Below are 288,358 nucleotides of genomic sequence, written 5' to 3'. Positions count from 1 at the left end.
ATTCCAAATAAATTATTTAAATTACTTTTGCAAGATTTACTTGTGCGAAATGAAAATCAAAGTGATAACAAATAAGAATATTGTTCGAGTTTCTATTTTCAGTAACGTTGACGAATTTACTTTGCTTCAATAGAGAACAGTATGCATTGTGAGTGCCATTTAGTGTCGCGCGATCAATCGTATCATCGTGAATATGAATTTCGTATCGGGAGTGCCGTATTTTCGCGAGTGAATGTGTGAAGAAACAGTCATCGATGAACCACAGAGAGGAGGAGGAAGTCTGAAAGACATCAGACGATGTTAGGGTCACCATCGGGTAATTGCATACATAGATAATTGTATAAATAGAACTAAAAAATACGTGTAATAATTGGAGAAAAGCTTTCGTTCCGCTACGTACGTTAGTTGAGCACCGTCATAATTATGATGAACGGCCGATGTACATAGATACATATAGTGGAAATATATAATTTAAGTATATACAGGGTGTCCCGGGTTTTAACCGACAAACTGCGGGAGCATATTCTACTAGTGGAAATAAGAAAAAATTCTTATATCGAGTTTGCTTAGAAATGCTTTATTACAAAGTTATAAACCAATATTGAAAAGAAATATCAGATAAGTAACAACGGATTTTTTCACAAAAATAAAAATTATCTACGCAATGATTTGGTGACACATTTCAAAATGTTGTCCTTGCACATCGATACAAGCTAGACATCGACGTAGTACAGAATTTGTTACGGTACGACATTCCTGAAAATTTTCTTGCATCTCAGTAACTGAATTAGTAATTCGTTGCTTTAAATCTATCTGGTACTCTCCTGTTAGGAAATCTACGTTGATACTCTCGTACGGCAGCTCGTGCATTTCCGTCACAGAATCCGTACACGAAATGAGTATCAGTGTATTCCTCATTTGAAAACACTTTTGGCATTCTGATAGTAATTGCTAGTTGACACGACGATTGAAATCTAACAGCTACTGTTGTGAAAGTAACAATCATACTGAATCGTTTCAACATAGTGAACATGAATACACGTGAATACACGTAACATAAACATCTTCGACCTTCCAAATTCTACACTATGTTCCGTTGTTACTTATCTGATATTTCTTTTCAATATTGGTTTATAACTTTGTAATAAAGCATTTCTAAGCAAACTCGATATAAGAATTTTTTCTTATTTCCACTAGTAGAATATGCTCCCGCAGTTTGTCGGTTAAAACCCGGGACACCCTGTATAGTTCGATACTCATTTAAGATTATCGTAAAGTACGTAATTATGTTCCGGGTGCGTATGACGCTCATGAACTGGCCGCGATATATCGCGATAACGGCGGCCCCGTAATTTCCAGTATTAACGTCCGATTTCTCTAATACCATTTCTCAATCATCCACCGTTGTAGGATCGTGATTTTCCGGCAAATTTACGATCGCGATCAGCAAAAAGTCTCACGGTAGAACCCGAACTCCCGGTGCTCGCTCGGATAGTTTCAGGAAATTGGAACGCGAAATTGATTGAACATTATCTCCCAGCATATCATTAAGATCTATCCGTTACACGTTCAGTTCCAGCCGAATATACATTCGATGTCATTCGATGTTTACATATTTATATTTCAACCAGATTTTCAACCATGCAGTTTTGCGCGATTAAACGCGCGTTTCCGCAGAAAGCAGCATCAAAGTCCTGATCTGAATTTTAAAGATTAACTCTCCGATGAGTCCGGAATTAATTTCTGCTTAAGAAAGTTTCTTTCTCGGTGATGAAACCACGATTTAATATTTGGCGAAGCAATCTTGATGTATCTTGAAAGTGCTCCGAAACACGTTGCACTCCGCCTGGCGCGAACCAAACTGTTTTAAATCCACCGTTGCACGTCAGACCTGATCGGCGAGTCGATTTGTCGACGAATGTTCGATTTATCGAGCGATCGTTAGCGGGCCTTCATGAAAGTATGCTCGCGCGCTGTTACACGCCGGGATACGTTACTAATTAGCTGACGCCCGTTAATGGCCCGGGACTCCATTAAACTGTAAAATATTTAAATAACTCGTCGGCCGGGCGTGTCCGGCTGCGAATTACTCGCCGTAAGTCAGTCCCGAGGGATTCCTCGAGCGCGGCCCTTCGAGAGAAAAAGGGCATTTAATGTATGTGCGAGTTAATAGGGTATTTTTCGGAAAGCTGACGAGCCTGTAAATTAATATCGCTATCTGGCGCGTATCTCTTTGCGGCGAGATGGCGGCATTGAAGTTGTACCTGTACAATCTTAAAAAAATGTTTTAATGTTGTAATTGTGTAAAAGTAATTTCCGCTTGTTTTAGATACGATAAAACGCGTAAAACGCATTAACTTTAATCTTGAATATCCGATTTGATATTCTTATTCGAAAGAGAATACTGAAACCTCTGAACTAATTACTAATCCTGAAAAAAGTTAAAAAATTTGATTAATTTTCAATGTCCAGTGATGACAAGATTGTTTAATAAAGAACACCTTCTCTTTATAGTAATCATTTATTTATTGCAAAGAAGGGATAAGGAGGTAATAATAAGATTAAGTACAATGCACGTAGGACGCTGTTTCGATTTGAGAGATAGTGATGGTGGCTCGTGATGACGTCGCTTTTCGATCTCGATTTCGATCGCAATTCACGCCTGTCATCGTGACATACGGAGGGCACGATATGAACTATCGCTCCCCATAGCTTTCACGCAATTTGCACGCTCGTTGTCAGACGTGGTGAACGTTACGGTTGCTGCTCGAATATCGCTACGAGATCGCTAGTGTGCTGTGGACCTCGGATGGATCCTCGATGAAAAAACCGAAAGTGGAAACGTCGTCGGGAAGTACCCGGGCTGTCGGTGTAGGCTATGCGTTACGTGTCGTTGTACATTACGCAAACGGGACAGGTGATTGCAAGGCCTTATTAAAAATGACACGCGCTGGTCGTTACAATTATTTACAGACGGCTTACGCGCTAAGTACGCTTACGCAGTCGTAAAACTTCTAGCGATAATGTAGAATGCTTGATCGTAAATAAAGTATATGGATTTATATATAAATAGTATCTTTCTCTCCGCGTTATCTAAACATATGTAACGTGTCGTGTAAAAGTACATAAAACTACATTTGCGCTTTACGCGATCGTCGATCGACAATCGACGATGTGCGAGGTTGGTCACGCTCGCGGCGGAAAGATCGGAGATCTATAGGGATATTTCCTGCTTCACGAAAATCGCTTTTTTTTTCATTCTAATTAAGTCTTTAAAATTCCGACTTTCCGTCGCGATGCCGGACAACCTTCAAGAATGGACGGACACACTTTTCGATCTTTCGATAAGGATTACTTTGGAATCGCGAGTGGCTATCATTGTCTTCGCTCTTGTCAGGAGAACGATGGACTCTTGATCGATCTTAGCAGATTCAAGTAGAGAGAAAACATTAATAAAACAAAATTCAATTATTTATAGATATCTAATTACCTTCAGAATACAGAAAATCGTGTGTAATTTTTATATACCTGTTTTTATATAAATTTTTTTAGAAATTTTATAAATATAAAATTATCAAATCTTGAGGATAAAATATCTTTTATCCACTTTAAGTGGCAATAATAAATTAAGGACATATATATTGCATAAAAGTTTACATAAAAAATGTATTTATAGATTCCTTAATAGCAATTATGACATGTAAAGTTTAAATAAAGGTAATCAAGTGCGAAACTTGATTCTACTAAGATGAAAATCTGTTTCGTACATACGAACGATTAGCGTTACGATCAGTGTCTCACAACAAATTTTAGCTTAATCTTCCAAAAGTTTGTTGGAAAAAATCTTTTCCGGATCAAGCAATTGGTGCACCTAATTAATTCGTCATATAACACGTACGATACTAGCCTCAATGGAAAAGCCGAGGTAATTATCGATTACATGAGTTAATCAAGACATTCACGTTTTGATGCGTGCGAAACAGATTTAAACAATATACGCGCGCGAGCACCTCGATTTTGCATAGTTCTATTAGCTCCCTCATTTACGGAATACTGTAAATTATACAGCATGCAATGTACGTGAGTAACGGTAATTTCATTCTCTTCTTTCTCCTCTCATTTATGTATGCGTTCCCCGTTACCTCTTGTTGCGATGTTGTGCATAATGAGGAATGATGAACAAAAGCAAATTGACGAAATCGTATTGCAATTTTCTTCTAATTAACAATTTCAATTCCAAGAGGTGAGTGATAGTTTTAAACAAAAAATGATCACAGACGTCTCTTTCAATTTGTCACTTATAGATTAGAAAGTGAAAGATTATAGAATTCTTTTGCAATACAATATAAAATATACCGGAAGTATAATACTCGTACGTTAAATTTATATATCGTGAATTCGATCATAGACAACAATGATAAAACAAATCATATATTTTACTTCTCAATGCTGAAAATCTGCTTCGATCGACAAATGCGTTGAACGTCTGCTACATCAGCAATACAGTTATCTAGCCATCATTCGCCACGAATTCTCCATCGCACTTCAAAGCGTTTCACAATTATCGACAATGGATCGACCAAGACATTGGATCAAAACTTGATCGATGAAGATCAGTATTACATGATTGAAAATTAATAGATAATATACAAGATTGCATAATACATCGATATTTTATTCAGACTGCGCACGTCGCATCGAACAAGTTCTGATCCGAACCCTGAGACCACCATAACATTGAATCCTCTCGATATCTCGCGACATTCCTTATCCGAAATTTATAATCCGGTTACCCATCCGCGACCGTCCGAACCGATCCAAGACGGACTCTCTCGCTCCGATCGGTGGCGTCTCCTCAACTTATGAGATCCCCGTTCTTACGTAACATCTCCAGATGCAGCTCGTACTCGCGGGCTTTGAGTCTCAGCGAGGCGATGCTGTTGGTCCTCCTGTCGATGTCTGGCAAGCCCACACTGCCCGTGGGTGAGCCCTGCGGTGAGGTGGCCGTCGGTGGAGGCGGCGGTGGTGGTGCCACCGGGGGATGCGGCAGGGCGATCGCTGGTGCGGGTGGTGGCGGCGGGGGCGGAGAACCTCGCACCAGCTTCGGTCGCTGCGCTGCCGATATGTTCGCCAATAGGCTTTGGAAGGAAGCAGCGGACGTGTACGACAACGGCATTCCGGGTGGCAGCAGCGGCGGCGGTGCCCGATGATAGGGATGCGCGCCGTAACTACCGGGGAGCACCGGGCCATGACCCAGCGGCGGGTAGCGAAAGGCGTCGAAGGGCTTCCTGTGCGGGAAGTTGACCAGGTGGGCAAAGGGGTTCGGCAAGGTCGGCGCCACGACCGCCGACGGTGGTGCGTACGGGGTGTAGGGATGCCCCTGGGGCCCGACCTTCTCCTGCTTGCGCCACTTGGCTCGCCGGTTCTGGAACCAGACCTGGAACACATGATGAACGAGCGGTCTGATTAGGCGCCGTGTCGTTCGTGGAAGCCGCTCTTGGCGGCGCGGGGACGATAACGGGGGAGAACGGCCCCCGGAAGGATTCCTTCCACCGCGACCTTCGGAATCCTCTAGGTTGCGCAATCAGTGGCACAGTCGGTATTCCGAGTGGCGAGTTTTAGCGGTCGTTAGCGGCCGGCTGCGTGCCGGTTTGCGGACGCGAGTCAATAAAACGAACATTCTACGGCCTTTTATCACATTATCGCTTGATTTTTAAGATAGTACTCCTTTCACTGTATGTTTCCTTTTGCAAAGAGTGCACATTGAATTCTTTTTATAATTTTTGTTAATTAGAGTATAATGATATTTATGTTAATGTTGTGTAGTTTACATAACCATTCTCTATATCGAATCTTATGCTAAATATAATATTAGGGGTGTGATTTAGTTTTGAGGGTTTTTTTGCTCAAAAACGCATGTATTTAAATATGATAATGAATGAATACCTTAATCCAAATATTTTCCTTCGTTTTCTGTAACTTTTTCCCATCTTTCTGGCAAGAGATCGATTCCACCACGATAAAATCACTCTTCTTTTCAGTTGATCCATTCATCGACGAATTTTCGCACTTTTTCGAAATTATGAAAGTGTGTATCCTCTAAAGCGTGTTGCATCCACCGGAACAAATAATAATCGCATGGAGAATACGCGGGGTGCGGTAAGACTTCCCATTCAAGCTCTAATAGTGTTTCTTTCACTGATAACGCAACGTCAGGTCGAGCGTTGTCACGAAGAAGAATCACTTTCCGTCGTTTACTCGCAATTGCTGGTCGTTTTTGGTCCAATGCTTGCTTCAACTTGTACAATTGGTGTCGATAACGATCAGCCGTGACAGTCTCATGCGGATTTAACAGCTCATAGTACACTATCCCACCAAATACGGAGCATTACTTTTGAACCGTGAATATTGCGTCTCGGAGTGGATGTTGATGGTTCGCCTGGATCCACCCATGATTTTCTGCGTTTCGGATTATCAAAATAGATGCACTTTTCATGCCCAGTAACAATCCGAGACAAAAGACTCTTCTTTTTTTGCCTGGCGATCAACGAAATGCAAATGTTCAACCGGTTCGCAATGGCACTTTCCGATAATTCATGTCGAACCCATTTCCCTTCTTTCTGAATTTTTCCCATTTCATGTAAATGTTTCGTAACTGTTGTACGATCAACATTTAATGCTCTGACAAGTTCTGAAGTGGATCGTGTTGGATTTTCGTCCAATAATGCTTGGAAATCTGCATTTTCAAGCTTTCTTGGTTGTCCCGAGCGTTCTTTGTCCTTCACATCAGTATGACCACTTTTAAAGCGTCTAAACCAGTATTCACACGTCTTAATTGATGGGGCAGAATCACCACAAGTTTCCACAAGAATTCTATAACCCTCAGCGGCAGTTTTGTTTTGATTAAAAAACAAAAGCAACGCATGTGGAAAATGCTGTTTCGGAAGTTGCATTTTTACGATGATATAAACACGACTGTTATTGCATCTATTGCTATAATGCTACTAAATGTGATGGATAATGTCAAGACTGTAAGAAACAACAGTTATCGGAAACAGCTATTGGAACAAACTGACACTACGGCCATCTGTTGCAAAACCCTCAAAACTAAATCACACTCCTAATACATATTAATTATAGCTGATTATGGCAATGAACAAATAGATGAAGGAGATTGTCAATGTTGTTTACAAGTTTCGCGAAAGTTGTTCCTTTGATTTCGAATCAAAAGATAGTAAATAGGTACTTTCTTCCTTGGAAGTTGTTGACGATCCGTAAGAGTTCGGATTCCGGTTACAGTGACGCATTCTTCCCTTTTTCAGGAAGGCAGAGAGAAGCGTATCATTACCGTCGATGCTCCAAGGAAACCGAACGCTGCTGCGAGGCAAAGATCTCTGCCTTGTCCGCGTGTTTCCTTTTTTCTCCTCTCTTTCTCTCTGCCTTCTCTCTCGTCTTCGTCTGTCTCTTTACCTGAATTTTACGTTTCCCTTCGAAAATTAACAAAATATCGGCTGTCGTAAAACCGTTAGGTTAGCGATTCCTTGGCCTACTTTTTCGTTTCTGGCAATTCGAGGTACTCGGAATCGGTATCATCAAGTAAAATATAAAGATTAATTTGCAATGCATATTTTTGTAAGTACTTGAAACGCTGAGAAAATGGTACGACCTATATGATATCATATATCAGGTATTGGTGGCCAAAAAGTAATTCCTGCTCGAATCAAATCCAAATCTTATCATTCGACTTCATCTGAAAATATCGCCGCTGTTAAGAAGAAACACCAACTTAAGCTAAGTAAATCTTCCTCAAAAAAAATAATGATACACAAAGTCAACTAGCACAGAGTGACGAAGGAGGCCCCAGCAAGAAAGTGCGAGGAAAGCAGCCATTAGTGGAAATGACCCCTCGCAGTGACGAAGAATTAGCAAAAGTTCGAAATTATTCAAATTACTCCGCTTTATCCTATAAATCATTTTATCGCGACACGAAACTTGAACCTCTATTCTTTGTAGACTAGCACTAGGACAAAGAACATAATGAAACAATGCGTTAAACCTCAGAAAATTGTTCAGAAAATCGCTGTTCACGACGCGGTACACGCGACGATATTTGCTGGCCCATTCCCCGCGCGTTCACAAAATTATGCTGACGAGGCGGAAGTACCGACGTGGAACCCAACGAGATCGAGTTCTGATACTCGTTTAAGTGGAAATTGGATAACGATCGCGAACGAATCACGTCGTTCGTGATGTGCGTCCACCAGGTTCCAGCACATTCCATTCCATTCCGTTCCATCGCGAGGCTTCCCCGAAGAGACCCGAGCTCTAATCAGTTCAGCGGAAGTCCGTTCCTCCTCGCTCCTTCGCTCGTGTCCCCCTTTCCTTTTCCCTTTTTCCATCGTTTCTTCATTCTGCCTCCACCGTCCCATCTCCGGTTGTTGGGTCGATTCTAATGCCGTGCGCGACCCGACCGAACGCAAATAACGTATCACCGATTTCGTTTTAATATCAGGTCGCGTCGGCGGGAGAACGACAAAGAGGACGGAAAGAGAGAAACGTGTCTCGTGACAGATTGCAATGACGAGCGGCTTAGGTCAGCAACAATTCAACTTGTCCAATCTCTCGGCGCGCGAGCACCTGCCGCGTTTCCGGCGGGGACCGGAAATTTTTTATCATCTTTATTTCCGCGGACGAGATCGACAACTCGGAGCGTTGCTCGTTGCGTCGGTCGTTGAAGCAGAACTTTTCGAGAAGCGGCCATCTATCGTGAAAGCCATCCTCAAAACTATCCAGATCTCTTTTATCGTTTCTGGTGAGGAAGATGCCTCATGTTACCGCACGAAGAGCGCGACTCTTGGGATACCGCCAGGAAGAATTCTCCTCGGGTAATCGTGCGAAAGGGCTCTTCAGTAAAGTTCCCTCACTCGCCAACTGCGAGACTCTAGCAGTTTAGAAATTAAACTTCCATTCATCATGCTAGACGCGCGGATTTCATCTTCCTTTTCTCGATGCTTATCTTTTTTATTACTCATCCTCGCGTGATGATATCACTACCCGCGCGAAAAGGTAACAAATGTTACACATCACTGGTGACATTTCCATTTATCCATCCCTCTCATTTTGTAATCGCGTTGGCTGCCGACGTTACGTTATCGTCCCACGGCAGCCAGTCTCGAAGAGCTCCGCAAATTCATGCACCGAGCACAATGACGAAAACAAAAATCGAGTGTTTCAAGAAACCTCGCCGAACATCTTTTCACGCTGATAATATAATAGGTACCATCTCATCATTACTCTTCGCGATGCAGAAAAGAGAATTGAACGATGCGTCACGCGGGAAGAACGTGGATGGCGACACTAGAAAATGATGTCTCTCCACCTCTTCATTCTTCCCGTCGGCCATGCGGTCGCGTAATAGACGGGACCTTATACGGCTCGTTCATTTTTCCCATGTAAGAGCAGAAGTTCGCCTCGTTTTCCCGCTGCGGATGGCGGGAAGACGGCGGCGCGTTCCACATTGCCGGCTTCGCCGGCAGCATTGCACGGGTTTGGGAATCAAAAGTACCGCCGGCTGATGTAGACACTCCCAATACGGTTCGTCACGGTGCGGCCTCGTCATCGCGCGGACGAGGATAGACGTTTGCCCCGATGACTCTGCGGTTCGACGATCGGTCTCGATAATCGGCTCACCGACAGGGCGGCGGCGCGGCCACGTCTCGTGAGATCCGTGAATCCCGTACATCCTGGTAGCTCGCCGTCGAGAGAACGATTTCGATCGGTTTGCCCGATCCGCAATTCCCTCCGATATACAGTCTATCTAGATATGGCATCTGAGATTCGCCCGCGTTTCTCTCGCGTGTCTTGTAGCACTGCTAGAGAACGCGCTTAGAGAGACGAGGAGCGAGTGGGAAGGACCTTACGAAACAACACGTGGTTTTATCAACGACTTCGAGTATGCCTGTAGACGGCTTTCAAGACTCATTTGCATTCGTGAGATTTATCGGGATTCTTATTTATCGGTACTGGTCGGCCATAGCGACTCGTGAAATGTACTACCCGTTCAAGTTACTCGTCGTAAAACGGTCTTTCTACAATTTTCCTTCCTCCAGTGTCGGGATTTCTTTTTATCGATCTATTTTATTTCTTTTTAATTTTCAAACTAATTATTGTACTTAATTACATCATATATAATTGATAAATTCGATGTTTCGAGTCGCGTACGTCGCGCCACTGACAACATCATTGAAATTAATCGTTCCTCGAAGCGGCGGGATAAAACGTGAGATTTACGGTGGCGCAATAATCGATTGCACCCCTGATCACTTGTATTTCGATTTTCGTCATTCGTGGAGAAGGCATCCAAGCCGAACGCGCGGGTTCCACGTGTGCCGTCCGCCCGCCTCGGAATCTCGCATAGACGTACGGAAGATTAGAAGCCCCTGGCATCGTTAGGATAGGGTAAGGAAGGGGGCCCTGGGTGCCAGGACCCCCCACAGCGAGCAGGATTGCCCCCAGCAGGGCGCTAAACATCTCCGACTCTCGGCTTTTAAAACAAAACGCAACCACGTCGCCGCCGGAACCTAGTCGTTTCGTGCTTAATCGTGCCGCATTAATTACACGAACGCCGAGTATGTTCGTTTCTTCTGCTTCTCTGCTTCAATCTTGTACTCTTTCTCTCTCTCCCTTTCTCTCTCTTTTTCTCTCTTGCTGTAGCCAACGTAGGATATTCTCGCGTTCTCGTACGGCACACTGTGTGTATACTCCCTCGGACACTGAACGAATCGTTCCGTGAATCCCTTCAGACTTGACCATCATAATTGAAAACTTGACGTAAAAAAACTTGTGTAAACGCCAAAGATAAAAATCTTAAGATACGCGAGATACTCCTGTGAGTCATAATTTGTTTATTGAAGGAAAATATTCGGAGTGCAATAATATATTAATGAAATATAATTTAGGAAGGGGAAAACATCAAGTTAATTACGAAATGTGAGCCAATATGAATTTTATTTGTAAAGCTGCGAAATGTAAAATTTTTGAATATTATAGAAGAAGTTTGATTAAATTTTTATTCGGAAAAATATCTTTTAACTTAATCATAAAAGTCGGTATGTTCAACAAGATTCTGCAAGAAATATATTTTTTTCTGTATATTTTAATCATTCATCGGACATTGAAGAGACTATAAAATGGAAACATTAAAAAGAGAGAAAATGATTTTGAAGGATTAATCTTTTTAATGTCAGCTATACCAACATACAAGTAGACATTCGCTCTTAAAAAACAGACTTTATCAAATCTCGATCTATAAAACTCTGAGGAGAGAGTTCTGTTCATAAATCAATTTTAGAGCAAACTAGTTTCATTTCAAACCCTCGAGCGTTGCGTCAATAATTATAAACACGCTATATGGAGTGTCAATCAATTGCTTTGATTAGCAGAGAGAGAGAGAGAGAGAGAACGAGAAGATCAAATTCTGTACCGTTTATTTTCAAAGTGTTTCTGGCAATCTCGAGCTGATGAAAAAGATTCGAGTTTGTATGCGCGAATAAAAGTGTACACGTCAAGCGGATTTGTTCTCTCCGCTTGTCGGTCGCCGAACTTGCCGCGAAATCGATTCGGAGAACGCGACGTCTCGCGTGTACGTCTTGAAAGACAGATGTCGAACGAGAGAGTCGATATTTTTATCCGGTTCCAGTTCTCCGTTTGCGCAAGAGTTTTCCCCCTCACTCGGAGCAGAAGTTCGCGGCTTGTCGATTATCTCGTCACACTCTCGGGGAGATCATAAAAATAATTAATCGCCGGCGCTGCAACAGTCGATAATCACTTTGCCTAATAGCAATCTGTTATTCATGCGAGCAACGGGCCTGCTAACGAGCCCGCGAGACGGAACGTTCATTATTCATTGAGTTCTGCAAAAGAAAAAAAAACCTCGTATGCTCGATTAATAGTCGAATCGAGGAGTCGAGAATTTGTTTAGTCGAGAATCGACATTTCTTGGACGGACGCGTCGCAGAAACGTTTTCGCAACGCACGCATACAAACAACTGTTTAATTTTTAGTTTAGAAGAGCGGAGCGACTTTTTCAAGCTCGTAAGGAGTCACTCGATCCGCGATCGAGCACATTTCTCGTTTCAAGCAGCTTCGGCGCCGTCTAAAGTGCTCTAATGCGTATTAACATAAAACACATTACAATAATCGTGCCAAAGCATTGCCGCCTATTTGTCCTCACGACACGACGCAATGCTTCTATTTCTGGCAAATCCGCAAACGTGATTAGGTCGGTGGTGATCCGCAACTATCCGGCCGGACGTTATTCTTAATTTAATTTATCCGCTCGTATATTACGTCGATCATTGCGTACAGCCTGATTCTTACATTTTACTACTTTCCGCGATTTTCGAGTATGTCTATGTTATTACTATTGGCTATTATACAAAATTTTCTTTTGCATCATCGTACATCCACAGCGTTAAACGCACGTTATAAATATAAGTAGCAGTTTTTAACATCCGTGCGCGCGCAAAGAAGGTACCTTATTCTCGGACGATATACCGCGTGCCTCATGAATTATTAATGATCGACGATGATAGGCCGTGTATCCTAATTTTTGCGTGTGATGCGCACGGGCAAAGTTACGGGCGTCGAAAAGAATCGCACCTCATTCTCTGCGACGATGTATTTGTCATGCATATTAATGACGGTTGATGGACAAGCAGCAATCAAATCGTCCGACAACCTAATTTTCGCGCGTTAAGGCAAGCGGACAGAAACTTGTGAAGTTGAAACACTCGAGCACTCTCCTCAATATTATTAATGGTTTTATAATGCCTATCAATAAATTCCTTGGTGAATTAGTGGTTTATTTTTTAATAAATAATCTAAAGAGAAATTTTTTTTAATCGCGAATTGTTTGATATTGAAGATTGAAATAGCAGAAACATTTTATCATGAATTCGGAGTGGAGTTCATTTTTGCGTACGTCGCGAGAAACTTACACTAGTATCATTCTTCTTCCAATATCTTCATTTATTTATTAATTTAAATAAGATAACGAATAAATAATGGCAAGTACTGGATTAATTTTATTTAATAATTTAATTAATTTTAATATTTAATTAATAATTTAATTGATATTAATAATAAATTAATAATTAAAACGCACGTTTGCAATACGAAGAAAGTAATAAACTCGCGCAAGCAAACGTGCGTGCCAGGAGCTAGCAAGGGATGGAGATTGGAAAAACGAAGCGGGAGAAAAAATACGCGCGCAGGTTAACGGGGGTGAAAGAAAAAGAGCGGAGTAAGTACCGGGAATAAATTAAACTAATTGAGTAAATTAGCCAGCTGTTCACGCAATTATGGCACACGAACATGCTTTCCTCGACCGTCGAGGAGCCAACGCCGGTCACGCAGAAGATGCATACTTGCAGTTCAGCCTTGGATGCACGCGCGCGCACATTGACATATGTAACATTTCGTAGAACAAACAGACCACCAATGTTTAAAATGTAATCGTTAGAAACATTAATATTAAGCGAGAATCATTATTCTGTCCGTTCGCTAAATTATTATGCATTCATCGTTACGCATTAATTCTCGAAAGAAGGAACAATTATAATATAATTTCTCTTTAATACGGAAAAACTTGTAGATGTAGTTTGTAAATTGCGCTGACTTTCCATGAGGTGCAAGTTGTATTATTAATAAATGTAAATGTAAAATGTAGCGCGTATTAGAATTAAAACACATCGTCTTTAAATCGAATTAACTCTCGAGTTTCCAGACACACGTGTATGTGTACAAAAAAACAAATTGCAATAAGTGCCTTGATCGACGGGTGATGGCAAATAATGTTATACGATAAAAACGGGTGGGAATTGAGTATTGATGTAGTGATTGATTGATATTCCAATTGATATTCAGATATTCAAATGCATTCGGGTTGCCTGGTTATCATTTAAGCACAAGAGCGAACATTATTGTAACTTTAATAGCGACTCATAGGCGCGTACTTCTGCTTGATTAATAGGAAGCGTTTCTAATGATTGTATTACGTTATTCAAATGCGTTATGATCAACGCGATTACAAGGAAATGATCTCATTGTACTCATTGCCGATTACCTACTAGAATCGTAATATCACCGATTACGAGAATCATAATTTGTTTACCTGCAACATTTGTTATAAAATGCTTTTTCGTCAAGTAAACATTAATATTAATATTAACAGTGAATTGCATTTAATTAGACACCTCAAAGTCGATGATTACTGACGTCAATGCATAGAACTGATACCAATAATAACTAATATGCTCAATCATGCTCATTCGACAAAAAAATGCTTGCAATAAATTAGACGGTTATTCATAATTAATTGTCTATTTAAATTCACACAATTATCTTTTTATCGTCACATAGACGCCTTCCGATAAAGGATAAACAATTCTAACAAATGCTTGCCTTCTTATTATCTTGCGGTAACACTTGCGGCAATAACTCGTCAATACCGATGTGAACAATTTGAATACCTTGATAGACAATATTTATTCAATAATAACGAGCGTATCGAGGAGGAATGATAATAATTAAAAGACTTATAATCGGCGGGCTTCTATGTTGCACGAAGGGTATCGCGTTTCCTCTTTCATATTTCTTCTTGTACGGGTAGGCAAGCAAATTGCAGGCAAGGGATACGTGACTGCACGGAGAACTTAAGTAATTCTTAAGTAATTCTTCGCTTGTGCGCGCGCTCGCAGGCTTCGAAACTATTATCTGAACGAAATGTCAGAGGATACGGGATAATTGTCGTTACGCAAGAGACGCGCGATCGCGTATTATTTTCACCTTCGCGCCAAAGAAGAGAGAGACGCCTAACCGCATCATTATCGCCAATTATTGCCTCATTTTTCCAACCGACAAAGTTTGACGCACGCAGGTACTTATTATTAAAACGATTTCTAAGTTACGCCATAACGCGTGCCAAGATGTGTGGTTACAGCTAACTAATCAATTTTCATTCGACACGCTTGCGTTATTTTTATCTGGACTATGCTGTTCTTATCCATCCATTTGAAGAAGCATGCTTCAGCTGATCCAACCGCGTTCTTCAAGTATCACCAGATTTCTAATTAATCGCGACTTTTGTTTTCTATCGTTTGCTACTTTGAGTTGTTGTCGCCACGAGAACCAGATTTTCATGTTTTGCGTGTGACAAGTTTATTGAGAATGAAATCAAGAATCATGAAATACTCAGAGAGAATCTAACAAATCTCATGGCGCATGTAATAACTGCATCAGAAAACGTGCGCTTGTACGGGTGAATTGATTTATGCCGTTATTTGATCTTGCGCGAAAAATGCTCGAGAGATTCCACTGACCTGTATCCGTGCCTCCGTCAGGCCGATCTTCATGGCGAGCTCCTCCCTAAAAACAAAAAGGAAGGCAATCGTTAACTCAACAAAAAAGAACCAAGGCCGCACGTAGCCGCGGGCCTATTTGCGCGTGCGAGTTATGTCCGATTCTGCGATTGCGATTAACTCGAGTTAACGGAGAAGTGGATATCGTGTGCTTCGATTCAGGATAACTGAAATACCATTATTCATCAAGTTCCGAACAGCTCTAAACGCCAATGACAAAATTAGTAGCTACCATTATTTAACGGTTTTCTGATAGAGCTATTGGGTTGGCCAAAAAGTAATTGCGTTTTTTTCCAATAGATGGACATACATGTCTTGAAATATAACTAACTTCATTCTAAACCGCAAATTCATTATGTAGGTTAACAACTCACAGTTCAAGCTTGTTTTACAAAAAGAAAGTACGCGATTTCGTTAACAATTGTTTGTTTGCCGTCGATTTCAAAATGGAAAATCAAAAAGAACATTTTCGTCATATTTTGTTTTATTACTTCCGAAAAGGGAAAAACGCTGTGCAAGCTCATAAAAAGTTATGTCATGTATATGGCGAAGATGCTTTAAAACTGCGGCAGTGTCAAAATTCGTTTACTAAATTTCGATCTGCAGATTTTTATGTGAAAGATGCACCACGCTCAGGAAGGCCAATCGAAATTGATGATGACAAAATAAAGGCACTGATCGATTCGAATCGGCGTTTAACGACACGAGAGATTGCTGAGGATCTTAACATATCGAAATCGAGTGTTGAAAACCATTTAAAACGACTTGGATACATTAGTAAGCTCGATATTTGGGTACCACATGAGCTCAAGGAAATTCATCTCACTAAGCGTATTGACATCTGTGATTCTCTTTTGAAACGTGAGGAAAATGATCGATTTTTGAAACGTATGATAACAGGCGACGAAAAATGGATCGTCTACAACAACGTCAAACGAAAAAGATCGTGGAGCAAGCGTGATGAACCTACTGAAAGCACTTGAAAAGCAGATATTCACCAAAGAAAGATTATGCTGTCAGTCTGGTGAGACTTTAAAGGTATCGTGTATTTTGAGCTGCTTGCAAGGAATCAAACCATTAATTCAGACGTATACTGTCGTCAACTGGATAAATTAAATGATGCCATCAAACAGAAACGTCGAGAATTGGTGAATCGCAAAGGTGTTGTGTTTCACCATGATAACGCTAGACCACGTACAAGTTTGGTCACTCGTGAAAAATTGTTGCAGCTTGGATGGGATGTGTTACCATGATGTTACCACATCCACCATATTCGCCAGACCTGGCACCATCAGATTACCATTTGTTTCGTTCTTTGCAAAACGCCTTGAATGGTAAAACCTTTACTGCTGATGAGGATATCAAATCGTTGTTGGAATTGTTTTTTGCTGAAAAAGATAAGAACTTTTTTGAGCGCGGAATCATGAAGTTGCCTGAAAAATGGCAAAAGATAATCAAACAAAATGGACAATATATTGTTTAATAAAGTTTTTGTTTCCCATGAAAAATTCGCCTTTTATTTATATTTAAAAAAACGCAATTACTTTTTGGCCAACCCAATATTATATACACGTATATGTATCATTATCAACTTTTTTCGAAATTCATTATCTTTATTATCTTTATTGTTTTACAAAAGCTAAATATACTTCCGCAGCATTAATGAATGGTATTTCCTCTATCCCTCCTCCTCCACCAATTTCCTTGCGTTCCTTTACGTAATCGAATCGCGTATCTAAACGTTTGGACAGTTAATGGAGTAAGTGCATGTAATTGCAACTGTAATCATTATCTCCCCCGGGGCACGCGATTTATTACTTAGATGCGCGACGTAATTCAGCGGAAAAAGAAAAAAATCGTTTTACTTGTCTTTTAATGGCGTCGGGGAACAGCGGTTGTACGGTCTGACCTCGTATCGCATCCGTGAGAAAATCGCAGAAACCGTTCCGCGAAATGGCCGGCCTGTCTCGTAAAAAAAAAAATAAAAGAAGAGGGAGAGAAAAAAAAGAAGCAACAACAACAAGAAGAAGAAAAAAGGTGCGCGTTCATTATCTTAATTAGTTTTGCATCCGAGGCGGGGATTAGCCGACATAACGACGCGCGATGTGGCGATTAATTGCAATTATGTATCTCGCGGCATTATGTGTGATTTTCCGTTGGATTGCTACCTGCACGGGCATCGCGTCGTGACGAGAGCTATTAATATCTATTACGAGACGACGAGAATTCGCGGCGACCGCGCCATCATCGGGGCGAGCCGATGGGGCCCCCCCCGTTTTACACATAGGTGAACCGCGCGCGCCCCACCGATTATCCGTGACTAATCGACCGGTCCCGCGCAGCGGTAATGGCAAATAATTATTAGCCCGTGATATTTTACATAACGTCGGTCTTGTCATACGCGATACCGGTCGTTTCCTTTCCGCTCGATCGAGTTTCGCATCCTTCGCTCGCGGGCGCGACACAACGCGAGAACAGAAGTGTCCGCGACACTTTTTCCGTGAGTGCGCAACTGCGCGCCTCACCCCGCCCACCCTTCAGAAATATTGAACCGTGCATGCCGGTGGATGCTGATTAAAAAAGATGCAGAACATATCTCGAAGTGTAGTGGAATTAATTTGAAACGAGCGCGCGCGGCCTGTAATCCGAGTCCACGATAAGTCGAGACAAGTTCACTTGTCAGGAGTACGCACGAGGTACGCATTAAGAATTAAGAAGTATCGCGCTTTGTGCTCGCACGCGCGGAAATGATGGGGATTTTCCGTTTTCGTGGTAAACAAAATCACGCTGCGTGCCGCAATCGCGATCGCGCGATATTATGACGAACTTCTTAGAAGCGTAAAGCGTATTAATACATCTGCGCTGGTATAGCATTACAGGTATTTTTAACGAAAGGGAGGAAATTAGTGGTCATCGGCTGTAACTTCTCTCGGTTGATTTGCGTCAGGCGACCGCTCGCAGGAAGTCTCCGCCGAGGATAATCACTCGCACTCGAGTCGCCGTTCGCATGATTTCACCGGAAATTATGCGAACGCATTCCCGATCTCTCGCCGAGAACGAGGTAAACCGGAGGCGCGAGGGAACCATTACGAGGCGAAACGCAGGCGTGAATCATGGACGGGTGTCGGTAATTCATTCGTCCAGGATTCATTGATTCCGGAAATCTTGGCGATTTTCGCCGTTGTTGCGATAAAGGGACCGACCGACAGCGCGCGATCATGCGATCGTCCAACATATCCGCCGGCGCGTAGAAAAGAGCCAGAGGAAGGGCGAGAGAATCAGGCAGCGAGACACCCCGCGGGGCTTCTCATCTCGCAGGCAAATTGCCCAGATGTTCCACGAAATCGCGAGGAAATCTCGGTGATTACGCCGTGCACAGAAGCTCCCGTGTCCGATCCATCGGGCCTCGTGTTTAGGTGCATTTCGTATCGTCTTCAGACGGTAGCTTCCAAAATTACAGGGATTTCGGGGTGAGTTCGAAAATCAGCCGCGATCCACGGATACACGTCGCATCGACTTTCGATCGTCGTTCTTGCATCCCTCCTTGCGTCTGAATCCTCTCGCTCTCTGTATCGCGATCTGTTGATCTCGCGTGACGAAAAAGTCGCATTCGTTTTGCATTCGCGTAATGCACAGAGTAGTATCTAAATAGCAAAAAAGTAGTAATTGGAAAAGCAACGTTGTAATATCACATGAATTAAAATGAATGCCATATCTTCTTGGAATTTTGATTCAATGTTTAAGTATTAAATTATCATATTCTCCGAGATTTTTTCTCCGTAACAAACACATAAATTAAAATGAACGCCACATCTTCTTGGAATTTTCATTCAATGTTTAATTGCTAAATAATCATGTTCTCCGAGATTTGTTTCCGTAATAACAATTGATGACGGACTCGGCGAACGATGCGTATCAAAGATCTATCAAGTCGGTATGATTATGAACGGAATAATCGGCCGTTGTTTAGCCGCTGATTAATCGGGCGAAAGGACTTTCATCGTGTATCGCATATCGGTAATTGCGAAGCGTATATTCACGTCGTCAAACCATTTTGACGGGCCACACTCCGACTTATTGGAGGAAACGTAACTAGAAGACGCGCGTTTGTACATGTACCCGCGGTACTTTCTGATTACCCGTTGTCGTGCGCTAATGACTACTCTGGCGAACATAGTTGCGGACGGTAATTCGTACCTGCTACCAGGCAGGCTCAGCTTCGTTTTCAATGAAACGCCGAGTATGAAAGCGCGCACCTATCAGCTGCTTCTCACGAAAAACAGGCTTTGCGCGGCGAACGATGAAATTACGTGTACGTGATTTCTCTGCCCGTTGTGTCTACACGACACTCGCGAATACGGAACGAACCGTTAAACGCAAATAACGCAGAGCTCGACAATATCCTCGGTGTGCACCGAACTTGCCACGCAGCTGTCTGAAACGACTGCACTATTTTAACATATTTTTCTCGCGGCACCACGTGGCAAGCCGCGATAAAACAGTTGGAGATTTTATATCGGATACCCTCGTAAGCTCTCCGTTGTATCTCCAAGAGCGAGGAAAGCGGCTTGCCGTCCAACGGCTCGAATATTTTACCTATCTCGTAATCTCTGCGTCACTTCTAGTTATTCAGGCATGATATAGTCTTCATAGACACGTGCATTACGCGCACGCGAGCGAGCGAGTGAGCGAAACGCACACACCATCACCAGGGGAAACGGACGAGAAGGCTCAGCCACCTTGGTGCCCGCGAGTAATAATAATTTAGCCTTTCCCTTTTTCTCTCTCGGGGCGCGCTCGCCGGCGTCCTTCTGGATTTAATAAGATCACGAAATTTCGCGGTTAGACGGGCGTCCCTAATTACACCCGCCGTTCACCAGAGTTCTCTCGGTTATCCTCGATTCGCATATCGTTATTATTACGCGTCCCTCTCCTAGCTGACGGGCCCGCGACGCGTGTCCTTGCCGTGGAAAATGCGCGTGCTTCGGAAAAATCGCGAGTCGCTTCTGGCAGGCACGTACGCGGAGATTAGTCGTGCGTTCGTCCTGCATTCGCTCAATGGGGAAATACGGGGCCGCGACGGAAACTTTACAGCGACCTCGCTGTGGAGGTCCGCGTTGCGCGTAACATGCCTTGTCCTACATTCAATTTGAAATGCCACCGTGATTAATCCGCGAATTCTGTCAACGCGTCTGAAATTAGACGAAGAAAATAAGGTTCCACGTGTTGCATACTTTGATCGCTCGAAGTCGCAAGCTCGTTAGTGTGTCGACATTCCTAATGAGGGCGAGTCAACTTTGCGTTTGTCAAGAAACCGAAGTAACATGCAATCAGTTTTTTTTTAATCAGTTTTTGCTATGATATGAGAAAGATGGATAGATAAAGAGAGAGAGATTTAACAACTTGGATTTCTAAAAGACCTCGTCGCTTGACAAATAAATACGAAACAGACACACGTATGCATCTTAAAAGACATCACGAGGAAAGAAATTGATATTTCACTTTACCGCGTTGCACCGTAATTCGTTCCACCTTTCATAAAAAGAGAGACATGCGTTTCTCGTTACGGAACACGTCTGATCGGCGGTTAACGCGAGCGTGAGGTTTGCAGGCGTTGCAAAACGCAACATACATCTAATCGCCAATTAATTGCACGACACGCGCGATGATTATCTGTGGACTTGGATCCCGATCCCGATCCCGCGGCGCGCTTTGCGCGAGTTTCTCGAACCTGGCGGGTGATCGCCTTCGCGGATTTGGCGAACGAGTTACTCCGCGCGAGTGACCGGCAATGGAGCGTTCTTAGAATCGATTGCCATCGCTGGGAGGAAGTCCTTCCTGCGCTCTCTGTCCTCCTGAACATTGCGAAGTCATAGCGCTCGGCGCTGCGAGGCGCGAACGGATTTGCCGTTCCGCAACCGCACGGTAGTATAGCGCGAACCCACGGCCGGCATCAAAAGAGGCCGCTAAGTGGATTAAAGGCGAGTTTCTTCGTCATCTTCTTCGCCTAGTCGTTTCTCTCTCTCTCTCCTTCTCTGTCTTTCTTCTTCTTCTCTCTGTCTGTTCTCTCATTGCTGTTCTCTCGCCACGACGTCCTGCCGTTCTTATTTGCTCCTGCCGGCGCGAGGAGTCCTTCGCCGTAACCGCGCTTCGTCAGGAGTCACGGACGAAGGAAGATAATTTACTTAACCTGAGCTTAATCGCGTTTGCGCGCTTATTTATTCGCAGTCGTTTGCGTCAACAACATTCGGGCCTAATGCGCCTGGAATTTCATTCGATGACGAAACCATAGTGATTGATCGCACGGGGTTTCGATTTGCAATTACGGTTCGACGCGTATGGAGATGAATTATTCCTCTTTTTCTTTCTCACGGAGAATGTGCACAGAATCTGCACAAGGAAATTTTGCATTTCCGTGTTGCAAATAAATTACTTTTCACGGTACTCAAAGAAGAAATATTTTCGTCTCAGAACGTCAGAACAGTCATAAATTAATTTGTAGATGTTTATGCTCATTATCCTTTGCGTATCTATAAAATTCAATTTTGCTGTTTCTACAACTACTATTAATCATTGCGCTATTACATCATTTACATTTTGTCATAAATCCAATAAGAAAATGCAACTTCGCATTCTTCTATGCGCGATCTTATTTCAATAAATTTATTTATTACCGCGCGATATTGCGTTTCGCAATCAATGAGACAGGGAATTGGTTTTTCCTCGTTTCGAGCCGCGTTACTGCAACGATCACGCCGTGCGTACGACACGCGCACCGCGAAGATGATTGCATTATTATCATTAGATGTGAATTGAATCTATGCTAAAGAAAAAGACGGTAAGCCAGGTGGAGAGCGAGCGAGCGAGCGAAACGCAAAGAGAATGCGCGCGTGTGCGACATCACCGGTGTGAGCAAGAGGTTTGGCGCGCGGGTAATTCGTGTAATTACCGCACAATTACATTATCTAATTAACCCCGGAGGTCGGAGCAGCCGCCAGTCGCCGCGGCGGCCGTGATTGTCCCGCTCGTGATGCAATCGCAATTATTATTGTTTAACGCGCGCGGCACGAAGCGCATTCAGTGCCGCGGAAATTCGCAGATACTCGCGCGGAATCGTGGCAAGAGAAGCCGGCAGTCTGTTTCGTCCAACTGGGAGTTTGCAAAAGTACTCCAATGCCAGGAAGCAGATAATGACATGTACACAATGGGCTAGAAAACATTGTAACATTAATTATTTTATTAATGGCGTCGGTTACAATTAATCATCATTAATTATTACGGCGCCCGCATCGTTCGCACAATAAGTCGGTTCGCAGAAATTCAGGGTCAAAGGTGAAGCAGCGACGGCGCGCGTGCGATTTGTTTCTTTCACTTTTTTATTTTTTTATTAATCCTCGTTATCTGCCAGTTGTGCCGGTATCGTCAATCGGTTTCCCGTAATTGACGACCGGCCCGCGGGCCATGTTTTTTTCCCTGCCGGTCGGGGCGCGTCCGGGATTTTACTTCTCTCTCGGGAGTAACGGCGAATCGCAGGTATTATTCTTCTGTCATTAAGTTATTAATACGACGCAGTTGTGTTACCGCGGTACATCCGGAACGGCCCGAGTCACGGAATTAGCCGCCCGAAGGCGGTAGGTTTCTCCATGGTTTAAGAGTTTTATGTAAAGAAACGTCTTTGCCTGCCTTCTCTTGACCGTCCGCAATAAACGGGGTGTTGAAAGACGCGCAAATGCATCACCGACAGTCATCGGAACTCGATTGACAGGGGGGAACTAGATCATACCAGTTTTATCAATACTCATACCTGCCTTTAATTATCGCTTGTTTAAACTACATTCACGATCTATTATAATTATTCATTTCGATATTGTTAACTAACTGCTACGAGATATTCTCATCGAAGGCAATAAAGACAATTATGGTAATGACGCGTGGCTGATATATTTGTCACGAGTGACTGTAAAGAGGAACTAATAGCTGTGAGTTATAAAAACCGCAGGCGCGCAGCTAACGTGTTGCAGTCTGTGTGCATTGTAACGATCATATTGAATAAACAAGTCTTGGAATTTGCCATTTATCTCGACGTAAATCACACAGCGCGTTTATATCCCTGCAGTTGTTCGCATTTGCGTAAGCCGATAAACACGAGTGAACAAAAGACCTGTTAATTACTTACGATAACAAAGTAGCGATATCAACATGCGATAAAACAAAAATTAGTTGGCTTCTTTGATTGTCTTCAAGACGATTAGTGTCGATTACTATCGAGATTTAATAGCAAACACGCTTATGTAAGTGTAACTTTCCGCGATATAATCGCGGAGAGGTGACTAATGCACTTTATATAAATAAAATGTTACGTTTGCATCAACGCTAAGTGGATAAATGGCTAGGAATATATTACAGATAATAGGTGCAGGTAGAAAAAGACATTCGATATAATTAATTGAGATGCAAATACTGAAACAGCAAAAAAGCAGGATACTTCCTGCGAAACATGAGAAATAATTTTAATGATCAAAACACGATGCAAAACGGCGGCTATGAAAAACCGTCTAAAAAATCATCTCAGAAAGTACGCGGTAGTACATTTTTGCAAGAGATCAGAAGTCATGGACCCGATTTACGCACATGCAATCGTCATCTGCAACGTCATCAGAACGAAAAAAACAGCAAAGATAACACGTGTCGAAATTTGCGTGTCAATAATAAGCAAAACGCTTCTCGCCACTCTTGCGCGTCATAAGGAGCGAAAAAGAGAAAGGGAGAGCGAGAGAGAAAGAGAGACATCTTCGGGGCGCAGTATCGATAGTGTTTAATAACGAATCGCGCCGGCGGACGAGTAATTCGCCCTGACGAGGGGTGACAAGCGGCTTTCGCCGTTCGCATTATATTCCTGCATAGGATCCGCGCTCGCGCGCATACCTGCCGACCGCCACCTTTGTGAGGAGCGAGGCAAAAGAGAGAAGAGCCGGTAGCCGGCTGCGTAATGCGTGCGTAATGCGCGCTTAATACGCGTACGGCGTGGAGAGCCAATTACTGATTGGCCACACTACCGCCAATCGGATGAGGGATGGACCCCGGTATAAACCTGCGCTCCTTCGGTCTCCTTCGCGCTTCGCGAGACCAGAGCCCTTCGTCCTGCTTCGTCGAGCCCATTCTTCGCAGGCGGGACGAGGAGGCACGATCCAAGGTGGTATAATAATTTTTTTCATCGCCTCGCGAGCACGACGGGAAAATGCGGAGAAGCGGGTGGACTCGCGATTCGTCGTTGGCAGCAGTAAAATATGTGGCATGCGCGTAATTGAAACGTTCGTGAAGAGAAATACGTCTACGGAGGAGGTTTTCAGATCACCGTCCCTCGGTTGAGGCTCGACCCAGACAAATTGTCGAGTAACGTGTTTGGAAATCATCACGAGTCTCAATGTACTAGTTTAAGAAACGAAACATAGACGATACCTTTGAATAATAAAACGAATTAGCCGTCAGTCATTCGATGACGTACGCATAAAATTGAGGATTCCGTATGGGTTCGCCACGCTGTCAGACCAAGCTCCGTCATCTCCTCCGGCCGAAGCGATGATCGATCGAAAACAATGAAACGAAGCTGGCGTCTGGACTTGACGTTGCTGTTCGTCGTGACGGACACAGATCCAGATGCCGCTTCCGTGGACGGCCCAACGTAGCAACAGCGTCCGCTAATTAACTCCGGAAGGCACTAATCTTATTTGTTGAGAAACGAGTAACGGGTCGGCGGCATTTCTAATCGGGAGCATGACTCGCCGTCGGCCGATTAATGACAGGAGAAGTTGCGGCGCCCGGCGGGGCGCGAGGGGAGCCTAGGATCGCGCCGGTGGACAGGGGTAGGATGCAGCAGGGAGAGAAAGGACGAACGGAGGAAACAGGGGGGAGGGGGGGGGGAGAAGCGGAGGGAGAAAGGGGACAGAAGAAGAGGCCGCTCCGTGGAACTGGTTCCGTTCCATGGATCACTGGAAACAATCATCCTTATTAAACTCACCACTCGGCCCACCCCGCGGATATAAAGGCATCCTTCGGAATGATTTACCGAGAAGCGCGTCGCCGCGGCCCGTTTGAACAGGTGGATCCCTCGAAACGCGACGCGAACCGACGATAAATTTTATGGATCCACCGTGTAGATAGATTGAGAAACGCGCGCGAGCGCGACGGGGGTGGCCGCGTGGCGATTCTGTCGAGTCAGGCTTTGGAAGCCGAGAAACGGTCGGCCGGCCGGCCGGTCGATTGGTCGAGTAATTACGAACGGTAAAATCGTCAAAGGGTTTTGTCACGATCGTTCCGAGTGCCCCTGCGTGTCGTCTCGACATTGCAACGAATCAGACTCGAAGAATCTAATCGCACCTTGCTCGTTGCAACGACATCGCACTCGACGTGCATGTAAACCGACTGAAACATGCTGGGAGTAGATGACCGCGCTCAAACGCGCCGTACGTGTTAACATTTATGAGTTTATTAATTAACTGCGTCGTTCAGCAGAAAGAAAGTAGTCCCGGAACAACGACGGGGCCTCGTCGGCTTGAAGACGTCGCCCTTGTTTCTCTGTATCTTCTTTTTCTTTCTCTCTGTCCCAATGTCTTTCTCCCGGGATTTACAGCCGGGATAAAAAATTAAAGCCAACGGGGACGCGCCGGGACCGGTCGAGACCGCTCGCGGTCGAACGATCGGGTCGACCTGGCTCGACGCCACCGTCGTCGGTAGCAGCGTGGGCCCAACACTCTAATCTAAATTAGATCTTAAGAGCCCGTAAAGGTAAATGGCCACGCTCTCTCGCGAGCGTACGTGACGAGCCGGCTTTACGCGCCACATAAACGGAGAATCCGCTGGTAATCCGCGCTTTCCCTCGCAAACGCCGCTTTCGGCCCCGCACTCGTGACGCATGCAGGAAAAAGGAGAGAAAAGGCCCGGCGCTTATCTGTTATCGCATTTGGAAACGGCATTCCACGAAATGCCGACCTGTCGTCGACAGCTTGTCCGAGGCTACCTCTTCGTCTCCGCCAGTATCGGACCGATCGCGGGCAAAGTGGGCCCAAAGACAGTTCGTCGAGACACCTCGGGGGATTAAAGCAGTATGAGGACGTAGAGATTGAAAGCAAATGGACAAAATTCCAAAGGAACACGACAATAAAGAAAATAAAGATTGAATTATACAAACTACATGTTCGACAACGTATTTCGCAAGAAAATAACGAAAAAGAATAAAAATGATGAATCAGAGAAAACGGCAAAAGAAATATAACAAAAGTGGGTAATTATTTAGATTAACGGAGCAACCTCGAATGACCTTGACCTTGACATATGTTGTCACGGTCACCCTCCTGAGTGACCTTTAAAAGGTTTTAGCTGTCGCTCATTGTTTATTAAAAAGTTATTAACAAAAGAAGTTTCGAAAATATAGTAGTTATTTTGAATATTGAAAGACATAAACGACGAATATGAACGAAGGAAGGAAAGTGATTTAACCTAACCTAATCTAATCTAACCTGGTTAGGTTAGGTTAGGTTATATTTTCCGAAACTGGAGCCCCGGACACATATACGCTCGTTTTTCAGCCCGCTTCGCGGGAGAGCGGGGGGGAGGGGCGAAGCCCCTCCCCCCCGCCAGAATCCGTACCGTGTACCAGGTGATCAAAATCTGTACGGTGAAATCTATAACACCGGCTCCGGCGGGGGGAGGGGCTAAGCCCCTCCCCCCGCCCTCCCGCGAAGCGGGCCGAAACCGAGCGTATGTGTCCGGGGCTCCAGTTTCGGAAAATATAACCTAACCCAAACCTATTTCTGATTTAAAGATAAAATTCCATCAAATATACTCTTTCGTAAACGTATATGATATCGTAAAATTATGCTCTATTCATTAAACTTTTTTGTTAATAACTTTTTAACAAACAACGAGCGACGGGTGAAACCTAGTGCGGGTTATTCGGGAAGGTAACTTTTGTAATACATGTCAAACTCAAGTCCTTGCTTCGCGTGGACAGTTGAAAATTCGTGCAAAATCATTAAACTTCTTTTGTTAATAACTTTTTAATAAACAATGAGCGACGGCTAAAATCTTTTGAAGGTCACTCAGGAGGGTGACCTCTATAATATATGTCAAGGTCAAGGTCATCCGAGGTTGCTCCGTTAAACTAAATAATTACCCAAAAGTAGTCAAACGTAAAGTTGAGATCGTGGATAACTTGGTATGTCCGCGACACTTGAGTGCCGAGGGGCCTGAAGGAAAGCTGGCCCCGACACTGTTCTCCAGCCGGTGTGTTCCGCTGATTGAAAAATAAACGACGAATACGAGGAGAGAGGAATGTTTATCGACGTCCAATTGGATGTACATGGACCGCCACGCGGGAACATGTGTCTTTTATTGGCGAATGAATTTTCATTCGCGGTGTATACAGGAAGTCGAGGCCGCGCTAGCGTCTTCTCGGGCCATGGGCATGCATCTCGATAGGTCCCACCATCGCACGCGTGCCCTTACGCTGTAAAGACGCCTAATGAATATGCATCGTGTTCCACGACGCCGTTTACTCTTCTTCTCTTTCTTTCTTTCTCGTTTTCTCTCTTTCTCTCTTTCTCCCTCGTCGGACTAGTCAATAAACCTAAGCGACCATAAAATCCAATTAGTGTGAAATTAATACTGCTACGCGGCGAAATAGCGGAAGACGCGAAGATCAATTTATATTGCGAAACGAGAGAAAAACGCCGCGCAATTTTCCACGAGCAGGAAGCACAAATGGACGTGGGATACATTAATATGCGCGATGAATATTACTGGAAGCCAATCAAGCCAATTGCTGACTGTCCTCTTGAGGAAAAAAAGAGCTTTTATGGCTTTTATAGATAAACGAATAAGTGTTGATAACAAAAAGAAATACAAGTCTATTATAAATTTGATATGCTATGAGATAGTGAAAATTAAATGCAATATAAATATAGATAAGTGAAAATTAAATACAAATACTACACCTAGATATATCTGCGAATTAAAAGATGGATATTCAGGAATACACTGTTCAATTACGACGTTTTAGTTTCTCAAAGTGTGCAATCTTTTTTATATCATTTTGCGAAAGCGAGATGACGGTTCGATGATTTTTATAGTTACGATCCATAAATTCCTCGCGCATTTCTCATCTATTGATTCTTTCTAAACTAATCTAGCGTCAACTTTTTCCTTATCTCGAAGTACCAAGAGTTCTAAATTGCAATCGCAGAGATTGGTAAATGCCTCTTTTTCTAATAACGTTTATTACAGATTAAGAAATCTTGATCGGCCGCGTACAAAAATCTGCTTCTCTCTTTCTCTCTCTCCCCGTGAAAGAATTCGTTTGAAATCGTTCGAATTCCGTCGCATGAACGAGGGATAAAATGTGCTTAGCTCGTTAGGAGCATCCTTGTCGCGGGTTCGTATACGCGCGTGATGGCGTGTTTCGCCGCACTCGCGAATACATCTCCGGCCCTGATCGTGCACCACGGACACTCTACCTGCATCGCCTATCTCTCTCTCTTTCTCTTTCTCTCTGCATATTCCCCACCATCTCCGTTAATTACGAGAACCCATACCGTGGCCGCAGGACCGGACCTATTACGAGCGATTACACCGCTATTAGTTACCTACCGGGTGTTCCACGGCGCGGAGGAAGGCACCGAAAAAAGGACAAGTGGAAAGAAAAAGTTGCCCAGATAGATTGCGCCGCGGCCCAATGGCGGCGCGATATATACTGTATGTATGTAACTGTACCCGAGTGTGCGGGGAACTTAATAATGCAAAACCGTCGTCGTTCCGCGTCTACGGATGGGAATTTGCATGAGGATCGTCAGCCTGGCTGCAGGAAGGCCCGATGATCGATGTATCGTTCCGCGAATTTACATTCGCGGATACCTCCGCGGACTTACATGGATGGATAGATAGATGCGCGTGATTCATTTCGAGTCCGCTCTGCAGATTGAGATTAAAAAAAGAAAGGCACGGGCGCAAATCATTAGTCAAGATTATATTCAAAGTCGCTCCGGATGGTTTCCATCTGGACTTGGTTTTCGAAGAAGTACAATCAATGTAACTAGACACGCCTCTATATTGAAAATCTCGGATTATTTATGTATGAATGCGCGGGAAACGAAAGCTGACCTAATCATTTCTGTTTGTCATTAATATATATTTACTAATATATTTTATTATGTTCCAAGACCTTATTCTGTTTAATTAAATTTTACACAAAATTTCGATATGACATTCTTATCGCGCGATTAAAGCAATTAATCTTATCAAGAGAAAATTATGGAGCAATCATTTCTCTGTTTCCTAGACTTATTATTTTCCGATTAAAATTTAATTGAATATACTAGTTAACACATGACGCCTTTCTTGAGCGCGATGTGCTCGTACGCATGTGATCGTCACTATTTCAAGGCTGCCTCAGGTAGTATACTTAGGATAACCAGATCTCTTTTATAACCGTGCTCAAGGACTACCTGTGCACCCATCGTAAATGTGTGCCGCTGCAGGGTCCATTTTTGAAAAAGAATTCTGTAAGTAGCGAGAGACGATATCGGCGATAGCAGGGAAAGTGCACGGGAGCCAGACAACCAAATATTTGGGTGGCAGCCGATAGCTGGCCCGTCGCGTTGCATCTAAATCCTGTTACTCAACCGGCCCCACAGGCCCTAAAGCCCTGATAAATATGGCTAGACGCCTTCGCCTATCGTCCGAGCCTACGGGAGGTATACGAGCTCGCTATCCCGCGACTGAGAGATGCTGTAAGCTCTCAACCATCACGATCATCCTCAAAGAAGAGAAAAATCCTAAAAAGTTCCTTACCAATTTATTCTCATTTGACTGTTATTGTGAAACATTACCGTATTGCGGAATGACTGTGCTCGCAAATCGATGAGTAATAATTAACGCATTCATATTTAATAAATACGTAGCTTTAAGTATGAAGCATCCACGTACTCTCATACGTTATCTTACGAAAAGATTACTCCATTAGCACAATAATTTTCTGAAATTACAACATTTGTAATTTTGGTACATGCGTTTTGAATAATAATAATGAATCTTTGCGTGACCAAAGAAATGTATTCGACTCGAGGCAAAGTTCGAAGCAACTAAATTAACAGCCAAGTTGACTCACCTCGTGAACACGTCCGGGTAGTGTGTCCTGGAGAAGGCTTTCTCGAGTTCCTCCAGCTGGAAGCTGGTAAAGGTCGTCCTGTAGCGGCGTTGCTTTCTCTTGGGCGCGAAGTCGTCGGCCTCCGCCTCGCTCTCGGGGCTGGTTGGCGCCGCTCGCGGATGGGAGCCCTCTTCCTCGGGCCTCACCTCCTCCGTGGAGATGCCCATTTGAGTGGTCTGAGGCGTTGTCGTCGTTGATGCTGGCGCCGATTGCTGGTGAGGTTGCGGGTGAGATTGCTGGCTCACCTGCTGGCTCACCTGAGTCACCTGGCTCGAGCTACTCGTGCTGCTCGCAGGACTCGTCTGCGGGACGGCCTGCTCGCTGCCTCCTCGCGACGACTGATCTGCGCAGGAAAGCAATTATGTCACGCGTGAATCATAACTTTAGTCGGTAGGTATATTCCGCAATTCTTATAAGCCTTAAGCGTGAAAACTCGCAATACTCGGATCGGGTAGTCGGGCTGTATGATGCAACTAATCTGCATTAGTCCAGATTTATTTGATAAGTATATAACGTTTTAGGTTAGTTGTAACACTTTGCAGATTAAACAGCGATAAACATAATAGCTAGATTATGATTCGTCAAGAGGCACGGTAGTGCTGGCGTCAAGTGTACTAGCAGCGCGAAAAGATCCATTTATTACAGCAATCATTGCAATATTCGTCGATGAAAGAAGACCGTTGCGTTGGACGCAGCTATATATGTGAAGCAATTTCACTTTTTTTTGCGGTGATCAAAGTAACGACGTCAAAGTTCACAAGAAGTTTCACTTATTCGAATTAAAATGTGTAAAATTAAATCGCACGTAAGAAACTTTGTCCAAGTCACATGAGTTGAGGCTTCAAATCTTTAGGTAGCAAAGTCACAGAAAAGATTACGTTATATCAATCGTTTATAATCGAGTTAACGTACAGAAGGCCAAGAGAGGTGCGGTATGTGTATCGTTGATGCCTTCGTCGACACTTTAATGGAACGATCGGGCAACGTTAGACTCTCATTAGGCCATCTGATCGGTGACTGAAACGGGTAGAGTGTGAAGCGATCCATCAGCTGTCACGTAGTCCGGTGACCACATCGCGTTATCAGCTACGATCGTATTCCACGAATAGTGGAATGGTCAGAGAAATCATTGCGGTGATGCGGTCTAGTATCCGCTGCGAGCGGATTTAAACATTCGACCGTAAACCACTTTGGGATTTCGGGATTTCCGTGCCTCAGATTTCCTCCTTGAAAAACTCTTATAGAGTGGCTGACGTGTAAGCAAGTCTTAACGATTAGAATAGGTCGTCCGAATATAACAAAATTTCACAATTTCACAAAACTTTTTCCAACGATGCGCGCGACTTTGCTACTGCGTCAGATATCTTCTTGTAAATGGTAAAAACAGTTGAGATATCGATTTAATCTATATTATCGATTGTTATCAAGCTAGCTTGTTATCGCACATGTTGTGTTTTTCTATATTTGTCACGGAAATTTTTGCAGACTTGCAAAGAATTGATGTTGGACGCATATGAGTTATCTTGTTGAAAAAGGAAATAAAAGAAACGATCACGTAATGCGCCACTCATAAATAATAAGAGATGATACGATCGCCCCTTGCGTTCGTTAATGTTTGATCGCGATCCTCCTTAATGGCCTCTCGCTACATCTCGCCACGGTTAATCTTCCACAACACTGGTCGCAAAAAATATTTTGACAGCGGTGAGAGAACGGCATTTCGCGGCAGCGATAAAAATTGATGTTATTCGGTACTGATGTCACTCGTTATATTCGGCATTTAAGCGCATCCGTTCTCAACGTAAAGTTCATTCTCTTCCTCCGAGATATCCCGAGTCGAAATTTTAGTTCTACATTGAACCTCGAATTCTTCATTTGAGGCGTTATTCAGAGTCTATTTAGCTACTACTTTAACACTAAAATATGTCCGAAATTTCCTTTTTTGCCGCTAGAGCGTCAAAGCAGGTTACGATCAAGATTATAGCCGAATGTTGCAGGGTCAAAATAGCATCTTAACATCTGTTTGTAGGAGTTTGAGTTTCAATGTAAGAGTTCTAGGTTCTATTTTCCTAAAAGTAGGTTCGTACGACTGCTAAAAGCATTAAAGTAGGCGCAAAATTTCGACTCGGGATATAATATACTAGCATCCCCCGTCCCGGCTTCGCCCGCGATATTTATGTGTAGAATTAAATAAAAATACATTTTACACATTCTCACCCGTTAGGGGTGGAATTTCGAAAAGCCCTCCCTTAGTGAGCACCTACGTGATAGTAGGAATATACCCTTAAAATTTCAAGTTAATAGGTGCAGTGGTTCGGGCTGCACGTTGATGAGTCAGTGAGTGAGTGAGTGGTATTTGGCTTATATAGATATAGATTATAATATAAATAATGTGAATTTATTATATTGACAAAGGATTTATAAATAAATATGCTAAATTGCATCCTCCAGTTTAGCTAAATTTAATTCAAATTAATTCAAATTAATTATACCTTTTTCGTGAAAAGTGTTTTAACTAAACCAACAATAAAATTACTGTTGTTAATTTCAAATGTAATTCGACCGTACTTGCGAGACCAAGATGCAAATGAACGTGGATTTATTACCGCAATATGATGTAAAGAGGCGAATTAAAATAAACAAATTTTAAATGCAAATGCTGACGCACGCACGCGCGCGCGCGCGTGCGGCAGAGGTATCATTCCTTTCACCGCGACCTTGCCTCGCAGGAATTAATGATTCCTGCGAGTCCGTACCTTGGCACCTCAGAACGCGATGCCGCCATCGTTGCAGTCATGTAGCAGTGTTCGATATGGCTTGTAAAAGTTGTAACGGAATCGTTCACGATAGATATCTGCAAGCCCCGGTGGCTTCGAGAGGCGGAATTAGGAGCCACCGCAGTTGGTATAGACGGAGATGATTGATTTAACGCTGTACTCGAAGGAAATTTGATAGGAAAATTTAGAATATTTAATACTAGAAAGTATTGTTTATTTTTTATTATAAATTTCGCGAACTATTTTGTTTATAAAACATATCGTAATTATAATGAGAATATATTAAAAGATGAACCATATAAATAAGCAACATTAATTCTCTACACGTTTGTACAGAACATGCTTGCTTCGATTTAGCAAAACTTCAATTCCGCGAGGAGCTTAATTCGCGTATTACGACTACGACGCGTATTATCCTCGTCACGTTCCTCGCGTATCGGCAAAACGCAGCCTCTTACGTGGATCGACGTGCATGCCGTATGTGAAGTCTTTAAAGAAAACGACGGACGGCCGAGCAAATTTCTAAAAGCGAGTTCACGCAGGAGATTCGATAGAAAGCGGGAGTTAAGGAGACGGCCGCGGGGCCAGAGGAGAAGAAAGGGGAAGGATCGAAGTGGTTTACGCGGCTTTTAAGCGGCAGTTTTTAATCGAGTCGATTTATCGGAAATGAGCTTATAATGCAGGTAGCCCCGGTGTAATGCCGATAATATACAAGAGGCCTAAACCTCTCGCCGGATTTTCCTTTTTGTTCACGCACACGCACACGATCGTGCGCACACTTATGGGTTTCGTCGACGTGCAAAGAAAGCGAGCGAAAAAGAAAGAGAGAGAAACAAAGTCAGACGGAGAAAAGCAGAGAGGGTAAGACCGAGGGTGTGTAGGTAGCCTTTTACATTATAATAGCATTAATGGGGCCCGAGGCCGCACTTAATGTTCGCTCGCCGGGCAGTTCGTTATTAACTGAAAATTACCGAAACCGAAATCTAATTCGCGTAAACACTGTAATCTCACCGCGTGCTGTGGAATCGCGGGAGTCGGTTCTCTAAGCGCTCATCCTCGCGTTAAGATACATGAAGAAATTCCTCAGCTTTGATCGAGCGCGAGCAACAAATGCACTCGTCAGATCACGGCTGTTCGATTTCCGGTACTTTGCGATGTTCTTATCGGTTTCCATGCCGATTTTCTTCGCGTCGCTCGTAGAGATCAGCATTTTACCATGGAAGAACGCATGAATGGTAAATAATTATTCGCAGTTTTTTTTTTAAACTTGATGCACAATTTCCTAAGCATGTCAATTTCAATTGCATCGTTGAGGAACAAGTTTTTAAAACTTGATGCAATTTCTTAAGACATGTCAATTTCAACTGCGTCGTTGAGGAGCCTTACAAGATGTGTGACGGTTGAAAACTCGTTGACTTGGATCCTATCATATCCGTTATGGAAATCTTTCGCGAATAAATCCAAGATAATTGCAGAAGAAATGACGTTATCGCTCTAAAATGCTCACGTCGATTATACGACCGAGTAATTCTGATTGACACTATACAGCTTTGAGCGGCGCGTTCTCTGCGTATGTGTGCGCGTGTGTGCAAATGCTAACGCGAATCTTTTTAATTATCGTAAATTCATAGATGTCACGCGTTAAATCATTTCCAGTACGGTTATACAAATTGTCAACTGTAGCGCAACTATCCGCCACGCGCTACTTCGTACGTCCGAGTTATTCCTGGCGCGATATATTAATGGTCGATATCTGGTTTATGTGTCGCAAGTGCTCTTCGTAATAAGCATCGGCGAGAGCGTGTTTTAGTGCGATTCCATCGCGAAACGAGCGGTAACCTGCATCGCATCGACGTTACTTAATTTACTGCAAGCCCGATCTCGCGAGCGCCCATTTATTTCTCTCCATTGGTTGCTACGCGCGCCTTGACAATATCATGAATGTTCAATTAGATACGTCACGCTCGATTAGATACGTCACGCTCGATTAGAAACGATAGAGCAGATTATAGACCCGCAGCTGACGATTAATCTCGGATACGCGGGGAGATATTACTTTGTTAATGCGACCAATAAAATTGTCCGTATTAGTTTACGTTACGTTTCTTTATTTCTTATGTCGCGCGCGCGAGTTTATGAATTTCTCTTGCGTCTTTTACGGCTGAAAACCAAGCGAGATATTATTCGAAGTAATCGCAAAAAGACTTAGCATTCTAGAATCCAGCTTCAGAAGGATCCTGAGAACAGATAAGCAAGTAGATGAAAATTATTTCTAATTTTCTGATTTCTTTAATCCTAATTTCTTAATAAAACAGAATTTTAATTAGAAAGTCAATCGCGGAGATCTTGAAATTTTCTGAATATTCGCGTCGGGAGGCGGGAAGAAAGGAAACTCCGAGAGGAAACTCATTTCGCTTCTCAGCTGCATCTAGACGGTGTGAACGTGCGGAGATCCGGAGAGGGTGCAACTGTGCCACTGTCGCTCCCCTCCACGTCCATGACTTGAAAAACTGCATCGTTTCCGGTAGATTTGCGTCGTTAGCGTCCGGGTTGCACGCGCGAACGCGTTGCGTGGCGCGCGATTTACGGCCGTGCAAATTAGCGCGTCGCAATCAACCAATTAGCCAAGTCATTGTGGCCGCTTACGCGAACACGGGAACACGTACGTAATGCACACCGTGGGCGACAACGGCGGCCTGTTAATTACTCGCTAATCCATACCGCGCGCGAGTGCCAATTAAGTTTCCTGCATTTTTTTTCTGAGAGACTTATATCTGGGATTATATAAAATATTACCCCCGTCGCGTCCACCGGCGGAATTGCGTCTAATCGCCATGCCCGGTTTCGCAAACGCAATTGCGCGCGACCGCGCGTTAGTCCAGAAGTAGTGCTTCTCTCACTCTTTCTTTCTCTCTCTCGACATCGAAGGGAACGAAACGCCCGTCATAAAATGATTCAGATTCCTGAGGAAAGGAAATACCGAGGGAAAAAGCTGCCTTCTACTTTTACCCGCGGTGATTCGCGAACGATAGCTGTTTTGTTCACGTGCCTCAGCGCGAGGCGTGAGACAGTTCACGCGAGATTGAACTGTCCCGATTTACAAATTACGCCACGCTTGCGACGCTCGGTACACTAATCGGGGTGGTATCCGCGCGAGCGCCGTTATTCGATACCGTAATACGCGCGCGTATTAAGTATCGTTCACACCAGATTCAACGTCTCGGCGTAATCGCTGATATTCTATGTTCTAGGATAACTGAATGTATAGTCACTGAATACCAAACAGGGATCGATAGATGATAAATTAATTTTGGACAATTGGAGATGCCAGAAAAGTGATTCTATTTTCGAGAAATAAAAATGCGGCAATGAACTACCTTCTTGAGTTTACTGTATTAAATATGAAATGCTAAGTTTACGTGCTAAATGCGGTTGATCAATTAAAGTTTCTAGCATGAAGCGGGAGGTAGGACGGATTTTGAACCAAGAACAACGCAGTTGCACAATATCACGTCGCGCTACAGCAAGTCTCGCGTGAACGCTACTTTAAATGATCTTGGCGGTCATCTTTTTGCGGCGGTTCGTGCATCTCGGCCGACGACGGCGTCGTGTTCAGGAGAGATGTTTCTACATCGAATCATACTTGCAAATTCGCGCTAATAGACGCATCAGTGCATCCTGCGACACGAACCGGCGTCGCTCGGCCGTGTTCGATCCCTCGCGCGCGATAATAACGCGGCAATTACGAATTATCGGCGAATCCTCTGGTTCGTTCGCTCCTGCCGCGATAACGGCGCAGATAACGCCGGATATATGTGCCTTCCGGATGCGGCGCTGGTCCCAGTGGGCATCGCAACTTTTCGCTCGTAACTTCACGCCGGCCCTCGTAATGAGAGCTCCAAGAGCGCGGCGAGATTGCCAGATACAGAACGAGAACGACTCGTCGCGTTCCGGTCGCATGGGAACAACCTTTGACCCGTAACTTGATTCACCCTGCTATCTCAAATGATTCTCTGTTTCATCGAGTGATCTTAACTTTAGCTAATGTAGAAGTAGCAAAGATAATCTTGCGCCCACAATCTTGATCGACAATCGTGAACGTTATTAATATCTCAAGATTTATATATGATTAAAAAAATGAAAAATAAGAATATCGAAACATGATGTAATGGCTCGAGAATGGCCTGATTGTAATGTAAACTTTGTAAATTATCTCGGTGATTGGTATTGATGATTGGTAATAATATCAAATAAAATCTTTTTTAGCAGAACGTATTCATGAGAGACGCGGAGTTGTACGTGTCAGATGTAGGTATACTCACTATTTTAATTTGGCACAACGCACGTTTTATTGAATTACGCAACAGCTTCGGAGATTAATCCACAACGAGAAGAATCTGAGCGTTATAAAATGATTTCTCGGTAGGCCGATCACGACGGTCTATTTGGCTCGTGTAATTTCGCGCGATTCAATCGACAGATCGATTTCGATCTCCCGCGGTCCATTATGAAACAAAAAGATTGACTCGGGCTCGGTGATTTACGTAAGTGTGTAATATCGATTCCATCGATAATAACCACCGCGGCAAAAATGCATAAATAGATTTTCCACCAGTTGCGCGGGAATTATTTATCTCGCAATAAATCGAAAGTATAATTTCAGCTAACGTGACGTTAAAAACTTTACAACTGCCATCGCACGCGTGCCGATACTTCTAATGAATTGACCTAATTCAAATTAGTCCGGTGCGCGTGGCGCAATAAATTTTCACACCACGCGGCGTGCGCGAGCGCGCGATTAATAACGAGATGCGATTGTCGATCAAATTACTCGGTGGCTTGATTGCGCTATGCTCTCGGCCAAGCCGGAATAAATCCGCGCGACTTTTCTCTCATGCGGCCGCCCGCCCGCGCGATATTTACGGCTTCGGTCTCGCGATTTAGCACGAATCTGTTCCGCGAACCGCCCGGCAACGGTCCGTAAAACGATTCTGCCGTTCCTGCCGATCGATTCATTCAATCGCGCCGCGATCGCGATTGCGTATTTATGAACCGTCTCTCCGCGACCCCGTCGCGGCCGCACACTCACGTATCCGCCGATTATTACGTTGTAAAGATTATCGTGTAAACTGGGACGCGTGCTCGTTAGCACGCGTGCGTACGCGCGGACACACGCGCGTGTACGCAACAACCACTAGCGAGCGCCGATGAAGCATTATCTCCTGGCGGAGTCGGAGAAAGGCGAGGATTAAACAACGTCATAGGCGCCGACGAGATTTCTCTCCTCCGGACCGGTCAATTCTCTGCCGTTCGTTTTTAAGTAAATGCTGTATCCGTCGAAGAAATCGGATTCGATTTTTCGTGGCTATCGCCGCAATTATAAAGCGCGTCAACGTCACACTGATACCGCTCATGTTTCACTTAAGTCTCATTAACTCATTTGCATGTTCGATACTGATCGTTTGCTTCGCATAAAAGATGTATCTAATCTTTCCAGCCGTACTGGCATTTAAACGTTCACCGTGTCGTAAAGAGAAATTTCGTAATGGCTTTGGTCCTCAATTGCACATAGTTATAATACATTACATCGATCAGCATCGCAAATGAAGCTTGTTCCATTGCGTAAGCAGCCAGGAAGACGCACCCTTTTACCACCCTCCTTGCGACGCCCATGAAATCGGCGATCGTTCAGGAACGCGATGCCGAATCACGCTCCCGCGCGCGATTCTCGTTTACAATCTGCAAATTGGTCCATTATCGGCCCGGGAGAAAGCATCCACCGACGATTTACGCACACGCGGGTAATTAATGATCGCGCAGATAGTGGCTAGTGTAATTTGCGCGGCGTTCGGAGCACCGGTTCCGATCATCGATCACTCCCCGTGCTCGCTCGGCGATCGACGAGGATCGGCGAGAGATGCGGGCCACGCCGTGCGGTTCATGTTCGCAAATAAAAATTAATTCCGACGTTGCGTGGTAGCCGCTTAAGTCACACGGCGTATATACATCGTTCCGTTCTACGTCCGCGCCTCGATAGCGATCGTTAATGATTTCTGCACACATGATCGCCGGGGAATGCCGAGTTGCCGGCCGTAGCCGCCGGCGATATTTGCGCACACTTTGAATGCCTTTGATACTTCGATGTACGCGTGCACACGGTGTCTGTCAATATAGTAGCCGCAGCGGTGTACATTATTGATTATCGCAAGGAGGGCGAGAGGAAGAGGACGCGAGGGAGGCAGAATGAGGGATCTTCCCAGAGATAGATACGGCTCGGGCTTCGATCACCATCCCGGGATCTTTATAGATCATTAACGACTCGTGAAATGGGGAACTCTGTGAACCGATCGCTCGAACATTATTGTATTCGATGAATATGAATAGATGCATGTTTTCAGTGTGCATGTTGTACTGGATGTATGTATTTATGAAGTGCACGATGAGAGGAATATCGATGGAACGTTACATAGTAGTGATGATTTACTGGCCACCATAAGCTGTCGATCACTTTCGATTAGGGTAATTTCTGCACCTGTGTCAAGCCACGTGAGTTGATTCTTGTAAACAAAAAGGGGACTTGAATTTATGAGATTCTTTATTGCAGTATTTTTTATCAAATGAAAAGACTTAGGGAAATTTTGTAATGGAAGTATCCATAACAGAGCGCTTTAAACGAATTTTAATTTTTAATTTTTATTTGAAAACAGAACAGCGTAATTTCACGGTTTTAATATTTCATACTATAAATACGTGCGAAAAAAAAATATATATCTCGAATCAATTACCAAGTCATCAATTATCAAATATGGCACTTAATTTTGTATTTGTACAAAGCCTTCTGTCGGAATTATACTGGCTTTTATTTCTGAAATTGATGACTTTCGTTTGCACACAATTCTTATTCTTTTTCGTTGGCAAGCATCGGGCTAATCTACCGATCCCTGAGCGCGCACGTTCGTTAATCGATAATGGTCGTCTAGGCAGATGCGCCGCCGTCTGTCGATCGTTGATAGCGATTTGCGAGCGATCATTAGACGCTCAGCGAAAGAGAATGCGCGAGGCAGTCGGCACGTGTGATAAATCACGCGTCTCCGATTGCGGAGTTTAGCGACGTGCAAAATGTAATTGGCCACGCTCTAATCTACATCTAAATTCGTGGTTGCGCATCGAACGTTTTGCTCCTGTAGGAATCGCGATGTTCGTTTTCCTTTGGGTGCGCCTTGATCACGCGTAATTATGGGTCGCGATTTCATTCGAGCTGGGCGAACGCAGTCGCTGCAAGTTACCAAAATATTTCTGAGTAAATAAAAATAAGTATATGAAAAATTATAATTTTATAATAAAAAAATTAAACATATTGGGTCGTCCGGAAAGTTCGTGCCGATTTTTAATAGATGGCGTTGGAACATGTCTGAATATATCAATGTTATTGAAAACATACGATTTATATACATATGCTTAAAGGTGACATTTCAACGCATCTTTAGGAAAAAAGTTGTTTCAGATAAATTGATTCGTGTCAGTTTTGTACTCTTTTCAAGATGGAAGAAAACAAAGAACATTTTAGACACTTGATGCTTTTCTATTACCGGAAAAGCAAAATGCCTCACAAGCAACAAATTCGATATGTTCTGTTTACGGAGAAGGCGCTTTAGCTGAAAGAACCGTACGTAAGTGGTTCGCTAAGGTTAGAGCTGGTGATTTTAACCTTAAAGACCAAGAACGCTCGGGCAGACCCTCTACTACTGATGATGACCAAATCAAGACACTGATCGAGAATAACCCGCGCTACACGACACGTGAATTATCAGAGATACTGAAAATATCGAAAACCACTGTCCACGATCATGTAGTGAAGCTTGGTTACGTAAGTCGCTATGATGTATGGGTTCCGCATAATTTGGCCGAAAAAAATTTAACGGATCGCATTTCCATCTGCGACTCGCTGTACAAGCGCAACGAAAACGTACCATTTTTGAAGCAATTAGTGACGGGTGACGAAAAATGGATCATTTACAACAATGTAGAACGAAAAAGATCCTGGGGTAAGCGAAATGAACCAGCATTAGCCACTCCGAAAGCCGGCCTTCATCCAAAAAAAGTCATGCTCCGTGTCTGGTGGGATTGGAAAGGAATCCTATATTATGAGCTCCTACCACACAACCAAGCGATAAATGCAGATAAGTACTGCTCGCAACTGGACGAATTAAAGACAGCGATTCAGGAAAAACGTCCAGAATTAGCTGATAGGAAGGGCGTCGTGTTCCATCAGGACAATGCCAGACCTCATGTTTCTTTGACTACCCGACAAAAATTGTTGGAGTTTGGCTGGGATGTGCCACCTCACCCACCGTATTCACCAGACATTGCACCTTCAGACTTTCACTTATTTAGGTCTTTGCAAAATTCTCTTAGCGGCAAGAACTTCAACTCTTTGATCGACATAAAAAACCACCTTGAGGAGTTTTTCGCCGAGAAACCTAAGAAGTTCTGGGAGAATGGAATCTTCCAGTTGCGTGAAAGATGGACGAAGGTTGTGAAACAAAACGGTGCATACATAAGTCAATAAATATTGATCGACATAAAAAAATGTTGCCTTTGAATTTTCCTTCAAAATCGGCACGAACTTTCCGGACGACCCAATAAATAATATTAAATGATCATTTCTCTCCGTTCATTCCTTATATTCTTTTATGGATACAAACTCTTGCCGAGAATCTGTAGTTGCGACCGCAGAATAAACGCTATGTCGCTAATCACGGCGCGTGGATTCGCTATCGGGGACCCCCTGGGGGAGTTACGGAGAAATTTCGCGACGTGTCGCGGCCTAACAAATTCGGTTGTAAACGCGTTCCTTGCAAACGACAACGCCGCGGCGCGCGTCGTCGTCGCCTTCATCCCGGCGCATAAATCACCCGCGTTTCTTGGTCCCGGCTGTACGAATACGCGACGCATCGTTGTCGGGTGCATTAGTCTTGCCCTTGCTGCGATTCCGAGAACACACACAGCGAGCAGATGAACGGGGACAACGAGGAGGACGAGAACAACGGCGACGGCGACGACGCTCGTGGCGTTCCCTTCTTTCCTTCTTTTCTTTTTCGTTCTCTGCTGCCTGCGAAAGAGCGTGTACCGGCTGCCAGTCGGCAAGCCTTAAGTACAGTCACAATTATCCACGGCATTTAATTACCAGCGGTGTCACTATCAATTACTAAATCACATCCCCCATATGCCGCCTTTGTGCCGCGCGCGACGCGCTCTTCGTCTGCGTGATAAAAATTGCGCGTCCAGCTGAATAATCAGCGACGACGCCGACGATTAATTTCGCCTCGCAACGTATTGCGAGGCGCGGGTGACGACGCCGATGCCGTGCGTTACTCGCTTAATTATACAACAGCGCGAGACGGCACGCCATAAATCCTCTCCTCGCACGAGGAGATCGCGCGCGCCATTATTATGCATCGAGAGAGTGATCGGAGCGATGTTGGAAAAACGTCGCGGGCAATTTCGTTGAAAATTCTCGCGGAGAAGTGCGTTTGCTGGAATATTTATTAAGACGTCCCGTTTTGCGAGATGCGTCATATTTTAATACGAACCGTCATTTGTAAGAGGCAGCCGTGCAGATGAGGCATTAATCACGCCGATCGTGCAACTCACTCGATCGTGCAGCAAAATTCCGCTCCATTAATTATCTAAGTTACCTATTTATTACTCTTCGTTCAATTTCTTAATTAATCTGTCGTTACTTTATGCCTGCATTGATTGCTCCGAGTAAGCGATCAAGGCGACGGCGTTCTGCCGTCTCCGTTCTTGTGCACCGACGCGATTACGGCGATCTAACGCGCGATTTGAAAAATATTAACGCGACACACAATCCATGATTGCCTTGGACGAGCGGGGTGAGCACGTTTTTTCATCCGCGCGTGATTATTCGCTGCTTTCTTGCTCGCTGCAGCCTGCGCGCCGGGGATTGCGCGGCTGCTCTTTGCTTTTTCGTGCGGCTCCGGCGAATCGGCATTTTTATTTGGCGTGTTATTACGCACACGGCAATTCGCGTGAATACCCGGCGCATACGCGCACGTCGTTCCACATGCCGGCACCACACCGTGTACCCGTTGCATCCGCACCATTCTGGTAGCATGTACGACTGGCGGAGAAACGCGCGCTCGAGTTCTCTTGATTAATGGCGGGTAATTACGCGGTTTTTGCTGTCCTTGTAATCGTTAATAATTGAACGTAATCGTTATGCCTTTTTAATCGCATTAGCCGAGACACACGCACATGTGCGCACACACGTGCAACGTTGCGCAACGCGGAAAGAATTGCGCGGCGCGTCCTAGTTCAGCGGACGATGACGACGATGGTGACGACGACGCGGACAGGACCGACGACGGAAGTACGTTGTTGACCCCTCTCGCACCCACGTCCGGCTACGTGATGACCGCTTGTAAAATAGGTGGCAGTGATTAATATAAGAATCGTACGTGGAAGCGGCTTTTTCTTTTGTCGGGCATCGCTGGTCCCCCTTTTGCGCACCGCAGATTTCACGTGTTGATTACTTCAACAATGAAATCTCTATTTGAATACCCCAGGCGAGATCTATTTATCTTCCACGCCTGTTTCGCGAGATCGGGAGCAATCCAATATCGCCCGAAAGTCGCGAAATCGCATAATGAAGCCATCGAATTTTTTACTGTTACATTATCCAGAAGAAGAAAAGGAGAAAGAGAGAGAGAGAGAGAGAGAGAAAGATACAGAAGATGCGATTACAAACACCGTGTTCTCGTGGATCGTCGCCTCTGCGTCGAATATCGGTTATCGAGGCGGCAGGAAGCGCTACTCGCTCTCCTCCCTCTTCTTTTTCTTTTATTGCTACGAAAGAATAATAACAGCGGCACGATGCGTCGGGCGCGAATAAGGGCAGAGCTATTTTGCATAATTGTCGAAGAGTATACCGCCGGCGCAATCACGAAATGAGTCAGCTTTTTGGAAGCGGCCGGGCAAATTTCACCTTATGTATATGTGCCCGATGCCGCCCCTTCGCAGCTTGTTCTTAGGCATTAACTCGAGCCTCGACTCCCTCCGACGAGGGGTAACTCGCGGGCGCAAGACCGACCCGCGGCAAAAACTTTAATAGGCCTTATTATGTATCGACCTTGCGCGATTAATTAAATATTCGTTCATTTGTCCGGCGAACACTCCGGGACCGGATAATCGTCGGGAACGTCGCCGGTTAATGAGCATTGAAATCACCATTACGGTTCATCTGGCGACTGCCAGGAGATAAATGGCGATTTAAATTCCAAGTAATATCTAATTAATTTTTCTCTCCCGGTTCACCTTGCTCTATTAATCGCGCCATTTAAGAACATAGAAATAATAGTATTATACTTCAAACACTGTGTGCAACAAATCAAGTAGCCGCGGCTAGAACGTTAGTTTAACAAATGAAGAATAATAACACAATCATTCGAAAGCTTGGAGATATGCATTTCTCTAACAATCCCGATCAAACTTATCCCTCCGCTTTTACTTCAAGAGTAATTAACGTATACGATACATAACACAATCCACAGGCCACAAAGTCCATTAAGCTTTCGACAACTCCATCTCCTCCGCCAGTAATGGCGCGCTCGTAAGTATCGCGGATACATTGTAGCGCACAGCAGCTCACGCAACCTCCCCGCATAAATCCGATTGGTAAATTCAAAAAGCAAATAAATTACGCACACGCGTAAATATACCTGGCGTGTCTCGGGGAGAAAAATCGCAAGAGTAATTAACTGTCCGGCCGCTGACCAGGTCGAGGTACGATGCTGCCCGCGACGTGGGGTGTTTCATTAGCCGGTGGAACGCGGCCGCATAGCGAAACACCATGAACGCGCGCACCGGCCAAGGGGAGATCAGGTTTTCTACCGGTTTTCCAAATCCACTTACGCATCTCCAGCGCGTCGTCGGCGCGCCGGGAGCTCCGCGTTTCTTTGCGCGACGCGTTTGATTTATGCGCGACGCTTAAGGCCCGATTACTCTACCTCCGCGCGGCTTTATCTAGTCATCAATCATCGGCCCGCAAGAAGTCACTCTCCGCTCCGGAGTGCTCCGCTACGGCACTCTTAGCGTGTGACGGCCGCTTACGCTAAAACCATAGCGCTCGTGTGACGGAACGCTGCGCGGAATTATGCCGACATTTATAGAACGATCGTCAGGCCCCGCAATGGCTCTCGTTTAACCCGTATTGCGGGGGGTTAATTTCGAGTAATCCCGGTTAGAGCACACCGAGAAGACTGGTCGATCGATGTGATTGCGCTTCACCGTGTTCATCATAGTCGCATTACAGTCGAGCGAGCGGAATTCTATGTCGGACGAATTGTCGGATAGAAAATTGTTTCCTTTATACAGGGTGTCCCGGGTTTTAACCGACAAACTGCGGGAGCATATTCTACTAGTGGAAATAAGAAAAAATTCTTATATCGAGTTTGCTTAAAAATTCTTTATTACAAAGTTATAAACCAATATTGAAAAGAAATATGAGATAAGTAACAACGGATTTTTTCACAAAAATAAAAATTATCTACGCAATGATTTAGTGACGCATTTCAAAATGTTGTCCTTGCGCATCGATACAAGCTAGACATCGACGTAGTACAGAATTTGTTACGGTACGACATTCCTGAAAATTTTCTTGCATCTCAGTAACTGAATTAGTAATTCGTTGCTTTAAATCTATCTGGTACTCTCCTGTTAGGAAATCTACGTTGATACTCTCGTACGGCAGCTCGTGCATTTCCGTCACAGAATCCGTACACGAAATGAATATCGGTGTATTCCTCATTTGAAAACACTTTTGGCATTCTGATAGTAATTGCTAGTTGACACGACGATTGAAATCTAACAGCTACTGTTGTGAAAGTAACAATCATACTGAATCGTTTCAACATAGTGAACATGAATACACGTGAATACACGTAACATAAACATCTTGGACCTTCCAAATTCTACACTATGTTCCGTTGTTACTTATCTGATATTTCTTTTCAATATTGGTTTATAACTTTGTAATAAAGCATTTCTAAGCAAACTCGATATAAGAATTTTTTCTTATTTCCACTAGTAGAATATGCTCCCGCAGTTTGTCGGTTAAAACCCGGGACACCCTGTAGAAGCGATTGTTCAATCGGTGCGTCGCTCTATAGATAACTGATCTCGTCTCTTAAATAATAAAAGACATGAACATACAAAAAAACTACATAATTTATAGGCTAAATAATACAGTAGCTGCAATCATGAAAGTTACACGTGAAAGGCGTGCGAGAACATGTGTGATTCGTTTTAATCTCGCTTCTCTAAACACATACCGTACCGGTAAACGAGAAATTGCGAGCTTGGCCAACGAGAAGTGGAGATATATCTCGGAGCATTTCCACGTCCGGAACGAGCGTCACGCGAGTTTGTGCGGGCGAGTTTTCGCGACGAAACGCCTGTCGGCGAGCGTTGTCGTCGGCTTCGCGCACCCGTGAACACCCGTGACGGTGAGAGGCCACGTCGGGGCTTCTCGCGACCCGGCGCGATGGTACTCCACTCCACGGGGCCCCATTGTTTCGCCTTTCCAACGGAATTCTAATTAAGGAGATCGGTCAGATAGCGGCGCGCGCGGGAGCGTTCTAGCGGCGCGTCAGAGGGTTATTAGACTTTTCCCGGCGATGGAAACGGCGGTGTGATGCGATGGTGGACGCCTGTCGGGGCCTGCAATTATTATTCAATTTCCGTAACTGCGCTTATCTTATAACCCGATGTCACAACCGTGGCAAGAAAGAGAGAAAGAGAGAACACGCGCGCTCGCCTGTGCATTTGTGCAAGCCGGAGCGAGCGGAGAGCAATCGCAATTGCAGGGGTCGCAATTAAAGCCCATTAGCGTGCGAGCCGGAGAGAGAAGCGAGGAGAGGAGTCGCGATCTTCAAAGTTGGCAAGGAGCCGCGCCATCGGAGGACACCCTTGACATTCTTCGCGAACGCGCGCTTGTCGCAGCCGCATCTTTCACCCGACCGATGATGCTCGCGATGACCACGTTCTGCCTCGAGCGGTTACGAGATTATAAGCGATCACCTTTGATCCCACCTCGCTTCTCGATGATCTTGCGATCTTCCGATGAACGACTGGGTGTGTACGTACGCTGCGGGCTCTCGTTCGCTGAGTTCTCTGAACGTGTCCAGTGGCGGAGCGATCTCTTATGTTACTCGCTGGCAGTTGAAATTGCGTGTGTTGCGTAAGCTTCTGACGTTTTACGTAATTCGATCAGCAATGTGGAAGATACGTGTACCTTTGATGCTATTATATCTAGAAGGGAAATCAGATAATTCCCGCGATTGCGAGAGGAGCATTTCCTCTGGGCTTTTCGCACGTAGAACCTGTGGAGGGACTCTCGGAAGCTCCCAATTATAAATCTACGCACACGACAGCGCTACAAAATGATGAAAATCATCGAGCGTGAAGCTTTCCTCTCTTTTTGACACCTATCTACGCGCTAAATTGCTAGTCTTGGCTGCGCGATCCTAGGCTTGAATTCGGGACAGGTCGGGGATCCAGGAAGACTCAGCGGAGATGCCACTCGATAACCGAGTCGAGTCGCCGTGGTCATGGTCGGTTATGGCAACATGCGTCGCCTTCGGTTCTTTAATCGCGTTCCGAAAAGCCGCGGAGCGCATCGAACCGACGCCCCGTGTGACCCCACGTGCTGGGTAAACCACCGCGGAATAATTAGTCGGGGCAGCCGTGAGTCGGCGTTAAATGCATCGCGCAGGATGTCCTTTGTCCCAGCGGGCAAGTCGCTGGAATTCAGCCGATCTTCGCTGCTGGCTACGTAGATTTTCCGTGGACGCGCGTTGTCCATCGGTGATCTCCTACAAGCGCAATCGTACAAATTATATCTCCCTTGGCTGCGTTTCCTGCCTCGTTCTTACGTGCAGCAGCGTCATCAAAATGTCAAAGAGCGATAAATGTGAAGTGCATGCGAGTTGTGCAGCTTTATTTATATGTTTAAATTATTTATTTAGATTTACGCACACAAAGTTCGATTATACAATACTCTCTTTTTGTTTATGGCATCTTTAGCAAGATATGTATCCTAAAAGCAATAAAGAGAACGAGCTTTTCATTTACGTGTCTAATGATCGATTGCAAGTCGAGATAATTAATCCGTCGACGTCGATCGCCGTCAACAAAAATAAGTCGGTATGTCTCGGACGATCCATGAGCATTCCGACGATTTTTGGGAATAGGGCTCGATTTCGATACGGGACGCGATTTCTTCCTCTCGTTTCTGCCTCCTCACGCGCGGGCAACTTCTTCTCTCCTGCTTCCTGGAAGCAGGGAGGATTAACCCGTCACAGATTCGGTGGAGGCCCAGAAAGCAATTTGCTTCGCTCTTTCTCTCTCTCTCTCTCTCGTTCTCTCGTCTTTTCTCCCTTCGTACGTCCGCCCTTCTCCTTCGCAGTCGGGACAAGCAGCTGCAACGTGCGGACTCCCAACGATCCCGAGTGTCGGGTTCTCGGAGTTTCATGGTGGTTCTCGTGGCGCTATCCCACTGCTATCTCTCAGACCGCGGTAATGTGCTTGCCTTGTCTCCGATTAATCCGAGTCCTCGGAGCCGCTGAACCTACGATACGCGCGAGTCCTCCTTTCTTTCGTCGAAAGTTGCTCCCGCAACGAGCTAAAACTTTTCTAGATTTTTCGTATCGGATCTCGATGAAGAAATATTTATCAAAAAACTCATTTTACACGATTATTTATTTTACCATCTGGAAAGGCATGCATATTTTTGATACCGATTTATCCCAAAGTAATTCTAACTTTTTATCCGAACGTAACACTGTAACATACCTACATCTTTTCGCATTTATAGATTAATCGCAGATGAGAAATGAGGTTTGGATAACATTCTCGAAATTCCTTTTTTTCCAAAAAATTATAGTCCACCACTACTTCAAAGAACGAAATCGGTTATAAAAATCTACTTGAAAGTTTCCCCTCGCAACGTCAACGCGTGACCGGATTGTCACACGGGGGTTATTACGTTTCTAGGAACATATTAATCGTAGCTGGCAAGGGCAAGCCAGAGACGGGCGTTTTTGTCTCTTGTCTCGGTTCCTTCGGTGGAGGTCCCGAGGATACTCACGGGTGCCGAGTGTCCTGCGGTGTCGCCGTCGTTTCCTGGCGTCGTATCTCGCATCGGATCACCGGATATTATCTCCGGCCGTAGGAATGCGGCCGCAGGTACGAAATACAAATGAGAACTCGCGGCGTCGACACTTCGAATTAGGATCGAGAGCCCTTTAGATCTTATCTCGGATTAGCGGCCGTCCGCGCGGCCACGTGCCGACGCGAGTGCGGACACTTTGTAATTCTCGGGTGACTCGACCACCCCATCGCGCGACCCGCTCATTAACCCGGCCACATTAGCGCGTGCGACGCGTATAAATCCGCGGGGGTGCTTTGCGTTGCGACATATTAGTCGCGTGGTGATGGGGAGTAGCGATTTACAATCGAAGTCGATTAAATCGTGCAGAGAGGCTCGAATTTAGGATCGTCAAGCGCGTGGATCCTAAATCACGTTACGATTTTAGTCTCACACGATTCGAAACTGATTCTGGATCGGATTGAAAATATCGCCCTCACGTATCGCCTCCTTCGATTTTTAATCTTAACTTTGAAAGATAAGAAAGAAGCTGATCTATGATTTCCGCTTGAGATCGTGAAAAGCTCGAGCGCGAGAGTGAAAAGCCCTTTGCCGACGCGTTCTCGTTATTCGCAAGCGCACCCACAGAAAAGATTTCTGGACTTAATGCTATTACTCTTTAATCTATCATAAAATAAGATCGCTATAGCGACAATCATATTTATTATTGAAAAGAAGTATATTTTAATCTTGAATAGAAAATTCTAAAATCTAGATTCAAATAATCTTGGTGCTATCTCATTAATTTTCTCAGAAGGATTTAGATAAAAATTTGTAGCAAGTTCAAAATATTCTTGATTTAAGAATATTGTGAGATCTAAAAGACATCTTATTCTATTCTTGTAAGAGAATTTGTAGAATCTGCACAAAACGGCCAATATTTATGTGTTGCAATCGAAAATCGGGAAAGTGTTTCTGTTATTTGCAATGAATAAGTGCAATACTCTACAAGAAATATTAAAAGATATGGAAATGTCTTATCTCGAATCTTATTTCTCAAGTAAGTATATTGTATATACTTACTTACATTTCCATATCTTTTAATATTTCTTGCATTGTAAATAACAGAAACACTTTCCCGATTTTCGATTGCAACACATAAATATTGGCCGTTTTATCGGAATAAAGGACGCAGAAGCGCCGAGTCGACGAGCGACTGTGAGAAAATGATGCGTCGACATCGACAAAGCCTACTATAAAGTGGCGCTAATATCAAATTATTCTACATACAAGAATATATAAGCATAAATTTGTATATGTTACTCTTGTCTCAAGACAGTAAGACAATCTTATTTAATTCGAGAGAGAAAAATACAAATTACTGATTTAAATTAAAAATTGTTTTATTTTCATATTTTTTATACTTGTGATACGATTAAATTAGTTAAGAATATTTTCCGTCTTGTTATCAGAAATCCTTTCTGAGGGTGCGTGATCGGCGAGCGCGCAACAATTCCTCAAGAGATTCTAGGACGATCGTTTCACGTCGTACGATGCACGAAGAACGTGGCGGGTCTCCCGGGTCGGAAGAAACGCTCGGCCCGATCCCCCCGCGCCCTGTCATCCACCCCGGGACGGGCAGTTGGGGAATTCGCGGGCCACCCATCGGGCACGCTTCCCGACGTCGCGAGGGATCGGGACGTTCCCGACAGGTTACACGGAATTGACTCGTCGCCCGCAAATTCCCGGCGCGCAAGAAGAGAAGGGAAAGAAGGTCGACGGCGATACGGGGACGCGGACTGTCGGCTTTATGTTAAATGGATTAGACAGCGGTATGCGATCTCTCGATGGATTGCCTTCCCCGTGTAGCCTCCCCTTCGCCGGCCCGACGAGCCGGGTCCCGGGTTCGGTCGTCGTCTTCTCGGAACAGGATCGTCTAAAAGGGACCATGTCCTGCACGTTTCCGAACGAGGCGCATCGCGGTGGCGCTAATTACCTCCTCGACGAGAGAGTCGATGAATTCCGACGACGCGACGCAAGAAAGTAATGAAGATCGCGACACGTTCGCTAACCGGAACTACCGAATCGGAAATACCGAACGCGGTTGCATCTTATAACGTGCGCGTACCTACACGTTTGTCAACGCCGATGAACGCGAGTCCAAAATGTCCACGTCGTGGCCGGGATCATCGAATCATCGGGGAAGGGCTCACAAATTACGTCCAGATAAAAACGGATAGATCATGGCGAAACGGAGGGCTCGTGTATGTGTGCAAGATGTGATTGGCATTGACTCATTTGTAACGATAAATTTTTCCGTGAAGTTTCTTGTTTTTCTGTGAAATGATCGATATATTAAAATTTAGTTTATCTGTAATATAAACTTTAGTATATTTTTGATGCGTTCGTAATTATTCTGACACATTGTTTTAAATTATCGCTAAATCGGATTTGTCAAGTTTTAAATTGAAACTGTTGAGACATAAATAACTTTGCAAACTTATTACCGTTCGAAGAAAATGGAAAACTTTGTGTTTACGTTACATCTAATCGCGTACATATCAATATAAGTGTTTCATAATGAGACCAAGAAATATTAAATAAACAAGTACATGCAAATAAAATTAAATGGGGTTGTTGGCCATGAGACATTAAGTGCAATGCAACTGCTTGCAATGCTAATTTTGCGCTGAAAATAACCGACCGACTAATGCCGCGTCATTTCACATAATTTCCGTTCCATTAACATATCTACTATCATTATCGTTAACATTGTTGCTCCGCATATGTATAATCGTATTTCTGTCCTTACATTACCTCTTCTGATTATTCATTAAATGCTGTTTAGTCATTACGTGCTGCTATCAATAGCGACGCATCCACAGTATGTACGCATATATGAGCGCATGGAACGTAAAATCCCGCGTAAATAGGAATCGCCCAGGACAAAATCGCGAAGAGGGAAGAAAAACGAGGCGCCACAAATCAGAGATAAGTAGCCGGATCGACGACGAAACTGGTGAACGATCCGCTTTTGCTTTTTCGAGCATATCATTTAGCCTTCTTTATCGCACAAATGTATTGCCCCTCGTCTCTTCCACCTGGTCCACAACTGATTGCATTCGCGAATCGTGACCCTCACGGATAAGAACGGAAACGGGCCCCGACGTCCGCACCCTATTGCCGCGATTGGCGCGATTGCCAATGACACGCCGGATCGGCGGATCCCTTTTTACCGGTCCTTCCGCCCGTCCAGTACGCGCCATAAAAATCCGCACAGGTGTTCGACCTAAACGCGACGACCTTCGCGGAACCCGAGCGAGATTCTTCTTCGTCGCGGGTCCTTATAGGATCGGGTTCCCTGCGGTCTCTCGCGTGTTGGAAGAAGGCATTCAGGATCACATCGGGGCTGTCGATTGCTCGGTTCGATCGACGACTTCATGAATTAAAGAGGGAGGCGCGCTCCATCGAGGGCGACACGTCGCACAGTGGGGAATTTTGTCAAAAAGCTGGTCAAAAATCGAAAAATGAAGTTTCGAGTTAGGGTCTATTGTCCTTGAGAATCGATAAAGGACTGTTCCCTGGATAGAATCCCGTTGCCCTTAGTCCCCTACTATTTTAAGTCGAGCAGGTATGTCAGTTGAAAGTAGGCTTTTATGGGCGACACACGTTTCTCACGCATTGCGTGAATATTTTCATTGAACTTTGAGTGTTAATAACTTTGTAAATAAAAGTGATAATCAAGTTTTGCAAAATGGATGCTCTTCCTGAAGGATTGTAGAAGATTTTTCTTATTTACATTTTTGAAATAACGCTTGTCGTGTTTGTTTTACGACACATAACGATAGTCCGACAAAGTTTATATTTTCCTAAATTAATATTTACTTCGTGTAGACTTTAGTTGCAGATCCCGCTAGATCCCGCGTTCTTTTCTTTTTCATCTTGTAGTCTATACTATTAGCAACTAAAATTCATAATAATTAGCTGCTACTCTTGTTATAAGGTTATTACAACCACCTTATTACTTTTCTCGATATATCTCGAAAAGTATTCGAAATATCAAAAAATGTTGTATACAAAAGTTTCATGGTAAAAACGCCCGTATTTAATGAAGTTAATAAAATTTTTGAAAAATAATTGTTTACATAAATTTTTGAAAAAATTGTTTTAAAAAATTCTTTTCAAAAATTTTTATTGATGTCATTAAATAGAGACATTTGTACCATGAAATTTTTGTATAAAACATTTTGTAACATTTTGTATTTTTGTTTTTATTTTTTTTAAACTTATAAAAATAAACTCTACCCTGCACCATTATTAAGTCTAACATTATTTTTCCAGACATTCTCGAATCTGATTCGTAATCGGCAACCCCAAACATTCATTGATATCGATATTGATGAGTATTTCATGGTTCGCTACACTATATTAAGACTGCCATTTTGTTTTTGCAAATTTACATATTGGATTCGTGATCAGCAACCTCGAAAACATAAGTCTACCAAGTTTTGTGCAAATCTGATGATTCCTCGATTTATGGCCACGTTTCAGCGAAAATTCCCCACTGTGCGTCGGACGCGGCTTCTTGTCAGTTTCCATTTTGGCGAGAACTGCAAACAGATGAAGAGAACATTTCGTCTTGCGGGAACTGTTCCCCGATATACCGTATCCCTGTATACATCCCGCGGGTATTATAAAGTGCATCTCTTCGTCATCTTGTTTCTCTTGTCGCCCAATCCGCTTGGTTCGACCGATCGAGTTCATCTTCTCTCATCCGCTTCTGCTTCTCTTCTCTCTGTTTGCTCCTTCGTCCTTCGGTCTCTCCGATTCATTCGCTTTTTCCACGCGAGTGCATCTTCCGATCGATTGGTCGCGAGGCCGCTTGATGAAGACGTTGAGACACCGAGCAGTCGATGAACGGACTACCGGTGATCTCTCGATGTCTGGATGTCTGGGTAAATCTCCCTGCGTTCGTTCTTGCATACGTTCTTGTTCTCTCATGTCGCATACTTACGTCGAGCCTGATTGCTCGAACGATGTTGTCGCGAACAAATGAGCTTCGATGATTGCCGCTTCGTAAAATATGTCGTGAAAAGGAATAGAGCGCCAAGAATGATATAATACGAGCTGCAGATTGACGATTCTTGCACTTGCTTTGATCAACCGAAATAGGAATCTATCACTATTCATCCGCGTATTCTATTATATCCTTTACATTATTCTCATAAATTAATTTATGAAACCATTTATATTAGGGGTGTGATTTAGTTTTGAGGGTTGTTTTGCTCAAAAACGCATGTATTTAAATATGATAATGAATGAATACCTTAATCAAAATATTCTCCTTCGTTTTCTATAACTTTTTCCCATCTTTCTGGCAAGAGATGGATTCCACCACGATAAAATCACTCTTCTTTTCAGTTGATCCATTCGTCGACGAATTTTCGCACTTTTTCCAAATTATGAAAGTGTGTATCCTCTAAAGCGTGTTGCATCGACCGGAACAAATGATAATCGCATGGAGAATACGCGGGGTGCGGTAAGACTTCCCATTCAAGCTCTAATAGTGTTTCTTTCACTGATAACGCAACGTCAGGTCGAGCGTTGTCACGAAGAAGAATCACTTTCCGTCGTTTACTCGCAATTGGTGGTCGTTTTTGGTCCAATGCTTGCTTCAACTTGTACAATTGGTGTCGATAACGATCAGCCGTGACAGTCTCATGCGGATTTAACAGCTCATAGTACACTATTCCACCAAATACAGAGCATTACTTTTGAACCGTGAATATTGCGTCTCGGAGTGGATGTTGATGGTTCGCCTGGATCCACCCATGATTTTCTGCGTTTCGGATTATCAAAATAGATGCACTTTTCATCCCCAGTAACAATCCGAGACAAAAGACTCTTCTTTTTTTGCCTGGCGATCAACGAAATGCAAATGTTCAACCGGTTCGCAATGGCACTTTCCGATAATTCATGTCGAACCCATTTCCCTTCTTTCTGAATTTTTCCCATTTCATGTAAATGTTTGGTAACTGTTGAACGATCAACATTTAATGCTCTGGCAAGTTCTGAAGTGGATTCTGTTGGATTGTCGTCCAATAATGCTTGCAAATCTACATTTTCAAGCTTTCTTGGTTGTCCCGAGCGTTCTTTGTCCTTCACATCAGTATGACCACTTTTAAAGCGTCTAAACCAGTATTCACACGTCTTAATTGATGGGGCAGAATCACCATAAGTTTCCACAAGAATTCTATAACCCTCAGCGGCAGTTTTGTTTTGATTAAAAAACAAAAGCAACGCATGTGGAAAATGCTGTTTCGGAAGTTGCATTTTTACGATGATATAAACACGACTGTTATTGCATCTATTGCTATAATGCTACTAAATGTCATGGATAATGTCAAGACTGTAAGAAGCAACAGTTATCGAAAACAGCTATTGGAACAAACTGACACTACAGCCATCTGTTGCAAAACCCTCAAAACTAAATCACACTCCTAATAGATGAAAGTCTTGGCTATATGTGAGGAACAGTTTAGAGTTGCATTAGAAGCTTCTTCAAGATGAAAAAATGGCAATAATATATATATATATTTTTTTCATGGATATCACTATATAATTCAATATAACGTTAAACATGAATTAAAATCTAGATACCAGATGAAACACTTGCTCTCCGAATAAAACATTCGCGTACTCTACGGACGATTAGCCATACACGCGATCGAGACTTTCGTTTACGAACGACTTCGTAAATTAATATATTTACGAGAATAATATTCAGCAAACCGGCGACGTGCGATTTACCTCGCGTTCTAAGCCGGTTGTCGCATCATGATGTTTCCACAGATAGGATTAAATTACATTTGTTTATGGTGCATGTGTGTGTGCGTGTGTGTGCGCACGTTGAACATTAGAAATTATAATCCTACTTGAGACGCATCGGGGGCAGAAGGGAGGACAGCATATCGGCGCAACGTGCGGTGAGACGGCTGAATTGATATTATCGGATGCACTGTGTTGCAAGGCTAATAGAATTAGCATAAATAGTGCGTTAATCATCGCTCTCACGGCGAAGGCGACTGCGAGCACCGCTCGGTTTCTTTTTCTGCTGTTAGCAGTTGAGAGCGCGTTTAAGTGCACTTAGCCGCAATGAGCGTAATAACAATCTGTAATCGTAGAAAATTATATTGCGAGACATGTGGTAGCTGCATCGAAGAAATTAATGCAATTAATACAGCTAATGTAATATTTAAATCCGCCAAAGTAGATATTAAAAAAAGATGAAGAATAACCGTGAAGTAACATTCACTTAATAATAACCATTTGCCAAATAAGCCGTGTAAAGTATATAAAATACACATTTTTCGAAAGATTGCATTTCTTGCGATCAAGGACGCGATCAGATTAATCTTGATAATAAAAAATTACGCATTACAGTTCGCGTTTCTCTTGTTTCTACACGAGTAGGGGTATATACTTACGTGTACAGAGTCGTGTGCAGTGTAACTTAGTTGTCTCGCGTCTCACTTACGGAAGGCTGTAAAATCCAGGTGGAAGGTGCAATCATTCTAACTACCTATATGACCATAATTAGGGAAGATTCCTCGTAATCTGCCATTTGAGACGCTAAAAGTTCGTCCTGAGAGAAAGCGAGAGACGGGTTTACGTTGAGACACCCTCGCGATAAGTTTGTAGATAATTAGACATACGTAGAGCACAGAGAACATTAAAACGTATCGGGGGCGTGTCCGGGAGAGCTAAAGGATATTACCCACATCCTATTCGTTTTTGTGAACGGGCGTTTCCAGGTCGCATTAAGTCGCGGAAACACCTGTACCGCTCTCGGGAAAGGCACTCGCATGCTTAAACTCAATTAGCCGACGAAATTTCATTTCCCTTCCCCGCCACCGCCGTGGCATACGTGTGCCTGAGCGTAAGCATTAAGAAAACGAAAGAGGAAGACGGAGCAGAAGGAAACGCTCAACAAACACGTCCTAGTATGCGGGCGTTTTGCTAATGGGCCGAAACGCAGGTGCTCGCGAGGATGTGGAGGCTGACCCCGTGAACCCTGACCCGCCTGCTGCGTACCTTCGCCACGCTGGTGATTGAAAAGATTAAACCCATGGTTATAACGATTAATCCACGAATAATAACTGTAAAGTAATAAGAATCGTACAGTTACGTGTGCCGAATTTATTATTTCAAGCAGCAACAAAACAGTTTTTAATCGAATGAAACGTCATCGCGTCGAAAAGCATAGAAGTATTACGACGCGTTAATAATCATCGAAAAACAAATTGGTTGAATGCAATGATGATAAAGGAATTACTGGTACTCGAGTAACCGAAAGAGGAGGCTCGTACGTTACCCCGCACGGTCTCATCCGGTAATAATCAGCCTTGAATTGCACTCGGAAATAAAATGCATGTTAGATCACGGTAAGACGCAATATCTCGCGCAGGTACGTTGGGTTGTAACTCTGTCGGAGGTACTTGCTCAAGTACCCCGTGTTCCGTCCTAGCGTGACGACGTACAACGCGGATTTTAACGAGCAGTACCACACGTTGCGCGTATTTATGCCCGCACGGCGTGTACGCGACATTTAAGTAACTTTCGAGAATCATTATCAATATTGCGGCGGGAGCGAAAAGAGAAAAATCTGATCGGATCTTAATAGCCCAGGGTCGTCGATGCTTCAGAGACCGGCTCGCGAAGTTGGGATTGAGGATTGAGAAGAAGTTGGGGGGAGGGGGAGAACGCAGGCAGGCAAGAGAAATAGAAGAGAGAGAGAGAGGCGAGTTTATCCAAGAGATGCAATGTATGCTTATGCACGCGCGCGTATGTATTGTGTCTGAGTGCGTGTGTGTGCGTGCGCGCGATTCGGCGCCGGAGGGCATACTTTTAATTTCGCGGGGCCCATTACGAAAAGTGATATGCACCATTCGGAAATAAATAGCCAGCAGCAGCGGCGGGCTCACGTGCTTTTTGTAATGAGCCGAAGCGACTCCCCCAAGCGGGTGGCGGCGAGGGGGAGGCGGCCGGGTGGCGAGGGGGAGGAGGAGGAGGAGGAGGTCAGCGAGGAAAATGAGCCCCGCCGTGGTGGCAGGTAGTAGTTATCTCCCGAGTGAGCTCCCAGTTAATGACAACCCCTGGTGCACGGCTCTGCCCTGCCTATCCCATGTATATCAGCTGTCTCTCCGCCGCATCTCTCTCTCCCTCCCCCTCTCTCTCTCTCTCTCTCCCGCATCGTTTTCCTTCTCATCTCCCTCCACTTCGCGCTCCGACCGAGTTTTGTGTTTTCGTCCGAGGCGATTTTGAGGGATTTCGTGCGACCGCCGGGCACGACCACGTGAAACGATCGTGCGGGTTCCGAGCCGCGTTTCCCCGATGCGAACCGATTCGAACTCATTTAGGAACGTTTGATCGCACGCTACGCGGTCTGTTATTATTGCACGGATGCAGGAAGGAATATCGAAATTTAATTAATTCGCGAGAACTCGCGGTCGAGTTCCGTAGATCACTGCGACTTACCGAAAGGGAACAAGAGATAATCGACCCTTCCTCTTCCGTACTTTTCAAACTGAACACGGTCTCTTGCCTAACATGGCCTGATTTTCGAGTATTTTATGATCGTTCGTATTCGCGACGTTACAATCTCAGCCGCTACGTAAATCGCTCCACTTCTTCATGGACAATAATAAACTTTAACGTGCATTCCACCCGCTCCAGGCGTGTCCCCGGGAGCGACGATACAACGGGAACACCCGGACCCGTTCGACCGGGTGAAATTAATTGAAGCAGTAAATTACGGTGCTTTACGAGATGTCAACGTGCAGCGCGAAATGCTGGATGATGTTGACACTGTAAGGCGATTACAATGAAATATATGTTGTTGACAATGAAAAGCGATGCGAGACGCGTCCGACTTTCCTTTCTGTCGCTCTCGTGTTTCAAGAGGGAATCAAGAGCGATCATAATCTCGTATCGAGATTGTCCAGCATCAAGATTAAGTGTCCGCGCGTAATGTCTCGACGATATTCACTCGAATACCAGTTTTTGCGATCGTTCCGATAAATAAGCCTAAGTGGTCTTCTCGCAACGCGTTGCATAAAACGATCGCATCGACATTTTTCCGCGAAAGAATCGCGAGAGTCGCACGTGAGTCGTATCGAATCGTATTATTTTTCTATGACGAACTCTCGTCGTGACGATGCAATTACGATCGATAAACGAGTTTAATGTAATAACCAAACATTGTGGCGAATGATACCGGCACGGCAGCTGCCGCTTATACGGGAAGCGAGTCGGCACGTAAGGCGACGAGTGTAATTACATGTCTTGCCTCGGTTCAAAATCATACTCGTTTGATTAACATCTTCCCCGCGCGCATCCAAGAAACGGTGAACCACCGGTTGATCGACCGATTTATCTTTAATCAATATCCTCTTCAAGAGAATGATACTAAAAGTCGTCTTTCCCAATCTTATATAAACCTTGTTCGATTATTCCTCGTGCGACATTTTTCTCTGCTGAAATGACATCTATTTAAATTTAGGTAACATTTTATGTACTTGTACAAGACCTTTGATGCACAAAGTTTGCATGATTTTTGAGCACTTGTTGTAATTAAACGATTTCATCAGTGATTGTCAATATTTCACTCGTTCAAGATTAATTTCATATCGATCACTTTCCACTTGATATCTGACAATGAGACACAATCATAGACAATGACTGATTTTTTATCGGAAGCGGTAGATTTTCCAATAAAGAGTAATGAGATTATTTATCAGATGTTCGAGCGTTGCGGCGTACTACGTGGCGAATTGGCTGCGGTAATTGCAATAATTCCTTTAATTATCCTTAATTTACGCCACTCGTCACGGTCCAAGCCGCCGGCGGCATGTCGCTAAATTGCGCGGAACGAACATTGCGATGTGGTCAATTAACAATAAGAACGTTGAAAATAAGCGCGTGGTACCGTAAGAGAATCAACTTGGCTTTTGGATTCGTTTGTAAAAATGGCGCAAGTAACAGCGCGTTGCCCGTACTGCAACTGTACCTCGATTCGTACAATATGGATTGTTGCTCGCTTGAGAATGTAAAACGTATAACTTACTGCTCTAAACCGGCTGAATAGTTGTAACAGTAATTTTTATTGAGAAACTAAATAACCGTGTGCGTCACGAATGAACATGATACGAAGCAATGTGGAAATACAACGTGGAATATTCTACGTGGTTAGTCGATACGTGATTTTTGTTAGTATGGGTTTTGCATTTAATGGAAGTTACGCAATCTTTCCGACACTACACTGTCGAAAATTGATAAATGTTCCTTAATAAACGAGTACCTCCCGAATATCAAATTGATGCGAGTAATTTATGTGCAATTTATATATCCGTGGCATTAAACCGATGAAAGCAATTTGTAATACAGAATATCAGCGATCTTAAATGGATGAAAATAAATAATCGCCTAACAGTCGAAAATCATATTTAATATAACGGTCCAAACATCAATCTTTTCATATCTAGTCTCATAAAAATCCTTCGCTAACTATGAACGTTTACAAAAGCCGAAATCTTTTACAAAGAGAAAAAGAGAGAAAGAGAGGGGGGGATAATAAATTATGCACTACTTTCTATCTAAATTAACATTTCGTATAACGAAAGAACTGTTCCATTACACGTCAGCAAAAACGAGTATAAAAGACCTATAATAAAACCATTCGCACGACTGATTTCATAATTCACCCTTTATCTCCCAATTTTCCATTTCGTGATTGATAGGTCCGATGCGATCTCGATTCTTGGTCAAAGAACGGATTACGGAAACGGACATCGCACCACGTTAACGCGAGATTTATGCGTTTACGTCGATCTTCTCGCGTGCGTACGCGCGAGTATAAATTTCTCGCTTGCCCACGTCCGCCTATGTAACCACCTATGTACCACTATGCATGCTGCAGATGCAACGTGGTGATAGCGGCTCTTCGCTAAATAACCCACAATCTGCCGGCGTGTCGTCGTGATCGTTGCGAAGCGAAGGTGCGCCTTCGCAACGATCCACTATTAATTACGCGGGCTAAGGGCATGAGTGCGTTCGGCCTAATTGAGTATTCCGACGTGTACGTATGCATTATCCCCGCGGAAGGCAGATAGGACCCGCATGTCCTCGTCGCTTTTTCGCAGGTGGCGAATGGGCGGTTGTCGAATCCCACGGGCCCTGCCTTATTTCGCCCTATCGAGAACGCGCCGTTAAAAAAAGCCCCGACATTGTGCCTCTAATAATTGTGCGCGATCGCGCGCGTGTAATCGCGCGTAATTGCGTGCCGCGCGAGTGTTTTACGGCTCGCCCTCTCGAGCGGACGCGAACTCGCAACCCCGAATAATCGGTGGGGTGACGTGGGGATCGTCGCGTTCGATCGCGCGGATCAAAGTACAAGCTTGTGTAACATTGTACCGCGCTGTCATTAAAAAAACGCACGTTTCGAATTACAGTTCTTGCAGGTGACGTCAATGAGGGTTTTTATCGCGAGGAGCCATCCAATCGAGCCATCAAGATGCGATTGGAGTTGGCATAACGTTCTCGTATCTTTTCGGCGGGTGTATCGCATTTTTACGTAATGTCTGAGGCTACATTACTGTGAATAAATATTGCTGTCCTAACGTTCGTTTTACAATAACGACGCTTCTTTCTCTATCTCTGTCTCTCTCTCTGTCGATATTTTACTTTATATACTTGGCAGGAAATACGAACGATGATTGCGTAAATGCAAATGTTAATAATATGCATAATCGCATAACGCATTAACATATTAAATTAACCTCTGTATTAGTGCATCAACAAGTGAGATACGGACGATTAGTAGACGCGCGCGTTTCTTTCCAGATTATCTTAGATAATCTAGATAGAATTTAATATTCCTGCAAATGCCGGCTGTTAATTAATTTTAATACACGGCTCGATAAATACGGTGATAACATCGATACGGGCACATTCGGAAATTCTACACGACGGCCGGCGTCGCCGCGCAAAAATCCACGTCCGCCCGTAGCAGAAACTGTTGCCTGCAAATTGCGGCTCACGGTCGAGTCGCCCAAAGCGACGCCAATTTTGCAGGAACTGGCCATTCGAAATTACGCTTTCACGTGGCGTGTAATACGCACTTTTCCCGCCGGTTGACGTAATTATTAGGTTATTAAACGGAAAATAAATTTATGTATTACCAGTTCCACGTGCTATTAGCGGCGAGTGTGAAACGCCCCGAGGACGGAGGTAACGCGTAATTGATACGCGCACAAAGAGAGAGAGACGGACATGGAATACCATGCGTGCGCGCACGGTCGCGTTTTAAGCCACGTGCACATTGCAGATGCAAATTGAAGCGGATGCGCTCGGCAGCAGAAACGAGCACTTTAAATTAGCGAAATTTAAATTGGCGTTCACACGCGCCGATTACATTCAGTTTTCTATCGCCCGCGTCTTTCTCGTGCCGCTCGCGGCATCGAGACTTAAGCACGTTGGTATTACGGATTTCGAGAGTTCATGTCGAATTCCACTGCATCTGGATCTCGTTCATGCCAGCTCATTTGCCGCAATGCTCGCAGCACGCTCATCGATGTGCACACGGCTTTAATTCGCACGGCGCGATCGCGAAATGGAGCGCACCGCTCGCGAATAAATTTGCACGCGATTAGCCGAGCGTATACGCGCTGCTGTGCATAACGTATAAATGACCGACGGCCGATTTGACACGAGTGCCAAGGGCTTTCGTACCAAGGATTGTCGTTGTGAATGAAAATAAGGAATTTCGGTCGACGAGAGGAAACCTGCAAAGAGCGTCGTCGAAAAGTTTGCTTATATCAAACGGCTTGGCATAATTAATCGTTGATGTTTGATTGACTGAGGTTGGTCCGATCGGAGTACACTTGCTGCTCCGCTCGCTTACGTGCGCCATAAATAAAATTACTTGTCGAATAAAAAAATCCCCCGATATAACTGTCACAATGAAAATAATGATCACGCGTGCTTTTCCTCAGAGATTCGTCAGAGTCGCGATAATAATTATTGCCGCGCAGACTTCGCGCGACTCCGCGGTCTGCCAACGCGCAGAAATTTAATAAGTTCACGCTCTAATTACCGGTGTCGCCGTGCGCTCAAAAAACCGCCGATGATTTTATGCGCGTGTTCGCGGAGGGGCATACGTTGCTCCTGCCTGCGGAAAGAGAGAGTACGTAATTCGCGCGAATGTAACGCGGCTCTCCATGCTCGAGCGATCACTGTTTTTCTGTTAATACGAACTCCCGGTGCCGCGATCGAGTTGCGTTACCGCGTTCGTACGCTTGCCGAACAAGAAACCTGCCATCGACGACGACGACGATGACGATGATGATGATGACGACCGCGACGAGCCGCGGCAACCGCGATGATAATGCAACAATCTGTCATACATCATCGGCCGCCACCGCCGATGACACGCGATGACTGCTCTAGCCAAAGCGCGCCGCTCGAGCGGACTCGACCCGCGCTATCGCGATTTGATTTCGTTTTGAGCGTTCCGCTCGAGCGTTTTGCGCAATTAATCATCCTTGTTACAATGCAGAAAATCGCTCGATTGAAATTGGGTAATCGAATCGGCTGAATAACCGCGCGCGAAAGCGCACGTATTATCCGCGCTCCGTCCGCGCGCGTCGACGATAATCGGTAAATGGAGATCTAGCATCGTTCCCGACAAAAAAGGTGCACTCTCGCGGAATGCGTGCGATTGCGCTTTCTATGTATCGTTAATGTGATTTCTTGATCCGCGTGATTCGGTGCGTTGCGGCCAGTTTTGTATCACAGTCTCTTAAATGTGTAGCGACGATAAATAATTTGTAGTTCTTGTCTTATGATCGCAATGGACGCTTTTTTTATTTTAAATTCTAGCTCGTTCAATTATTGAGAAATGATGAGAAAGCTGATTAAAGTGTCCGATTCGTGGTTTTGTTTAGAAAAATGCGGCTTTGATTGCGTCAAAGATATCTCAACACATATTTCCACTCGTATCTCTCATACGTGTTATTAGCAGAATGTTTGAATCCAAGAAGCGAGATATTATTTTGTTGATCACATTTCAGATCGCATAATCTGGTATAATCGCCACATTTAGCTGCAATGTTTTAATCGATTCGAACTAAGAAAAAAAAATTAAGCACGTCGGAAAGATTTCCGTTTCCCTCCGGTGGCAGTGATAATACGATCGAAACACAATGAATCATTAAATTTAATATTACTGGGTCGCCGTTTCCTGCACTAATGTCCGTGTTTTTTGACCTTCTGTCGAACGATTCCGACGTGGAGGGTAGAAAGAGAAATAAAAGTATTTATGCGTGACCTAACACGTGCAAGAGCAAGGCAGAATCGCAGGCGCGATTGTGGTGAGAGGAAAACAACGTAATCTCGAATATCAATCACGTCGGATAAATCTGCGTAATGGAGTGAACGCAAAAAGGACAGATTTACATTGCGGAATGATTTGAATAATCGCGCGGAAATGAGAATAAAAATTCCGCATAGAAACGAATTCAGTCGGCGCGACTGGTATACAATGTATCGCGCACGGATGTGATCAATGTATTCGACCATGACTCGATGGAGACTTGATTGATCCGCTAATGCAATACAGCGACTTATCATAATCGCAATTTTCCAATTCGCTTAATTAAATCGCGCATGTACACGTGTAGAGGCCTGTGTACATATTCTGTAATAAGATGAAACAAGAGGAGGTCGAAAAAATTCATCTGTTAGTCAAGTGGCAATTATGGATCACTTAAAACCGCGATACGAATGCGAATACGAATAGATTGTGTCGCCAATAAACGTCAATAAGCCGGAATGTTTGCAAAAACTATAATTACGCGTTGTAACTTAGCGCACATTGTTACTAACTCGCAACATAGTGCACTTGCAAGGTGCACATTTGAATATCAAGTAACATCGTTATTATGTCACGTTTCAGTAACACGTGATGGAATGTAAAACAGATGATTGACAACTGAAAGTGTTCGATTTTAAAGTGAAATTCTGGATGTACCTATGATGTATCTATCTTATGTTACGTTATTCTCAAGATAAAAAAATTATGTATAATATACATGTGTCAAGAAATTTATTTTCATCATCAAATATCAAAATGTATACTAGAATTATATTAAAATAATATCAATCAAAATTAAAGCAAAATAAAACTTATATTAAATAATTAAATAATTTTATAACATATAACTTATAAAATTATAAAATTATAAAACAAAGACTCAGGATTGGTTCTATGCATTTTTCGATATTTTTTTCGCATGGCGTTAAGAGGTGATTAGGACATCTATTCTCCCCATCTGACGCGCCTATTGTCTAACAAAGGGAGCGCGAGACCTAACCATCGGACCCTAAACTCGTAAACGGTCATTTGCAACCGGAAGTGATGCAAGCGCGTAAAAAAGTGGCAGTTATCGATACGCGATAGCTAAAGCGTGTATCCTGACCACGGTGAAGGAAGAGAAGGGCTCGAGAGGAATGTAGACCCTTCAACGGGAAGTCAAGATATCACCCCCGCAAATGACAAGGCGGCCGTAGCTGTAAAAATTTTACAACCCTCGACAGTTTTTTTAGTTAAAACTCTCTTGCTTCCATGCCACTTTCTTCCCTTTTTCGATCGTGCTAAATTTTTTCTTTCTCTTGCGAAAATTAGACCCAATTTGTGACTTGACTGCGTATTGATTTCGCAAGCGATGACAATATCATCTTCAAACTACGATAAATGGAATCCCAATGAAGATGAGTTTTCATAAGGTGAAATATTCAAAACCGCAGATCGCTAATTTACAAACACCTCCTTATGTATTCTTTTACACGACACGATAAAGAAATTGTCGCGCAAACGTTGATCCGGAGGTTTTTTAAACGCCCGAGAAAGTCATTCCTTTTTATGCCAATCTCACGGGCATTATTAAATCGTGAAAAGTGCGCGGACCTGTGAGTAATTAAAGAGATTTGCAATGGCCGTTTTTGCGGAGCCACAAATAATTGCGTATGGCGTGAGAGAGTCGCGACACGATCGAGTTCGCGGGAGAGAACGAGATTTCGAAACCGCGGAAACAGCAGATTAGGCATGAGCAAAACACTCGGCAGTAACGCGTCCGGGCTGCGCCGTGATTTTACGCGCGCGTTATGCACTTTGTGCATTTTCGATGTTCAGCATCTCGATATAAATCTATTTTTACCATGCTGTATATATTTCTCAATTAACACGTAACATTTTTTTTTCTCCGACACAAAGTAGCGTTTTCCTGCGTCTCGCAATTAAATCCGCAGCTATAAATACCGTAGATCGTTAAATACCTGATTACAAAATGTTTTAAAAACATATTAATGTAAATGCGTTTCTCGTTACGTTTTTTTCTTCTTTTCTCGTAATCCGTGTCCACGGATTATTATTAGAATCGCGAAACGCTTTTTTCTGCTGAGTATGCACAAATGTAATTATTATATCTGAATCGCTAACGAGAGTTGGATCGCGGAAGTCTCGTGTCGTTGAGTTGCGAGTAAAAAAAGCGGGACGATTGCGAACAGTAATATGCAGTCACGCTGTTTGCGATATTAATGTGTCCATTTTAATAACAGATGATCGTGCGAAAACTGGAAATGAAGTTTTCATCAATAGGCAAATGACTTCAGACATATCGTCGATATCCTGACACGTTTCACAAACACGCAGTACAAAGTACTGTGTACGTACCAAATCAAATAAGAATATATGCAAAATAATACACGACACGTACCAACTAACGAACGTTCGGAGCTCCGTTAATAACACTTATCTTGGAAATGGTTCGCTTCGGCCGCCTTGGCACGGAAAAACCTCTTCCCGACTACCGAAGAAAACATTGAACAAAAAGCAACTTGGTAGAAATTGGGTACATCCCGCACATCGACGCAAGTGCAATTCGTAGCACTTACGGGGCCACTTATCTGGGATTCGCGGCCACTTGTTGCGCGCGAAGCGGCGAAGTCCGCTTTGCGAGTTCCATCCCATACGCGCGGGATCACGCGAGGAGGGAACGCGCCGAGAGTCCATCCAGCTTCATCCAACTTTGCTTTTTCTTTTTTTTCTTTTTCTCCCCGGCGCGATAACGATTCCTCCGTGTGCCGGTCTCGGTGCACCTCTGTGTTTTCGCCACGACGGAGGAAGGAAACGGGACGGGGCGGGACTGATTTCCGCTCGCTGTTGCAGCGAGCTGATAATGTGCACCTTACGCCGACGCGTACGCGATACGTACCTGCGGATTTCCTCGCGGTTGGCGAAAAACGGTAATATATCCCAAGAGACGTAGAAATTGCGGCACGGATTGCGCGCGAGGAACTGGTGAGGAGCGCGGCGAACCCGCGTGCAGAAATCAACTGCGATGCGCCTCGTCAATAGCGGGCCGCTTATAATCGCCATTCCCGCTTATTCCCCGCGATTACGAGTTACGATAATACGCGCGGCGCGGCGGCCGCGTGTAATTATACACGGCGACCGCACGGGGAATGCCACGGCGGCGGAATAAATCTAACACGAGCGTCCGCTTAATAACAGGTGGATAAAGCGGCGAACGTGAATATTAAATTCATTAGGAGAACGCGCGCCTCGCGTTTTTCCTCTTTCACCGCGAGGAAAATGCTCGCGGAATTGACCGACACGCCGATGTTCCGCGTAGAAATGCATCGTAATGAAAGATGTAAGTGCAAAGATTTTTATTTATTTAGACAGTGACATTTTGTTTATCACAATTTAATGATTCACTGTTGAAATGTAAGAGCGGATCTCTGATGTTCCTCGTTTTTCAAAACAATGATGCAACTTGAAAAGCACTTTGCGTAAATGTAAGTGGATTTCCTAGTTATTAAGCTAGTTAAAAATAATAGTAAAAAATTGAACATTAAGTTCTTTACAACGTCGAGAAAGAAATTAAATTAAATATTAAATGTTATCATCTTGTTTTTCGATTATCCAAAGAAAATATCATTTATTCTAGTTTACTTTATCCACGTATTGTATGACAATCGTTTCACAATAATAATTTAATAAAAAGAAATCGCGTTTGGTCAAATTTAAAAGCTACTCCGGATATATTTAATTATGATGATATATTAAAAGAAATCTTTCTTGCAATGAAAGAATTAGTTTTTCCGTTGATGCAGTCGACAGGGTTGCAGCGCAACCCCTGCGTTCGCGGTGCTCCAAGTCGAAAATGCACCGTTGTCGGTTTAAAGCGACGCGGTCACCGGGAGGATCGGTAGGATGCTTTTAGCTGGCGCTGGGACAAGTTATTTATTGTTGCTATCTCGGCGTCCCGCGAGAGGGAAAGAGCCCACCACCACCGGTTCGTGGTAGTGCAGGTACGGGCGCGCGAGCTCTCAATCCTTCTCTTATTAAAACCTGCCCTCCCTATCAGAACTTATACCAAGCACTACAGCCACGCGGTACAGTCACTCGTAGAAGTAGGTATTTTCGCGTCGATTTTCTGTTTGGTGGACGAGCGTGCATAGAAAAGCATTGCGTGATTCCTTCATCATGCGTTCATTTTTGAACAGGGAGATAATTTTTAAATTTAATAAAATTTTTTATATATTCATCAATCAATTTATCGCATCGTCGTTATTGTATAATTTTTGTTATTCTTGGAGAATGCGTTAATAAAATAGACAAAGAGAATATTTTTTTCTCACTTTGTGCTAGCTAGTTTATTGAAAACTGTTTTGAGTTTCAAGAGATAATTCGAAAAATAATTATGTACTTATTATCTAACAAAGGCTTTTGTTCGTTTCAATATGATTATATCGCGATGGAATATGAAGATTAACGTTACAAGCTGAAGCACCGTGCGACGGAATCGCGTCACATGTATTACATAATGCAATGCCGGCGCATTATGTCAACAGTACGTATTCGGCGCGTTAATTGTCTCAATTAAAAATCAATCTAGATGAGATTTACTTGAAACACTGCCGCACATCGCTTCGAACAGTGTCCTGAATAGCGGAACTTCTGATCTTATCGTGCTCATGAAAAAATACAAGGATATGCGACAAAAAGATTCAAAGAGAATACAATTAAACAATTTATTTATTATCAATTTCCTCTTACATAAACTCGCTACCGTAGATGTCTCATACAATACATTCTGACACAGTGATGAAACTATCCAAAATAAAAAAGAAGAAAAATATCCAATATAAATAAGAAGAAAAATATGAAGCACCATGACATATAAATGATTTATAAATCCGCATAAAAATGAGCAGTAGCAGATTCAAGAAAGACAATCGGTCTCGCCCAATGACCACATCGCGTCAGGAAAGATCGACGAGAGAATTCGGTGGGTCAACTGCGAAGACTATACCGCGAGAGCCATTACGCTAATGGGACGATCGAGAGCGAAGGGAGAGCTGGTCTCTATCAGCGCAGGAAGGACGGAACGGTAAAGGAGGATGAGGCGAGATGGCTCGCACGAGGAGCAGAGGAGGAAGGAGCGGACTCCTCCAGCGGAGGACGTGCCGGAGAACGCATTACTCATAATCTCACCGGGCGAGGAGCTGATCCCGCGAAAAAAGCCGCAGCCCAATTATTCCCGTGCCGGTCCTATCCCGGCACTCGGCCAGGTCACTCTCCACCGCTTCGGCTTTATCGGACCTCTTATTTGCAATGTTAATCCCCCGCGCTCTCGCGCGAAAGTTCGAGCGGGCTCCACGGAGTTCCGCGCGTCGCCCTCACCGAGAACGTGGCCTCCGCGTTGAATTCTCGGTCGTGAGGCGATTCGAGATCCGCGCGATGGAATTACCTCTGCAACCTGTTTTACATACGCAACCTGGGAGTCCGCGAAAGTTACCTGAATAATCTTGATGAACCGAAGTCTCTGAGAGGATGAGCTATTTCAGAGTCTCCATACAGTTTCCCTCATTGCCATTATTCCATTCTGGTGTACGGTAATCGATTGTGAATTTTAATGTACTGAAAGTTTCCTCTACAATTTCTCCTGAAGTTTTTCCTAAATTCTCCATTAAAACTCTCTCTCATTTGAAATTTGCTTTTTTTCTTTTTTAAGCAAAGACAGTAGAATCGACAAGGTTGCAAGTTTAAGAAGCCTCTACGCGTATTCATTCGTATCTGCCATCGTTCTCGCAACGTCCGGGAGTTTCGCGTGTCGCGAACGTCGCGCGAGTCGACGATTTTTCCTCACGGCGGAAAAGAGAGCGTTCCCGTGTTCGCTTTATCGCCCGGCGTGGACATCCGTCTCCCTTCCATGTAATTGACGCTCATTATCATTAACGCTTATTGAGTTGCAATTAAGATTGCAGTGGCAGCGGGTAGCGCGAGTCTCCACGTCGCCGTCGATCCTATTTTGTCGCATGGGAAACGCGCACGGGAATGACGATGACGACGAGGACAACGATGTGCCCCATGCAATTACCGCACTCACCGTCGTCAACCGATGATTCGCAGTACGACGAGAATCATCAAGGCGAGTGTAGTTAACCACGCGAGACGCGCGATTACTTTGCGATCGCAAGCAATGCGCGGCTTTCTTCTCAACCATCGTCGAAGAAACGATGAAACGAAGGGCGATAACGCTCGCCTACAAGCAAGCCGTGAGGAATGAGACTAATGGCGTGTTGGCGACAATTAGAACCGCTTAGAAAGCAACGTGCAAGTCTCGTGCAGGTTTTCCATAGTCTCTGTATTTCTTTCTTTTTTCTCTTACGCTTTCTAATAATGCTGCATTTGATTTCTTGGTATTTGTGACCTACAGATACATTCTGGCTTTTCATCGCGGTTCCTATCAACGAAATTAACAGCAAAACCGATACCTGCAGCCACAAGTGATTACGTCGTCATTTGCGTAGTTGCTTCTACGGGCACGCAATTTTCTACTCTGCTGCCGACGGTAAGAACCGAGTTTCAGCTTACGGATTAGCTGCCGCCGTCGGCAGCTCCGCGTTGCGATTCTCCGTGTGCAATTAAACGATTCGCGTTTCTTTATATTTTACGTTTTAATTGAATGCTGCGTTCATTCATCCGAGGTGAACGGTTGATACGCGGTAAGCGCGATTATTTTTGATCCCGTTTTATCATCGGGACGGAAATGGGAAAATGGAGAGCGCGATCCGGGTTTGCAGACCGGGCACGTAAGATCAGCCCTCGGCGAATAACAATATTGAAATTGTAAAACAATCCGAGATGCGGGCGCGATATCGCGCGCTCCGAGGAGCTGCTTGGACAAAGGCAATTATGCCGTGTTGACTACCGGTCCTAAATTACCATTACCATCGCAGACGGTAATCTCTCGTGATTATTTCCTCTCGATTAAGTCTCGTATTCATCACGGCGCGATCTCGCATAGCATACGCAATGCGATACACCACTGGCTGCCTCCTGAGTGTAATTAAGTTGCACCGATTACGATCTAAGGTTACGAATAATTGTTTAATTATCCGTACGTGATTAAACATCGCATACACGCGGCGGGTAGTCGTTACAATCGCGAATTGTTCTTCATTTCTCCCGCGAAATTAATTAGCGCGTTCCGCGCGCCGCGCTCGGCATCGTTCCGACGTGAAAAGTCCGGGACGCGTACGTGCAAATTAAAATTTCTTATTCCGATTCGATTTTTATCTTGATGATTTCGATTCCTGGATTCTCCAATAAAAATCCCAAAAAATCGCCGCGAAACGGTAGATCGAACACGCTCGACGATTCTTTACGCGGGATCGTTTCATGTTCTTCTGATCCGATAATGATTAATTGAGATGAATGATTACGTTGAGCGATTATAAATCAGAAAGAATTACAAATTACAATCAGAAGGATGCGGAGGTATGGGGTGCAACTGATTCTGATATCTTTTTGTACGCAGCCCACCCAGAAGGGACAGGCCCTCTGAGTGGGCCGTCTTCGATCATGTATTCATGCGTTTTCACGAGGTACGAGCTACAACTCTGAAACCCCACGTCCGAAATATCCGGGCATATTTCTGATGAAGCACGCGTTCATAAAGATCAAGTTTAATCGCGTTTAATCGCTCCCGGACCGATCCGAAGCGCCTCGCGGTCAATCGCGCCGTTATCGCGCCATCATTCCGACGTTCTACCGACTGTGTCAGTCGGATCATTCGATTATTTATATGCAAACGAGACAGGAAAGAGAGAGAGAGAGAGAGAGAGAAGAGAACCTCCCGAAGGCTGCAACTGTGCGTCACTACACGGCCATTCAAAATCCGACGAACGCGATGACTACAACGACGACAACGATGACGATGACGAAGACGATGGACGACGACAACGTGGATGTCTGCGAGCGAGAGCGAAGGTTAAGCAAATAAAATCCAATTAAGGCGGCGAGCCTGCCCTCAGGCCCGGAAGGAGCGAGTCCTGATTGTAATGGAGCCTGTCGGCGGGCTAGTGCTCCATTACGCGCGATACCTTGTTACAAACGCAGTCAAATTAAACCCGCTGCCGCCGCGGCGACGTGACGGACGTTTATTGCGGCCAGGAGATCCCGAACGATCGCCCCGGCCGCATCGTAAATCAGCGGGAACGCGAACGTCGGCCTCTCGTCGTCGCGCCGTTGCTTCGATCGGCAACAAAGTGGTTCCTCCGCTCTCTCTTTCTCTCTACCTCTCTCTCCTCCCCCTTTCTTTCTCTCTTCCGCCTTAGCCGAGCGAGACCGCGTTTGTCGCGCGGTGATTAATCGGGTCTTTATCGATGAAAACTCCCGATTATTTGCGTAACTGCGTAATAACGTCCCGGCGCGTTACGCCGCGCGCTCCTTCATCGGCCGCCGAGGCCATCGTCTCTATAGAGACATAATGGGGGTTGTATCTGGCGATCGGGTCGTTCATCAGCACTGACGCGTCACGCACGCACGAACGCGCAGCGATCGAATCGCTCCCGCCGAAGTCGTTCAACCCCCTCAAGGCTGTCAGCGATGGTAACCGGCGTGTGTGACGATAGGAGACGATTGCGGGTACCCTTTTTCGATTACAATGGCCGGCGTCGCTAAACTGTTTTCTCATTTTGCGGTCCTTCGTTCGTATATATCGTTTTTAGATACTGTGGCATTTTTGTAAGCGCATTTTTATATTTTTTAAGCATTTTTGAAAATGCTCGTTCTATCGTTACGAAGTAGGGAACTGTTAGTAATTAAGTGATAACTAATGTATTCGTCTGGCACATTTGCGATGATGATTTTCGTGAATGACTCAATAGACAGATAATTATGACTAGAGATAATCGTTTTTTAAGTAGCTTGATAGTTTGGCAATAATGATACATCATTGGTAACGTAAATCATCACGGTGGGGGGAAAGATAATCGCGAAAAGTAGAATAAATGTATCGTCACATGATGATTTAATCACATATTATACAACGGAAGTATCATTTCCAAAGAATGGTTTTAATAGTCGAAGTGCAAAGTCATTTTGTTGCTTATCTTAAGTACCACTCGTACCGTCGGGAAAACCAATTCTGATATACCAACAAGACGACGGGCGATAACATAAATATATACGCAACAATTTAACAATAACCACACGCCAGACACTCGTTATAACAATTTGTCAGTATTATTTCTTTTCGACAAACAATTACTGATCAAAGATCCACAAATCGAGCAGGATATTATTTTCCAGATTTCTCGAGAAGACGCGTCAAAACGCACGTACTCCAAAAATATTTCCCACCCAATCGGAACCACCCCGGCCAGTATTCGCTCTCGCATCGCGTAGTCTCGGATGTCGTGGCACTAACCTTGGTGCGTCGACAGGGTTACTTCGAGTGACGTCCCTTCGTCTTCCTCCAGAATTCCGCCCTCGGCGTCGAAGTCGTTTTCGCGAGATTTGCCTGACACCTCTCGCACCTTATCCGGCGGTTCACCCGCGCGTCGCGTCGATCAGTGCCCCGTGCCTCTGCCCCCCCGAGCGAGAACTCACGCGGTACCCCGTGCGGACACTGAAAGGGAGGAGGGAAAAGATGGAGAAAGGGGAGGAGAAAGAGAGAGAGAGAGAGAGAGAACGTGACAGACGGACAGACAGTAGGGAAGGCGGCTGCAAGAGAGAGAGAGGGAGAGAAGAAAAGAGAGAGAGAGAGAGGGAGAGAAAGAGAGAGTGGCACGACGGGGGAGAAACAAGAAGAAAAATCGCGGTAGCGTCGACTCGCTCGCGTCGCGTCGCGTCCGCTTCTCTCGGGGTCGAGAACGAGCGAGAGGCGTACGTCGCGGCTGCGCGAACCGGTGTGTGGGGCCGTTTCCAGCGGCCGGGACGGAAGAGCCGCGGCCAAGAGAGAGGCGATTCCCTTCCCCGCTGCGAGGACTTTCGAATGGTGCGCGCGGCGACCGACCGGTGTGGAAGCGGGAGTCCCGTCCGGCTTGTCCGGACGAGGCCGGGGCAATCGCGCCGCCCGCCCTCGTCGCTCGATCCGCCTCGAACGCGGAGTACCCTCCAATGGAGGGGCCCGGCGTGCCCGCCAATCCAGAACGCTATCGCGTTTTTACCCGCTGGTCTCTCGTCTGCTGGGTAGAGACAGAGAGAGGAGGAGAGGAGAGGAGAGGAGAGGCTTGCGACATCCAAGAGAAAAGAAGAGAGAGAGCGAGTTGCTGCTGGAGTGGCAGAGGGAGACGCGATTGCACGCGCGACGGGGGAGATACAGAGCCGGGGGTGGAACGCCGCTGCTTAAAATGGCAACTCGGGTGCCTGAACGGAGCGCGGTGGACTCTCGCGATTTTATGGGCGATTGCGATCAGCTTGTACCGGTGAACCATGTCAGACGCCGATGATCAGCACTGCACTGGAATGGAAGGCAGATTAGAACGGAGAGCTGTGACACGGCATGGGACGAAGAGGATGACGAGATCCGCGAGTTGGATAATTGCGTGTGCGCGCTTTCGTCCTATGATCGGGGCAATTATAGATGAAATACGCTTGCGTAATCGCTTCATTAAGCCTGCCGGAGTGCGATATGAGCCAGTTGCTTTATGGAGCAATTAATTGAACGAATGATTTCAACGTGTACAGCGTTCATTATAACGTTATTCGCCGCACGATCTCTCTCTCTCTCTCTCTCCATATCCGATCAAGGTTTAAATTACCATGAATTAAGTTTAAAATTATCTTGGCTCTTGTCAAACCTGTCGTGACTTATAACGCCATTTTTCCAGAAGACAAACTCTCCCGGAGATTGAAAACTTTTCAACGATTTTCGTGCAGACTTCATGCCACGCACTTTCGTCTGACAAGGGAAGGTTTTTAGGTGTTACACTCGGATTTCAAAAATTTTTTGCATGCAGGTAGGGAGGTCCCCAAATAGAAGAAAAAAAATAAAAGTAGCGGCCCAAATGCATATTTGCGCGCTACGTGCGCAATTTTCGATGTTAGGTTAATTACTCAAAAATGCTATTTCCAATCGAATTCTTTACGTTTTTTATTTCACCTAATGCACATTTATATTGCTTTGAATAATTTTGTGTGTGTGTGTGCGTGCACGTATGTGCTTCTGTGTGCGTGTGTGTACTTGTGTGTGCGCGCGCGCGTGTGTGTTTAGAAAATACGAGCGTCTAATGTAATCTCGTGCCGCGCGAGCACAGTGCGTATAAAAGGCCCATTGCTCAAAAATTTGCATCGTAACTTTTTTAATTTTTTACTGCAACTGCCAATGCACACAATTTGGAATAATTGTACATTGCGCAAATCGTAGTTTGCTCTTTCTGCGTGATTTATTGTATACGACTTTAAATAGATTTGACCAGAATCCATAACGAGGACATAAAAGATCTGGTCAAGGGAGGTTTTTAATTCTTTCGGTTTTAATTTTGGTTTTGATTTCTTTTTAAAGCGTTGTGCATTAGGTGAAATAAAAAATGTAAAGAATTCGATTGGAAATAGCATTTTTGAGTAATTAACCTAACATCGAAAATTGCGCACGTAGCGCGCAAATATGCATTTGGGCCGCTACTTTAATAATTTTTCTTCTATTTGGAGACCTCCCTACCTGCATGCAAAAAATTTTTGAAATCCGAGTGTAACACCTAAAAACCTTTCCTTGTGAGAGAAAGAAAAATGTTTCATTCATCCTAATTTTAAAGTTATTGATGTAGAGATGAACCAAATATCTACCCTGTATGCGAGTAACAATATACAAGTACATGTTCTTCCTTCTGCGCGCAGGAATCGCATAAATGGCTCACATAAATTTATAAGCCGTGCCTCGCGGGTGTAGGGGCGCGGTCGAAATAAAAAATCAACCCAACGGCTGTGCGCACGGGAGTCTAGACACATATCTCACACGGGCGCGCGCGCACAGACACAACACATGTACACATACACACAGGCGCACACACGCGCGATTAGCGGACAATCCGTGGCGAGTGGCGAGGCAATCTCACTCATCTCCACATGATAGACACCTCATTAAACGGCCTTAATGATTTGTAAACGTTGCACTTTCTCCGCGGACCAGCGCGCCGCGTTGCGCTCGTACGCGCCGCGCGTACCGCGTCGATAAGTAGCTCGATGTAAAAAACATAATATTCATCGCGCCTACCGAACTGTCCATTGCATCATCATCCTCCATCGTCCCTCATTCTCTTTCCCTCTCAGACAGAGAGAGAGAGAAAGAAAAAGAGGAGGAAAGGGATGCACGTCGGTCTCCAGACGCGCGCGCGCGCGCGTCTTTCTCGAGGGCCGATCGAGATCGATCGGGTGGATCGACAACGCGCGCTAAATTGGCCAACGTTGGCTTAAGTACTGAAATTCCACGGCGGTAACGAGCGACGGGCCGACGGTGCACCGATTGATAAACGATACGGACGCGAGCACGCCGCCATTTGTTTTTATCGGGCAACGGGCAGAGTTATAAACGAGCCTGCCATGTCCGTTAAGCGATGCGCCAGCAGTCCGAGGTATACATAGGAGGAAGGAAAGAGAACCGCCACGGTGAGAAACCTGGACCCGTCGTCGAAACTGCCGATCATCGGCACGTCCCCGACTCGCTCGCTCGCTCGCGGATGCTTCATTAGCCACGCCTCGGCCCGGCAAACACGCACTCGGTTAAGCTGATTTATCGCAGAAAATCCAGTTAGTGCGAATTTGTGCCGTGCAGTATGTACATAAGTATAATATAAGACGGCACCGTCGTACTACGGCGTACCCACGTAGAAATTGCCGAGGTTGTTTAACTGGCCCAACATTGGCCCGGTATTGGTAGCCCAGAGTACGGCAGCGGCGTTACACTCCAGTGTCGGATCTGTACTGGCACAATACTGGCGGCCAGTACTGCAAAGAGTTGGCAGACAATCTTGTCCCAGTGCTTATTAAAAACCGGGCCATGTGACGGGCCATTATAAAATACAGACATGGACCAGTACTGGTTGCGAGACGGGCCATGCTTCGGCAACCGACACAGACCCAGCATTGGACTACATACATTGCCGATAATATATAACTAGCAACACAGGCGCGCGCTATAAATAAAATAAGAAATAAAAAAAATAAAAATAATATAATAAATACAATTGTCAATATAACCGCACTGACAGCCACTATGACATTCTGACATTCGCAACACGAAATTCGTCGCGGAAAAGAAGCCTCAATATTCGATAAAAAGGAACTTCACGAAGTTAACACGCCTTTTTTAGAATAGGATTATAACAATATATTGATTCACCAGCGACCGATAGATGGCCAGATCAGGCGTGACGTTCTCGCTAGAAACATTTGCGTTATCACGTATAAATAACCATCCGGAAAACCGATTTAACATCTTTTTCTATTAAACGCGATATTAATTCACGCGACATTTACAAAATGATTTTACTAATGTTGTTTGCATTAGTCTTTGTTTATAATATTTAAGTCACAAATACAAATAGTACAAAATACATATTATATATATATAAAAAATACATTTATACATTAATACATTAATTGGTCCACTTCTATGCCCAATGCTGGTGCAGTTATTTACCGAATACTGGTCCATATATTATTGCCAGTGTCGGATCAGTACTGGCAATTAAGTACGGCATGGCGTTACACTCCTGTGTCGAATCTGTACTGGCACAATACTGCCACGATGGCAAACGGTACAGTCCCAGTATTGGACCGTTTTGAAATTTCTACGTAGTGTCCCGACCGGAAGCGAACTGGCTTTTGATCACGGGCGATTTCGGAGTAACTCTTGTTTGTGTTCTTCATCTCGGCGGAGATGGTTGGATAAAGGAATTTCTCCAGGTTTCCACGTGAAAAATAATTAAACGTGTTTAGGTATATTTTATCTGTGACTAGATAGGTGTAATCAAATATTGTACTCTGACACTTAAATGCATCTATTTATGACTTTCGCGGAAGCAAGATGCGTTTTGCGACAGCTGTAACTCTCGAAGTATCCTATCGAGACGCTTCGAGACATGAATCGCAAGTTTACTCGCGGAGTAAAACGCGACAGGAAGACACAGCCGTTGCGGGATAATCTCATAATCCCACGCCCCGGTAGCCGGAAGGATGAAATTGGGATAATCGTTGTCGTTAGTCGAAATCGCAAACGTTACGAGTCGCGTTCATCTCCGGTGTTAACAGGCCGGTCGTTACGCCGCGGAACGTTAAGCGCGCACGACCGATCGGCGCCGATTAGAGGCGCACGGGGCGCACGAGATATCGATGATGTGGCGAAATAAGTAGCTCCGAGGAGGATCATCGACCGTCCGTGTCTCGATAATTACGACTACCCCATGCCGCGAGCTTATCTTCGGGCCCCGATGCTCCCCCGGCTCCTCGGCCCCCGCGGAGGCTGCGCCTCATCCTCCGCTTCCCCAGCCTCCCGCGTTTTCCTCCCTGCGCCTCCGCGGCTCTGTATCTGATCTCGATGATCGATTGCCGCTACCGACTCTCCGAAATTACATACCCTTACAAATACGCTCACGCGCGGCCGCAAATAATTACCCCCGCGCGCTCCTTCGGCCGCGATCCTCCCGCGCGATCTTCTAAATCGACCGCGAGACTTGCGGCCGTCTCTCAATCGCGCCTTGTAAATAATGAATTATCCGCCGGTAAACATGTAAATTAAGACGGACGACGCACGCCGGAGCCGTAATTTCACCGATCGCCTCTCGCTCTCGTATTAAGCGCATCCTCTCTGCCTTGCTGCGCTGCCTTGCGCTTCAGAATTTACGTAATTTCTTCATCCTCAGCGCAGCCGCTTGTTAATTCTACGCTCCGGCCAGGAAGCGGCCATTAACCAATACTTGCGTTAAAAATACCGCGCGTTTATCGAAATTACACGCGGTAATCGAGCGCAGATGATGACGCGCAGATGCGTGTCGAGAGAAATGCGATTATCGCGCCTGTGATGATTCTGAGGCCTGAATTCTGACAGAATCTGTCGCCTGACATCTTGGAAACGCTCTTAAGCACATCTATATGCTTTCTCTTTCTCTCTCTCAATCTCTTAAGAAAGAAAATTATATTTTGTAATAACCGCAATTTTGTACGACTTTCGGAATTTTATTCCAGCTTGACAAATCTGTTCTTGGATTTTAACTTTTGGTAGGCACCTATTTTACTGGCAAATCCGGGGGCCGCGCTCGTGTTCCCCTTTGTACCCCGATTTCGTTTATCCTGACGTGGTTCTTGTCGCCGTCATCTCTTTTTCTTGCTTGGCGCGCAACAGTACAACGGAGGGAAACGATTGCGTCACGATGATGTCATTAGCGGGGGTCCCGCCCCCTACGGCGCTACCCCATTACGCCGAATCATCAGATGAGATCGAAGGACCGCGATTCAGGGAGGCAGAGGAGGGTAGTGGCGCGGCGGGGCCTGGTAAACTCGTCGAAGAACCGATCCACTGCACGGTTCTCGAGGTGTAAGAACGCTCGAAGTTAATTTGGAGACCTCCGGCAATGTATAGTGCTCGCTCGTCCCCCCGACACCCGCTGATCCTCATGAGTGCTTAATTAAATGATGCTTTTTGCGCGCGAGCGCCGCGCTCGATACGTGACTCGTAGGAACCTCGTCCTCCTTTCAGTTCATTATTATTGCTATCGTTATTGTTATATCGTCTACGAGACCATAATTTTACAGAGTACACAAAAGATCGATGAAGAACCTATCGGTAAAGCCCCGGAGGGATCGTTTAGATTCAGTAAACGAGATTGAAACTTCATTTTTTATGGACAACGGTATTTTTTAATGATCATGCGGTAGTAAATTACACCTGCGTAGATGAAATCGCATTCTAAAATACGCAGCACGAGACGATTAGATTCAAGTCTCCATTTCGGATCTCCGGAGTTCTGACGAGTCGATCGCTGTGACGGAGTACATCAGCAAGTCGCAAGAGCAATCGCTGATGAAATGCTCGGTTTATGGGGGAACAAGGCAAGGAAGGAGCACCGCTGAAAATTCGCGCCGGCGACCTTCCCGTCGCTTCTCGTCGCTATTGTCTCGTGTAATGTCTTATTATTGATAATATTATATATCGCCCATCCTGTATCGGCTCCGTCGTATCTTTACACTTCATTACATCTCAATCCAGCGTGTACTCGCTCGGTGGAACGTATCCCACGTCGCGAGGACGACGCGCTGCGTTCGTTCCCCGGGCTCGTTACGCGCCATCGAAAACGTTATTCTCTTTTCTCAATCACCGATCGATCCCCCGACCCCTTTTTTCCCTCGGCCACTGTGATTCTCAGGGACCGAGGGGCCCGGCGAAGATATAGATATCGCTCGGGTATCCGCTACCAGAGGCGGAGGCATTGTGCCCGCGGAGGCGATGAAAAAGAGAGAAGAGGAATCGCCCAACAGAAGAAGGAGCCCCGGGAATGACGTGGAAAGTGGCGGAAGAAAGGGGATCATCGATCGGCTCGCACGATCGATAAGCGGCCCGGCTAACACTCATTAAGTCGGCTATTGTGCGGTGGCAACATCCGTTTGATTGGTTAATCTTCGCGGCCGACGTCCCGGCCGATAGCCAGTGAAGCGACCGCTTGACGATTTCCGGATTCCGGTTGCATTTTCCTCGGTGTGCCTTCACACGAGAGGCAGAGAAAAGAATGAAGTCCGCGTAAAAAGAAAATAATGGGGAATAATGGAGAAGAAAGTGTCTGATGATTGTCAACGACTTGGATATTCGTTCGAAAGTTTACGGAATGAATAATAAAATTTAGAGATTTGAAAATAATGAATATTTGATGTTACAAAGATTAGTGTAAATTATATTTGCCGGTGACAATGTTCTGATTATCTTCGCTCGACGTTGAAATCCACACAAGTTCCACGTTCCGCGTTAACTCGCGTTCCGCAGCAGTAACTGCAAATAATGTTGCTTTTAACTATCCTGCTTTTCTTTTACGGGCGCTTATCTGCTCACTTTAAAGTCATTTCTCTTCATTCTCTCATTCGATGATTTAACGTTGCCGTAAATTAGACAAGCGGCGTTTCCGCCTCGCCTAAGTGCATATCCCGGATTTCTTTCTTGCCCGTTTCGCCGCGCAGATTGAAAGGAAGGTCTTAACCTGCGGCTTCCGGTCGATAGGTAGCGGCGTCGCACGAAAAAAAAAGATCTAACAGTACGCCTCTTCGCATTATGTTTAGCCTCTGCCAATTACGTGAGGAAACGCAGTACGGGAGAATGAAAGACCGCCGTGTAATCTTATCATCGAGTACATGATAACGAACACGAATTTACGAATCGCGCGACTCGACGTACACGAGGAATTTTTTACACGATGAAAATGAAACTAAATGTTAGAACCAGTCGACGTAAAAGTAAATTTCTTTCTAATTCTTGTATTAAAGGTTCAATGGATATATGATAATTCGTGCTGTGCAGTATACTTTTTGCGCGTGAGTTGACACAAGTCGATCGTCTCCACAATACTCGATTTTTCAATAGAGAAATTCTCTAGCTTTTAATAGTAAAAGCAGGCCGTAGACAGTCAATATAATTACACAATAATATTGTTAATATTAATGACATTCTCTCTCTCTCTAGACAGTGCAATAATAACTCTCAAAGCAATAATTTAATTTCTAAGAAATTGTTAAATGATACCGAAGCAGCTTGTGCAGCCATTGCTTTAGCTTGTATAGTAAAGAAAATAAGAGAAGAAATATTTTAACGTTCAACGCACTTTTGATTGACACAATATATTGCGGAAACCTTCAATATACTTTACAAATGGTTAATAATATTGTGCAATATCAAATATTGTGCAATAATATTGACCATCTAGGGCCTCTGCTTAAGAGCTAGAATAGCAGGTTTTTTATCGTTTCTTTACGTTCTATCGTTTCTATCGTTCTGTTACAACTGCCTGTTACATCTGTGATTCCCCCGTTTTATACACACAATAATTTTTTAGATAGCCTGCTATAGGAATCTTCAATCAAGAACGGCGAAAACGTATCGAGCCCTCGTGATCCCGAAGAAGCGGCGAAGGCAAATCGAAAAAGACGGGAAAAATCAGCCGCAAGAACATCCAAGCGCAAATAACGCGAGGTTAAATAGCCGCGGTCGCCACATGTTACTTGGACGCGAGCCGGTTGTTAATTTTTTTGCACGACAAACGATCCGAAAACGATTCTGCCCACGTACGTTAATGCAAAGCAAATGCGATCCCGGGGCGCGCTGATTTATTTTTCGCGTCTCATTGTGCGTTGTTAAGCGTTTGTTCCGTTCGTTTTTGCGGCCGGCCGCGCTACGGATACTGTTTTTCTTCGCGGTCTCGCGGCGCGAAACCTGCGGTCGTGTTTCGGCGAAGAACTCGGGGTGCCGAGGAATTGGCGCGAGAGCTCGCATGATCGAGCACCGAGGATCTCGTTAACGAGTCGGGGGAAGTAGCCTGCGGTTTCCCCAAAGAAACCGGCCACGCTCGTTCCCTGTTTGTTTAGCGGGAACAAGTACGAGAGCGGCCGAGATCGCAGCCCGACCGGCCGCGCAGCTGCTTCCTGCCGATCTTTCCGTTTTTATCGATTTTCATTTGCGCCGCGACGAAACTGCCAATCGTGGTGCTGCGGCGAAAATATGCGCGCGCGCGCGGAAAACGAGCACGCGCGCGAGTCCGATCTGACAATGAGAAGATAGACACGAATCGTCACGAACTCTTCCCTTCTTTCAAAGATTCATTTTTTCTTATTGTATTAGGGGTGTGATTTAGTTTTGAGGGTTTTTTTGCTCAAAAACGCATGTATTTAAATATGATAATGAATTAATACCGTAATCAAAATATTTTCCTTCGTTTTCTATAACTTTTTCCCATCTTTCTGGCAACAGATGGATTCCACCACGATAAAATCACTCTTCTTTTCGGTTGATCCATTCGTCGACGAATTTTCGCACTTCTTCCAAATTATGAAAGTGTGTATCCTCTAAAGCGTGTTTCATCCACCGGAACAAATAATAATCGCATGGAGAATACGCGGGGTGCGGTAAGACTTGCCATTCAAGTTCTACTAGTGTTTGTTTCACTGATAACGCAACGTCAGGTCGAGCGTTGTCACGAAGAAGAATCACTTTCCGTCGTTTACTCGCAATTGCTGGTCGTTTTTGGTCCAATGCTTCCTTCAACTTGTACAATTGGTGTCGATAACGATCAGCCGTGACAGTCTCATGCGGATTTAACAGCTCATAGTACACTATCCCACCAAATACGGAGCATTACTTTTGAACCGTGAATATTGCGTCTCGGAGTGGATGTTGATGGTTCGCCTGGATCCACCCATGATTTTCTGCGTTTCGGATTATCAAAATAGATGCACTTTTCATCCCCAGTAACAATCTGAGACAAAAGACTCTTCTTTTTTTGCCTGGCGATCAACGAAATGCAAATGTTCAACCGGTTCGCAATGGCACTTTCCGATAATTCATGTCGAACCCATTTCCCTTCTTTCTGAATTTTTCCCATTTCATGTAAATGTTTCGTAACTGTTGTACGATCAACATTTAATGCTCTGGCAAGTTCTGAAGTGGATTCTGTTGGATTTTCGTCCAATAATGCTTGCAAATCTGCATTTTCAAGCTTTCTTGGTTGTCCCGAGCGTTCTTTGTCCTTCACATCAGTATGACCACTTTTAAAGCGTCTAAACCAGTATTCACACGTCTTAATTGATGGGGCAGAATCACCACAAGTTTCCACAAGAATTCTATAACCGTCAGCGGCAGTTTTCTTTTGATTAAAAAACAAAAGCAACGCGTGTCGAAAATGCTGTTTCGGAAGTTGCATTTTTACGATGATATAAACACGACTGTTATTGCATCTATTGCTATAATGCTACTAAATGTCATGGATAATGTCAAGACTGTAAGAAACAACAGTTATCGGAAACAGCTATTGGAACAAACTGACACTACAGCCATCCGTTGCAAAACCCTCAGAACTAAATCACACTCCTAATAAATTATTGTGCTGGCTCTTGGCCAGCAATCGCCACTCATGCGAGCGACTGACGAGTCCGATCTGTGTTGCTAGATTTCATTGCATTACATATTCATCGTTCTGCCAGTTTCGTTCGCGATGGAAAGGAGCGATAGCACCGTTGGCTTCTCTCGAGGCGGCTTTCCGGCGCGGTAAACCGCGTGGTTTTATGTAACCCGAGCGTTTACGGATACGGATCGAAGATGGATCGAGAAAAGAGATTTTATACGTTCGTCGATCCGACGATTCTTTCGCGCGAGGTGCTGATTTGCGCTCGAATTTCGCGAACCTCGTCTGCGAGCGCAGCTCCTCCGATCGAGCGCGAACGTGCGGTGCGGTATAATGGAGATGCATGTGGTGGTTTAATGGTGGCGGGAACGACGATGGGCGCGCGACGGCCGATTGTCAAATTATCGGTAATATCGTTAAACCAACAAGATCATGCGCCGGCATCGCGCGAGAGAATCGCGATGCGGATCGCCGAGCGAAACCGCAAGTGCAGATCATTACTCGCGACCCGCGGCAACCAGGAACACGACGACCGATGCTCGTGTTCTCGTAGCTATGATGCCCCTACGGTGTTTTCGTTGGGCTGCGACGCGCACACCTGCATTCAGGGTCGGTTGAAGTCCGGTCGAGCCAGAGTTAGGCTGATCCATTATTCCGAATTGAGTCACTTCAAATAAAATGTTGCTGGCTTGCGCAAAAGTTAGCTTGAAACGATCGCATAACAGTTGCATCCGTATTCAAAATAAAAGCGAAACTTATTTTGTCTGCAGAATTTCTTAAATTTAACAAAAGTAATTATAGTAATTGATTCGTAGCACATGATATATTGATCTGATGTAAAGATGCCTTTTCTCTATTGTCTATTGTCACAAATAAAAATAAAAAAGTTGCGCAAGTAAAACTGTCGAGGTATCGTATTGTACGATGTAACATTGGTGGAAGTATAAAACCGGCCCTGCCGCCACATACAGGTCTACACACGCAGTCGTGCATGCATGTGCATGCGTGGACGATCAAGAGTCACGATGTGGCGTTCAGCAAACCGATAGAACAGTCCGCTTGCGGTCAAAACGTTTCTGGAGGCGCGAGATGCGATTCTGCTTGATCGACGAAGATCGTCGGATCGGTCGGTCCGCCGACGACGACGCCGACGCCGGCTCGATAACGTTACCGCGTCCACGAAATGGAAACGCAAATTGATGGGTGTAGCTCTGGTGCCAGAGATAATAAGGATCGAAGCGTCCGTGATAGACTCGAGATCTTCTCGACGTAGGTGAAGAGGATATCGCCACGATCGGTGGATAATGCGAGCTGGAGAATCGCCGAACGATAGACGTTCATTTGCATTCCCTTTCAAGTGATACTGAATGCATCCCATAAATAGGCATCGTTATTCATGTGATTGTAAGTGTAATGGTATGGTCCGAATTAAACGCGATGTAAATATTTTAAAGAAATTTTGATTTATAAAGGAGGAAAAGAAGGAACAGAAATTTTGTTAATCAAGACAACTTTAATCGGTAAAATAATGATTTATTGAAAAGCGAATAATTACAAATTTAAACTTGCGTAAAGAAGGTAATCCTGTAAAGCTTTGCGAGAATCGTATAAACTATATCTTACAAAGTAGAATAAAAGATGAATGATTGTTCTGAAACAACTCGAAACGACATCAAAATCGGTAGTTAGAAGCAGCGAAGATCAAAAGCTTTGGAAAGATAATTCTTCAGTTAACTGCAAAGCCTCAATTTAATCTCATGGAAGTTTAATTAATTTGCGGAATCATACACTCTCCCGTGATGTCCGTCGTCGCATCCCCCAAGTTCCAGCAAAGCTTGTTACAGCTGATCGGAGCTCCGGAATGATTCACAACGAGAAAATACGATACCGAATCGCTATCTCTTAAGGGGGGAGCCTGCTTTAGAACGTTGAAAATAAGGTATAATTTTACGAATTTTTTTTGGAGAAACTATACAGCGGATCATTATAAAACTTTGATGCATTTATTAGTACATGTTTAAAGATAAACAAAATTATTTTTTTATTTGAATATATCGCCTGTAGAGGTCGTCCTGGAGGCATCTTAGTGCAGCCGGCATTGTAAATTGGTGAGCATTCTCCTGCCTCCAAATTTCATCCAAACTGAAAAATTGAAATATTTTCTTGTTATTTATGAATTTCCATCGTCGATGAACCTTTAATATTCATAAAAACATTAAGTTAAACAATTATTTTTGCATGAAAAAGTTCAAAACCTTTGCCTAAAAATCGTACTTTTGTGTTCTAAGCTCCACCATTTTGGCACTTTTCAACTTTTTTCTTCTCTCTTTGGTTCATCGACGATGGGAATTCATAAATAACGAGAACATATTTCAATTTTTCAGTTTAGACGAAATTTGGAGGCAGGAGAATGCTCACCAATTTGCAATGCCGGCGACGCGGCTGCACTAAGATTTCTCCAGGACGACCTCTACAAGCGATATATTCAAATAAAAAAATAATTTTTTTTATGTTTAAACATGTACTAATAAATGCATCAAAGTTTTATAATGATCCGCTGTATAGTTTCTCCAAAAAAAATTCGTAAAATATACCTTATTTTCAGCGTTCTAAAGCAGGCTCCCCCCTTAACGGAGGATTCAATTAAATGTCAAACAAGCGTAAAACCGATACCATCTAAATCGGCACCTAGCGTTTCGGTTTGTGATTTACGACCTTGAGCACGATTCTCTCGATTCTCTCGGTTCGCAGTCAATTTTGATTGCTCGATTACTCGTACCGAATTCTCTCTTTTCCCTCTTTCCTCTCTCATTCCTCGCTCGTCCCAGAGACTATCGACTTGCAAACCGAATTAATTCCAACGTTCAATTCCACGAATCAACGTAACTCGTAACACGTGACTGGCTGGCACGCGCAGCCGATCAATGACTACTGGCGTTTCCGCGTGTTTCACGTAACTCTCCATGGTATCATTTACGTAACGAATTAACGTAACAGACGCGACGACGATCGAGGCATGGCGTTTCGAATAAATCGCCAGTAAACTCTGCAAACATTGTCCTGAGCTTGCTCTCAATCAGAATAAAATGGCGAGCGCGTTTATTATAATTTCTTCTTTCTATTATTTTGTTATTCCTTTCCTTAAAGAATTTATTTCCCAGAATTTTCTCTTCTCTATTAAATATGCAGCTGAAACGCCTTGAAAAAATGGCCAATTGAATCAGAGATTGAGTTTACCCAAATATGTCTACCGGGCATTCTCTCCTTTTCTCGATTACTCATCATTACTTGCGATCGGTGTACGGAACACGTGTACAGGTGTTACCGTTAAGAAGCAATTTACCGTTCGCAATAATACGGTATAAAAGAAATTCGCAACATACATATTTTTCAGATGAAACATTCTCCACGAGCTCCGCTTAACGAGTAATAATCTTCCACTTGAAGCGAACAACGAAAGCGCACTGCTTGTCGACGCATCCGGAAGTGCCTTCTCTGCCAGGAAACCATTCGCTTGTCCGATCTTTTCGTCGTTTGCGACGGCTCCTCGAGCAGGCCACCCACGCGAGTTCTCCCTAGCTTCCTTGATGTCCTCTAATAACAGGACTGGCTCAGAGGCGCGGAAACCAGAGCGGGAATTCCGTGGAAACCAGGATTCGCGGCCCTTATTGCTCCTGGGAAGCGGTTGCGGTCGCCGACAGGAAGTGACAGGCGCCGAATCCGCTTTGCGGTTCTCCTGCTTCTGGCAAATTGAACGAGCGTTCGTGCGCGAGCACTCTATCAAATTTATAACAGCTGCGCGGAGATGTGAGACAGGATTGCCCGGCTGTCTTCCTTTGAAGACGGAGAGTGTCATTACGACGTTATCGTGTACGATAATGATGACGTTACCTGTTATCGCTCGCGCTATTTATAGCGTACGGCTGTCGCGTGTACGGCAATACGTGTCTTCAACAATATTGCTTGCGGAGCGGATGATGTCGCGCTGTTTGTCAAGTCAATATTCTCTCTTCAGAGATAATGCAGGAACGAGTTCACGCCGGCAAAGCCGCACGTGTGTCACACGCCGGAAGTGAAATGCGCACGATGCAGCCAGCGGCGGGCTCGTTGGCGAACGTCGAGATAACCGAGCGAGAGACCTCGAGATTTTCGCGTTCGGAGATCTCGGCTCTCGGTTTCGACGAGAGAAAAAGAGAGGGAAGAAAAGAAGAGCGAAGGAATTCAAAGAGATTCAAGATGATTGCGCAAGTCGATGCTTGATGCGGGATCTAGGAATCTGCAATCTCACGGTATGCGACGTATTCCACTTCGCTCGCACAATACGCATATTTACGAATTAGTGGATGTACGTGACACGGAGCACGGGAAACGGGGAATAAACATGGGTTTTCAGATATCGCTGCGGATACCGCGGGGAGAGACGCGGAGGAAAATTACGGCCGAAATGGCCCACGGGTGGGCTCTCGATTGTCGTAATAAAGATCTCAGAAATAATAACCGTCCGTTCCCCTCGGAGGCCGTTCCCTTTCTAGTTTCCAGGGAAACCACCGAGCGGAAGTCACAATCTGCCGTTCGCGTATGGTCGAAGGAAACGCTGAATCCGAGCACTGGATACGAGAGGCGTTTCCATCTCTGCGCTTTTATATATTTCTTGCATCATTAATTTCAAATAACTCATCTTTCAGACTGTAAAGCACGTAGCTCTCGCGAATCTTAGATGATCGTAGGTTCTTTTATGTCAAAATAAATTAAGCCACGAAATAAAACAAGGGAAACATCTACTTAAACATCTAGACATCACAACTGTTCTTAGAGAGGGTTCGAGACACTTAAGTTTTCAGTCATCTAAGGCAAATCTCCATTCCCAAAGCAACGAAAACTAAATAACTCTACATAAAAACCGTCGATTACGACCAAGTATGCGATCGCGATATGATTTTCAAGTGGCGCTCGAAAAGGGAACGATTGGCAGGGATCCTGAACAAACACGCGGCGATCGATACCGCCGGATCCTTTACAGGTTCCTCGCATAAGGTGCACGTGCATCTCCCGAGTGCGTGACTGTTATATGCATGCGTGCATGCGTGCATTCGTTGCGTATACACGTGTGTGTGTGTGTGTGTGCGTGTTGGTGGGCGTTTATCGCACGACGGAGACGAGCCGATGATGACAATGCGAGTTCGGCGCTGCGCCGTCAGTCCGACTCTCCTCTCCTACCAATTTCACGGCAGGTTAACCGCCACCACGGTAGGACAATGTTTTATCCACCTCGTATAATACGCATTACGCGCGATGCGTGTCGCATCGCCGTCGGCCCCGGCGCGCGGTCACGCTTATTTGTATTTTTAATAAGTTCATTTCGTGGGGCCCCGCGGTCCCGATACGCGTACGAGGCCCTTCGCGAGTAACGCAACTTTCGAGCCCCGAGCTCGTCCTCGAAAACGAAAAGGGGAGAGCCGCTTGTGCCTCTCGTTTGTCGGCGAACGATCTCATTAGCCTCTTCGTGTACCCCGTGATATCTTTCAAACTTCATGGTGAATCTCCGTCGACTTTGGTATGCGACAAGAAGATGCATTTTTGGGATTTTTTCCTCTCTCTCTCTCTCTCTTTGCGAAGCACTCAGCATCTCGTCGCTTTTCGACGCTCATGGTTGGCTGTTTTATGTTTATCTCAATCGCAACACTCGGAGATTCCTCCAGCCGCGTCTCGCGAAATTCGCGTAGTTCCGTCGTGTTAAGCAGCCACGATAATTAATTAAATTATCTTAATGCTTCGATTCCCGCGGCGTCTTTAACTTACGCGCGCGTTTCTCATATCAGACGCCGCCGGCTGTAAGCGGAATCGAATTTGCATAGCCGCCAGCTTACGGCTTGTAACGGCAGCGATAATCTCGCGGATTCCTTCTTATCTCTCAGCAGCCCTCGAGAAAAAATCCGCAAGAGGATTCCATCCGACATGCGCTCGCGGAATTGTCGACGCGCGTTATACTACTAAAGCCGAATTTACACGGTCCGGAAATCGCCTCGAGTGAAAATCCAAACTTCCGCTGGCGAAGCAAAAGCGTCTCCCTCAAAATCATCCTATTATCTCGCGAGACCAATTTGGATCTCGACAAGTTCGTTTAAGGAATCATTCTGCGCGTTCACTCCCGCTTCTGCTTCAAGCTTTCATTTTCCGCTTTCGTTTTCTGTGTCCTCGCGAATCCCTCGCGGATTCCGCCGCGACTCTCGCCTGCAGAACTCGCGCGCGAATCCGCTTTAAGACTTACTTGTACGACGCCCCTGCATCACGCGTATCTCGCGGCCCGATAACGTTAATTGTATTTAACGACGTGATAATTACACGAAGTCCTGAGTGCGCGTTCGCGGATGTTCGATTGCGAATATTTTCTCGTACTTATCGTGGCGCATAACGCTCGTCGGCTCGCTGTGACGAGATTATCACGCGCGTAAAAGTTAATACCTTGTTCGCGGCCGAGAGCGCGAACTCTCTTCTCCGTATTCTTTGTTCGCGACATTATGATAATTATCGTGTTACGGTCGTTTAGTTGTCATAACGGACCTTTTTTATCGTTCGCTCGCCTGTAATTGCCGCCAATTCGTTTAACTGGGGACCCATTCAGCTTGCGAGTCTTATCTACAAGTGTTTCACGTGTTTCTATTTTTGCGCCGCTGAAAACCGTAATTTCTATTGTCTGGTATATTTCCAGTTTTACAGCATTAGTGACAGAAGTATTTTAGTCAGAAGTATTTTTAGTCTTGATAAGCCGAATTAGAGAGCACGATAAGTGTTGAATTGAATGCAGCAAATATTGAGACACTGAGAAATGTAATTATAATAACGTGCAACGAGATATTTTCTGAAACTTTACTGTGTTGTTCTATGTTGTATTAGGGGTGTGATTTAGTTTTGAGGGTTTTTTTTGCTCAAAAACGCATGTATTTAAATATGATAATGAATTAATACCGTAATCAAAATATTTTCCTTCGTTTTCTATAACTTTTTCCCATCTTTCTGGCAACAGATGGATTCCACCACGATAAAATCACTCTTCTTTTCGGTTGATCCATTCGTCGACGAATTTTCGCACTTCTTCCAAATTATCAAAGTGTGTATCCTCTAAAGCGTGTTGCATCCACCGGAACAAATAATAATCGCATGGAGAATACGCGGGGTGCGGTAAGACTTGCCATTCAAGTTCTACTAGTGTTTGTTTCACTGATAACGCAACGTCAGGTCGAGCGTTGTCACGAAGAAGAATCACTTTCCGTCGTTTACTCGCAATTGCTGGTCGTTTTTGGTCCAATGCTTCCTTCAACTTGTACAATTGGTGTCGATAACGATCAGCCGTGACAGTCTCATGCGGATTTAACAGCTCATAGTACACTATCCCACCAAATACGGAGCATTACTTTTGAACCGTGAATATTGCGTCTCGGAGTGGATGTTGATGGTTCGCCTGGATCCACCCATGATTTTCTGCGTTTCGGATTATCAAAATAGATGCACTTTTCATCCCCAGTAACAATCCGAGACAAAAGACTCTTCTTTTTTTGCCTGGCGATCAACGAAATGCAAATGTTCAACCGGTTCGCAATGGCACTTTCCGATAATTCATGTCGAACCCATTTCCCTTCTTTCTGAATTTTTCCCATTTCATGTAAATGTTTCGTAACTGTTGTACGATCAACATTTAATGCTCTGGCAAGTTCTGAAGTGGATTCTGTTGGATTTTCGTCCAATAATGCTTGGAAATCTGCATTTTCAAGCTTTCTTGGTTGTCCCGAGCGTTCTTTGTCCTTCACATCAGTATGACCACTTTTAAAGCGTCTAAACCAGTATTCACACGTCTTAATTGATGGGGCAGAATCACCACAAGTTTCCACAAGAATTCTATAACCGTCAGCGGCAGTTTTCTTTTGATTAAAAAACAAAAGCAACGCGTGTCGAAAATGCTGTTTCGGAAGTTGCATTTTTACGATGATATAAACACGACTGTTATTGCATCTATTGCTATAATGCTACTAAATGTCATGGATAATGTCAAGACTGTAAGAAACAACAGTTATCGGAAACAGCTATTGGAACAAACTGACACTACGGCCATCTGTTGCAAAACCCTCAAAACTAAATCATACTCCTAATATTATAAATTATGAATTAGCCGAGTGATCGGCTTGTTACATCCTGCCAAGGCATCCCATTAAAGGCGATTTAAAGCCATGTGATTAGCCACGACAGCATCATGAAAGGTGTTTTCTCGTTTTGTCAAACCAACGCACACTTTTATTGCATTTACAAGTGCCTGACGCTATCGGAAACGAAGGCAACTTTTTATCCCAGCGATCCAACGCACAAGCCTATCATCATTAGTAAGTCTCTATCATCGAGCAATTGCGACGTCGCACCCGGTCGACGCGGATGTTCCAGCGGCGATTTTCGGATCGAGAGCATCGTTATCCCGCGTCGCTCGCTCGGACGATCCGCTCGCCGATCGGCGATCGATGATTCCGTGGCCGGGTCATTTTCGTCGCCTAATTCCCCAATTTGAATTTGTGCGCGCGTACGCGCACGAAATCACCCTGCTTCTCCCGGTGCACATCCCGGCAATCAAGCGGAAATGGGCGCCCGATCGCCCGATCCTTCTGCGAGACCCTTTCCTCTCGTTGCGGTATCTCTCGCCCTTGTCTTCTCTCTCTTTCTCTCTTTGTTTCTCGCGCCATTCTCCGTTCGCGCATTATTCTCTCGAGCCAGGCAGGCCCGATCATCTCTAGAGGGGTGCATAGGGTGGCACACAGCTCTGTAGACAAAAATAATCAAGTGTGATTGCTCGTAATGACGGGACTAAGTTGTCCAGCTTAACAAATGATAGTCCTGCGAGTGGAGGCAATGAGAGGGGCTGGAATAACGGATCAGGGGATGAAGGAGCACGGGGTAAGGAGGGCACGCCATTCGCAAACCTCTCCTCGGGGCCAGATCGGTAATCGATCCGATCCGTATGGAAAGCGACGCTGCGATACGCGGGTTTCTTATTAATAGGCAGCCGCTTTCTTCTCGGGTCTTCGACGATTTCGTATCATCACGTTCCTGGGTCTCTAAACGTCGGCCTCGGATCGCGACCGACGATCCCGGTCCTAAGAAGCTCGCCCTTCTTCTCTTTCCTTCTCGTCCATCGCCCCGTCCCCCTCAGTATCGGAAATCGCAATCGGGAACCCAACACGAGTATTCTACGATGTATCCTCATTTGGGAATGAGAATGAGAATGACTGCGTTGGCGGTTATAAGAATCTTCATCCAGATTGTATCGTTGCATCGTAGAAGAGTAATCGTTTTTATTTGTGAGAACGTGCTTTGTGATAAGATCGTTTACAGCTAAACTAAATATCCTTAGGCGATTCATTTCAAGAAGCTCGAATTGTCAGGGACCAAATTAGCTGTTGCTTGTTTGAGAATTATTGCTCTCTCCCAAATAAAAGATTGGAATCTGGGTACGCGCGCACACACAGGCATTAATCGAAAATCGTGCCCTTCATTGTCGCATTGAAACATTTCCCAAGTTATAGACAGAATCGTTCCGAAGAACTTCAGAGTTTTCCCACTCGATTTTTCAGCGTGCGCCGGGGACGCATGCAAGTCCTTTCCATGAAACGACCCCTCGCACGCGGAGAGTGGTTTTTCGCGAGAAAAGTCGTACTCGTCTCCCGATTGAACACACCGGATCCTCTCAAAGACGGAACGCACTTTGTTAGTCCGTTAAGAAGACGCGGGGAAGAATGCAGTAGACGGGAGGGAGAAGGGGGACGAGGATGTAGCTGGAGGAGTAACAGGCGGCTACCGTCTACGGCGGTCTTAATGAAGGAGAACAGAGGGCGTGCTCGGGTGCACCGGCCAGTAAGCAATGTACCCAAACCTGTAATTATGTAGCTCGCTATACATCTCATCCATAACGGTTATTAACAGGGACCTGACGTCTCGTGTGCCCCCCTCTCTCCCTCTCTCTCTCTTCTTTCTTTCTCTCTTCTCTCTTTCCCTTCCTGGCGCGTTCTTTTATCGTTCTACTTCGTTGCGCTTGCGGGACATCGCCTTCGCATCGCGCTTAAAAACGCTCCATCCCGCTCCGTCGTCACGTCGATTTTCGATTAGAGAACTCGACCGAGATGCGGGTGCGGGCGCATCCTTGGCCGCAGATCTACAACGTCCGCGATTAGCACACGTTGACCCGTTTTTGTGCACGTCGTGGGTAATACGCGAGGCGTATCGATCGACAGGTCTGATCTCTCGTCTGGGTGGAAGAAAGAGACGTAATATCGCGGCGAGGAAAGATTGTGACGATCGCAGGAGAATAGAAGGGATGCAGGTATACAAGTTTCACGACGGGGTAGATGACGAACGGTAGCCCGACAGTCGAGCTCCATGACGACGTCGGAATCCATAATTCTAAAGTAATCGCGATGGAGATCTCTGTGTGTTTTGACCGCTACGGTGCCAGGGAACACCTGCTACAAACATCGCAGCGTTTTTCTAATGCACGTGTGCCTAATCGTGCGACAGGAAACGAACACCCTCAACGTACGAGATCCACCCGTAACGTATCCACCGTCTCGATGTCCGGTTGAGAGAATGTACACGAAATGAAGTAATTTATCGTCGTAGACTCTCCGATCAGCGCACTTGTTATTATTATTATTATTTCATCTCGGTTCTTGTGAACAAGTTCGAAGACGACTTTCTTGCCTCGGCAAAACTGTCTCGCCGGGATTATTATTTCCTCAGGTATTTAATTGCACAACCAAAGGAGGAAGCGACGATCGATGAGAACGTGGTGCAAGCCGCAAAAGGAGCAGCGGAAAAGCGGCGCGCCCAGTGAAACGCGCGGAATAAATTCCAGGATCGTAACGACGCGCCTCGACGACGATTCCGCGTCGATAACGAACGCTCGCGAGTTTGCGCGCGCTGTCGGCGTGGCTGACGAACGCGGCGCGTAATTTCAGCCACGATAATGACCGTTTATGGCCAATCAGGATCGCGTTTAAGGGCCTATTACGAGCGCACGGTGCCGAACGGTGACAATCGGCGGTCGCGAGGAAAGCGCGTCCAGTAACGAGCCTCGCCGGCAATTAGTTCGCGCGCGAGATCACGCGAAGGGGTGATCTCGACGAGAGGGTGCTTCGCCCGCTCGTAAGATGGACAATAATAAAGGCGATAAATTCGTCGCGCGTAAAGCTCACCATTGGGGCTCGGCGGTATTTTTTCGCTCTGGCAAAGCACCGTCGTTATAGGCGGCGATCGCGTTACCTTGTAACGTTACGGAATTTAGCGGTTACGAGCGGGTCGTATAAGTGCTGCTATTAATTACCGGTGCGCGTTTCTTCGTAACGAGGACCCTTCTGCCCTCAATCCTTTTGGAGAAAAGTTGACGATCAAAATCGTCGACGATGCAGCGTGGTGCGCGCGAGAGCTCGATAACGATATTTCGCCTTCTCGGGTTGCAAGGGAACGGTAAAGTGACAAAAATCAAGAAAATCAAAAGTATACCTTGTTAAGCCGGAAAATCGGGAACAAGAATTTTCTGCGCGAATTTGATTAAACTACAGAAGCTGGGAATTACTAATAGATTTATAATGCTTGATTAATTGATAGCGTGAATGTTATTACGTCAGTAGTGATAGGCTTCCGGATAGATATCGCGTTCCATGACAGCTTGGTGCCGACGTTTCACAGACATTGCAGTCCGCATCATCAAGGCTGAGCTCCGATACTGAGATCCCTTGGTTTGCGATAATCCTTATACATCACCTTAATTAATCGATTAATCGAATGTTATTATTTTAAATATGATCACATGTTTGTATGTAATTTTATATATGGGCATGTAAAAGTGTGATGGTGTGCGAGTACACCATGCCTACCGGGTCCTGTTGGGTCAAGTCACTCTTCATCCCTTCACCCCGCCGTATCCCGAGAAAACTTTACTAACGCATAATGAATAATAGTTTGAAATTGCATCGATACTTGTGTACATCACGTCCGTGTGTGTGCATAGCAACAAATTTCGCGAAACGGGTTTCGAGTTTTCCTTAAAACGTAAACGAAACTGTGGAAGCATGAGACAGCCGTTTAAATACGGTAATGTACTTCCTCGCGTACGCGAAAACGAGGGGAGGTGATCTATAAACTATAAAATACGACGTGGATGATGTATTCACTTAAAGCGCGTATAAACGCGCGAGCATTTATGCAAATTCCACGATAAATTTATGCTTGTTTATACATATCGAATTGCGCCGGCGATTAAACATTTATTTCGTTGTTGGCCGTGCCGTCGTCGCGCGTTTTCTGCTTCGAGCATTAATTAGAAGCTTAGTACTATAAAAACGGCAAATTACGAGCGAATCAAAAATTGATATCCCAACGAAGAGGTTCTATCTCATTTCCAGCTAACGTTAACATACTGCACATGATTTTATCAACTATTTCCTCGCGAATACAGCGAATACCTTCTACAACGATCATTTGATTCTCTTACGTAAATTTATGCTAGATTTTTCTATGGAAATTCTTATATTCTGACTTTAAAATCATATTTTGTTTAACATATTATTTGTTTGCGACTAATTCGAAAAGTGTTTTTCTTAAAATGATACAGCGATCATTATCTTCGAATTTGCATGTCAAACATTTCGTACGTAATGAATGATTTACGGGATCATTCGCGAGTCCCAAGATCGCGGAGGCGTTTTGGCTGGATCGCAAATTTGGCCTCCCAGTTGGCTAATGATGGTCGAGGACGCACGACGAAGAAACCGGGACCGGAAACCGCGGCCAACTAATTTCACGATGTAAAAAGAAGCCCGGGGTTAGCCCGGCGAACGTAGACAAAGAACTGCCGACCTGTCATCCGCCGCTAATCTAATGTTCCTCGGTGTGAGTGCGGACTCATTGAAGAGTGGCGAGACGAGAATCGGTTCTTGCATTCGGGAGAAGTCATGTTAAATTATCGACATGCTTTGTCAAAAGGAAAATTAAAACAATTATTTACAAATAAAATATTAGAAATGTATTAAGCGGAATGTACGTTTAACAAATTATGCCTTCTTCGATGAAGATCACTCCTCTTGTATTCAACAATAATCCAGCTCGCGCGACAAACAATACATGAAATATATACAAGCCTATTCTGTATAAATATATGTATTTCTATATGCATTTAAATTAAAAACAGATTGGAACAAAGAGTACCAGTTTAACGTGAACTTAAATTGTTAAACCACAAATCAATTTACGCATGCGAGGAATTCCAACGCAATTATATAGTTGCTTGATGCTTAACACGCAGTTTTATTATGAAAGCGTACTTTTTTTCCGACTTTTACGTCGGTCCAGAGAATCTCAGCCGGTCGGTTTGGAAACTGGAAAAAATTTACGGCGCTATCACACACACACACATGCCTCCTAATCGAGCACGTCTCTGTGTACTCCTCGATTCCCCTTTTTCCCCTGGTTATTCCTCATACTTGCCTCATACGTGCTGCGACTGCACTTTGTGTGTCGGGGTGTTCCATTACATATCGGCGCGAAGGCGCGGAGGGACGACGAGGATAATTCCTTCTTGTTTCATCCTTTTTTATTCCCCTCCCCTCGAGCTCGTCTTTCTCCTTCTCTCTCCATCGCTCTCGGACCGTAGTCGCAAAGCCGGCGCAAAAAACAGGCAGTTACCTAATGAGCGGCAATTGAGTGGCGACCAATTACAGGAGGGGCTGGTCCAGCGCATAAGATGCGACCGTCCAATGAGCACTGTTCAGCATCTCCGGGCCCTTTCAGCATCTCCTGCCCCGCGCGGCGTCATCGTCGCCGCTTCGTCTCTTCCCCGCAAAGACGCAAGGAGAAAAGAGAGAAAAAGGAAAAGGACGAGAGAAGCGCGTGTCGTTTTCGTTTCGTTCGTCGGATGCGGCTGTCGGCATCGGCAGCGAGAGCGGGACCGGAAATTGCCGGTTCTCCTCCGAGCGGAACAGGAGAGTCGCGCGCGAGCGCGCGTCCATTAAGCTCCGGCGCAGCAGCACGATCAATTGAAGCCTAAGCGGAATTTTGCGGCGCATAGAATTTTCTTTGTTTCTCATTCGTCGCTGATGTCTCGAATTTCTTGTTTCAACGCGGTCCTCAAACTGACTGTCTCGTGTTACACTTGAAATTGAAATTAGCGGTCGCCGATTATGCTCGGCAACCGCAACCACGAACCGTACGATCGATCAGAGACCGAACGGAGACCACGCATACTCGGATTTGCCGGAGCTTGTCGTGTTCGAGCGGACGACAATCATAGTCCAATAACAAAAAGATCGTTGATTGCCTTTTTTCGTGCGCTGTAACGATCGCACCACGTTTCTGGTGAACCAACGATAGTCTTATCGTGCTCATCAGTCGAGGGATAATTTACCAGGATAATGTACTTTATACCACCCCACGGGAAATGATTGTTTTAACGCAAGCGATTGTACCTCACCGAACTTTGAAAGACAGAACTCGATCGATCAAAGTGACACGTCAGTCTCAGTTATTCAGTCAGCGTTTAATTTATCAGTCAGCTCCGTTATTCTGACAACGAGCATTCTGGTGGCTTCACGTTCCCGACGTTCGCGTGCGAGTGTTCGCGGGCTCGACCTGAAAATTATTAATTCTCATTCGGGAAAAACTGTGCAACAAGAAGTTATCGCCGCGTGAGGATCGGGGCGACGACTTCATCTTCCACCTTCACGATCGCGACGTTCCCGCGAGTTGAGAAATCCAGGACTCGTTCCGAGACGGAGCGACCAGCTCGAAAAAGAGGTCCGGCCACCGCGAGAAAAGTCGAGTCACTAATGGCGTTAATTCTTCAACGCGTAATACCTTGATAGGCGTCCCCGGCATCTCGTTTCGGCCGGCACGGAACGCGGGACGGCCGGAGAGGGTAGTTGGGTCACGAAAACCATCAACTGACCATTGTCCCGCGAACGTTCCTGTCCCTTCCCCTTCGTGAACGCCATTGTGGTGCTCGCGGCCCCAGCAAAAACAGTAACGTCGAGTGCCAACGCGCCTCATTCTGTTAACGTCTCTATTTTTCAGGCAATCACCGGGACACCCCGGTAACGATACGGTCGATCGAGAGCCACGTGAACTTAATAAACTTCGGATCGATCCGCGTCGAATTCCTATTATACAGAGTGTTTCGTGGATCCCCAGCGATCGGAAACGTGGATCCACGATCGCAGGATCTCAGGATCCTGAGTTTCGGGGTCGCTGAGGCAATTTTCGGGAAAAAAGAGAGAACCGGAAGGCACCGAGCGATTTATGTTGCCGAGCAATGGCAACCGCGAGGCGCGCGAAGACGCGCGGACGCGATCACGAGCGATCGAGCATCTTTTTTTTATTAATCACTCGTTTCTGCGAATTAACGGCAGTTTCAAGGGAAGAGGATCGTGGGATCGGAAGGACGTTTAGCGAAACGCGCTCGGACGGAAAACCCGTACGGTGACGATACAGCGACAGTGAAATTTATGCTCGTCGCCGATCGTAATGCCATTCCGCTTCATTTGCAGTTGCGTGGCACCAGTGCGCGGTGTATGCGCGGCTGTAAATTCTTGGGCCCTCAATTAAAGAGCTTGCGCGTCAAACGCGCGTCGTACGCTCGGTCGCGTCTAAAAATCGTAATTTACGCCTCGGGACGTACGCGGATTACGGCCGCGATTACGGCATCGCGCAATTGACGATTTTATTGACTGCGCAACGTCGCGCGGGGCCGTTGCTAACAAAGTAAGCATGCGGTGCTTGCGCATCCGCGCGAGCATTATTTCCGTGTATTTATGTGCGCGCGCGCCCGCTCGCTCGCGCGCGTTTCTACGACGCTCGGCATGCAAGATTGTGCGCGCGCGCTCACGGCCGCGGCGACCATTAGACGAGAGGTAATAATGTTTAATTGCATTTTACGACATCCCCCGTTTTGCTGTTAATTGTAATTGCCGGCCGTGGAACATGGCGGCGCCGCGCAGCGCCGGTTTAGCGTACAGTTTACCGCTCGCGATAAGTCGCCCCCCTTCGCTCGGGGGGCTCCGATATAGCGCGAACGTCGATCGCCCATTGCTCTCCTTCTGCTCTTTACGGCGTCTTATTCCGATGCTTGATATCTCCGCAGTAAACGTCTGAGCGATCAGCACGATCTCGCACTCGAGCGGTCAACCCCCTTCCTATAAATCCCTCTCTTTCAGGGATGAAGAGATATCAGGAACAGAGACAGTTATACATAAGGAATAGAAACAGTTATGCATAAGTGCATCAAAAAATTATTGTATTGGGTTGGCCAAAAAGTAATTGCGTTTTTTTTAATGTAAATAAAAGGAGAATTTTTCATGGGAACCAAAAACTTTATTAAACAATATATTGTCCATTTTGTTTGATTACCTTTTGCCATTTTTCAGGCAACTTCATGATTCCGCGCTCAAAACAGTTCTTATCTTTTTCAGCAAAAAACAATTCCAACAACGATTTGATATCCTCATCAGCAGTAAAGGTTTTACCATTCAAGGCGTTTTGCAAAGAACGAAACAAATGGTAATCTGATGGTGCCAGGTCTGGCGAATATGGTGGATGTGGTAACACCCCATCCCAGCTGCAACAATTTTTCACGAGTGACCAAACTTGTACGTGGTCTAGCGTTATCATGGTGAAACACAACACCTTTGCGATTCACCAATTCTCGACGTTTCTGTTTGATGGCATCATTTAATTTATCCAGTTGACGACAGTATACGTCTGAATTAATGGTTTGATTCCTTGCAAGCAGCTCAAAATACACAGTCCCACCAGACTGACAGCATAATCTTTCTTTGGTGAATATCTGCTTTTCAAGTGCTTTGAGCAGGTTCATCACGCTTGCTCCACGATCTTTTTCGTTTGACGTTGTTGTAGACGATCCATTTTTCGTCGCCTGTTATCTTACGTTTCAAAAATCGATCATTTTCCTCACGTTTCAAAAGAGAATCGCAGATGTCAATACGCTTAGTGAGATGAATTTCTTTGAGCTCACGTGGTACCCAAATATCGAGCTTACTAATGTATCCAAGTCGTTTTAAATGGTTTTCAACACTCGATTTCGATATGTTAAGATTTTCGGCAATCTCTCGTGTCGTTAAACGCCGATTGGAATCGATCAGTGCCTTTATTTTGTCATCATCAATTTCGATTGGCCTTCCTGAGCGTGGTGCATCTTTCACATTAAAATCTGCAGATCGAAATTTAGTAAACCAATTTTGACACTGCCGCAGTTTTAAAGCATCTTCGCCATATACATCAGATAACTTTTTATGAGCTTGCACAGCGTTTTTCCCTTTTCGGAAGTAATAAAACAAAATATGACGAAAACGTTCTTTTTGATTTTCCATTTTGAAATCGACGGCAAACAAACAATTGTTAACGAAATCGCGTACTTTCTTTTTCTAAAACAAGCTTGAACTGTGAGTTGTTAACCTACATAATGAATTTGCGGTTTAGAATGAAGTTAGTTACATTTCAAGACATGTATGTCCATCTATTGGGAAAAAACGCAATTACTTTTTGGCCAACCCAATATTAAATATCACAGATTAATATGCGTAAAAAATTAGAATATTCAAGAATTACACGCAGAGAAATGTAAATGGAAAGATCTAAGAAGTTCCGAGATTTATCGTGCGTTTAAACTGTTCCGCGTGATCGATCTCGATCATGATGATCTCGTATATTTAATTGAACACGCGGGAGCAACGCCATTTTGACGCCTTCTTAAGATTCCGTCGCGCCTCGATTCTTTTCAATTTATAATATCAAATTAGCATATCTGAATCATTTGACCGACGGGGACACGAAGGGGAGTCTGGAAGCCCGAAGTTGGAAAAGCCGGAGAGCCCGAAAAACGCGTCTGCCAACGACGCTACGAAACCCGTAAAAGTCGGCGTTTACGACGTTCTGGCGTCTCGCGTGCAAATTTCGCGGCGTCTCGCTCGCGTCTTTGCTCTAATCAAGACGCGCCGCTATAAATTGGCCGCGATTTTACTGCACGGCGGACCGGCCCTTTTAAGGGCTGCCCGCTATCACCGGGTCGTTAAACACAACCGGGCGTTTTACCGGGCGCGTATCGGGAAACGCGCCCAACGCGCCGGCATCTTCTTAACAAGGATGCGTCGCCCCAAATTAATTCACGCTGGAAACCGACGGGGTTGAGTACGCATCGATACACACCATGTAACGTGATACGTGCAACGTATCCTTTAATTGTAAAGTCACGGAAACAGAAGGAAATAATTTATATTATATTAATTTATATTATAATATAAATTACATATATGTAATCTCTGCTATATCCGATTATAATTTTTTGGACTAATAATTATTGGACCATTCGCCGCTTTTTGCCGGGATTTCGACACTTTCTGAGAGAAGCCCGGCGAGGTTGCGTTTGCCATTCGGCTGAATCGACAAGCTTCAATTTGCGGCTCGTGATTATGAATTATTTACGGCGACTAATTCCGTGTCCGCTTGCGACAACGCTCGATTGAGTTCTTCAACGGGCGCATATAATAATAAGTGGAAATTTTTGCGGATCAAAGAGAATCGAGAAAGCGTGAAACGCACGTCTGTATCGCATTAATCCTGACATACCAGAGGCTCCTTTATTCCCAGGGAAGTCATGGATGAACGCTCCTCTATGATTGAATTAGAAAACATATCGGAACAAAGTGTATTTGAAATGACAGACAAGAAATCTCACGCAGATATATTTGAATATTATCTTTTATAATATTATTACTAATTGTACTAACGTTGATCGACAATTTTTTATTCAATTTCACTATCAGATTTCACTACGTGGAAAATATAAAATTTACATTATCATTTTATATTGTTATGCATCGCATGAAACAGTTAGAGAAGATAAAATGTAAATTATGTGTACGTAATCGTCATGCACGTCCGTACCGTGAACGGATAACGTTAAAATGGAACAAAGGTTGAATAATGAGATGACAGATCGTTAACCGTTAACAGCACAGTCCGTGAACAACCGGACTACTTTGTAGATGAAGGCGATGGGCTCGCTCTTGAGCGAGTTAAGGAGCTCCCTGCACAAAGCACCGGCGATGTATGACCAGTCGTAGCTTGACACTTATTAGATTGTTAAAGTTACCAGAGCGAGACACGCGGCCGAGTGCCTGAAAATGCATAGTCAGCCGCGGGAAACCCGATGAATTTATTTACTCACAAATCATTGTAATTTTACGAGAGCTGGCACGAGTGTGTATGCGCGCGCGCGCGCGCATGTGCATGCGCCAGCTGATAATTCAGTGCTCGTACGACAGCGAGATACCGAGTAATCGGCATCGGTCGAATCGATTTACGTATCTACGATTACAGGATAATTTCCCGCCTGTAATATTCACGTCGAACGGTCGCTTCGGGCTGGACTACGACGTCATAATGCAGCTGATCCCTGGCGTAACTGACTCGCCTTAAGGGGGGAGCCTGCTTAAGAACGCTGAAAATAAGGTATATTTTACGAATTGTTTTTGGAGAAACTATACAGCGGATCATTATAAAACTTTTATGCATTTATTAGTACATGTTTAAAGATAAAAAAAATTATTGTTTTATTTGAATATATCGCTTGTAGAGGTCGTCCTGGAGGCATCTTAGTGCAGCCGCGTCGCCGGCATTGCAAATTGGTGAGCATTCTCCTGCCTCCGAATTTCGTCTAAACTGAAAAATTGAAATATGTTCTCGTTATTTATGAATTCCCATCGTCGATGAACCAAAGAGAGAAGAAAAAAGTTGAAAAGTGCCAAAATGGTGGAGCTTAGAACACAAAAGTACGATTTTTAGGCAAAGTTTTTGAACTTTTTCATGCAAAAATAATTGTTTAACTTAATGTTTTTATGAATATTAAAGGTTCATCGACGATGGGAGTTCATAAATAACAAGAAAATATTTCAATTTTTCAGTTTGGATGAAATTTGGAGGCAGGAGAATGCTCACCAATTTACAATGCCGGCTGCACTAAGATGCCTCCAGGACGACCTCTACAGGCGATATATTCAAATCAAAAAATAATTTTTTTGTCTTTAAACATGTACTAATAAATGCATCAAAGTTTTATAATGATCCGCTGTATAGTTTCTCCAAAAAATTCGTAAAATTATACCTTATTTTCAACGTTCTAAAGCAGGCTCCCCCCTTAACGCGAACGTAGAACCCACGACGTTGGAATTATACAGGGTGAGTCACCTAACTTGACGACCTTACATTTAGAACGCTGAAAATAAGGTATATTTTACGAATTGTTTTTGGAGAAACTATACAGCGGATCATTATACAACTTTGATGCATTTATTAGTACATGTTTAAAGATAAAAAAATTATTTTTTGATTTGAATATATCGCCTGTAGAGGTCGTCCTGGAGGCATCTTAGTGCAGCCGCGTCGCCGGCATTGCAAATTGGTGAGCATTCTCCTGCCTCCGAATTTCGTCTAAACTGAAAAATTGAAATATGTTCTCGTTATTTATGAATTCCCATCGTCGATGAACCAAAGCGAGAAGAAAAAAGTTGAAAAGTGCCAAAATGGTGGAGCTTAGAACACAAAAGTACGATTTTTAGGCAAAGGTTTTGAACTTTTTCATGCAAAAATAATTGTTTAACTTAATGTTTTTATGAATATTAAAGGTTCATCGACGATGGGAGTTCATAAATAACAAGAAAATATTTCAATTTTTCAGTTTGGATGAAATTTGGAGGCAGGAGAATGCTCACCAATTTACAATGCCGGCTGCACTAAGATGCCTCCAGGACGATCTCTACAGGCGATATATTCAAATCAAAAAATAATTTTTTTGTCTTTAAACATGTACTAATAAATGCATCAAAGTTTTATAATGATCCGCTGTATAGTTTCTCCAAAAAAATTCGTAAAATTATACCTTATTTTCAACGTTCTAAAGCAGGCTCCCCCCTTAATTCGTCAATATACATTCCTTTATTTCGCTTTACCCGGTGTATATCGCGATAAGACGACGTTCCTGTGATAAGACGTCTCGTCTCTCGACGTTAAATGTTCGCGGAGGATTGCGAGCGCGGAGGCGCGTCCTGCTGTTTCTCTCTCTCTCTCTCTCGTTGGCGTCTTTTTGCTCTTAATCGGCAACGGTGCAAAAATTACGAGTGGATTATCGGCGCTTACGCGAGTACGCGCGCTAATTGCGATTACGTTGCGTTTGTATTATCAGAAACCATGGCTGATTAAAACATTTCATTTAGTGCCTTCGCGATCTCCCTTTTGCCCAGAAAAATCTCCCGATCATTAGAGCAGCCCAATCATTTGAGATCAACGGATCTCACGCCGTAATTACTTCGTTAGCGCGCGATCTTTGCGGCCCGGATACAGAACGGATGGACCGCGCTCCGGATCTTGCAAAATCATATCTAACGATAAGCCCCGGCAAATCGTCGTAATGCAGTACGATTAACCGGCGAACGCGATGGTTTTTTACGACATAATCGCGTGCAGTGACGAGATTTTATTGCATCATGCCGAGATTCTCGAAATGCCGTACATGTGGATTTATCTGGCACGATAAAACGAGATCGCACGATCGACTTGAGACATTCCCCACCCTCCTTGGAAAATAAGATCGGTACTCCATTTACACCGACCACTCTAAAACTGTCGAACAGTATTTTTGTACGAGGATGTAGCGTCTGAAATACGAAAGGCTCTATTTGTTTTAAAGTCGCGGAGGAACTTGATCAAATTTCATTTCCCAAGTCTACTTTGCGCTAAGCATTATACAAGGATTTAGCGCAAGAGAAAGAAAGTAGACGAAACCTTCCGTCTTACGACATTAAATTAATTAAAAGTAAACTAAAACTTGTTTTAAAAATATTTCTACAAATTTATTTCCCCCTATCGCGGCAGCCTATTCAAAAAATGCAAAACTGGATCATATAAATAAAAGTGTCTTCGCAGATCTTCCACCGAGAGAAACCATTGCAAGAAAATCGTTCTTGCTTGCGTTCCTTCAGTCTTCTTGAAAGAGGAAATTCGACGCGAAATCCAAGCCGTCCACGCCATTGAGCTTGCGTGTTAGCGAACCCGCGGGGCCGGGTACGCCACTGTGATATATGCTAATTGCAATTACACCGCGTGTACCCTATCGGGCTGGTGGTCGGTGCCCCGCGTGACGGGCCACGGAGTTGCGCCAACTTTGTGCTAACTTACTAAACTCAAATTTAACTGGATCTCATTTGCCTCCACTTGTTCGAGCCTCACGGCCGTACCTAGCTTCGGATAGGCAGTTCCACCTGGAATTGAATTATACCGTCGTACCGAGACAGCTCGCGGATGCACGCGCGGATCGTATCGGTGTATGTGTACCTGCGCTTGTATGCCTGTGTGTGTGTACACATTGCACGACACTGACATATGCGTTCGCGTGCTAGACCACGCGAAATCGGGGAAAGCGTTTGTTGAAAGAAACAAATTACCCGCACGGGCTCTGAAATGATATTTCGCGAGGAGGTCGGTGCACATCGACACGCGCGGTTTGCCTGTGCAACAATGTGATGTGCAAGAGGATTATTAATCTCGTAAGCGCTTGTGAGCGTGTGAGCGGTTCACGTGCAGACGCTGGCTGTAGAAGTATTGTACATTTGGTAACAACGGCGTCCCGTGAAATGAATGATTTAGTACGTGCAAAAGAGACGTTTTGATGCCAAGGTTAACAGCAGTGTTCGCTGTCGTTGTTACTTCATGAAAATAAATTATTATATTATTATTATTATTATCTAACGAGAAACGTGAGTATCGCCGATCGATGCCTCGAGCGTCTCTCAAAGATCTGCCGAGTTAGACCCCGTTAGGCTCGAAATAAGCACGAGGAGAGGAAAGGGTGTAGATCCATCCGCGATAAAGTTTCTCGTTACGTGATGCGGGACGATAATAATGAAGATAAAAATAATAGTAACGATCGTCACACGATACGTCCACGTAACCAGCTTTAATTATGTTCGCATAGATCGAGACGCGTGGGCTGCTCGACTTCGTTAATGTTATTGCGTCCATTACGCGACCAATCGAAGAATTTCATTTACCCGCGTGACGCACGAAAAATGAGAGACGAAAGAAATCGCGATCGGATCGCCGAGCGTAACTCGCGGACGCGCGGAATTATCGCGGCGCAACGTCAAAATTACAACGTGCCCCTCAATGGAGACGTGATTAATTAGTATGAATGCGTCGTTTTTGCCGCGACACTCGCGTGCAGCTCTCGCGCGCAGTTCTCCCTTTCTCGACTTTTATAATAATATTCTTAATTACGAGCGACGCGCGCGCACGATTAAATTTATTCACTCGGCGGGCTCGCCGCCACCGCCGCCGGTTTATCGCATAGCTCATCGACATTTTTGTGTTACCAGGCACGGCATTCGTGCCGGCTGCGCGTTAGGAAAACACACAATAATCAGCCTCCGAGCGAATTACATCGATGTAAAAGCGATATTATTTAAATTGAACGCTGCTACAAAATATAACTCGCAGCGTTTCCCCTCGCGTCTCGCGTCTTCGTTCTTATTCTCGTTTGCAGCTGCGCAGCGTTCGTGGGTGCAGCCTCTTCCGTTTCATTTCGAGATCTTTTAAACGTGCCTGCAAAATTTCAGCAATAATCAATCTTGATAAATCGGTGTATTAAGATTTATATTAATTAATACTTTTTTATTTTTTACGAAAGCATTCTTAACCCCTTCAGCGGCAAACAGAATATCACTGTTTGCGCCCCTGGCGACACCCAAAAAAAAGTAATCGGATTTTAAAGACACCTTGTATTTAGGGATTGTTTGGCTCGCGAAATATGAATTTGAGGTACAAAATTTCATAATTCAAAATGGCCGATCCAATATGGCGGCCAAAAAACCAAAATCTATCTATTTGTTATGAAAACTGGTATCTAAAGGGTTTTTGAGCCGCTGAATACGAATTTGAGATACAAAATTTTATAATTCAAAATGGCGGATCCAATATGGTGGTCAAAACACCAAATCTATCTAAGAACAATTGCAAAACTGACAAGTATTTGTATCTTAGAATTGGGAACCCAAACTATCTTTGGAAAGATGCATACAAAAACTTAGTCAGTGAAAAAAGTTTTTATTTATTTTGTGCCACTTCATTGGGTTCGACATTTTGAATTTTGCAATTTTGTACCTCAAATTCAACGACTGAAAAAAATTCCTGGATAGCAGTTTTCATAACACTCAGATAGATTTTGCCTTTTTGACCGCAATATTGGGTCCGCCATTTTGAATTTTGGAATTGTGATCTGAGATTCGTATTCATCAGTCCCAAAAACCCTTAGATATCAAATTTAATAACATTCCGAACAAATTTTGATTTTATGATTATATTTGATCGCCATATTGGATCTGTCATTTTGAATTTTGAAATTTTGACTATGGATTCGTATTCAGCGACCCAAAAAGCTTTTGGGTACTAAATTTTATGAAGATCGGCCCAATCAATCGAAAAAAATACAAGGACGCCATATGGCGTCAATGCCGACATGGATACATACATTTTTCGCGTCATATGGCGTCAATGCCGCCGAAGGGGTTAAGAAAGATTTTATCACGCTCGTTATGATTCTTCCACTGTCTTTGATAAGAAATACAAAGAGTGAGTATAAGAATGAGCGGAAAATCTGTTATGTGAGAGATTAGTCGCACGTTTTACCGTTACCGTCGAAAGTGGGCGAAGCAATTCTTCTCTCTATGTCGCGAATGTATTTTCGAGGTAGAGGGAATTGGTCGTGGAATTGGGCTCTGGAATCGACCAGAGGTAACACTCTCCGGCCTGTTTTGTTGCCGTTTTACGCAGTTCCATTTAACGGACGGATAGCTTTTACTGCAGCACGCCGGTCGCTGCACCTAGTCATTACTGCAGACAATTAGACACGATGACGAGCGGCCGTTATATTCTTTTTTACATTCTTTTAATAAAGGCAGTACAGTTTCATAACCTTGGCGTAAAACGCGACGGCGGAGCGATAACGCGTGTTGACTAACGGTGAACGATTGCGAAAACGGAGAAACTGGATTTTTCGCGAGCGGGAATTACCAGCGAATTTTATTCGCAAGATTTACTGAGAGATAGACACAACGATAAGCAGCAGGAAAACGTGTTATCTTCGTTTGGCAAATAAACTCGGTTGAGCCAAAATAAATTCTGTCCGTTTCGCTGTCGATGTAGGCTTTTGCGATCGTTCAGTCGTTGGACTTATGCTAATGCGAAAGGAATTGATAATGAAAACGAGTAACGTCTAACCAGACACGTCAGCCTTGTACCTAACGCCATGCAACTTGCACGGAAATTTCGGAGCTATCTCTGGTCGCCCGCGTGCGAGAGACAACTTGAAGAGTTGTCGAAGTGAAATTTAATCGAAATTAACAAGGAAACGTTCGATTTTTCATTTTCATCGAATCTCATTGCTGAGTTATGCTAATTTCTGCCTTACCAACGTCATTGATCGGTGATTCAGCAACGCTAAATAAAATAACGCGCAATCGCGAAATTCAATTCTGATTTAGAGGGAACAGATATCATTAGCAATAGTATATACAGGGTGTCCCGGGTTTTAACCGACAAACTGCGGGAGCATATTCTACTAGTGGAAATAAGAAAAAGTTCTTATATCGAGTTTGCTTAGAAATGCTTTATTACAAAGTTATAAACCAATATTGAAAAGAAATATGAGATAAGTAACAACGGATTTTTTCACAAAAATAAAAATTATCTACGCAATGATTTAGTGACGCATTTCAAAATGTTGTCCTTGCACATCGATACAAGCTAGACATCGACGTAGTACAGAATTTGTTACGGTACGACATTCCTGAAAATTTTGTTGCATCTCAGTAACTGAATTAGTAATTCGCTGCTTTAAATCTATCTGGTACTCTCCTGTTAGGAAATCTACGTTGATACTCTCGTACGGCAGCTCGTGCATTTCCGTCACAGAATCCGTACACGAAATGAGTATCAGTGTATTCCTCATTTGAAAACACTTTTGGCATTCTGATAGTAATTGCTAGTTCACACGACGATTGAAATTTAACAGCTACTGTTGTGAAAGTAACAATCGTACTGAATCGTTTCAACATAGTGAACATGAATACATGTGAATACACATAACATAAACATCTTCGACCTTCCAAATTCTACACTATGTTCCGTTGTTACTTATCTGATATTTCTTTTCAATATTGGTTTATAACTTTGTAATAAAGCATTTCTAAGCAAACTCGATATAAGAATTTTTTCTTATTTCCACTAGTAGAATATGCTCCCGCAGTTTGTCGGTTAAAACCCGGGACACCCTGTATAATATATGTATATAATACGCATTTTGCTCATAATGTAGACACATATATCGTACGTAGGTATACGAAAGTGTGATATATACGAAGTGAAGTGATATCCCTGGCACGCAAACGTTGTAGACTCACCGCGCGATTTACTTCGATTTTACCGTGTTTCTCATTCCGCTTCTTTCATTAATCGATTAATATGCGTGTGCGACATTTCTAAGATAATATTCCGCATTTCGCAAAAACGAAATTTATGCACGCAAGAATCTCACATGATGACCATTAATGTCATTAATCATTAATGTGCAGCGCATCGCTGCGATTAAATGGCTGCAATTTTAATGCGTTACTTTAATAACCAGTCGATCGATCGATTCGCGCGTGTGTTTCACTTGTTAATCGGCGCGTTCAGCGTTTTACGGGCGTTTACTTTATCTTTGCAGCTTTGCGGAAACACGTGTAACTCGGGCTGCGGTTCGTTTTTACGACACGACGGGTAATACCGGATGACGACGAGCTGTAACGGGCTCGTGTCGATAATAACCAGCTTACCTTATCAATTGCGCGGTATTCTTCTTGCACTCGTCCGTGATTGAATTATATTATTATAATAAATTAAGAATATTATACGTAGAATTTTAGTCCACCACACTCGATATTGTTACACTTGCGAGACAATCTCTTCAAGTCTAATATCGCATGCCTTGTTAATTAAACAAACAATAACAAAAGAAGATTCTGTGAAAACTTAAAATTAAGAAAATTAAATAATAATTAAGAAAATTATAAAAGATTTGCTGTTTTGTAACTCAGAAACTTAAACGTGGAACTGCGCTTATATTGATTTTACATAATCGTTCGGCATTCTAAAACAATTTTGCTTTGAAAATCGATGGACAATAATAAACGAAATTTTTCAAAAGAATTTTCTATGAAAAATTTTGCATTTCCTCAGAAACATTAATACGAGCACAACGTTTGCTTGAACGATACGCGACACCGGTCAACGTGAAAGTTTCGCCGAATCGTGCGGGATCACGGCTTTAATGCGTTTCCTTTTTCTGACTCCAGTGACTGGGAATGACGATTATACTTCTGGCTCATGAGAAATGTTCCACGTACGGTGACACTCGGAGCACGTTGCGATAATTGTCCTCCCGATCGTTCAGAAAAAGGAGGACCAGCAAAGCGGCGCCTCCATGCCGATCCGGCAAGTATGTCGAACCCGATTAGTATTCCCGATCAATCGTGATCGCAACGAGATGAAAGACTCGCGGATATTTGACCGATCGTCCAGCACAATTACGCTTAATTGATCGTGGAATTAATTCTCGAAGAACGATTCTTCCTCGTAACTCATTTGCGATTTAATTCTGTCCATCTCCCCCCCTCCTCTTTCTTTCTCCCTTTCAACATTAAAGCACGTTATATTATTTTAAATATACATATACATATATATATATATATATATGTATAACTTTTATACTATCTGTAAATACACGTGGCGCTGTATTTTTCGTTGTATGATAATCGTGCTTTAGGGGACCATCTCAGAACCCTTAATAACGCTTTCTCTCTCTCTCTCTCGCTGCAAGGATGCATGACATAATAGTATCATACGTTGTCCATGATGTGTCCGCGTGGATCTTTCCGACCGACGTAAAACGTAAAATGGATACGACGGCTTGCAGGTCGAGTGTCTCTCGCCGGAGTAATCTGCGACAACGCAGTGCACGCGCGGCTTTATCGCGTCGCCTTGCCCGTCGGAGGAGGAGAGTGTGCCTATTGGAGGTTTCCGGACGAGGGAACGGTCAGTAACTCATTATATGAAATTATCTCCGTGCATAAAGTCGGGTCCATTTGGGGCGTTTAAGTGCGTCATCGCGCCAGAGGAGCGTGACCTACGACGGACGGCATGGCTGGATCTGGTTCCCGGACGGACCGTGGCTTTATCGTTCGAGACAAATGACTCTGCTTGCCTCCGACAGTCTCCTGTGAGAGACGACGGCGTGATAAATAAAATTAAAATGAAGGAGCGCACGTTTTTAGAAAACGCGCCTCGCGTTAACGGTACAGTGCGCCGTTTCTTCTCGCTCGTTGCATGCTTGCGCTGCTTTAACGTGCGAGATCGTCGTGTGCATCGTTACTGAACAGCAATAAAGTCAGTTATAAGCACAATGTTGTAATCAATGGAATCATCGGGGAAAGAATCAGTCGCACTCGAATGCTGAAAAAGTAAGCGACAGGAAAAAAGAACACTGACAAAGCAAAGGAGCATCGGTAAAACTTCCATCGAGGACCAAGAAAATCCTCATTAATCTTCGTACAATTAATCGAGAATCAATAAAGATTTCGATCAAGTACTGTTAACGATTCGGACAGTATCTTTTCGCTGAATCAGACTAAGAGGATGTGTTTCGTGATATTTTTCAATTTGTATGTATCGAGGAGTACGACAGGAGAATCATCAGTCGCGGCAGATATCAATCGATCGAGGCGAGGACTTAGCATTATTTAGGAGCGTTCAGAACCAATTGGCGAGCACGGCGAGGTGAACGCCGTCGATAGTCATCGAACAGTGACGGTGCAGACGAAGGACGCGATTTAGATTGGCTTTTAATTGCTCCGCTAAACCGCGACGTGTAAATTATTCGCGGCCGATCACGTCATCGGCATCGATCGAACTTTTTGCGTCGTTACCTTTTCAGTAGTACCGCTACCGGCGTTTCTCGCGAGAAGTGTACGATCACGCAAATCGAAGAAGCAGAATCTGCTCTGCACGATAGAGAGGAAATAATTCGATAGTGATCATCATATGTGATGATTAAAATGAAATTAAGATGATATTAAGATTATACTTCTCATATATTCACTTTTAAGATCTAGCGAGATCTATGACTTTGAGATTTTGTTCTTGTTTTGCTTGTCCAGTTTGGATTTTCACGCTTTAATCGAAGCTGTCCTTTGTCTCGGTTAAAATCAAAACTAAAATTTCAAGTTAAAATTAAAGTTAAAATTTTACTTTTCCTCTTTGTGTTTATTATCTTATTTCTCGAAATAATGTTAATGATCTTAAAAAAACCTCATATACATTAATCTTTTGCATTTTTAATTCAAGATTCAGCACTTAAATCACACATACAATATCTGAAACTACAACATCAGCGACAATTTACGAGATGATCGTACAGAATTGCAGAAATCAACAGGCAAATTATATTGATTAAAAAAAGAAGAAAGAATGAACGTTCGCGTTCATCCGCAACATGCTGTTAATTGTATGAACGCGCATAATCCGCGCTTAATAGACTCATAAGCAGCCAACCGCGTATCGATACGTTGCATCTCACGTGCATAAGGGTGTTATGCTCTTGTACGCGCGCGTGCAGCGAGCGCATCCGAGCTCGCGCGCGTACAACAAGAGCGCGAGTCGCGCGGGCGGTCCCTTTGAGCCCCCGCGTGCGTAACTCGGCGCATTCCCGTCGTTGCACGTCGCTTCAGACCGAGGACCCCGATAACGATAATTAATGTTGCCTCGCGTTGATTATCCCGCACGCGATGCGCGTCCGCCCCCTCTTTCATCATCCGCCCTAATTTGCGCTTTTCCATCTCGATACCTCGAGATGCTCGCGGTCTTCGACAGCGTATCCCATTCGACATGAGCCACTTGAACTAAATATAGATTCCGCTGGGAAATGGATGAACGATTGATAAGCACTTGTCTGAAAAGTAAATCTGGAAAATCTGTAAAAAATCTGTAAAAAACCCGCATCTCTTGAGAAAAACCGTGTATAAAGATCACTTAGGAGCGGTTGCCGTCAAATTGCCGTTTCAAGTTCCGCTTGCTGCTATCGCTCCCCGAGATCATTTTTTAATTTTTCAAGGGATGAGATTGTAAATGCGGGCGCGGGGTATCCCGATCACCGGTTTCGTGGAAGAATCACGTGTCGTCGAGATCGGCCAGTCGACCAAGATAAAAGACTACTGCTTCTCAATCGTCGAGGTCACGAGGGATACCGGAGAGATACTCGATCTTAGCGAGGTGCCGCGTCGATGCGAAATTAATCATGCAAGCCGATTTCGGGGAATCCATTAAGGCCGAGTTCGGCGACCCAGGGCCAGGGCGGCTGAGCGTAATCATATTGGCCGATATCGTCATTAAGAATCTTAATACAGGGCCTCGTGGTACGGTACCCAGGTGCGAGCGTGCGCGTCCCCTAAAATGAGGATAAATCAAGTCCACCTACTCACCGAGGTCATTCCGAAAGCAAATAGAAACGTGAGCGTAGCGCGAGTTATCTTCCGCCTCGTGACCATCGTTGCTCAGTCTCGGTATAATTAATCTATTAGCGAGGTGTAATTGGCGAATTTCCAGATCGACATCACCCCGACTGGCGTAATTAAAGATTTCGTTAATTTTGTTAAATAAGACGTGCCTCGCGTATATTTCTGTTAGCGAATAAAGGATGAAACTTCTTCGTAAGATTATGTTAAGATCTTTGTTTAAAAAAATGCAATTATATGGAAGACAAAGTTGGAAATAAACCGAAATCGCATCGAGTAAAACGTTGTTTCTCCGTTTCACGCTTCACTTGATCGTTTTTTATTCGCTTTTTTGTGTTTTACTTCATTTTTTCAGAGAGTTATTTCGATAAACATCGTCCATAATTACTTAAGCTGTTCATCGCAACGTTGCAGCAATTATCTATCCGTGCGCGCATTAACTTCCGAGCGCGTCGCGTTCGAGATTATCCGCAATTCTTCCCTCTTATCGAGAAATTACCTTGCGGGGATGAACGTGACACAAAAGCCGGGAAACGTCTCTCCACACAGGCATAGAACTGATCCCTTATCACCTCGCTATCTGCGACGCGTCTAAATTCCTCAAGAAAGGAACTCTCGGGCAGGAGCGAGTGCGTCTCCCGGTCGATTTACGAGCAGTGCTAACTTTTAGTGGACCATCGCGTAAGTGGACCTTCCACCGGTCTAATCGTAAGTGCCTCTTCATTGCTGGTGCGTGCACCCGTCTGGTAGATAGCCGAGTACCTCGATGAAAAAAACGAGAGACAGAGAGAGAGAGAGGGGGGGAGGGGGGTGGGATGCCTGCTCTTAACCGATCAGGACTGTACGAACTAATGGCTCTGTCCAGAGATGTGACTCATTCAGCGATTCACGCGAACACCCGGTCAACCGGTTAACATTTCGGGTTTGGAAGATATTTATTCCAATAAAAGATGTCAAGGAACAAGAATGCAGAATACATCCATAGCATCGAGGTTAAACATCGGTCATAACAATTCAAAGTTAAGGAGGTGAGTTAAGAAAGACGCCGATAATCATTTCTGCAACGTTCCGTCGATTCGTAAAGCGCGAGCGTAACTTTTAGCGTAGTTTGTGATGTTAAAGCGAAACCATTATTTGTAAGTGGAAGGAATGTTGCACAAAACGGTTAGACTTCCAAATGTCATGCACAAAGTAGAAACTAAAATAAGCAGGCAGTAATTTAAACGCAACGCGATATGAAAATGAGATACGCGCCGCACACAGACATTTGGTCTTAATATGTCTTATTTAAATCCTTATCTTATTTAAATCGGCTATAAACTGACTATATTTCACGTCGAAGATAAGTGATTCTCATGTAAATACCGTAAATTGTTCATGCAAATTGCAATACTTTGTAGAAGTAAAAAATTAGATAAGAACTTAAGACGCTTACGAGAATGTTCGTCTAAATATTCGTTAAAAACATTTACATTATGTTAATATGTCAACTACACTATTTATATTAATGTTCTTACAAAGATACATTTTGACATATTTCCTCTCTACTGCGCTACCTAATTTCCCACCTTAAGCATTGCAAAGAAAACTATAGCAAATAAACATTCTGACGCAGATAAATTATTTTAACGCGACGCAAGGAAAATTAAGACTTTCTACAATAAAATCATAAAACATGCCGTAGCAATAAAGCAGTTGGATTATGCAGTTAATACTTTTGCGAGTTTTTGTCTCTCGAAATTACGTATATGTAATATAAGGGAGGTGTGATTTACACTACTATTCAGACTGACAATTTTGCTGTATATGTATGGACACGCACACACGAGCGTTCCTGACGGCTTCTATCAGAGGCGGGGGCTGTTATCAGGGACGAGAGTAGCGGGGCGACTTCGTGGTGGGCCCCCCTATCTTAACCGAATTTACGGAAAACACTCAGCGCGGAGGCCACCGTCGCCGGGAATCCTTGTCCTGCCACCGGCGAATGATCGGCATTCCTGGCATCCTCTCTCTGTCTCGAGGACTTGCATCCCTAGGGCCCCGAGTCTGCGAGCGTGTTAAACTCGTGTTTCCTAATGGATTCTCGGAATCGTCGGAATCATGCTCGTCTCCAATCACCACTCGGGGCCTGACCCTTTCCCTCCGTCAAATCCGCAACGAGATTGAATTATCCTTACGTAATGCGCGCGCTTTGTTCCCGAGTCACGACATCTCAGGCTTGCAACGTGACTCGACAACGCGATGGTGTTTTCGCGAGGCGATACTTTAACGCAAGAGCGGAATACCGAACACTCAAAATATTGCTGCAAATTAAAAACGTGACAGTTTATTTATTATAGTTTCAAAGTACTGTCGGAAGACTCGAAGAGTTCGCGAAGAAATCTCAATGACTTTACGTGCTGAATGCCTTTTTCAGCTCGTCATCGTGGATTTAACGAATGCTAATTGTAAGTATTCGACCTGAACTGCAGTAAATTTAATATCGTAATGTATACCCTGTCGTGCACGACGATAAAAATGTATTCAGTCCACGTAGCGATAATGAGTCATTTATTGCCGAGATGTCAGTAACGAATTTACATAGCATTTTAATATATTTGTGGAACGAATTTTCGAGGAAGCTCGCGACCCGAGAAAGCGATTCACACGAACGAAGAGTCTCGAATAGATGATTTATTTTACGAATATTAATTTTTCTTGCATGGAAATAGGGTGCACCGATGCCACAGCGGCCACGACATACTCTTACGTCACTCGCGAGACGTTATTGCGAGGTGTCGAGAGCAGTTTGTCGATCACGCTCCCGAGTCCGCTCGCTCGTTCCTCGTCATCGTTTCCGGCATGGCTAACCGAGCCTCACCAAGACTTCGTCCTTCGTTCCTCACGCGGAACTAATGGCGGTACCACGCGATGACGAAAGGCGACGACGATGACGATGACGAGGGTAACAAAGAACTTTCAGCGCCGCCTTCGAGGGCAAGATAAAACGAATCGTCGCAGCCTACTTGCAACGCAGGTAACACCTGCATCCATTCGCGGATGATTAAAGGATTGCGAATGGGGTATCATATTAGGGGTGTGATTTAGTTTTGACGGTTTTTTTGCTCAAAAACGCATGTATTTAAATATGATAATGAATGAATACCTTAATCAAAATATTTTCCTTCGTTTTCTATAACTTTTTCCCATCTTTCTGGCAAGAGATCGATTCCACCACGATAAAATCACTCTTCTTTTCAGTTGATCCATTCCTCAACGAATTTTCGCACTTCTTCCAAATTATCAAAGTGTGTATCCTCTAAAGCGTGTTGCATCGACCGGAACAAATAATAATCGCATGGAGAATACGCGGGGTGCGGTAAGACTTCCCATTCAAGCTCTAATAGTGTTTCTTTCACTGATAACGCAACGTCAGGTCGAGCGTTGTCACGAAGAAGAATCACTTTCCGTCGTTTACTCGCAATTGCTGGTCGTTTTTGGTCCAATGCTTGCTTCAACTTGTACAATTGGTGTCGATAACGATCAGCCGTGACAGTCTCATGCGGATTTAACAGCTCATAGTACACTATCCCACCAAATACGGAGCATTACTTTTGAACCGTGAATATTGCGTCTCGGAGTGGACGTTGATGGTTCGCCTGGATCCACCCATGATTTTCTGCGTTTCGGATTATCAAAATAGATGCACTTTTCATCCCCAGTAACAATCCGAGACAAAAGACTCTTCTTTTTTTGCCTGGCGATCAACGAAATGCAAATGTTCAACCGGTTCGCAATGGCACTTTCCGAAAATTCATGTCGAACCCATTTCCCTTCTTTCTGAATTTTTCCCATTTCATGTAAATGTTTCGTAACTGTTGTACGATCAACATTTAATGCTCTGGCAAGTTCTGAAGTGGATTGTGTTGGATTTTCGTCCAATAATGCTTGCAAATCTGCATTTTCAAGCTTTCTTGGTTGTCCCGAGCATTCTTTGTCCTTCACATCAGTATGACCACTTTTAAAGCGTCTAAACCAGTATTCACACGTCTTAATTGATGGGGCAGAATCACCACAAGTTTCCACAAGAATTCTATAACCGTCAGCGGCAGTTTTGTTTTGATTAAAAAACAAAAGCAACGCATGTGGAAAATGCTGTTTCGGAAGTTGCATTTTTACGATGATATAAACACGACTGTTATTGCATCTATTGCTATAATGCTACTAAATGTCATGGATAATGTCAAGACTGTAAGAAACAACAGTTATCGGAAACAGCTATTGGAACAAACTGACACTACAGCCATCTGTTGCAAAACCCTCAAAACTAAATCACACTCCTAATAGTTTGAGAACTCTCTATCTGCCACGCGTGATAGATCAAACTGTCATCATTCGGGTGAGTACTCTTGTGTAAAAATGAGATAACACGCAAAATTAAAGAGAGACACATTTTATACGTCATATAGAATCATCTTATACGTCGCGACAGCATATTCGAGACGATATTTGAATGCAGATCGAAATCTGGGACGGCAAAAAGTATAAAAGAATTGTTCCTCAGCTATGAACATTTTGGAGCCTTTTGGAGGCCTTTTGCGAACTTGATCGTATATGTCATTGCCATTTTGTAATCTTCATTTTTGAAGATAATTTAGTGTCTTTATCTCCCAACGCGACGTATATTTTATCGGAATAAACGTGTCAATGATATTTGAAATGTTAATGTTAATATAGTCTCTTATCATTTCTCGCCTCGCGGCTGATCTTTTTGGAATTGGCGGGCGTAATGCAACATGATCGTTCTTGGCGAACCATGAAGGTGGTCAGTAAACTCCGGGCCACGGAGTGCGGTCGTAAATATCTTCTCCTTTCGAATGAGTAAAATAAAGCCGGCGGGACACGAAAACAAACACCCGTCGAACGGGCGAAATGATCGCGAAGGGAAAAATAAGAAGAGCCGCGGGCTCGGCGAACAGAAGAAGCGATCAAGTGCAATTGAAACGATCTGCCAGACGGTCGATTTACAAGCGGCTGTAGAAAAGAAACTGCCATTCGACCCGTCGAAGCGGATCGGCGCAAAAGGAAACGGTAGAAAATCTACAATAAAACGATCAACGTGCAAGTTGCAAAAGTCATAAGTACGTCCAAGCTCGATATCCGTCATGCGATGTCGAGCGTTCCAACCAATGCAAGTACACAATTTACCTTAGTTATGCTATAACTATTCTAGAACTCTAAAATATTCTAGGTGTTATTTTATTTTCGCGTTTTTATTTATTATTACATATTATGCAGAAAAGAGATTTTTCCGCATTCTCAATGTCGCATCGCGCGCTCTAACGGAGCTGCGGTAATTTGAACGCCCGAGATGACAGCTTCACGTCTGCCACGGTCGGCTTAGAATTCGTTTCGCACACGCGTATCATGTCACCCAGGCAATGCCGAAAATTGGGAAACGACACCGCGACGGGTATATCATGGTAATCTATCGCGCTGCGTTACGCCGGCTTCTTCATTATACATTTCCTCGTGTTTCTCTCAGGCCGGGAGGTAATTTCGGCTGTAATTTCGCCGGTCATTAAGACACACACCTGCCGATAATCTAAACAATCTCTCGCTATAGCTAGATCTGATAATAATATGACTGTTGCTCGTAATGACGTGTCGTTGAGGCACTCTAATGTTATTTTAAATGAGAAATTCAAGCCGAGAGAGCCATGTTTCTCTTTCTTAATGAATCACTCTTTTTGTCTGTCAATCCTAAATCGATAATAATCACATTACATAAATATACATAATAATGTTAGCACGTTTAGCTCGTCAGAAATGCTCGAGTTGTTCGCGCGTGTTGCTGGTTCAAAGGTATATTTAAATGAGCTAAACATTATTTCTACAATATTTATACTTAAATTATATGTTTTATACACCCATCCTTTCGCAATTGCAGCACGCGACCTTTGTCCGTCTACTGCTCTATGTATCTGCATATATATTGAATAGAAAACTTGTATTGGAGTTTGATGAAATTTTATGAACTCGCCGGAGACGGCGTTATATCATCCGCGCAGGATTCGATGGAATAATAAACGAGCGTGTTCCGTACGGTCCGCACGAGCAACGTCTACTCTACTCCGATTTCGCTTCATCGATTTGTTTTGCATTAATTAGCGGAATTCTTAATTGGCACTTCGTCCCGATACGCGTGTCTCTACATCTCCCTCGTCCCTCTCTTGCTCTCTCTCTTTCTTTTTCTCCCCACGTGGCGTCCCGACTCTGCGGAACAACTTAACGAGGTGAACATTTTACGTTTGATATTTACTCCGGGCCCGCCTTGGGTCTGATTTTATTGAGTCATATATCAAAGGTTCGGGGCCTGAAAAAACGAGGGGAACAGGAAGAAGAGCAGACCCGCGCGCGCGTTCGCATCGGCTGACAGAGTTCTCGCCTCCGAGAAACAGCGCTTCCTTGGCGCGAGCTGCTCGCAATATTCGAATTTGCTCTCGTCGATATCGTCTCGACATTCACGTGTGCAACTTGCGAAGGCAAGTGATAATGAAGATGCTTTGCGGCGGTTCCATGGGCGCGTTTTACGAGATTGAAACATTTCGAGTACAGAACGGGGGTAAGTCTCAAGACGAGACAGAGGCTGAGAGCAAGCGAGGACGGGGACGAGGACCAGCCGAAATGTTGCGCTTGTTTTCTCGAAGCGCATCGTCAGAGCGTGGGTTCCGGTGCGGGCGCGAGCGGCCATGTGCGCGCGCGCACTCTGCATTCCAATAAATAACGAAACAAAGGAGCTGCACGGGGGAGGCACTACCCCGCCCCATCTAGTCCCGGCACCAGGCCCCGGACGCGGTCGCCGCCATATTTACATCCGATAACGAGCCGCCGGCAGATATTTACATTTTTAATAGCATAAACCCACAGAGAGAAAAAGGGAGAGAGAGAGAGAGAAAAGGAGAGAGAAGGAAGGAGAGCTCGGCCGGTCTCGGCTCATGGCAACGTTTTCCTTTCCGCTCCCTCCTGCCCGCACCCCATAGCCGGTCGCCATCGGCGACCTCCACCGCGGACGCCATTTATTAGCCTTAATTGATCGAGCGGGGGTCTCCCTCGCGTACCTTCCCGTCCACCTCGCCTCCTTTCCATCTTCCTGTCCCCCTTGCGCGAGCCGGTTCGCATTTTTGTCCGAGACGAAATTTCATTAGATTAGGGTGAGGAAAGGGCGCGAGGGCAGATGAGGGAGGATATGATATGATTATGACGCCGCGAGGAAACGAGCGGTTTTTTTTCCGTCGCGCTGCATACGACGCCGGCGCCTTCGTAACGATCGGGGGGCACCGACGAGTTAACAGGTGATACCTGCGCGCTCGGGACCGGGACGAGGAGATCGCCCGTGACCGATCTGTTTTAGCCGGTCCCGGGGATGAACCCGGGGGGAGAGAACGCGCGTCCCCCTCGGTGGAAAATACCGGTTACCGCGCGGAGTAAGCGAGGGGGTGGACGGTTCCCCGAGTGAGTAATTTTCCTACATTAATTATCTACACATGCACCCTTCGAAGACTGTATCGGTGTCTGTGCAGGGTGATCGGTAAGAAAAACGGCAGACTTGAAAGTGTGTATAATATTCTCGCTCGCCTGTTCGAGCGAGAAATGGCTTGCTCGAAACGCGTGTCCGCCAATACAAATTAATGCGATTGCCTTAAACGATCTTTAAGTGATCCTGCGTCGATCCTGCGTCGATCCTGCGTCTTCCTGTAGCGACAGAATTGCGCGGGAAATCAAACGCAGTGGCGCATCTGATGAATCAGCACTGAATGCAATAAAAAAACCGAAGCAAATATGGAGTAGAAAAAGTGGATTAGCAATTGAACGACTGTTGCACAGCGCAGGCCGGCCATCTTGGGCTCATTCTGCTGCAGGAAGCGTGATCTATCGCGGATCGGATGTAAGTTGTTTATGGAAGCGAGTTAATATTGGGGGTGAGGGGGGAATGGAGTCGAAAGGGTGGCTACGCCGCATCGAACTGCGCTCGTCCGCGGGAGGGAGGGGTTAATTGGATGGAGTGTTTGCGCTCGCAATTAGCGATTAGCAATTACTTCCCATGCGAGAACGGATAGAAAGGGAGAAGGGGGAAAGGGGGGAGGGGGAGCACCGGCGAGGCTTCGACTGTTTCGGACCGTCGGAGCGATTAATGAGCCAATCGGCTAATAACGCGTCACGCAAGAATACGCGGTAACCGCTTTGCGTTACCGTTCGCGTTGTACGATATTGCGTTGCCGTTATTGCCTCTTCGTACTCCTACCCTTGCCCGTTGCCGGCTGTCGCCGCCGCGTCGTCGTCACTCCCACGAGGATCGTGCGCTCGTTAGCGGATTACGACATCCGCGCGCGCGTAATGCAGTTTAGAGAGCGGAATCAAAATGGCGAGCGTTAATCCACTTTCCGCCGTCAATTGTGCGACGATTGACAAACACCTTCGTCGAAAGCGCGCTCGCGAGACCGAGCTTGTCGGCTAACGAGCCTGCGCTTCTGCAGGGTTGTTTCTGCGCGGAGAAATATCGTGCGCGGACGTACGAGCCTTTGAATTTTTCTTTAATTATTTTTGTGCAGTTTTTTTATCAAGAAAATAATGGGTTTGTTCAATACATGTATTGTTACATTAATTTCTAGGAGCGGTCGCAGGTTGCAATTTCCGCGAGGGGCGCGTTTGGGGTTCACCCTACACCCATATATACCTCGATAATTGGTCTTACGGGCCGCCATTTAATAAATAAGCGCAATGAACGATCGCTACGCGGTCGTACGTTAGATTCGTGTAGCGCGTCGCCTTTCGTTTAATCCGGCGGACCAATAAAGTCTCGCGATGCGCCGCAAATCGTACGGGGGTACGCGTTCGTTCCGGTGGAGGGTTGCGGCGCGGCGGTGCTCGCGAGAGTCACGGTACCATGGCGGCCCCCGCGCGCTATGAGGGGCAGCAACGAATTTCTCGGAAAGCGAGACGGCGTACCTGCGTGAAATATGCACGCACGTACGTACGCATGCACCTTCACGTGTTCCACGAGTACACGAACGCGTGTGCGAACAACCCGGCGCGGGATAAAGCTCCGCTAATTGGTGGCGAAGACGAGCGGTGGTGAGCGGCCGCGCCACCACCCCCCGGACCCCCACGGCTCCGCGTAATTCCGACTAATTTATTTGATTGCGCGCCAGCATGCTCGCCGACGCCGACTCCGCTCGGCGTAATAAGACTCGCTCCTGCTCGCCTCCTCTGCGTACCAAGCCGCCTCGAGGGCCCAACCCCCCGCCCCCGACAAACCGAAGAAACGCCCGTTCGCGCGCCTCCTGATCTTCGATTTTCGATACGGTACTCGAGTTCCGACCTTGAGATCACGCGCGAGGGCCGATCGTACGATTCGCGAGAGCCTTGGTCAACCGGCCGATTAATTAGTAGCGGTCTCGGCCGCGCCGAGTTTTGATTAAAGAATACTTTTTTTTAATAAACATTCTTTTTAATTTTCTCTTTTCATTCTCTTTTCTTTAATTGGAAGATAAGTCGCTCATGAGAGGACAATTAGTAGCCTACAGTCGCGAGCCTTGTTCCATTAGATAAACAATTCCACATGCGTGCGCATTCAAGTTAAACCGGCGTTATCTTAAACGTTTCCTGCTGCTTCCCTTTCTTGATAATCGACGAAAGCGCGAAAGGTTCCCGCGGAAGGTTTCTCTCATAATACCGCAACAGCTCCTAACGAGGATCAAAGGCACGGTACTCTCGTGTCGCGCCGCCGCGAATGCGTGAATGCGCGCGCGCGTGGCTTTTAGATACACTGTAGGGCTCCCTTAATAACAATGTCGCTCGTAGTTAGTACATGGGCGGGCGGTTAGTTAGCCGAGACCGCAGATGTTCGGCGATGGGAGGGGGTTGTGTAACGAGAAAGAGCGAGAGCGGGAAACGTGAGAAAGGGAGAGGCGACGAGCGCGCCGGACGGGCGCGGGGGTTGGGCAGGGGGCGCACGCTAATAAAACACAATTAGCGGCTCTACCGGGCCGACCAATCAGCGAATACCGCGGCACCGCATACGCGCGCGTAAAACCCGCGCGGTATTATTTACGGCCCGCCTGGCACGTATTATTGGCAGGGCCCCTCTTTGTTTTTCGCAATTAGCTGCGCGCCGTCGCGGCGGAACCCCGACGTGGAAGCCGACGCCGGGGTTTTCGGCGAATGCACCAGCCCGACCCTCTCCTGAAGAACGTGAAGCTAGCGCCCATGACGCTCGTCGGGATCGCCTAGCTCTCCAAAGCGAGCTGACAGCAGAGCTGCTGCGTCCTCCCCCTCCCCTGACGTAATTAGAAAGCTGAATAATTGCCGGCAACGATTGGCGAGTGAGCATCTTGGTAAAAACGAGCGAAGTTTCTCCGGAAATATTGTGTGCCGAAGTCGGTCACTGGAGAATGTGTTAAGTGCGTTAAATGTAAATACACTGAACGCGATACCGTGTGCTTAACATAATTGTCTCATTTGTATTAAAAATTCATGAAAGAGATTACGATGTGTATACATTACACGACTCATTTTTTTTAATATGATGTTTACATTAAATTACGTATCAATTACGGCAAGTGACTCGGATGACTTTGCCAGATCGCACACCTCGATTATTAGTCCTGTTAATCAACTTGCAAATTCAACCCGTGTGCCATGGATTGCTTGTCGCGCACGTATAAACCATAGCCGATGATTACATCTGACAGCGGCGCCGTCAGTCGCACGGTGTGCGCGGAATAACTTTAGTAATGTTTGCACTCTGCACGCCGCATGTATTTAACTTTAGATAAAAAACAGTTTCATTAACATTATCATAATCTTTTAGCTGTTTTTATAATTCCTTTAGATTTCGTCCAGACAAGATACATTTTATTATTAATCTTTGGCACAGTCGGCCGCAATTTCAAGTGGCCAAATTAATTCAATAATACCAGATACAGCGTACACAAGCGATAACAATATTCCACCGAAGAAGGCGGAATCTCCGAATTTCTCCCAGCGATGCGTCGTAACTCTCGATGTAAAGGCCTAAGGGAGGTTCCCGGCGCGCCCATCGTGGATAAAGGTTTCGTAATTCTATGCAATTATACAGCCACTAATTTGAATAGAGCATTAGTGCACGCGGAGGGGCAGGACGTCACGTTTCCAGGACGATGAAATTTTAAACGCGAGGGTGGATCGTTCCCGTAATGGGATAACGGGAACCGATAAAGACGTAGTCTGCCCGCGGGGAGCATCAACCCTCGCTCGTGAAAGCCAATCGAGCACGAATCCACCCACCTTAATCGCGGAGCGCCATTGGCCCGCGGAGTTACCCCAATTCTATTACACCGTCTGTCATGGCCATTTATAGCGTTTAATCGACCGGGCCGGATCGTAATATGGCGCCGACAAACTGGCCCGTGCACATGCCATCTCACCCCCCCTTTCCTCGGGGGTCGTTAAGCGTCATAAAAAACGCGATCGTCGAGTAAGTGCATTCTTAATTATCTATCCGCGAAAAATACGCGAGTACGCTCACGGGCTCCCGGGTAACGTTAATAAAGGACGGCGACCGGTATATAATTCTGCTTTCTTTGCGGACACGCATGAAATAAATGCCGAATAAGTGCACGCGCATTAATCCGTGAATTAATCGATTAACATGACGAAATAAAGCGAGGAACTTTTTGAAACCGCATATGGAAATTATCTTAACGACTAGCAGCAACAACAGCAATGGGAAATACGGCGTTAAATATAAACGGCATTTTAGTCCCGCCGTATTGTAGATCTTTGGACTGTACATGTAATGTGAAATAGGTTTCTCTCTCTTTAATGTCTAATACCTTGGCGGACTTTTGATAATAATGCTAATGACTCCTCTTTCGTAAGCAACAATTGATTATTTTTTCAAAGTGTGGTTACGTATATTCGAAGCAGAATTCGTTAGCTCGTTGGTGCGTGGTGACTGGGTTAGATTAACAATTCCTATTTTCCGCCCGCTTATCTGCGTATGCGCATACGCGGATGAAATAATTCGTTTACCTGCCTCATAAAATTGATGGAATCGATGTATCACGCGTCGTGACAATTTTGCAAATTAACCACCGTCGCTTGCGAGTGCACCCCCGGTCGTAATTTTAAATCAATATTCGATTACGTCGCTGAAGCATATGTAACATATTACATACCAAGTCAGATGGTACATATTATACAAAAGTAACATAAATTAAGTGCAACTGCACTTGTCAAATCGACGAGATCTAGTCTCTCCGTCTGTCGCGAGATCAACTTCCGGCGGACAATTAATTTATCGGCGACGATTAATAATCGCGCGCGCATTTCCGCTATGTTACGTTACACGCGTAGGTAATTTGTTAATCGACGCACTATCTTGGTAATTACCTGATAACAAGCCGATAGTCCGCGGGACTCGCGGGCGGAATGAGATTCCGCTATCGCGCGAGAGCTCGTTTCGCTTTATCGGCCGGCAAGTAAATGGTAATTCGCTATTTATTCGCCACTGCAAGAGAGTCGAGTAACGCGCGTTATCGTTCTGCCCGGCAGGTACTTTACATATCAGCCAGCTAAAAACTCGGCCGAGTGCAGTGCGTGGCAGCGCGGCTTCCCCGCTGCCAATCGCGCGGGCTTTTCCCGCGTTTTCCGCCTAGCAATCAGGTATACTCGCGAGGCGAAATGTCCATCTCGGATTGTCCGAGGAGCGAATTTAAGGGGGGAGCCTGCTTTAGAACGTTGAAAATAAGGTATAATTTTACGAATTTTTTTGGAGAAACTATACAGCGAATCATTATAAAACTTTGATGCATTTATTAGTACATATTTAAAGATAAACAAAATTATTTTTTTATTTGAATATATCGCCTGTAGAGGTCGTCCTGGAGGCATCTTAGTGCAGCCGGCATTGTAAATTGGTGAGCATTCTCCTGCCTCCAAATTTCATCCAAACTGAAAAATTGAAATATTTTCTTGTTATTTATGAACTCCCATCGTCGATGAACCTTTAATATTCATAAAAACATTAAGTTAAACAATTATTTTTGCATGAAAAAGTTCAAAAACTTTGCCTAGAAATCGTACTTTTGTGTTCTAAGCTCCACCATTTTGGCACTTTTCAACTTTTTTCTTCTCTCTTTGGTTCATCGACGATGGGAATTCATAAATAACGAGACATATTTCAATTTTTCAGTTTAGACGAAATTTGGAGGCAGGAGAATGCTCACCAATTTGCAATACCGGCGACGCGGCTGCACTAAGATTTCTCCAGGACGACCTCTACAAGCGATATATTCAAATCAAAAAATAATTTTTTTTATCTCTAAACATGTACTAATAAATGCATCAAAGTTTTATAATGATCCGCTGTATAGTTTCTCCAAAAACAGTTCGTAAAATATACCTTATTTTCAGCGTTCTAAAGCAGGCTCCCCCCTTAATTCGCTCGTCGAGAATACGTCGTCAATTCAACAGCAGGAAAGCGATTGTCCGTTCGCCTGACTTGCTTGATCATTCGGAAAGCAGATATTCAAACAGCAAAATTCATGTTTCCGTAAATTTCATTTGCTAGTCGAACCGTAATAACATTGATCAGCGATCATTTGGGATCTATCGTCTGTCAATGCGTTTTAGCAATTTAATTTGAAACTTGATTCGTTCAATCAGCCGAGCGCCGCGTTTCGATGTGCGCGGGAATAAGACACGCGAATGAAGTAGTCTCTGTGTCCGGTGTTTTTTTAGATTTACGAGCGAATTCTACGGGATACGTGGCGGTGATGTAACAATTCGCCCCCATGCCCCGGGTCTAATTGGGCGTCGTCTCAATCACGTATTTATCTACACCGTCGATACGTGTCGGCAATAACGACGGCGATACAGTTTTTGCTAGATCCATGGGCGGACTAATTTCAAGTTAATCGCCGTCTTATCGCGATCTACCGACTTTAAATGCGCCTTAATTAACTCCGCCGCTCTTATAAGGGCGGCCGGTTTTTGCTGAATCCCAAGGCACAAAAGGCGCTCCGCGCGGAAAAAGCGAAACCCGCCCCGGGGTTTCTCAAGCCGCCGGAATGTCGCGCGGCTTTGATCGGCGTAGGTAACTGATCGTACCTTAAGAGATACTCGACATCATGATCGATCTTGCCCGCTGCATCTCGATGCAGATTTCTCTCCGCGGAGCCGAACGACGGCGCTCGCGCGCGTTTCCGCGAACAGATCCCAGTATTTTGGAATGGTATTTTGCGCGAATATTTTTGCGGTTCAATGCACACTTGAAAAATTGCAGATCCTTGCAAATAACAGGGAATTCCATAACGATTTGCGATCTGAATTTTCTGTTATTTAATTAGATATTTTTATCAGTTCGATATTGCGGTTTTGCGTGATTAAAAAAGCGTTGAAATTGCCATTGGGATTAATAATTTTCTTGCATTTACAAGCGAAATGTGCTAATTTTTTAATATCACGACACGCCGACATCCGTTTGAATTCTTCGTGTCCGATCCTAAGTGTTACACTCGATGCATACATGTGTAAGCATGTACGTGCATATTATCGCGAGAGAGAAACAGAACTGTCATTTAAATCGCGTCGATATATGTTTATTGTAATTAACGATTCCGCAGCAACGTGTAATCAACTCGCGGAATAGATTTTTCATGCGACAACAAATTACACGGATCATTCTAATAATTATACTTCCAACTTAATCAACTTAATAATTAACGTGTCTAGTAGACGGCTTTAGAATGCACGTGTGCGTCATAACGTGGTCGTTCATATCTTCAAAGCAACAAAATTGTCGTTTTATCTAACAAAATTATCTGAACGTTTCCATCAGCGGAACAAAAAGAGAAGTATGGTACAATTAAGATATTAGATAATCAAACATTTATATAAATACAATCGACAACATTATTACACCATTTCAGCCGGTGTATTTTTACAAAACGCAATTCTCAGTCACGGCAGATGCTGAAGACACGTCATAGAAAAAATGTTATCATAGAATTTCTATGAAAAAATTTTATAATAGAATCGTATCGTTTATACATTCATCAGAAATAGACACCAAATATTTATTAGAAATCTCTTCACAGAATTTCTTCTCACAATTGTGAGAAGTGAAACATTATTAAAAAAGATCGTCATCCAGAAATAGGCACGAAGCGTCACTTCCGCGTCCGTGCAATCTCGAGACGCGAATCCTCGCCGAAGATTACACTCCATCCATCGATCAATGCGATCGATCGATCAGTTAAATACGAAAATGGAAGCACCAAGATAGATTAAGGACTCACTTGGCGAGCACTCGTCATCCTGCGCGGGCAGTTCCGCTTCCTCGACGTCGACGAGGCTGCGGATACTGAAGACGCTCTTCGCTACTCTGGTCTTCTGCAGGTCGCCGACGCCCTCCGTGGCCCTTCTGGGCGTCGTGCTGAGATCCATCGTCGGTGGTTCGCGCGGTCTGTTGCACGATCGCGGATTTTTCCGGGGGGAACAATAGCGTACGGGGGATGAAAACGGAGTTTCATGTCCTCTCACTGTGCACACCGGGATCGTGGCGTCTTCGTCCTCGCCGTTGTCGTCCGCATCTTCGTCCGCGTAGTCTCATTAACGACATAAGCCAGTATCCGCCGCGAAAAGGGCTCCTTCAACTTCTCTCCCCGTGAAATTACACAGATCCGCGGAGCTTAGCGCGCGATACTTTATGGAGCACTTTGCATTCCAAATGTTCAGCGCGCAATTCCGATGAGACGGACGCAGTGGGAAAGCTTGGAACCGTTTCGGTACGTTGTCTCATAAATCAAGATTTTACTTTCAACTTCTTCAATGGTCCTCCTCGACCTCGAGTCTCGGGAATCTCCAGGTTCGGACCTCGCGAGAATAAAGCGATTAGAATCGGCGCGATTTTAATCCTCCTTGATCATTTTCCATCAGCTTTGACAATCGCGTTGGCCACGGCCACGAGAACTCAACCGGAACTCGATCTTTGAACAGAACCGGCTGTTGCCTCGTCATCCGGATCCAAATGACACTGTCGCAATGAAAGTGCCTTAACGGCGGTATCGCGAACGCTTGGTCGCGCCTAATCTAGATAGCGGATTGTCGGATCAGAGACCAGATACAGCGATCACGTACCACGCGTCGCACCCATTCGCCGTTATCGAGAGCGCACTTTTCTCTTTCTGCTGATTCCGGCGATCGATTATCCTCGAATGTCTAGGTCTTTCCGAGGAGATCGTTCCGCGAATCGCTTCCCTCGCGATTCAGAAAGCCTCTTGCTCTCCTTCACGATCCAATAGATCCGATCGTCGCGTCCTCACGCTTCCGCTTCCGGGCGGGCACAAGTTGCGTCGCGTTATGTTATTATCGATTCCGTCGTCTGGTAGCGGCGCATCATTATCGCATCGATCGTTATCAGGAGACCGTATCATCGCGCACTGGCGAACCACGTCTGCGTCACCTCTCTCGCCGGGCAAAAAGCTACTCTTGCCGGACTCGCAAACACGCGCTCGCGTGAGCACGCACGCAGGCACGCAGGTTTTATGTACCCGGAAAGATCAATGAACCCAGTCACGGTTTTACGTGCCACGTTTTACGTGTCGATCTCTGACGTTGATCTTGTTTACGAAGCTACGGATTGCCGATCTCGCTCCTGTTTTCCTTCGCGAGATCGCGACCAGTTCTTTAAGTTAAAGGTTTTTTTCATCTTTTTGCATCAGGTTCAAGATGATCAACGTTGACTACACGGCTACCTCTGATTGCGGAACGATCAGCTGACGCCCGACACGTGGGGCGTAGTGACAGATGACAATAGGATGATGGCGAAGATTCTATTCTCCAGAACTGTGCGAGCTTCAACAGTTTTGATTTCTTTTGATTTAATATTTTTTGGGAACACAGAGATCACTAAATGCAGCGTCTCAATGGAACCTTGGAGATTCTTTCTCGAGAAGATTAAATCGCGTCGCAAACTCGACCAGTCTATCAAATTGCGTTGCTTCACTGCATGATTAGGCACTTTGACGCACTAATGGTTACTCTTGACGCGCGCGTTTGTCAAATTCTTTAAGTTAAGATATAAAACTCACTCTTCTCTTTCATCAATAGCAAAGAATTCTCCGTCATCACAGCTGATGATCACCCACGTCATATGTGTTTCAGTATTTATAACCGAGGACGTAATGACGTATCCTTTGACGCGAGTTCACCTTGCTTCTCTTGAAATCTCCGATCACTGTTCTATAAGTTCGTGCAGACGTCATCTCTACGCAAGGCACATCGATTCCTCTGTTTCTCATCGATTACTCGCGTCGTAATATTCATCGTGTGTGTTCGTTGAATATTTCAAACCAACGTTGCTCTTCTTAGAAGGAACAACTTCCAACTGACACCATTCCTCATCATTTTTCAACGCACATTTTCACATGATAGCCCCACACATTCCCCCAAATGTCATATTCAAATTGGAACTTCTCAGTCTTTCCTTAAGCGAATTATTTATTTTAACAAGCCTCACGTACACCTGTCAGACTTCTTAAGCTCGAGTAACAAATCTCGACGTGCTTGACGACTGGTAACCGTCACTGAGGGTGATTTTTCTGAACGATCACTAATCGTTTCTCGGTGTCACCCACGGTCGGAAAGGGTGATTGACCTGGCAGCGAGCTCGACAGCTCCCTCACGATACACGAGCTCGTTCGAGAACGGAGCTGTAGACTCGCGCGGACACACGCGCGTATCGCGAACTCCTGGCCGGCAATGTGCGCCGCCGCGTTCCCTCCACCTCGAGGAGGTCGATCGCTCGGCGCTCGTCCAAGGTGACGCCAGGTGGTAGAGGGGAAGGTGTGGAGAACCTGCAGACCGCCTTCATGGAACAAAATGGAGTTGGACGCAGGTTGAAACCCCGCCTATCGGGACCAACCCACAGCCAGCCGGCGACGAGAAAGGTCGATGAGGAGAGACCGACTCCTCTCTTCCGGGAGCTGTTCCTTCTCTGATAAGGGGGCCCCGATAGCAGCCGGTCTTTCATGTGCGTTTCTCCAGCGTACCTCGTCTCAATGATTTTTGCACGGGCCAGAAAGTGATTTTAGCTACCCTGATCTCAATCTTGACGGTTAATTTATTGATGCAGTTTTTAGATATCAGTAAAAATTCATTAATATTGTGACAGTAGTCTGGGAAGGTACACTTTTTTTCGAATTTCTTTTTGTACTAGGTTTTTTTTAAGTGAGGAAGAATTTAAAGAAATCATCTAAAGTTTATTTTATATCTATATGTATTATAGGAAGGAAGCAAGGAAGCTTTTTTGGGACAAAAGTAGAAGGTTCTCTTAGTTTTTGCAAAACTAAATCTCTCTTGGTTCTGATAAATGATGATAAAATGTAAATAACTTTTGCAGGTTGCACATTTTCTTTAATTATATAGAGACTATTAGGATATGTCACTAAATTAAAAACTAATTATTCTCTTCTTTATTTTAATTCGATGTCAAAGAAATATGTAGTAGGCAGAAATACTTAATATTAAAAAAAAGAAGATCAGTTTTTGAGAAATGGTTAATGAGAGATGAATTTATTCTCGAGTGATTGTCGAATTCCGATGCAAAAGCATCGTACTAAGCAAGTTATCATACGAGATTAAGCTACAAATCGATAAAAAACCTATAATTTTCGAAATTTTCTTCGTTTTTAACATAAAGTATTCCTTGATTCATTTTTATGTGTACTTTAATCATGAAAAAGGATTTATCACAACCAATAAAAAGAAAGCTGAGAATTAAAATTCGTCAATTCCGTCGGTAAAACAGACGCTATCAGGATCAGGTAAAGTGAGGAGTATCGTTGTAAATAAATAAACTCGAAATGCAATTCTCTTCAATTTATTTCATGCGTAGCATTCGTTAAATTTTAATACATTACGTGGTGCATGTAATAATTCGCCACAGCGGCTGAAAATTTGAAGCGCCTCGGTCGAATGCCTGAAGATTATAAACAAGTAAACTCATATCAAATATTTCTGTACAAAATAAGAGAATATCTCAACGTTAACTCACGTGTGAGACTTTAATCCTTTCAAGTTTATCATTTACAAATGCCATCACAAATGTACATAAATAATAATGCAATTACTTCAATATTTCTTAACTTGTATAATTACTTTTCAATTTTCACAAAATAAAATCTAATTTGCAGCAACGGCAATCGGCAATTATAAAAAAAATAAAAGATGCAAATGAAAAAGAGGTGATGTATGAGTAGAATCAATTACGATTACGCAAATAATACTGTTCTCTGAGTAACACCGAACGGGGCGCTTCGAGTCACTGAATCTTATCAAACGCTGCTCTGCACGATTCGACGAACACAATTAATCTGGGTGAGTAATACAATTCCGCAGTGACACGTCGCTTCACGGATCCCTTATATGGCTACGGTCAACGTAAAAGAATTTCCGAACGAATCGAAATAGAGGAAGGACGTGGCCTCGCGAACGCGCGAGTAACATCTAATGATCCGAGGACGAGCTACAATCATATTCTAGAAAAATCGTTCCATACGTCTTAATCATGTAAAGCTAGCTGGACTGACAATTCCGCCGTAACATCTAATATCAATAAAATTTTTCTGGCAGGATAAAATATAGAATAAAGCAAATTATTTCCATGTAAGCGATATATTACGTAGATTGTCAATTCCACTTTGCCCTCGGCATGAACGTAGATCTCAATGAAATATTTTAATAGGCAGCAATTCCTCTCAGGTTTATGCATTCGCTCGTAAAACTAAGTGTAGGATCATTTGATCTGTTCAAAAAGAACTCAAGTTATGTGAGACACATTATAAAGAATCGGATTCATATTTTACCTTTATACACTAAATGACGCTTCAGATTGGTAACCAATAGAGATTAAAAATTAAAAACTAAAGCGAAAAAACAAGAAAACTTTCTTTTACACGCGTCTTCATACGTGAAGAAAAATGTGCATTGTTCCAGCGAGAGCGTGAAGCGTGCAAAAAAGTGCGAAATAAATCATTCTGCTTCTCACAATTGACTATTTTATTCCGTATTTCGAAGGGATATTCGAGTGAGATTCGTCCTCGAATGCAAATGAAGAAGAAAGGACACGTATCTTTGGCACAATAAATATAAATGTTGCAAATATCGACCAACGCCGTGCGCGATCATCAGCGACAGTTCCGTAATTTTCTCTTCTCCTCTCTTGATCGCGACACTTGAGATCTTTCGCGCTCCACTATCGCGCTGATACGAGAAAGTCACATCGAAATGAAAATGGAAGGAACGAGCATCGCGATACGAACAAACATACAATCAACGATATTGGACTTAGCACCTAATGTCATCCGCATCAAATCGCGCGCAAATTAACGGTTCCGATTCCAATTACTCGCGAGAATTCCGCGACACAAATATAAGATATTCCTAAGGAGAACGATAAAGTACAGATGCTTCCTGATTGCCCTGGGTGATCCGGGAAGATCGTTTCGCCAACTCGTGCGACCGTGGGAAGAAATCGGGAATTCATAAAAGAATGAGGGATGTTCTTCGATCGACGTTTGGCGGAAGAAATCTAGAAGCTAAGAGATAAAAGAAGGTATATTAAAAGAGAAAAAGAAGTATGTAAGTAATCTCAGCTAGTCGAGTTCTCGTTCGGTCACGTCATCAGCGAGGAAAGAATAATTAATGAAACGTCCTTCTCGCTGACATCGTGACTAGATTTTTACGGTTTAGGACGCGATGAAAGTAATTGCTCTAATCGGAGCAACTCGCCCTGAAGTTGAAATCACGAGACGCTTACGTATACCAGTTTCGAACACCTAGGCCCTGCACGTACCATTATTGACCGTGCTCGACGCTTGTTGGCGACCAACCATGGTTCACCGTTGACGTCGATGGCGAATATTAATGTTACTGACATCGCGTGATCGTTGGGCGATTGTTCAGCAATCGCCGACGTTTATTCGAAAGTTCCTAACTAATCATGCTAACTTACCGTGTGCCTGCGCAAAAATCTATCTATCCTTTGATCCGTTTGACGCGATACTTCTTCTTTGGGAGTAAAACAGGGAAGATGACATATCCGTTTCGCGAATCTGTCCTCGAGTATCCAGGTGTACTTGATAATTCGATAATCCGATACCACAGGAGAGATACCGCTAAACGTTGCAAATAAATTCGCGTTCACATTACTTATCTCCGTTTAAGGCGTAACGATAATGACCGGAATTAGAGATTCGTACGATACGACACGTCTTTGGGATGCTCGTGTTTGCGCCAGCCTACGAACTTAGCTTTAGCGACGCATGCATGAGATATTGGATACGGATATGCAGGACTACGCTGTCGGAAAGCTCGGACCTTTGTCAGCTCGACAAGATTGAGCCTTAAGACTGTGCGTCCGCCGGAGAGTCTTATTCTTATAGAACGCAAATAACGCAAATAATGCACGAAGAATATAAAATCTTCGCGTATATAATACATACGTAATAATAAACACAAAAGCAGAACCTTCGTTGTTCGTTCCTCACGAAGAAAGTTCGTATATTTTTCATTCGCGAAACTGACTGTAAAACTTTACGATTTGTTTTTACGAAAACTTGACGATTGGAATTGGACACGCAGTCTAAGTCCCGAGAAGGTTTCTACTTCTAATGTCGCCCAACTCCGTACGTCCGTTCTATCTGCTTTGTAAAATGCCCGTTAACGTTTCCGGGACTTGGAGGGACCCAGCTTGCAACTACGAGCAAAAATAAGCATCATCGTGCTCGGTCACTTCTCGATATAAAATTCGTCTACATCTAATTAAGTGTCATGGTTCACCGCAGTCTTACGTCGAGTTACGCGAGTCCGCGCGAACGCGCGGGATTCCCGTTGCTTTTGATAAGAAAGATTCGCCGTGTTAGCACTGCGAATTGCTTACGAAGGGGTACAAAAGAACCTCCTTCGTAGGATCGACTCGGTATGGATCGCTCGGTCGTCCGACGAATCCTCTTGTGGCTCGAAAGTGATTCGTCGACCGCCACGGAACTCTCGTACACACGTTACAGCGACAAAGTGACTTATTGTCGGTTTGATACAGAATCACTTGACGGTCGAGACTATGGACTCGTCGTATCTAAAAAGAAGGACTACGTCCCTCGAAGCTAGCCTCAAGAACTAACCAGATAACGCAAAAATCCAAAAACACCCCTGTTGGACCTCCGAAAAATCCGGGCACTTTCTAGACATTTAAAGGACGTTCCAGAGGCTAGTGCCTCCTTTTCTCATCATGAGTTATGTCGAAAATCGAAGACTTCAGTGTGACATTATTTCACGGCAAAGACGAGGAACGTCGGAAGCTTCTCACGATGAGATGTTTATTATACTCTCAGATATGGAATGACTTTTAAATTACTGAAAAATTAATGAGTCTTCTAAACGTCTCTAATAAAAAAAAATGTCTGAAAGATTAATGTCTCTTTCAAGCGATGTTTCTTGGATGTTTCTGTTATCTGGAAAATTTATTCAAGAGAGCTCTTTCTATTCGCCTCTGGCATTCTTATGAGCCGAATATCGCTATTAAACCTAAATTCTAATTTCGTTTTGACTCGAGTGTTCGATCTTAGTTCTTAATCGGTCTAGTGCGATTCACCTAATATCTCGATGTCGCATCAATCTTTTAAAAGAATTGCGACTGAGGAATTAATAAGATTCAGCCGCAACTCCGAAACTTCAAAATACATTTTTTTAAGCACGGAAAATTCCGTATTTGATTAGTTCTAAATTCAATCATCTTTCTTATAATTGCGACCAATTCATTAAATTAATTACCACATCTGTACTTAATTATTTCAGAATACTGGGATGATCAATATATACGTAATATCATTTCATCGAACCAGTTAATCATCGATAATCAGCTTGCGTGTTGTAACGTTGATCTGCAAACGTTTCGCTTGCGTCGGGAGCGGAAGCGGTCGGTCAAGGAGTTGCAGTCCAAGAATTGTAGTCCAGGTCTTCCTAATCCAGTCTCGATGATTCGTAGAAGAGGAAGAGAGAGAGAAAGGGAGAAGATTCGACATCCGCTCCGCTTCTCGGAGCGGATCTCTTCGGGGCGCATCCCAAGCGCATCCGCGGCGCCTTCTCCTCGCTCACAATTCACCCTCATCCCTCAGCTTCTTCCTGCGCTGAAACAGGTTCCAGACTCTTTCGCCATGGACGATTTCGAGGATTAGATAGTCTGGCGCTAAGCAGGCACGTGGTTCGGCACACTCGAGGACGTCTGCAGGGGTGAGCGCGTCTGGTGGAACCTCAGCAGCTCGGACACGGTCACTGCGACGCGTACAACCCCCCGACCTCCCTCTAGGACGTCGCTGGCGCAGCACACGAGATTCTGAAAAATCGGCAAAGCACGCACGTGCCTTTAATACGTCTGCCTTTTCGGTACGCGAGGCTTTCTACGGCCCCGGATAAAAACATGATCTGATCGTTGCTTGAAAGTCGAAAGGATTTCTGAGATATCTGAAGGATATTAAAATAATTTGTGTTCCTTTTACATAGTTTTAGAAATTATTATACCTTTTGCAGCCTTAAAAAAAGCTTTTAGAGGTATATTTTACAGGCAGGTCGTGTCCATTCGTGTCGTGAAATGTGTCCGACCGATATCAGAATCCGAATAGAACTCGATCTTTTATTCAAACGCTCGAATAATACGTGTGTGGAATACATGAATGTATGAATTAGAATGTGATGAATTTTTCATGAAATATAATCACTGGGCGACAGGAAAACATTGTAATACTGCTGCGAAGGCATGCAAATTCACAAGCTCGATTGACATAATTAACTTAAATGATAGAGTCGAAAAGTAGCTAGCTCGAGGTTTCTTCGATCAGGCGCCAGAGATTTAAGAAAAGGATATTTTATTGTAAATGGCTATAGTATTACAATCATTATGCTTTACCCATACAATCAACGTTACAGAGTATATCTCAAAGAAAAAAAAAGAAACAAGATCATCGCTATCGTCCGAGCGGCGAGACAGCTGAAGAAATTCAATTTTACGTTGATCGATTCGGCGAAAATCGAAGTAGAGACACACGTCGATTGTCTCCTGTTATCGTCTCGCCACCAAGACCGGTTCTCTCTAATAACGAAGCATCAGGGATGGCGGACGAGTGTGTCGTACATGTGACGTGTTCTATAAATAAATTAAATATGAAAGACGGAAAAACGAAACGCACTGCGAGGACTCGTAAATGTAAATATAATACGAAATATTCGAGCTATGTAAATCGCGCGTCAGGCTCGATCGTGATCGTCGAATGGCGTTGTTGAATTGCTATGGGTCGAGTCGGGTCGGATAATTGCACTCGTTGAAAGTAGGCAGTGCTCGGCTGTAATTAGACGCGTTTCCTGAGTACGATAAAATTCTAATTAAAAATTCGATCTATTCTTGAATCACATTCGATTGTCGTTGTGTAATGCAGCACGGATAAATTCTCTTCCCACAGGTAAAATCTGTCATAGTGCGCAGACGTTAAATGGTACTCATCAATAATAATTCATGTGAATACAAATTAATAATTATTTAGTATTTAAATTATCAGCTACTTAATCATTCTTCCAATAACATTTCCATCTGTATTCCGAATATAAAAATAATAGTCTTTAATTAATTAATTTAATTTTAATTTTTGTTTTCAAGCTTCTTCCTTGATATTCGAAAGATCAAGAAGTCTAGGCAAAACAATTTAGCAAATATATTTCTAAAAGAGCTTTAATAGTTTCGTACAAAAAATATATATAGCTCATTTTTGAGTAATATCTGGTTGATACCTATAAATGCTTCGATCATCAAATTCTTTTTGTACATAGTATATATCGGATCTATCAAATGATGATTGAAGATGCGATTCGAAAGTGAAGTAAACCCGACTCGACCGCTGCATTGTACAAATGTGCGTTTACGAGATCAGCTGAGATACTGGACGCTTCAGTTAGACACCGAGGACCAAGTTGGGACGGATCGATCGTGCTGGGCTCGTCGATCCTGACCGCTTAGACTACGTATCTATTTCGAAAGGAATTATTGTCTGAGCTCGGTGAGCAGGCGCGATCGATCGTACAGATACTTGTCGGCGTGTAGAGAAACGCCGCGGAATAAATATAGACGTACGTATAAATAGACGAGAAGCTATTCAGGGGCTTACGGAAACAACAACGTACAAAATGTAGACCAAGCACCAAGACTGGACTTGTTAATCCAGTTAGCAAATAATTTAATTCGACTTACATACGACGAACGCGGAAACGAAATAACGATAGAAGAGGAAGAGTACGAGAAGAACTAACTTCAACGAACTATATATCTGTCTCTCCATATAATATATATCTATCTCTATACACATCCGCATAAGCTTCCTCTTCGCGTACTTTGTTACAAAAATTATACAATTACACGACTAACGCAACGGAATGATTTCGTATCTCTTTTTCCTCCCTACGCTCCTTCCCTTCCTCCTTACACGCACCACTTCTGTCCCATGGATATGCTTAATAGTGATGTAGCCTCTTGCAAAAGCGAAAGCTATCAGCTAAGATTTCGACGCGACGATCTACGGGATTAGTCCTCGACTGATATGACGAATCAAGATCCGTTTAATTACTTGTTCCACTTGAGTTAAGTCAACGAACGGTTCCAATCAACTCCATCTTTAATGCTGTGATAGTTATCAATTTCATCATTGCGAAATTATCCTGTGATCGATGTATTAATCCCTAATCCCAACTGAAACACTTGGCTCGCGTTGTCCGCGAAAGTCTGGCACTTTCTCGAGATGAAATCACGTAGATCGCTCGTGGATCGCCATGCTAAGCAGAGTCGGCAACGCAAAGTGTAACAGTACGCTAAATTCGAGTCCAGTCTTAAGTCGTCGAGGGTACTTGAACGATACCCGGACGATATGTCTCGATGAAGTCTCCAATTCTAATGAGAGTAATACTGACATGACGTGGCCATCGCGACCATTCGTGTTCACATTCGCGAGGAATCATTAGGCACTCGTCGCAGCTGCCGATGATTAAGCGTAATGGAATAATTCGACGGTGATGACTCGGTCATCGGCCGGTCATCGGTTCGTCCGTTTGCTATTCCATAGTGGACGCGATTGATGATTCATGTCGTTGGATGCGAGCGCGGAAGTTATTGGTGAAGGCCTAATCGCGTCTGATATAACTGGAACGCCCGGATACGCGACAAACGCGTTCGCTGGAGTAGTCGTTCGTCTTGATGATTCGTGACTTAGTTAGACTTAGTATTCTCCAGTACTCCCATCATTTTTAATTATTATCACAGCTATCACGTTGTTGATCATCTGATGTCACCGACGTGAATAACTGATTTTTCTATCACGGATCAGGAAAGGAACGAAGCCTTGGCGATCATTAATGCCCGATGAATGCCCGACGAATGCCCAAGAGAATGACCAGATTCCACATAAATAAGCTGTATCCGGAGCAGAAACAATAACTACAGATTGACGGCCACAGGCAAGAAACCGGGCGTTCCAGTTTACGCAGAAGGACATTGCCGCTCTAGACCAACGTGTTCTGAATTAATATCAATGAAACAATGGCTGCGTAACGAGTTCGCGGATGAAACAAGGCGGAAGCCCCTCGCAGCAGCGGCACGTTGCGACGGTCGCGAAGAGAGAAAAAGGAATGCAAGGGAGAGTAATCTGACTAGAACGGTAGCGTGGTTCGACTTACAGCTAAACGATGCTACTGTGGACTAGAAAGTGCGAAAACGCGCGCTTGCGTCCTGAAGCCACGTCGATCTCCCGACAGGATCGTAGATCGGATATAGCCGCAAAAAAAGAAGAGAAAGAAAAAAGAAGATGAAAAGAAAGATCATGGAAGATACGGCTCGCCTTGCGCATCCCCTCGATAAAAGATACACTGGCATCATACCGCGTACGCACATATATCATGCGTGTCGACTCGCGACGATACGTTCTTCTTCATCGTACAAATATATACGCTTATATGATAGTCTCCAAGTACAGCGGTTGCTCGTTACGAGGACCACTTACGACAATGCGAGAGATACCCTTCCAGCTCTCTGAAAATTCCACTTGTGCTCCAAGGATTCTGATTGAGAAGCTCGAGCAACGATTGGGGCGTTGCTTCAAGTCGGGAGCTTTCTGATCGTGAATCTTGTCGGAGAAACGGAGACGTGACCGAGACATCGCGTTCGAGGGTACAATTGCAATATTTGGCACTGTTCGGGCGATATTAGCTGCGACGATACTAGCGATATTAACTGTTTCTGGAACAATTGGTTGCGCAAAGTATGAAAAGATAGTTACTGCTGTTCGTGAAAAGTTGGATGCGACACGATGTCTTGTTCGCTCTCTCTTCCTCTGACAGCGATTCCGATCCAGTTGCGAATCCGAGAAGGGATTTCCTTAATTAATTATAGTATATAAGTGATACGCTCGTATGTTATAGACGATATACATGCCCTCTACGTTCCTATCATGTTTTTATGAAAATAAATTGGCAGATAGCAGGCACCATGTCTCCTATCGTCGTGCGTAATAGACCGCCGTTGCTTTGATCTCAAGCGATTGTCAAAACAGGGCCAATTATAATTTTGAATTTCAATGTTGCTGACTTAGGCTCGATATATTTACTCGAATGGGTAAAAATTTTCTGTAAAATTTGGCGCTTTTGAACATTTTTGCTTGAAGAAAGTATTCCAGCAACGTCGAGAGATCAAAGTAACTTTAATCCAAGGTACGATATCCTAGACTACGACCGAATTGCTTGGTCAGTGAAGTATTGAGGTGCGTTCTACTTTGTGTTTCCTTCCTTCGTTGAAACGGAACTGCTCCTTGTCGCAGATAACCGATAAAGAAGACGAGTAGTGTTGCAATTTGCGAAATTTACGAACAAGGGAAGCGACACTACGTGTAACATGTAACGAACGGACACACACACACACACACGCAATCTTCTCGCGATATTATTATATCTTTCAACGCTCAAATCCCTGTCTCGTTAGACCTTACGTATCAAAATAGAAGATCCCCAAACTAAAAGAGATTCCCTAGCACCTTTTTTTTCGTGAATTCTGTAGTACTCGCAGGCTACCTATCACAGACCCACCAATCCTGAAAGAGCCGTAGGCGGTTCATTGGTCGAATCTTAAAAAAATACTACCATCGAAGGCATCGTGGCTATCATCCTTCCTTTCGCTCTTTCTTCTGCAGACTGCCATTATTAAACGTAGGGGCTGGTGTCGCAACATCAGTCAAGACCGATCGGTATTCTCGTTTTCGTCAAAGGCAATGAATCACTTACCGCGAACATGGATAGTCAAACGGAATGACTACACGCGACTCTCGAATAATTCTCGAATGAGTATCGCGACACCAGTCCTCGATTTCGATCATATCTCCTTGTTTCTTTATCAAAATATCGTGTCGCCAGCAGATCCTAGCCGACGACGACAGCCAACTTGTACAGTCAGAAGTGACGACCAAATAATCGGTTCGTTTCGGCAAGGTACACATATTCACGGGCAACTTAAACGTGATATGCGAGCGCCTGCGGCTTTGATTCTGGCGCTCTTTGATCATTAATCCCTCTCGAGGCACGAACTCCGGGGGAAACTGCAACGAGGATAAAATTTCGCTTACGAGAACCGTCTTTCACAGCGGACGTTTTTGTCTGAGATTCTCGTTGACATTCTCGGCAAGCGGTACGCTTCACTACGCTGTCGATGAGAAAAGAAGGCCTTTTCCGAAGGAAATGAATGAACGCGAACTTGCGGTAATACTCTCAGTCGACTAAACGTTTTATCAAGCTGCCTATTGACACTTAAGAGCTACATCTTCGAAAAATTCTCCGCTGACCGCCAAGATTCCTCGCGCGATTCGAGCGCGCGAGGAAGCTCGCGCGAGCGGAGATCGAAAAAAGCGAACAACCCTGTTAAAGCTATTACAAATCGATTCTTGGGACTTAAGTACTTCGTCCCCCTGCGGCGGAGGGGACCAGCGACGACTTCATATGCGGCAAAAGATATGTTCTGACATTTTTTAAAGTGACTGGACGCGGTGATGACGCGCGAAGCGTCCTTTAATCTGATATGCGTCCCAGAAGACACTTTAAAAAATCACAGAATGCTTCGACGACGATGAGATTCCCATATTATTCATCGTGAGCGTTTCTTTTTCTTTTTCCGAAAATAAAAGCATTGAATTTATCAAATTCATTCATACGCATTGCTCTTCTCGCCCGAAGCGACCCGTTTGAACGCTGCTCGGGAATCCTCGACGTCGAAGGTGCATCCGACTCGCGACGCGACACTTCTAAACTTCAATAAATATAAGTACAAAATTGCGAGACAATTAACTGAAATACGCCGCTCTAAGCGTATCGAGTCGCAAGACGAATGTTGAAATTGTGTTACGCGTTCGCGAAAGAGACGACGATTCTCAGACTCGACGCAAATCATCGAGAGCAGAGCCGACGCATTAACGTTTCGCGCAATCGAAAAAAAAACTGAGGAGCTCTGAGACTCGTCGTCTCGATCGGACCATCCTGGCTTCCGTTCTGGCACTTTTTTCCCCTTAATTTGTCGCTCCTTAGTTTCACGCGTGTTTCGGCGGCTTCTCGCCACTGCCTCTCTCTTTTTCTCATACTCTCTCTAATCGGGGATCGGAAAGAAGTAGAGCAGAACCACAGTAGACAGGAATGTGAGAAAAAGCATCGCGGACAGAACGCGGTCCTGAATCGTACGGGGTGAACCTGCGGCCGGCTCTTCGGTGCCACTCTCCCCCTCATCGCGCGGAAGGAGAAGAGCGGTGACGAGACGCGCCAGAGCCTCCAGCCCGTACGCGTCCATGTAACCCACGTCCATGATTGCGTCCGCGTCCAACAACACCTCCTGCAACACCAACAACGATACTACTCAGTCCCAGTCTCTGTGTCACCGCACTATGAGAGCGCTTCTCACGTGGCCTTACAACGCACGGGGACTCTATCTTCGAGGAAGGCCGTACTTTTGGAAAAAAAGAGGAAAACAAGCGTTCCTCGGGAGACAGTCACCCTGCTACATCCCGCCCTATCATTCTTGTGTTTTATTAGGAAATTATTCGCTTCCTTGAAAGAATTTTTGATAAATTGCTTGACTTTTTTGTGAATTCTTTTTGATACATTAATTAATGCATATCTACAATTTTTGTATTAATATTTGTTAAAATTGTAATTTACCAGTTTATCCTCTAGTAGTCTTGATTATCAAAAGTTCTCAAGGAAGCGATTAAAGGACATCATGGGAGAGGAATAGATGAGGAGATAATATAGTAGTGTAGCAGTAATTTCAGTAATGAAGTTATGAATTCAGTAATGAATGATGAAGATTATATTTGGGTCGTTTGTACAATTCAGGACGGTTAATCCGTGGATGTTAATCGACGTAAGACGTTCGGACAGTGGCGGAAAGGGTGAGATGTGGCGCGGAGACTGTTCCCCGAGGAAGCGAGGAGCGACATAAAAGCGAACTGGATTTTAGGCGCATGCAACTAAAAGCCTCTTCGCTGATTCGTTTTTCCCTTTCCCGGCCTTACGTTTTGTACAGCTACATATGTCCGCTTTCACTCGTGCGCTTTCGAGAACGCACGATACGTTTACGCTCGATCAGATCAGATCAGATCAGATCAAAGTCGGGGACTGACTAGTAGTCGTTGGAAGTGTCATCGAAAAGTGACGGCTGGATTGCCGAAGCATTAGTCACAACAGACGGTGTTTACATACACGTTCACGATATATAGTGACATATGATAAGTCTTTTAACTGATCACCAAGCAGATTCGACAGATCATCCGGTGTAAAATAAAACTCGACGCTCAGTGGAAGTGTCCTCGTCAACTCATGGTCGCGTGCTTCGTAAGGAATAAATGTTCGCACACACGTGTCTCATCTATGTGTGTGTATCTTATCGTAATTTTTATTTTTCGTTACGAAGCACGCACGCACGCTCGCAGCATGATTAAAGTGATCGTATTACTATCCATCACGATACTCATTGGCGTCATCATTGCGTTAAGAAAGGAAGAAATCTTAGATCTTGCATATTACGATTTCAATTTATAAACGGATCCGCCGGATCAATGACGTGTTCCATGACGTCGCGCACTATCGATGACAGAGTGTCTCATGCATACAGTGTGTACATGTACCTTGAGCGAGAAAGAGAAGCGCGAACTTCCTCAAGACTAATTAACGAGTCCAAACGACACGTTTCTTACCTCATCGACGCCGATCTTCCGGCACGCCTCGAGAAAGTTGTCGACGTTACGCCTGCATCGCGCCATCGTCAGCTTCGGCTGCAAGAACACGTGAACGTCAGTATGTTGGCGCGTGAAATGTACCACGAAATGATGAAAAAATGACTGAAACATGAAAGACACTTACTACCGCGGGAGAAGGAACATGTATACTGGCGACCGACCGCGGCCGGACATGATTGGCCAGGTGGCAGAGGACGACGCCGTCTGTCAGTGCTGGTGCGAGGTCCTCCGGCAGTGCCATTTTCAACCTCGTTTCTATATGCTGCAATGCATAAACGTGATGTAATGATCGCCGTAATAGGAATAATCGCGACTACTTCTCTCGTCGCGCAGATACTCACGCTCCGTAATTGCTCGATGAGATCAGCCTCTTCTTTGGCACGTTCGAACTCCCGCCTCATGGTGAACGAGTACTTCTCGGGCACGTTGCTGTTCCACGTGACGGATCGCGGGGACTTCGGGCTGCCGCCGTTCCTGCTCGGACTTTTGTTACCTGAGAAGGAGATGCACACTATATAATCATCGCGTAGACTGAGTCTTCTCCCAACGCTGGTCTCATGTATAAGAGAAATTTCTCCGTGGACCGTAAAAATTCCTCTTATACATCATTATACCATCAATTTAATGTCAATTAATGATAATTCAATTAATTCAGGTCGAGTGGTTTTACCTTCTACGTAACCGACAGCGGTCTTCACCAGCCTGGGCGCGTGTGAAGGACTCGTAGTCGTAGACAAGATGCTGCTGGAGGTCTTGATGGGCGAGCTAGGCTTCTTGTAGGGCTGCTCGAGATACTTCCCGTTCTTGTTGTATTCGCTGTTGCTACCGTTGATGATCGGTGTGCTCTGATAGCTGATCCGCGACGGAGTGACCTTCTGCACCGGCCTCTTCAGTGCGTTGTCCTCGTTGAAGATCTGCTTGCCGGTCAGAGCGATAGTCTCCTTATTGTTGCCCGAGTTGGTCTCGTTGTTCTGCGACTCGTTGCCCGGCGGTGTCACTTGCTCGCGCGGTCTGTACACACTCAGACCCTCGTTGGCCCTCTGCTGCTTCAGCGCTTCTTTGTACTCCCTACGGAACAGAGTAGTTGATAATTCTGAGGTATGCACTGTCCTTACGAAACTATATATATATATATATAAAATACGAAACTATGTATAAAATATCGAAATATAGATATGAAATATCGAAAGCATTTTAGTATATGATAACTACCACAACACGTTTTAATCCTCTGCTTTGTGAAACCTTTAAATAAAAATAAAATAAAGAAGCAAGTTGTACATAGCCATTTTTATCCAAACGGTATTTAGAGTTCAGCCTTTATCAGAGGAAGACAAATTAATCATATAATTAATTTTTACGTGCAATATGTATTTTCTTAAGCATCGAACTATGAGCGCCAGATTAAGAATCTGTCCAGTCCGTATCTTTGAGAGGATTAACACAATACTCGACAGCGTCGCGCGTCGCCGTCCAACGCACGTGATTCGCCGTAGCACTGGCAGAGCGCGCCTGCTCAAGATTTCCTCGTCGCCTGGTCGAGTAAGACGAGTACACAGTGTAACGCATATCTATAGCAACGTGAGATAAACTCGGACGGACAAGGGCCTCTCTCTTGGTAGGGATCAAAGCGCAGTTACCTGTACGTCTGTATGTGATTCAACGGCCTCTTGTCGTCGCCGTTCATCAGCACGGCCGGGTTCGCCGTTGCGGTCTGGAGCGGGTGTACCGATTGCGCGGACGGTATCTGCGGCTGCGACTGCGGACTCGACAGGTGCGTGGACTCCAGATGGCTGCAAAGGAAAAGCATTGCCAGCCCACGATAATGCACATGCACGCATGCAGGTGTACGTGTGTACGTGTACGCGTGTGGAACCACCGTGTCCGTGAATTATAATTCGTATCACAATATCAATATGGGAAACAGCGAGGAGGAGAGTTCGTCCAGTTGGAAGGAAAGCGCACGCGGACCAGGTGGTTGACCCATTGAATCAGTGGCGAGAGAGGCTTCCACTCACCCTGGTGGCGTAATCGATGCGTGATGAAGGCCAGAGATCATCGGTCTCCTAATGTCCGCCCCGTTCTCCGAGGCGCTCCTCTCTAATCTCCTCTTTTCCAGTTGATCGTGCAATATCATTGCCTGCAAACAGCCCTGCGTGAGATCGTGAACTTTAGTCTTTACAGTCCTTTAATTCATCTGGAGAATGTCTTATTAATAAAACGAGTATTTTTGAGGAATATTAAATTTAAAACTGGTTTCAATTTTTCTTTCTATCGATTTTGGTAGTTAACATCTGCCTGAGGAAAAATAGAATAACGATTTTATATAATCAGTTTTTAAACAAAAAAAGTTTACTACTGCCTGTTTATATTCTGAAAGTTGTTTGAAATTTTTATTCTTTGATTGATTATGTAATTAGATTTCGATGCTCTTGCAAAAGAGAGAACAGCAGCATGGAAAAGCGCACGAATCCAACATATTCACAGCGTACACAGCGTTACTATCGAATGCGTGCATCTGTAATTTTGAAACATCGTTAACGTGTCATTTTATTGGGTCAAGGCCCTAACAAGATTTGAGCGACAGCCAACAACGGCTTGTTGAGGCAGCAATCATTGCCGTTGGCTCGACGTAAGATCTATTAGACAGCTAAATATAGCGGCCATGTCATTCTGTAGATTCCGTAGAAACGTTCTAACATGTACCCAGTTACTCCAGATCGCGATAAGTGCTTGATAGCAATAGTAAACATGTCTCTAATTGTCCATTATCTTTATCTACATAGTTGGAAATCAACGATACGTATTGACGAAAATTTGTACTTTTTTTTCGGATAATTTCTGAATCATCAGGTTGATTATCTTTAGCTCGACAGTTACAATATTTAGCAATTGAGCATAGAAATCTCAAGAATATACAAAAATATAAAAACGAGAAAAGATATTTATCCTCAGGTAGGCCAATCATAGTTGCTTAAAAATACTTGAATGTTTCTAAGAAAATTTGGAAAATGTCGCTCAATATTTCTGATTGTTCTCTCGTGTCTTGAGATGTGATTGGCATTTCAGTTACTGACTTCTTCCTCGAAAGAGCCAAACCTACCTTGCCCAACTCGTCCTCTAGGGATGTGTGCTCGCCGGGTGAAATCGTGCTGGGCGTCGACGTGCCGCTGCAGGATCCGTTCACGCCTACCTCGTGCGGTAACGTTATTGAGAGCGGTGAGCATTCCTGCCGCCATAAGCCGCGGACCTCGCCGTCATGCACCTGCACGCAAACGGCGGTCAACAGGAGGCATGTGGAATCATGAAATTCGTGGTGTGCAGTTTGCATTATTGGTAAAGAGTTTTATTCGTTGCGTACTTTGTACAATGATCGGTCAGAGATCAAACGCGAAGTCACTCATTCTTCGCGAAGGAACGGATCGTCTTCCTTCGTACGATCGTTCACACAAGTTCCATACAAAAATTAACAAAAACCGATTGCACTGTGACTTGCTAAAAAAACGTTCCTGCGAGGTCATATGAATACAATTGAGCTAAATCTTCGCAGTGGAAGAAGCGTCTACAAAGCGAAAGCGTTTTCCAAAGCAAGAGTACAAGATAAAAATATATCTATAAAGAAACAACAATATATATTAATAATATATGTGAATATATATACATATATATATACATATTTTGCGTGTTGTTATAAAAAATTCATTTGATACTATCTAGCGTGCATCTACTGGCGCAAATCAACTACGTGCCCAAGCGAGTGCTGTGGCCCGTATATCGCAGCATTCTTGCTCAACGCAGAAAAAGCAAGGAGAACAAATTGCCTCCGCTTTGGTCATATACAATTGTCTATACAATCCGTTTATTCACGTCTGTGGGAATCGCCGGGAACAAAAGCGACTCAGCGCTCCGCGACTTTATTCATATGACCCGTCATTTACGTGTCGGATCTGCGGATCAAAGGCCCGCAGGCGGTTCGGTGGCGGACCGGCCGGATAGCTTAGCTACGAGGTGGTTGTAGAGCAAGAGCAGGAGATGGAGCGATAGCGGAAAGGCCACGAGTGCGACGATGAAACTAACCGCGCTGTGGATCTCCTGGGACCAACGTTTGTCGACGCCGTCACTGGTGCTGTACCCGCTGTCGACGTTGTGCCGTCGGTGCGACCTCGTGTCCAGCGTCGCGTGACCTCTTGCATCCAGAGGCGTTCGCCGCGTCCGACCACCTCTGGCCCTCTCGTGCTTCGCTGCCTGCCTCTCCAAGTACTTAAAAATGTGCGTTCGCCCGCGAATGCATAACTGAAACCAGCAGTAAAGACGGTGGTCTCTTAGTTAATCGATCGACGTCGAGCGCCACGTAGAACGCGGACGTCCTACATTCGCGCGTTTTATTTCCTCTTCAGCGGGGGGCAACGGGGAACGATGATCGGAGCGGTGGAAGGAGCGTTCGAGCGACGCAAGGAGCGGGGTTTGAGATATCGATCCGAGGATTCAATAAAGCCCGAGCTGAGAGTGAAAAGCGCGAGGCGAAAGTCGCCGATTACGCAACGCGACTTAGGACGTAGGACGTAGGAAGACTGCGAACGAAGGAAACGACTACGGATGAAGCAACAGTCGCGGCACGGATCGTTAAAATCCACCCGGGTGGCCGAATGAGGAGGAAGAAGCGTAGGAGCGACGAGGAAACGCGCGGACGCTCCGCGAGCGAGAATGTTTCTGCTCGAGCGGGTCGATTGTTAATGCTCACCGAGGCAGGCGGCGAGGTCAGCGGATTGTCGGACAGTCTGAAATCCACCAAGCTCTTCATCTTCCTCATCTCGTTCGGAAGCACAGATATCCGATTGCCGCTGATATCCAGCTTCACGAGCCTCAGGTACGTCAGTTCTACGTAAAAATGCGACCGTTTTTAAGTAGCCAGTCGAATCTCGCCATCATTGTCGAGTTCTTCAATGTTTCACCTCTCGTTAGAACAATCGCAACTCTTAATTCTTCCAAAATATCCTTTTCTATTTGAAATTGACTCATCTACTTTGTCCGAGTAAATGAAAAACAATGCATTCATTTATTTATCTAGAGATCATTTATCTACACTTTTCCAACTGGCATCGACCTGGTAATTACTAAATGCGCTGAGAGAGTTGTTTTCAAGCAGCGAGCAGGTTTCCCGTAAGACATCAATTTTTTCTGTATAGATCGATACTATCATTGCTTGATCTCGCGACTTGATCGCTTGTCCGCTTTTATGTGTCGCAGCGCGTTGAAAAGGTGGGTCTACCTACCTATAGGCAGGTGCACCAGCAAGTTGCTCCTCAGGTCTAGAGACCGGAGCCGCGCAAGGTCGCCCATTCGAGATGGAAGGCTCGTGATTTCGTTGCAACCTGCATCCAGTTCTGCCAATGCCGTCATCGTGCCCAGCTCGTCTGGCAGGGATGTTAATCTGTTGTGCGCGACTAGCAGGATCTGAAGGGGTAGCCTGCATATCTCTCGAGGTAGCGACGTCAATTGGTTCCGACTGCGGATCAAATCGTCTTTGCTTTTATAAACAGTTTTTGATCCGTCCAGTTTTAGCGAAATTACTCAAACGCTGTTCTTAAAAGCTAATCCTGGATGCTTTAATAAATCATTTAATAAATTGTTGTTTATTGTTAGCGATATTATAGCAACTCGTTAACATATCATGTAATTCTAATTATATTTATGATCATCATTAACAACTTTTAAGATATTTTCTAGCGCGTCTGTATGCATTGAATATGGATTTATGAAAAATTATTAGGAGCATGTTTCTTCTTCTTCGCATCGAGGATTCTTTAAAATGAATGACGTGTTACGTAAAATTAAATAGAAAAATGCACTCGGCGAGTGCATGCAACGAGTAAATTATTACCGATGACTGCTCAAGATATCCTAGATTCAGTTCAAGTTCGTGCTATAGAATAGGACACGTCCTTTTCTGTGGTATGTCGACGGCAGTTATCGCCGCTGTTACGTCATATCATACAGGACGTAGATGACAGAGTGACACTGCATATTAACGTATGTAACACAGACACAGGTTACACACGCATATACCGACCTAAGATCGAGGTAGTTCAGGGATTGGAGCATCACGACGGTTTCCGGGATTATTCTTATGGCATTATGGTAAAGGTGCAACTTCTCGAGGAATGGAAATTCCGTGACTTCCTCTGGTAACTCGCTGAAACGGTTCTTCGAAAGGTCTGCAACAGAAAGAAGATTATCTCATCTTTACCTGTTAAACGACCAAGAACCGCGATTTCTGTGACCTTAAAAGAAGACATCGCGCGATCGTAATGGGAAATTGGAGCGCTTTATAGATCAGACATCAATAAAAATGGGAAAATGAGTCTCGTGCTGAGAGGTGATTCGCAATTAGCGATTGCCGTGCTCGACATGAAAGCTTCGCATTCTCGTTAAAACAGAGTTCGAAAGTGTCGCGCGATCGGGTAATAAACGTTCGCCGCAATTGGCCGATAAAATCCGTCAAAGAACGGTACTATTGAACTGTCTTAATAAGGCACCGATACGTCTCCCATGGCAACAGCTGTGCCTCGCTTAGGGTGGTCTTAGGGTGGTCTTAGGGTGGTGTTGCTGGGGGGTTGTTATGAATGGGGCGCGACGGCCACGTGCGCGCACAGTCTCGAAACGCAGGAAAAGGACAAGGGTAGTTCAGCTGCTCCCGGCTCCGAGTCTTCTTCCTGATCAATAACAGCTATCCTTGAGTCTCGCAACACGCTCGCGAGGAACATCGTCGACAATATTGTTATACGCAAAATGATTATTTTGCAGAAATGTAAGTATGTGCATAAAAATCACGTGCGTCTGTAAAATTAGGCATGTGATACAATGTGATGAAGAACATTGCGAAATCGAATACTTCTTTCATTTAAATTGTTTCAGATCGTTCAGAAATGTGGGAAGGATGTAATCTTTTCTTTAGCTAATATATATTAAGGTTTCTATATGAATTAAATTGGATTTCTTCGGGGCTTCAGATAATCCTTGTAGGTACATCCTTTAACATGTGTAATAAAGAAAAGGGTGCGGCCACTGCGGAAACCCAGCATGTATTTAAAGTTTATGTCACGGTGAGGGTAAGAGACCATAATGGTTAAAGCAATAAAGACTTTTTAACTACCTTAAGGTGCAAAACTCTTGACTTAAAATATTTTATAATTAAAAGATTAATAAATATGAAGGATAATTAAGACAGTAAAATAGATATGTCTTGCTAAGTATTATTAATATAAATTATATTTGTTTTTCGCATATTTTCACGTTATATTTCAAGGAGATGAGATGGAACCGGATTAATTTACGGAAATTTTCCGAATATAGCCCAATTTGTAGGGAGAGAATCAGATTCCGGCAAATCTGTCAAGCGATCAGCGGAAATTGGCAATTCGTGCGCGATTTCCTTGAGAGGAATCGAGAGCAAAGCTTGTTCAGCAAGTTTTTCGGCGATTGGTATTCTCCTTTGAAAGCTAATAAAGTTTTCATCCGCAGATAAATTAAACTTAGAGCAAATCGAGAAATACATTTATTTAGTTTAATTTAATTGTACTTATCACAGCATAAAGCACAGACCATCTTCATCGTAAACGATGTCGAGAACTGCGACAATTCACACGGCTGTAACCTGAGGGTGTGTCTTGACAAGCGTAACTTCGTTAATCGAACTCGTTCCTCACAATCTTCGGGGAACAAGCGTATTGAAACGGGAGTAATTCGAAGGGGACGGAAATTCCAAGGCGTGAATAGGGATCGCAAAGGGCGCAATCGAAATGTTGAACGAAATCCTTAAATCTAATATTAAATTTAAAATTATTTGACACTCGTAATGGTATTTAATTTTACCTAAACTAAATTATTGTTAAATCTAAAAAATGCACAGAATTTGCAATTATCTGTATCTAAAAGATTCGATGAGTCTATCGCGTATCGCGGAACTTTTTCCTCGCAAGTTTGCCAGCGATAAAGGGCCCCTCGAAGGAACTCGTTAAGACGAATCGATACTTGTAGTACTTGCCGAGTCCAAGTATCAATACTCCGTCCAACTAAAACATCTGCAGCCCTGGAATCATGGGAGCACGGTCGATCGGTAGTTCGTGGTGCAAGGGGCGTCGGCCGTCTGACGAAGACAGGGTTGGAACCCCTTGCCAACCCCAACGAGCCAGAAGTTGCCAACGGGCAACTCCCACGCGATGTCGGGCTGTCTCTTATGCCCTGTCTTTCTGTGCAAAATGGCAAAATTCTGCGAGGTCATTCCATTGTGAGCCTCGTTTCTCCGAACAAGGTATAATTCATAGGATCAGATGGGCGTACTGTTATGGTGGAATGGCCTTTTCGCGATAAATGAAATCGTACGGGTGAAAGCATGGGAGCTGCGTCAACGAGCGTGACTATCGTTGCTGAATGTGTTCTCTATAGGACGAGCGAGTGAGGAAATTGGAAAAATTTCGTTTCCATTGTCGACCACAAGATAAGCATCATTACTTTCAAGCGATAGGTCAGAACGTTCCTATACTTTATTTTGTCGCCATGGTACCGTACAATCAAAATACGAGGCACCGTTAGTATTTAATTTAGCTCGGTTTCGAGCTTTTTTCGTGTTCTCCATGAAAAAAGTGCGCGATTTTCCTGCTCGACTTTTTCAGAATTTCTAGATAACAATATACGCGGCGTATATTAGGAGTGTGATTTAGTTTTGAGGGTTTTGCAACAGATGGCTGTAGTGTCAGTTTGTTCCAATAGCTGTTTCCGATAACTGTTGTTTCTTACAGTGTTCACATTATCCATGACATTTAGTAGCATTATAGCAATAGATGCAATAACAGTCGTGTTTATATCGTAAAAATACAACTTCCGAAACAGCATTTTTGACATGCGTTGCTTTTGTTTTTTAATCAAAACAAAACTGCCGCTGAGGGTTATAGAATTCTTGTGGAAACTTGTGGTGATTCTGCCCCATCAATTAAGACGTGTGAATACTGGTTTAGACGCTTTAAAAGTGGTCATACTGATGTGAAGGACAAAGAACGCTCGGGACAACCAAGAAAGCTTGAAAATGCAGATTTCCAAGCATTATTGCACGAAAATCCAACAGAATCCACTTCAGAACTTGCCAGAGCATTAAATGTTGATCGTACAACAGTTACGAAACATTTACATGAAATGGGAAAAATTCAGAAAGAAGGGAAATGGGTTCGACATCAATTATCGGAAAGTGCCATTTGAACATTTGCATTTCGTTGATCGCCAGGCAAAAAAAGAAGAGTCTTTTGTCTCGGATTGTTACTGGGGATGAAAAGTGCATCTATTTTGATAATCCGAAACGCAGAAAATCATGGGTGGATCCAGGCGAACCATCAACGTCCACTCCGAGACGCAATATTCACGGTTCAAAAGTAATGCTCTGTATTTGGTGGGATAGTGTACTATGAGCTGTTAAATCCGCATGAGACTGTCACGGCTGATCGTTATCGACACCAATTGTACAAGTTGAAGCAAGCATTGGACCAAAAACGACCACCAATTGCGAGTAAACGACGGAAAGTGATTCTTCTTCGTGACAACGCTCGACCTGACGTTGCGTTATCAGTGAAAGAAACACTATTAGAGCTTGAATGGCAAGTCTTACCGCACCCCGCGTATTCTCCATGCGATTGTTATTTGTTCCGGTGGATGCAACACGCTTTAGAGGATACACACTTTCATAATTTCGAAAAGTGCGAAAATTCGTCGACGAATGGATCAAATCAAAAGAAGAGTGATTTTATCGTGGTGGAATCCATCTCTTGCCAGAAAGATGGGAAAAAGTTATAGAAAAGGAAGGAAAATATTTTGATTAAGGTATTCATTCATTATCATATTTAAATACATGCGTTTTTGAGCAAAAAAACCCTCAAAACTAAATCACACCCCTAATATATTGGCACGCATTCACAGTTTTGTGGTGAAAGAACGATCTTATCTTTCCGTTACCGCATTATCAATCAGCGCAACGGAAGTTAGTCACACAGGTCTGAAATTCAGGAACAGACCGATAAGGATCATCGGAACCCACACGTGCGGATGACTATAAATACATCCGTACTTCCGTTCCTAACGGTCAGACTGACCGCTCGATAAATATCGCAGGCGAGCCCCACGCGTAGCGTGTTGTACAGGACGTTTTCGGAAGGGTCGATGCACCGGAACATTTCAAGGACCAAGGTCGAGGTCCTGCCCGTCGAAATCGATACGCGATTTGCGTGACGCGCATGCAGTGACATTATTTGCCGTAATAAAGGGCGTGGCAGTTTTATCTTGCTAACGTTACGAGTTCATACGCGTTTATCGTTTATCTGTCCCCGGTTCAGCCTTTCCGCGAATAATCGGTTAAAAAATATCGTTGTATCATTCGCCCCTTTTGCCAAGTGCAAACGTTGCTTTCGTTATATTTCAGCTCCGGAACATTAGGACAAATATGATATGATATAGGCAGATATTTTTTTAAAGAGTATATGTTATTAAGCGCGTGTTATAAAAGATTATATGCGTGTTCATTTCCAAAAAAACATGCATATTGATTTATATTTATATATTTGTAATAATTATAGAGATTTCTAGTCACAATTTCCAATCTCTAAAGCGCACGATCCACAGTTCCCAATCTGCGCTCGATGGAAAATTGCAAAATGCAAATTCGAAGCCAGTATTACATGAAGCGAAATAATAATTATATATTACGCAAAACAATTTTTCAGAAAGAAGGAAACAGAGAATTTTCCAAGTCATTAAGTCAGTGATACTCGCATCAAGCCGCTCGATCGATCGATGAATATCGATTCGATCGGTGGGCGAATTTGCCTTATCCGGCGAACAACGCGCGAAAACGGGCAATTCCGCGCGCGTTGGCGGAAAGCGAAACCGCGCAAGCGGAAAGTGTCCGCCTCGCGCGGCTTCCACGTCTTTAATCTTCACGTGTTGCGGCACACAGCGAGGCCAACGGCCCGGGATGAATAAATGTCTGGCTAGGCGAGACGCGGCTGCTTTGGCTCCGAGCTCGTCTGGCGGCGGTTCTGCCTACCGTTTCTTTCTCCCGTTCAGGTTTCCATCTAAGACCAGAGAAGGCGTGCGACTCTCGTAACAGGTAGCTTTGAAGGCCGAGTCCGGTCATTTCCTCGAAGCTTGACTGATCGCGGTTGCACCAAATGCAACGAACGACAGAATGCCTATGAGAGGGGATATCCCAAGGTGCCATTGATGCAACGATGAAGAAATTCTCGTTTCTCTCTCTTGGGGAATTCTTGACAATAAGAAAAAAATGTTCTGACAAATTTCAGGATGGACGATAAACGAGGAGGATTAATTCGAATAAATTGATGAATTATGTGTTGCACGTTGCGACAAGCTTCAATCGCGTATTTTTCACGGAGCACCGACACGAGATTAGCTCTTCTCGTAAATGAATAAACTGCATCGATAAAATGCAGCTCATTCGTGGGGTACGTGACGTACGTACGAAATGTCGAATTCAATTACACATATAAATCCAGATGGCCGATTGGAGCGGGATATGCAATGTAGGGCGCGTATATTTCCCTGGGGCGAAATAGGCTGCTCAACGGCGCTGTTGAATGGCTCGAGAAATTTATTTAGGCTTAGAGAGCCGGTTTACCGCGTCCCTAACACCTGAGGATATGATGACGCATAGAGCTAGTAAATAGAGGATAGGAAGAGAGCGGCCTGAGCGGCTATTAAATACCTGCACAAAGGGGAACGTGAATGTTCGATAGTAACAGCGGGACCCGATGTAATTGGCCATTCAAATTGATTCTTGGAGGAAAAGTGGCACCTTCCTTCAAGATTACTTTTTTCCTTTTTCAGCTTTGCCTCTCTTGCATCAAATATATATGTAAATCGATACTTCTCATACACAGAAAGCCTCACAGCATTTTACAGACATTCATTCTCTTTACAAAAGAAACTTAAATATTTTTTTTAATAACTTTGCAGTGCGAAAAAAGAAGAAATTTATGTAACCGTCAACATCTATGCAGGTAATTAAATAATATTTCGTATACAAAATGCACATTACTCTTGCTTTTCTTGGGAATTAGCTCTCGTACAATTTCGTGCAATTCCAAACAAAATTCGCGTGCCTCGCATTCGGGCGTCGGGTATAAATCCCGAGATGCACGAAGGACGAATTCCTGCGTTTTCTGGGTGTGTCCCTTGCGATTTCATTGAACATCCGAGCAGAAAAGCCACCGTCTCCGTGACATGTCGTCGTTGACCATGAGTTGCAGGTGAAGTTGATGTCTCGTTAATTGGAATGTGTCACGCACCTGACGCCAGCAATTTCTCCTTCTTTTTCGTGGGAAAATTCGCATCTCGAAGGCTCACGAGAATTATATATCGATCGCCCGGTCATTTTTAAAGAAAGAGAATAAAAGAAAGCACACGTTCTCAAAGATACGAAAATAGAAGGACTTTTGGAGTTTATTTACCAAATGGAATTTTATGTCAGTTGACGTCAGAAGCATCCTTTTATTTCATTCTTTAGTACATTTTATTTCATTTCATGTGTCTCTCTTGATGGTAGCATATGAGGCACGTAACATCATCAATACCGACGGCAATGAGATATTCCTATCAAATGACGGGCATCGTTTGCGCGCGAAAGAGAGAAAGAGAAAGACAACATAACGTAACGTTGTAATCACGTAACGACGCGATGCAGTCTCATTTGCAATCGTGATAAGTATATTACGCCAGCGATAAGTATATCTGGTCTCTCTCATCGTCGTGAGAGTGCATCCACTTCACTCAATTACGCTTTGAACACTTTATGAACCCACTTATTTCTGTATCTCTCTACATCGAAAACGAGAGGAAAAGAAGAAAAGCAAATGGATGCTCATGGTCCCTTTGATCCTTGTGGGAATTCTATCCTTCCCTTATTGCTGCTGCGTCCCTGCAGAAGGTGTGGCCAGAGGAAGAAGAAAGAGATCCACCGCTGGCGCGCACGTTCAAGAAGAAACGGCTTTACGTCGTTAAGCTATCCCGCGCGAGGTGCACGGGGCTGTAAGAGCCCCATAAGGGCTGCCTCGAAACCGTGGAAACAGAGGGCCGCACGATCGATAACGCCCCCATGGCAAATATTGCCCATGGGGTTGCCGCACGTCGAGTACGCGAGGTGCTCGTCGCGCGCGTTGCTCGCTCCGGCGAACATTGTGCTCTCCGAAACAAAGTAAAATATTCACGGCCTTATCAGCGTGAAATTTGACCGAGTTACCTGTCCGCGTGGGTCTCCGCTCGGGAACTTGGGAGCTCTAGGGAGTTCTCCATACCGAAAGCGCACCCGTTGCATCCGCAAGAGAAACCAATTGCACGGAACGCGCCCGAAAAACTAAAAGTACGGACTAGATGTAGGACTCTTCCAAGATTTTGACGATGGTTCTTACTGGATGGAGATGTGTCAGACGGTTGAACTTCGATAATCCATTTCTAATTTGAATAAGATGATTTGAACAAAATGAATAAAATTATATGATCGATACTTGCGAGACTTGCGACTGAAGTCACCGTTTTCCTAACGTGATCGGTCTCACATTTTTCGAGGACATAATAGAATAGCTGAACAGGAAGTGAGATGCATTTATGAGATACTATAAATGCACCTCGCGACTGCGAGGTAACTCCAACTCGGCCTGTAAATCATCTTTATGGCACCGACATTGTAACGCAAACTTCGCTAGCTCCGCTGCGACGTCAGAAGTTTGGTGAATGGAGGGGAACGACAGGAGGAGGATCGACAGAACCCTTTCCTTCACAGAGAAAGTATTCTCTCTCTCTTCCTCTTTTGAGACAGAGAATTCCCAATCATCGCGTACCTGGCGGGACGCAATTCCCGCGTAATTGACATTCGCCGTCATCTCGTCATGGTGGCGACATACGACGCCGCCGAAGGGGGGACCAGAAGAAAGACGACGTCGCGGGAGATGCACCGAGATGTCAGCCTCGCGTAGCAGGGTGCAGGAGAAGAGGACACATTGTGCGCGAAGAAAAGAAGTTCACGGCGCACCCGTCTGACAACTGGAAACGCTTCTTCGTGGTTGTCGGTCGCGAGCACTGTCCTTGAACCGTCGCCATTGCCGTGTCATTGGCGGGTTGATCGCGTCAAAGACGAAGAAGAGGAGCACGGCAGTGAGGAGGGACTCCGGGGGAGTACCCTGTCGCTTTTGTGTGGCACCGCCGCAACTTCCGGCGACGGCGTGGACGAGACTCGCATACCCGATCGAACACCAAGCGGAATTCAAGAGCTCGCCAATGTCTAGACGAGACCTGGCGCCGGCAAGTCGGGTGGAAGCATTACACTTTTATCGAGAAAAATTGCCAAGACAGGCGTATCGATTCAATTTAGATAAAATTCGTTAAAAGAACACGAGTTGAGGTAATAGAATACGTTCCGTTCCGGAATGAGGAAATGTTTTAGGGAGTCGTGCAGTCGAGAATCTGCGCGGTGGAAATTCGAGAATAATTTGGTTGGAATATTCACGTGTGTCCACGCCCGCGGCGCTTCAAATGAAATCCGTGGATCCGTACCGTCTGGAAAGCCCAGAATGCACCGTTCTGATAGACGATGTTTGGATTCCGTCAAAGCCCCGGCCCGTCAGAGATAATTTCCACGCGACACGGAGAGTCGTCCACCATCTGGTACGCGATGATTCGACCAGGCGTGAATTACGTGTGTGGAAACGCACAGAGAACATACGTTGTGTCGAAAGTGATATACATGAACTCAAACCGAAGTGAATACCAGATGAGAAAATTCAAGAAGATATGAAAGAATGGTCAGAAATATAAGTCAACATAATTATTATAAAATAGATATATCTAAATATAGTTGCATGTAATTACATATAAAGGATAATTGCATTTAAAGAGTTTAAAAAGTAACAGCAATTATGCAAGTACGTTCTGATGATAATCTCATCGCTCTATTACAATATCATTTTTAATAATTTTTGGAAAAAGAATTGATCTTGTATTTCTCTGTTTCCTGCCAACAATCACTAACTTAATATGATATCTTAAGTGCCGCATCAATCCTCTTCATGATCTAGGTCAAGAAAGATGATGCGGAGAAGATGTTCAGTAGAAAGAGAAATGATATAAAATGAAGAGAAAGAGATGACAGTTCTCGGCATGAGATATCTATCTCGAATTAAAAAAAAGAAAGATTCGTGGATCGAGGAACGACGAAGTGCTTTGGAACATCCTGTAGAACGAGACGAGTTTCCTAGCACGTTTCCACGGTCCGGTTTGTACGTGGACGAGACGGCTGATGCGCGTCGAACAGTGCGTCGTATTGTGCGGCAGTCTCGGGCCACGCGTTCGACCCGCACGCGTGATTATGGATGTACGCACATTTGGTAGACGCGCCAGTGTGCGTACGAGTGAGAACACGCACGGCAGGGGAACAAAGGCGACTTTTTCCGTTGGCAAAAGCGTTTCAATTTTACGCCGGCGCCGGTGTATAAGGTATACCAGACACGCTAAAGTTTTAATTCCGGTGACAGATGCGCTGTGCAACTTAGAATGAATTTTCTCTTAACTGCAAAGAATCAAAATATCGATCATTTCTCGAAGATAGAATTTTCCAGAGAGTCACAAAAGAGTCTCGAGAAATTTTTGTGTCTTAAGATCCATCATTAAAGTCATATTATCATTAAGTGTATCATTAAGTGTATCATTAAGTGTAAGTTGAATGACACATTGCGCCAAGTAGACGTTTATAAAATACGTAACGTTATCGTAATATTTTCATAGTCGATTGCATTATTTCCATTATGAAATTTATTCCATTATGTAATTGAATTGCAATTGAAAATTTCGACGGAGAATGGCTCAACTCGCAAAGAGAGGAGTAAAATTCGATAGAATGCGATGATCGAAGGGAATGTTCTATACTAACTCATTTGCTGCATGCATACAATAGCATGCATTTTCTAAATACCATTGCTGTTTCAGATCTCAATAATCGTAAGTGTTTTTAATCAGTCAGTTTTTAATTACACTGGCCTTTAATTTAATAGAATAAATCTTGTATTGTAATTATTAATTCCATAAATGTGTATAACTCTATGCATCTTGTACATATTATTCACAGCATCGCAATCTTGAATAAAGTCTACTTCTTTAGCGCGGTGTGTTTTGTTTTAATTACCGCATACCGAAAGATCTCTCTCTCTCTCTCTTTCGCGGTTTGCTCATTCGTGCTCTTTGCTCGTATCAAAGTAACGAGTGTCAAGTATCTACTTACACATCTAGCATCATTATCTTGACCCGAAAGGAAGCCGGAAACTCGTATTCAGACGAACGCGGAAAACCTCGGAAAGAAAATATCCGCGAGCGACAGCTCGCGTCTGCGAATAAACGCGAGTCTCCCCGCGACTCGGACACGGAAATTGCGCGAACAAAATTACGGGGAAGAACCTGCATCCGCCACGATATCAGATGTAGGCCGGTCGAGTTTATTGTAATTGCAAATTTCTGCAGATATGGAGGATCTCGGCCGCGACGCTGAATGAAGATGAAGAATGGAAGCGTTTACCCGCCACGTTTCAATAATTATCCATATCCCGGTGTGTTACATAGTCAGCGCGATATTGCGGATTAATATATTGCGGAGAATATTAATCGCAGCGAACGCAGCACGAGAGAGCCCGCTAGTTCTCTCTCTCTTTCTGTTATCGTGATAGCATCGAATCTTAAGCAAATCAGCCTGGGAACCGAGAAGGGCTAAAAGACGCCTCTGTACTTTGTAATTCGCGTTCAGGGTATCAATTTGAAACGATCGTCCGGGCGAACTGATCTGCCCGACCTCCGTTTCCACGCGTATTATCCACGCGGTCGCGCCTCCCAATTCGAAGCCGCGAAGCCCGGACTCGCGCTTTCGCAGATTGAGTTAGCCTTAATCACGAGGCGACCTACAAATTATACGGGCGGCTAATCGAGCGAATGAGTATTGATGACGGTCTGGAATGAAAGAAAACATTCGTCGGAGACGCGCGCTCGCAAGAGAGAAATTGTTATTGAAAACGTGAGACATTTCGAGAAATATTCGAATTATGAAGAAACATGAAGAAATATATCCTCGTTGGAAACGATCAGATTATCACTCGGAAGTTTGCTTTCGCGTGTGTTCCTGACATCGTCGAGTCGATAGTGCAAGCTCTTTTAATTCAGACTGTCGCGCGGTGTTTCCGACATGGAGGACTCGGCTCCGAGTTATTCAAAGAAGGAGCGAAACGAGTGCATGAAAAAGTGCACATTGCCATTGTGCGCCTTTTTTTATACATATGCATAAGCTACCCGCTCTTGGTTATCGCGACTTTCATTCGTCGCATGCATTATTCCGCGATAATGCTTTGCGTACGGGGGAGAATGCACTAAAGCCGCCCTATGCAGCCTGTAAATGGAGACGTGTTTCGCGAGTACGGTGCTCACGGGAATTCTCTCCATTTTCACGTACTTTCAGGTATAACGCACGTCGATGAGTATACTATTATATGTACTTGAGCAGGGCGCAAATGTCGTTTCCCATCATGGATCGCTATAAGATCGAATGTGTTCAGCTTCGATCTTTCGTTGTTCTGCGCGAATCGACACAACGATGCATTGACAGTTAAATTGCGTCATTTGCAGCTGCAGACGAATCGTGAATATATAAATCGAAAGATTCAACAGTTCGACGTTACAGTCGCGAATCGATAAATTACTACGCGTGCTTTTTATTGGATTAGTTGTTTGTTCGAAGACATTTCAATAGGGTCAAGGTAACGTTTAGCACGATCTTGTTATGTTATATACTTATCGTGGATATAGACGTGATCAATATACACAACAAAATTGTCGTAACGGAGAAACTAAGACATGCTGTTATATTCAGCGCGTAATGTCAACGTAAAATAGAACGAATATTGTGTTTTATTTAATATTAATTAAATATATCTGCATTTCCATTTAAATTGCACATTCTGAAAACTTGGATTTCGAAATATAATCATAACTTGTAAGAATTGCTCTTTTTAAAATTACTTTATTAAAAAAAAGTAATTTTTACAATAAAGTTGGAGCTTCCTCAAGAAATTAGCATACGGTAATAATCGAGATCTATCATTAAAATCATTTCAAGATTATTTTCGGAAAATTAGTGCTACAATTTTTAGTTAAATTACAAATTTTTTGCGCTTTTATACTTAATCACTAGAATTAAACGAAATGTTTTTTTGTACCATCGGTATCGTGAGCCGCAATTCGTATAAGAATAAATCGCATTCATACGAATACGCTGCAGATTGACCGCATTGATAGTCCCATTTGATCTCGTCAGATAAAGTTCGCGCAATGGGAGCATCACCAGGTGAGCCCGAACAATGAACGATCGGAAAGCGCGATATAATGCGCGTGCAACAATAGCGCGCGAGATAACTGCACGCGCATTCGGTGCACCCGACCGATTTCTTAAGAAATCGGTTGAACAACGGAGTAATTGCACAGATGACATGAATGCAGTATAAGACTTCCTGCACCAGACCCTCTTGAATATGCGGCTTGTGATAGCGCGACGTAATTTCGCGAACTCTGATGTTGCGTGACGTTTGTCATCTGTTTTACACAAGATTTAATTCTCATAAAATAACACCTAAAATACTAGCCTGAGCGTTCTATTTGAAGAGAAAGGAAGAGAGAAACAGGGAAAAAATTTGTGGAATTTAAATTGATCTCTTGAGCCGGACTAAAATTTTCATATGATTTTCATCTTTCATCGGTACCATATAGAGCTAAAATAATATAAAAAAATGATTGCGATATTAATTGCGACATCTCAATCAATCGTTTAACTTCGCACGCTCGTTAGTCTCTTCCGTACAGATCTACTTTGCAAATTTTGAATATTATATTAAAATAGTATTTTTTCTAGGGTTATATATGTGTGTATGTGTTTGGGTGTGTGTCCGGGTGTGTAAGTGCCTAAGAATTTATCTTATCGAGTGGTTGATAAAGCAGCTGATAAAAGCAGAAATCAGGATTAGCGCTACAATGTCGCTAGTACCAGCGAAAAAGGAGAAAAGATCGACGAGCCGTGACTCGCGCTGCTTCTTCCTGAGCCATCGATAATCCTCGAGAGATACTTTATCTTCGGAAGAACAGATGCATCGGAGCGATGGTGCAACTCCTTCACAAAGGCCGCTACTTATAGACCGTGAATATCCCTTTTGGACCAGCGACTTTTGAAAGCTCGCTGAAGCTCGGACGAGCATTTTGTCTTAATAAACCGCACGGGTCACAGTTATTGATAATAATCATGAACAAAAATTAAGTTGTGAAGAACAGTTTTGTTGAAGAATTAATGTACTTAAACCGCGTTCTGTGAAAACAGACGCAAGATACTGTTTTACACAAGATTTAATTCTCGTAAATAAATCACCTAAAATACTAGGTTGAGCGTTCTATTTGAAGAGAAAGACAGGGAAAAAATTTGGGGAATTTAAATTGATCTTAACTAACATTCACACACACACACACACACACACAAGAGAACAGGTCATGGAAAAATTACACAAATACATATCTTGTGAAATGACCGTTTCCTTTCTTTCTAGGGGCAGTTATGGATTGTGACTTTGTGACACATACATTAACTATTACACTCTTCGTCGGATAATAAGTACCAGCAGCACACAGAATCGTGCCGCTAAACTGAGCCGGGATGATATTAATGCGGCCCTGCGATAGAGTTAATTATAACTCGGCAACGAAACCACCATGTTGCCTTGCACATGCGATACACCACGAGAAACGGTGGTGCATATGATACGGTGTGACACGCAGTATACATAAACGACAGATAAACCGTTATGAATAGCGAGAAAACTGCAGAAAAATGACTCGGTCTTGTCGCGACGTGCCGCTTCATAAAACGAGCAGAGAAGGAGAAAGAAGGAGAAAGAAAGAGAAGGAACCCTCGAATCAAAGTTGGCGTTTGACACAATAAAAAATAAATTAAAGCCTGTAATCAAGCGATTGAGATTAATTATCAGGCGCGAGTGGCACAGTGCAGGCTTTGTCTACAAAATTTCGACGAGAGTGTATCGTACGGGACTTTCGAAGAACCGCGCAACGTCCCATTTATTTTTCCGGCATAATCTTATGTTTTATCCATCGCGCGCGCGATAATTAACGCCTCGCGGCTAGATACCAGGGCGTTGAATTAATGCTCCTCATCAAGAAGCCGCTGCAAGCTCGCGTGCTTGCTCGCGCGTGCGGCACTAATTCGCAAAGGCGATATACGCTCGCGTTCGGCAGACACCTGAATCGTGAAAGCCGGAGTAACCGCGACCGATTTGTATTATGTACCGGCTCGCGTACGGTAAAATACACAGTACATTATTCCCAGTTAATTAGCCGCGAATCATTATCATTAAGGCACGCGCGATCGTACGTCACGCTCGTCAAATCGCATGCGATCTCCGAAGACGAAGATCGCTTTCGATCTCTATCTACCTCTCTCATTCTCTATTACACTCGAAACACCGTTAATTGTTAGACTCAAATTGAAAGAAGATCGTTTTATGATTTTAAATATATCTCGAAAATGTTATGATTCTGAATAATTCGTAAATCATAATTATTTCACAAGGGCACATGTAAATTTCTTATGAAAAGTTAAAATTTCAAGGCGTTTGCCAAGAGAAAGTGTCAGAGGAAAATTCTTTTATAACAAAATCTAGCTGGAATTAATACATTAATTCCTTTGGGCACTGTTCTACTTGAATTTTCTTCGATGTAATTATGAAATGTGAATATGAAATAAAATCAAATCGTCATGTATTATAAATACAATATTAAAAGATGCATTTATATTTCTATACCGTCCTATTACGGTATCTATCCTCATTAAAATATCGTTTTTCCCAATACATCAAGAAACTACACACCGCCAACAGCGACACGTTGTTTGAACCTTGTTGTACTATTGTTTCAACGCGCTTCCAGCTACGTCTGATGCAACTGGGACTCGCGTCTAATAAACCTGATGGAAAATGCACCTCTCCGTCTCAATAGCGGAGGAAACGCACGATTTCTCCCAGTTGCCGGTGCATTTATGTGCACAGCCAAAGGACAATAAATGTGTGGCGGTCCGGAGGCACACGACAGCACAACGTCATATCGGGTGCATTCATCGTGTCTTGCTTGGAGCATGTGTGACATGAGGCACGAGCTGCAGATGCTTCAGTCGACTTTAGAAGAACGTCCCCGAATTCGTCTCGTCACGAATGCAACGAGGGACGATGCGCCGTGCCAGATTTGGCACGAGACCTCGCGTCTTCATTCATATTCGTCGGACACGAACAAATTACGGGTAAGGGTCGGGAAAGGTCGCCGCTCATCTTCGCAGCTGAAGAGACGGGGAGAAATTAATTAATCACGACGCGCGAAGACGTCGCGTGACGTTCTTACGAAAATAGCGATTAAACACGTAAAGCCTCTTTATACCTTCTTATTACCTTCTAGACGTAATCGCTTAATTACGTAATAATTAATGCACAAGTAAAATGTAAAGAAATTATGATAAATTAAATAACTTCTTTTTGTGATGTAATATATTGGGTTGGCCAAAAGGAATTGCGTTTTTTTCCAATAGATGGACATACATGTCTTGAAATGTAACTAACTTCATTCTAAACCGCAAATTCATTATGTAGGTTCACAACTCACAGTTCAAGCTTGTTTTAGAAAAAGAAAGTACGCGATTTCGTTAACAATTGTTTGTTTGCCGTCAATTTCAAAATGGAAAATCAAAAAGAACATTTTCGTCATATTTTGTTTTATTACTTCCGAAAAGGGAAAAACGCTGTGCAAGCTCATAAAAAGTTATGTCATGTATATGGCGAAGATGCTTTAAAACTGCGGCAGTGTCAAAATTCGTTTACTAAATTTCGATCTGGAGATTTTAATGTGAAAGATGCACCACGCCCAGGAAGGCCAATCGAAATTGATGATGACAAAATAAAGGCACTGATCGATTCCAATCGGCGTTTAACGACCCGAGAGATTGCTGAGAATCTTAACATATCGAAATCGAGTGTTGAAAACCATTTAAAACGACTTGGATACATTAGTAAGCTCGATATTTGGGTACCACATGAGCTCAAAGAAATTCATCTCACTAAGCGTATTGACATTTGCGATTCTCTTTCGAAACGTGAGGAAAATGATCCATTTTTGAAACGTATGATAACAGGCGACGAAAAATGGATCGTCTACAACAACGTCAAACGAAAAAGATCGTGGAGCGAGCGTGATGAATATGCTCAAAGCACTTGAAAAGCAGATATTCACCAAAGAAAGATTATGCTGTCAGTCTGGTGAGACTTTAAAGGTATCGTGTATTTTGAGCTGCTTGCAAGGAATCAAACCATTAATTCAGACGTATACTGTCGTCAACTGGATAAATTAAATGATGCCATCAAACAGAAACGTCGAGAATTGGTGAATCGCAAAGGTGTTGTGTTTCACCATGATAACGCTAGACCACGTACAAGTTTGGTCACTCGTGAAAAATTGTTGCAGCTTGGATGGGATGTGTTACCACATCCACCATATTCGCCAGACCTGGCACCATCAGATTACCATTTGTTTCGTTCTTTGCAAAACGCCTTGAATGGTAAAACCTTTACTGCTGATGAGGATATCAAATCGTTGTTGGAATTGTTTTTTGCTGAAAAAGATAAGAACTTTTTTGAGCGCGGAATCATGAAGTTGCCTGAAAAATGGCAAAAGATAATCAAACAAAATGGACAATATATTGTTTAATAAAGTTTTTGTTTCCCATGAAAAATTCGCCTTTTATTTATATAAAAAAAAAACGCAATTACTTTTTGGCCAACCCAATATAATCACAAATGATAAAAATATAACGCACTGAAATAATTCTTACACGATATCGTTTAAAAGGATTAATTTTCGTTGAATCTTTTATTACGAATGACACATCCAGATGCAGCAACGTTCAACTGGGACCCAACTTTACTTATCCATCGTGCGAGAAAGACAAATAAAATGAGGCGATAGTGCGTTACATTCTAAATATAAAGAAAGATAAGGAGATATACCGACGAAGGATATAAAAGTGCCTACTACGTTATTTGCTTTTTTATCGGAGGCTTTTATCTGCACCAAACGATCAATGTGCAATACTGCATCTGGCGGCATCGCGTCATGAACGCGACTTATTCTGGTCTTCAAAAGTGGCAGTCAAAAGGGAATGCGCTTCCGCAAATATATAGCGACAAGTACGGAACACGATATTGCATTTTTACAGTCGTCAATGGCGCGAATTAATCCGTTCTGACAGCATCAAATCACCCGCACCAAGGGCGCACAATGAGAACGTGCATTGTCCAGTTCGCCGACGATCCTCATTCATATGCATACTACACTTCCGTCGGATGCAGGGTGATTAGACGAACAAGCGCGTGAGATATCCCGAAGGTCGTCTTGCTATTACTACATCGTATCGATCGGAAATAAATCGATTGCAAGGACCACTCACGACCCGTCCGTCAATGTGGCTAAAAATAGCCTTCCCTCAGCGAACACGCGAAATTTTTTCAGAAAGCACGTGAAGCACGTTCGTCTCGACATTATTCTCTCGCAACGATTTATGTTTGCCTGCGGCGATATATTATTCATGCAATCTGCTTCGATAAATGCACGAAACGTACGTATCGGGAAAACGACTAGCATTTGCGGTAAAATAAATATTTAGCAGTTATGCCTCTTTCGATCCGATACATTCGATTCGATTCGATTCGTGCAATAATAAATATACCTATTTTGTATTTGAATAAGTGTACGCGTACATTATTCCTTAAAAGTGCAAATTTATGAAATAATATTATTTTAGGAGAAGAGGAGATGTCATATTTTCCCTCGAGAAGACGAGGCGACATATCGAAATTGCCACTGCAGAGACACGTCGCAAGTATGTATCTTATCTTTGCAAGCAGAGGTCCTCGAACCTTCGCAAGGGATTTCGTCGCGCCAGAATGCTCCTTTAGTAGGGACGAGTGTTCCGAAAGAGCGACAGGACCGGATTACGTTGATGGGTTTTGCCTTCGCTTGTTGCACGCTCCAACGCTTTAAAACCGCACGTCGAAACTTCCTTCGTGATCGCACCGCTTAATTATTGGCAACTCCGTTCTCGATATACGATTAATATTTATATCTTACATTTATTATATTTTTTACTTTGTAATGTTCATGGCGATTATTTTCAAGTAACAATTTCATCATTCTATATAAATCATTTTTAATGGAGGAGAATCCCCTATTATGAGATATGCTCCTAATATGAGATAATGGAGTTTCTGCTAAACTAGTGAGCACCATCTGTTAGTTCCACCATGAACTTATTACTCTTGGTGTAAAATGTATTTAGTGAAAAATTCATTGTTCGTTATTGCGTTTAGCCTTTGCAAGAAAAAGTTTGTGAAATTGTGAACATGTCAAAGGAACTTGAGGTAAGTCTTTAAACCTTGTTTATTATATAATAAAGAAATGGTTGGCAATAAATTCAGTATGCAATGATAGAGTAGAATCGTAGTAACAGGAAAATACGCAATTTGTTGAATTGCTTAATTGTAGAGGTTAGATTTCATGATCGCGGAACCGCTAGACGTGTGGCTCGTATAATGAGATATTCAGGGTACTCTTAATATGAGATAATTATTGCTCGAATATGAAGATTATGTAATGTAATAAAAAGAAAGAAAATACTACTTAAGGTTAAAGAAAAGTTAATACGAATTTATATTACGCAGTTTTGTGTATTTAATTTTTATAGAATCTGACTATGGAGGTTAGAGATACGAGGAAGCGTCGACAGTGGAATCGTGAAGATTTGGCGAAGGCTGTAGCAGCAGTATTTTTATAAAACTATCTAATAAAGTTTTTTAATTGCAATACTGATGTATTTTGCACTTTTAACACCGATTTCTCGAGGTATCTTATATTAGGAGCACACTTTCTCGATCTTGCGTAAAGCTCTTTTTTCAAATTTTTTTAATTTTCAGAAAAAATAATATTTAAATTAGATTTTTCAATTCACCAACCTAAAGCTTATTAAATTCTCTTCAAGATAACGTATTACATTTTTAAATTCTGCCTATCGATTTCCTTACATTCGGCAAAATCGATATGGTATCTCATAATCGGGGACTTTCCTCTAATATGAGTTCTCAATATACCATCGATAACAAAATTTTCTAGCAATTATTGTAATTGTTTCACTAATCAGCTAGCAATTATTCCAATAATCGGGATAATAACTGGTCTAACGAACGATGTTAATTATCGCGCGTCGCATGGTCGTTGCGGCATCGCACTTTATTCTCGTCGGCGCAATAGTGATCATGACGTAATCTTCCGGTATTACAGTCAAAGCCGCATTAATCCTCATGCTAGTGTTCTAGAATTCATCCCGCGCGTCTTGACACACCCCGAGCTATCTCGCTTGCATTTTACTTCAACTTGTCGCGGTTCGCTCCAGCTAACTTTGACAGGTGCTCTGTCGCACTTTACCCCGCACTTTAGCAAGGGTGACAGTAAGCCGAGCACTTCCGGTAAACGATAAACGAAACTCTCGCCATGGCGCACGCCACAATATAACGCGTCGTGGAGTATCGACCTGTTGGCGCCCATGTCCCTACAGCAGCAGCAGCAGCAGCTGCTGCTGCTGTTACGATGCCTCTATCTTTAGCTTGGACGTGCACAAATATCTCTCTTTCTCTTATATCCACGGCACATCCCTGTTCAACGCGCGCGCACGTCGCTCCACCCCTGCGGAAGCGCGACGCTCGCCACCCTCGCGAACAAACCAGGCCAGATAAGCGCAGCTTCTCGATGCGAGTGGAAATAATTCGGGGTGGGTCCTCGTGATCCTGCGTTATCCTGCGGAAGCGGTCTTGTCCGGATTTTCGCCTGCGATTGTCGAGGTGAACGTCGATCGTTTGTGAAAGGACCTTTTTTCGTCTGAGACCATTTCGAGAGGAGAGTTCGCGAGGAGAACTCGTGAAAGCGCGGTTTTTCTCCTCCCGGGAATGGAAGCGCCGTCCGCATTTTCCCTCGAGATCCGTAAACTCGGGATTTTCTCCTCGTGGTCTGGAAGATTCTTCGTGTATCATTTAACGGATGCGGGCACGCGCGCGAGAGAAGCATTTTTATGAGGGAAACTGCTCGCGAGCAACTTTTCCCAACGGCGTCTCGTTGATTTATCACGTCGTTATCGTGCGTCATGGTGTCTACGTTTTTCTGCTGTTGTTTTAATAATTTACAGTGATTTGCGAAAATTTTTAATAGGAAATTTCTAGTGCTGGCAAATATAGTAGCCTACATGTTGTCCAATATTATAACTTTACAACAATATTGTACATTTTGGCCTTGTTAATAATTCGGAAATTGATTCCCCGCATTGTTCAAATTCATGCTGAGGTCACGTAAGTCCTTTCCAAACCGCCGATCCGAAAACGATCTAGTTTACAATTACACCCGCATAAAATATGCATTTGCGGTTTAATTATAGTAATTTTCGTCAGATTAATCTCCGAGGTCGGATGCAGTGCATTGTTACAGAGTATTAATCGCTTTTACGGTTAATTGATCAGCCTAAGCACGGTAAACGTGACATGCACGCAATGTCCGAAATACAGTTCATTCCCAGCGAATCGATTGGAGGCTCGTAATGCGTTCGGCTATTACGGACGCCATAAGAGATCGCCCCAAAGCGATTCAGGAAGGAAATGCTTTCGATGCGGTCGGCCGATCCTTCGTCGCGCGACAGCTGTTAAGAGATGGTAAAGCAGAGTAGAAGAAGAAAGAGACAAAGAGAACAAATAAAAAGTGATTCGGTGAAAAGTGAAGTGCTCGGTTGCGCTCGCTCGAGCTTTTTTGGATGTTTCGGTGATTACGAAATGCACTTTGCGGAGTATTTCGCAGACGGAACGACAGGACGAACGTTTTTCTTTCAGACAATTCCGCACGAGGAGAAAAATTGAAGTAATTATTAAATGACGAGCGATGATGGTACGTTTCGTCGAGGATTAACTTGAATAGAACAATTTCAAGAGAACTGAAACTCTAAGGATGCCTAGGAAAGCTTTTTTAATGAAGATAATTACGCAAAAGAAATATACACGTAAATTTATTTTGTCGTCCAAAGAAATAAACATAAGCTAAGGAGTAATTTCTCATATTCGACGTCATGAATTTGCGATGCACCATCCAGAAAATTCGCGGAAGGATAGCTCGAGTGTCAGTTTCCTGCGATGCAGACGGAAAAACTTTAAATATTTAAATACATTAAATATTTTGGGAAATGACGGAATGTTAAAGTTTTGTGGTTAGGTTCAGAGTGGTGTTTCCGTGCTTCTAGAGCTGCAACGGTTAAAACGAGCCGCAGCGATGTTCTGTCGAATGGAAACAATTCCTGAAAATTGAACATGCCTGAGAGAAACTCTAGCTGGAGATCGAAAATCGGAGACCTTGGCAGCACACATGTACAGATTGTAAATGCAATGCGAGATTGCACTTGGCAGAGAAGTTTGCGCGGAATGCCAAGGCTGGCGTCGCGAAATCGACGCCGAAGCTTCGTGTGGACGAACACTAATTTTAAAATTCACGACATCCCTCTCGGGGTGACTGAATTACCGGACTGACGTAATGATGCGTGAAAAGGAACGGCTTGGAAAAAGGGGGGTGTCGTGTCCCTTCTTCCTCACCCCGCAAAGAATGCGCGCGGTACACCGTGACATAATCGATAACAGGTCTGACAAGGAAAGGTTTTTAGGTGTTACACTCGGATTTCAAAAATTTTTTGCATGCATGCAGGTAGGGAGGTCCCCAAATAGAAGAAAAATTATAAAAGTAGCGGCCCAAATGCATATTTGCGCGCTATGTGCGCAGTTTTCGATGTTAGGTTAATTACCCAAAAATGCTATTTCCAATCGAATTCTTTACATTTTTTATTTCACCTAATGCACAACGCTTTAAAAAGAAATCAAAACCAAAATTAAAACCGAAAGAATTAAAAACCTCCCTTGACCAGATCTTTTATGTCCTCGTTATGGATTCTGGTCAAATCTATTTAAAGTCGTATACAATAAATCACGCAGAAAGAGCAAACTACGATTTGCGCAATGTACAATTATTCCAAATTGTGTGCATTGGCAGTTGCAGTAAAAAATTAAAAAAGTTACGATGCAAATACCATTTTTGAGCAATGGGCCTTTTATACGCACTGCCCGCGCGGCACGAGATTACATTAGACGCTCATATTTTCTAAACACACACACACGCGCGCACACACATAAGTACACACACGCACACAGAAGCACATACGCGCACGCACACACACAAAATTATTCAAAGCAATATAAATGTGCATTAGGTGAAATAAAAAATGTAAAGAATTCGATTGGAAATAGCATTTTTGAGTAATTAACCTAACATCGAAAAGTGCGCACGTAGCGCGCAAATATGCATTTGGGCCGCTACTTTTATTTTTTTTCTTCTATTTGGGGACCTCCCTACCTGCATGCAAAAAATTTTTGAAATCCGAGTGTAACACCTAAAAACCTTCCCTTGTGAGTGGGCGCGTGCTACGCACGATGAATGGGAAATCTGGTTAGTTGTGTGAGAGAAAGAGAGATAGCATCGCGCCTCGACAAAGACAAACGGGAAATTGATTTACATGCAAGCGAAGAAAAAATAGATCGGACCGGATCGATGTTATGAAAATGATACGTCAACTGAAATCGAAAGGCAACGCTGCGACTGCGAGGAGGAATGTGTAACGGAGTACTAATAGGCAAGCGCAATTAAGATAACGTTTGCATATTATATATTGATGTCTTGGAACAGCCTGATATTAAGATAACCGTCGCGAGATCGTGTCTGAATGATTACAAGATGTTGCTGCGGATTTAACTCGCCGTCATTATCGTTATTACCGTCATCCGCGATGAAGAAGAAGATGAAATCTTCTGCGAAGATTGTGCGGATATTCGTAATTGCTTGATCTGCTCTTCTCTCGAGAGCCCGCGTAGATAAATGCATTAGAAAGTTTGCCCGTGTTTTACCGCGTTGTCTTCTTTTTAAATTGCGCTGTTTACCATTTCGCAACGCCCGCGATAAAATAGATAACATGAAAAGACAGCGAGCGGTAATCTAAATATTAGAACGTACAGCTGTTACATGTGCGTATCATAGCTATACTGTATCATTTTATATATATATATATATAATTATATATGAAAAACGAAAATTGATTATTCGGCAATTTTGAAAACGGCAAGTTAAATATATTGTAATCTGAAATTTGAAATATTAAATACCATCGATATGAAATTAAAAATTGTTACGCTGTCAAAGTACGAGGACGCCTTGTACATATTTTTGTCTGTATCATCGAGTCGCACCTCTTCGATAATTAGTTATGACAGCCTCTATCATGATTCTATCTGACAAGACTCGAACGTGGAATCTCCCGAGAGGAGGAGACGGGAAGTGCACCGTTAACTGCACGTGCATATTTCATGCAAGTGTCGAATACGGGAATTATATAAGCTGTCAGATCCCTCATCAAGCGAGCCGAACTGACCTGGGGTTCGTTAATGAAGTTACGTCCCCCATAGCACGTCGGGACTCATCGTGTAAGACGACTGGCCGAATGGCATGGCAGTTCAATAATGCTTGGGAAAGTAGTAACAGATACATTTGAAAGGCCCTCCATCTCTCCCCCATTCTCTATCAGAACACGGACGCGTCCTCCGGGGATCACGCCAATCTGCGATTCCTGGTCCCCGTCTATTTCCTCACAAACGTCATCGAAATTCGATGAGCCCGATATTCGTTTCGGCTGCAAAACGTGACAGAAATAAAATGACATACGCGTCACATGAATACGTATGTAAAACGACAAACACACGTTTATACGTATACATATATTTACAGATCGTATTTTTATAGCGAAAACGTCCATTTCTAATTAAAAATTAATTAAGCTAAAGCGACCGAGTGAGCACATAGCATAACTACCTTTCTAAGAAAGTTAAAAGTTAACGGATTAAAAAAGCTAACAAGAGAGCGCCTTCGCTTTCTCTGGGTGTTAGCGCGATAAATAATGCAAACTCCTATTACCGATTATTATCATTCATTTAATCGCGTCCGAGTGGCACGGCGCAAAAATATGGAGCACTGTGTCTGCAGGCTTACTCGAGCAGGAAAATTCTGAGCTTGAACACGAACGTGAGGTTATTACTGCCTGTCTAGTCCACGGAAGTGTGACTATACATACTTGCAGTAACGGCGAGAGCACGTGGAAATTATCCACGTGCGTTAAAGCCTACAGAATAGCCCGCAAGTTACTATTCTCAGCGGCGCCGTGCCGGTCCAGATATCCATCTGATACACCACGTATCACACCTACACAATTGTGCACGTGCGTAGATCACGTATTGCCAGTGCAAAAACTTCGCAGCTCTCTCGGCAAAATTCTTCGCGTCGAGTACCAGTTCTTGATCGGAAAACAGGATTTACATCGCAATAAAAGACCTCTAAAAACCTCCCTTCTCATGCTAGCTCTATCATTTACAAGCGTGAGAATTCGAGAATTAATACGGTAAGCAACGTCGCTTGTTGCTACGTCAACACAGCGAATTACTTCTGCAAGTAACGTGCTTGCAAAAGTTCGTAAGGTCACAAATAGAAGCAGGATCACAAATTGGAAGCGTGGCTCAACGAAACCTTGTCCCAAACATTAAAAGAGCTTGCAAGGCAGCTAATGAATCAACAACATCCTGCCATTTAAAAGCAATGGGAAAGATCTAGAAGGAAGGAAGATGGCTTTAATATCATTTGAACTTTTGCAAGCACCTCACGCACGCTTGGTGTCTCGTGAACCCTCGTGCTGTCTAAGCCGCGAACGCGGCGCCAGCGGATGATATCGCCAAGACAAGTGCAGTGATAATTCCATTCTGATGGAATAATTGAACGATTGTAAGATCTGGAAAGATAGTCGAGACTGACAGGTCGTATAGAGGATCAGAATGAAAACAAGTTGATCGCAACAGTAGGACTATTGGCCGTATAGCCTGAGACCTAGGCGTGTGAACCAGGGATCCCGGAGAATTCGAGTTCAAATCCAAGGCAGTCTCCTAATTATTTTTCGCCTCTTACAATTCAGAAGTGGGATAAAATCCGCTACCCCTCGGAGAGGAGGGAGTTGAGAAGCAGCTGGCCGGTAGTGAAGCCTGAACATGGAGGTCGGGACGGACTCAGAGGAGTGAACCAACATGGAGATTGGGAAGGACTCAGAGGAGTGAACCAACATGGAGATTGGGAAGGACTCAGAGGAGTGAACCAACATGGAGGTTGGGAGGGACTCAGAAGAGTGAACCAAAAATGGATGTTGGGAGGGACTCAGAAGAGTGAACCAAAAATGGAGGTTGAGAGGGACTCAAGTGGAGTGAACCGACGATTTGGAGACATTCGGGGACGAATGTAATGTCAGGCTGGCCGAGCTGTAAGATCTGGAAAGATAGTCGAGACTGACAGGTCGTATAGAGGATCAGAATGAAAACAAGTTGATCGCAACAGTAGGAGTATTGGCCGTATAGCCTGAGACCTAGGCGTGTGAACCAGGGATCCCGGAGAGTTCGAGTTCAAATCTAAGGCAGTCTCCTAATTATTTTTCGCCTCTTACAATTCAGAAGTGGGATAAAATCCGCTACCCCTCGAAGACAGTTGAGATTCATCGCTACCCTCGGAGAGGAGGGAGTTGAGAAGCAGCTGGCCGGTAGTGAAGCCTGAACATGGAGGTCGGGACGGACTCAGAGGAGTGAACCAACATGGAGATTGGGAAGGACTCAGAGGAGTGAACCAACATGGAGGTTGGGAGGGACTCAGAGGAGTGAACCAAAAATGGAGGTTGGGAGGGACTCAGAAGAGTGAACCAAAAATGGATGTTGGGAGGGACTCAGAAGAGTGAACCAAAAATGGAGGTTGAGAGGGACTCAAGTGGAGTGAACCGACGATTTGGAGACATTCGGGGACGAATGTAATGTCAGGCTGGCCGAGCTGTAAGATCTGGAAAGATAGTCGAGACTGACAGGTCGTATAGAGGATCAGAATGAAAACAAGTTGATCGCAACAGTAGGAGTATTGGCCGTATAGCCTGAGACCTAGGCGTGTGAACCAGGGATCCCGGAGAGTTCGAGTTCAAATCTAAGGCAGTCTCCTAGTTATTTTTCGCCTCTTACACGAGTATCCGCCAATACTTGACAAGAGAGCCGCGAGATACGCGCGTCCCAGAGAGACGTCTCGATGAAGCGTCGCGTCTGTTAACGCTCGCTCGCGCAATTTTCCCGTTGCTCTTGGAATTATCGGCTGTCAGCCACATATTTATCACGGTAACAGGAAATACCGGGTGCGCCGAGATAACGCGGTCCTGCGGCCGACACGCCGCGTTTTGCATTCAGGCCGAAGCAAGCCCGGTGATAAAGGGAGAAGCAGGACGTCGATCTATCGGCCGGGAAAATTATAACGCGGAAAGTCCTTTGTGCACGACGCGAAAGAGTTACGGAACACGCGATTGCACGCTCGCCGCGCGGCGTTTGCGCTCTCGGCGCGACAGAAATAAGCCCTCACGGATGCATAACTTCGGCTTTATAATTTTGTTTCACCGCACGTACGCGCGCGCGCACGGGAGAGCCGGCAGTGGCTTTTTCTCGGCTCTTCCGCCGTTCTATTTCGAGATTCATGCAGCGACCCTTTTTGTCAAATTGAGGGAAAGGTGCACGAGGGCGTTGTGCGAGGACGCGCGTATCTGCGTCGTAACGTATAATTTTCCATGGAAATCCCACGAGCTTACGTTCATCACTCGCGACTATCACGATGCGGAATTTAATCATAATTTGCAGATACTCCGCAAAATAACAGAAGAGAGAGAGAGAGAGAGAGAGAGAGAGAACACAAGAAAGGTTTCTTTTGACTTATTTTATTTGATTTTCTCATGTCAAACGTCAAACTGATGAAAGTGATCAGCATTTCGCTACTGTAATCACGGGCTCCGATTAAAGTGTCGGGCAAGATCGGCGCGATCTGAAATTCGAAATGAACGCAAGGCTGAAACCGGGAACTCGAAGGTCAGCATGGTGGCGAAACGCGCAACGGGAACGCGAGTCCAGGTCGTTAATGATTTTTCGAATCGCCGACGAGAAGAGACGCTCTTGACGGGATGTTTAATAAATCTGCCAGCAGTGCGTTTGCTACAAAGTCCTGCAGTCGGCAGCAATTACCGGTGAGTAATGCGCGCCAGGTGTCGAACCTGGCAGGTGTACGCGTATTAGGTAATGCTTAAAGGTTTCTCTGGTCAATGCACCGACAACTGTGCCCGTACTATTCCTGCGCGCGTATTCGCTTATTATTAGGGGTGTGATTTAGTTTTGAGGGTTTTTTTTTGCTCAAAAACGCATGTATTTAAATATGATAATGAATGAATACCTTAATCACAATATTTTCCTTCGTTTTCTATAACTTTTTCCCATCTTTTTGGCAAAAGATGGATTCCACCACGATAAAATCACTCTTCTTTTCAGTTGATCCATTCGTCGACGAATTTTCGCACTTCTTCCAAATTATGAAAGTGTATATCCTCTAAAGCGTGTTGCATCGACCGGAACAAATAATAATCGCATGGAGAATACGCGGGGTGCGGTAAGACTTGCCATTCAAGCTCTAATAGTGTTTCTTTCACTGATAACGCAACGTCAGGTCGAGCGTTGTCACGAAGAAGAATCACTTTCCGTCGTTTACTCGCAATTGCTGGTCGTTTTTGGTCCAATGCTTGCTTCAACTTGTACAATTGGTATCGATAACGATCAGCCGTGACAGTCTCATGCGGATTTAACAGCTCATAGTACACTATCCCACCAAATACAGAGCATTACTTTTGAACCGTGAATATTGCGTCTCGGAGTGGATGTTGGTGGTTCGCCTGGATCCACCCATGATTTTCTGCGTTTCGGATTATCAAAATAGATCCACTTTTTATCCCCAGTAACAATCCGAGACAAAAGACTCTTCTTTTTTTGCCTGGCGATCAACGAAATGCAAATGTTCAACCGGTTCGCAATGGCACTTTCCGAAAATTCATGTCGAACCCATTTCCCTTCTTTCTGAATTTTTCCCATTTCATGTAAATGTTTGGTAACTGTTGTACGATCAACATTTAATGCTCTGACAAGTTCTGAAGTGGATTGTGTTGGATTTTCGTCCAATAATGCTTGGAAATCTGCATTTTCAAGCTTTCTTGGTTGTCCCGAGCGTTCTTTGTCCTTCACATCAGTATGACCACTTTTAAAGCGTCTAAACCAGTATTCACACGTCTTAATTGATGGGGCAGAATCACCACAAGTTTCCACAAGAATTCTATAACCCTCAGCGGCAGTTTTCTTTTGATTAAAAAACAAAAGCAACGCGTGTCGAAAATGCTGTTTCGGAAGTTGCATTTTTACGATGATATAAACACGACTGTTATTGCATCTATTGCTATAATGCTACTAAATGTCATGGATAATGTGAACACTGTAAGAAACAACAGTTATCGGAAACAGCTATTGGAACAAACTGACACTACAGCCATCTGTTGCAAGACCCTCAAAACTAAATCACACTCCTAATAAATAACCCGAGGGAAATTAATAGCGTCCCGAAGCGCGCATCCAGCGGCAGGAAGTCATTTGTGCATAATTCCCTATTACGGATTCTCGGTCAGCCAGTAAAATCAAGTGACTCCTTCGTGCAAGGTCGTCGGACCTAGGAGACCAACACCAGCATTAAGTGAACAAGTCATCTGTGAACAAGTAAACAAGTGCAGATTTTCCACGCCTTTTCGATATCGCGTTCGGAAAAGGATTTGCAGAATTCTCTCAGCTTTCTTTTCATCTTTGAGAGATTTGTGGCGGTTTAATCCTTTCGGTCTTCCCAAGTAGCAAGGTAACTCCAGATGACATAATGATGACACAATGACGTCATCGTCGTCTTTTGACGTTACTTTACTACTTCGGTTGTTGCCTCGAAATTTAAGCAAGCGATAAGACCGGTCGGGAAGTCGCTACTTCTATCGCGGATTTAGCATGCTTAACGGTACCGCGAACGTAAAGATTTGATACTGGAAATACACGTTTCGATGCGTTACTGATAGCGATGCTAATGACGGTTCGTAAAACTCGCTTCCGTGAGAAATCACGTGCGAACTTGGTTCTTTATTCATCGATAATGTTACTGCGGGCTTGTTGGACTGGCAAGCTCTTTTGAATTTATTTTATTAGGTGTTTGCAAACGTTCGTATGATATTAAAGCCTTCCTTCTTTCCTTCTGGACCTTTCCCGTTGCTTTCAAACATCCCGCCATTTGGCGGGACTGTTGATTCATTAATTTCAAGGTACCTTGCGAACTCTTTTATTCCTAGAACGAGTTTTCGTTGAGTAATACTTCCAATTTATGACCTTGCTTCTATTTGCAACCTTACGAACTTTTGTAAGTACAATTTACAAATAAATACATGACACACTGCAGGAATTATGTGAGGATAACAAAAATATCGATATCCGTATGAATAAACCTATAAAAGGAAAGACACGGAAGCGTTATCCTCAAAAGCGGCGAGGATTACATCAAAACCTCAAATCGTCTACTCGCTCTCGGAAACAACGTCGCGCGGAAATGTCGCGCGTAAACGTTTATTTTTTACGAAGTATCTTGAGTATAACACGCTGCAAATTAACGACAAACAAAAACAACGACGCATCAATTAGCACCAACAATCGCCGAGGCGTGCGTCTTCATTGTGACAGAAGATAACAGAAGGGTAGGGAGGGGAAAGTATTTTATCACAAGGAAGCAGTAACAAAAAAGTGATCAAAGAAACATTATGAGAAAGTTACGAGCACAGGAAAACGAACACGTAAAAAACAAATCCGACTTCGGGCTAAAGGCTTGTGGCGCGCATACGGAGTCCCCCGCCCTCCGTTTGTCGAGCCCGCATCCCTAGAAAAATCGGAGCGGTGCACCGCAGGACTCCTCGCAGGACTCACCGGCTATCACGGTGTCCTGCAGGTTGTACTTGGCCGCGCCGGTACCTTTTCCGACTTTCGGGAAATCCTTGAGCTTCCGGCCGCTCAGCTTGAGCTCGCCGCTCAGGTGCGCCTCCTCCAGGATCCGCTCGAGGCTCCTGGTGAGCTGCTTTTGTATGTGGCCGCTCATGTTCGACGCAACCATCGCCATATTACATTTTTCGGGCACGCGCGCCGCGACGACGACGACGACACGCACGGCCCCGGCGACGACCGCGACCGCAGAGGAGACGTGCACCTCCCCAGGTGGAGATAACCGCGCGCGACGCGCTCCGATCCGCCCGTGCTCGTGCTCGAACGCGAAGACGGTACGCGACGAAAAAAACGAGCGCACCAACCACCCTCCCGCGTGCCTGTCAGGGCGCTACTGAGAAACCAGACGGCGACGCGCCGCCCGCGCGCGATCGCCACGCCAACTGGGCGCCACCTCGCGCGATAAACCGGGTGTAACGCCGTTTCTATGCAATCGAGGTTTAATCATGGTTGAGAATTGTTTCTTTTACTTGGTCTGGATGTTGCAATTTTTATAGTTGAAGTGATATATGGTTAAATAGATAGTGAAGGGAAAACGAGGGATGATGCGAGAGTGAAAAGATATTAGCGAAAGTGCAGATAGGAACAGGTGGAGGCTCGTAGCGGAGTTTCGTGAAACTAATGGAAGGTTTTGGAGCGAATCATAGGGCCATCTAGAGAAATATAAAAAATGTAGATATTCAAGTTTATTTACTTCAGTTTTGTTATTTACTTTCATTTTCTTGGAGAAGACCAAAGGAATGCGATAAAAAAATAGCATTATTAAGTCTGTAGATAATAATTATATTTTCGACTTATTTCGTTCCTACATCACATATTTTTGACGTAAACTAATATTTACAGTCCCCCTTCTCGATACATTCATATAATTACATTTAATTTAATTTGAATCATTCGCATTCATGTTATTTACTTATCCTTGCTACTAATAATTTGTCGGCTTATATCAGGTAAGCAAGTATATCATAGATATAATGACATACATTGCCACGAACTTAAATGACATCCACAAGATAATTTTCGCGCAAATTTTCGCTAACTTCGTTTTTCGTTCTATGATCAATTCTTCGACTTCTGGGCGACTGTTATCCCCTGTGATTCTTGATACTGCCTGATGACTTCCTCCTGGAGCTCCTGTAGGCAAGGGCTGTACCTCGCGTATTCCATGCTGAATTCTCCCTTACCCTGCGTCGAGGATCTCAATTCACCCGCGTAACCGAACATATCATTAAGCGGCACTTCCGCAGAGACCGTGAACCAGCTCTCGTTTATTTCCGTCGAGTTTATAATTCCTTTTCTCTTATTGATTTGACTTATTACGACACCCTGAAAAAAAACAACGAACACATGACAGAAGCGCTGTCCAGAAAAACGCAATAAAAATCCCAAGAATTATTAGAATTAAATAAATTAAATAAATTAGACAGGATATCGTTGATACCTGAAATTCTTCTGGCCCCGTCACCTCGACTAACATAACGGGTTGCAAGATTCGCCAATTACCGTCCTCAAATAGATTCCTGACGGCACCCTGCGCGGCTTGGAAGAAGGCAAATTCCGAAGAATCGACGCAATGATGCATACCATCAAGCAGTCTAAATCTGACGCCAGCAATCTTGTGACCGCTGAGCAAGCCCTTCTCGCACATACTTCTAAAGCCTTTCTCCACTCCTGGGATATATTGCTTCGGAACATTGGTGCCCACAGTCTCGTCCGAGAATTCGATGGTTGTGTTTTGCTCAGGTGGCAGTGGCTTAAAAAAAAGTTTTCATTATAAACGAAATATTGAGAGATATAACGATAACGACAACATACATCTATTATATTAACATTATATTAAATATTATATATATTAACGATATTGATGAACATTTGATACCTCGAGGATTCCGGACACACGAGCATATTGACCAGCACCGCCGGATTGCTTTTTATGAAGATAATCGAACTCGCATGGCTCGCTTAAGGTCTCTCGGAAGGCGACCTTCGGCTTGCCTAGGATGATTGAACAATTGTACTCACGCTCCATTCTTTGTCCATAAATCTCCAAATGTAATTCGCCCATACCCGAGATTATACTCTCCTGAAGAATACATAAGACAGAACATCGTGAATCAAGTAAACTTTAAGAAACTTTCAGAAAATAATCTTTAATAAACTGAAAGAAACGACAATTGTTGAGTATGTTACCTTACTATCCGTATCATAGTAAAATCGCAAGGTTGGATCTTCTTTGGTAAAACGGTTGATGCTTTTCGCGAAATTGTCTCGATCTTTCGAGTGCGCTGGTTGAATCGACATGGACACCACGGGGTCGGGGACGAAAATCGATTCCATGGACAACTGTAATTTAGACTCCTTGACGAAAGTATCGCCCGACGCGCAATCAATGCCGAACAGAGCGAAGATGTCCCCGGCGTAAATTTCTGTCACATCTTCCATCTGATTCGAATGAAGCCGGACTACTCTCTGAGCTCGCACCTGAATAATCGCCGCCGTCGACAATGTATTTCACATAATAAATTATTAAGGAAATAAATGCGTGCGCGTGTATGCTTACGCAACATAGTTACCTTCTTCCCTGTCCTTGTATTGTATATAGTCTCTGATTTTCTCAGCATTCCCTGATAACAACGGAAATACGTTAACTGGCCGAACCTTCCAGCTTCCAGCTTGAACGCCAATCCGACGAAAGGTTTCTTATCGTCACGGGCAAAATCTAACAAAACTTTCTCTTCTTTGCCCCTGAGCGAATAAAGTCTGTTTTCAGATACGCATCAATCATACATAGCTGCACAGCCGATTATCAAGTATACGCAAGACCTACTTGGACGTTTCTCGCATAGCATAATTCTGTACTTCTCCCGGGTTCGGCAAATAATCTAACACCGCATCAAGCAACGACTGAACTCCCTTGTTTTTCAATGCAGTACCGACCAGTACGGGAGTGAATTTTCTCTTCATGCAACTCCTACGTATGGCATCCATGACATCTTTCTCGGTTATCGTTGCTTCATTTAGATACAATTCACCGAGTGCGTCATCGACGTTGCCCAAGTGTTCGATTAATTCTTGTCGCCTATCTTTCACCTCTGATCAATACGAATGCGATTTTTAGTAATTTCGTAAGATGAAAGATCAAATGCATCAAGATTCCGAGATTTAATCCCGATCAGACTGACATTTCAAAATTTTTAATTTTACGTGCATACCTGCATTCATGTCCTTCGGGATTTCATCCTCCCTGATAATCTCGCCAAAGTTTCCCTCATAGTAGACAGCCTTCTGAGCGATCAGATCGACTATACCCTTCACGTTACCCTCCAGACCAATCGGTAACTGGATGAAGGCAGCATTGTGCTGCAGCTTGCTCCTCATCTGCTGCAAGACCTTCTTCGGATTTGCGCCCATTCTGTCGAGCTTGTTGATAAACGCGAGACAAGGCACGTTGTACCTCTTCATTTGTCGATTTACAGTTAGGGTCTGTGACTGGACACCGCCCACGGCACAGAGAACGAGTACAGCTCCATCCAAGACGCGCAGTGCTCTTTCCACTTCCACCGTAAAGTCCACGTGTCCCGGCGTGTCGATGATATTAATATTGTGATCCTTCCATATTGTGTACGTCGCGGCTGATTGAATAGTGATGCCTCTTTGCCTCTCCAATTCCATGCTGTCCATTGTAGCACCGACATTGTCTTTTCCTCTTACCTACGATAAATTAACGATAGAAAGTGAATGTGTGTGTGTGTGTGTGGGTGGGTGTCACGTTTTTTAAAAGCGACATAAATCATTGTTATATATATATATATATATATATATATATATATATATATATACAGGGTGTCCCGGGTTTTAACCGACAAACTGCGGGAGCATATTCTACTAGTGGAAATAAGAAAAAATTCTTATATCGAGTTTGCTTAGAAATGCTTTATTACAAAGTTATAAACCAATATTGAAAACAAATATGAGATAAGTAACAACGGATTTTTTCACAAAAATAAAAATTATCTACGCAATGATTTAGTGACGCATTTCAAAATGTTGTCCTTGCACATCGATACAAGCTAGACATCGATGTAGTACAGAATTTGTTACGGTACGACATTCCTGAAAATTTTGTTGCATCTCAGTAACTGAATTAGTAATTCGTTGCTTTAAATCTATCTGGTACTCTCCTGTTAGGAAATCTACGTTGATACTCTCGTACGGCAGCTCGTGCATTTCCGTCACAGAATCCGTACACGAAATGAGTATCAGTGTATTCCTCATTTGAAAACACTTTTGGCATTCTGATAGTAATTGCTAGTTCACACGACGATTGAAATCTAACGGCTACTGTTGTGAAAGTAACAATCATACTGAATCGTTTCAACATAGTGAACATGAATACATGTGAATACGCATAACATAAACATCTTCGACCTTCCAAATTCTACACTATGTTCCATTGTTACTTATCTCATATTTCTTTTCAATATTGGTTTATAACTTTGTAATAAAGCATTTCTAAGCAAACTCGATATAAGAATTTTTTCTTATTTCCACTAGTAGAATATGCTCCCGCAGTTTGTCGGTTAAAACCCGGGACACCCTGTATATAATAATGATGTTGCTTTTAAAGAAACATGAACTTTGTTTATTATATTACAGTCTGTTATCGAATAAAGATAATGTAACATTTCAAGCTTTCACAGTATTAATATTTAGAAATGGATTTGGTTCTCTGAGTTTAAACTCACCTCGTGCATCTTAGCTATTCTACCGGTGTAATACAAGATACGTTCAGTCAAGGTAGTTTTCCCAGAGTCTATGTGAGCCGATATACCAATGTTCCTGACCTTTTCCAAAGGCTTATGCTGGGCGAATTTTTCATAGGATGCCATAAATCGCGCATCTTGCTGAAAGAACTTAACGACGAAATTAGTCACGGTGTATTGTTATATTATTGACGCGTATAAACGCTGCTAAAGAATTTTTTGATAAGGTTAGGATACTTACTCCAAAGATACACGCGCGTTGATGCAGGTTGGATAACCGAGTTAAATTAATATTGCGGTTTAAAATTGTCACGATAGTCATGGTTACTAATATATATGTTTCGTACAATATAAAATGTTTTTTATAAATATAATTTTATAGATATAACTTTTCGTCGAATAAACGTGGATGCGTGGATCCCCCACGACGTTGTAGAAAACATCTATAGTCTGCGCTGATCTCAACAGCGCCGGTCACGTTGCCTAGTCCAATCACTCGTCTCTTCTAATGTGTGTTTATGATGTAATTAGTAATACGTCACGTGCATTTAACTAAATAAAGAAGATATCTATATACAGATTGTGTATAATTGCAAAAATGTAGTTTAATTTATGTTATCAATAATAATGTTATATATAATCAATAATAATAAGATGTACAAAGTAAAATATAAATCCATAACTTGTTTCAGTAAAATAAAGATTGACTAAAAACGGAAATAGAAATATCTATGAATGAATAAAATAGATCTAAATGAAATTGGTAATTTTACAAATACAAAATGGATTTCTTTGTTAGAATAAAGTATAAAATTGACTTCCTAGTTAAAATAAAAATACTAAGAATAAAATATTTTCAAGGTCTTCCCGGATGTCGCATAAATATATCTTACGATATATGTTAAATAATTGAATTTTAAATGAGAAATGCATTTTCGACAAAAGACGTACTTTATTATGAATTACATAATCGTATTTAATTTTGTCTTAATTTTGTCGATAATGTAACGTGTCATACGATAAAAGTACTGCAAAATATATATAACATAAGAATTTATGATACCTTCAACATAATATAACATAAAATAACATAACAAATACATTTAACGAATTTGAATAGTCTTTTTTTACACTACAGGTATTTACACTGAGCTCGTAGGATCAGGAAAAATAATTTTCATAACTCGATACAATGATACTTTGTGCTCAAATATATCTTTTCGCTATTTCTAATGTACAATTATAATGACTTACATTAAATATTAATGGCTTTGCATTAATTGTAGAATCGCATATCTGATAAAGATCGTTGCATATTAATGAACAAACTTGTTGCACAACTTGTTTAAAACTTAAAATTACCATGTCACGTATAAAAATGAGTTCAGGATTCATTCTCGCACGAAGTACACATCGATAATAAAAAAATCGGTAATAAAAAGAAATGAGCTTTGGATTACTTTCGCCGCCATTTCACGAGTCTTTTAAGCTAATAATATCGAATTGAGAATATTATAGAAATATCAACATTAAGAGATTGTTGTCTCACATTACACAGAGAGACAGAGAGAGAGAGAAAGAGAGAGATTATGTCTTTTAATGTCGCGAAACAAGTAAAACGACAGTCACATCAAGATGTTAACAATATTTTACAACCTCATGTAAATGTTAACATTGATTGTCTATGTGTTTATCGATTACACTGAAAATCCATTAAATTCTATAGATACCAAATGGAAAGGAGCATCGAGCTATAAAGAATGACGATTCACAGATACGATACATACGAAAGTGGAATCACGAGAAATAAATCCAGTGCTTACAATTCAGCGCACATAGATTGAAAGACACAATTTGATTCTCTATTCTCTATCTATAATAATTATCATGTGCACTAGTTAGATACTCAATCCGTCTACCTCGCCAAAAACATTCACGATGCACGAAGTACGCTACTAATGTAACATGACGAACCAATCAAACAGCACGATCAGCCCCTCCGAGGCTTTCACGTTCCTCCCCCTTCGAATCTCTTTTTAATTTTATCGCTTAGTGTCTACAGGTTACGGTAATGTATTTGCATCGGGTATAAAACCTTACTTGTATACTTACAGACAAGTTTTTTTTTTCTGTACACAAAACTGGAAGTATCTCCGCTCTATCTCGGCACTTCGCTGCCTCTGACTAACTTAAGAACATTGAGACTTTACAAAAGACATTAATTATCGTAATCTGATTAAAAGCACGTAACATTTTTGGTACTGAGTTTCGTTGGTGAGTGTTTCCCGTCGCTATCACCGAGATCCATACCGAATGGCACAGAATTCCAAATGGCCTTGTCGCTCCGGTCGTCCTCCTCGTTCAGGATATTGCACATCATGCGATCGTCGTAGAGCGAGAATCTCGCCGTCGACTGCGCGCGGCCGCGGATCTTCCTCACGGACGGCGGCAGGTCGCCGGGTGTCTTTATTCTCATATGCGGATCCTTGAGCGCGTTGTTCACGTTGGAACCGACGTTGAAGACTTCGTTGAACTTGTCGATGCTCTGTTGCCTGCTCAGATTATTCTCCCTCTTTTTATTCCTCAGACTCACGAGCGGCAAAGTGGAAGGACGCGAGCTGGACGTCGTGCTGTCGTCCTCGTATTGCTTCTGCTTCCCCGTTTGCGCGGCGTTCTTGTCGTTCTTCTCCACCGGCACCGTCGACGTCGACGTCTTGCCGATGATGCCGTTCACGTATTTCCCACCGGGCGAGATCGTCACGTTCGTCTCGACGGTCTTGATCTGGACGTTCTGCTTCGACAGCAAGTTCGACTTGGAGTCCTCCCTGTCTATTTGGTATCTGCTGTACGGATACATCCTCTTATTAATCAACAGTTTTTTGATGTTGGGCCAGGCAAACAGCTTCTTCCGTGGGTTTTCTTGGAGAGAAGAGTCGTGGATGTTGGTCTGCTTGCGCTTGCCGTACGAGGACGAGCCTTCGTCGGAAATAACGTTCTGCACGTAAGGTATAGGCGTCGCCGGCCTGAGCTGCGTTAACTGGGTCGTGTGCTGGCTTAAGTAATCGTGCGAAACCAGACCTTGCACCTCCGTCGCGGTCTTGTATTGATCGTTGCACGCGTGCTTCAGCGACTTGTCGACGAGGACGTTGCCGTTGCAGCCCAGGTCCTCCAACGAGTCTGACGGCAGCATCAAATTTCTCTCCATACATGGATTTCTGCCCTGATACGGCTGCAGCGCCTGGGTATGATTATACGTCGCCACTTCGTTCGAATTTTTAACTGAAACAGAAATGGAGAAAGTCGCTAAAATATTAGTACTAATGTAATGTTTATAATCGTTTTTAATTATGCTGCTACGGTTATTTATATAAATAACGACTTACAACTGTGTTCGTGAACAACGCTGTCGGAGGGCGATAACGTAACTAAGTTCTCGACTATTGCACTATCGCTAGTATTACCATCTTGCGCCGCATTGAGTGCAAGTTGAACAACATGTACATTATCGTGATGCGAGGACTCGCTGTAAAGACTGTTCGTCGTAGAAGGCACTAAGGTGCAATGGGGATTCACCATCGGACTTCCATCGGTGAAGTGCATCGTCACTGCAAGGGATAAGAGTTGTTCTTTAATTTCTTAGAGGATATGATATAGTTTGATCATTGAATGCATTACCGCGATGAGACTGCATCTCCGAGAGTCGTTCCTCTATACACAAAGCGGTTAAACGAGCTTCGGCATCGGCGTCCCAACAATCCTCCATCGTTTCCTTGATCAAACGCACTCCTGGCCTGTCTACCAAATTCCCCTCCAAGAGCGGCCTGGCTTTGTTCCGTGACACCAAGACCTGCATCTGCTCGAATGTCGGATGAAGACCTGAAAGGCACGAAGAACGTACCATCGGAGTAACCGAATCGAACTGGCCGGACGTTACAGTTTCGCGAAAACGGGTCTCGTACCTATTTCATTTTCGTACGGCTGTTTGTACTGCGGCACTTCCGATCCAGGAATATAAATGTCGGAGCATCTCGTGACCAGCTCCCAGAGGACTAGCCCCGTCGCGTAAACGTCTATCTGCTTCAGAGAACTCTCGCAGTCGCGCAAATTGACAGCACCCTCCAACACTTCTGGCGCCATGTATCTCAGAGTACCCACCTGCACGCAACAGACAACCTTGATAGAGGCTTGATCGCATCGCGGAGGGATCTGTGATTACAGACTCTTTGCATACTCACATCGTTGATTGATTTTAACTCGGCGTGCTGCTCCTCCCCGTTCGAGTAATACTTGGACCCCGAGATTTGCACCGCCAAGCCCAAGTCGCAAATGCAGCAAGTGCCATCAGCTTTGATTAATATATTCCTCGAATTTATGTCCCTATGCGCGATGCACGGCTTGAATTTCTCTGGAAATCGATACTCGCAGTAAATCTGCCATGTCTACCCATATCATTTAAAATGAATATTAACGATGTAATTGTTACATCATTGTTTCTGAACAAGTAACGTGCAATGCGTACCGCCTTTGCGTATGTCTGTATGTAAATATGCAAGTCCCTTAACTATAGAAAGGCTCATTTTGCAGAACATGGCCCAATCGATGATGTGTGTGCGCAAGAAATCTGTCAAGCTACCGCCCGGAGCAAAACTGAGCACTAGAAGATACTCGACGCTACCTTCCATGCTCGTTCTTTCATCCACACCTAAAATCGGAACGTAAATCAGATATTCATGATTCAGATGTTGAAAGATGCTTTCATTTTAATACCTTACCGTAGTAACTTAATAACGACGGGTGTTCCATGAACGGCAAACAGTAAGTATCTCTCTCGTTCTGAAAATAGTTGCGATAGTGCGAAGGATATATTTTGACCGCGACGTCCTGATCTCCCATACTGCCCTGCCAAACTGATCCATAACGTCCTTGACCTGCAACACGATCGTGATTATAATTTGCAGATCCAGACATTTATCGAATTCTAATATCCGACAATAGCTAATAAATAATTTACATCTTTAATATTTATGTAATTAATAATTATAATATTGATTATTTGTAAAACTATATCAAACAAATTATGGAAGACACGTTCGCTTCACTGGAAGAGATGAAAAACGTACCTACGATAGTCGTGAGTTTCAAGTGATCGACGGTGTAAGTACCGGTTCTTAACGCTGTGCTATCCATAAACTGATCATTATAAGATAACGGCTTTCCTAATCTCGCTAAAATATTGTTACGATACGTCCTGTACAGGATCATCGCTATGGTACATATCACTAGCAGCGTGCACGCAATGATGCTCACTGCGATAAGCATCCATCGTTCAGAGTTCGACTGTTCCAGATATTCCGTAGCTGGAAATTATCGTAAAGTGTATAGAAAATTGCTCCTTTTTTATTTATCATTATTACTATCATTACTAGGAAAATTACTATAAGAATATAAAAATAATGATATAATTAATGTTATCTCGAATTAAATAAATTATGTAATTTATATCAAATGTTGTTACTATCGCTAGTGATCTTACTCGGCTGACTTTTCTGTGTAGAAAAGGGATTGGGTATCTTGCTATCCGAATAAGCGAGGTTGGAACTTGTAATATTAAGATTACAGTAGTCTCCATGGCAGCAGCAAAATTTCGTGTTGTTCAAAGCCTTTGTGGATCTCTGGAGTGCGACGCATTCTGTATTTTCACATTTCTGCTCGCCGGATTGTTTCCAGCAGCCTAATCGATATCAGAGATTATCATACGACGTTCTAATCAGATAAACATGCAAATATTTCTACACGATAAACTTGATAATTTCATGTACGATATGTACCTTGAGACAAAATCGTAATTTTGGTACCATTCGCAGTCTTATCCTCTTGCCACAATGCATGACAGAAATTATTGCATACTTCAAATTTGATGTCTTTGTCTACCTGCAAGTTAAATGCGCACCTTACTTAAAATATTTCGTAATTAGTGTGAGCAATACCACATGCAAAATATTATTTAAGGCTGGAAATTATTGAGTTTTATTACATCTGCTACATAAATTTCATAGAATTTCAGGATAATTATAATGAGTCAAGAAGAAGCATGCTGGTTTGTAATGATTAATTATTCTGTGACCTACATTATGGTCACTGGATACGCCTGTTTCAGGTACGCCTGCTGAGTTCTGTTTCAAGGAAAGACTTTCAATGTTTTTCTTTCTACTGGCACATAATCTACTGGCATTGATGGGGGCTAAACTTATACCACACAGCAGTGTGATCAGCGTGATTGATACAATGGCTCTCATTGTGCTTTAGCAGGCCTCTTGAACCAGAACCACTTCAACAGAAGCAGAGCTTCTTAAGTGTTGGCATCTTTCATCGCAGTAATACACAACACTGCCGTTGAGATTCTGGGTTCATCTGCTCATCATATGTAATGCAGAAAAAATTCATAAAACCAATTAATAAAAATTAAGTTAAAAACAAATGAATAATATTTTAGCTCTCTTATAATTTTTCTCTTTTTATATACGTACACAAATATGTAATAAATTATACAAGTTGTAAACTTTTACAGTTTTTAAATGCACAAAAATATTATGCAATTTGAGCTCGCATTCGACAAAATTATAAATGTGATTTGATAAGTTTGTCAATAAGTTTATTACTGTGTATTCTTCTTATGTTTGATGCAACATTATTTTATTTATGTACACACATTTAATTATTTATGTTCACTTATGCAACATTATTTTGTTTAATTTGTGCCGATACGCACGACATATATTTACTCAACATTAATTATTCCCCTTCTGCACAAGCCACACAATCTTTTAAATCTAATCATAATTATATAACAATTTTCGCCGATATTTCAGCCTCGCTCGTAAAACACACTTAAGAGTCAGAAATATAACGTAAATAATGTACAATCTCATCTATGTCATGACTGATTAATTGCAATTTCTCACGTAAGGGCAGATGTAATATCGAGCGGTCGGCGGGCGGATTGCCGAGAATTAACGAGGAAACGGTGCATCTAATGAGAATCTGGGAGCGCATCGCACGTCGCACGATCCATCAGCGTACGCGCCATGCGCGTGCTGCGAGCGACTGGCGACACGAAAACGAGAAAGAAAACACGGGCGTACGGCGCAGTGCATCACAAACGAATGTGAACATGACGCGTACTTACGTTCTGTACGGCGGACCTCACGAGAGCTCGACGCGGTTCGCGCGTGATATCGAGATAGTTGTCGTCGCCGTCGGCCACATCGCACGTCCTCTCAAAACGCCGCCGAGTGCATTTCAAACGAGCGTCAACGCGTGAATATTCGTATATTTGACAGGCGAACCGTGTCCATCGAGTCGCCTTTTAACCGCGTTCGCAAACGCACCACACTCGCGCCGCCTCTTATCGTCCGTGAGGAGATCCCGTCGTTGCCCCCGACCCCCGATGATTCGAGCTTTACGAGGGATACGTATGAAGGCGGCCGCGAATCACGCACAACCTTTGACTATATACCTATGGACTGCCAATGGGCAGCCATTGTGCGATCCAAGATCTCAGCGCCACCAGGTACCAACGGCCAAACCAAGAACTAATAATCATATATTTCGTGAACATTGTTTTAGGAATATAATATTCACATTCTCTTATACTGCAATATAAAACAAAATATTCATGGTCATTGTATTAATATGATTTTTTAAATGCTTTTTAAACAGTAAAATTGTTGCACTTTTCATGTTAAATTGCAAAATAACTTCAAATTCTTTTCTTACTCACAATAAAGCATTAGGTACATGAGAATGTAATACAATAAAGTATACTTGAAAGGAAAAAATTAAGAAAATAAAAACGTAATCTTAAGAGACTAGAAATCAGTTTTATTATACACTAGCATCCCCCGTCACGCGGGCTTCGCCCACGATACTATGTGTAGAATTAAATAAAAACACATTTTATTCCCCTTCTCACCCGTTAGGGGTGGAATTTTGGAAAACCCACCCTTAGTGAGCACCTACGTACTAGTAGGAATATACCCTTAAAATTTCAAGTCGATAGATGCAGTGGTGCGGGCTGCACGTTGATGAGTCAGTGAGTGGTATTTGGCTTATATACAGGGTGGCCCATTTTAATTTATACAGTCGATTTTTTAAAAAACTAAAAGAGATACGAAAAAATGTTTCAGACAGACATGTCACGATTTCGAGGGGGACAAAAGATGATACTATTGGTTTGACCTTGAATAGTCGTTTGAAGGTCACGTGAAGATCACCTTCAATTTCTTAAATTGAAACCCCAACTTTTTATTGCAGATTCTTATTCTCCATCGAAAAGTAAGTAACTTTTGTCTGAAACATTTTTCCGAAAAATGTCATCTTATGTCCTTAAAATGTCCTCAAAACTCATCTTGAAGATCATTTTAAGGACATAAGATGACATTTTTCGGAAAAATGTTTCAGACAAAAGTTACTTACTTTTCGATGAAGAATAAGAATCTGCAATAAAAAGTTGGGGTTTCAATTTAAGAAATTGAAGGTGATCTTCGCGTGACCTTCAAACGACTATTCAAGGTCAAACCAATGGTATCATCTTATGTCCCCCTTGAAATCGTGACATGTCTGTCTGAAACATTTTTTCGTATCTCTTTTAGTTTTTTAAAAAATCGACTATAAATTAAAATGGGCCACCCTGTATATATAGATTACACTTACTGCCCTTTGAACAAAATTAGTTTTGTAAAATCTTTACGGACATGTTTTACATGTAAGTTACGTGTCAATTCTTTGCCAAACCAATAAAACTTTATTTTTAAATAAAACTCTATTATTGTTTTTATCATTTTATGTTTGTGATTTTCTAATAAATCATTATCTAATACGTGCGCGTCAAAATTGGTAAAAAGATTTTGGACAGTTATATTTCTTATTACGTGCAAAGTCATTCTTTGAAATGCGTGTTTTATTTCCTATTCTATAAATATTAAATATTTTTTCTGTAGTACTCGTTCTTGTATGAGGTATGACCTTAATGATTAATCGACGTCCGTTTGTAAGTAAGTAAGGAGAAACCTTTCAGATTCAAGGATCTGTGCATCATCAACCATCGGAATTGCGGACCGATAATCGCAGAGAATTTAAGGAACCAAGTGTGAATTCTTTATTTCGAGACGATTTTTGTATTCCTGTTTTGGCTTTGTATCGTGTGATTGTACATGATTTGATACAACAATAACGAACCATTTTGTTTTCACTTAGAATTTGTCACTTATAACACCTCACATGCGTCATGAAACCACAGAACAAATGCTTCAGTCAAAGGTATGTGTACGACTATTAGTTCTTGGCGTGGCCGTTGGGACGTGGGTGCGCTGAGATCTTGGATCGCGTTTTTTACATTACCTAAGTGGCAACGTTAGCAGTCCATAGGTATATAGTCAAAGCGCACAACCGTGGACTACGCACCGACACGGACCGCCGTGATTGGCCCGACGCGACGATGGACGCGCGCCGGCGGCCAACCAGCGCTCTCGCATCCGACTACTCTAATCAATCGCGTGCTTGGCTTTGCGCGGGCAAACCTATCTAATCTATCGTGCTCGCTTGGCGGCTCGGCGCGGCGACAACGGGAACGATTCGGAAACCCGAGCGTCGTCATCGTCGTCGTCGTCGTATCGTGTGTGTTTTCGGCATTGCGTCGTCGTGCAAATGGCGGTCGTCGCGATGTTTGGTGCGATATCGTTCCAAGTGACGAATTAACTGCGCCGCGGTGTTGGCGCAGCATCTGACGAGCGTTGATAACACAATAGGACGTATTGGTGCCGCGAACGCGGATCGCTCGCAGCCGTCATGGTGAAACTAACGAAGAAATTCGTCACCGGTGACAAGGTGTTTGCGAAAGTTCGAGGTTACCCGCCATGGCCAGCCAGAGTAAGTACGCATCGAGGACGGACGCCGTCTCGGCGAAATGAGGATCCGGAGGGCCGATGTCGCGCGTGGTATCGTCATGTTGTCCCCCAAGAATGTCCGCTTGTGCCGATACGAGGGAGCGATGACGTAAATTATTCATGGATTGCGTTCTAGATTGCATCGCGTGCTATCGTGCCTATTGCAGGATCGCGGTTCTCGGGTGAGAAAAGCGCGGGATTCGCGCCGCGCGGATGACACCTCGCCGAGTCGCGTCTCGCTGATCGTACTAATTAACGCGAATTGCTGTTTGCGTTCTCGTTAGCGTTCCCTGGCAGATATATAGTTTGCAGCAGCAATAATAGTTTGGCGTTATAATAGGATTATCGCATGATGAGAGGTAGATTATAGTGAGATTATCTCAGTATGGCGTATATGTTTTCGATAGTGTGTTTGTTGCGGTTACTTATGATTTGTTGATACATGTGTTGTCCTTGTGTTCGCAGGTCGAGAAGATAAGTGATCCAAACTCCAAGAATGCCAGATACAACGTTTATTTTTATGGCACAGGAGAAACGTGAGTAATGCGTTGCGAATTCACAGATGGTTTTAATTAATTCTGTTCGTACATCGAACGATACACACATTCATAACAAATCGTACTACTTTTGATATATTGCATATATTTTTGATATTCAATATATTTATTATTACTATATATACACATAAGTAAGCTTAGAAGCTGTTTATAATTTTTAATAATCCCCATTATTGCGACATTAAATTTCAGAGCTGTTTGCAAAGTCGAGGAGTTATACAGCTATGCCGAGAACAAGGCAAAGTTCTGCAAACCTAGTCGACGAAAGTTCTTTCACGAGGGCATACAGCAACTTGAACAGGAACTCAAGAATGACCGAAGTAAGCCGTTGGCAGACATTGCTGCCATTAAAGGTAATACGATATATTTTGATATATTCTGTAAATTATTTTATAAAGACTGAACGCAAGGTTTACTTGAATGATAACATAATCTTTTATTTAATTAGTGAAATCTGCAGTTACAGAAGATGCTTTGTCCAAAGGTAACGACGCGACAGTATTGCCAACTGTTAGCGCTGCAGATAGTGACATGGAATCTGGTTCTCTAGTGATAGATGAAGGAGAGAAGAAGAAACCGTTGAAGAGAAAAGCTTTTTCATCTACCTCTAATACTCCTGTAAGTAATGCTAATCTTATTCGCTATCTGTGAACAAGCAATGTGCCTCGGAGCATCTCTTTGTTTTACGATACTGTGCAAGGAAACAGTCATTGGCATTGGGATGGGCTCCAAAAGTAATTCAGGAACCGCCGACAAACGTTTCTCAAGATTAAATCGTTTTGTGCGATTGTTCCTCACATTTTCCCTCACGATGTATCTCTTAAAGTATATTTACGTCTACATTGGTAAACTACATGTGACAATACACACGACAGGATACACCGGAAGTGAAGAAGAAACGTGGCAGAGGGAAGACCTCAAATGACACGTCGAAGCAGGAAGCCGCTTTGGATTCGCAGGGCGAGGAGTCGCCTAAGGAGGTGGTCAGTCGCAGCGGCCGTAAAATCAAGCCGAAACGCTTTGCTGACTTCTCGAGCTCGGAAGAAACTGAAATCAATACAGAGAAGAATGGTATTTATAACATAATATTTATTCATAATTTAACAGATAATTGCATAATTTATTATTATATTATTATATGGATTTCGTATATAATTAAATTTAAGTAATAAGAAATTTCTATTAAACAATCGATTTTCATACTGTGTTTGCTTTTGCTGAAAAAGTGCGATAATGATAAGTTATCTGTAGTTAAAAAAGTTTATTATCTGTTATCGAATTCATGGTCAAAATAGCAATAACATAACGCAGTTGCTCATCTTGCCTTTACGTAGAGCATTCTGGGCGAGGTCGTAAACCGAAGAGTGAAGATTCTAATCAAGTATCCTCAAACGTGATACACAAGAAGAGGGCTGCTCTGGAAAGTAAGCGTTTCGCAGGAATTGTTTTGTACGATTGCTCGGGTTATATCTCGTGTATTTCTGCGACTTGTAACTTGTTCGCAATTCGCAGAGAGAAACAGTGTGGGCGAAGGATCGATACTCGACGGCACCGTGATATCGAGCGCCGCATCTTCTGACGCGCCAAGCCGCGTTCTCCTAGCTCGCACGTTCGCCGGGGAACACGTGGGCATCAGGCTGGACATGGACAGACCGAAAACCTTCGAGAGCGAGAGGGCGCGAACTCAATGGGACTGGTCGACCGCTAGAAACGCTATGAAACTCAAAGCGCAACTGGAAAGTGGGGAGATTCTGCCGGAACAGGTGAAGGATTCGTTAGATTTTAACGTGCCCGTCTCGGAAGATGAGAAGCGTGTCTCAGCGAAGGACGGAGTTCATCGCAAGACGTACAAGCTGAGGTACCAGAAGATCTACCCTCACCGCGTTGTTCAGACATGACGGGCAAGCCATTTCACGCTAATAACACGCTACCGTTGTCTTGCAGATGGCTGCGTACAGAGGCTCAACTTCTGCAATTAGATGCTCAAATAAAATCTAATTTGGGATTGGATCGAGCCAACACGGACAAGTGCTTACAGGCGATGGACGACATCCTGGCCCTTTCGATTGATCCCCTAATGCTGAAGAAGCATCCCCACATTGTCGAAACGGTGAAAAGGGTGAGCATAGGATTTACATTTAATTATATTTTCTGTCTCGTAATCGTAACGAAGAGGGATCTGTTCTAAAGTGTGATTATCTTTCGCTCCAGCTGCGACGATACATCGGCAATTTAGGAGAATGGAAACTGAACGAAGAAGAAGGGGTATGTATACTACTACACGTCCATATCTATTTTATAGTAGATTTATAATATGTTCGACGCTGTTTATTTTTATCCTACACTCTCCCTTTCAGACTGTTTTCAAGCAAAAGGCGGAGCAAATCAGACAGAAGGCCGAGCACATATACAACAAGTACAAGGTAATTTGAAGGCAATCAAAATGCTTATATTCAAACACATTATAATTATCGGAATGTATATCTTACACATTTTGTTCATATTTCATCATGTTCATAAAAAATAATTGTGTACAGGCTATGTTTACCATACCCGAGGGCCAGTCTTTCTGGCAATCATTCTCAAATCAAGTGGTCCATTTTAAGGAATTGACAAAGAACATGTCCGAGGAGAAGGTGTTCTCACTGATGTCTGATCCTGCTTGTCAGCCAGGTGACGATTTTGCTGATATTTTTATAATCCGAAATATACAATAAATTATCAAATTTGTAATCGCTAATGAGGTCATTTTACTAGAGACTCAGAAAACGATTACTAAAGACGATGGCTCATATTCAGAACGTTTATAAAAGCGCCTGTAAAAGTCGCTTAAAAATCACCTGATTGACTGAGAAGCCATATTGAAGACGCTTTTATCGTAAGCGCGTTCTAAATATAAACCAAAGTGTTTGTTTAGAAAAATGTGCTGTGCAGTGGACTATTGTTATATACGAGAAATGTCTTGCATGCAGATGTAGACGCAGGTAGATCGGTGGATTCGCCTGCGAATGACAGTGGCAATCAACTGGAGGCGGATGCGGCGGCAGCGGATGAGACAGAACCGGCGGCGGAACCGGAAGCACAGGCGGGAGCTGAACCCGAGCCTGAAGCTGAAGCTGAACTTGAGCTTGAACCAGCAGCGGAGCCAGAAGCCGAAGCGAAAACAAACGTGGAATCTGAATCGAAATCAGAACCGAAGGCAGGAGCAGAAGCTAAGACGGTAGAGCGGGCGCAGACAGCGACGGAAACGAAATCAGAGTCGGTTGTCGAGGCGGAAGTAGCAGCAGAAGTGCCTACTAGAAGCGGGAGTCCTAAAGAAAAGGAGGAGGTCAAGTAACATATGTAAACTCCTTAATCTGATAATATAAAACTTGCTTATTTTCTTGTATATCGTTATGGTACTAAAAATACGAGCATATTAAAACTGAAGTACATCGGCCGCATTTGTAGAGCGACATCACTTTCATCGTGATAAAAGTTCTGACAAGGGACATACAACCTATCATACCTATCATTTGGTTTTTATTCTCTTTGGCGTATTTCGATAAAGCTCAATTTCAACTACAATACGTCAAAGCCATTTGAATCGGTAATGCCTAGTTCCAGAAATATGGGCCCGAAAAGATTCAGCAGATGAGAGGGCATAGTGGCTATTTTTGTTAAGTACATTGAACTTTATGAGACATGCTAGCACACAAAATCTTCTGAATACAGAACGAACAATCTGATGGTCGTAACATCTTTATGGGCAAATCGAGACTTGCAAGGACAAAAGTGCTCTCGGCGGGAGCGCTATGCCCTCTTATCCGCTGGATCTTTTTGGGCTTATACTTCTGGAACTAGGCATTACCGATTCGAATGGCTTTGACGTATTATATTTGAGATAGTGCTGTGTCGAAATATACCAAAGAGAATAAAAACCAAATGTATAATAGGTTGCATGTCCCTTGTGAGATTCACATCTTCCCATCGGTGTTTTCATTAAGGTGCTATTTCATGCTGTCGCTCGTCGCTCATTTTTAGCGTCAAAACAGATCACGTGATCAAAATTGACCATTGTCCAGCGTTAATTTTGATCACGTGACTTGTTTTGACGCTAAAAATGAGCGACGAGCGACACAATGAACATTTACCTTTACGCTACATGACTCTTTCGATTGACGCGCAGAAGTTTCTTGCAAGTTGAGTCTGTCGGTGTAACCGTATATCGAATTAATTACGCGCGCGATTATGTAAGGAGTAATGTCGAAACCCGAGAACGAGACAACTGACCGCCGATGTACGTTTATTTGTGAGTTTATTTCGAGTTAGTTTAAAAATTCGTATTTTTTATGAAAGAAGAAAAATGGAATATAAAAGATAAAAATTAAATTAGAATTTATTCTTATGGATGTGCGTGACATGCAATTAGTATTGTTACTGTGACGACGAATAAAATATTAAAAAGGATCTTTTCTGAAATCTTCTGAAGAATGATTAACGAGAATGAATGTGTGATCGATATTACTTTTGCGCACATGGATACCGAGCTTAGTCTCTTGGATGAGTCATGTCATCTCACCCGATGAATTTACTACAGAATACACATAATGTATCCGTATCATACTGCAGTTCACGTTATCACTTGACATCTGCAATCATTGAATGGACAATATCGGACAAGTATTCACTCTGTCATTGAGGGGGGGGGGGGATGCGACGGTTGACACGGTGAATAAAATTTGAATAAGACGTATAGTATTTTCACTTGAAAGCAAACGCTGTCATGTATCGAAATACTACTAGTCTTTGTATATTCGGCCAGTGCCATGGAGAAAATTTGTAAAGTGCACATTAACACTGTTATTATCACATAAAACTTATTTAGTTATTACAATTGATGTTAGTAATAAATGTCATATTGCATATATATTATTGCGCAATAAGCGACACACAAGTAGTCCTCGGTAACGTCGTCGTGTCGCGTCTGAACAAGAAGTTTCTCATTTCTTTTGTTTTTTTTCTCTTGAATTTTCTTCGCTTTCTTGAATTTTTATTGATTTTTGAAGAGGAATTGAGTTTATCGTTTCTGCGTGCCGTTCCTTTAAATGTTTATGATGCAATAGATTGGTACCGTCTCGTGCATTCTAAATAGCTACTTTTTGATTGGAAAACGTAATTGTTGTAATAAAATTATATTGTAAAATGCTGCTGGAAACGTATCGAAATTGTACAAATTAGAAAAATTAATGAACAACAACTTTTGGACATTATCGCATGGATAACTTATCATGGCAATTACTGTAGACCATTGTACGTTTGGTAAGTATTAAATCTTATTTTATAAGTGATATATGGTGCAAAATATCGCAATATATCGGATAAAATAGCAAAATTTACTGATGAGGCACAATTTTTGTACCGAGATATTTTTTTTCAAAAATTGAAATAAAAACTGCCACAGCAGGTGTTACGACGTCGCGCACGTTTTATTTCCATAAATATATAGCACACGTTTCTACAAATTACAACAAAAATGTTATAATTACATTAAATTTATAGTCGAGGTAGGATAAATTATAATTAAATATATATTTAGTATAATATCATAGTAGTTGTAATTTTATAAGCGCTATATTCATGAAAGCAAAATTTGTAAAAGTAATCTTGTTAATAAAATCACACATCTGAGAAACAATAAAAATGTAATTGAATCGTGCGAGCATTTTCTTCTCGACATAAACGAAGTATTATTATATAAAATTATTGAATAATTAAACAATAAATATCTTCCTTGGAAAATGCTTAGGTGATATTTTTAATTGGAAACGATCACAAACTTTCAGCGTTGCTTTAGCATCCGTGAGATAATTTTGTAATGTATCGACAATTGACAATTTAAATAATAATCAGACTCTTGATGGTGGATAGAAGTAATGCAAACGATTTGAAATACACGTGCATAGAAACTTGTGCATTAAACAGATACTACAGAATGGATGTAAATCTATGTTAGTGTACAATCTAAACTCATATCTCTATGTATGCCGTGATGAGCAATTTAGATACAAATAGTATGTACTCTAAAATTAAATACAAAACATGGAAAATATTTATAAATCGTGAAGAGAAGACACGAACACATGTGTAGAAATGAGATATGCACATGAATATTGAATAAATATACATAATGAAGATAGTAATGAAAGGGAAAAGATAGAATTTAATTAATTTCACATTAAATCATGGAAGAAAATTATTTTCGCACGAACGCTTCTGAGAGTTTAATTTAAAATGTAATTTACACAAACACCGTGTAAGGACTGCAATTTTCTCGAAAATCGATACGTAGAGAGTAATCATGCAGATCACGCACATAAAATTTGCGATAAGGATTATAAATGAGCTGAAAATGCGCAGATACTCTCTTCTGCAACGTTATATCTGCGAACATCGAAAATTCTACCAAGGGGCTGCAAATAACATTGCACACGTAAGTTTGACGTTCTTGAGTCTACAGTCCGTTTGTGACTTTAGATCAGATAAATTGCTAGATGACGTTTGTCAACACGATGAGATGTATTTATTATACTATAAAATGAGCATAAAATGTATACTTGAACTTCTGTAACATGACACCATGCTAAGATAAGAGAATATTTGTATCAAATATTAAAGGATATTTTTACTTCTGGATGGATCGATGAATGACGGTATCGTCGACGATGCAATTATGGAAAATGTATCTTTCGTGCTTGAGAGTTCGTTAATTGCGATGAGTGCAATCCAACTGGCATTACAGGCAAAGAGAAGGACATGGACAAACGTTTTTCATGTTCACTACTGCTGCATAACGTCGCGCACGAGCAATAAATATTCCAGCGGTTCATTGGTGACTATCACTACAGCGACTAATATTCAACACATTACGACTGTAGCTGACACGTGACGGGCAAATCGGCTGTCTCATCGCGTACACCATCGCGTAAGATGTTGATCTACAGCAAAAATATTGACCTTATGATTTTTATCACATTTCAGCTCCCATGACTCTTATGGAGTTAATATTTAATAATGTTTTTGCATGCATGCGCGATGCGCACACGAGGAGGGCACTCGCGGAAGTCCCTCGCTGTATGCACTCGGTATCACTTCGTATGAATGAAGCACGATGTAGAAAAGGCTGTGTGTGTTTACTGGGCTTGTAATTGATCATACATTTAAACGAGCGTAGCTAATTAATCAACGGCAATCACATTGCATCAATGACCGAGGATCGATACATGCATCAAGAGATGAATAAATATATATAAATTGATGAGACATAACGGGGAAAAACTGAATATTAGCTTCACACTGAAGGAAGAGGGAGACGGTCGTCGCGAGGATGTCCCTGGTTCGGTTAAGAATTCGGTGCTCATGGATCCTTACAAGCTCTCCGATCTTCTCGGCACTCAGAAGAAAGTGAACGCCACCGCGAGGAAGATCAGCAAAGAGAAAGCGAAGACGACGAAGGTGGAGTCACCCCGGAACTTCTTCTGCAGATTTTGGATATCGTTGTCGTTCTTCAAGCTCATCGGTCTTGCCACGTTCACCCTCTGCATCGTCACGCAACATAAAAGGACCCTGAACACATTTCGATACTCGAAACGCGGTATCGCCTACAATGTCGCGTTGATCAGCCTGATGATCGCCTCGAACTTCCTCTCGATACCGTTTCGACTCCACATGGAGTACGAGAACAAGACGAACTTGACTGTGGGCATTGAAATCCTGCAGACTATTCTCGGTACCATAGTAATCTGCACGATCCTGTTTAGATACTGCGTCGACCAGAAGTGCCTGGTGCGGATCGCCAATCAACTGATGGATATCGAACACGAGGTCGATCGTCTGTACCGATCGTGTTCGCTGCAGCGTCAGCGGGTCCGGTCCACCCTGATCGTCGCTTGCGCCATGAAGTTCTGCCTGCTGATCGTCCTCTTAATTACCGAGATCTACGCCTTCCACGCGAGTCCGATATCCTGGCTGACAGACATCTTGCCAACGTTCCACGTGGGTTGGCTGATGATGCAGTACTTCCTGCTGGTGACGATCATCCAGGCGGACTTTGCCGATGTGAACCGTGCGATACAGAGTCTGTCCAGGGTCAGCACGCCGGATCTTCGGCCGCGGTCTCCCCTCTGTCAGACGCGTCGTGTCGTCGTCAGCAACTCCTCGGTTTGCCAGCTGCTGCAGTTGCGAGACGCGCACTGTCACCTCTGCGACATCGCCGAGGGCGTGTCTGGCTTCTACTCGTTGCCAATGCTGTTCGGCATCACTTTCGCCTTCCTGACGCTAATTTACAACGCCTACTACCTCCTCGTCCCTTTGCTGATATCCGATGAGATCTTGCAGTACGAACTCTTCATTAATACTGTTCTCTGGCTGGCGTTCCTAATGTATCCCATCATCATCCTCACCAACAGAATCAGCAGGATTCTGAACGAGGTAGGATACGCTTCTAATCACCTATCAAATCGATTCTAGGCATATCGTGCCAAACAAGCTTGTCGACGCGAACACGATGGAGCTAAGCTACTTTACGAAATTACCATCATTTCGCCAATTTATAAATTTATTGTAGATTGGGAGAACGGGCAACATGGTGCACAGCCTCTTAAGTTGCACGCTCGGCAAGGAGGCGAGGTCAGAGGTAACACGAATTCAGAAATTCCCTCGATGACGATGACGACGACGCTCCGTGCAACGTCGATTCATTGTAAACTTGTTGCAGCTCAAGCAATTCTCCCTTCAACTGCTACATCGCAAGATACGGTTCACAGCCAACGATTACTTTGCCCTCGATAATACTTTCTTCCATTCGGTGAGGATATTTGGAATACGTTGCGTGATGTCACGCACCCGATCCGATCCTGCGTTTAATCCGCCGATTAAATCGCGTTAATGAGTAATTTTAATTGCTAGATGATCGGCACGGTGGTGACGTATCTGGTGATACTCGTGCAATTTGAAATGGGGAGGCCGTGCTCACCGAGGTTGCCCTGTAATTGTACAGCGGAGTAACAACAAGGTAATTGAGATTGCTCCAGTTGAATTGAATTTGGATAACTGTGCAACTCAGTAACTTGTAATAATGTACATACTATGCTACATACTTGATCGTGTATGCACATAAATGCTGCGATCTGCAGAAAGCCTAGGACGAAGGTGTAAATATACGCTGTACAGAAAAGTTATGTACAATTAGCAATTAATTTATTGATTGTACATCATATTCAACTAGACTCGAACGGCACTCGACACTACGGAGTACACAATGACAGAATGGAATTCTAGCACAGATTCCTAACGTGAACTTTCTTCCTCGATGCCGTCGCGCGTTCTCGACTCGCCGATCGCGAGCGATCGGATTCTCTCGCAGCGTGGAGGCCGCGCTCTTCCCGTGACATGGAAATGTCTCGGACAGATCTTACGAGACGTCGTCATCGTTGGTGACATTACGAGTTGGTGAATTCGTTACAAGCTGCCAACTCGCGTACATAAGTACGACACGGAGTTCATTTCCGGATGCGGCTGCCATCCGGCGCCCGCTGTTGCGACCTCGCAAATGGAGAACGACCTTGCAAGTGGAGAACAGTAGCAAGTGTTTTTCATTGCTCGTTATAATTTAACACGAATGCCGTGTAGTCTGGAGGTATACGTGACTCACTGGCATTAGCTACTCTCTCCGTCGAGACGCTCGCTACCCCCCAAGGGACGACCTTCCCTACCTTATCACAACCGATTAATACTACGTCGGCGATTATAGCCCGTTTGCCATCGCGATTTCGCTGTGGATGTGTGGCGTGAAACCGTGCACTTTGAACGATCGCGTTCCTCCCGAGCGACGCGATATATACATATCGTACCACACACACGTACACACATACGCACGCACACGTCTTTTTATTAATATAGGTAATTTATACTTTACATTGTATTCATAAATTAACGTGCACACATTTGTCGCTGCACCTAAGATTATGGCACGCCTTCCAGATTTCTCTCTTTCGTCCGATTTAAGACACGGTAGCCTGAAGTCCGAACGTTGCGTCTTGTTTCGATTGCAATTCGCAAATTGCAATCTTCGGATAAATTGATTTCGACTTCAAGTGATTCCTAGATACACGCGAGCGCACTCGCTTCTCTTAAAAATATGTCTAGATATACACGATTATGCATACTTTCCAGCACAATATAAATATTTCGTGTTGCTTTAACTACGGGACTTTCCTCTTTTGAGCATACCTACGCGTTAAACATGTGTATTATGAGATTATGTGACTTTCGCATTAGTTCCATATCGAAACACGCGCGTTTTCTCAAACTACCCATTAGCAAAATGCGCATATAAAAAAATATATTGTAAATGTTTCGGCTAATTTTTCAATTTTGTAGAAATTCCGTATCAATAATCACGAATGATTGCATTACTCAGCCGAATTGAGAAGCTAATCGTCTTTCAAGAAACAAGTCAATCACTAATAGATCTGTAGCAGATCGTTTAAAAAAGAATTGCTTTTTTTCTGAGCTATCCGTTAATGCAAATTCTGTCGGAAAATTTGCATGAAATTGGTCATACCTTAGTTATCACAATATTAGTTTCCTTAGTATACAACATTTGGCAGATGCATGATACATGATTGAAACAAAGTTCGAAAATTTAGTTTTTTCAAGAGTAACTCGTGTTAAATATTCTCACTTAATTGAATCCCAATTAATATTGATTAACAAAATATTTATATTATCCGACAGAATATGCATCCTATCACTCAAATCCGTAAAAAAATTCGCATTATTAATTTTTATGTCGCAGACTATACGAATCGATTCTACATTTTTCTTTTGATAGGAAGATTGGATATCCTTCAAGGGATTACATTATGTATCCTGTACACAACCACGTTGCACATATCTTTTTTACATGGCGTAACATTTTTTCTTACGAATTTCGCAGTAAAGAAACTAATTTTACTATAATTAGAATGCTAATATATTGTCTCGAATGGCTGGTTGGGAACGTGCCCAAATATTAAGAAAGTTGATATCAAAAATTATAAAAATGGAAATTCTAAGCTTGGACAGGATTCTAGCTGGTTTGAAATTTTAAGTAACGACAAAAATATGCTAAATGTATTTTTGTGAATACATTCAAACAATAATACATCTATGATAAAAAGCTGAGGAAAAGTTAACTTCTTTAAATCCAATTTACGCTCGTTTCGCATTTCGCTCGTTGCGTATTTCAAGATTTTTTAAAAAGAGATCTGCTTTATATTCATAAAGGCTGTTTTTATAAAAATTGTGAGAAATTTTATCGTCTGTACATCACATTGAGAAGAAAACGAATGTTGTTCCTAATCTATAAAATCCTTCTGTTTCTAATTCACAAAACAGTTTCACTACATCACGTTTCATGATGTACATTGTTAACATTGTCAATGAATAACATTATCAAGTACAATTAGCTTAACAAAGCGATATTCGAATTAACGTCTTTCAAGCACGCACCGTGTTTAGCAACGCTTGCTAGCAATAGTAATTCGCAATCAGTGTTGGGAACGTTACTTCAAAAAAGTAACGCGTTACCGTTACCGTTATTTTTCGTAAAAAGTAACGCGTTATCGTTACTCGTTACCAGTTTTAAAAAGTAACTCGTTACCGTTACCGTTACTTAAAAAATAACGATTCGTTACTTTTTTATAAAATATTTAAATAAAATATGTACTTGATTAAAAAATTTAATTATTTTTATTTTTACAGTTGGAAAATTTGTGTTTTCTTGTTAAAAAATATGCCGGTTAACATTTTTGTGTTAAATATTTAACACATTCATGTGTTAATTTAACATGTTGCTGTTGTGTTAATTCAACTCAAGTGTTAAATTTGTAAAACAACTAAAAAAAGTGTAAAAATTACACATTGTGCACCTATTTTTTATTTTACACAATAGATATGTTCCGTATTATTAGTGACAAGTTTTATCTGTTAAAATTTACAGAAAACTATGTTAAGAGTAAAGATGTATGTAAAAATAACTTTTTTTGCGAGTTAATTTTATCATTAAAAATATGTTGATTTTACACAAAATTTATTTCAAATTACTTCGCAGTTTGCATTCATTTTGGGTTAAAATATTAACATAATATTAGTGTCACCATTTAACATATCCATATTATGTTAAATTAACACAAAAATTTATGTGGACCGTTTGGGACATGTGATATCTGTTAAATTTAACACAAATTTTTCACCTGTGTATATATGTTAACATTTTATTCATATATACATATATGTATATATATTATTTTAATAATAATAAATTGGTTTTGCGAAACTCTTGCACTTATAATTGCACATTGTTTTACTTAAAATGATAACACTAAAATTAATAAGTAATAAAAAGAACTTAATTAGTAACTAATAAAAAGAACTGAAAGTAAAGAGCTGTTGCCTGAGTGGAATCTGTGCGTTCATTCTGCTGATTTATTAAGTAGAGATAAAAATTAAAATAACGATAAGAGTAACGGTTAAATTCGTTACCGTTACTGTAAAAATGTAACTACGTTATCGTTATCGTTACAGACAGCAAAAAGTAACGATCGTTATCGAAAAATAGTAACGGTAACGGTAACGACGTTACAAGCTTCCCACAACTCTGTTCGCAATAGATATCCCTCGAAGGAAGTATCGATACTTACGCCCATATTGTGGGGTTTCTTTGGCATAGTATGGCTATCGATATTAACTTCAACTACTTAATCGCTACGTGCGGAGTCATATACGTTATTGCACGATAACACGACATGCTTATTCACTTTCTCTGTCTACGATTCACGTCGCGTATACACGTGAAACACATTGTCATGGTAAAATACTTCAGGCGGGTATCGTAAAACGATACAATTAAAACTGTAGTCAACGTTGTAGCACGTGTTCAACCTTCAAACGTTCGAGTAATTGCAACAGATTATGCACAGACTTTGGAATCGCGATGCTTACATGCCTGCATGATGCTATAAGTTTTTTTATTACTGTTTATATTAAGAAGTTTTATTCATACGTATCTACGAGAGAACATGAGTTACCGATGTCAATCACTCGAATATTTGAACGCTGAAACTTAAGTGATCAGAATGACCATTGACGATTGAAAGTTCGATTTTTCTCCTGCGCATTGCGCTCACATTTTATAAACGCCACTTATACGTTTGTCCAGTATTCTGTATGGCGATTTAGATGGGAAATGTGCGTTTCTTTTTGTAGCGTAGACGCATCCCTATTGACTCGTCAATAGACGATTCGGATCCTATCGTCTGAAGAGGATGCAGTCGTACATCACATAATATTTCATAATTTTACTACTTTTTATTTACCGTTGTCGCTAAAACGTAAAAACATGCAACTATTATACGACTTTTTTACTTTCTCTTATTATTTTATACTCTACTCAAAGCACTCTTTTTTCAGAATTTCGAAATCGTTCTCTTCCGTGGATCGTCTCGCGTACAGTTAACACGTTACGTTCTGTTACACAGAAAAGAATCATTTGTTGCATAGATAGCCATAAGGATGTAGATACTTTTTGTCTCTCCTGTTTTCGCATACATGCGAAGTTGTTTTACGTGGATCAGCCGCAGTTGGAAACTATTCCGAAGCAATGCGTACCATTGCTTCGGAATGGTACGCATTACTCTACCCGAGTTGAGGAAAACGGTTTCGCGAGATCACAATTGGACGCTGTTGGCGCTTCCGGTTGAATTGTTGCTATGTACATCGAGAATGTGCACGATGACTCTCATTTACAGCTGATTGTTTATAAATTGCCGGGCACTCGCGTTCACCAAATATAGTACAAATATATAATACAATAAAAGATAATCGGCAATTGATGAATGGCAGGAGCGGGTATTCAGTTTGAATCAAGGTGACCATTTAGGGAGGGATCGAGTGTAAATGTGACTGTGTAAATCTTTGTCTTCTGAATGGCAATTCGTAAGATGTGAATGGAGATCATTGGGGTATGAACAATCGGTGGATGAAGAAATCTTGAAATAAATGTTCAAAGAGACTTGTGTGCTGCATTAACACATATTCTTATTTCTGCTGTCTTCTTGTCTAAACGGAAGTTTCGGCTGAGGTAGTACCATTTGCTTTTAAAGGACTGATGCTTTCCTTGGATCGTATTAAATCTACCTGAAATAGTAGAATTGAAGCGTTCATTAATCTCTATTTTTCCAATTGCTTTCATTTGTACTTATTTTGACATACTTTCCCCAAATCTTTTTGTCATCGTTACTCTGTATAACTTTTAAAGAATTTAACACATTTTGATGACTACAGACTATTCATTATTATAATCGGAAATCTCAATTGTTTTACGACGTTGAATTTTGATCAATTTTCTTCATTCACTTGCGGGTGAAGAAGCATCACGAGAAAAGCTTAAAATCATATAAAAAGTACGATGCAGCATTATATAAAAATATATCTTATGTTCTCCGAAAAAGTAAAACTTTACATACAATAATGTGATCTTTTTCTCTGGATATGCATAACATCCGAAAACTGTGCCTGCAATAATTTTAGTGGCAATATATTTTAATGATACGACGGAACAACAAAGAAAGCAAGTCTTTTAATACTCATGCAACAGTAAAAAGCGGCTAATAGTGCGATGGAACAAAAGAACATGCGATTAAATTTCATCCTATTAGAGCTCATCCGAGAGAGAATGCCATGTCAACGTCTCTTCTCAAATTGCTCTATGAGTCTATCTTCAATCATCTACGTTACCTATCATGTAAAAGATGCATACAATTAATTATTATAAACGTTAATTTCACTTCACACGAGATTCAGTAACAGAAAGGTGAAATGATGTCAAAATATGAACCAATGAAATAAACCAGGGTCACATCTCCCTGAACAATCTTTAATTATTTCGTTGCATCAATGTATAGCGATCAATGTATATACGACGAACACGTATGTATGTATCTTTAACAATAAGAGCACAAGCATACAAATTTGCAAAGCCAAATCTCATAGACGATCGCGTTGTCGTGCGGCGAAACATAATTACAAATTGGTAAAACAAACAGTCTGGAACTCTTATTTATAACATCGTCTTGAGTTGAGTTGCTTTTATACAGCAAAATACACATACTTATAAGTTAAATAAATATAAATAAATTGCTGCGTATAATGATCGCGAATGAACATTTCACGCATATGCGGGTATCATTATCGTCGTTGTCATGTTCCGCAGACGTGATTCTTGTCGTCGTTGGTCGTCTATGAAGATCTACGTTCTCTACGACGAGTCGTCTGCGTCCGGATTCGCTTTTACGACGACTCAACGAGGATTGTCATGCCTTCCTCGCTTATAGATTTACTCACAGCGGCGGTGCATGGGGTATGTTGCATGCCGGTGTATTGGTGCTCTTGCTGTGTGTCTTGCCGTATGAATAGTCGGTCTTTTTTATTTTTTGGTGATGGTGATGGTGGAGTTAGAATTTAGAGTCTTTTACGTGCGTCACCTTGATCGAGATCCCACTGTCATCCTCGTCCTCCTCGGTCATCGTCGTCAGCCTCGTTGTCTCGTCGGCTATCGAGTTGTCCTTCTTCGGATGCTTCTTTTGCTTTCCCACGCTGGAAAATTGCGAGTTTAGGTAGTTAATAAATTTGATAATAATACAGCAATTTATACATTGTTACATTGCCAATAATGGTCATCGCGTCAATTTTTACTTTCTTGTTCAAAAGATATTAAGATCATCACGAGCGGTGTATGAAGAAAATTTTAACAATGCAGAATGTATTTTTATTACTTTCTAGAAAATTATTAAAAAAATAATATATAAAAAAGCAACGTCAATTTTAATGTTTGCAACTCCTTATTTCACGTACTTCTTATCGCGTTTATCTGATTTATCCAATCTCAGTCGTTTCGCCCGTCTTTAAATGTCTTACTTTTATTCAAGCTCTACAAAGACAAAACTACTGGAAACTCGGTGCTTACTTTATCAGTGATTTCGACTGCTTCGACTTTTCGTTACCCTCGTTCACCTGTTGCCAGATGCCGGTCTTGTTCACCTCCTCGCTGATGTTGATGCTCGCCAGTGGAATCTTCATGATGTTCCCGTTGGCCAGAGAGATCTGGATGTTTTCTGGGGGACCGTATCCCGTCGTATCGGTGTGTTCCTGTGGAATAGAAGGGCAATCTGAGCTTGAACATTGATACATCTGACGAATCTCTATTAGGCCATGCATAAATTCAAGCGAACTCTGCGTTGCCCTCGGATCGCTGGGAAGCAGCAGCGATTATGACACGTCGCTAATGCGGCGCGTGTCTTCGCGACAATAAATTATATATAAATGCATACGAGACTGGGGATAAAAACGATCGGGAGTCACGTAACGCTGAAACGAATAATAATTCACGTGGGAGTGGCTTTGCGTGTCTGATTGTGAGATCAATTTGTAGGAGCAGGAATGCACGTGGAAAACCGATGCGATGAGCCCGCGATGACGGTGGAATCATTGTCGGTCAATCGTGTCGAGGAGAGCAATTTTTCAAAGCAAATTTGTACGAACGTGACTGTCGTAATGATTCCGCTCGCCTTCCGGGACGATGTATGATATGATAGCATCATTCTGTCCGCGCGTAACGACCGCTGCCAGCGACGATACTGATATTTATATTCTGTATGAAATTATAGCATTAGCTATCACACTGAATTATTCAAAAATGAAGAAATAAATATTCGACCGTATTTTGTAATCCCGATATCAATGTTTCTTGAATTTGATAACTTAACAATTAATTTGTTGGCCTCGTCCAGTATAGTATAAAGATTTCTCATAAAATATAAAATTATTTCTATCATGGATCTTAACTGCTCGGACAATTTCGAATACATTTTTCAATTGTTAATTTATTTAATCTTACTGACCGTCAGAAAATCTCAAAAATTGGGACATCAGTTCAATTAATAATGAACAAATAAAGCGTAATATCATAATATACCATGCTTTTCCGAATTTTCACATGAATATAAGTCATGACGTATCGTCGCTGAGGTATCCGCAGATTTTCCAACATGCCAACATTGTATGTATGTGTGTGTGTGTATGTGTGTGTATATGCTGCAATCGATGTAGTCGGTATGCAGGCCACGATTTGCAATTAAAAAACGCATGTCCCGCAATGTACACACGGCATGTACGCTCAGCGAAAGGGTTGTTTTCTGTGAGCGTTTTGAGGGAAGCGTTCCCTTGAACGTGCTCGCTGAATCGTTCGCTTGCGAAAAGAGCAATGGATTCGTCGCAATGCGGCGAAACTACGGACGTGCACTTATTAACGTGACGTACCGATGACAGGCGGAGGATTCGACGACTGGCGCTTTTTTTTCGTTTGTGATTTCCGTGTATTGTTATCCGTGTTTGTCCGGCTCGTGATTTTTCTCGGCCGCTCTCTCTCTCTCTCTGTCTCTATTTTCTCTCTCGCTGAATCGTCACTCTCCTCCGTGAGTCATGGTGCTTCCGTTCGGTCATTCCGTCTTTAATTGCATACAGCTAACAACGAACGCACTGTCGGCTGTCACACGATGCGGCGCATCACTTAATCTTATTTGCTCGCGACAAGTTATGTAGTAAAAAATATTATAATTATTTTCTTACGTTATTTTGTCGTATCTGGTGGAGAATTGTACGTGGTAATGATTTCATAACGTCGTTTTGTGTAGCTACATTTTTGCCGGTTTCTGTTCTTGTATAATATTCAATTATATTAATTCAATTAATAGCATAACAAATTTGGAACGAAGAGATTGATCGATTTATATTTAGAAATTTGATGACAAACCTGTCGGGGGTCGGGGGATAAAAATTAAATTCGCATCTCTTCGTTATCATCCTCTTATACTACCGAAAAGTAACAATTTACCGAAAATCTTCTCTTGTTACATGATGGTGTTCAACTTGATAAACGTACAATTTATTATTTCTGCGCCTTAGTTGTTAGCAAAATAATTCCGATTGTTACACGTATCAATATTCTTAGTCAATATTCCAAACAGAAAAATAAAGTTAAATACGGTACTTAAATAAACATATTGGATGCGGGACACATTATGACAAAGATTAAATAATTTTCTAAAGTACATAACTTAAATTAGCTGAAGCATATAATACAGCAGTAATGTTGCCAATAATGTTATCAATAATTGTTTTCTTTTACATCCTTGGTGGAAAGGTGATTAGACGCTCGTAAACTTGCCAATCAAGAATCACTTTTAAATAATCGATTAAAAAAAGCATACATTATACTTTGCTATTGTAGGGTTCAACACAGGAGCTTTCAGGCGGGTGAACGTGTAAAGCTGCGTGAGTCGTTAATCGTGTTAGGAGTTGCTGGAATTATAAAGAGATTTCGTACGTGTGTTTCGAAACAGTAATGTATTTTTACATGATAAGACAGATGGGCTTTGTGTGTACGATAGCGCATCTCGAATCGGTACAAGAGTGTGTCGAGTGGTCCACAGAGAGAGATACCGGCGACACGGTGATGCAGATTCGATCAGGAAGGGGATGTTCTTCTTTCATCACTGTGTCGCGATATCGATCACGGTGCGTCAATCGGCTACTCGATAAGCATCTTCGTGGATGCCACATGGAGTAGGCGGTCTCTGTTACATCTTTATAGTCGATTAGCTGCGGGTATACTCAAAGATTCCGAGTCGCGATTTAGCGAAGGACGTTTCGCTCTCCTATGGTGAACCAATCGTGATTTTATATAGCTGGAAGGCCCTTTGTTTACTGTAATATTGGTATGTACGCGTTACACTGAAGAAGCTGCATCAATTAATTCATGACGAATTCATTCGAACGCGAAACGGCACAATCGGTTGCCTGACTCATAATGATTTCTCTTATCTGTCATTAATTACGTAACGCGATTATAGTCGTGCCTGAATGCACAATTGTATCTTGACTGTGTTACAATTGTGCATGATATTGGCCAAGTCCCGACTGCGTAGTACTCGTCGCGATAATAAAATATAAAGACTGCAGTTTCTTATTCTCTCTTGGAGACTCGCTTGAGGCCGTAAGCTAGTAAACAAAGAGGAAACTACGCATGATATTCCATGAAAAATATATCCTATTTCGTAAAGATAGGAAACATTTTCCATGAACGAAAAGGTCCATGAAAAATCATCGTATCATCACGGTTCACCATCGAAGAGTACAAATCGGAGCAATCTGGAGCGAGGTGTTGCGCAAAGTAATATCTCGTGGTAGAGCCGTCAACTTGTGTTCGAAGCGCTCGCAAAATACGATCAACACACAACGCATTACTCTAAAAGTCGCTACAACAACAATGCTATCGATATACAAATGTTCAAGACCGCGGTAGCCAAAAGTCTACCGTGTTCAAAAATTCAACAACGAGTATCGTTACATTTACTTTTAATACTGGTCGGTCGGTATGTACCACCTGGGTTTAAGGGCAAGGGTTGTCTTTTTTTCTTTCTTCGGTTTTTCTTTTTGGCACGCGTGCTGGATGGAAGATGAGAGGATGGCTTTTGAGGCCGAGAGATCTTGGTGTGTTAAATGAGAGAACACCGGGCAAAGACTCGCTGCGCAAATGTCCGAGGAATAATTAATTTACGGATATCACATACTTCCGCAAGGAGTGGCGGACGCGCTTTCGGGAAATTTTCTGGACCGAAAACAGTCCCGCGTGTGCTCTTCCGGAACGTCTGCGTAGCGCCATTCTCGTCATCCTCAGCGTAATTTATCAGGCGGTGGAGCGTCTTCTTGGAGAACGCGCGTTCAACTCTCGACCAGAAAGGAGTAAAGCGTTTCTTTAAAAAAGTATGGCGTCTCGCGTAATAAAAATCGTTGGTCCGCCCGGTTTTCTAAATTAAATATCGAAGGCCGGATCGCATTTATCTTAAATTATCGCGCGCATGCACGCGCGTGCACGCACGTCGTGTTATAATAAAATTTAACTAAATCGCTTGAAGATCGCGTACTATGTATATACGTGTTCTAGCTTTTGCATTCTCGGTGACCATGTCTTTACTCGAATCTAGTCATCACGATGAAAAACAGATTGATTCGGTTTAAGTGATGTTTATACGGTCGCCGGCCATGGCGTATCCGTCGTCTCTTCTGCAAAAGTATCCCCCTGCAGGCTCTCCGAAGTCGGAGAGAGTTATGGTGACCACGGGGCGAGCGTTCGCCACACGGTCACCGTTCGTATGCTATTTGCAACAAATGACGGCGTTTACTATTCGTGTCGCGGTGCTAACCTCGCCGTTTTCCAGCTTGAGGAGATCGTCGGCGTGCTTCTTGCTCGTTTCCGGCATTATGTCGTCGAGGATCTTCAGCTCGCGTTGAGTGAACACAAAGTCCAGGAGTTTGCGTATGCCGATCATCACGACGAGCTGCGAAGTTCGAGTGCATGATTGATTGTAACATTATTTAATATCATCACAAACACATTGCTTTTCAGACTTTGGAAACTTTTGGACTTTGAAATTAATTCTCAGTTTTATTGCTGTTATAATAAAAACTTATGTTGTACATAGCAGCGTTAGAAGATCATTCCGAAAAGTGAATTAATTTGTATTTATTAGATAAATAATAATGCAAATTTTCTGATAATTATAAAATACAATAAAATACAAAAAATATATATTATACGAATAACTATCCGAAGGATCCTTAGACTGATTACTCACCATCAAGGGAAACAGGATAGAAGTTTGGCTGAAGGACTTTATTAGCCACAGACAGGTGAGACATGCTAGTTGAATCACAGTGAATACGTGTACACGCTTTAGCGGCACCTAAAAAGTACACATTTGCATTAAAATTTTGCTTGAAAGTAATAATGCAATTGCAAATCATCTCGACTTCAATCAACTTTTTATAAATTTACAAAAGTTATCCTTCTTCTTTCTCATCTAGAAAATATAGAAACTAAACAGCCAGAGTTTAAAACGAAAACTAAATTAAATTGAAACGAGAAGTAGCATTTCAATTTACTAATTTACAAGTTTTCCTTCCTCTTTCTCATCTAGAAGATATAGAAACTAAACAGACAGAGTTTAAAACGAAAACTAAATTAAATTGAAACGAGAAGTAGCATTTCAAGATGTTCTTTCTAATACATTGAAATATTGAGTTCTGTTTACCTGACGGAGGAACATGTAATCCGGCTGATACTTGACGGGCATCAGCATAATGAGGATTCTGTCGAAGAATTGGAGGCCCTTGAGCGACGCGACGCCCATGTAAAGGAAGACACCGAACAGAACCGGCATCGGTATGTTTCTCAGCATCGGCGTCAACAATACCGAGCATCCGATCATTAAGAAAATCAGGATGTGAGTAACCCTCTGCTCGCGAACGCCTAAGAACTGTGGCTTCTCGCCCGGCGCGGCACATTCGGATTCCAGTTTCAGCGAATTCACATGGTTTATCGAGAGGACGGTTGCCGCGACGAACCACGGAAGTCCCATCACAGAGCATATCATGATCAGGATCGCCAGGATGAAGAGGTCCAGGTGATAGCCGCATCCTTTCTAGAAAGGCACCGAAATCAAAATCATCAATGTGATTTATCAATGCTCACTCATTGCGACTACCGCCCTGATAATTGTTCTAAAGTAAATAAAATAAATAGTAAGAAATATCAATAATAAATACATGATATTATATATAAAATGTAAAATAAATTTGGAGAAGAGAAATCGCGCGGTCGCTCGCACCTTTAATTTGTTCTCCTTCCTGTTAACAATGACCGCCGTGATCTGCTGATCCATGAAGATCAATATAGTGCCCAATAAAGCGGGGGCAATGGCGGCGATGGCACTCCACCATGGATTATACTGAAAAGGCCAAATTATCCATCCTCGTCCCTCCAGTGTCGGCTTGAATTCCGATGGCACCTCCAGCTTCGGCGTCGGAATGCCCACGAAGTGGTCCATTAAGCTCATAGAGAATATCGCGATTATCACTGCGAAGTCGCTCACCACTTGCCTCACCTGGAACAATACGAGGTTGTTAAAAAGTTAAAATCGCTTATATGAAAAAGAAAATTTCTATAATCGCTGTATTCCCAGTGAAAACGTCTCAGTCAAAGTGATGTCAATCAAAATTGCAGTTTTCATGCTCTATTGACATCATTGTAGCATCAAAAGTGCAATTCGTTTTCACTGGATTAACGCAACACAAACAGAAATATGATTCAATTAAAAGCAAGACAAAAGAAACGTGTATTAATTATATTAATCGAAGATCATCAAATATTATTGATACGTCTCACAAGGAAAGGTTTTTAGGTGTTACACTCGGATTTCAAAAATTTTTTGCATGCAGGTAGGGAGGTCCCCAAATAGAAGAAAAATTATAAAAGTAGCGGCCCAAATGCATATTTGCGCGCTACGTGCGCAATTTTCGATGTTAGGTTAATTACCCAAAAATGCTATTTCCAATCGAATTCTTTACATTTTTTATTTCACCTAATGCACAACGCTTTAAAAAGAAATCAAAACCAAAATTAAAACTGAAAGAATTAAAAACCTCCCTTGACCAGATCTTTTATGTCCTCGTTATGGATTCTGGTCAAATCTATTTAAAGTCGCGTACAATAAATCACGCAGAAAGAGCAAACTACGATTTGCGCAATGTACAATTATTCCAAATTGTGTGCATTGGCAGTTGCAGTAAAAAATTAAAAAAGTTACGATGCAAATACCATTTTTGAGCAATGGGCCTTTTATACGCACTGTGCTCGCGCGGCACGAGATTACATTAGACGCTCGTATTTTCTAACACACACGCGCGCGCGCACACACAAGTACACACACGCACACACATACACACACACACAAAATTATTCAAAGCAATATAAATGTGCATTAGGTGAAATAAAAATGTAAAGAATTCGATTGGAAATAGCATTTTCGAGTAATTAACCTAACATCGAAAATTGCGCACGTAGCGCGCAAATATGCATTTGGGCCGCTACTTTTTTTTTTTCTTCTATTTGGGGACCTTCCTACCTGCATGCAAAAAATTTTTGAAATCCGAGTGTAACACCTAAAAACCTTCCCTCGTCAGATGTACTTTTTCGAAATATGATTTTCCTTGATCGGAAACGACCTGCATATTTTTTTCATCCACGAGGACGAGTTGGTCTTGCTTTAGCTGGCTATTTTGGAACTCGCTGGTTGGAGTCACGTCATGCTCACCTTCGAAGGGAAGAACAAAGCGTTCTTGAAATTCTTGAGTTGTACCGACAGCAGGAACGTGCCCATGAATAGGATAATTGACATGAGGAACACATTGGGCACATACTGCGTCACGCTGCAGCCGTCACCCATCATCGTGCCGTTGTGATTCTGAAAGAAGAGCGTTAATGAGAGACGTTATCAAAGAAAGTCAGGGCAGATTGGAGGACCGCCGCCGAGATTATATTCTTCCGCGGATTCAGAAACGCCCAATGATCCCAGCAGAAGCTTGTAATTTCTCAAGGAGGAGATACTCGAGATGAAACGAGAAACACCTGTCTTTGAACGTTACGAATGAGCGTAACGAGGCATTTGTGCGCTCGTTGTTCGTGCATTTCTCCCCGCCCGCGATTGCAAACACTGCGAATTGGTATTCAACTAGAGTCCAGCAATTTCTATAATAAGACACGAGACGGACGCATGAATGGCGCGCTAAAACTGAAGGTCGCTTTGATAACGGTCGTTAGCGGTACCGATTGATTAAAGTAAATTCAAGGTCCAGATCTGTCCAAAGAAAAAGAGAAGGAGAGAGAGAGAGGGAGTTTGAGGGACGCCAACAATGCGACGAAATTGTTCGTCTTCATTAACGATGAGTGCTTGACTTCTTGCAGATATCGTTACCTCGCAAGTAGTCTTGTCCAACGACGTCCAGTTCACGTGATCATAACTGGATGGCAGAGTGATGTTGGGCGGTTTACACCAGCAATTGTAGCTCAACATTTCGTTGGAATGAGTGTCCACAGGATATTTCTTGCCGATCGATAGCACATTTTCGATGGCCTGTAAAAATTGTAAATACGCACTTTTAATAATTATATTAAATATAATAGATTAATTATGAAAACGTTAACAACGTTCTTAAAACAAAATGTGTTTTATATTTTTGTTTAAACAATCATCAAATAATTAATGTATAAGTGAAAATCAACTATAGCGAAAAATTGTGAATCTGAAATTATTTTTATGACAGGCACTAAAATGCAATAGAATTTCTTACCTTGTAAATAAAGATGAAGGCGATAAGGGTGGCAAAGTTCTCCTCCGTGAATCGAGTGATGTAGCAGACGCAGGCGCTTGCGTCGAAAGCCACGAGAATTAACAGGATCACGGTGATCCACATGCCAATCCAGAAGCGGAAGGACATGTAATGCCATTCGGATTTCCTGTAAGAAGAACAAATCCCTGATCATCTGCTATCGGACATCGAATATCGTGATCTCGAAATAATCTGCGAGGAGATGAAACATTAACGATTGAGAACGTGTAGTTTGCAGTTTAGAAATCGAATATTCCTATCAAACGTCGTCAGAAAAAATTAATCAGCACGCGGACATCGGATTTCGTCGAGACTTACTTGCAGAATTCATAGACGATCGTCTCAAAGACCAAAACCGGACCGGTGGAGCCGAGTATAGTCAGCGGCTGGCCGGAGAAGAAGCCGTACCCGATGCCACAGACAAAGCCGGAAACCAACGATTCCATAGCAGCCATGTTTTTGCCAGTCGCCTCACTGAGGAGGCCGCCGAACGTGATGATGGGCGACAGGCAAGCGAAGTACAGGAAGATGAAAGATGCCACGCACTGGAGGGCCAGGGCGTCTTTGAAGTCAGAGAAGTAGAACGGAGCTTTCCTCTTTACGTCGTTGATCAGTCCACCGAACAGCTTGCCGGATCTCTCGAGACCAGACTCCTTCCTCAGCTTCTCCTCGTCTGCTTCTTCGTCAAACTCTTCCTTGGGCTTTTCCTCCTTCGGCCTCTTCCGAACTTCCTGCGAACGCCGGATCGAGACGTGTACGAAAAGTGCGAATCGAATCTCCGAGTGCATTAAAAGTAATTTAAAGTATCGTTAAAAAATTGATGTAATCCTGATTTATATAGGTCGTTCTCATGTTAATTTCAATAAATTTAATTTCTGATGTTGCGGATCAGTATCAGTATCATAAAAATTTGCATCTCAATATTTTATTTCTTATTTCTTTAATTGTATTTCCTTTATCATTGATAAAAGTAGAGACTACTGTCGCGCCTTTACAGCAACAAAATTTAAACTTCGTTTTAAAATGACAAAATATATTTATCATTAAAATTACATCACTCATTCCTCCTCGAGAACAACCTCACCTGCGATGGTATAGCGGCCGGCGGTTCTATTCTGATGGCTGGATCCCATTCACCGGGTGGCAAAACTGTCACTGCGTCCAGGAACTCGTCGATGCCGGCTAAGAGGTGAGTCCTGTTTTTCGCCTTGTATGCTACGTCATGAAAGACCTCATCGGACATCAGAGTCGCCATGGCGCGGCCAATTTCATGGAAACCCGAGATTCCACCCTGATAATGTAAAACGTTAAATATTATTCAGTGTTAATTATCGAATCTCTTTAATTGATTCTAACAATATCTCTTTCGTGTTCGCTAATACATCTTTACGTCATTTTATCGTTCGCACGTTACATCACGTAAAATTAATTTGCGGTTCGACCCAATTTCTTCCACATCAGCGGCGAACGATAAGAGCAACTTGACTTGAGACTTAACTTGAGAAATGAGCGCGTCCTCTATGGAAGACAGAGCTGTCGCGTGTCAAGGTATAATAAGCCCGCGATATATCGCGTTCAAGTCGCAAATCGAGAAGAAATTGTTTTGCGTATAAGTCTCTCGAGGCGATTGCAGAAGCACACAATTAGCACGCTTGCTCGTTGAAGGTTTTAATTGCCGCGCTGCGGCTGGGAACGGCTTTTTCAACGAATCTCAAACGAACGTTCACGTAAACGTGCATACGCGCAAACACGAGCTTAAGGGGGGAGCCTGCTTTAGAACGTTGAAAATAAGGTATAATTTTACGAATTTTTTTGGAGAAACTATACAGCGGATCATTATAAAACTGATGCATTTATTAGTACATGTTTAAAGATAAAAAAAATTATTTTTTGATTTGAATATATCGCTTGTAGAGGTCGTCCTGGAGGCATCTTAGTGCAGCCGGCATTGTAAATTGGTGAGCATTCTCCTGCCTCCAAATTTCATCCAAACTGAAAAATTGAAATATTTTCTTGTTATTTATGAATTCCCATCGTCGATGAACCTTTAATATTCATAAAAACATTAAGTTAAACAATTATTTTTGCATGAAAAAGTTCAAAAACTTTGCCTAAAAATCGTACTTTTGTGTTCTAAGCTCCACCATTTTGGCACTTTTCAACTTTTTTCTTCTCTCTTTGGTTCATCGACGATGGGAATTCATAAATAACGAGACATATTTCAATTTTTCAGTTTAGACGAAATTTGGAGGCAGGAGAATGCTCACCAATTTGCAATGCCGGCGACGCGGCTGCACTAAGATTTCTCCAGGACGACCTCTACAAGCGATATATTCAAATAAAAAAATAATTTTTTTATCTTTAAACATATACTAATAAATGCATAAAAGTTTTATAATGATCCGCTGTATAGTTTCTCCAAAAACAGTTCGTAAAATATACCTTATTTTCAGCGTTCTAAAGCAGGCTCCCCCCTTAAAGCTTGTGGAAGCGGTTTCCAGGCTGGGGTAATCACGCTTTTTTTCAGTTTTCCAAAGCCCAAGGGCGACCGGCCTTTGATAACTCGTTGATACAACGTGACAGCCGAGCGGTGGTATCGATTCGCTTAGATAATTGACGATTCACACAGTTTTACGGAATTCGTCGATATCGAATGATATAGCTATCACTCATCGCACACTTGTACAAATGCAAGCGTTCTATTTGCGTTATTTCGCGTCGACGTGCTGGTGGCTCAAACAGCAGCAACTCTCTACGGACGTGGACGCAGCAGAGTAGACCGCGATCACATTTCCGATCTCATTCTTTATTTCTCTTGCACTCAACACAATTCAGTTTGCGATCGCGACGGCGATTCTTACCGTGGGTCCCAGAAGGACGAAGATAAATCTCGTTGGCACAGGAACTTCCGTCAGATCGCCCATTATCCCGGCCTGGCTCAGTCGGATGAAGACAGACAGGGTCTTGTCGAGGAAATCGACTTCACCTACAAGTATGTTGCTTGCCTCGGCGCCTGGTGGTATCTTCCTCATAAAGTGTGTATTACCCTGATGAAGAAGCGAAGTTGAAGTTTCTCGGGGATTGAAGTTAAACTCATGATGCTCAACGGAATGTCGATCTTCATATTAAAGAGGAAGGATTCAAGGAGGTAGTTGTTCAATAAAAAAAAACTCGCCAACAAAGTTGAACAAAGAATTTCCCGTTCGTCCGACATCGATGCCGGAAATATCAAGGAATTATATGAATCACTTGTAATAATCGCGTTCCAAGCTAAAGTTCAAAGCTGCAAATTTATTTTCTCACTACGAGTTGTCCAATACGAAAACTGCGATCGATCGAGATTTATTTCTGTGATATGTTTCTCGCACAAATATGTTTCTCACAAAAATCCACGCTTTATTCTGGAAGTAGAATTTCTGCTCTCTTAACAATTCTTCTCGCAATATTATTAAGGAGTGCAATTTGTATTGTTCTTAATTGCACAATTCAGCATAAGTAAGCGCGAGGAAGCGCGATAATTATAGTCGAAGCTAAACGCCATGGACTTCATCGCGTTTCACGAGCACTAATGGCAGATTACTAGATTGCAGGGATCTGATTTCTAAGGATCGGGTAACGTGTCTACGCACCCTGTGATTAGCGTCTCCGTTCTCCAACGCAGAGGAGCTGTGATTCCTGCTGATGGACACGCTGCTGGGACTCCGGTCTATGCCGTTGCTGCCCGGTTCTTGGCCTGAAAGAGATCTAGCTTACGGCCTATGGCATTTTTATCGCGCAATTTGGGTAACAACTCCTGTCAGTAGCTCAGGATGGGGAAAACGATGACTTTTCGACCGCCCGTGCGTCACTACTCCTCGAGGCGAGCGCAAATTAACTCCTACGAGCAGTTCTCCTTTAAAGAGGCTTGTCGGTAGGCAAGGTCGGAAAAGGGCAAGGGACGACGTGTGTGAAGTTAGCCCCGCACTTTTTGAATTTCATCTTTTTCTTAATTGTGCTGAATTGTGCTACGTTTGTGCCATATTGTGCCGCAAACCGCAGTTCAATATCTCAAACCGTTTTCGAAAAAAAAATAAAAAACGAAAAATTTGGTAGCCCCGCACTTTTCGAATTTTGCTGACTTTTTTTATCAATCTCTTTCCATTTTACCTACTACTTTCGATAGTCGTTCATTTTTCTTGACTAGCATAATTCAGCACAATTTACTAAATTCGATTATGTACCATGGTTTGGACGGTATGGAGTTTTGCATTTTTCTATTCCTAAACCCTAAGTTCCTATCAGCGACTGTTTTGCAAAATCCAGTAATCTGACGAAATTGTGTCATTAGAAAAAGTTGTTGTGCTCGTCGATCGCAATCTGGTACAACCGAAAAAAATTCGAAAATATCAAATTTTTATTTCGCCCTCATCATTTTTTGGATAACTTTGACTAATCTTCACGATAATCCACGCTTCTTATGCATGTGTTTCGTAGATTTTGAGTAGCACAATCCAGCACAACTCGCAGAATTCGATTATCGTTCGCCGTTCGTAAGTTATAAGAGTTTGAAATTTTCTATTCCTAAAAAACCGTTACACTTCAGTCCTAACTTTCTCTGTACTGCGATATCTAGATCTGAGGAAATTTTGTCACTTGAAAAAGTTGTTGTGCTACTCTAGCACAATCCGGCACAAGTGGAAAAAATTCGAAAATGTCAAATTTTTGATTCACCCCCACCCCTTTTTCATTAATAATTATCGACTCTCAAATTAATTTCCGATTTTTATGTCTCTCGTAGAGAATGAGTAGTACAACTCAGCACAACTCGCAGAAATTATATATTTGCCTTGCAATGTGATTTTATATGTTTTTTTAATCTATCTTTATGAATTTTTTTTATCGAAACAGAATGAAATATTCAAATTTTTCCAACGGCACAACACGGCACAAGTCAACGCCAATTTGGAAAAAAAATTTGATCTTAATCGCGAAAAAGTGCGGGGCTACCAAATTTTTCATTTTATTTTTTTCGAAAACGGTTTGAGATATTGAACTGCGGTTTGCGGCACAATACAGCACAAACGGAGCACAATGCAGCACAATTAATGAAAATTCAAAATTCTAAAAGTGCGGGGCTACCAAATTTTTCGTTTTTTATTTTTTTTTCGAAAACGGTTTGAGATATTGAACTGCGGTTTGTGGCACAATATGGCACAAACGTAGCACAATTCAGCACAATCAAGAAAAAGATGAAATTCAAAAAGTGCGGGGCTAACTTCACACACGTCAAGGGACGCATCTTTACCTCGTCGCGAGTCCAGAACATCCCCGCGGAAATTCATGAGTCTCCTCGAGCGATACGCTCGCAAAATGAAAAGTAGAACGCGGAGAGCGCGTTGGCGGCTTTCGAAAAGTTCATCCGCATTCACGAACACGGAACTCGTTTATAAACTCGAGACAAAACTCTCATTTTCCTCAAGATCAACGCGAACTTAAAGAGAACAACGGGAAACCATGGATCTTGTCGAGACTGTTTATTTAAGACGACAATTAATTAAGTTTGTGGCATTCGTCCGATAATAGCGAATCGTGACAGCTGAGCAAGCGATGTCGCTGATAAAAATTCGTGCTTTGCCAGATTGAATTAGCCATCGATTCGCGTATCCAAAATCTGAATTCTGAAATTGATGTAGCAATTCACACGGAGTTCACATGATTAAACGAATTATGAGCCTTGTTTGATCGAAGCCCACCGTGCTCAGGATAGTGCTCCGACCTTTGCGTCAAATGTCAAGGGCAATTTTGCTGGTAACCCTTTGTGCTAAGAAAATACCGTATCGTAATTTTCTTTCCGAGTAATCTTATCACGAAAGATGAAAATATCGCACGCACTATTTTCTTTATCTCAACACTCTTAACTTGGTAATAAAAAATCTTGCACATTTTTACGTGAAACACAATTAATCTCGCGAAGTGGCAAGAGGAGTAATGACGTCTGGCGCATTTTGCGACTGAGCCATCGTTACCCGTGACGGGGATGCAGTGATAATTTGCAGTAACCTCTTTGATAATAATTTGCGTGAATGAAGCAGACTCTGCATCAGGTCTTTGTAATAACAATCCGTTTCGATCACATTGCGTGGTTTTCCGCGAATTACCCCATATAGGCTGACAATTGCGAATAATTGCTACTGCAGATTAATGTACACGTAAGTCCACTACGGATTTAATGAGGCGCGCTGGTATGTGAGGGAATGTGTGTGTATATGTGTGTGCATGTACGTGTACGTGTTCATGTATGCGTGTGTGTGTGTGAGTAAAAAAGCGAGCACAGAAAAGCGGTTTACCGGGAATGCCGGGTATCGCAAGGAAGCGGCCAGTGTTCAGCGTTGCTGCACTACCCTGACTTGTTGCGCCGGCGATCGCCGGGGCGGAATTCGATTCCTCCACTAAAAATGAGCATGAAACACAACACCAGGATCGTCTTTTATTTACAGAGGGACGTGCGACAGGGTGTAGAGAATGATCGCCGTCGCGATATGTTTCCCCGATCGCTCTCCTTACTCGGATTCTCCTCGTTAATGGAAACGTATCTTCGCGACGAAGCGATTCCGACGGCCGATACGCGTGTCGTCTTTTACGAGGCACGAACATGTCGATATCGATTCGTTATCGCGAAAATAGTGGCTCGACTATTATGCCGGCTGTTATGGTTGCGCGCGTTCGTAATTTATCGGAATTATAGAAGCAGCTTCTCCGCCGGCGCGGCGTGTCGATCGCAATCTTCGATCGTCTAATCTGAGAGGGAATTGTCTCGCGTGCGTGCGGAACAGTTCGTTTCCGGTGTATTTCAGGTACACGTGCTGATTGCAATGTATCGCGCGCGGCGGTCTCTATTTTTCCATGGAAAATGCCCGGAACGTCAGACGCGGCGAACGTTCGGCGCGAGCGCGAAATTTCCTCGCGTATTTCGCGGTGTCGTCGGTGCTTCAACGTTGCTTCATTTTCGCGTATTTGTCGGCGGACTTCACTCATGTCAGTGAAACAGCTCGCGAACTCTCGAATATTTGGAGAACACGTGCGAAAACGCGAGTATTGCAACGTGGTATTTCGCTAATTATTAATTAATTACCGGACTTATTAATTAATTAACTACACTCGTAGGATTGCAATTTTGCGGTGAACATATTTTCGACACTGATTCCCTTACGCTCTAGAAAATGCCTTTTAAAGCAGAACAATTAAAAAAAGGGAGGGGGAAACATATTCATCCTCGCCTTCTCGCAGATTTTCAATTACGGCTACGTATGGATAAAATATTTAAAAATATATACATAAAAGGTACAAGAATAAGAATTGTTAACTCGCTGCTTCGATACGGGCGTCGACGATCTGTTGCTTCTTACGAGGACAATGGATATTACGTTAGTCGGGAGACTGAAAAGATATTAGTTGGTTATAACAAGATGAGATGAATGCACAGTAATAATAACGGACATACAAATATACAGTAGACAGGATTCACATCGAGAGTCACGTGCATTTAGTTGCAACCACAACAGACCACCCATGCCTCGGACGATCAGAATTACATATTACACGTTAATCTCTACATCGCGAACGTTGCAGGAGAACGTGCATGTTGATCGATGGACAATGATACTATGAACGATGGATTTTAGTAACGTCACGTCCGCCGGGAAACATCGTTATACCCCCCCGTTCGCGAACGTCGCCCAACTACCCTCATCCTACGTTTCACGTATGACTCTCTCAGCTCGTTGGTCTAGAATGAGAGAACAACGTTGATGCGAGTTAAGAAAAAGGGAAAATCGACTTCTTTTACAGAAGACAATCACATTTAACGTGAAACGTGTAAACAGGAATGCAGATCATGCTCGGCAACCGCTTCTCATTCTGTGGACGGAGAGGCACACCGTTTGGAGCGGGCAACCGCAATCAATATCATCCGGATAATCATCGAGAACGGTTGAGCGAATCTGGCACGAAGAAGCCGGTCAGCTTGACTTTAGCAATAAAATCAATCCGACCATGTCATCGGCAATTCGCGAGACAGACTTGATCGCAGTGGTCGCGACCGTTGCAGATCAGACATGTCGTTCTCGGTTACGGCGTCGTTGAGTCTTACGCCTTCGCTGATACGGATACGGATTCCTCGCGTGAAAAGAGGCGTTTTCTCAACGGAATCATTTTCCATCGCGAATCGAATTGAACCGAATGAAATGAGCATTGCACGGGGAAAAGATTGCCGAACACGATTGCCTTTTATGAGGCGGTGAATCTTCACGCGAATTCTGCCAGATCGTCCGTTCGCGGATTCGCGTGGAGAGATACCAGATAGAGTTGTGTCCTACAGTGAAAGATTCTTGTGCATATTACAAGTGAGTTCCATCGAGAGAAAGAGAGAGAAAGACAAATAAAAAGACATAATATTCATTAATAATATAATATAATATAATATAATATAATATAATATATTAAGATAGGCTAATCGACGAGAGACCGGGGCCAGTTTCGTCGCGAAGAACGTCGGCGCGGAAGAGATTCCGGAGCAGAACGGAAGAGATAGGCGAGTGGTGCAGAATTTTGTGCAGACTCGTAGAAACGAGATATTAATCGTAAACCACCAATTGGCGGGCTAACCTTTTAGCGGACACATCGCGAACCACGTCGTGAATCCCACCACGTGGGGTATGCCGAATTCGTCTGATGAAACAAGAAAAGAGACGATGGTAAGTTGCTAATTTTCAAGCAGCCTGGAAGCTTCGAAGAGGGATGAGACCCGCACAAGAACGACGAGCAGTCCTGACAAAGGCTTTCATGTGGGCTTTATGTATATATATTTGTATGTATGTAAATGTCGACACACAGTCAATTAGCAAGGCAATCGAGAAACATCAGGCATTCGGGGGATAGGCATACTAATGACCATGACGACTCGATAAATCCAGCGCATCGCGATGGATCCAACGACGATCGAGAGTCTTGATCCTCGCTTGATCAGCCGCGCATTATGATGCACAGTTCATGATAAACTAAGTTATAGCAATCGTATCACTCGCCTCCCAAACTAATGATACTCTCACGAGTGTGATCCTTCGCAAGATTTTATTGTCGAAGTAGAATTCCCCAAACTTGATAAACTTGCTGTTTAAATCGCAATATCGAATATAAAGACATTTGATAAAAATATTAAAAAATCTAATAGGGGTGTCTTCCAAATTCCTCGCTAGAGCATCGAGATTCGCAAACGTATTCATGGATCATCAGGATCCACAGATCTCGAGATCGGAATTGTGGCAAGTGATCTTGTTCGATCGCTTTTGAATATGCAATCTCGCCGACAATAGAGAAAGACAAGTGGGGATTTGCGAGGCGATCGATACACGCATGTTGTAGTTGTTAATGGGTCGTTCCGGTGGGGTGTGGTTAGTAAAGCGACGGAAGCGACCGCAATCCAAGGCTGCGTAGCGGGTGGACTGGCCTAAGTTGTACCTGGAACCAGAAGGTACGGCCCTTTGAGGTCTTTCGCCTCTTTCGACAGCGGAGCCGTGTTCGAGTTTGGGCAGCTGCTGCTGCGAGCGACGGAGGGCACGTAGGCGTCCCTGGGCTCGCGGCGCTCCTGCAAATCTGACGTCAACAAGGCATGCATACCACATGAACAGTCGCAATCTGAAAAATTGTCGATTGTGTCGTACGTGTTTTAGCATGGTTAGCACACCCTGGACCCGGTTTTTCGTCTTGCCACCGCTGTCGGGGTGGTCTTCAACGAAAATGCAGGTAAAAATGAAAATAAAAATATGGAAATTAATAAAAAGGTATTAAATCAAGATTAACTTAATGGGGTACAGACTCCTAATGACCTGCGATGATAAAAATTAAGTAAAGAAACGATTGAAGAAGAAATTAGAATCGGACATTTTTTAGGGAGTATGAAATTTAAGATTCTTTCGGTACGCAATTTAATACTTAACTTGGAAATTATTCATTTTATTGTAACTTGATGAAGCGTTATGAGTCGGATCGTTAGGAGTCGTACAAAAGAATATAAAATCAAATATAAGCTGATTTAAATAATAGAAATGATAAAGTAAAAAGGAGAAATTTATATCTCATTTAAAAAATAAGAAATAATAATAGAAAAGTAAGAAAGCAAACGTGAAGAAATCATTGCACAAGGATGGAACACCAAATAAAATCATAACACATTAGAAACTGAAAAAGAAAGAGAAAGCGTTCAACCATGTTGAGGGTGGACGTTTTAATTCAAGTCCACACGCAAGACATATCGAAAGCGAAAGAGACGATGCTGTAATCACGCAGAGACGTGAGAATTTTGGTTTCTAAGCATCCATGTGCCTGACATTAGAAGTATTATGTACACTAGTCGTGTAATCGTCGAGACTCGGCGAGACAGACCTGTCGAAAAGTAATTTACCGAGACGTGATACAGCAAACGAACTGTGCGAGACTTACTCTTTGACGAGGAATGATTGCGGCCGATCTCAGCTAACGATCGTATGATCGGCAACTTTGACATGTTATTGTCTTTGCGTCTCTCGTGCTGATGCCGATGTCGGACGAGGAGGGCTTCCCTCACCTGAAACGATATTAATACTCTAATCGATTGCTCAAGGGTCGCACGTGTAGGTGACATAGCCCAAGATATCGACATGAATTAAAAATACGAATTCCAAACACAGAAATGGGAACTTTAAATTTTTTAATTTTTATCGGATTTTCCATAAGGACGAATACGTAACGTTTTATTTCAGTACCAACCAATGGCTGATCTCCCATTTTAACGGGATGTATGAACTTTATAAGCTTCGTGTGTACGCGTGTTAGATTGACGATCAAATAGAATCGCAAATGTATTTACATTTTTATCAGGGAAAATATCATGGAGAAATTTCTTTCTAGTCGAACAATAGATAAATCCGGGTGATATTTCATGCTTCGCCGCGTTCTCTTACCTTCTCCCGCAACTCGACCGGCAGCACTTCCTTGTTGACCATGTTGTCGAGAACTAGATCAGCAATCTGCTCCAAACTAGCCGCCTCCATGTCGAGCATGACGGTCCCATTTAAGAGAAGACTCCTCAGCTCGAAGAGCGAGTGCAGCGACAGCGTGGCTACGTGGGGTTTGCTCCACCTATTCCCACCCTCCTCGACGTCTTCCTCGAACTTGATCCACCTGCGCATAATATAATATTTATGCACATACGCGATGTTTTTTGAAATAACTTTTGCTTGGAATTCTCTTTTGGGATCCGTTTGACAGGGAATTCGCATTTCTTTAAAATACAAATTCGAAATCCCGACCCGTCTTTCAGTCAAAGAAAATCATTATAGTATTATTGACATTTCCGGCGAATGCATTCGCAGGCTTCACGCTATCTCGCGTCGTCAACTTTAAAGTTCTTTTTTTTGCATTAGAACACATCGCGTCGCTCGTGGCTGCGAATCGGACATGGGAAATGAAATTGGACGTTATTCCCCGATGAAATATCGCGCGATGATTACAAAACTATTGCGCAAACATTGTTATACGTTTCAACGAGTCGAATCGATGAGATGGAACTGCTGGATCTTACCTCGCCGTTTCCTTCCATTCCATCTCATCGCCATCCTTGACGAGCTCCTCCATCTCCGAGAAGAGCGGATGCGACTCGTGGGCGTCATCGCCGACTTCCTCGCCGAGGATGAACTGCACCCTCTGGGCTGGTGGAGTGACTAAACAATCGTGCGATCGGCTGTGAGTCTCTTGATTTAGGAATGTCGATTCCGCATTCGGAACATGGAAAATATATGCGAGAGTATGTACAATGTATCAAACAAAGGATAGAGACATTTATCAGAGTGTACGCCGGATATATGATGAGAGATAATAGACGAGAGATGTGCTTAGAGCCACATCGCTTGCGAAACGTCTACCTGAACGCCATCGAGAGATACCTCGATGAACGCAAGATGCCACGCGGTATCAGTGTTCCGACGTTAATCGAGACTCCGGTAGCCTCGCCTACGCGTTCGCACGATGTCATTCAAGAGAAATTAATCGAGAGATCATTTTTGCGAGAGCTAGCGCGCTGATCGTGTCGAGTAATGGCAAATCTAATTAACAGCGAATCTTAGGATCTATTAGACGGCTGTTTCCGGTTACGTGCAGAGCGATATACGCAAGCAGCAAGTATCGATTCCCGAAACATGCCATGTCGCGCCTCATTGTTCGCTCAGCAGATGCATATATGTAGTACAGAGAAGAACATTGCGTGACGCATGAAAGAGAGAGTAGATCTTTCCTAGCAAACGCATTGTACAAAGATAAAGGATGAAAAGTCCTGCGTCCAGAAAATTATGAGGCGAGAGAGAGAGAGAGAGAGAGGGAGAGTGAATGAGAGAGAGATGAGATGAAGGAACGAGAGTTCGGCGGAAACCAAGAGCGCCAGAAGGATGTCATTTCCTGTGACATTAATTTCGGCGAAATTGATGTAATAAAGTACGTGAGACAGAAAGAGAATAGTACGTCCGAGACGCCTCTCCAGCATGGTCGTGTCAATCTCAAAGCGAAATGAAAGAAAGTTGACGTTGATCGAGCGATTGAGCGTATGGTAAAAAAAAATGTACACGTATGTGTATGAAAATATATGTATACGCCATGATAGATGACGCATGCACATTAGAAAAATTCTTCCAGAGACACATAGAAAGCAGAATAAAAGAGAAAAAGACAGGAATTTTCCCGATCAAAACGATCGTGTAGTCTATTGTGTGATATATCTCGTCCAGAGTCGAGGATGGAACGCCATTTTCAAATAGAACTTTTTGACTTTTATTTCAAAGTTTATATTTCAAATTTCAAAGTATCTCGAAATAAATAACGTCAAAGTTTAATGCATTATAACCGACTTGCTTTTATATTTAATTTCACAATTATTACGAAAGTGAAACACAACTGCTCGAGTAAAGTAAAATTAAACATACGCTAAATAAACAATAAGCGTACCTTGTACGTAATATAAATTTTTAATCAACCTTTCCACTTTATTCCTCCACCGTGCGTAAAGCAGTGCGCGTAACGTGTTAAAACACACCTTGGCATTATTAAACCACAAAGTGCCATTACGTCGGGGGCGACGCAACGTCGCCGGTAACGGCATCTTCATCGATCGCACTTATATCGCGTTCAATTAAACGTGCGTTTGGAAATAGCGCTCTTTTACCCTCCTCCTCCGGGGTAACGTGTATGGTGTGCCGTGTCATGCGCCGATAAATTTCGGTACCGTCCGTACATCCCACGGGGCATCCTTAAATATTCATCGTGACGTCCAGTACACGTGTTACGTAACCGCGGGTCGTAGCTTACGATATGCATTATTTCACCCTAGCAGTGTGGGGTCTGCGAGACCGCCGATAAATACTCGCACGTAACAGTAATCAAATAATACGCGTCGATCACACGATACGATACGTAACGATAAGCGCGGATCAAGGCGAGCTACCTGTGTCTGATAAACACACGGACGCACGTGACGCGATTATCACGATCACGAGCATCTGTTCTCCGCGTCAAATATGGTCGAGAATCTAATCCAAACATTTTCGATACGCGCGATAGGATCTTCGACGAGACGACGAAGATCGGTCTTGCTGATGTCTCGCGCGTAATCGACGGTGAACGCGCGAGATCTTCGGCGAGATTTTCCCAGAAGCCGAAAGAGAGCACCGGGTAGGATGCACGTACGGTCCCGCATCAGTAGTTGCATCACACAAAGGAATCTCGCATAGGTATGCATAAGGGTGGCTTACATATCATCTCGCCGGCGGGGTCGCAGATGCTAGCGAGACGACCCCTGCGCGCCATCAACAACTGCCCTGCAACGTCAACGTTGGTGCCGTGTCATTCGCACCGCGCAAAGGAACGTTGATTTTCGAGAAGAGAGAAAGAGAGACAAAAAACTTTTCGAGGGATCAACTCCTTTCTCTTCCTTTATCAACTTCTTTCTCCACTTATCTTTCTCGTTAATGACATAAAAAATCAGCTGCAAATCATTACGCCTCCCTCGTTTTCTTCTGGAAAAGCGGGTAGCGTGCGGAGATCTCGGTGAACGAAAATTCCGGGGAAATTCAACCGCCCGCTAATTAACTCCGCGATAAATTTTGCTTTGGGCTCTTAATTCAATTAGGGAGCTAATCTCGTTGAATCAACATGGAAAACCGGTGGAGAGGCTCCAGCGTAAAGGGAGCACGTAAGGGAGCTGAACAAATTTTCATTAACGGAAGATTGACCCGGTAACATTGATAGTTCTATAATTTACTTCACATGCTAATTCTTAAATAATTGAAATTGATTCTCCGCGCTCGCCGATTCTCTCCATGTTGTTCGCTTTTGAAATGCACACAAAGTGATTACACTCTCGAGAATCCGGAACTCTTGCTGCGCGGCCGTTCGCGTAGAATCGCTTCTGTGTCATTTTGAAAGGACCGAAAGCTCGCAATGGCGCCTCAGTATCGGTTCTCCCTACATCAGAAGTAGGGTGAACACCCAGATAAGTCTCGACAAGTGGTTGGCGCGTTGCCATGTACGGTTCGATAGCGGCACAAAAGCATGCCGTGTTATGTATGTAACGTTTCGGCTACTATGGAGCTTCGTGCTACTTCCGGCGGAAAGGCAACGCAAATCCGCGAGCCAGTGCAACGATATCTCCGTTAATGAGATCGCCAATACTTGAGATGCGATCAAGTCCGCGATGTCGGATAATGACGCCGGATGTCACCGTGAAACACATTTGCGATGGTCCTCGGTTCATTTTTAGACTGGCGCAATCTGCTTTTTAACGCTATATTTACTGGCTCCGCCAAAGACAACGGAAACACAAAGGCGCCTCCGCGCGTCTGTGGAGATTGCTGCTGTGTGCTCGTCCGATGTATCTACATGCTTGTACCATTGCTAAATCATATTTATAATATTTCGTATTTCGCAGTATTTAATCAAGCACATTTCATGAAATTTAATCAAGCGTTTATTCAAAGGTGGAAGCTCAATGAGTGGAATATTCGGGAATTGTTCCGACAGAAATCACCTGCATATTATGAGCACGATATTTTGAACCGTACGTAATATCGCGAGCAAGAGGGTAATTTGCAAGTTGCACGTTGCGAAACTAGACGGTTATTAATTTCAACGGGCGACAGTCGTTACAATTATCGTTTCGTCGCCGGTATCTCATAAACTGCGAAAATCGTGACACCTGGTTGCGGACTGAATCACGTAACGAGAAATTAATTTCGCGTACATTGGAAATACACATTAGATATACGTGACTGCCATTCTTGGAGCGCGTGGTGCACAAGCGCGCGAATCAATGCCAAATTTTGAGCGTTACAAATAGTTTCGTGCATCGTAGAATGAGTGTGATAGAGTAAAATTGTGCAGCCGTTCCATTGTCACGCATTAGAGACATCGTCGCGCTTCTACGCTGAAGCAATATTCGACGGTCTTGCTGTGATATTTTCCACAATACTTGAATAATTTATTAACGGAGGGATTTTAATGTGATTATTTTGAACAAAAGAGCAATTCATCGACTCTTCGCAATCATTTGTTAACAGAGGGATTTTAACGTGATTATTCATTACAAAGACGAAATTAATCAACTCTAATTAAGTTCACTAATAGAAGAATTGTAATGTGATTATTTTTAACGAAAGAAGAATATTAATTGTTTTTTTGTAAAATAATGTGTCGACGAATCACGATAATTTTACGAAATAATATCAACCCAACATTTACTATCTTAGAAGGAGTATATGACTGCTATGGTGTCTGATTTAGCAAATTGCACATTGCGCGGTTTGTAGCGCGATTTTTGAACGAGGCGAGCGGCAGGTCATGGCTTTGACGTTCCAAGCAACTCTAACACTGCAGAATCGACTCCTTTGTCGACACTTTTTAACTTGCCGTAAGTCCGCGGCACGCGTCTCGCGAGTACGCTTCACGGAGCTAAAACGAAAGGAGATTTTTCATCAAAGAAAACTCACTTACGCGGATATAAATTGGAGGCGAAGTTACGCTCGCTACATCCACTCGCTCTCGACGAGGTCGTCGAGATCGCTGACGCTGGTGCGCTCTTTTGTGTCCGGAGCAGCCCTTAACTTTATCGTTAATCCGCGGAGCGGAGGATGTATTCTCAGTGATATCCGGTGTTTAACTTCGCGTGCGTTCTCAGTGAGCGAGGGCTCATTTGAGAGGCCGGCTTGCGTGTCATACATATAATTAACGCTATGCATGTCGCCCACAAGAATTCTCGTTACTGCCGCAACACTCTATGAATAAACCACGAAGAATTTCGAGTATACCGGCCCGTCGACAGAAATATACCGCGATACCGATAGTGATCACGTACGATGCATCGCCCGCAGTGCGACTGCCGCCGCGCGTAACGATGCGTAAATAATGTGCACAATTGTCGGTATTACGGCACGACGAAATCATGTTTCGCGAGTCGACGCACGTTAAAATAACGATGGTAACACGTATACGGAGATTTCCAACGCGAAATTCTCATTGGCGCCTGCATCCGAGGACCGGGCTGACCTTAATGAACCATTCGCGAGATCTCTAGCACACATCTAGCACATTTTCACGATTACGTCATTCGCCAGAACGCGAGTACTTCGACGGCGTTTGAACGGGGCCAAAGCGTCGCGCGCGTGCGATACGAATGATACGTTATCGGTCGTGATAGGGTGGAAGACAGGGGAGGAAATAGAATCAACTTACTCGGTCTGTCGTTGTCAGCATCCTCCTTACCGCCGGGATACGACTGCCGTTGTGAATGATGGTGCTTATGGTGGCGACGGTGTCTCCTCTCTCCCGGCAAGTGCACGCCCACGTATACCGTGTGCGCCCTGTGACCTGGAAGCAGATGAAAGGGATGCCTCGTCAGTGCCGCTCAACCCCGTGGTCTCGGGGATGCTCGTATCTGGCGTGCGAGCGAAAATCTTTCTCTCGCCTTCCTCTTGCGCGAAAGGCAATTCAAGAAAAACGCCACGTGACGTCAACTAATCGCGGGGTGCCGTTGCGGGAAGTGAATCCTCGCCGGGGGTGAGACGCGCCCCGCGCCTCCCCGGTGGAGATTAATTTGTACGAGGGTTGGCGCGACGCGTGCGATTGCTTTGTACTTGCGACATGTTGCGGCGACCTTACGCGGGCAAAATGTCAGCAGATCCCTGTGACTCTGTGGTAATAGACATGGAAATGGATGAACTTTACGAAGGAATTAGCGCATATTAATTATGTACGTTACTCGCAAGGTTTATTGGTATTAATATAATGCGTGGCGCAACCTTTGCAAGTAGGACCGAATTATCGCGCACCCTCTCTCGCGAACTTTACAGGTATTCAGATTTCAGCTTGCGATAGCTTTCCTGAACGAGTCTTTATTTTCTTTCGTTGGCATTACGAGAGCATCGCGAGGGCGGTATTAAGAACGTGGGGAGGATATTGCTGACTAGAGATGGACAAATACGGGGTTAGATATATCTATGTTACGTGCCATCAAAGTCACTGAAAATACAGTGATTTATGAGTCCATAAAGATATCAAGATAAAGAGAAGCATATGGACACGGACAAGTCAAGATTATGGCGTGCTATAGAAGCAGTAATAAATCGAGATATGTTTATACGCGCTGGATGCAATCTACATTCTGATACCTGCTGCGTCTGTATTTAAATGCCTTTAATAAACATTATTGACTCGGTGCGCTGCGCGTCATTCGGCGTATCTCAATTTCTGAAATGTATCTACATTTCATAACGTACAAAAACATAGAAAGGCAAACGTTAGGAAACGTTTTATAGAAAGAATTATACTTTCCCCATGAGATCGAAATGAAAGCTGTTGCAGCGAGCCTGCGAATATCAATTTTCCATTTCATAAACATTTGTTTTTGAAAACTGCTTGCCGCGTCGCGTCAAACGGAGAAAGAGTGTATACTTGTCTAAGCAATTTGCGATCAATTACTCTCACTGGAAACGTTAACGTCGCGACATATAAAGCCACCCCTGTTCTCGCTTCGTCTCTCAGCATCGACCTGATGGATACGTACACGGTGACCTCGTCGCCGTACATCCATCCACCGGCGACGTTATTTAACGATTTTCGAAGCACCTACATGAGCCTCGCGAGGGCCGTCGTGTGAACAAGCAGCGAAGCCAGATTCGCATCAGATCGACCTACACCAAGTACATGCACGTTATTGCCTATCGGAGGCCTGATGTTTCAAAAGGCTGCCCGCCGCTCGTGTGTCTGCTTATTTCACAAAATATCCACGGTCACAGACGCGACTTTGCGTCATGAATCATCGCAGCTCTCGTCCTCATAGCAGAATATTTCACGTTCTTTGTTCTTTGCTGGCTAAATTTTGTTCTGCGTTGTTCGTTGCAGGAATCGGACATTCTGGTAGCAGAACGACACTGGTGAATGAAAAATTAGCGTGATTCAGTAAGTTACAACTCGATTTCCGTTGAAACACTGAGACTAATGGAAAGCAGAAAAAGAATAGAAAGTTTGCGGAAAATTCGCGGAATGTTTTACGCGCTTACAATGACGACGCGCGCGAAAATAGGTCGCGGATTCGATAGCTCGTGTATAACCGTTCGATATCAATAATGACTCTTCATGCTGCTAAGTAACTTTGATTTCTTGCGGTATAAAAACAGATAAAACTAATGAAAACAAATGTAAAACATTCTGTTGATCTCAGACAAAGCACGTGATTATTTACTCTTTAGATAAACGTTCTTTTGTTTCGACTAACATACTTAGATTACACAATATTACTCTTAATTAAAAAATTAATCTCAAAGAATTCTTCAATGCGATTACCGTAATTAAAACCCATTAAGAGCGTATACATGCATCAACCAATCAATAATTAATATTTTATCGTAATTATCTACGACACCTCGATAGCTTCCATCCAATCATCACGAAACGTGCACGTGATACAATCCAAATGTAATCAACGATCAATTATTAAAACGCCTTATTCGACTCTTTAATTAACTCTTAAGTTAACAATCTCTGCACGCTTAATAAAAACACAGGAAAGAAGTCACTACAGCGGTAATTTTCATTAGCTTAATGAAATCCAAAAGAATTTTCTTTCTCTAACTTTAATACATAGAATAGAATCTTTATAATATTATAATAAATAATTAATAATAATTAGTGTAATAACATACCCTCATAATCCTTCTCCGTATAGGACTGATGAGTGATCCTTGCACCCGGGTCCTTCGGGGCCTCATCGTCACCTGTCCCACCCGCGTGGGCCCCTCCGCTGCCAGCCCTCGGCTGCATCCACGGTCTGCAAGTAAAAATTTAAACATTTGTATTATTTATCGTGACCCCGCCGGCAACGACACGCACCGAACTCTCTGTCACGTTAGCAGACGCGCGTTTCTATTATTAACGCACTAACTTCAAGGTAGCTTCGAGTTTTCAACTCGGTATCGCCGAGTTCGTCCCGCGGTTTCATCGAGCCACTCTGACGTCCGACGGGACGCTATTCACTTTGGAGTATCGAATTGCAATTTCTTTTGTTATTAAAGCGCGGCCTGGCGCGTGTTTCTCGCTGCCGAATCTCGAACATTGCGCTAGAATTAACACGCCAATTCAAAGTCGCTGACTCGTTTTGCGCCCTCCTCTTGCAAGCGTGCCAAGCTTGCGCGTAGATACGAAATATTTCGTGGGCGTCCACGATCTCGGTCGCCCGCGACACAGTGTGTTGACGCGAGTTAATAATAATTAAATTTCCTCAGTCGGAGCCACTCGGTCCGCAACCGCTTCCTCCTCATCTTTCTCCTTCCGTTTCCATCCTATTAAGCGCACCACGCTGTTATTTCACTGGTCGCATTCCGCTGCAGCCGCCTTCGTGATTCAGCCACTTTTGTTGCATCTATCTAGTTCTGTGCGTTATCTATATGTATTTTTAGGTTTATGTTTGTTGTGTGCAAACGCGGAATTGAATTGTAATTGAGACAGTAGCGGACCGTTTCAATTAACAATTGGCGAATTTCCTGACGCGTAGATCATTAACCAAGTAGACCGTCCCCTCTTATTTAATTTTATCTCGTTAATTCACGACTGTAATTTTCGGAACCAAAGTGCTATTTATGAATTAGATCGTCGTTTAATCGCGCAATTTCGCGCGGCTAATTAGTTCCGCAATTAATTACAATATCTTATAGAACCATGCGCCCGAATATTGTTCGCAATAACCGTATATTTTCACCTTGCGCTCTCGTGAAATCCTATTCGCGAATTATCGCGAACGATTTACGTATCTCGCCGTCCTTGCCGAGAGATACATAAATTTCGACGCCCCCCGCCGAGAAACTCCCAGTAACGAGGATGAATTTAGCGCAATTCGCGGTCAGTTAACTCGGTTTCGCGTTTTCATTTGTGATCTCGCTGGACTCTAATCGAGAAGGTGGTGTTTTCCGTGATCGCCTCCGATTCAATCCGTAACTTGATCCATATTATGTACCACAAATGGGCGTTATTCCGCTTCACTGCTTACTCTGCATTTCCAGTTCTCGTGCTGCATGGAAAATTTGGTGCCTTTGTTTCCATTCGCTTTCACGTTGAATGAACGAGAATGGGAGAGCTAGCTGCGCTTGACCGTTGAAAATGATCTTGCGAAGAGCGTTTTCGTGACGCTACGTGCTGAAAATGAGAAAAGTTCGGGACGGATGTAGAGGGTTTTAGACGCGTTTTGTGGACGATGTGAAACGACGTAAAATCGATCGCGAGTTGATTACGGATCGGAAAACGGACGTAGGTGAAGACATAATCCAGACGCGACGGTCTCAACAGAATTGAAACGCTAATGCAACGACGAGGGCTTCCAGTTGGCATATGCAAAGCCCCGGTACATCCAGCAGATCAGATTAAACTACGTTTTCATAATGTAGATGATTGTTGCAACGCAATTGCATGTGTGTATACGTCGGCGGATTAACTCGTGCGTCATTAAATTGTACATTACGGCGAGATGATAATGAAAAACTTTGGTTGATTCTAATTTAATGGAAAGACCCGCGGGATATTGAAAGAATCCCCTTTTAGCCTAATTGAAAGTGTTTGCTGACGTTTTTCCGCCGAAGAAACAAGCGTAATAACGTAGCTGCCTGTTAGGATATCTTCTCTCCGGGTAATCATCTTCTTCCTCTCTGAGGCATTTAATAATTTCCTTTTGTGTCGACATTCTTGATTCCTCAGTTCTCACGTTTATCAACAGTTATTAGGGCAATCTTAACACCGAGTAAGTAACGCGTTGAGGTAATCATTCCGCCGACAATTGGCTTTAGTCATAACTAATTATCAAAAAATCTACTTGTAAAAATATAATTGCACATAAATACACATGTAACGCATGAAAACTTTCAGCAAAAACGTACATAGCATCCACCTTCAATCACACTTCACAGTCGACTGTTCGCGATGCAATGCAGCCTGGTAAAAATATCGAAAACAGAATCGGCCAAATCTCATCTCCACTTGTCCAGTAGAAGAACGAAACAACGTCGCAAAAATAAGCTTGCATGGAAACTATCGACGTCACTACCTATATCTATATCACTACCATCGCTTCTTAGGACAAGACGCGTGCTCGTCTCTGCCATCCTTCGGCTTTACGATTGTCACCTGGGATCGTGATTGACCAGTAACCCAGTAACGTTCGATCGCTGGTGCTTGAAACGACAAACCGCAGGTCGTGCATGGATTCCGCCTCATGAAGAAGTCTCGGTATCGCGCTGTCTATTACCGGGCTTAAAGTGTCTAGGCTGTAAAGTCAGTCGTAACGAAAATAGAATCCACGTAGGTACCTACACCCGAGTGACCGTGCACGTTCACGCATCGATCGCGCAACTGCCACGGTCACGACGGCCATCGGTATTCCATGTTCGCCGTGGCGGCCCGGTCGCAATGCTAATCGCGATTTGATTCTGGGATGCGAACAGCTGCGGGGTTTTCCACGTGCCGGGATAATGCGGCGGATTTCTCACGCGCGAGAATTAGACGCGCGATTGCGCGGAAGATAATGACGATGATCACGGTGATGACGGTGTCGCTGATGAATGAATGACCGCGACAACGACTCGAATTTGTCGACCGACCGCCGCGATGACGCGGAAAGAGGTGATTTATAAATGAATTTCAGCCTAATTGCGGATCAGGTAACATTCGCCGGGCATGAGCGGCGTGTTTTATCGTTAGTGTGTCAGGGTCGCAAGTTAGAAGGTCTTTCATCCCTCTTCTTTGTTGGACTATGACGGTGAGGAACTCGTGCCTTCAAGATCAGTTGATCGGAATTCAACATTCTTCATTGCTTGAATCAAATATTGTTTGCTTGCTTTGATATTTCGCGCATGGAAAAATGCAATTCAAATATTTTGATGTGTATACTAGGGTGACATAAATTATATGTGTCTCGTGTGTACATATATCTATAATATTTGCTTGCCATTACGCTGTATAATTTAAAAAAAATATACTTTTAGTAGAATCTAGCTAAAATATTTATCGTGTTTCCGTTCCAACTTTGTGTATATTTTATAGAAAGCGTACTTTATAATGCAAATTGTGCAGAGTACTCACTTAACAAAGAACGGCACGCAAAGTTCGCCGGGGTATAACGTGCACACTGCAGACAATGCGTCATGACATGAACAAGCATATAATAAACAAGTGGTATGCCACGATTATCCGCCTACGTTGCGAGCGTTAATTTTGACACACGCGCTATATCAGTTTCGTGCCCCATCATCGCATGTACAAAGAGTACATAAATTACATTAAATAAATATCACGACTCACGTACTCCTCCCCGCCGCTTGAAACAAAAGTCCGCGCTATTAATATTCATTTCTTCCTAAGATCCCTATTTTTAGCTGCTTCCGAAGACCTTTCCATCTGCCTCTAGTCATCCAAGATGTCTCAAAGTATTATATTATTTCACAGCCGCGAGCAATAAAGAAAAATGCAAATAACTAATTGAAAAACTCCGCGGGATAATGACAATAACGAATGAATAAAATCGAGACAGCTCCACGATGATCGTTTGCAATAGCTCCTCCTGCGCTACTGCAAGATCGTATTTACCTCGTTTTCCAAGTGTTTGATCTCGATTCTTATCCTTGCCCCCACGATCGACAAGCTTCGATCACAAGACGCGGACGTTTGACGGCCGGCTGGCGCGCGACATTTCTTTATATCTGCCGTGTAACACGTGGCGAGGACGCGGCAATCCGCGGTGCAAATGCAACTCGTGCAGCTCGTAGATGCAACTGGCCGCGCGCTTCGCGCGTCGCGGCAAAACGGTCGCGCGGCAGAACGGGGGCGGAACGAAGGCGCACGGGGGAGCAGAGCGAGATCGTTTAATCTGCCTTTTCGTGGATGCTGCCAGGTGCAGCCTCTCGGCGACCGACGCAATTGCCGTGCTCGATATAAACGCGAACGGCGAAGACATATGCATGCACGTGCCCTCAGGGTCGCGGCTCTCAGTGCCTTCGCGAGAAAAAGACCGGATGGGCGACTCTGATACCGAGGCCGCGTTACGCACCCTTGATGAGCGTTTCGGAGTGATCAGCCCTTAGACTGCCTAACTCCCGGAAGTATGCAGATTTAGCTTTTCCAGAAACGGTTTTGTTTGTTGTTGAGGATGCATTATTGTTGGTACCGTGGGAGAAGCTCGTGTGGGATGGCGGAAACTGTCCGCGGTGTACCATCCGGTGGCTTGTGCATTTTTGCGATTTCTTGGTAATCTGTGATGAGAAGGTCTTCCGGTGAAATAAGATCGCTGTGTCGTTGTCGGACCATTAAACGGCGACTATGAGCTATCAAGTGATTAATTATCATCATAACACGATTACTCGAGTTGTATCCGTGCGTGAGTTCTACATAATGAACGTTCTATTCGTCGAGTCGTCTCTACAAAAGATGGAGGACGCATGTTTTCGATAATGAAGAGAGAAAAAGAAAGGAAGAGATAGATCATCGTTGATTGCTGAAGGCATTACGCTTGGTTTACCGACAGAAAATCTTTTGATTTTAAATGCGCTTCAAGTTCTATTTGCTTTATTTATTAATTAATGTGTTCTCTCTTGTTTAATTTAATTTAATTCTTTCGCGGAATTCGCCTGCTCATCCGCATCGCAAAATTTATTAAATCAATTCTTCGGATGTTATTAAGCGTATAAAACGTTTTGTTTAATCGGAAATTGGGAAATTTCAGATTATTCAGAGCTCGGTTGTACATCAAAATCAGTGAGTTTACTTGGCTAAAAATATCTCTACCAAAGAGCTCTCAGTGAGCGTACCTACCAGCAGCAGTTTCAAAATTATATCGCACGTTCTGACTATACTTTCTGCTTCAGGTTGTAAACATAGTTTACCGAAATGTCAGGCACTCGTTAATCGGCGCGTGTTCGAGCATCTTCGTTTAAATATATCACAGTCAGTGAGAGAAACGATTTCCGACAATTCAGTATCGATTAAATCAACGATAATTTCATAACGCGTCAATTACGGCGAGTGCCGCCTTAATTAGCGCGTAAATCATTAAATCCTTCCTCGTCGTATCGCGCCTTGTGTCTCTTCATTGATCCAGGTGGATGTCGTGTTCATTTAGAGAATCAACGTCGCTTAGACTTGATACAGAACTAATTTCATTTAAACTCTCCTACTTCTCTCTAGCGCAAAAGGGAGTCGGAAAATCTTTCGTTTCCGTTAACTAATTAGACGGGAAAAGCACTCGCTGCGATTCTTAATTACGCCTGAAATGAGATAATTGCTGCAAACAGACGCACGCCATAAATTTATTTATTAAACTATTCGAAATATCTGGTTTCAACACATTCAAGTGCCACGATAGTGCTCTGTCCGAAGAGGGACCAACAGATCTACGTGTCTCTGACACTTCATCTGACACTTTGCGTCCATGGGAAGTGGTTTGGTCAATAGACGAGTACAATGGACCACGAGTGCCACGTGGTGCATCACGCTGCGTTTCCGGTTTCGGAGAGCGAGCGAACGAATTCGGATGAGAAAGCGGACAATGCTCGGGATGATGATCAGGCGCGGAGGTCGGCGGACAGGCCAATGAGAGCATTAACGAGCGACAACAACGTCAAATGAAAAGGTCCTTGTGATGTGGCAGTTTTCCGCAGGCGTCGTCGTCGCGACGCGCAGGGATAATTGGCGCTTTTAATGACGGAAATAGACCGCGAGTTATTTCGGCAGTTATGTGCTGGCTATAAATCATCGGCGCGGATAATTTGTTTGTGCATTGTATTAATTACGTAATTGGATCGACGCGAATTTACGGGTAATCAACGCCACTCAGATCGTGTCCACACATTGATTATCATGATCGACAATAAATTAATTACTAATCTTGTACGTGGCTAAGTGCAGCAGGATGACGCAACAGTTGTCGTTGTTATGTTAAACATACGTTGAAATCTTCTTCATGCAGAATTTCGAGAATCCCGATTCTCGAGAATTCATTGAAAGTTATAATATATACTTAGTTACTTGAAGTTTTATATCTGTGAAAGATGTGTGTCTTAATTTATATAAGAGTAATTTAAATGGTCTTTAAAATAATTTTAAAGACTTTCATTAGCACTCTGTCAAACTCTCGCACAGACGCTCGTTCACTTTTCCAAATATCCGACAATAACAATTTCACGAAGGAAGTGTTTTTGGCGGTAAATGGTTTGTAAATGACGTTGCAACAAAAATACATTTTTCACGTCTCACAAAGGATGGCGAGTGAAATAAGAAACTTTAATAGCGCGGAAAACTTCCCACGAGGCATTTCGCATCTTTATGATACAGAAAATGAAAGCTGAAATTGCAAGACTGAAATTGCTGAAAAAAGAACGCGGGCACAATTAAAAACTCGTAAATTATGCTTGCCTCTAACAAATCGCACTTATTGTTGCCACTTTAAATAAACTCGCGAAAAATATAGTGGAAGATGTTCAACCGAAAAAATTATATTGTTACTTCAGATTCGCTGAAGTGTTATTTGTTGCTGCTTAAATGCAACTAACAAGTTTATCGTTTACTCGGCCAATGGATGCATATTTTACCATTTTAAGAACATGCAAACGTTTTACATTTTACGTTTTATGTTTTTGAAAATCGAATTCTCGAATTAATTAAAGTAATGTATAAAAAGAATAAAAATTTGTAGAAACTTCTCTATATTAACGGATGATAGACAGTTTATTTAAAAATATATTATTAAAAATAGATTAAAAATAATTTAACAAGATACAAATATGCAAATAACTCAAATGAATAGGCGGTATATACAAGTTGAGTGCGGCTTCAAACTCAAACATCTTCTCGCTTGACGTATGTTTCTCTGAAGCCTTTTGTCTCACAGCTTCTTGTTTGTGATCCTTTTGAATTTAACCGAACAGTATATGATCAACAACATGACAAGGAGAACACGAGCCGCTAGGAAACATCCTTAGCGCAAATAACAATAACATGACCTTGTTGTTTTAGATAAGGTTCAAATGTATATCCGGAGAAAATTATTTTTATTTATTCTAGAATATAATAGTTAAAATTCATCTTCCTATAGATTGTTATCCGTTTTGTATTATATCGTTACATCAAATTATAATACGAAAATTATAATGAAAATATTTATTCTTAATTATTTTACCTTTTCTTAATTTTGTGTCAATTAAATCAATCCATACTTTTCAAAGAGAATTTTAGTTAAGACTGAATCTGACCATAATTAATAAAATTAATAATTAAAACCTTGATAGAACACTCTGTACGTAACATAAGATACATAAATATAATCGCCACTAGAGGATCATTTTCTTGCGTGGTCATTCTGCAGATGCATTATTTATGTAATCCGATTAACGGAAATCATTATTAAATAATCCATCTTTCTTGAAGCATGATTAGCCTCAGCACTCTGTGTCCAGCCTATCGATCGCGCGCTACGTCCATGAAGAAGCTAATGAATAACAAATAAGTTTCGATGCGCGATTAACGTTATCTCTATACGCGCAAATGTGAATCAACGATGTTTATCGTCAAGTCTAACGACTAATCGGAATTCGGGGAAGAACAAAATGACCGGAAAAATCGAAGGGTGAGATCAGCGACGCAGGAAAGTAATCAAAAACGTCGTACAACAAAGCTGAGGGTAAATGAGGGTGACTCACGAAACGGTAATTCCATCGTGCAAATTCTCACTCCATAAATCAAACTCATGCGTGAGTAGATGGGGCAACGCAGAATTCCGCGTTTGCATATCTGCGATTTGCACACGACGCCTTTCGATCAATCTCACGGCAACGTCGGCTTCATTGATGCTAATTGCAAGACGCAGATATCGTTAATGAGCTCCTATCAAAGCAGAACTCGCGAAAAACAGGTGCGAATAATGCGAGCATCTGAGATTGTAATTTGCAAGAGCTTATTTACTTTATAAAGAAATATGATAAATTGCTGAGAACGAGGTTCGATCTGGAAGAGCATTGCCCTCGGTAAGGGTAACTCGCTCTAATATCCATCATCCCTCCAATTTATTGCATTCCACCCCGCGGCTGCACACGCCTACTGTGCGAAAGAACGAAATTGGCCATATCGAGTCCGTTTTTAGATTCGAGTGCGATTTTATTGAAGAAGAAGAGAAGATGCGAAAGAACGAGGAGCTTTAAAGCTGCCTCACGCCTGTCGAGACGCAGCACCGACACGCGCGTCAAAATAAGCAAAATTCTCGCGCGACTGCACGGAGCGGCCTTAAATAACTGCCACGTAGTAGGAGTGCTCGCGGGGGAGGAAAACAGGTCGTTACTTTTGAAGAGAGGAATGGTGGGTGGCGAGGGATATTAAAATACTACGTGCTAATCTTGAATCGTCGCCAGAAACTGGTCCTCGTCAGTTTTTGCGTTACAGTTCAGCTAACAAAGCGCCACGTCAGGTCACGGTATCTGTGTGCAAGAAGATTGTGCTCGTCACATGCGCGAGATAATTTCTTTGTTACAAGTATCATATTAGTATTATATTTTATTAGTATATTTATTAGAGTATGTGTATTATAATAAATTAAATAAATTCTTCTTTATTTAATGCCATATGTCAAGAATGTTCCTTTATTAGTTTTTAATAACGTCGTTTCGTTCAGTTTGTTCACAAAGTTACTTTTCATTTATTTAAATTTTATTCGGAATCTCCAAGGCATCAATAAATTGTCGAACAAGCAAGTATTATTGGCGCGACGCGCGTAAATCGGGTCTCTTGCAATACCGCACGTTACGTAAACCTTTTACCTTTTTACACAAAAGATGCAAACGGGTCAGAATTTTATAAAACCCCGCCGCACAAATAGATCGAGGAATATTTTATTCTGTCCTGAAATGGAGGGGAGATGCAAAATAGACATCTCGTCAGCGATGCGGAACAGGAGGAAAGACCGATCGATTGCCCACTGCAAATAGCAACGGAATTTTCATCCACTTTCGGGACTCGAAAGAGGTCAGAGGGCGATTATATCCAAATAAAACCATTACTCTCTAATGATATCGCCCTCCCGCGATTCTTCTGGCTGGGAAAACTGTTTTACATTTCGATACTCAACGCGAATTTATATTGCACAACTTTGCATTCTCTGTGCTTTGGACTTCAATCGTGCGCACGTTTAAAAGCGTGACAGCTCGAGAGCGCGTACTCTCGTGCTTTTCGCGTATTAACTTGCAATAGGTTCATTTCATCCGGAACCGTTTATTGAAATTTCTTGGGGGCACCAAATATTTTCCACCAAAAATATCATAATCATCAATAATTAAAAATATCAGTTATTATGGAATATTTTATATTTCCGTTTCTCCGTATTTGCAAATATCTCATTTACTATATCCAATTTTTCTTCTTACATTTTCAGATGTTATCGAGTTTTTCTGACTGACTCAAGCTCTTTTCACGTTTATCTCTTACTTGCCTCATTGAATACAGTCTGAGACTTCTTTATTGGCCGCGGTTGCTTTCTGGTCTATCGATCTGGATCTGGATCTGGATCTGGATCATTTGAATCACCAGCCAAGCAGGATTACGCGCGGCCTCGGCGTGTCGGTTAATCGTCTTCCGCTTAATCGAGCGTTGTTTATCGATCCGAGGTACAACTTAACATTCTTTCAGCGATAAGCCACCCAGCCGATTACGGTGACTGGAAAGTATTTAATCGGGTCAGTTCTTTCGCGAACAACGCGAGCCCACGATTTTGGAAAATCAAAGCAGCATTAACGTGTCACAGGAGCGGAATTCACGCGATGCATGTGACAGCAACGCTGGTCCGCGCGATATCTGTAATCCGAGGCTGCTATATTTAGATATTAAACGTATTGCGTTCCGTTTTGCAACCGGCAGTCGCTCGGCAGCCTTCAAAACGTTTACAATAAACATCGACGGGCACAATTACACACGTAACGTGCCAGATTAAACACGTAAAATTACACGCGATATTAAATACATAATAACGCGCGTGTGTATACACGTATATGCGATGTGCAAATGATTTCTCGATACTCTCAGAAGGACGGACGGACAAATAGATGTTACACATTTGCACACGCATAGCGCAGTTTTCGTCGCTTCATAAACAATCAGACGAATCATTCGATGTGCGATTCGCTCCCGCAACTGGAACGATTGTTGCTGCTGATAGAAGTTATTGCACAATTCCATCCTCCCCCTCCCGCTCCCCTGACGCCTCGTTTCCGTGTATTTTCCCATAGCCGTGTGATATCCGCAGATAACTCGAATCGCGCGATCGCGATCATGAATTTGCATGACGCATGCCAATCAATTCGTTATAATAATATATATAATACATGTATATGTAACATGTAATCATCCATATACATTATCTGTCCCGGCGTGCTAGCCGATTTTTTCCACGTTTGCCACCCCGATATTGATAATGGCCCGTGTATCACGCGCGCGCGCGCACGCGCGCACACACGCGCGCCGTCGAATCGAGCGCATGTGAGCGTCGATAAGAGAATCCATGCACCGTGTGACGTCACACAGGTCAAAGTGCGGGGTCAGCACGTGATCGGGCAACCACACATCGCGGAGTGATTATTCTTCTGTAATTTTTACGGGCGGAACAACAAAATTCGTGCAAACCCGGACGCGACGCGTGTGTCGCGTCGAGTTTGCGCGATTCGAGAGTGTCGCATGTCGAGGATGGATCATCGCAAACGCACTGCAAACCTCACCACACACCGCATGTTATCGCATTATTATTTTATTAACGAGTTGGTCGATTGTCCAATTTTCTGAAGCGGGACCGGCGCATTATCGACGTCGGCTTGCACGAGGCACCGCTTGGACACCTCGTAAACGGCTTAAGTAACAGAATTTTCTGCCGATCTATCTAATCATTCAATGTTCATCAAATTTCTCGCGTACGATCACTTGTACAAGCAGAAGCTTCTTGATATGGAACAATCTGTCATTGATCGCGCAGTGTAATGCAAGGTAACGTTAGCACCTTTTTCTCGCTGGCGCTATCAATGTTTGTCGATACCGTCTTGTTCCGAAGGTGAGAAATTTTTCCGAGAAGCTTTCATGATGCCTACCGATGTAGATTTCGATCGACACACTTTACGCACGTTATCAACTCCGATTGCGCGCCTTTTGTTTTTTTCTTTTTTTTCTCTTATATATATATATATATATATATATATAAGAGAATATATATATATATATATACATATTTACGAGCATCGTCTGCAAGCCGACGTCAGCTGCATCGAGCGAAATGTGTTTCGATGTAAATACGGTAAAACGAATCTTGACGAGCGTGAATTTTGCAGCAGCATCTGTTGCTTCTCCGACTTGCGCCTCGGATCGCTCAATCTGGTGACATTAATCGTGATTGCGACAATTCAAGTCGCTCGAGCGACTAACTCGTTATTTGTATAATGAGATTTGCCGCAAAGCGTAGATGGCTGCTAATTAATACAAATATGGTACTCCGATTATTATTAATTATCCCTTAATAGTCCACTCGATCGTGATATTGCAAAAACGATTTTCATAACAACCGTCATTTTTATCAGCAGTATCATTAATCGTGATATTATCACACGATGTTATTATACTTTATCAATCGCGTAAATAAGATATAATATACATCTTTTATACATATTGAGTGTAATAAAATATATCGAAAAATTGCATAATAATAAAACATCATGAAATTATTTAAAATTATTTGAAATTATTAATAAAATTAATTAATAAAAATGAGGACGCGGTTGGTCCCGCATGAGAAGATTAACGATCATACATACTTCCAGAGTTCACGGAGCTCCATTACCGGTTGCACCTGAGGAGATCCAATACCACGGCAATCAAATGCAACACGGGAGAGACTGTTCTTCTGGACGGAATATCAAACGGTAGTCCTCATGATTGGAATGGTGATCTCTCCACGATCATAAATGAGGAAGCACTCGTGGGCGAAGAATAAGAGAATGTTTCTTCAGTCTGTTCTAGCTTCCTCTCTCAGCCTTTCTTTCTCTCTCTTTCTCTGTTCACATGCACGCGAGCACGCACGTGTACGGCATGTTGCGTTACGCACGTCTACGCACCGCGATGTACGCAGTCAGACTGTTTACCATCGGCTGACAGCTAGATGTCAGCTTCCGATCGTGTATTCTCAGTCTCTCTCCCTCTCTCTCTCTTTCTCTTTTCCTCTCTTGTTGGTGGCAGCGGTAGATCGCGGATCAGTCACGGCGGCCAGTCGATGACTGGCGGCAATACGGAGACGGTCATCATCATCCGGTGATTCCGATAAGGATACTCCGCCCAGATAACGCCGAGATACGCACAAGAATCCGGTCATGGGTCGGCGGAACGTAGGAAGGGGATCATTATTTTGTCATTTTCAAATCGTCCACGCGCTCCTAGTCATCGTTCAGTAAACAAGTGCGGTCGCTGAAGATCGGTTGAAGGTGGTCCGAAAGGTAGAACCGTATTTCGATACGATACACTCTGTAAGAGGCGAAAAATAACTAGGAGACTGCCTTAGATTTGAACTCGAACTCTCCGGGATCCCTGGTTCACACGCCTAGGTCTTAGGCCGTACGGCCAATACTCCTACTGTTGTGATCAACTTGTTTTCATTCCGATCCTCTATACGACCTGTCAGTCTCGACTATCTTTCCAGATCTTACAGCTCGGCCAGCCTGACATTACATTCGTCCCCGAATGTCTCCAAATCGTCGGTTCACTCCACTTGAGTCCCTCCCAACCTCCATTTTTTGTTCACTCTTCTGAGTCCCTCCCAACATCCATTTTTGGTTCACTCTTCTGAGTCCCTCCCAACCTCCATGTTGGTTCACTCCTCTGAGTCCTTCCCAATCTCCATGTTGGTTCACTCCTTTGAGTCCTTCCCAATCTCCATGTTGGTTCACTCCTCTGAGTCCGTCCCGACCTCCATGTTCAGGCTTCACTACCGGCCAGCTGCTTCTCAACTCCCTCCTCTCCGAGGGGTAGCGGATGAATCTCAACTGTCTTCGAGGGGTAGCGGATTTTATCCCACTTCTGAATTGTGAGAGGCGAAAAATAACTAGGAGACTGCCTTAGATTTGAACTCGAACTCTCCGGGATCCCCGGTTCACACGCCTAGGTCTTAGGCTGTACGGCCAATACTCCTACTGTTGTAATCAACTTGTTTTCATTCCGATCCTCTATACGACCTGTCAGTCTCGACTATCTTTCCAGATCTTACAGCTCGGCCAGCCTGACATTACATTCGTCCCCGAATGTCTCCAAATCGTCGGTTCACTCCACTTGAGTCCCTCCCAACTCCATTTTTGTTCACTCTTCTGAGTCCCTCCCAACATCCATTTTTGGTTCACTCTTCTGAGTCCCTCCCAACCTCCATGTTGGTTCACTCCTCTGAGTCCTTCCCAATCTCCATGTTGGTTCACTCCTTTGAGTCCTTCCCAATCTCCATGTTGGTTCACTCCTCTGAGTCCGTCCCGACCTCCATGTTCAGGCTTCACTACCGGCCAGCTGCTTCTCAACTCCCTCCTCTCCGAGGGGTAGCGGATGAATCTCAACTGTCTTCGAGGGGTAGCGGATTTTATCCCACTTCTGAATTGTGAGAGGCGAAAAATAACTAGGAGACTGCCTTAGATTTGAACTCGAACTCTCCGGGATCCCCGGTTCACACGCCTAGGTCTTAGGCTGTACGGCCAATACTCCTACTGTTGTAATCAACTTGTTTTCATTCCGATCCTCTATACGACCTGTCAGTCTCGACTATCTTTCCAGATCTTACAGCTCGGCCAGCCTGACATTACATTCGTCCCCGAATGTCTCCAAATCGTCGGTTCACTCCACTTGAGTCCCTCCCAAGCTCCATTTTTGGTTCACTCTTCTGAGTCCCTCCCAACATCCATTTTTGGTTCACTCTTCTGAGTCCCTCCCAACCTCCATGTTGGTTCACTCCTCTGAGTCCTTCCCAATCTCCATGTTGGTTCACTCCTTTGAGTCCTTCCCAATCTCCATGTTGGTTCACTCCTCTGAGTCCGTCCCGACCTCCATGTTCAGGCTTCACTACCGGCCAGCTGCTTCTCAACTCCCTCCTCTCCGAGGGGTAGCGGATGAATCTCAACTGTCTTCGAGGGGTAGCGGATTTTATCCCACTTCTGAATTGTGAGAGGCGAAAAATAACTAGGAGACTGCCTTAGATTTGAACTCGAACTCTCCGGGATCCCCGGTTCACACGCCTAGGTCTTAGGCCGTACGGCCAATACTCCTACTGTTGTGATCAACTTGTTTTCATTCCGATCCTCTATACGACCTGTCAGTCTCGACTATCTTTCCAGATCTTACAGCTCGGCCAGCCTGACATTACATTCGTCCCCGAATGTCTCCAAATCGTCGGTTCACTCCACTTGAGTCCCTCCCAACCTCCATTTTTGGTTCACTCTTCTGAGTCCCTCCCAACATCCATTTTTGGTTCACTCTTCTGAGTCCCTCCCAACCTCCATGTTGGTTCACTCCTCTGAGTCCTTCCCAATCTCCATGTTGGTTCACTCCTTTGAGTCCTTCCCAATCTCCATGTTGGTTCACTCCTCTGAGTCCGTCCCGACCTCCATGTTCAGGCTTCACTACCGGCCAGCTGCTTCTCAACTCCCTCCTCTCCGAGGGGTAGCGGATGAATCTCAACTGTCTTCGAGGGGTAGCGGATTTTATCCCACTTCTGAATTGTGAGAGACGAAAAATAACTAGGAGACTGCCTTAGATTTGAACTCGAACTCTCCGGGATCCCCGGTTCACACGCCTAGGTCTTAGGCTGTACGGCCAATACTCCTACTGTTGTGATCAACTTGTTTTCATTCCGATCCTCTATACGACCTGTCAGTCTCGACTATCTTTCCAGATCTTACAACTCCTATCGATCTCCTTGCAAGTGAACATGGGAAGATGGGATTTCTCGCTGGTTCCCGAAGTTTATAGATAGATGGGCAACAAATTCGCGAATGTTTCAAAACTGAATCCCGATTTCTTTAAAACTGGATCCCGATTTCTTCAAAGCTGAATCTCGATTTCTTTAAAATTGGATTCTGATTTCTTCAAAGCTGGATTCCAATTTCTTCGAAGCTGTATCCCGATTTCTTCAAAGCTGAATCTCGATTTCTTCGTCGGAACGAAATTCGTCGTTTGACCAGCGAGAATGGCTCTGGGACAAGATTATATCCGCGAGATCGATTCGCATTTTTAAATTGAGATGACGGAGAGGATGGACAGAGAATGATGAGTTTCTCGATCAGTGACGTCAAGCGCTTTGCAGGCTGCTGAACGTCGATATGCAGCGCGTGCGAGATGATAAATGGGCACGTAGGAACTTGCGATCGAGTATTACGTGTAGCGTTTAAGAAAATATTTACAACTTCCTTCGATCTGCAACGGTCCGATCTCAACTCGAAATTGAGCGACGCCAAGTGAATAATACTATTTTCTCACATCTCGTTGGCTATGCACTTAAAACATTTCAGCACATCGAATTCGAATAACAGATCTGTTTCCAGAGATAACAGCGATTAGATAGATGATGGATCGATTTCTATCGATTTTTATTACATCGTTTCCGTTTTGAGGTTTGGTCCTACAAAAATGTCCACAGCTTGATATAAGCCTGACAGCGTTGAATAAAGCATATACGAATATCATTTATCGAACGTATTCGTATCGCCTCGACGATGTCGCATAAAATAATAATAAATAATCATTTCTTTACAAAATGCTGACGTAGTCGTAGTTACCGTACCTCCTATCGTTTCGCTGGATTATTTTTATAACAAAGTTACATTTTAATCGCATGTCTGACGATCATGTTACCTGCATGCCTGTTGCCTGCATCATCGCACCGCAACTCCGAAACGTATCCTTTTGTCGTAAATATTACACGAGCTTAAACGGGCATGCTGCATTGGAAATCATCGTAATGCACCGTCGCGATAATGGATTTGACATATGTACGAATGCAAACACGTCGTTGCCTTGCACAAGCGTGTACGTGAATGTGGCAGTCAGACATGCGGTATTTGTGATCAGCTCTAAAGAAGGCAGAAATTTGCATATTACGTCGTTTGACGTTAGAAACGTGCATAATATTCCTTGCTTCCCGCCCCTGAACAAATTATTCAAAACGTAACATTCATTTAATAGTTTTTTTTTACCTTATCACGTTACAATTTTGCGCATACAGTTTGCCTGTTTATTTGTGTATGTATTTGCGTGTGCGATGAGTATTAACCTTGCAAATCTATTTCGTCGGTAAAAAATATGGTAAATATAAAATAATCGGTAAAAAATATAATGATAAATATAAAATAATTCCAGATAAACATGTATACTTAATTATGAAAGGATTAATTTTTAAAACAGTAATTTTTAATTTTTAAATAAACTCGCTCACGCACGTGTGCGGCCAGCTATTTGTAAAAAGCATTTATTCAAACTAATGGGGGATGATAAAAGTTTGATATACTTTAAATGTACGTGGCCGCTATATTGTCGGCAGCTTATTACAGAACAATTCTATGCAATAATGCTATTCAAACGGCTGCGCTGATCGCGCCTGATAAAAAAAGGTCACGCTCTATGCGTGACGCATACTGTAGGAGCGGTTAGCAATCATAAATAATTAATTGCGCGAATGAATATTGAATGTTGCATTCGTCTGACGATTACGCCCTCGCGAGAAAGAACGGTCCATTTGTGTAATTGTTCATTTATACCACGAGCTGAACCATTTTACGCGTGCTCTCTACGTATTCATGAACGCCGCTAATTATCGAATATAATATCGATACACAATCAGATTTTTACAAATCAATGCACTCCGGCAATTTACTGGAGTGGAAAATTATTAGAACAATTATCAAAGAAGGCAAAATTGGCCTTGTACTAAATTCATCCTCCAAATTATCTTCATTATGTGTGACGCTGACTAGGCAAATCGATTGTTTCAGACTTAAAACTGATCAGAGAACTCGTTATGCTGAAATGCGATTTTTCGATACAATATAATTAATAATCCCCAAATGCTAACTTTGTCAATGCTAGCTTATTCGTCAATTTTTACGTTGTTAATCAGAATTCCAAGGTAAAACCGTTACGAGACTAATATGGTTGCAGCTCTCACTTGCTAACGAAATCAATTTTGCATTAAATGAAAGTCTTTTGTCGCTCCTCCATGAGCTTATTCAATCTTCTCTCTCGCCTCACCGTTGCACGATCGCAATTAACTCTTTTATTATGTAAATCCCCAGGTCTCGATCTCTTCAGAGCAAACCGCTGCGAACCAGAGGCAGCTAGTAAACACCAACTCGCGGATAATACGGTCTAATTAGACGCAGGTGCTCCCTTATGCATAAAAGTGACGAAATCAGTGAGTTCGGGATTTTCACATGTGCTTATCGTCATCATGCGTTCCATCATCCGATTACTAGATTTGCGAATGATACTGACATATCTGCATAAAGAAACGATCCATCGTCATCATCGTCGTTGCAATGCATGACAAGAAGCCCGACAAGCTGTTTAGCGCCATAATGCCTTTCGTATATGTAATGTATACCACATTGTCGCAGCGCAAAATGTGGTATACTGTTATCACTCACATTTGAAATTGCGAATATTTAACATATGAGAGTAATAATATTTTTGTTCGCTATCACTCAAAGGAATATCGTCGCCACAATATCTTGAGGACTTTTTAAAGAAGTTACTTCTTTTTTCTGAGTTTTTCTTCCGTGGTTTCGCACGTATCGGTAGTGAAGAAAATCAGTTTACGAATAATGCAGTATATGAAGCCTTTACTTGGCGAAAGACTCAATAAAGTGTTATTTATTGAATTGTATCGATGAGAACTTGCTCAGCTTTGCTTGATAAGGTAGAAACTGTAATTATAATTATACATATTAAAAAGATATTATATGATAAGAAAATTCGAGGATCTTCTTATCCCGATCTGGAACGATTCTTCCTCTCGGAGCTATTTTAGTTTGCAGCGTTAAATTAGCTTGACAAAGTCGTCTCTCTAATAAAAGTTCTACTTTGAAAGTCACATCAGCGTAACGTGGCATACGATTATATTCATACCGGGCACTTAATTCAGCAAACTCCTTCGAGCCTCGATGAACGTTAATTAAATTCTCCATGGAAATTTCTACTAAGGGCAAGCTGACCCATGGGTATCCGTGATCGTGACTCGCACGTGCACGAGTTTTCATCGTTCTTTACAGCACACCTCTCCTCGTATCAAGCCACTCTCAATTAGCTTCTGTTTAGACACGGTGAGCCTTTTTAGAGCCAATCAGTACGCACTAAAGACTCGTAAATAGTGTTTCGTGACACTGACGAGTCGTCATTTTCCTCGTTATCTCCCGGCCCGGTCCTGTTGTCAGACGATAAGTTAAACAGCGCCGGCAAGGGCTGGCACACGTTAATTGCATGCGAGACCAATTTATACGTGTGCCCGTGCAACACGCGACCACATGATAATGCCTGACCCTCGAGCCTTATACGTCAGTAATGACGTTAAGCGATCAGCCGAAGCTGGCGAAATCTTTCGATAACTGGTGCTGGCGTGATTCACGTGTGTGTCATGTGCCAAGTAACTTTATATCCCGATATCGCATTAACTCATAAATATTCCCCCCCGTAAACACGCGACATTTCCTCTCCCTCCGTTCATCCATGATAATCGTAGAAAATATTCGATCGCATATAACGCCGTCCAATTTTTCCTCCGCAATGAGCCTGAGATACATAAATGCACGTTTCTCAGCACAAATCCGTATTGCACGTTCGTCGCTTTATTCCAATTTATTAAGTCCAGGCGCATTTTGCGACACACATGCGACCACGGATTAAAGAGAGTATGAAGCTTGCGTGATTTATAACAGACTGATCCTCGACGGTACCCTTTTGGCGATCCGATCTCGTTAACTTCCATGCGTTTTAATGCGATATCTAATTTTCGGCGCGCGCGTTTTGAGTAATAAAGTAGCGCTTAGAAAATCGATAGATTTATTATATCTCTACTTTTGGGAAGCTACATTTTATTATTTTTATGCACTATTAGCGTGATACACGATTAGGAGAGAGATAACTTGTTCAGTGTCGCGTTTCGAATTTGGTGAATGATGGAACTCCACGTTCAGCGCTTAAACGAACGTGCGTGCTGTCACAGAAATGTGAACTTTTAACTAACTTACGTTATCGTAAACTGCACGAATATGACTCGACACGATATTTGCATTTGCCGTATCCGAAATACACTGTCGCAGTCGTTAACGTGTTCGTTACGCGCGTGCATATACTCACCTCCTGATTTACTAGCGATCCCGAATGCACCCTGATCGTAACTTCTCCTCTTCCGCTTCGAGCACGTTCCGTCAAGCAGCCCGCATAACCACAGGAAGTGACGCTTTGTCTATACACGCGGATGGATTCGTGGAAAGAGTTGCCTTGGATTTTTCGATTACTGACGATGGACACTCTTGATGTTCTCTTTTAATTAAAGCATCCCGTCACGGTACTCTCCCTCGTGCTCGCCGCGACTCCAAGTTTTCATGCTGAAAAAGATCGGGGAAGAGAGAGCTTGAAATAAAGTGTTCTTTTTCTCAAGGCTGAAGGAGTAAAGGGGACAGGGAAGACGCAAGGAATCAAATGAAATTGTTTACAGACAGGAAATAAGGCATTCCGCTCGAAGTACTTTTATTAACGCGGCAAGTAACGTAGAAAAATCTTGGCGGAACTTAGAAAAATAGAAAAACCGAAGATAATTCGATTTCAGACGCCAAGTCAGTTTCAGGAAAAAAAAGCACCTAAGGAAGAAAAAAAGGGAAAAAGACAAATTAAAACAAAAGTTAAGTCCATTTTACACGTAGCGTGTGTTGCGAGGCCGATATCATTATCGATACTGTTGCGCACTCGCTCAGGAGATTAGCGCAACGGAATCGCAACGGAATTGAAAAATTGCCGCCTTTAAACATGCGAGCGTTTCACCGGCGTCGACTCGCCGGTGTTTAACGTCGCGTCACCTTGACCCGGTGAATTGCAGGAATAAATGCCGTCTATAAAAAGCTGGTGTTACAAATTCATGCAACCTTCACTACCTCCACCCTATTGTGCTTGCCACCAGCGGAACGATCGAACACGAACCACCCTTCACCCTGTGTCACCGAGCCCGACACAAGGACCATCTCGTGTCCTTCCGCGTAAGGATGCTCACGATGTAGCGATAGTTACGATAACGCGATATCGACAGCACATGACCAATATGTCGAGTTTGCTCGCTCTCGGCACGCTGCACAGCATTTGGTACATTTTGTGGAATATAATACATTTGCATACAATTGCAAAATTTTAAACATCATATAAATTTTAGAAACTTTATTTTACAAATTTTTTAATATATATAATACATTTATTATTCACAATTTATGAAGTATTTTTTAAATACTGCATTTTTAAATTATTCTCGGTGTTTGATGTTTAAATTGTGACGTTAAATACATGTTGATCTGGAAAGCAGCTCTGCTATGTCCGGAATATCAAATAAAGATGTTAATAATGTTTCGCGAGTGCTAATCTCGTGATACGCTGCGTGCTTTTGTGACGTACATTAATTATTTGTACGGATTCTCATTAAATGATTATTTATGGAGAAGTCTTTTTCTGTCGATCACGAGTGATATACTTGTGGTTGTGATATTTGATATGTGATATTTGATTGTACGATTCAAAGCACTGTTACATTTCAGTTTAATCTTAATGCGGACAAATATTGATACGAGTTAAGGCTGATTTCCGATTCACGATTGGATTGTTTGCACGATTTTATTCAAGTCTGCGAATAAAAATAAAAGTAAATAAAAGTCTGCGTGTATATGTATACATGTCGTTCGAAGCTGCCACGTTTACTTTAAGAAGGAAACATATCAACAACTGAATTTTAAGTTGTCATCTCTAGATATGAGCTAGCTTACAAACTACAAAATTCACGAAATATAATAGATTTGTCTCAGGTTTCTCTCCTTTCGCTTCTTCCCTTTTATTGCTAATATTATGAATATTGCATGAATCTCAGTTGATAAAATCTCCCAGAGGTATCAACTGCGATAAAATGTTATAGCATAAATAATTTATAAAAGGTACTGAAATTTTCTTGATGTTTATAACTGTTTGTAATTGTTTATAATTATTAAAATGCATGTTTATAATTGATGATCGCAAAGTTACATCGTATATGTAAACTTGCACATTTTACTTTCGTAATTCACTTTGTTAATGTATTATACGTTATAAAAGAGAGAGAGAGAGAAACAGTTATCGCAAAAATATTATTTTTATTAAAAGAATGATTCTTACGTATTACGACAAAATAATAAAATATATGTGCAACATGAGACAGATAAAATAATATAACAAATTAAAGAGATAAAGAACTTTATTGCAAACATATGAACGGTATGAACTGTAAATAATATGAAAAACATCGAATATGTGGCAGACCTTGAAAAAAGTCATAGTTTGAACGATAAACGGGTAAAAAGTCTCGTCTGTCGCTCCGCGTCGGGTTCAGCGGCACTTATCGTTCAGAAAGTTTAGTGCACTCTCAATCGGTGAGAGCCGCGTACATCGGTCCTACAACTATGGGAAGCTGAGAATGCCTGAATGATGGTGAATTATTTTTCGCGTGACGAATCGTGTAAAACGAGACGCCGACTTTCGCAATGACGCGGCGGTGCGAAAACTTTTTCGGGCATGTCGGACGGCATTAACGAATAAAGATGTCACAGGGATGTCGATGATGTACGGAGTCGTGTTTTCGGGTGTATATTTGATGACGGTACTTTATTTTATCTTCGTGAACACACTCCTACGACATAAATGGATTATGCTTGTCGAATGTTTTTTTCTTTGGGACACGAACAAAAAATGGATGTCATTTAATATAAAAATGCAGCAAAGCAAGCCTCGGATGATTAATTTTGCGATAGTACGAGCATCTATCATTGCTCAACCATTTCCGCATGTACATATTCTTCTGGTGGAATTATCTCTAATTGAATATCTAAACTACAATCTTTGCGAATTATCTATGCGTTGTCTTTTTATTTCAATTTTACTATCAATTTGATCGAGAGAACAGTTGAATGAGATTGTTCCTTAATATTTTGTAATTATCGTTTATGTTTATTTATGATTTAAGAGTTTAAGATTTTGAGATTTCTTTATGCTTCGAAAGAGTATTTATTCAAAGCTCGTTCATTAACATTTGCAGCGATGTTAAAATGATTTCATAATACCGTTTGATTCGTAATGTTAAATATAATGCACGTGCAGTGATCGACAGGTGTTCAACTTGATAACAATGCACCTCCAAGAGGAAAAGTGTGATTCTAAAAAGAAGTATGAATTTCTCCTCGACATTTCTCAAAGACATCTCATCGCTTTTGAAGTAACAGCGAACTTTAAATTAAATTTCTTCTGAGTTGACATTACGTGCTCTGATGTGTCACTGAGATAAAAGTATCCTAACAAAGATATAATATAATTATGTCAAGATTTCATTTTTAGTCGCAGATTTTATATCAAGAGTTTAAGTAATTAGATGTAACATAATGTAACATATAAAAGAGATATAAGAGAATAATCAGGAAATTATAATGATGTAATATTCCTGTGCGATATAATATATAACTCATTTGTCTAATAAATAATTGATCAATAAGAAAACCAAGTATATGAATATTATAAAACACACATCAAAGAAAACGAATTACAATAGTACACAAAATTTTAAAATTGAGATAAAATTTAAATAAGGAAGAAAAAACAGATATATATTAAGGGATCTATATATATAATATTATCCTGTCTTTAAATAAATGACAGAAAAAAGACATATATAAGTACAATACAGATCTCAACTAAATGAAATAAAAACATATATCTTATTTTCATTATTCCAATTAATTTCTTGAAAAAACGAAATAAAACTCAAAGTACTATGAATATTTCTCAGATGAATAAAGAACGGAGAGCACTTCTTGTTCCATTACTAGATATATCACGCAGGAAAATGGAGAAATAATGCCTCAAGAAAGTAGAACGTAATAAGACCGTAACAACTCTTGCATTCGTGATGAAGAATCCAGCTATTATAACGCAGCTCACGCCCGATTACTTTGTCTTTAGTAAACCGTATGAAGACAGATCAGAGATAAAACCGCCTCTTTGCTTTTTTCGAGATTATAGCACTGGTCGTGATACGTGAAGTTCAAACTAGCTGATCCATGAATGAGATCAACCGAGGAATCGGAGGTAGTCTGCCGTTCAATTAAACACGTGTTGTTGATAGAAGAACAACGAGAAAGATACGACGGAAATAATAACAAAACTACAACAATTTTCTCTCCAACAGGAGAACAAGAGGAAGCGTCGCGCACGAGATTCTTCCATCGAGAACCAACAAAGAATCGAGAAGAGGGTACCTCTTGTAGCCGAGGATGCGGATGTTCCAGAGCACGGATGAGAGAAAAGCGCGCCGAGCGGGTGTAGGGAAGCAAGTAAGGCACGTCACGCGCGAGAGGAATCCGTAAGATCGTTCGATCTTACAATCGAAGACCACGCGTCTCGCCGAAGGACGAGCAGGACTGTCGGTGAAGCCACGGCGGCGTTCCCCGTGTCAACCCCTTCGAGGAGCTCTGCACGAAGGAGCGACGTGGTGGAGAGCGTGCGACGCGTGTCCGCGGCGCGAGAATACTGCTCCTCTTGCGAAAGGTGGAGGCGCCTGCACGCTCTTCGGTATTGATCCACGTGGACGACACTCCTCTCCTCGTTCGTTCGACCAGCCCCGCCGTCTCTTCGTGGCCGTCCATCGGCGATCTGCCTTGTTCTGCTCGCGATCACTGCCGCTGGTTCAGCGGCTTGCGTGGCTGCCTGGACCCCATGGGATTTCCTCGGCAGGTTGAAACAGCCATCAGGGACATGGCTGGCTGGAAGAGATCGACGACCTCGGGCGGTTTTTCGTAGGCGCGACACTCGGGGGTAGATTCGTCGATGCGTCAGTGAACGACCAATTAACTCTGAGGACCGCGTATGCGTTTAAAGAAATATGTAGATATAAGCGCGCGTATCCAGATTAGTAAAAATACATCTGAGTTGAATAAAGATATAAATAAAAAAAGTGGAAAATTTGATGAAAATCAGGCGAATAATACGTCAGTTGTGAAAAAGAAAGTTATGAAATTTATTCATTCTTGTTTTCTCTTCTTAATCGTGGAGTTTTCCTGATTTAAACTGCTTTTCGTGAATTTCCTGCTTGGAACTGTTGTAGTATAAAAATTCTTATATTTTATTACGTAATTATTAATAAAAAAGAGAAATCAAGAAAATAGAATCAAATAGTAATATTTATCTTTTTGTGAGAGAGGAAAAATAGAAAGATTCTCCTTATAGACAATTTGACTACTCAGATACTTATTTTTTTCGACCAAATCGCCTTACGGTTATCGATCTTAGTTGGGGGTTGCTTGCTCGGAACAACGAATTGCCCATAGAATCTAAATTACAGTTTTATTTTGAGGTCACTTCAGATCAATATTTGATTTTCAAGATTGACCATTGCTGAAAGTCGAACTGCTCCCACGTACAAATCTACTTATCTGTATCATGAAGTATTCAGAATGAACAACGCTGAACTAAATTACCTCCGAATTCAAACCCAAGTTTGGAGGTGGCTCAACGGGACATTGGCACGACAGGGTGAAAGGTTGTCTGAAGGTCGTCCATTGCTCCCCAGGAGTCCGCATTTACTGATTGAAAGCTGATTGCTGCAGGTTTTTCCACCAAAGTCTAATTAACGAATCTTGTATGTGGAGACTTTGTAATTTATAAAGAAGATGGAGAATTATATTACAAATGTAGCAAATTCTTCAAAAAAACACGAGTCCAGGCAACATCTTTTGAAGAAGACCTCTTTTCAAAGCATGATTGAGGGTGCACGAGAGAAAATCATACAGAAAAGTTTTCTCTCCTGTAATGCATTCTGTCGTTCTCCTGGCGCGACATAGCTCGTAAAAATGTCTAAGATCGGTTATTACCAGACATCATATATCCTCTAAGAAACGTGCCTATTGGCTTGAAAGAATGTAGGCCCAGTATTGCCTAAAAGCGCTTTGTAAGCATCGTGTTTCTTTTATGAAGAAAATGACGAAAGAAAATTACGCGTTACATCGATCTTACGTGATATTACAGATAGCCGACTAGTGTTTTATTCACAAATTGATTTACTGCGTGACAAAACTATTTAATTGAATATAAGAACGAAAAATGCTCGGATGCTTGCCAAAGTGTTAGTATAATAAATAGGTCGGTGTGTCGTTTAAACAATCGTGAAACAGCGAGCCTGGTCAGTTCCATTTGTGGTGAACTATATTTAGTAGACCTGCGATATCTTGATTTTCCCTATCAATCGGCATCACATCTAATCACGTTTGAGTGCAGTCGCTGCCGGCGGTAATGTAAATGCAAACGTCAGTCGATGCCAATTTGTTGCGATCGCATTTGTCGCTAAAAGCTTATGATGCACTGCTAATATCCTATCTACTTATTGAGCATTTACTAGAATTAATAATTCTCTCCTTTTCTGATAAAAAAAGAATATATATAAATCTGGAAATTTTGATTTTGTTTGATACGTAATTAGTATTTTCAATTACATTACATATGAGATGCATAGATAAAATGTATTATGAACATTAACGCGTTATTATAAAAAAGAATATAAATTTTATTTTACGATTATTTGTAGAAAATTGTGATGATAAAATATTATGTAAATATATTTTTTTACATGACATCTTTTGTTAATCTAAATTCTAAAATACTGTATGATGATACATGAATAAAAGTTTCTTAGCCACAGAAGCATATCAACAATCATACCTTCTAATGATATGTCAAGCACAAATGATCAACAGCTGGCACTTTGTCCAAGGAATACTGAATGACAAGCGCATATATATTTGTACATTAATAATTTTTCAATTAGAAATTCTTGGTATATTAATTTATTTTTTCGGTTAAACAAACTGTTCCAGAATCATCTTAATAAATATAGTAACTGGGTGCTGGTAAATTCATTCAGTTGGAAATTCTTGGTACATCGATATAGTAGATTTCTGTATAATAGTTGCTGCTTATAGTTATCGTATAAGATATCAAACATTATTCTACTTTTATATCACAAGCTTTTGCATTGTTCAATAATGTCCTATTTTTTTACCCAATATAATATTAATTTACATTTTTTTCTCTGGTTTTTATTTTTATACTCGCATTTAGGAATATCTTCAGAAATTGAATCAGCGATAGAACCAGTAGATGGCAATATCATAGTGATAAAACTAGAAAATTATCAATTGCAATTAAATTAAGTGGCACAAAGTTACACACAAAGAATTTATTAGATAAAAAATAATAGATGATATCAGAAAAACAATAAATTCTGTATCTAAACAATTTCCTTAATACGTATACGTTCATCTTCATTATTGTTTCTGCAGACAATCGCCAAAAAATGGATTTGTCAATTTCTCTCTTCACTACAAATTTTCACTACTTACCTGCAACAAAATCACCCAAGCGAGCAATTGGTCTTTTACATAGAACCGACACGAATGCCAACAAACATACCGTGAAGAAACAGGTAAAAGGATACATCGCATTTGCAAAATCCGCAAATCCTGATCCTCCCGTAAGCGCCTTGCCACTTGGAGATGCCAATTAAGCACAGCAGCCAATTGTCGCCGCTGTAAGACATCCGATCCCAATTCGACGAGCGTGACAAAGGATCAAGCATCATCCCCGGTGTCAGGGATCGGTGTCTCGTGGAAATTGGCTGAAGCCGTCAAGCTGAGCCGTCAAGCGCCCAGAGATTCCGCTCGAATTCCGCAGCGGAAGAATCCCAGACGCCGGGATCATCGTCTCACCGTCTTAAGAAAACAATCAGCAGGCAGCTTCTTCGTCGCGTTCAGCCGGGGCAGAATTGTGCATCGGCAATCGCGGGCCACGAGGGTGGACGAGCGGGCAAAAATAACACGGAAGCGCGAGATCGAGGTAGACCGGCTCTTCGTGACGTGACGCCGGCGACCAGAGAGAATCAGATAAGGAAGCGTGGCTCTTCCCGTCCACTGACATTTCCTTTGTTTGAGAATCGAGATAAGGCCCGTGGAAAGGCCCTCTGTTTGAGCACGGGCAGGAACAAACCCGGCCGCACCTGCTTTCCTCTCGAGCGCGCGATCCTCGCGAGAGCGAGTCATCGGGTGTACGCGCGCGGTCCACCCTGGCAGACACCCGCCTGCGGTCTAGTAGGATCTTCGACACGTCCGCGCGATTTTCACAGTGACCGAGTTCACGTTAAGCCGGTCTCGCCAAGCGAGCGATCGGTGATCCTCATAGCCTGGTCCCGACGCTTCATCGCTACCCTTGCGACGTCTCTCTCTTTCTCTCTCTCGTCTCTGCCCTCCGTCACTTTCCTCATCGTCGTTTGACCTGACACCTTGGTGAAACTGAAAGTACCGGGTTTACTACCCTGATGCAGCTGCGAAGCCAAGAAGTATGATTAGGCGTGTCAATGCTAGATACTCGCGTGAGTTCATCGGATTCTCGTTGCTCGCCGTTCAATTTTCTTGAGAGAGTTCTTAGATCTTGATGAGAAGTTAGGGTTGATTATGTAGTTTGCTGATTACATATTTCGAATTCGTTAATTTGTATCTTTCGTTGTGATTGGCTCGCTGACTCACAGATCAATCCGGAAATTGTGCAACAGGTAATAAAGATACCAATCCGGACGGAAGAGATATAGGGATGAACAATTGCAATTTCGAGGCAATCTTCTCACGAGGTAATTCTTCCGGATCCGGGAAGGTTTGAGGGAGGATTTACAGGATTGATCTCTTCGTGAAAATCGGTGTCTTTGTGTGAACGGGTCCCGTATTTGCGATGCACTTGTGACGGTGCGAGCATGAAGCTGGCTCGCACGACATCAATGGGCACCGTAGTTTTCCCGGCCACGTTGCCAGCAAATATTTATTGGAAGGTGGAAGAGAGTCCTCTCTAAATTCCGCTGGCGGACGATCGGCGCCTCAGCGTTCAAAATAATCTTCGAGTTTAAAGCTCCTCGAGCTTAGTCTCTAAAATCAACAGCTCCTAACGAGATAATCCTTTAACGGTGCGCTATCTTTCGTGTCACTTCCAAATAACGGCGATTCAGTGATATTTTTCTGCTGTGAAATTGAACTTCACGCATTCAATAAAAATGTAAATAATCTATATTGCGTAATGTGGCAACATAAAAATTTAATTTATTTAATCATGTAAATAATTAAAAAAGACATGAGCGTCAGTGTAATTAAGTGCAAATTCATTGATGATTATCATCTGTGTAACGCTGCGTTTAAAAATTAATAATTTTCCCACGGAAGCTGTCTTTTGTGCACTTAAAATACGGATGGATCATAAATACGAGACAGTATAGATTTATGAATACACCATAAAAAGATTGACAGTTCTTTAAAGATTATGCTATATTGTAAAGCCGTACAGTAAACCCACGTTCTAACTCACTTTACGTAATTTTTGCAACTTCGACATTCTGAGAACAGTTTTTTATTGTCGCAGGACAACGTGGCAAACCGGGGATTCCCAGGATCAGTGCACGTCCGTCCTACGTAGAGTTATGCAACATCAAGCGATGGTTCGTTGATAGCAATGCTAATGTCCAGTCGAAAGGGCCTAGGAACGCGTTTATGGCCCTTTCGTTTACTTAGGCAAATCGAAGACATTCGCGGCCGAAGGGCGACCGTGTATATCTCCGCTGTCGGAACCGTCAATACCTGCAATAAAAAAACTATTATAGTGGTATCCTGTATCGTTCTAATGGCAAAGCCGCCTCATAAAATAAAAAAAGTAAAAAAGAAAAGAAAGAAACATGCTTTCCCGCGTTCTCTAAATGGAAGTAGCTAAATGGAAGTAGACTGTAGACCAATAGAATACATCTGGTACGTTACGTAAAATGAAAATAAGAAGCAAGGAAGAAAGAAAGATAGAGGAAATAAGCTCGGAAAGAAAAAGCCTACTTTTTGAGAAAGGTGTAAATCTCGAATATCGACTATATTGCAGATTTCCAATAAATTTTATTGCAAAGTTACAAGTTAGCTCAACATAAAACGCAGAAATTTAAGTAAACTATTGAAAATCTGATCTCGCAAAAGATCTATCATATATTATAGTACATATTATAATAAAATAATTAATTGACTGTAATAAAAATATAATCTCTCACCACAAGCAACTTTTTTTCTTTCATTTCTTGTGACTTTCTTCCTTACTTTCGTAACCGTGCTGCAAGTAGTATAGCAGTTGCTTTACATATGACGTTACAACGCTTGAGTTAATCGATATACCTCTCCCTCTGTCCCTCTTATTAAATAAGGCATTTAAAACAATTATTCAATTGTTTTCACTTCTATTTAGTATCTATTCTTCGCCGTTCTAGGGTGATGTCTCCAGCATTTCAAATCCAAGAACCATCTTTTCCGCGACTGTGACGAGCCAAATAAATCGAAATCGCGCGCGACTCCATCTGTTTCGGGTTATTTACTTCGCGGGAACGACCGCGGGCTACCATCTCGGAGTCAGTGGGCTATTAGAAGGTCGGAGATGCCGAATTCGATGAACGATGACGGTGCGCGTCTCCGCACCGGTATTCGTGGTATTATACGGTACATGAAACTGGGAGTCGACGTGCGCCGATGGCCCGTACGAATCGATCTCACGCTCCCACAGTTACCGTCCGACTGATGGAAGAGAGGCAGGAAGGGGGATCACGGTGGGCGATTATGAAATTCTGTCACAACATCTCGTGCGCCTAATTCGTCCCGATCGTCGGCCATCCCGCATCGATCGGTCATCCAGACTTTCAAGGAGATCCACGTGCTGACTCACGTGACGCTCCGCGGATCACGGGAACGCTTCTTGATATCGTGGTAATCACGTTGTGCACCACTCTGTGAGTGTGTAATGAATTTTTCACTCCACCTTTTAATTAAAAAAAAGTTATTTTAGTTTGCTGGTAAACTCGATATTCAAAACTCGATATGGTGGACTCGATATTGGAATTGATTATTAGGAACAAGCAGAAACGAGTATCCCCGTTCCTGAGGAAACAATGAATTTTATCGACGAATGTATCATTAAAATCGATGTTCGTAGTATTCACGAGAATAATTCTCAGATATTCGCGACGTAAGATTATGTTTGCACTTCATCCTCGTGTGTAACCGTATGACACGCACTTTACCCTCGGATATATCACAAGATCTGCGTTCAAGTGCTCGCCGCGGAGTAATTATTCTATATGTACCCCAGTTTTTCTCCGTTTGAGAATCTAACATCAGCGGCGAACGCGGAGGCCGGCATGCAAAAGGCGATACGTGTCTGGGCGAATTACGATGGCAAAAACGGGATTAGTCCGGGGCCAGCAACGCACAGAGTATAAAAGGGGCACCGCGCAAAAACGTCCGGCACGCGGGAGAGGAGATCGCCCGACGATCGGGGTACCATCTCCGTCGCGCCTCGTGGCAAACCGTGCGTCCGTGTTCCATTATCGCCTAATTGGATGAAGATGCACATCCCTTTGTCCCTGCGCCGGACAAGCCACAAGTCCCGAATCCCGAAGGCCCGAGCTCGCGCGACGACGGGCATTAGCGTGATCCCGAGGAGGCCGCTGCAGGTCGCGTTTAATTGTTTTGCCCCGGGATAATTGGGAGGGCAGTACCCCGCTGATTGGCCGTTAGGATGACTTAAGCTTTCGCGGCGTTTAAGTGCCCCATTGTTGCACGACGTCCTCGGGATGACGCCGGTCTCCGGAGGCGCCCCTTAAGTAAGAGTTAATCGCTACCAATCCACCTCCTTCCCTCGGATACCTCTACCCCCGCCTTCGACTTTCGCCCCGTCGCTCGACACCTTCGATTTGTATCGATTTGTGCCGCGGCATCCCCATGGTATTTCGTTTCTCACGGTTCCACCGTGATGCTTCTTCGAAGATAACAATGGCCGATGAGTGACAAGCAATCATCGAGATTGAGTCTCTCTGAGAGAAGCTCCATGCGAGTACAATAATCTGTATAATATTGTTAAAATACGTCGACAATGCAAAACTTGCTCTCGGAATTTATGAGTTAATATGTGCGGCGTACGTTCCTTAATGCCCTCTGCAAAAACTAACGTACAAAGAATTGAACAACACATAAAACACAAAAGCTAACGTACGCAGAGAATTATATCTACGCAAAATTTCAAAGTGACAATAAAATAAAAAGTTAAAGTTTGCGATTAATTAAAATCTTTCACATTTTCACACATGTGCATTGTGAAGTAAATTTTTCTTTTTTCGTGAACGTTTCTTGATGCCGTCTCACCTGTTGGCGCCGAATTCGCCGACGGATCATGTCAGTCGACGGATTCGGAAGGATGCTGGACGGAGCTGGAGCTCCAGGAAGAATTCAAATCAAACAGAGAGCAATAAAGCGGGGACGGATGCACCTGAGGGATCACGTTCGAGCGAAAGAGGAAATACCTAGGAACTAAGCTTGTAGACGCATCGTGAGACCACCGATGTGAGCATCGACGTGGCTCGTCATGAAAGTGGCCTCCTCGACTCCGCTCGAGGACCCCGGGCACAACTCGCTCGAGGAGGCTTCAATGCGGCTTACGTCCAGGCCGAGTTGTTTAAGCGGTTGTACAAATAGAATACAAAGCGCCGCGCAAACAGCCGGCTAAAAGGTTTGAGTTGTAACGCGCTCGAACGCACTTCATGCAGGCAAACAGATATCGGGACTGTCGCCGATCCGCAGGCGTCCTGAACAGAGTCGGAGGACCGGACGCGCCATTTTGCTGTACCTGCTACCATAAAAGCTCTACTCCTACGCGCGCCTGTCGCCCCGTTAGGCGCCCGCAATGCGAGATCTCAGGTTTTTTCTGCAATTTGTGGGTCACGAGCTGGTAATTGGATTCACAGATGAGACCTGCTTCTTCGTTCAGAAAATCTCCCGTGCGATTCCCTTGCTTAGATGGAGATTAAATGTAAAAGAACACTTAATTTGCATAATTTGTTACATGAACAGACATGCCGCAGTCCGTTCGGCCTTCCAGAAACTACTCTTTGAGATTTTGTTAAATAAAAACAGAAGAAGTCTGCAATAAAAAATATACGTCAATTTAGTTCCCTCCGATTTGCACATTTCTCAATGGTCCTTGCAGCAAACAACACAGGTACGCGATGAGTCATTTTTCTAGCAACACCCACAGGTTGCAGGCAAGTAACCAGTTAAGCTGAATGGACACCCAACCTATGAACGGACACCGTTCAAGCAGTATCATCAACATCTCCTTCCACCTCCACTGCGTCAATCCGCTCGCTTTCTCTTCGTGCAAACAACTAACAGGATGTATGGATTTTTTGGCGACACAAGTAAAGAATCTTAAGTATTACCCGTATAATCCTGACAGGTAGGTAATCTCTCGGAGAATACAGTATTAAATCTGCAGCTACTTAAAAATAACCCCCAACCTCCGGGAAGAAAGCGGGGAAGCAGACGAGTCGAGGAGACAAATCGCGCGTACGGCCGAGAACCCGAGGAGGATTCCTCTCGAGCGTTTTTCAATTAATACGAGAAAGTCTGAGAGCTCGACCGATCCGGGCGATCGCACAGGCGCCCGTGGGCGTCCAAGGGGGTGGCGGAGTGCGAAAGCCGTACAAGGGGGGACGAGATTTACCTGGCCGCGCGCGGGTGCGCGAGGCCGAGCGGGGCGGACAGGTAGGTGGATAGGAGAACGACGGTACGATCACTAAATTAAGTCGGATTAGCCTAATCTGGCTCCGCGGATCGTTAATTAATGAGGCTATTAGTCAGCGGCGTTGACTATTAATTCCGGCGATAGTCATGCTCCGGCGATACGTTATGGCAATATCGTGTATTTGTCACTATCGTCCGGCTTACAAATTGGTTACAGCGCATTTGGAATGTCGTGGTCCTCCCTCTCGCCTCTCGTCCTCATCCTGTCTGCTCGTTTCCTCTCCACCCACCCACCCCGTGTCCTTTGCTTACATTCCCTTTCTCTCTCCTCTCTCTCTTCGATAGATCTCTCTTCTCGGGTTCGCCATCCGACCTCGTCTACGTCCTCGTCTTGCTCGCCTTCCTCCGCTATTCGCTCGGACGTTCGCTCATTGTCTCTTCTATCTTTTTTCTTCCTTTTTTTTCTTTCTTTTACGCCAGGAACCTGTGCCACCGAGTCGTTCGCATAGCGGTGGCGAAGCGTCGATCGTTATCGTCCCTCATCAACGTCGATCCGCTATTAATTTATCGCCGTGTCGCGCTGAAAGTGAACGATGCTCTTTCCTCGGAGCGGACCACACTCGGAATACCGGTCGCGCGATAAATTTATGTCCACCGGTAATCGTTTAACGGATTATTGATTTCTCGGCTGGTATTTCAGACACCGAGCGTATCCGGATTTTGCATCTGCGACAGCAGACTGAAAATCACCAGACTAGAGATCTCGACCGGCCGGCGATTAAAAATTTAAATCCGAATGTTCTCGTCCAGTTTTTTCCTTTATTTCTGCTTTATTATTTCGTCGATGCAAAAGAGTTGTCCGCTACAAAAGAAATAGTCGATCTTGTACCTCGAGTTACGTCTACCTTTGCTAAACGAAGTTCATTTCTAGCGATGACATGTCCAGAATATTTTTTGTATAGAAATAGATTAATACAGGGTGTCCCGGGTTTTAACCGACAAACTGCGGGAGCATATTCTACTAGTGGAAATAAGAAAAAATTCTTATATCGAGTTTGCTTAGAAATGCTTTATTACAAAGTTATAAACCAATATTGAAAAGAAATATCAGATAAGTAACAACGGAACATAGTGTAGAATTTGGAAGGTCCAAGATGTTTATGTTACGTGTATTCACATGTATTCATGTTCACTATGTTGAAACGATTCAGTATGATTGTTACTTTCACAACAGTAGCCGTTAGATTTCAATCGTCGTGTCAACTAGCAATTACTATCAGAATGCCAAAAGTGTTTTCAAATGAGGAATACACTGATACTCATTTCGTGTACGGATTCTGTGACGGAAATGCACGAGCTGCCGTACGAGAGTATCAACGTAGATTTCCTAACAGGAGAGTACCAGATAGATTTAAAGCAACGAATTACTAATTCAGTTACTGAGATGCAAGAAAATTTTCAGGAATGTCGTACCGTAACAAATTCTGTACTACGTCGATGTCTAGCTTGTATCGATGTGCAAGGACAACATTTTGAAATGCGTCACTAAATCATTGCGTAGATAATTTTTATTTTTGTGAAAAAATCCGTTGTTACTTATCTCATATTTCTTTTCAATATTGGTTTATAACTTTGTAATAAAGCATTTCTAAGCAAACTCGATATAAGAATTTTTTCTTATTTCCACTAGTAGAATACGCTCCCGCAGTTTGTCGGTTAAAACCCGGGACACCCTGTATAAGAATAATAATCAAATTTTATTTCATCCGAAAAGAATGATATAAAATTGTAAGCATCTGCCTAAAAGCGCACGTTTTTAATCAATGTTTTTTGTCTTCATTCGCACATCGCAAACATCGAAAATTACAACTTGAAAAGATATTATCTTTTCGTAAAAGTGAAAAAGATACATTATACATTTGTCTCGGCGGAGTGCTTTGTGTAGCCGCAGCATCTCGGTCGCATCAGCCAAGTTTCTGCGAAAGGGAATGATCGAGAGGTCGAAGATCATCTTGCTACTTTAGAGATCGTCAATGCCGGGATCGGCTCTCGAAACGATCGCGTCGACAGGAGGACAACCTCATTCGCCCATTCATGATCAGGTAGACCCCACAGGGGTTCGGCGACGGATCCTGTGGCTACCGTCGGTTTAAGTTTAAGAAGGGGAGATTCCCCTTTGATCGGATTCTAACTAGCGTGCATCCGGGCCGGCAAATGCGCTAAAAAGAGAACATTCGTCCCGATGTTCTCTCACCTGGCTATGACAAATCCGAAGGCGCGTCTTCGAACGTTCCCCGAGAGTCGGAGGACGCGCACGACGCGGCCGCCGCGGAAGTAACCGCTCAATGGAGAACCACAGGGGTGGCTAATTTGGAATTCGAGCCCCCGTTCCGCTTTGACAGAGATACCTTGCGCGAGACTCACGCGATCTCCTCCGGAGATCTGTTGCATCTGTCGTTCGATCATTCGCTCGTTGTAGCAGCGAAATTCTTCTACAAAACAGTATTATGGAAATTCTCTGTGCGAGAAGTCCATTTAAAACATGTAACGTAATGCCACGACGAAAAGAAATGGAATCTCGTCGTCAAAACGATTTTTCAAGTTAGAAGAACGTAGAAAACAAGGTAAAAGTTTTACATTTGGGAATAATAGCAGAAATGTAAAATAAGTTCTTTGTGCTTAATCATCAACATTCCTGAGGTATTTTGTTCTTATGACTTATGTCGCCAGAAAATGACAAATCATCTGTCTATAAATAAGGAAAGTTTGAAAACATTTTTCTTCAGGTAGAATGCAGAACTTATGGTTTAACAGGCTTAGCCCGCGTCTAATTATAGACAGAACAGGTTGCTTTGATTTTCTTTTGGTAAACCAACAATTAAGAGTTAAAGCGTTCATTGTTATTTCCCATGACACGACGATATTTTCTGCAGTTGCAGATGCTTTCTGCAGTTCCGCAGAATTTGAGAATTGTAAACGATTTCGCACGTTTTTTGACGCTTTGAAAAACCGCCCGCAGAGCGAGGTTGCACGTTCTTTAGCGCCCAAAGTTACAAAAAGAGATGCTTAATTATCTCCCGAAAAAAGGATGTCTTAACCTGGGTGGCGTTGGCATTACCATGCATCTTACCTACCACAACGCCTGCTAATTCGTCGCGCTCGAGCACACCACAAACGATTAAGAAGACTGGTTTCGGATTGTTAATGACTTGAAAGATCACGAAGGAAACATTATATAAGCAAGCAAGAGAATGTTCTGTTTAAGAATATGAAAAATAAACTATAAAGAATATATAGCACATTTCAAGTTATCTATATTTTGCAAAACTCACGTGAATTATCACGAACAATGCGTATTATCCGAGAGCGAAAAAAAAAGAAATAAACTGATGATGATGATGAGCTAGTATTATCACTATCAGCTTGGATTATATCAACAATTACAAAGAATTAAATCATGCACGATTTAAAAATCGTTAAACGATTTTCTAGCTTTTACATAAAATCGAAGAAAGAAACGTCGAATGTCACTTTCTTTTCCGCTCAACAAGCAGATCGCCAGAATATTTTGCCTACAGGCCATCGGGCAACTTGCCAATTTAGAAAGCTTTCAACATCGGTGTTCCTTCGATTCGGGATGGTGTCTCAATTGACAGATATATTCATGGTCTCAGTCGCCGAAAACTTGAAGATTTATATACTCCTATCCTGCGATCTGGATGCTTTCTCTGTTACTCTCGTGGGTGGTCAGCGAGCCGGTCAGTCGTTCAACCATCATTCGGACAGTCGGACAGACGGCCAGTCGAACTATCGCAGCACCGATGACATAGGTGTACCGCAGTTGCATCCATTTGTTCGTTTGACTCCACTAGGTAAGGCATTCTTCTGAGTCTTCACGCGTTTTAGCGCCGCTGCATTCACGCGGGTGGCCAAAATCACCAGATGGCCCGTTTTCATCGTTTTCCACGATTTCGCAGGCGGCCGTCGATGCTATTTTTCAAGCGCTTTGCCGGCGCTTTGTTGCCGTCGCCGATCTTTCATTATTCCGTCCTTCTGTCTTGTGGTCCTGAAAAATGCACGCCTCTCGACTTCCACAATGTCCAACAAAGGCACACGATCATGTAGTGCATGGTTCGCCATTAAGCAACCTCAACGATTTCGGATGGAAACGTTTATGTAGGTCTTCTGGGCCGTTGGGACCGCAAAGGTGTTCATTGGATCATCATCATTGGTACGTAAATATCTTTGTTTATTGTACAATGTGAAATATGACGTGTTAATTTATCATTGATGTGACTTCGATTTAAACGTCATTGAGACAATCTTTTGTGAAAATGACTTTTTTTTTATCATGCACAGTCTTGAACGAATTTGAGTCACTTGACGGTATGTAAGACTATAATCTGGCACGAACGTGCACGAGCGAGCGAGGTTCATTTGTTTTTTACAATCGCGATGACTCGACGAGTCAACTTCTATGTAAAGAGGTCGGGCCGACTAAACGATTTCCGGAAGTGGCATAGGAACCGCGAAAACGGTGATTCATCGATCCCGTCGAAACTTTCCCAGAAATGAATCACAACCTGTCGCGCGGAAACGGCTCGTTCTTATCTCATCATCGATCATAGACTGAGTGTGAAATCAACTTTTTGCCAATCCCAATGCCATTGTGCCCTACATTCTGATTTATTAACTCGCAGGCGATGCGTCGGAAAGACAATGGACAAAAGATCTCCGTTTCCTTTCTTCCTTCCTGCTTTACATTCGAAGAAAATGATTATTTTCGAATTCAAATTTTCTTGCTCTTTGTTGATCCCATAAATAAATTATAATTAAAGATAATTAGCTCTACCGAGGCAATAAAACTTTAATTATGAGTTATGTTTTTCTATTACATGGATACTATGGATAAGAATAAGACACAATACGCAACTTGTATAACATTTATAAGAATGTATGAGAAAAGTAGAGCTGGAAATCATCTCAAATGTCTCGGAATAAAGTGACATTTACGCTGCATATAATTCAAGCGTATTAATTTGCAGACGTGCACGATACATCCCACGAAATTTGGGCTTTAAACTCGTACAATCACTATGACCGCGTGGATCCGAGCCACCCAGGATCGATCCATTAGCGCTCGGCAGGATACGGCCTTACGCCATCATCAATATTAGGAATTCCCGCCGCGGGCCTTCAACCCCTCACGAATCCCCCGATGTTCCTATAGACTGAAAACGGGGCCAGTTCTCTGCTGGTGCCACCGAGATCTCGAACGTCCATCTTTGTCTTACGCGATTACACATGATTTCCAGCAATAACGCAATTCCGACCAACGTTCCTCGACCTATGTCATCACCTCTAAATCAGCATAAATCACAAAGATCCATAATACAAATTGATATCAAATCCAGTAACGTGATTCGATTATAATCGCGATACAGAGAAATAATTATCGCGTTAATACCCTATCTCTCTTTTATTTCCGAAGACTCCTTTCTAGGTCCGAAGACGATTAGCGGTACCGAACAAAATTAATGTATGCAGGTAAAAGCAACTGTCAACAGCGAGCGCCGGTTATCCAAGAAAAGGAACGCAGCTTCAGGAGTACACGACACCGGCCCCATTCTTTCGTAATCCGCCACCCATCGGGGAATCGTGAGCTTGGTGGCTCACGTAGACCGATTCATCCTCGAACGATCGTAGCTACTAATTAACCGTCGAGATCCGGTTCCTCGCAGCTGGCAGCGGTGGTCTCCCCCGTGCGCGACTTCGTCCGGAAGAAACTTCGTCGGGAGATAGGAGACAAGGCTCTCCCACGGACGGGGAGGAAGACGAGGAGTAAACGGGCGAAGAAGAGGAATAACGATAAGAGGAGCGCGAGAAGAAAGTCTTTTCGGGGGAGTAAGGGGAAAGGGAAGAAGATACGAGACGGATGTCGTCCGCGATCAAGCAAGAAATCGGAATGCGACGCGTAAGTACGTCCCCCTGTCCCGTACAAAAGGGCGAGAGGAACCGCAGAGAGGAGGAGAGAGGCGGAGGAGGAGCACGATTCGATGATCGATTAAGAGATAGAAACCGAATCGTCCGGTCGTATTGCGAGCGGTAGTCATTCGGTATGTTCCCGCTCTTAACCCGGTCGTGCATTTCGTTTTTCGCGGGGCCGCCTTACCGCCCGCCGGAGAAACTTCAGCAAATTAAAGAGTGGACGCGCGAAAAAAGAAGGAGCGCGAAGATGAAGGCATGAGATATACCGCGGTCGTTCTCCTTTTCCTCCCTGCGCGGTTAATTCGGCGAGCTTCGCGGGAGGAATTTTGCCACGTGAAAGGATCAGACGCGCGGAAGAAACCGGAAGACATTATAATGCAATCTAATGAAGGCGAATGCGCTGTTGCTGTGTTGTGTATGTGACGGATCAAATAAAAGATTGCGTAATGGAAAATTTCAACGTTTATTTGTGCATTGTTGCATTAGGAAGTAGGTGAATTAATAAAGAAGGAGAATAAAGTAGTGAGCGCAATAATCTGCATAATAAATATATAATTATATATATGTAAATAATTTATAACTGTAATTATAGTTTCAATATAAAAAAAAAACATGACAACGCAACAATGTATTTTCCTTTTCACTTATTTTATAAAATTTGGATCCAGTTAAAATATCATAATCATGAAATCTTAGTTAACTATAATAAAAAATTTATAAAACTGTAATAACTCTTCCTGCTCTACGAGATTTGCGTGATGAGGAAGTATGCGTTTCTTCCGCGTTTAAACATGGTCCATGTTGTCGTCGGTTCGTTCGAAAAACGAGAACTGGCGCACAGTCGCGAACGGAGCCTCCTCGAGGGGTCCCAGGTCCCGATTTGCCTCGCGTGTCGCGTGATTAACGGAACGTTATTAAAACGTATATATCCGCGTGTCCGCGGGGCCACGGGGAAACGTACGGCCGCCCATTAGCCATAGCAAAACCGTGGTGGCTAATTAATCGGAGCAATTAAGAGAAGGAGAATCCCCCTCGGTAAACCCTTCACGCTGCCTTCGTTCTCCCCCTTTCGCCTCTTCCTCGGTCGCTTTATCTCTCTTTCTCCTTAACAGAACTCGAATATCGCATGGATTCTCGCATGGATCGTGGATCCGCGACACGATGATCTACGCGCCTTACATCCACGCCGATTTATTAATGCGTGCCCACGGCATTCGGTACTTTTTTCTCCATTTAGACCACCTCCAGGAGGAGAGGAAGCAACCTCCTCGATCGGTTCTGTATCGGTCTCGAGTCACGCGGGTCGAACCACGCTACGTGGTGGTCCGAAAGTACGGATCGGCACCGGTTATGAACGGTGCACGTAGACAGCTCTTGCTTCGTACTTGCGAAGAGCGGCCTTTGAGCACGAACGCGGCGTTCATCATCGATCATCCAAATCGGTGAATTGTGAAAAACCTGCAACACAATGACTTTCAACCTTTTCGTTAACATTTTCTCGGAAAAACATTTTCATTTCTAAACGCAACGATACCACGCGTTATTCCTTGCATATTATTATCGTTAAGGTATAATGTAATAAACGGCGTAATAATTAACATTTCCGCATTAATGAAATATGACGGAACCGGACATGGTAGCGAGACAGATCGCCTGTCGCCTGTCGCCGTCGCACAGTGACTTTTAACGGGCACGTGCAAGAAGCACGTTACATCGGATCAGCCGCGGGGCATCACCTCGTAAAGGCTTTTTCGTCTGCGAATCGACAGGCCCGCGGTGTGTGACGATACGTCATTTCTTGACGGATCGATCGATCGACTCGCACGGCTGCGTATTAACGCGTCCTGTCACACGAAGAATGTCTCAACGTGTCTCTATCCCTTTTTGCCCTGCTGCCACTCTTTTTCTCTTTCTCTCGCCATCCATTATCCCACGATCGCTAAATTGCCGATATGTAAGATGATCTTCGAATTTATCCGACAATTTGTAAGCTCCGTCGTTGCGTTACATTGCGTCATATTCCGTCTTGAAAATCAGTCGGTCACGCAAGCCGAATAATCGCCATGAGTCAGAGGGGATAATCATCAGGAGGCGGGAGGGATAATTATTGTCTCGAGCGCTCCGTCATAACGTCAATTGTCGATGAGATTTCAGAGTAGCAGTCAAACAGTGATCAGTTTCCCGGGAAAAGTTCCCCGGAAAACAATGGAAAAGTGCGTCACGTGGAAAACAAGTAGCTGAAAAGATTGGCGAGATTCGCTGCGCGAACCATCCATTGATGATTCCAGTGATCCGCGCGTTTATAATAAATTAACGTGATTTTATTTCAGGCGTCAATATCGGTCACCTCTGTATCGATCGCTTTCAAAGAACCGACCGCATCTCGAGACGCGCATCCCGCTATCTCCGTATCTATTTACCATACGTGCCGTACGCGAGAGACGCGATTATTCGATATTCATTCACGATCCGGCGCTACCGACTGATCCGAAGCGGACTTGGCCTCCTTTCCGATCTCGTGGATAGATCAACGCGTATACCGCGCGATTCGCAGAGCGCCGCGTGGTAGCAGTCAGCTCGGTGATAATTAATGATTCGAGTGTGTGAGAAGCAGCGCCGGAGACGATTCCCCGAACAAGTGGCTCACGATCCTCAGGATGATCCTCACGAGGATCCTTACGATCATCCTCCTCTCGTCTAGGCGATGACCCGCGCGCGGATCGGCCAGCGCGGGGTCACGCGCGCTGCATGATTCACCGAATGAACCCAGGGCCTCGGGAACCCGCGCGCACGGGGATTAATTAATATTAGTAACACTGGGGGAGGCCGTAATTAATTACCGGTCCGCCGCGGCCATTCGTCTTAATACTTGTGCGCTATGCGGCCCGTGGCATTCGCTCGTTTGTTCAGTCGGGCCAGATAATGATCGCGACCTAATGAAAACATTATGTTCCTCCCGGCTCTCCCGCCCCCAGCATCCTTTCTATCCGTCTCCCTCTTTCTCTCTCTTTGTGCTCCCTCGTTCCCTCAATCTTCTTTATGTCTTGGATATACGCGCGTGATCTTTACCGAGAGATAAAATGCGCAGATAAGGCGAATCCCCGATCGCTCCGTTAATAATATCTCACAGAAATTACCTTTTTTAAAAAAAAGGAGAAAAAAGGCGCCAAGTACACGCGCCAGTCGCAACCATTCAAATAAAAATTAACCTATTACACAAATATCGTATATATATAAAATTAACCAAGTAAAAATTAACTTATTAAAACAATGTATATAAACCTATAAAAATTATGATATCGGAAAATGGCGCCAAGTAAAATTTTACCAGTCACAACTAACCAAATAAAAATTAATTTCTTAAAAAAATGTCGTATATATATATAAATAAAAAATAGTAATGCTAAAGAACTTGGCGCTGCTACATCATCAAGTAATACGTTAACTGACAATGCTATCAAATAATACGTTAACTGACAATGCTAACTAATGTTTTCTATAATGTTTAATAAAGTGGTAATTATTGAGTAAAGTCAAACCAATCAATGCTTAATTCTTTAGAAATATACACGTCTGTAAGTCACTGCTTAACAATACAAACGCAGCGGCGACGTACTCACGAACACTACCAGACGATCGACTCCCTGACGTACGTCCGGCTAAAGATCGGCGCTGATTGGATTGACATTATTCAATAATTACTACTTTAGTAAACATTATAGAAAAAAATGATTCAGGACTTTTCGACTCAGTTTTTCATGAGAAACATCACTGTGTCAATAGTGGGCGCGAATTAAATTACACCCTGTATAGCTCAATGGCTTACAACGATACAAGCGCCTCTATATAGCACTTCTAGAAGTGGCTTGAAAACCACTTGATTGGCTGAAAAGTCACATTGAAAGCTTTTTGTAAACGCGTGCTAAATATAGGCCCGTTAGTGTCTACCACGTGGCTACTACAGGATAGATCGTTTCACAAACTTTATGCGTCACTGAGAATACTTGCAATGCACGTGTGAAATAAGAGTGTCGCTTCCAACACTGTGCTGTGGTATTCCATTCGCTTTTATGCATTTAAGTGACAATCTACAGGCCAGTGCAATTGCTAATGTAATGCAAAATACATAAATTTCGTATACGTATCGTAGATTCATTTATATCGTTTTTTTTTCTCACAATGGCAACAATAACGAATCTTCCCGTCGAAGTGATATATATAATTCTGGATTTTGACAATATCAGTGTTCAAGATTTTGCAAATTTTTCCTCCACGTACAAGCATTTTTATCAAATGTTATACCCCGGCTTATTTTGGCGACGAAAGTTCGATCAGAGGTATTTTCCATTTCCTTGTATTAAATTTAATTAAAAATTTTAATCAAGATTATGATACCAAGTTTCAACGGTATGTCATATTACCATCGTTATTGAAACAGAGAATGCAATTTTCTCGAAAAAACGATTACAACTACATAGTAAAACAGTGGCGGACCTACAGCCTACATCTGTGTGGGCATATATTCTAGGATAGAACACACTTGCATTTAGTAAAAGAAAACTTTCTCTTTCTTCTAAAGAAGTAATCTGTGCTAAATGATGCAACCTATCGTGATCCTTTGCCACTCGCGTGTTTTTAATTAAAAATGGTAGTCCAGCTGTAGCGTCTAACAAGTAAACCTACCCAAGTGGTACACTCCGATTTTTTCAAATTTGGCACAAATGTAGATCTTTGAAAAATATTTGACCCATATTTTTTCATTTGTGCTCTTAAGCGGTTTTAAGGGTAGTTATTCTAATCTTCACCCTTCTAATTTTCACCCTCCTATCATCAATAAGTACAATAAAAATATATAAGAAACAAAATTTAATGCAAAATATATGTTTTTGGATCGCTAATTGTGAATGTGAAGTCAGATTTGCAAAATTATTTGTTTAAATAATAATAAATAAATAATAATAAATAAATTGTTTCAACAAAATAGCTAAAAAGTTGAAAAAATACAGTATAGTGACGTTTGTTATAAGAGTTAATATGTTATAAGAATTATTGTTCGAATAATTTAAAGCAATGCATTTTACAAATTTGATGCCATATTTAAGTATCACTTACTCTTATAACATATTATCTCTTATAACAAACGTCGCTATACTGTATTTTTTCAACTTTTTAGCTATTTTGTTGAAACAATTTATTTATTATTATTTATTTATTATTATTTAAACAAATAATTTTGCAAATCTGACTTCACATTCACAATTAGCGATCCAGAAAAATATATTTTGCATTAAATTTTGTCTCTTATATATTTTTATTGTACTTATTGATGATAGGCGGGTGAAAATTGGAAGGGTAATAACTTAAGCTTAAGAGAAATAGCTTAAGAGAAATGAAAAAATATGGGTCAAACATTTTTCAAGGTTCTACATTTGTATCAAATTTGAAAAAAAATAGGAGTGTACCCCTTGGGTAGGTTTATTTGTAAGTAGTGAGGATAGATATATAAATTACACATGTGTGTGTGCTTTATGACAATCTGTTATACAATACGTTTCACATATTGCTCAGAGAAAAAAGGGAAGGTTCAGTGTGGGGTCCTTATTACATCCATTATCCAGTGACTAATAAACAAATTCTTTTCAAAAAGAGATACTTTTTTGTTAGAGAAGACTCTTTTGTGTGTGATATAGCGTTTGTATGCGTTAATAAAATTTTATATAATTTTATATTAAATTCTTCAGAGACAAGATAAATAAGTAAAGGAGTTTCGGGAGCAAGTTGTTGCACTTCTACTGCCTTTCCTTTTTGCTACTCTTTCCCACATTTTAAAACGGAACCAGATGCTAGTATTTTTTTGCGATTCGTTTGGATCGTATTTTTCTATCGAAATGCAAGCAATGGAAATGCTCTTATTACTTTCCTTGAATATACAACAGATAAAATATAACGTATAAATTTGGGTCACATGTGTAATACTTGCAATTTCCCTAATGAGGTTTTTCTGTTGTGGTGCACTATCATAAAGAAGACAATGTCGAAAGAGTATTATTGCTGTTGTTTTTTTTATATTTTCCTTTTAGTAATATCTTTTCCCCTAGTAATATCCCTGTTTTAGTAATATCCTTTTAAAAATTATCTTAATCTTTTTATAAAAAGTATGTATAATTTCAAGTTTCTTCCATTTCTCAAAATGTATTGCCCTGACAATGGTTTTATTTATGCAATTATATATCCAATGATTCGCAAAATTAAATATATTCTTTCCTTACATTTTTCTTCCAGATGGCCTGATTTGAAAAAAATTCGACAAATAGAAATGCACAAAGGCTACTTAAGTGTTGAAGAATTGATAGACGTACGAGTAAACTGTAAGAAAGAATTGTCGCGTTTGTTGGCCCAAATGAGCGAAAAGTATTACCCCAATGATTCTGATGAGTTCTTCAAGAAAGAGGTTGAGAATGTTGAGATCCATGGAAACACTTGTCACAATAACAGAGTACACTTCCAATGTTTTCTTCCATTCCGCACTGTTTTTCACGAAAGCTTTTTGAATAAAGAAATTCTCGATATGGAAGAATTTAATTGTTTGGTTTATCCACCCAAGACAACACATCACTTGAATTATTATTTAGTTATGGATGAATTAATAAGTTTAAATAAACGGTGGAAAAGGTGAGATTTAATAAATAATGAATATTTATTAACAAGGTTTACAACTAAGTAGGCAGTTATACAATAACCCATACAGCACGCAAAGATTGCATATATAT

At 43.1% G+C, this 288,358-nt stretch overlaps 7 protein-coding genes and 3 long non-coding RNA genes across 34 annotated transcripts; 5 read left to right on the top strand and 5 right to left on the bottom strand.

Moving 5' to 3' along the window:
- Positions 1–4,111: 4,111 nt before the first annotated feature.
- On the bottom strand, positions 4,112–131,234 carry LOC105283401 (homeobox protein aristaless). Its single transcript, XM_020033011.2, has 5 exons — positions 131,087–131,234; positions 74,403–74,546; positions 30,580–30,961; positions 15,381–15,426; positions 4,112–5,437 (listed from the first exon to the last, which is right to left on the bottom strand). Exons 1-5 carry the CDS (start codon positions 131,232–131,234, stop codon positions 4,856–4,858), a joined length of 1,302 nt encoding a protein of 433 aa, XP_019888570.2. The 3' UTR covers positions 4,112–4,855.
- A 2,783-nt stretch (positions 131,235–134,017) lies between these two features.
- Positions 134,018–183,802, bottom strand: LOC105283392 (leucine-rich repeat and calponin homology domain-containing protein 1). 5 transcript variants are annotated; one of them, XM_011346119.3, is made up of 13 exons: positions 183,376–183,802; positions 153,219–153,363; positions 152,422–152,654; positions 151,890–152,026; positions 151,226–151,441; positions 150,252–150,413; positions 149,167–149,300; positions 148,789–148,941; positions 147,819–148,216; positions 147,490–147,641; positions 147,273–147,410; positions 147,107–147,184; positions 134,018–139,182 (listed from the first exon to the last, which is right to left on the bottom strand). In XM_011346119.3, exons 1-13 carry the CDS (start codon positions 183,563–183,565, stop codon positions 139,036–139,038), a joined length of 2,283 nt encoding a protein of 760 aa, XP_011344421.1. In that variant the 5' UTR covers positions 183,566–183,802; the 3' UTR covers positions 134,018–139,035. The 5 variants fall into 5 exon arrangements, with proteins under 5 accessions (XP_011344421.1, XP_011344422.1, XP_026831212.1 ...); XM_011346120.3 differs by having other exon boundaries at positions 149,167–149,288; XM_026975411.1 differs by lacking the exon at positions 134,018–139,182 and adding an exon at positions 139,695–145,743.
- On the top strand, positions 151,924–152,488 carry LOC105283391. The gene is made up of 3 exons (XR_894671.1): positions 151,924–152,015; positions 152,217–152,308; positions 152,396–152,488. It is a non-coding gene; the product is annotated as an uncharacterized LOC105283391 (long non-coding RNA).
- LOC105283390 lies at positions 153,372–154,377 on the top strand. Its single transcript, XR_894670.2, has 2 exons — positions 153,372–153,956; positions 154,064–154,377. It is a non-coding gene; the product is annotated as an uncharacterized LOC105283390 (long non-coding RNA).
- Positions 183,803–184,209: 407 nt separating the features above from the next.
- Positions 184,210–188,655, bottom strand: LOC105283394 (elongation factor G, mitochondrial). The gene is made up of 9 exons (XM_026975415.1): positions 188,452–188,655; positions 188,193–188,360; positions 186,660–187,158; positions 186,275–186,539; positions 186,021–186,192; positions 185,638–185,928; positions 185,327–185,530; positions 184,889–185,200; positions 184,210–184,773 (listed from the first exon to the last, which is right to left on the bottom strand). Exons 1-9 carry the CDS (start codon positions 188,530–188,532, stop codon positions 184,507–184,509), a joined length of 2,259 nt encoding a protein of 752 aa, XP_026831216.1. The 5' UTR covers positions 188,533–188,655; the 3' UTR covers positions 184,210–184,506.
- A 487-nt stretch (positions 188,656–189,142) lies between these two features.
- Positions 189,143–195,865, bottom strand: LOC105283395 (bone morphogenetic protein receptor type-2). The gene is made up of 12 exons (XM_011346123.3): positions 195,397–195,865; positions 194,339–194,621; positions 194,039–194,141; positions 193,744–193,941; positions 193,331–193,567; positions 192,983–193,138; positions 192,730–192,912; positions 192,446–192,615; positions 192,170–192,365; positions 191,886–192,086; positions 191,594–191,815; positions 189,143–191,489 (listed from the first exon to the last, which is right to left on the bottom strand). Exons 2-12 carry the CDS (start codon positions 194,504–194,506, stop codon positions 190,447–190,449), a joined length of 2,877 nt encoding a protein of 958 aa, XP_011344425.2. The 5' UTR covers positions 194,507–194,621; positions 195,397–195,865; the 3' UTR covers positions 189,143–190,446.
- A 1,984-nt stretch (positions 195,866–197,849) lies between these two features.
- Positions 197,850–203,619, top strand: LOC105283399 (PC4 and SFRS1-interacting protein). 5 transcript variants are annotated; one of them, XR_002193582.2, is made up of 13 exons: positions 197,850–198,137; positions 198,620–198,690; positions 198,904–199,064; positions 199,160–199,329; positions 199,587–199,782; positions 200,046–200,135; positions 200,224–200,569; positions 200,656–200,830; positions 200,923–200,976; positions 201,069–201,134; positions 201,249–201,384; positions 201,469–201,589; positions 201,684–201,776. XR_002193582.2 is itself a non-coding variant. In XM_011346127.3 (12 exons), exons 1-12 carry the CDS (start codon positions 198,057–198,059, stop codon positions 202,046–202,048), a joined length of 1,899 nt encoding a protein of 632 aa, XP_011344429.1. In that variant the 5' UTR covers positions 197,850–198,056; the 3' UTR covers positions 202,049–203,618. The 5 variants fall into 5 exon arrangements, 2 of the variants coding, with proteins under 2 accessions (XP_011344429.1, XP_019888558.1); XR_894675.3 differs by lacking the exon at positions 201,469–201,589 and adding an exon at positions 202,814–203,619 and having other exon boundaries at positions 197,851–198,137; positions 201,684–202,118; XR_894676.3 differs by lacking the exon at positions 201,469–201,589 and adding an exon at positions 202,821–203,619 and having other exon boundaries at positions 197,851–198,137; positions 201,684–202,120.
- Positions 199,621–266,368, bottom strand: LOC105283397 (sodium bicarbonate cotransporter 3). 17 transcript variants are annotated; one of them, XM_026975398.1, is made up of 25 exons: positions 266,232–266,368; positions 262,054–262,304; positions 242,331–242,455; positions 239,863–239,997; positions 236,889–236,954; positions 234,674–234,812; positions 234,054–234,273; positions 233,554–233,677; positions 232,573–232,749; positions 231,721–231,783; positions 229,404–229,505; positions 226,707–226,810; positions 225,939–226,124; positions 224,162–224,368; positions 223,396–223,808; positions 223,039–223,204; positions 222,663–222,821; positions 222,003–222,152; positions 220,518–220,793; positions 219,942–220,331; positions 219,486–219,593; positions 219,054–219,188; positions 214,757–214,938; positions 214,275–214,386; positions 211,990–212,928 (listed from the first exon to the last, which is right to left on the bottom strand). In XM_026975398.1, the coding sequence occupies exons 3-25, from the start codon at positions 242,446–242,448 to the stop codon at positions 212,851–212,853; spliced, it is 3,810 nt and encodes a 1,269-aa protein (XP_026831199.1). In that variant the 5' UTR covers positions 242,449–242,455; positions 262,054–262,304; positions 266,232–266,368; the 3' UTR covers positions 211,990–212,850. The 17 variants fall into 17 exon arrangements, 14 of the variants coding, with proteins under 14 accessions (XP_026831200.1, XP_026831199.1, XP_026831198.1 ...); XR_003407532.1 differs by lacking the exons at positions 211,990–212,928; positions 262,054–262,304; positions 266,232–266,368 and adding exons at positions 199,621–199,758; positions 254,496–255,264 and having other exon boundaries at positions 214,135–214,386; XM_026975399.1 differs by lacking the exons at positions 211,990–212,928; positions 262,054–262,304; positions 266,232–266,368 and adding exons at positions 199,621–199,758; positions 254,496–255,264.
- LOC105283398 (putative gustatory receptor 28a) lies at positions 204,627–209,762 on the top strand. Its single transcript, XM_020033001.2, has 4 exons — positions 204,627–207,180; positions 207,317–207,385; positions 207,467–207,556; positions 207,658–209,762. Exons 1-4 carry the CDS (start codon positions 206,008–206,010, stop codon positions 207,754–207,756), a joined length of 1,431 nt encoding a protein of 476 aa, XP_019888560.1. The 5' UTR covers positions 204,627–206,007; the 3' UTR covers positions 207,757–209,762.
- Positions 246,259–266,926, top strand: LOC105283396. Its single transcript, XR_894673.3, has 2 exons — positions 246,259–246,767; positions 266,162–266,926. It is a non-coding gene; the product is annotated as an uncharacterized LOC105283396 (long non-coding RNA).
- Positions 266,927–288,358: the final 21,432 nt, after the last annotated feature.

This window comes from Ooceraea biroi, chromosome 2, assembly GCF_003672135.1.
Source record: "Ooceraea biroi isolate clonal line C1 chromosome 2, Obir_v5.4, whole genome shotgun sequence".
In the NCBI taxonomy this organism is placed as follows: Eukaryota; Metazoa; Arthropoda; class Insecta; order Hymenoptera; family Formicidae; genus Ooceraea; species Ooceraea biroi.
This window is presented reverse-complemented; position numbering and strand designations above follow the sequence as displayed.

Excerpts from the sequence above, each read along its gene's own strand:
- LOC105283394 (XM_026975415.1), bottom strand. The coding sequence starts at position 188,532 with ATGACTATCGTGACAATTTTAAACCGCAATATTAATTTAACTCGGTTA. Across the intron at positions 188,361-188,451 it reads AACGCGCGTGTATCTTTGGA|TTCTTTCAGCAAGATGCGCG; the intron begins GTAAGTATCCTA and ends TTCGTCGTTAAG. Across the intron at positions 185,929-186,020 it reads ATACAAGGACAGGGAAGAAG|GTGCGAGCTCAGAGAGTAGT; the intron begins GTAACTATGTTG and ends GCGATTATTCAG.
- LOC105283398 (XM_020033001.2), top strand. The coding sequence starts at position 206,008 with ATGAGACATAACGGGGAAAAACTGAATATTAGCTTCACACTGAAGGAA. Across the intron at positions 207,386-207,466 it reads GCAAGGAGGCGAGGTCAGAG|CTCAAGCAATTCTCCCTTCA; the intron begins GTAACACGAATT and ends AACTTGTTGCAG. Across the intron at positions 207,557-207,657 it reads ATAATACTTTCTTCCATTCG|ATGATCGGCACGGTGGTGAC; the intron begins GTGAGGATATTT and ends TTTAATTGCTAG.
- LOC105283395 (XM_011346123.3), bottom strand. The coding sequence starts at position 194,506 with ATGAGAGCCATTGTATCAATCACGCTGATCACACTGCTGTGTGGTATA. Across the intron at positions 192,616-192,729 it reads TACAGACATACGCAAAGGCG|AGAAATTCAAGCCGTGCATC; the intron begins GTACGCATTGCA and ends ATCGATTTCCAG. Across the intron at positions 192,087-192,169 it reads GCCGTACGAAAATGAAATAG|GTCTTCATCCGACATTCGAG; the intron begins GTACGAGACCCG and ends CGTGCCTTTCAG.
- LOC105283397 (XM_026975397.1), bottom strand. The coding sequence starts at position 254,518 with ATGGAGCTCCGTGAACTCTGGAA. Across the intron at positions 234,274-234,673 it reads GAATGGAAGGAAACGGCGAG|GTGGATCAAGTTCGAGGAAG; the intron begins GTAAGATCCAGC and ends TATTATGCGCAG. Across the intron at positions 222,822-223,038 it reads CCTTCATCTTTATTTACAAG|GCCATCGAAAATGTGCTATC; the intron begins GTAAGAAATTCT and ends CAATTTTTACAG.
- LOC105283392 (XM_026975411.1), bottom strand. The coding sequence starts at position 183,565 with ATGGCGATGGTTGCGTCGAACATGAGCGGCCACATACAAAAGCAGCTC. Across the intron at positions 147,411-147,489 it reads TCATCGAGCAATTACGGAGC|CATATAGAAACGAGGTTGAA; the intron begins GTGAGTATCTGC and ends TATGCATTGCAG. Across the intron at positions 147,185-147,272 it reads ATGTTCCTTCTCCCGCGGTA|CCGAAGCTGACGATGGCGCG; the intron begins GTAAGTGTCTTT and ends GTGTTCTTGCAG.
- LOC105283401 (XM_020033011.2), bottom strand. The coding sequence starts at position 131,234 with ATGGATCTCAGCACGACGCCCAGAAGGGCCACGGAGGGCGTCGGCGAC. Across the intron at positions 15,427-30,579 it reads TACCCGGACGTGTTCACGAG|GGAGGAGCTCGCCATGAAGA; the intron begins GTGAGTCAACTT and ends TTTTGTTTTTAG. Across the intron at positions 5,438-15,380 it reads TGACGGAGGCACGGATACAG|GTCTGGTTCCAGAACCGGCG; the intron begins GTCAGTGGAATC and ends CATGTGTTCCAG.
- LOC105283399 (XM_020032999.2), top strand. The coding sequence starts at position 198,057 with ATGGTGAAACTAACGAAGAAATTCGTCACCGGTGACAAGGTGTTTGCG. Across the intron at positions 200,831-200,922 it reads TTGTCGAAACGGTGAAAAGG|CTGCGACGATACATCGGCAA; the intron begins GTGAGCATAGGA and ends CTTTCGCTCCAG. Across the intron at positions 200,977-201,068 it reads AACTGAACGAAGAAGAAGGG|ACTGTTTTCAAGCAAAAGGC; the intron begins GTATGTATACTA and ends TCTCCCTTTCAG.